This window comes from Oryctolagus cuniculus, chromosome 7 (assembly GCF_051225735.1).
Source record: "Oryctolagus cuniculus isolate XC-2025 breed Fujian yellow rabbit chromosome 7, ASM5122573v1, whole genome shotgun sequence".
NCBI lineage: Eukaryota > Metazoa > Chordata > Mammalia > Lagomorpha > Leporidae > Oryctolagus > Oryctolagus cuniculus.
In genome coordinates, this window is record NC_142873.1 from 67,886,852 (window position 1) to 68,175,209 (window position 288,358).

The 288,358-nt window shown below is 35.3% G+C and overlaps 1 protein-coding gene across 8 annotated transcripts; it reads left to right on the top strand.

Moving 5' to 3' along the window:
* The first annotated feature begins 216 nt into the window (after positions 1-216).
* COL11A1 (collagen type XI alpha 1 chain) lies at positions 217-208,818 on the top strand. Of its 8 annotated transcripts, XM_089337031.1 has the most exons (68): positions 283-662; positions 24,728-24,895; positions 28,587-28,800; positions 35,215-35,377; positions 61,768-61,896; positions 67,110-67,226; positions 67,469-67,621; positions 67,812-67,904; positions 70,432-70,686; positions 71,318-71,380; positions 72,832-72,873; positions 73,903-73,965; positions 75,889-75,963; positions 78,234-78,317; positions 80,459-80,515; positions 84,201-84,254; positions 87,011-87,064; positions 87,221-87,274; positions 87,438-87,491; positions 88,594-88,647; positions 88,773-88,817; positions 89,966-90,019; positions 90,449-90,493; positions 90,746-90,799; positions 91,371-91,415; positions 94,995-95,048; positions 96,184-96,228; positions 97,367-97,420; positions 97,508-97,552; positions 100,923-100,976; positions 102,271-102,378; positions 104,977-105,030; positions 110,106-110,159; positions 110,278-110,322; positions 110,460-110,513; positions 110,623-110,667; positions 115,330-115,383; positions 119,633-119,686; positions 124,753-124,806; positions 127,829-127,936; positions 128,342-128,431; positions 128,671-128,724; positions 145,057-145,164; positions 153,979-154,086; positions 154,999-155,052; positions 158,499-158,552; positions 159,034-159,141; positions 162,996-163,049; positions 164,678-164,731; positions 167,077-167,130; positions 172,478-172,531; positions 172,929-173,036; positions 173,319-173,372; positions 173,961-174,014; positions 175,422-175,475; positions 186,260-186,313; positions 186,445-186,552; positions 186,999-187,052; positions 194,349-194,402; positions 195,299-195,406; positions 196,298-196,351; positions 196,460-196,495; positions 196,591-196,644; positions 198,466-198,715; positions 201,877-201,989; positions 203,394-203,462; positions 205,586-205,819; positions 207,129-208,818. In XM_089337031.1, exons 1-68 carry the CDS (start codon positions 557-559, stop codon positions 207,273-207,275), a joined length of 5,574 nt encoding a protein of 1,857 aa, XP_089193157.1. In that variant the 5' UTR covers positions 283-556; the 3' UTR covers positions 207,276-208,818. The 8 variants fall into 8 exon arrangements, with proteins under 8 accessions (XP_008263028.2, XP_089193157.1, XP_017201534.2 ...); XM_008264806.5 differs by lacking the exon at positions 67,469-67,621 and having other exon boundaries at positions 217-662; XM_017346045.4 differs by lacking the exon at positions 67,110-67,226.
* The last annotated feature ends 79,540 nt before the right edge of the window (positions 208,819-288,358 follow it).

The window sequence follows — 288,358 nt, forward strand, 5'->3', positions numbered from 1 at the left end:
GGTGGGCTGGGCCTGCCGGGAGCCCTGATTCTCCCGCAGAGAGAGCTAGAGAGAGAGGAGAGAGAGGGAGAGGGGGCGGGCTCGGGCCGCCCGAGAGGCGTGTGATTGGGTCGGACCCGCAGCCTGCTTGTCAGTTTCGCCCGGGCCGGGGCCAGGGGGGGCGCGGGGGCAGTGGGCGGAGGAGGGGGCTGCCCGGAGCCTCTCGTCCGGCCCACTGACGGCATGAAGCCTTTAGGGGCACGCAGTGCTCTCGGCTTTTTGGTTGAAGCCCCTCATCTGCCTTCAGTCTGAAGGCAGGGCCGGGCAGAGGACGGATCGGAGGGTCCCCGCCGGCCCGGCCAAGCGAGAGGGAGAGGAGGGGGCGAGAGACAGGAAGGAAGCAAACCATCACATTCAAAAGAAAAAGCCCTTTGACTTTTTTTTCCCCCTCCCCGCCCCCGGCCCTCCCCAATGGCCGTGTAGCAAACATCCCCGGAGATACCTTGGAAGGAGCGCAGCTGGTCCGCTTTCGCGATTCCGTGGGTCGAGTTCACAGCTGTGAGTGCGGGGCTCGGAGATGGAGCCGTGGTCCTCTAGGTGGAAAACGAAACGGTGGCTCTGGGATTTCACCGTCACAACCCTCGCCTTGACTTTCCTCTTCCAAGCTAGAGAGGTCAGAGGAGGTAAGAACGAACGGATTTGGGGAGGTGGGAGGTTGCCGTCGGTCTTTTTCCTTCTGCGCCCCTCCCCCTCTTCACTCTGTCTACCCAACTTCGCCAACGGGGTTGGGGGGCGATGCCTTTAAATAAAATGCAGATTGTAGCTGCCACCAGGTTGGAAGCAGAAACGGAGAGCCAGAGAGAGGGCGAGAGATGGCTGTAGGCGGGACAGCCATGGGAGAGGAGGTAGGTAGCAGAAAAAAGATCTGTCAGGCGCAGCGCCGACTGAAAATGCCTTGCACCACGACCCAGCCTCTTTAACAAGAGGGAAGATATTACCTTGAGCACGAGGGCAGTCGTTCAGAGCTTTTGTTTCAGAAATAGTGCGGAGCCTGCCCTTTGAGCAAATCTGCTTTCCTCAGAGTCTAACTAACGGGAGTATCTTTTTTAGGGGTAAGCTGAGGAGAAAATAGAGAGAAAAGGTATAAAATGAACCTTGATAAAGTTCTTTGTCTTCCACAAAATGAGAAAACAGGCTGTTTTACTTCGAGTGTAAGAGTAACAGGGGGACGGATCTAGAAGATGGAGAGCCGAGTGTGTGTGTGTGGGTGTGGGTGTGGGTGTGTGTGTGCTGGCATTGTGAGGAGAATTTCAGTGGAAAATTTATTTTATTTTATTTTACAGATTATAAGGAACGGGTTCAAGATAGGGAAGACCTTTCCCCCTGAACTTGGGGCCCCTCTGCCCTGTAGGGCCCTCCCACCCCCCACTTCTTCTTGCAGGTTGGACGTGCAGTTCCCTTGGAGAGTGATGAAAGTCGCCCAGCAAATGGGGTGGGGGCGGAGGAATAGGGACTGGGAGGGAAGGGGAGGGGGGCTGGGGTGCGGTGGGAGGGGAGAGGTAAGGAAAAGTTCCTACGTGGCACCACCAAATACTCAGTGGCCAGACCTGCTCGGCGGACGGCAGCCCCGTCAGTACCCAAGCAGGGAGAGCGACTTCACTCCTCCCCTCGGCCGCCGGTCTCCTCCCGCCCCGCCCTTGCCCGAAGCGGCATCTGGCTGCTGCGGTCCGTTAGGTGCTGTGGACTCGGCTGGCAGGCGGACGCCCGGGGAGGTCGCGGAGCCCGGGCAGCTGCCAGCAGAAAGCGAACTTTGCTAGGAGTGCAGAGAGAAAGAAGCCAGGGGATGCGAAGGAGGTCGGTGAGGTCAGGATCAGGGAGGAAAAAAAAAAAAAAAAAAAAAAAAAAGAAACAAAAAACCCACCAATCTCAAATGCGCCGGCTTTAGCCAAAAGCCGAGTCTGGCATGGTCTCGTAAATGGCGGGATGCGGGTTCTCCCTAAATGGAGTTAGCGCTCGCGGAGGCCGAACCCCGCCACCGGGTCTGTGCTCCTTACACAGGCTCTGTGGCTTCGACCTTACGGAGCAGCAGGCGGCGCCGCATGGCTTCTCCCTGTGACTTTTCCTGGTGGATAGGCAGGAGTCTCATTCGGACTGTTTGAAATCTGAAATTTGTTGTGTCAAGTATGTGGACTCATTCATTTCCACGTTTCCAAGGATGAAACGCCGAGAACCTTTGCAGGTGAATCCATCCAAAAGTTTGCTTTGTACCTTTGGTACCTGATCACCAGTTGGATTGGTCGGTTCTGTCAGCCGTTCTGCCCTCTGCTGGTTTTATTTATTATTTGGTATTCAGTCATCTGCTGTAGCATAACGAGGCCTCAAATTCCTTCTTAACTACAGTAATGCTGGGAAAGGATACTTGATGAGTTTTCAGTGTGTCACCTAGACATCGAGCAAACATATTATAATGACAGGTGTGTCTTTAATACAGTAAAGACAGTGAAAGACACATTTGGGTTCAAAGGATATCATTGTATAAATTCACTAAATGGAATCTCTCACTGAAGGTACTTGTTGCTTTTTCACAATGGGCCTTCCTGTAAATCTCTAAGAATATCATAAAATCAGAGTTCTACACGTCTTATGTGTATTTTTCTATTTTCAATTTAGCTACATACCTGAAACTTTTTCAAAGAGATCTCAGTACCACATTGAATAAAATAGAAATAACTTCTCTCTTTTTGTGAAGCCAAGTAATGTGAGAAATACTGAAATACAAAGATCAGATGTAGAGTTTCTGCTTGTCATTTCTGATGGAATGTTGTAAAAGATATGATAGTTTAGATACTCATATTGTAAGATTTTGGTATTTGTTTTTCAAACTGCTTAGTGTCTATTGCTTAGTGGGAGGCCACATGTTTAGGTCAACCTACTACTGTAAGTATTCTTGTTGCCTAATAAGCTTCAAAAAGGAAATAATAACATACTGGTGTTTAAAAAGAAAACACAGGACTCAAAGCCTGAAATGTCCATGTAAGGGAAAAATAAACCCAGTATTCAGTTCTATTACCAGCCTTTAGAACTGTAGTTGAAGTAATGAGTAGGGTTTCATACTAGTTTCTAAATAAAGGTATTTTATTCCAGCATCATATTATGATTCATTGATTTTGCTGAGGTGCAGTGGTCTGATGTGGTGGTTAAAACCAAAGATAATTTTAAAAAGAACCTATTTTTAAATAAATTTAAAGCATCAAAGCCTTCATTTAAATTCTAAAGAAAAAGTACATAGGAAATTTCTTAGAGATGAATGGATTAAAGAAAATTAGTGATTTCATACAGAGTCATTATTTTACTTCAAAAATCTAAATTATAAGTTGGAAATATTTAGCATATTTATTAAAATTTTTAATCTTTGTTTTAGAAAAAAGGCTAGGTGTAATGTAAATATGCGTTTATATTAACTTTAATTTGGTGTTTCACGTATTTGCCTATCATTAATACAAGTATTTTATCTCAGAAATTTGTAAATTTTTTTGTACGTTGTTCCATTACTTATTCTAGGTAGCACCTGGGAACACTTGGAATTGGTAGTGACCACACTATGATAGTGTCAAGATGGATTTTTTTTTTAATGAGTTTTAAGAAAGAGTTTGTCTATAATTGAATACTAACAAAATCCAATTCAATCTAATCAATTTTTACTAATTAAAATAGTATTCAACCTTTGGCATGAAGTCAATATGCTGTCTTGCAAAAGATGATCATTTTTAGAAGTAACTTTTAGAGCTTGTCAGCTACTGGTAGTGAGTGTTGCAGAATTGTTGTTTTGAGTGCCCGGGATCAGCAGGTGAAATGGTGTTGCTTGCACAGTATGTGCTAATCCAACCTTGCAAAGATACCTAATGGATCCCTTTGGTCAATCAAAAATCAGTTTAAAATCAGATATGTTTCTGATAACAAATATAGTGAGTGCTGAGATTATTAATATGATCTTCAACATTTTTTTAATCCAAAATGGACCAAATCTGTTAGAGAAAGGATAAAGAGTAAGAAGTAGCTTATGAGAAACACTGTCCTACATGGTTTACACAGATGGCCTCAGTTTTCAGTGGCACATACGTATTTGGTTAATGGATGACACTTTCACCTACTTGTCTGATAGTCTAGACATTAGGTTTATTAATATCTTCAAGTGACAGCTTTCTTCATAAATAATATTTAACCAAGGGACTACTTTATAAATTTACTCTTGAAGAGGTATCTGTAAGTTGCAAAATGAGCAATGTATTTGTGTGAACAATATAATTACTTATAAATTAATTAAATTTTAGGTTTCCCATTTTCCTTAATTTGTGATTAAAAATAGAGGGACTATTATTGTTCATATTTTCCCAAAAATACAGCAAGGCAAACACCTTTTCAGATTTGTGGGTTGAATTTCTATCTGATAAAAATGTGTGACTAGTCAAATTTCTTTTCTAAAAAATTGATTCTTTTCTGAGATAAATTTCACTCTGGCTAATTTATTGAGTTGCTGCCTATTCAGTGATAAAAAGGACTCATATCAGGAGTGGTTGAAAGTCTATGTAATAAAATCCAAACTTTTCAAAGGAAGAAAAGGAGTTTAGGGGAGTCTTCTTAAAGAGAATGTTACAACTAGACATTATAGAAATTCTTCATCAACCATACCAGGCACAGAAAGTTGTTAGCTGTGTAGTCTTATAAAAACATAAAACATCATTATAAATAAGCAAAATTTTCCTGAGTGAGGTGAAAGTTTATAATAGTGACAAAAAAGATATTGAAATAGAATTCTGACACTTGATGAAATGACTGTGTTATTTAAAGGTATATGTGCTGGAATTTAGATTAGTTAGAGGGTGACTAAGTGAAAATGTATGATTTAAAGAAAATGAGATAGTAAATATAGTTATAAAACACATTTTAAAACTACTCAATTTCCTAAGTTTGGAGAAAGGTAATATTTTATCATTTGATCTACTTATACTATTAGTAGATCAAACCATATGATTCCATAAGATTGTAACATCAGGATAGGAAGCACTGTAGTTTCTAAAGTATTTTATCTATACAGTTATTACTGGATTAAAAATATAGCTTTTTTATTCTCTCAAAAGTTATTAATGGCAGACTAGGCCTGATTTTGAATTTTTAAAAAGCTAGGAATATTAGATATTTAATTCAATGAGGAAAATAGTGTCAAATTTTAAACATTTCAGGATAATTTTAGCTGGATGATATTTATAAAATATAATTTTTTATTAATAAGATAGATAATCATTATGGCACACTTGCCATATGTTTTTTGAGTTTTTTCCCAAGAAAGTGGTCAAGTTTAGAAAGTGATAGGAGAGAACTTAGCAGCACAAATTCTAATTAAATATATGAGCTTGAATTTTCAAAGCATCTGGAACTTTATAAAGGGGTAGTTAATGTATAGAAGTAGTCACTGTCAATGGAGTGCCATGAAATTGGCAGTGCTGTCAACCACTTTGACAAATTTTATTACCACATGTAAAATTATGAAGAAGTAAGGGAGGAAGAATTCAATTTTTTATCTCAGCATTGCTTTATAATCTTCAAGAGCTAGTAATTCCACCAAATTAGGAGTCTTCACATCTTTAAGGAAATGTAGTACATATCCTTAGGGTCTTGAAGTCAATACTGAGGAGTATTAATCATGAGTTTTATACTCTTGATCAACAATTCATATAAACAGGACATTTTGTAAACAGTGACCCATCCTAGCATTTTATTTGTTTTTAAAGATAATATTAAAAAGTCAGATGTCCTTAATCTTAAATATGTTTTTGTTTCCTCACCTTTGGAGAAGTAACTAAGGACAGTTTGGTGTAATCATTAAGAATTCAAGGCAGCTGTGAAGTAGGGTTTAGAGCTACTCTGCATTTCTGCTTTTACTCCTCCACTTCCTTCATTTAATACTGGGGTAATGTGACCTGGGTTGGGAGTGGAGAGGAAACCAAACTTTTTTTCTTTGACCTTGGAAGTTTTGTTTCCTAGCAAAGAAAGAGAGGTATACATAGACATTATAAAAAAAAGTCAGTGTTCCCTAGATTCTCTCATGGAAGAGTCAACTTGAAATGCTGTTTGCGTGTGGCTTTCTAATGTCCTCCCTAAATTTTGGGATCTTTTCTTCTAACTTTTTGCGCAGTTTAATTCAAAAATCTAAGTTTTTTTTTCTTCCGTTTTAACTGCCTTCTGTATTAAAATGCATCTAATACATTTCTTTCTCTTTTCAGAACTCGAATATTATTTTATTTTGGTAGAGTTTTTTTTTTTTTTTCCGACTTTCAGTTGTGTCAGAAATCAGTATGTATAAGTCTAGCTCGTAGAGAAGATGAAAGACAATTTTAAAGTGATTTAGCGAGTAGTATCTATTTATCAGTTGCAGTCTTTGGCGTTCTACTGAGTTGGCTAGTGGTTCTTTAGACATTGGCTGATTACCAGACCTACTGTTATCTGGTAAAATAAACTCTTTGCTTGCTGCGCATGGAATTGAGACAGTGCTATTAATTTAGGAGAAAGAACTCAGAGAAAGGAAAGGTTATCATATTTCAGAGTAAGAGACCAGCTTAAATACAACTTGACAATTGAGAACTAAAACAAACCTGTGTAAAAGTGCTTTAGCACAATCAACTTTTGCAATCCCCTCAAACCTTCTCTTTTTTTCTTAAAAAGCATGTCTTTCTTATTTTAACCAAATTTAATTGCTCTTGAATGGCCTTGTACTCTACTGGCAAATGAAGGTCCCTATTCATAGAACTTGAGCTCATAGAGTATCAGTAGAAGCTTCCTTCCTCTGTCTGACTGGTAAACTGACATCCGGGCTTAAAGGAATGAACCTTAGACTGTGTGAAGTAGCTGGCTTTCCTTCCTCACTCAGATTTTCACATACAACTTCCTGAAAGGACAACTCTCAGAAAGAGCAGTAGCAATAATCCTTGACGAGGTAACTAAGAACTCCAGTGCGCTTTCATACTTGGCACTATAACTAAACAGAGAAAAAAGACCCAGAAACATGGAGTTGCTGTCTATCTCTCTCCTTGTACTCGGGAGTGGAGCACAATCTACCACTGGCTGTCTCTCTTTCTGCTGACTGCTGATGAGTCTTCACAGTACTTCACTATCTTAGTAGGATGTAGAGTGCCTTCTAAGATGAGGCCGCTCTGTATGTCCAGGCTCATGAGCAGCCATTTCTCACTCCCTCAGCCCTACCTCCTTTTACCCTGTATTTCAGCCATGGTAAGCCTCTTGACTGTGTTCTTCATTTTGGAACTCCCTGGCCCTGGCCGGAGTCCTTTTGTTACATTTAACAAACACCTGCTAGTACTTTTTATGCTTCCGAATTTATCTCAAATGTCACAGATTCAAGAAACTTTCCCTCATATCTTCAGGCAGATATAATAATGATAGCTAACACTGCATGTATGCTCATTGTGTACCAGATTCTGTTGTAGGCTCATTTTGTATAGAATCCTTTTTCATTTTGACAGTTATTTTTGAGGCAAACTGATATTACAGGACTTGTATGTATTTCATCCAAGAAGGAAATAAAAAAATGAGAAGTTGGTTGTCTTGCTTAAATCATATAGCTAGCAGTGAAAGATTGTTTTGAAAATAATCGTATTCCAGAACATTTCTTTTTGACCACTCAGTTGTGTTTTTGGATGGTCTCATGCTTCTAGACAGCCTCCTTGACTTATGATTATGGTGCTTTGAGGTCTAACAGCAATTGACAAATTGTGGGGCTGTACCACAATAAATAATCTATCAACTGTTCAAATAAGTTGAGTGCTACTAAAGTAGAAATATGAATGGTTTCTTGCAAAGAGTACTGTTATAATTCATGTGGCTCTTGAGTCTATGCTGAAGTTCAGTGGAAAGTTTACCATGTCACTCTTATTATTTTACAATTATAAGCCCAAGGGATAGTGGAGAATAATTTATTTACTGTGCATAATTATAGTTATACTATGAAGTACCATTTTCAATTGAGAAGTATATGCAGTTTCAAGTGATTCCTTAGATTAATAGATGGTAGTTATATAATTGTTTTGGAAGAAAGCTATGTGTTTTTCATATTTATTGTATATTTCAGTTTCCTAAAATAGCTAGGATAGCAGTCTTTATCTGTTTTAGTTAGTGTGTCCAAAGCACTTCCAAACAGCCCATCACAAGTAAACATGTGATAATCCTTTGTTGAATAAAGCAAGTGTGTTGGTTGCAGCTCTTAAGTAACCTAACAATCTAGTTTAATGGTTATGTGTATCATTATTGTCAATGTATATAGAAGAATGTTGAAGTTATTTCTGCTGACATTAGTGTGATTTCCTGAAAATATCAGTTTCTGTTTTGTCCCCAAACCAAGATATGACCTCTATCTTGACCAGTCTCCTTCTCTGTTGACCAGTGCTTCATATTCAGGGTTTAGCTATCATTTCCTCTAGGAATACCTCTCCTCGGTCCTACTACTGATGTAGTTGGTCTTGCATCACATCATAAGCACACTATGCTTACTCAAAATAAAAACGTAACACAGAATGTTTTTGATGCTATGATATAAGCAGGAAACTCATCTTCTTCACATATATGCAAAATTATGACATGCTGTACTATAGTCTGGAGAATAACAGATGGCTAATAAATATTTTTTGAGTGAATGAACTTCTAAATAAGTGATTTCCACTGAAGTCGAGGATGGGGCGATGATCCTTCACCTGGCATCATAATTATTTCTGATATCAACCATTGGAGTCTTTATTGAGTGGATTATGTATGAAATGTAAGCATAAGTGTTTTATAAAGTTCCACTAATTATTATGATACACAGGAAAGGGTTCACAACATTTTGAAAGAGGAAATAAATATATCTGAGAATGTAAATATGCCTAACTTTTATAAAAAGGCACTAAAAGTCAAGAGAAGGTTTAATTAATTTATCAAAATGTGAAAATCATGTGATATATTCCCTATTGCTAAACAGAAATTGTTCTGAATTGTTCAATTTGGAATTGAATTACAATATAAAACTGATTACCAAATAGAAAATATTTTATTTCTCATCTCTAGAGCATATTATAAACTAATTGGCCTTTTGTATTTATGTCTGTGAGTTGCATTTTTGCACATTCAACCAATGGATTGAATATATTGAAAAATAAAATGTTTCTGTACTTCCGTGTACAGACTTGTTTCTTGTCATTAATTTCTAAACAATATATTATCACAATTATTTATAGAGCATTGGTGTTGCATTAGATGTTATAAGTAATCTAGAGATTATCTAGTGTATAGAAGAGAATGTGTGTAGATTATATGCAAATGTCATGTCATTTTATAAAAAGAACTTCTCTGTCATCAGGTTTTAGTATTCTCAGTGGAGAAGGCTGTGCTGGAACCAAACCTTTGTGCATACGGAAAGATGACTGTAAATACCTATGAGTATTGCTCTTCTCAAAATTAAGTAAAAAATAGATTTATTGAAAATATAATTTTAGTTTTATATTTTTTAGCTTTAATAATATTTTGTTTATCTTTTGAGATAGTCATTATTAATGATCTAATACAATAACTTAAATATAAATATTTCCAAGAGTTTCTCAAAAATGATAATCCTAGAGGTTTTTTTCCTTTCAATAAGATAATAAACTGCCATTGAGAGTGAAAAGATTGTTTCATGCATTTGTTTAGAATCATCCACATATAATTTGGTGGTGTTGCCTATTTACTTTCTGAAATTTTCCTTTATCTAAACTGCTTAATGCAGTATTGCATCATGATTTCTCTTTTAAAAACCATGACAAAGTTAATTTTGGAAAAAAGAAACCCACTAAGCAGTGATTTCAGATTTATTAAGAGAAAAGCCACCCAGAAAAAAAGCTTTGCAAGAGTATGTGACCATGGGGAGCTATGCTCATATGGGAGGGTAGGGTGGAGAGGCAAGAGGGTTGGGGGAAAGTGGACTGTATTTTTAAAGCTTTTCAAAAATAGGCCAGGCTATTTGTATATCAGAAATACTGAACTTTTCAAATGTCATACTTTCAACTGACATATGTTCTTTTCTTTACCATACTCATCAAAATTGGGATGTTATTTCTGCTCTCAACTTACAGCTCTTCTGAGATTTAAATTTTAAAAATTAATTTATTCTAGAGGCAGAATGAGAAAGACAGTGAGGATTCCCATCTGCTGATAGCTCCCAAAATGCTTGCAATGGCTGGGGACTGAAGGCAGGAGCTGAGAACTCAGTCCAGGTTTTCCATATGAGTGGCAGGAACCCAGTCACTTGCCCCATCATCGCTGTCTCCCACGGTCTGCATTAGTAGGAAGCTTGAGCCAAGAGCCAAACCTAGGAATTTAACTGAGGCATCAAATGTGGACCATGAATGTTTCAACCAGCATCTTAGTTAAATTAGCAGTTACTAAGCTAAATGCCTGCTCTCATATAAGCTTTTATAATGAGGAAGTTGAAGATTGCAGCTGTTTAATAACCACAAAAACTAACTATGCACATCTACTGTGATAGCTGCTATGGCTATCAAGACAGTATGCCGATCTGTATTCTCATTGATTATGTGTGTTACTGCAAGAGCGACAGTGAAAAGCAGTCATTCGCTTAACAAATATATTTTAAATCCATCACAGGTACTCATGCTGTGTTCTATGGTCGTTCATTTATTAATGTATTTAGCCACATTTTCAACAAGCATATGTTAGAGACTTGTTATATGTTCAGAATAGTTGCTAGGCAAAGTGAGTAATGATCCTGCCTCACAGAGTTTATTATTGACTTGAGGAGACACTAATCAATCAGATAGTCACCAAGTAAATACAGAACGACAACACTGCTAGATGCCTTGAAGGAGAGGCACATTGTTCTAAAGGAATACAGAACAGAAGCTCAGTAAGATCAAAAAGGGTTTCCCTGAGCAATACCAGCTGAGCACTGAAAAACCAAATGAAGTGAGGAAGCAAGGGCATTCCCGGAGGTGACATGAAGGCTGTGTTGAAGGGAGAATAATACACAAGGGACTTGAAGAAAGAACTTGAACAAAGGCAATGTGGTTCATGAAGAAAATTGGGCATAATGTGAAGTAGGGGCAAATAAGAGTGCAAGGCACACAGAATACAACACCATATGGATATATTTTTGCTGCATAGCATGGAATGATGTAACTAATTAGAAAGTGCGTGGAAGCTGCTATATTGCCAGGGCTAGAGCATGCTTTGATACCAGCACCTACTAAGTGGTCCCAGATGATTGTAACCATTGGGTTCTCTGATTAATCAGAGAACTGGGGCCAGGCTACTTTTTATGAAATAGCCAGCCCACAGTAAAGTACCTGAGATTTCCAACAGTAGTTAAGTACATTTAATTTATACTTTATATGTAGCCATGTCTGTCACAGGCTTGCAAAATATATCAATAAATTATCTTCCTTATAAAGGAGTACATGAGACCAGTATCTGCACACAATTATAAAGTCTTCTGTAAGACAGAGAACATTTGTACATCTTATAGGATTCTTGTTACTGCCTGGATGATATCATCTTTAAGAGCATAAGTTGAAAATAAGGATTTTTGTTTTTGAGGATTAACATATTGGATCCTGATGTCTATTTTGATTTTTTGAGAGAACAAAGTGTTTATTGTAAACATTTCACAGAAAAAATTCTTTCAGAGGAAGTTATATCAACTACTTTGAAAATAACCATGGCATTCATTAAGTTAATTATATCCTTGAATAAAGTTGATAGGGCTGTCAACTCCTAAAGTTTTATTTTGAGCCCAGATCTTTGCCTTGAGCTCCAGATTCACATACTTGACTCTCAGTTCAGTCACTTATAATGGCGTTTTAGTCTCATCGAATCTACAATGCCTGATTCTGAATCACAGAGCTCTGTACTGAGATCCATTCCTGTTACAGTCTTCACCTCATGATTTTCCAGCTGAAAAACTTGAAGTCAACTTTGGTTTCTTTTTCCTCAAACCCCATATGTAATCTATCAGCGACCCCTGACTACTTCACTTTTGGAATATCTTCTGGGTCTGACCCAATTCTTTGTTTCTCTGTCCCAGAAAGCAGCAGTTACGTTTGGAGGGTAGCTATTGCTTCCTCTCTGCCCTCTTGTTCCACTCTGCTGCTCTTGTTGTTTGTTCTCAGTGTAAGAGCCCCAATGGTCTGGAAAAATAAGTTGATGCGGCATCTCTGCACTTTCCTCTCAATTTTGCTTTGAACCTAAAACTGCTCTAAAAACAGCCAGCGAAAACAAGTTGGTTCACATCATTCTTGTCTCTTTGATTTTCCAGTGATTTCCCCCTCACTTGGGAGAAAATCTAATGTCTTTGAAGATCCCACAGGACCCATAACATCTGTATTCAGAATACCCTCACCCTTCTCATATATTCTTCTTCTTCCATTTATGGGACACATATTTATTGCCCTGCATTTCCCACAACACTCTGGAACAACTTCTGTCTCAAGTTCTTTGTACTTCTTTCTTTTTTTGTAGAATTTCTATTCTACAAAAATATCAGGATCGATGAGGCTTCTATACCTTTCCATACTATGCAAAATATAATTTTCTAATTTAAACTTGCCTTGTCCTTGTTACCTGATATCCTTGCCTCTGCAGCCTCCCTATAGACTTTTGCTTTATTGTTCTTTTTCTCAGTAATTGAATATTTGTCATGTATAAAAATAAAGCATTTACAAATAGTGATTTATATTTATTTTTGATATAGTAGAAATAGCCTTTACTGGTTGCAGGGGGAAGTGAAAAAGAAAAGAAGAAATTCAGGGGTGGTGTTCATGGACTGGGTCACTGGAATCCAAAAACTACTTTGCTTTAATGCTTAATATAAAATTTAGAATAGAATAAGTGTGGATTATAAATGTTGCCTTAAATTATTTAGGTTCTCAGGTCTTAGCAGCATTTAGGCCATATGTATTCAATAATTCCTGTACTTTTTCATTTCATTTCATTTTACATATTTACACATAGTTGACATGATATCAAAATGCTGTATCCTAAAGCATTTTTTTTATATTTGATGAACGCCATGGGTAGTAATCCATCTGTTATAAAAGATGATAGCTGTGTAGAAATGGTAATGGAACTTATCCCTTATTCTATTGATGTAAGAGAGCAATGATGGTAACCCAAAAGTGAATGGAACATACTCCCAACCAGAGAACTAGAAAGCAATTGCAGATTAGATGTTGTCAAGGAAATGTACAAAAATGCTGATAGTCAAAATAAATTTATTTATTGTTCCCAATCAAGGCTAAATTCAGGATCCTGAATTTTTTGCATTTCTGTCAATCTCCAGATAGCTAGAATTACAATAATGAGCTGTCAACGATAGAATGTGAATATGATTGATATTGATTGGACTCATTTTTCCCATTCGTCTCATTTCAGAATATTTCACTATGTTTTTTTTTCTTTAACTATTCCACTTAGATTTTACTATACAATTGATATTCTTAAACTGATATTTTCTGAGAAGTGTTTATATTTGATCATTTTATTTCCATTTCCTAAAAAGATATTAACAATAGGCTTGTTGTATGCTTGGTTTGATGAAAGTTACTATAACATTTCTGAAATTCCAGTTTACTAATAATTGTCTTTGTGTCATTCTCAATTTGATGCTATTCATTGTCAAAAAATCAAATACTCATGTTTTCCTAGGAAGTTCATTGAAATACTGAGCTTTGAAATATATTTGTTTATTTGTTGTGTGTGTGTGTATGTGCACATGTATTGGGAAATAAAGTAAAAAAGCATACTATTATATATTTTAATTGATTGTAGAACCTTTTGAGGAAATTGAACTCTAAATAGTATAATGGAATACTTTGCATATCCAGGAGTGATTAATGCAAACCATGTAAGTGTCTCAAAATTCACTAATGTATTTAAGTAGTCTATTTATTTCTTTTTGTACTTTTACTACAAAGATTAGATTGCAGAATGCAAACAAAAAAGTCCGATTTCAGCTAAAATGGGAAATGTTTGGGGTTTCTGTTGACATTGTGTACATATACCACATTGTTACTGAAAGAAGAACTTCTCCACTTTTTTTGAATATGGGAGAGTTCAGGCTACTATGGTTTTTTTGTGTGTTTTTTAAAAATGTTTATTTATTTATTTGAAAGGCAGCGTTACAGAGAGGCTGAGGCATTGCTCTCGAGATATGTGAGTGATTTTCACTGACACTAATAAAAGTATTGTGAAAGCTTGAAGTTTTCAGGGAATAATTTTAGGTAATATTATGTAGATTCACTGCATATGTATTATATATTAGACACTATCTTCAAAAATTAAACTTATTTTTAAAAGTTTTTATTTATCTATTTGAAAGGCAAGGTTATATAGAAAGAGACAAATAGAGACACACAGAGATATCTTCCATCTGTGTTTCACTCGCTCAATGGCCTCTGTCATCGGGCCTGGGCCAAGTGGAAGCCTAGAGCCAGGGGTTTCTTCTGTATCTCTTTCGTATGGGTGGAGGGGCCTAGGCCCCTGGGCAATCTTCTGCTGCTTTCCCAGGTGCATTAGCAGGGAACTGGATCCCAGGTGGAGCAACTGGGACTTGAACTGGTGCCCATATTGAGATCTACCATTACAGGAGACAGCTTAACCCACTGTACAAAAGTGATGGTCCCTAAAATTCTTCATCACATTTAATTCTAAAAATGAGGCTGAGTTCAAGAAATTGTCTTGGTAAATGACTTAACCAAAGTCACACAGGTAATAAATGCTGACTTGGGTTAGAAGTTGGACAGTCTGAACAGCAGAAATTAATTGTTGTCTATGCACTTGTATTCCAGGCTCACTATTAACAGTTCTGATGATCTGGCAATAAAGCAGAGCGTTAGTAGTAGGTCAATTATAATAAATAGTTACTTCTTGCATATCTTTTCATTTGTTAGTTTCACATCCTACAACCACATAAACAGAGTAGCACTCTTGGTTTTGGATACTCTTCTGGAGCAGCAATGCATTTTATGATTGGGTGGGAGACAGTTTAGAGCTCTCATGTTGTATGTTTACCTGTTTCCATAATGGTATGTTTCATAGAAATGGCCTTGGATGTGAGATACAAAGTGAGGATACCTGAGTAGAAGCTGGCAATATATCTATGTTAGAAAGGCCAGTTTGTGTTTGTGTTCTTGCTATAGATAAATCAAGCAGCAATGACCAAATGTAGAAAGCTCTTCAAGTTGTTGATGTTAGGGGTGACTCACAACAGTTGCCCTTTCTCTTCTTAGATTGGTAGGAAGGATGCCTCAACTCAGAAGCAGAGTGCCTACTTATTCTTTTGTTCATTCTTTCAGTATATCTCTACTAATTATTTGCTGTGCTTCAGCCAGTATGCCTTGGCAATACAACAGTGAACATCAATAGCACTGATGTTCACTGTCAGAGTTTATAGTCTTTCAGGGGAGGCAGATGTTAAATAATAAATTACTTTCTCAGCAAAGAGAAAGACATAGAAAAAGCAAAAGAAAGATATAGAGAGGCAGAGAGTGGGGTCAGTGGAGAGATTAGGTAGTGTATGTAATAGGAAAATCATGGCCATAATTGACAATATGTCCAAGACTATGTAGCCTAAAGCTAGAATGAGATAGTTAAGTAAGCAGAAAAAATAGGGTGCAGAGTTCTCCATGGGGAAAAATAGGGCACTTGGGATCATATGAGAGGGCCACAACATCCTCATGGAAACAGTAAGTAAATGTTTCCCAGAGGAAGTCATACTTAGATTTAGGCCAAATCCTTGACTGAATGTTAGACGCATCTGGGGAACTTTTAAAACATATTGAGGCTAGAATCACACCTCATTATAATTTATTAATATTGGGGTGGGACCTAGCTAATCATGAGAGTTAGGGTTGAAAAATCAGCCAATTGAGGAAGGGTGGGGATAAAAGCCCAGATAAAGGTAGCAAGGCACATTTTAAAAACTGAAAGTTTAACTCCAGCAGTATATTTGGGGTGGGCAAATGAATAGGTGTTATTGTAAATGGCTCTCTTGGAGTTTGTGATAGTGAATTCATGATGGAGATGGCTTTTCTCCAAAGGTCTTCAGCAGCCACGATATTTCCAAGAAGAATTTGTGCCACTGAATTTATTCTGTGTTGATGTCTAATTGGGCAAGCATAACTGCTTTCATCTCCTTGGAGCTTGTACTCTCTTTTATGTGTGTTGCCATACTTGCCATTCCTTTCCCTCTGTTGAACTCCTATTTGTCCTTAAGGAGTCGAGTTTTTAAAAGGGCTAGCTAGTAGATATTCAAGCCTCTGTGGGCTGCACAACTCTGACATTGGTGTGTGAAAGCAGCTACCAAACAAATGTAGGCTATGAGGGGGTCCTAGCCCATAGGTATAGTTTTCCCAGGCACCATTCTAAGGATTGTTCCAAATACCAATGCAGTTCTAACCAAATTTTGAGGTGACTATTTTCATTTTTCTCATTTTTAAATGCATGGAGTAATGCACAGAGCAATTAAATAATGTGTGCAAATTACAAAGGTGCTTAGTGGCAGAGTTGGAAATTCAGAAATCGTCTGGCTCTTTGACACTATGTAATGCTGCTACTCACTCCTGGCCATGGGAGTGCATGCAGTAGCTTTGAAATGAAGTAGAGATGAAACAGTCAAAGTAGTGTGAGGTATAGGATCAGTACCTCATGTGGATGCTGTAGGCACCAGGGGATAAAGGATCAAAGACTTGAGATCAAACTGATTAATGAGTGAGTGGAAGTGTTTAAGAAGTCAAAAGAACACACCAGGAAGGACATGTGTGGACTAAAATATTTTTATTTCAAAACTAGAGAATCCTTTGGGCCTCAGAGGAAGTGTTTTTATGTATTTTCACAAGTGTTTCACATTCAGCCAACATTTTTACAGTCATATTGTCTGTGTATGTGTGTATGTATGTGTACAAACCTGCTGTCCCACAGACAAATGCCATATGTTTTCCCTGATCTGCAGTAACTAATAGAGTACATAAAATATAATGTATTAGAGCGAAATTGACATTTTGAGGTTCAATGATTATTGGCAGCTCTTGTCTCTACTGTTGAGGTGTGTATGTGTCTGTTCAACATTCTTATTCATGTTATTAAAATCTTTCAAATGCTATGATTATGAGGATGAAGATTAGGTGATCCAGTAAATGATAGAATTTCATAATTGTTTATTATCCAGCTTACTTGAAAGAAAAAAATCACTTATGATTTTTATTCTTTTTTAAACTTGGTATACCTTTTTAGACAAAAAAGCTAAATAGAAATCTCATTATATATAGTTATTTTTATTTGTTTGTATTTATTTCTTTGAGAAACAAGGAAAGAGAAAGATAGAGAGATGGGGTTGGGGGCACAAGAGTTAGCTTCCATCTGCTGATTCACTTGTAGATGTCTACAGTCCTGGGGATAGGCTGAGGGCCAAAGCCAGAAGCCAGTAACTCAATCCACGTCTGTCACATGGGTGGTATGTACTTGCCGTTACCACTGACTCCTAAGGGCTGCATTTATAGGAAGCAAGAGTTGGGAGCTGGAGCCATGTGTAGAACCCAGATATCTGAAATGGGACTCAGGTGTCAATTTATCAACATGTTAACCTGTTTTTTAACCTTTAGGCCAAATGCCAACCATTTTGCTGCTTTTTTTTAAAAGATTTATTTATTTATTTGAAAGGCCGATTACAGAGAGGCAGAGAGAGAGGTGAGATAGGTCTTCCATCTGCTGGTTCACTCCCCAAATTGCCGCAACAGCTGGAGCTGTGCCGATCTGAAGTCAGGAGCCAGGAGCTTCTTCTGGGTTCCCCATGTGGGTGCAAGGGCCTAAGGACTGGGCCATCTTCCACTGCTTTCCCAGGCCATAGAGAGAGCTGGATCAGAAGTGGAGCAGCCGGGACTCAAACCAGTGACCATATGGGATGCTGGCAATGCAGGAGGCGGCTTTACCCCCTACGCCACAGCGCTGACCCCTGCTGTTTTTTGAGGAATGAATTATGACTTCACATCATATGTGTCTATAGAGCCTTTATTATTATGTAGGGTTGTGTTTATATCCTGCTAATTTCAAAGTTGTACAAATGTGACAAAGACTGTGCACTTGGAAAAGGTCAATATGTTGAAAGATACTTAGATGAAAAGGAAAGTTGTGGTCCATTCTGGATGTTATTTAACTATTCCCAGTTTTGGCCATGGCCATGGGGCTTCATTCTTTTCTTTTTGGAAGGATATAACCTTCATGTATGTGTTCTTATCTATCTAAGAGTCTTTATTCAGCTCAGTTTTGAGAATGACTTTACTGCAAGAAGACGAAATCAAATAAGCAGAGAAGATGCTGTGGTTTTCAGTTACGTTTTCCAGAGTAATTTATATCCTGGAACATGAATTTGGTTTAATTTAAAATAAATATGAACATCAGGAATCAATTAACTCACTCAATATAATTTTAGACTATTATATATATATATCTTTTAAGTTTTCTTTTGCATAGTTTTTATTTGTGGGTTGTAGCAGTGAGGGTAGCAAAGTAGAATAAAATATAGATTTGACATTTACACAGACTTAGGTGTACACTTAACTTTGCTTTCTAGTTCTCAATTCACTCTTTTGTACAATAGGAACGTATGGTTTGCTAATTCCTCTAAAGAGCATAACCCAGTGACTTGGCACATGGTAGTGTCTTTGCACATGGCAGCTAGTATAATTGTTATTTTCTTACTCCTTTGAAAAGACATATGAAGACAGTAAGAATGTTCAGGAATCCTAGTGACCTAAAAAGTGACCATTACCAACATTATTAGAGAAAAAATGTTTTTTGTTAACATTGTTGTGTTTAAAAATATTCTAAATCTGAACTGAACTCTACCATATTTGATAGAGTTAAGAATCCTTTTGGAATATGTTATTTCCACAAAATTTTTTTCAATAATTTGGAATAACAGGTGATACACTGGATAGTGTTTTGATTTTATTTCAGAAGCTTAGTGAGATAGAGAGGACATTTACTATTAAAGGGAAGTACATTCATTATACTGTACAAGGAAAGCAATACAAAGCAGCATCTGTGTATGCCTGTCAATTTAGAAATCATTTCCTTTAAAAGTTAATGAACTAAGGAAATGATAAGAAGCACATTGGTCACAAGTCCTCATTCAAACATTTATTAATACATTCTATAACAGACTCTTGGTTATTGTAAATAAATTGATTGAAATTAAAATTTTAAAAGAGAAAAATCCTTGGCCGGCGCCGCGGCTCACTAGGCTAATCCTCTGCCTGCGGCGCCGGTACACCGGGTTCTAGTCCCGGTCGGGGCGCCGGATTCTGTCCCGGTTGCCCCTCTTCCAGGCCAGCTCTCTGCTGTGGCCAGGGAGTGCCGTGGAGGATGGCCCAAGTGCTTGGGCCCTGCACCCCATGGGAGACCAGGAAAAGCACCTGGCTCCTGGCTCCTGCCATCGGATCAGCGCGGTGCGCCAGCCGCAGCGCGCCGGCCGCGGCGGCCATTGGAGGGTGAACCAACGGCAAAGGCGGCAAAGGAAGACCTTTCTCTCTGTCTCTCTCTCTCACTGTTCACTCTGCCTGTCAAAAAAAAAAAAAAAATTTAAAAGAGAAAAATCCTGTAGTAGGTCACCCTTTACTTGTGAAATACGGTAAATTGTGGTTTTGGTTTTTCCTGATTATAAAATCAGACTCATTTTCATTCTCATTAAGTAATTTCAGAAACAACATAAAGGAGTGCTTCAAAAAGTTTGGGAAAAAATGGAGTTAAAATACATTTCTTTTGTTGTGAAAATTTTGAAATCCATGTATAGTTTTTTTAATAGTACACATTTTCTAGGAACTTTTGGAAGACTTTCATATTTATGACACAACATATTCTGAAATTCAATGATAATTCTATCAAAATGGATGATTTTCAATCATGTTAGTACACATGTTCATCCAGGAATCTTCTCTTTCTGAAGAAAAAAAGGTGCTGTTTTAACACAAGTAAATGTATATACTGAGTGTTACCTGGTTCTTGAGGTATTCTGATATGGGATGGGAGCATTCCAAGTGGCATTTTAACCGTTACCCACTGTCTACCTCCACAAGTCTGTTTTTCTTTTTTTAACAATATGTACGTCACATGATTCATGTTTGACTTGCTGTAATAGTTCATTTCCCATTGCCATAACAATGGATTAGCTTAGCCTGAATAATATATAAAGAAATAGTTTATTTAGGTTACAGTTTTGCAGGCTGACAGTCAAGATTGGGTGGCTCTATTTGCTTTGTCTCTGCTGAGGACTGTCTTGCTGCATTGCACATGATATGTGATGCAGTCAGAGCATGTTTAAGGAGGATCAATAACATGGTGAGACAAGAAGCCAGGATATGGAGTTGTGCCTGTCTTATGTTTTTGTAACAACTGTCTTAAGAGAATTAACCAGGTTCCCTTGATAAATACATGAATCCTTTCCATGGAAAGTTCCCCAATAACGCAGTCACCTCATATTAGACTCTACCTCCTAAGGATCTGAGTATTGGAAGACATACTCAAACCATTACAAACAATGGCAATTACTTGGTGAGTTAAACAGATATTTAGTTGTGAATCAGGGAATTTGAGGTTCTTAAAAAAAATCAAGTTTGGTCCGGCGCCACAGCTCACTAGGCTAATCCTCCGCCTTGCGGCGCCGGCACACTGGGTTCTAGCCCTGGTTGGGGCACCGAATTCTGTCCCGGTTGCCCCTCTTCCAGTCCGGCTCTCTGCTGTGACCTGGGAGTGCAGTGGAGGATGGCCCAGGTGCTTGGGCCCTGCACCCACATGGGAGACCAAGAGAAGCACCTGGCTCCTGGCTTTGGATCAGCGCGGGTGCATTTGGGTGGTGAACCAACGGAAAAGGAAGACCTTTCTCTCTGTCTCTCTCTCTCTCACTATCCACTCTGCCTGTCCAAAAAAAAAAAAAAAAATCAAGTTTGTCTTTTCTTGTCTGGCTCATTTCGTATACTGTAATGTTTTGAAGGTTTGTCTACATTGTAGCAGGTATCAGGACTTAATTCGTTTTTTGTGGCTGAGTAACATTCCATTTTATAAACCACAGTTTGTCAATTCATTTGTCTGTTGAAAGAAACTTGGATGTTTTCACATTTTGGCTATTGCAAATGATGCTGCTGTGAACATTGATATCCAAATATTTGTTCAAATCCCTGATTTCAGTTATTTTGGATATTTGTGTAAAAGTGGGATTATTGAGTCAGATGGTATTATTTTGTTTAGTGTTCTGGCGAATATTGTGTGATTCTGGTTATATTAACTTCTGGAATGAGAAACTTACACAGACAGGAAATAGGTCAAAGGCTACCAGAGGCTAGAATCAGATTGAGAGTTGAGAGTTATTACAGGATGATTATGAAGTTTCTGTTTGAGATGATGAAAATATTTCAAAAATAAAGTGTAATGATAGTTGTATAACATCTTGAGTGTAATAAATATTGCTGAATTATACACTTAGAATGTTTAAATTGATAAATTTTATCCTAAATATATTTCATAATTTAAAAATATGGTAAATTGTATTACCAAAATCCATTAAATTTTACATATTAAGGAAATGATTCTATGGTATGTGAAATGCATTCAAATAAACTATTTATCTAAACAGGTCACATTTATAAAGGGAAAGCTTAACTTTCCAAACATGTTTTATATTGATCAACTTACAATAGCAGAAGGTAGCTGAAATGAATCAGATTTGGAGAATTTATGCTCTACTAAGAGATAAAGCTTTGTATTAGATACTTTAAGGCTACATAAAATTGAAGGAGACTACAGATATGGGAGACCTAGATTGAGTTACCTGCTCTGGGCATTGTCCTGGCCCAGTGTGGGGCCATTATGAGAATGCTGGGAGTGAACTATTGGATGGCAGCTCTCTTTTTCATTATGTCTATGTCTCTTTCTCTTTGTTTCATAATAAATCTTAAAAATAGTTTTAAAAGTGGGAGAGAAAATATTAATTATTCTTCTTGGGAGTTTTCAATCTAAATCATGACACCGAAAGCAGTGTCCATGAAGTAATTCTGAAAAATTTAGAAGCACATTATATGTAGATACCTGCATATGTGCATAAACATTGTTACATACATACACCTTGCTGCACATACCTATATATACTCACACAGTTATATATGACTTAATGATGGGAATATGCTCAAATGTATCTAGTCAGTTTTGACGCATGAATACCATAAAATGTATTTTATCAACCAAGATGATATATCCTATTACATACCTAAACTATATAACCTATTGATACCAGGCTATAAAACTATACAGTGTATTATTGTATTAAATGCAAGCACTGTAGGCAATTGTAACACAATGGTAAATATTTATATATATAAGCTTACTTAAATATAGAAAAGGTACAGTAAATTATAGTATAAAAGTTGTACAATGGTTTGCTTCTGTAGGGCACTTCCATAAATAGCAGGAATGGAAGTGGCTGTGGGTGAGTCAGTGATTGAATGGATGAATGTGAATATTGGGACATTACACTACCACAGGCTTTATAAACACTATATCCTTAGCCAACACTAAATCTATAAAACTATCTTTTTAAATAATAAAGTAATCATAGTTTATTGCAGATTTGTAACATTTTATTGAATGAAATTTTAATTTTACTATTTTTAATATTTTTATTTGAGTTGTGGGAGAAGAAAGAGAGTGAGTTAGCAAGCACAGGAGAGAGAGAAACAGCACATCTACTTGGTGGTTGAGGTTGGGTCAAGGTTGGTCCTGGGAGCTGGGAACTCAATCCGGGTCTCCTGCCTGAGAGCTGGAACCCAAGTACTTGAATCATCACTTGAATTGTAACTGACTACTGAGGCATAGTCCATCATAGCATAAAAATAAAACGGCCCATCAACCATTTTATTTTTAATAAGTAGCAGGGGTATACTCTAATGATAAAAAAGAGTATAGAATAGTAAACAGATAAACCACTGTTAAAAGAAAAACAGACTAGTTCAAGTTAACAGAGTTTACTCTGGCAAGAAAAAAGTACTGACTGGAATGAATATTTCAGACCAAAGAAGACAATGAACACATAACTCCCTCCTCCTTGACCAGCATGTTACCATGTGTTGAGCTACCATTATAACCAAAAAGACAGCAGGTAGCAAACAGAGATCACCTGATTGGTGCAGTCTGAATTTACTTTATTTGGGCCTAATTTGGCAGCCTTTAGCATGGGATTGGTTGATGGAGCAGTTGCTGTGATGGGTTTAGGCTCAGTGTTAGTTCCAGGAGAGCTCTTAAGGTTACAGTCTGCTTAAACAACTAGCTAGGTTGTAGCTCCCTGTATACAAAGGCCATTTTGTGCTATACTTATTGTTCAAGTGTGGGGGCTTGTTTAAGCCAAATTCATTTTGGTTCAACATCAGCACATAGTGATTTTTATTACCATGAATTATTATGTACTTTACATAATTGTATGTTCTATGCTTGTACATGACTGGCAATGCAGAAGGTTTGTTTACACCACAAACCCATGATTAATGTGTTACACTTTGCCATTTGGTTCATCACTGCATCACTAGGCCATAGGAAATTTTCAGTTTCTTCATAGTCTAATGGGAATCCATGTTGTAATGTGTTGCTCCATTGAACAAAAAGTTCATTATTTGTGAATAGCAAACATGGGAAAGACTTAGAACAAGGCATTAGGGATAGATGTTGTGATGTAACTGGTTAATTCACCACTTGGGACCCTTACATCCCATATCAGAGTTCCTGGTTTAAGCTACTCTGCTTCTGATTCAGCTTCCTTTTACTGTATCTGGCAAGTCAGCAGATGACAGTCCTAGGGTATGGGTTCCTGCCACCCGCATGGGAACCAAGATGGAGTCTAGTCTGTGGCTCTTGGCCTCAGCCTGGCCTAATCCGGGCTATTTTTAGCATTTGGAGTGTGAAGCAGTGGATGGAAGATCTCTCTCTCTCTTTTCTCTATGTCTGTATCTCTCTCTCCCTGTCTGTGTCTGCCTCTCTTTCTGTCTCCTTACCTTCTAAATAAATCAATGAATTGTTTAAAAGCATCATCATATAGTAGTCTTCTGTTTTAAACATCTTTCAAATTCTTTGAGTATATATAATATGGCTTAGATCTTTACATTTTACCATATCTGTGTATGATATTTATTATAAATATGACTCTTAAAAATCATCTTTATTTTGGTTATAAGTAAATAGTAACTTATTAGAAAATAATGGAATATTTATAGATGCTAGCTTTTACCTTAATTTTTAAAAATTTTATCACTTGAAATTATTAAAGAATTTGTTATGATCTAGATACATCTGAATGTTCATAAATTCACATATAGACTATTTTACATTTTACATTTGAAAGACACACACACATATACATACACACCTGTTTTCCTTATCCATCATTTGATCCAGAGTTGAGACATTTTCCATTTGGGAATATTTGGGAATGTTATTATGGTTTATATTGCTGGGTACTGCCCAGCTCCTCCAGACCTCATCCATATGTTAGGGCAGCATGGCAAATGATAAAAAGATTTGAAGAATGAAATGATATGCTATTTCCTCTGTTTAGAATATTCATTTTTATATTAGATTATTTGTTCAATCACTTTTTTGTATTTTTAACTTATTTTTTCAGGTGCTCCAGTTGATGTACTAAAAGCACTAGATTTTCACAATTCTCCGGAAGGAATATCAAAAACAACAGGATTTTGCACGAACAGAAAGGATTCTAAAGGGTCAGATACTGCTTATAGAGTTTCAAAGCTAGCACAACTCAGTGCCCCCACAAAGCAGTTATTTCCAGGTATGTTCTCTTTATTGTTATCACTACTATTACTACTACTATTGTCTCTACTAATGCTACATATATTTTTTGGCTAATTATTGTTATTTATTTTTATCATGATACATAATGTCTAATAGCAAGATGAAATAAAGTTATTTCATATACAAATATAAAGTACTTTGTGATCACTCAAGTGGTGTAAGGAAAATAAATTAGTAATTACCAATCTTAATTCAGTACAATCACACAAATGTATTTGTGCATTTAATAATTCATTATTTTACTTCAACATGGCAATGTGTGAAGGCAACATTTCATATCTTTCCCATTGTTGTGTGTAGAACTTATTCACTGGGGGAAGGGATTGGAAGAAACCTTACCCTTACTGTCTAGGTTAATTTAATAAATATGTGGGTTTATTCATATTTAAGATGTATTTACCTCCAATTAGTTGAAATGTTTCTGTTGAAGGAAACTTTTTTTGGTATATGTTAATTATGCATTGTTTTTGCCAGAAAAGTGAAGTTGGTATATCTCACAGTTATTGGGATTTCTGGGACTAGAGAATTTATGATGTCACCCAGCAAGTTCTTATAATGATACTGAAAATACTTGGTGACTATTTTCTGTCTTTCTGTGAAAACACTACTTAATCTAATATTACTAGTTATGTGGAAATCAAGATAATATGGGGAGAAGGAGTTGAGTGGTGAAATGACAAGTTCTAAACATCATATTTTCTACGCAGGCAGCTTGTTACGTGTTCTTGCCTGCAGTTGTTTCGTGTTTTATGCCAGTTATTTCTCTGTACATATAAACTTGGTGTCCTCATTCTTACTTACCAGAAGAAGAAATGGAGTTTCACAGAGACCTTCTTGCTTAACTAACTTACAGGGGGAACAATAATCATATTTAATTCAAGTCTGGTCTACTTCAAAGCTATTATTTTATATAATATCCAGTGTTCCTTTTTGTTTTATATCCTTCTCACCAGCAATGTATCATGGAAATTCTTCATATTGACCTAAACCTTCTCCACCTGTAGGGATTTGAGTTTCCTATTGTTTTATCAATCTGTTTTCTTACAACAGAAAGAAATAAAGAATTAAACAATTACATAGCCATGAAGTATATTTTTCATAGAAGAACATTTTAAAATACTTTGAAAACACATTTATTATGGTGATTTATTGACTCTGCAAATATATTTTCCATTTCACAATAATCTGTGGTGTACAAAAGTAATAAAATAAACATAAAGAATATAAAGTATCCTTTTTGTAGTTTTGAAAATAAAAATTCAAATATTTTAGATCCGTAAAATATTCTTAAAGTCAAATCTAAAAATTTGCATAGTAACAATTTAAGTTGCTTTTCAATTTATCTGCACTCCAATGCGTTTCCTAATGCATGTCTAATGGAAAAGAGGACAATAATTTTGAAGAGAGGAAACAGAAAAATATACAAACGGAAAGCACAGAAATACACAAGAACTCACAATTTCTAATTTTTTCTACTTGGGCTCATCATCTCAGAGTCAGTTTATTCTGTTCATAATAATAGTTCATAATAATTCAGTTTATTTTGTTCATAATTATCTTGCAGAATGGAAAAGATATTCTATTCCTTTCACTCATAATATTTTAGCATCATTGTCTTACTGTATAAGATTTTGAAACATTGAGATATGTTTAGAATAAGAATTTCTTTGATTTTCAACAATCTGAGTTACTGATTTGAAGAAAAATTTTATTTGCAATATATCTTCTTCAATAATAGGCTGGATCTCCTAAATTTATATAAGCAAGTTATAAAACATATTTGTTATTGATGTGATTTATACCTTTCCATTTTATTTTCATGATTATTTTTCTCCTATTAATTTTCTTAAATATAAAATTGGGTGTTTCTGTGATGTTTAAATCAACTTGGGCAACTTGAACACACAAACACACACACATATAGAGAGAGCTAGAAAATACTCATATCTTTATACATGTAGTATTTGGCTCTGATAGCACTGAAAATTTTAAAATAAACATTTTAGTTTGGAGTTTAGTTTTAATTTCAATATTATTTAATTTAATTTTATTTCAAATATATATTTAATTTTATATTATACATAATTTAAATATGTGTATTTAAATTATATATATGTATGTATTTGGCTCATATTTACTTATATGTATATGTGTATCCGACTCTTTTGTTAAAATTAATTGACTGCTGCTTTTGTGTGCAGGTGGCACAGGTTAAATTATTGCTCTGTCAATGATAGGGGAGCCAGATTAGAGATTATAAATAGTGTGCTGGAAGCACATACCAAGGATATGTTGCAACTGAGTTTTGAGCCAGATAATCTGACAAGATTGAGAACTTTCAACTGAGAAACCATACTATCTTACAGTTAGTTATTTTATGTGTGTATTTACAGCATGATACTGTGTTTACACTGCTTGCTATTTCTCCTTTTATAATGCATTTTTCACTACTTCTACTTTAAAAAGAACTTGTCATTACATTATTTTAAGGGACTGTATAGAATTCCATTCAACAATTGTTTTGTCTTCTATTTAACCAGCCCCAACAATTGCAACCTATTTTAATATTTTACTTTCATAATTGTGCTTTGATGAATTGACAGTGTGTTATCTTTACACATAATTGTGCTATCCCCACAAATTTTTAAGAATGGAATTGCTGGTCTAATATAAGCTTTTGAATATGAATTCATGACATTATCATTCACAATGCTATCATCATTTATACTTCTTGTAACTGAGATTGGAACAAATAGATTGAATATGGAGTCTCCTGATGTTGGCCCAGATATTGCTGATTACATATAACACATAGACACCAATTTGCAAATTGACAACTGCTTAACTGATGTAATCTCATTCCTCAAATAATGATGCCTGTTTTACCTATGTGCCAGGATAGTAAAAGGACTGAATATTGGCTTGAAAGATAAAAACTATGATTTAGTGTGCAGTTTTCAAAAAATATATTGAGTAGTCATTGCCTACTATCTGAGATATACTTATGGTAGTCATTTTGCTTAGTTAATATCTAAATAGATTAGAGCTAATGCTCGGTATCTGGTATATTATTGTGGAAGGAAAAAAGAGAAAAATATTCTTCCTTTTTGAGTAAAGAATCAGTTATCCTATAAGTTATCCTTATAAGTTATAAATCATTCTGATTTATAATGACATGCATTTTATTCATGCAACTGTATCACATGGTAGGAAAAGGTGATATAAAATTCTTTAGCTTTTGAAGGGATGATAAAGATACCTCTGTATATTCTGTCAATACAATGCCTTTTTAAAGGGATAGTGTATGATTAGAGTAGACAACGCCAGAAAATAACAAACCTTATATCTGAAGTGGTGCTTCGGTAAGTGTTTTAGGAGTACTTGCTATGTATTTGATACTGTACTGGTGCATCATATTGCTTCATAACTTTGAATTCAATTTCACATAATCACTGTCCTTTCAAAGGCTGACCTTACACTTTGAATATAACTTACATCACTCTTACAAGGAAAGCTTAATAGAGTCATAAAGTATCCTACCATTTGTTAATCTGCTTACTGTTTATTAAGTGACTTACTAAGACCTATAGAAAGTTCAAAAATAGTATATGGATATAGGAACAATTTAGAAATTCAGAATTTCTAACTCTTTGTCTTTTTCTTCTCAGGTGGAAGTTTTCCAGAAGACTTTTCAATATTATTTACAGTAAAACCTAAAAAAGGAATTCAATCTTTCCTTTTATCTATATATAATGAGCATGGCATTCAGCAACTTGGTGTTGAGGTTGGGCGATCACCTGTCTTTCTATTCGAAGACCACACTGGAAAACCTGCCCCAGAAGACTATCCTCTGTTCAGAACTGTTAACATTGCTGATGGGAAGTAAGTTATTCAGGGATCACAGTATGCTAAAGTAATTCTTTCATTCAGTCATGCAGCAAATATTTAATTAAGTGTGGTGCAGTTTTTCTTTTCTTTTTTGACAGGCAGAGTGGACAGTGAGAGAGAGAGACAGAGAGAAAGGTCTTCCTTTGCCGTTGGTTCACCCTCCAATGGCCGCTGCGGCCAGCGCGCTGTGGCCGGCACATCACGCTGATCTGAAGGCAGGAGCCAGGTACTTCTCCTGGTCTCCCATGGGGTGCAGGGCCCAAGCACTTGGGCCATCCTCCACTGCACTCCCTGGCCACAGCAGAGAGCTGGCCTGGAAGAGGGGCAACCGGGACAGAATCCAGCACCCCGACCGGGACTAGAACCCGGTGTGCCGGCGCCACGAGGCGGAGGATTAGCCTAGTGAGCCGCGGCGTCGGCTCTTTTAATTTTGATTGTGTGTGATAGTTTTTCTAGGGACTTCTGATAAAGAAATGAACAAAGTAATAAAATATATTACCTTTCATGCTTTATAATCGGAAATGGCAAACTATGAAACAAATTTTACTTAGTAATAAATAGTATATCAGGTAAAATTGAGAGATAAGGAGAACAGTGAAGTGGGTAGGGGATGACAATCAGGAATACAGTTTTAAGAAATGAGAACAGAGAAAATTTCACTTAGAAGTGACATGTAGGGACTGCATTTGATTTAGTGGATAAGCCATTGGTTGAGACGTCTGTGTCCCATGTTGGAATTCCTGGGTTCGATTCCTGGCTCTGCTCCCTATTCCAGCTTCCTACTAATGCGGAACTAAAAGACAGTAAGTGGTGGCTCAAGTAGTTGGGTCCCTGTCACCCACAAGGGTGACCTGAATTAAGATCCCTGCTCCTAGATTTGGCCTGGCTCAGCCCCACCCATTTCAGGCATTTGGGGAGTATATCAGCAGATCAGAGATCTTTCTCTGTATAATCGAATTAAAAAAATAATCTACAAAGACAGGCTTTTTGGCTTAAAATATGTGTAAACTTTACTCTCACTGTATTAAGTAGCTTCTTATTAGAAATCTTTGTTGGACTCAAATCAGGTAGATGCTTATCCTAGTTGAATGTGCTAGTGAAAATACCAAAGAATAAGTGTATATGGAAATATGCACAGTCCTCATCAGTGACTTGTCAAGAGGGTGGGTTTCATTCCATTATGAAAACAACAAACATGCTGTTCCAGAAGGGGAAAGACAGCGCCAAGTCTCTGATTTTTGGGTGTGATTCTGAATTGTTACAAGCAACATCAATGAGCTCAGTGCACAGCCGGATGATAAGGGTGGAGAATGAATGGGAGCCCAGATGGTGTAAACCATTGTAGGAGGCTTTAAGCACTTTGGCTTCTACTCTGAGAGAAATGGGAAGTTGCTTTTTGAACAGAGGACTGATCTGGTTAAATTTACATTTCACCAGTAATATTAATATTGGTGATCATAGGAACATTTATATAATATTTGATATATGCTATATTCCATTATAGGCTTTTATACCTAGCTTTTAATTTAATTTTCCACAATTATTTTAAGAAATTAATGTTAATAAACCCATCTTACAGATACTGAAACTGAAACACAGAGCATTAAGTAACTTGCTTAAATCCAGATAGTTGGAAAATGGGAGAGATGGGGTTTGAACTCATGTAGCTATCTTGTGCTATGTTCTTCTGAAAATAGTGCTGAATTCTACATTCAATGTTGTGATCTTTGCCTTTAACTTAAGGAGCAGCTAAGTACAAATAAATGCTTATTAAACTTACCAGACATTTTAAAATAACTTTATCAGAAATAGAATAGATATTTGGTTATTAACAAAAGAAGCAAATAGCAGTGCAGATGGAAAAAATAATGCATACTTATTGTATCTTTGTCAGGACCACAAGAAAATCTTTAGTCTCAATGCCAGGAAAAAAATAGGCTTTCATAAGTAATTTACATTATGATCTCTGGGGCAAGTCACATGTTCTATTACAGTGTGTTTTTATTGTTGTTGTGGTTGCTCTTAACTGTTAGCCAACACTAACCTAAAATTTTAGTTAAAACTTGGTAATTGTAGAAGACATTTTAAATTCATCTTATTATTCAAACCTTGTTTTGAATTTATACAACTTTTTTAACTAAGAAAAATAGTTATTGCAGTCCCATTTATTTTTTACTTTTTTAAAAATATTTTATTTGAGAGTTAGAGTTACAGACATTGAGAGGGAGAGACAGAGAGAAAGGTCTTCCTTCGTTGGTTCACTCCACAAATGGCTGCAATGTCCAGATCTGCACTGATCCAAAGCCAGGATCCAGGTGCTTCTTCGCCATCTCCCATGCGAGTGCGGGGGCCCAAGCACTTGGGCCATCTTCTAATTTCCCAGGCCATACCAGACAGCTGGACTGGAAGTGGAGCAGCTGTGACTAGAAACAGTGCCTATATGGGATGCCAGCACCACAGGTGGAGGATTAACCTACTGTGCCACGGTGCTGGCTCCTGCAGTCCCATTTTATATTTGAAAATAATAAACATGGTCAGTATGAACACATCTCTAAAACAAAGCATACAAAATAATCAATATTTTGATTGGTTATCAAATGGGACAAGATATTAATCTACAGTTACTCTGATAATTTGAATACAATTTATACAGAATACTATTCATTTATTTTTCACTTATGTTTTCTTTCAGTAACAATTTATTAAATTCTTTTATGTTATACTGTTCACTTGAGACTGTTAAAAATGAGACATTTTTCAGCTAAACTGGCATAACAATTTAAATGCAAAAAATATTGGTCTGCAAAAATTATCTGGGTCTTCCATGTGAGTGGCAGGGGCCCTAGTAGTTGGGTCATCATCCATTGCCTTCTCAGATGCATTAGCAGAGAGCTGCACTTGAAGTGGAGCAGCCAGGATCTGAACCAGCACTGTGATACGGCTTACCAGTTAGCCACATGCTGACCCCTAATTTAATGCTTTGAAAGCTTTACATTTCTCCCATCGAGAGCTTTGCTTTCCTTTAGGCCATTGATCAAATTTATCACTGAGACTTTTTTTTTTTAAGATTTATTTATTTATTCGAAAGTCAGAGTTACACACAGAGAGAGGCAGAGGCAGAGGCAGAGGCAGAGAGAGAGAGAGAGAGAGAGAGTCTTTCCATCCACTGGTTCACTCCCCAATTGGCTGCAACAGCCAGAGCTGCGCCAATCCAAAGCCAGAAGCCAGGAGCTTCTTCCAGGTCTCCCACATGGGTACAGGGGAACAAGCACTTGGGCCATCTTCTACTGCTTTCCCAGGCAATAGCAGAGTGCTGGATTGGAAGTGGAGCAGCCGGGACTCGAACCAGCTCACATATGGGATGCCGGCGCTGCAGGCAGTGGCTTTAACCTCTACGCCACAGCAGCAGCCCAGAGACTTTTTTTTAAAATAGTAAAAAATCACTGAAACTATTGTGGTATATAATTCCTATCAATTTGTTTAATGAGTTTAAAAGTTTGACAGTGTATTTACAGCAAAATTACTAGACTCAGTCATTTCTTCCTTTTTTTAATTTTGGCTCCCAATTACAAGGAAGAACATACGATTTTCTCTTTCTGCATCAATATGATGTCCTTCAGTTTCAACCATATGGCTGCTAATGATAGAATTTCATTCTTTTTTTAAGGTCAAATTATGTGTGTATGTGTGTGCTTTGTTTTCTTTGTCCATTCATCTGACGATGGGCACCTTGGTTGATTACATGTTTTGGCAATTGTAACTAGTGCTGCTAAAAAACGTTGTAGCAGGTATCCCTTTGATACAGTGAGTTCATGTGTTTGGGTTATATACCAGTAGTGGGATCATATGGCAGGTCTAGTGCTAGTTTTAAAAGAAATACCCATACTGTTTTCCACAATGGCTGCACTAATTTACATTCACAGGAGTTTGATTTTTAAGAATAGTTATGACATTCGCTATGATGCTCATTCATTCCACATGTATGTATCTACTCATGACTACTTGGCCATCAGCCTTTGGCACATAGAGGTTGTAAATGATGTAAGGTGAAATCCCTCCACTCCTGAAGCTTACATTCTTTCTTTTTTTTAAGATTTATTATTTGTTTGAAAGTCAGAGTTACATAGAGAGAGGAGAGGCAGAGAGAGAGACAGAGAAGAAGGTCTTCCATCCGATGGTTCACTCCCCAGATGGCCGCAACCGGCGGAGCTGTGCCGATCTGAAGCCAAAAGCCAGGAGCTTCTTCCTGGTCTCCCATATGGGTGCAGGAGCCCAATGACCCAGGCCATCCTCTACTGCCTTCCTAGGCCATGGCAGAGAGCTGGATCGGAAGAGGAGCAGCAGGGTCTCGAACCGGCGCCCATATGGGATGCCGGTGCTTCAGGCCAGGGCATTAACCCACTGCACCACAACGCTGGCCCCTACATTTTTTTAGAAATAACAAACAAGTCATATGGGAAGGGTTGATAGTTCTATGAATAAAAATAAAGTAAGAGATGTAAGGTTTGATATTGTGTATAGGGCACTCTTCTTGGATGAGATTGCATTGAGCAATGTCATGAGGGAAGCGAGGGACTGGCCATCTAGGGGTGTGGTGAAACAGCATTCCTGGCAGGGTGAAGAAGATGTGCAGGGAGCAGTCAGGAGGACTGGTGCAGGAAGTCAGAGGCAAAAAGTCAGACATGAGACCAGAGACGGCTAGGGGTCACTCCTGTGAGGCAGAGTAGGACTTCATCTTTTATTGTATTTAATTATTTGTTTGTTTATTTACTTATTATTTAGTTACTTATTTTAGCAAGGCAAAAACTTAATCTGATATTTTCAAAAAATCACTCTAGTTACACAAGAGTAGAAGGAGAGACTAGTTAGTGAAAGGAGAGATGGCTACTTCGACTAAGTTGAGAGCGATTTGATTGTGTTTCTACTTTGAATATAAGAACTGATACGGTTTTCTGGTAATATTGTGTAATAGGAGAGAAAGAATAATTAAGAATGACTCCAATGCTGACTAAATTTGGTATTTTGAATATTATATGATACCATGATGATAACATATTATCATTATCACAGCTTACATTAATTCAGCAAAATATTAATTTTATATTTATAATCAGCTTTAAATACTTGAAATAATATTTAAATTCTATTAGTTAAAGCATACACTTACAATTCTGGGAATGGTTTAAATTAAGGCTTTTTGGCATAAAGTGTGTGTAAATTTCATTCTCACTGTATTAAGTGACTTCTTATATAAATCTTTGCTAGACTCAAACCAAGCAGATGCCTATCCTAGCTGAATATGCTAGTGGAAAGACCAGAGATTAAGTGTATATGGAAATATATTTGATCCTCATCAGTGCTAGTGGAAAGACGAAAGATCAAGTTTATGGAAATATATTGGTCCTCATGGATGACCATGCCAAGTACCATGAAATACACATTTAAGAAAGGATCCTGCAACTTTTTGGGTAGTTTATTTTATGAATCTGGTCCTAGATACTTCTGGAATATTAATCTAGTGCTTTTCATTTGGAAAAAAAATAAAATATAAACCAGAATGGCTTGCAGAATCCAAGTGAGAGTCACTTAGTAGTTTATGTTAGCACCAGATATTGTTAATAAAACCCAGTGTTTTACAGTATGGTTAGGGTATGTATTTTTCCAAAGGGCTGGCCATGTGTCCTGTAGGCCTGTCATCACCGCTCTGAATTAGCTGGTGCAATAACTGCAGAGTGAATTGAGACTCTCACTCCACACATGCCTGGACTATGCTTGCTTTCACTGTTCCTGCTTCCTGCCAGCCCTGGAAAGAAGGAGAGATATTGTGTCTCAGTTTTGGATCTTGCCCACAGTAGTGATCTATAACTGTCTTGAAATTAAAGTGGAAAAAGAAAAAGCACTTGAACTCAATGTGAATAAAGACAGAGTAGCACATTGTGTTTTACAATTAGAACGTTCAGTTGCTCCAGATGGAGCAGTCATTCAGTTAGCAAACATCCCCTTTTACAGTCCATCTCAGGGGATCACTTGAGCAGAATTTTTAAAGTGGGATTCCACTTTGGAAGAAAGCGTTTACGTACGTTGAAACTATTACTTACCACATATCCCATCCTAATCTCTGTCAAATACCTTCATCAGGATCCAGTGTGATTAAGTCTTTGTTGCTACAACACAAAGTGAAGTAAAGGATGGGCACCCCCTTATCAGCACAGACAGCTAATCTCCCTTTGAGTACCTCACACTGTGCTGGGTAAACACTGAGTAGGCACCTGCTGACTGTTTATAAATGAGCCTACTTTTTGTGCAATTTCAGCTCACTTTTGCAATTTAAAATCTACAGTATTTTACCATGAGTATTGGTTTGACAGTATCTTTGAAGTTTACGAAAGAATTACTTGGCTTTTTTAGGTGGCATCGGGTAGCAATCAGTGTGGAGAAGAAAACTGTGACAATGATTGTTGATTGTAAGAAGAAAACCACAAAACCACTTGATAGAAGTGAAAGAGCAATTGTTGATACCAATGGAATCACTGTTTTTGGAACAAGGATTTTGGATGAAGAAGTTTTTGAGGTAAAAATGAAGCAACCTTTAAGCTGAATATTATTAGGTTGGATGAATCAAAGTTAAAAACTCTAAAAGGTGACCTACTTTCTTCCTCTGTGGGTTTAGTGGTGATGTTTTCTATTGTTCAGCTAGAGAATGAGTAGACAATGGTGACTGTAGCGCCTGGGAAACCCTCACAGAGATTGGTTGATTTGAACACAGCCGTAGTATTCTCCTGGGAAGGACAGACAACTTTACTTTTAGTACTTTGTTTGCAGAAAAGAACATTGTTTTTCATTTCCTTTTCTGGAGAAATGTACACTTCACATATTCTGCCTTTCTTTATGAATATTTCTTAGTTAAAACAAAGATTAACATTGCAAAAGATGAACCATACATTTTTAAATCACTTTTTTTAAATAATGTGAAGGTCATGGTAAGAAGCTTTCTTGTAATTATATTTCACTAATTATTGTAATCACATTCTTTTAATCCTTCAATCATTGGGTCTGATGACTCAGGCTTTAACTTTCCTTTAGTCATTTTTTATTTTTTTTATTTTTTATTTTTTGACAGGCAGAGTGGACAGTGAGAGAGAGAGACAGAGAGAAAGGTCTTCCTTTGCTGTTGGTTCACCCTCCAATGGCCGCCGCGGCCGGCCCGCTGCGGCGGGCGCACTGCGCTGATCCGATGGCAGGAGCCAGGAGCCAGGTGCTTTTCCTGGTCTCCCCATGGGGTGCAGGGCCCAAGCACCTGGGCCATCCTCCACTGCACTCCCTGGTCACAGCACAGAGCTGGCCTGGAAGAGGGGCAACCGGGACAGAATCCGGCGCCCCGACCGGGACTAGAACCCGGTGTGCTGGCGCCGCAAGGCGGAGGATTAGCCTAGTGAGCCGTGGCACCGGCCTCCCTTTAGTCATTTTTAAACATCAAACAGATCTGAGTACTGATCCATATACACTGGTGATTGTTTTAAATACAATTTCTAAGCCATTTATCTTTCAAATTGGAAGAAAATAAAATTATATCACATAGTGTTGATTAATAGGGATGTTTCATATGTGAGATTTTCTGCATTTTATTGATGTGTGAATATTCATGCATTCATATGCACATATATGTGTATACACACATACATATCCAGTTTTATACAGATAGTATATATATTCATAAAATAGCAGTGTAAACATAGAGTGTCACTAGACTATTGCATTCCTGTACTTAGATATTTATTCCATTTTCAGGTCATATATTTGGGGTACTATTTGTTTTTGATTTTTTTTCCACTACTGCTTTGAATCTAGATAAAATATCTTAATGCATTATGTCATACTGAATTAAATGATAGACTGATTCTGCTAATATGTAATAGTCATATTCTCTCAGGTATTCTAGTGTCTTGCATTGACTGCACATGCATGATGGTAAACACAGATAAAATTGCTTATATTTATTATTGAAATAATTAAATCTGGAGTCTTTTGAATAAGAAAAATTTTATATTAATAACATTTTAACATGTGACTTAAGTTTTCAAAGTGTTGTTATTTCAACCTTAATTTTTTAATGTATCAAAATACATAAGTCTTTTTTAGGAGGGTTCTTCAAAAAAGTCAAGTATGCTATTATGTAAAAACTTTGAATGGATTTCAGCTTTTGTTCCTGAAAATAAATTTTTAATACCATTTCCAAGAGGTTTTTGAATTATTCTCATATTTTAAACAAATATTGTTGGTGAAAATTTTTGTAGTTTTTCAAAGTCCTCATAAAATTTTTGAGTTCATTTCTTTATAAAGAAATAAATAATAATTTATAAATGCTATGCTGTTTTGATTTTTCTGGTAGGCTTGAAAATCTTGCTTTAAAATATAAAAGCCTTATCAAATAATCCATTGAGAGTTTGATTATGTGTTGCTTATATCTTTTCTGCACGTTTGTCAAGATTTGAAAATGTGGCATGGTTATAAATATGGCTTTCTAATAGAATTATAAAATAGAATGGAAGTATCTTTTCCATTAATCCACCTTTCTCAATATAGAAGTTCATGACCTCTGTATTTTTTTCCTTCCTTTTTTTGAGTATAATTGAATTACAGTAAACTATATATATTAAAGCTTGATCAAGTGTTACTATGTATACATCTGTGAATCATTATAACCAAGAACATAAACATTGCTGGGTGACCTAGAAATTTCTTTCCTCCTGATCTTTTATAAATCCTTCTCTTTCCACACTAACCTCACACCATCAAAATAACACATATATGTGTAGTTTGTTAGTTAATCATACTCTGACCAAATAACTCATCAATTTCTAGATATTTAAACAAGATGAACAAACATACATGGCAATGCAAAATCTGTGTATATGAATGTTCATAGCAGCTTTATAAGTAGCAGCCAAAACATGAAAGCAACACAAATGCCTTTTAATAGAATGAATAGATGAATAAATTTCGGGTTAGCCATTGCCTACTATTCTACTCATCAGTAAAATTGAAATTTGAGTATTTCTTGAAATATTAATAATTTTATACTTCCTCCAGGAGCTAATGAGAGCCCCAGTTGTTCTGCATCCTTGCCAACACTTGTTATGGTCAATCTTTTTACTTTTAGCCATTCTAATTAGATGCATAGTAGTAATGCATTGATATTTTTCCTTATGAGTGATGATGTCAAGTATTTATTTTTAAGTGCATATTGGCCATAATATATCTTCTTTTGGATTTTCAAGTACTTTTCAACTATTTGTTCCTTTTAAAAAAATGAGGCTGTTTTCTTCTGATTATTAAATTTTAAGAGTTCTACATATTAAGATTTTGTCTGATGTATGTTTTGAATATATTTTTCCAAAATATGACTTGCCTTTTTATTTTCTTAATGATGTCTTTCAAAATGGGATGCTTTTTAATTCTGATAAAGTTTAATTTTTTTATTTTATTTGGGGAGTTATTGTTTGTACTTTTTATCAATTTTGTTATTCTTTGTACTTTTTTGCTCTGAGAAACATTTACACTGAGAACACAAAGTTTCTCTCATATATTAACAGAATGTTGTGTTAGGTTTTAGAAACAAGCCGAGCCTCTTTTGAATTAATGTTAGTGTGTAATTGAAGTAAACATGAATGTTCATTGTTTTTGTGTAAGGGTATCCACTCCATTCATACCAGTGTGTTATACTTTTTTTTTCATGCATTGCATTGCTTTGCTTTTTAAGTCAGAAATCTATTGACCAGAAATGAGTGGGCCTGTGATTGAACTCTTTATGATATTCCATTGGTTTATTTATCTAAATTTTTGCTAATACCAAAATCTTGTTATTATTGTAGTTTTGTAGAAAATTTTGAAATTAGGTGTGTTAAATACTCCTACTTTTTATTATTTGTAAAATAGTACTGGTTATTTTTAATCAATTGCATTCTTACATATATTTTAGAAAAAGCTTATCAATTTCTATCATAACACAATTGTAATTTTAGCTGGGATGGTATTTGAGCAATATGTCAAAGAGAGGATAAGTGACATATTAAAAAAACATTTTTTTCCATTTTTGTGAACAGAATATAGTTATGCATTTATTTTGGTGTTCTTAGATTCTGTCACAATGTTTCCTAGATGTTTTGATCATCTTTTATTTAATTTGTGCTTCTCTTGATGGTATAGTAAATAAAATTATTTTTCTTATCAACTTTCAATATTTTCTAACAAATAAAAGATAAAATGTTCTTATTAACCTTGTATTTTACAACTGTTAAATTCATTTGTTGGTTCAGACATCTTGCTAGTCTTTGCTGTCTATATTTTTTTTTTAGTACAATGACATTTATAATTATTACTCTTTTCTACTTCTCACATTTTTATTGTGAATGTTCCTCTTTGGTCACATTCTTTGCCTTGAGTTCTATTTATATAATATTGGAATGCCTGTTCCTTTCTTTGAAACTTACTATTTGAAATTAATTTTATTTTCTGCCCATTTGCTTTCAACTATTTGTGTTTTGTACTGTGTTGTGTCTCTTTGAGTCAGCATATTTGATCATCCTCCTTTTAAATCTTCTGTGCTAATTTCTGCCTTTAATCAATGTAATATTAATTAGGTGCTATTGGTTTATTACTGTGATTGCCTTGGATTTAGTTCTTCTGTATGACTGTTTTTGTTTTCTTGGTACTCTGAGTTTTCTGATCTTTTACTCTTTTCCTTGCTCTGAAGTTTTGTTTACTTGGTGGTGGGGTCCTAATTTAATATGTTTTAGTATTACATCTTATTTTGTTTATTGGAATTGTTGCTATATAATTTGTGGGGAGCTTATTTAAAAATCACAAAATATATACCAAATTTTATGAGCTATTTCTTGTTAATATTCTACCATGAAATATGTAATGCAGGAAACTTCTAATCTCCTTTTGTAAAAAAAATTTGTTATTCATTTGAGATTCAGAGGTACAGAGGAGAGGCAGAGGCAGAGGCGGGGTGGAAGAGAGAGAGAGGGAGAGAGAGAGAGAGGGAGAGAGAGAGAGAGGGAGAGAAAGAGAGAGAGATATTCCATCCCCTGGTTCACTCCCTAAATGGCCATAATGGCTGGGGCTGGTCCAGGTTGAAGCTTTGTCTGGGTTTCCCACGTGGGTGCAGGGGCCCAAGGACCTGGGTCGTCTTCTGCTGCTTTCCCAGGTGCATTAGCAGGGAGCTGAAATGGAGCAGCTGGGATGCTACTGGAGCCCATGTGGAAATCGGGTGCTGCAGGAGGTGGCCTTACCCAATAAGCCACAGTGCCAGTGTCATCTAATCTTTTCATACTCATGTTTTTAGTGCACTTATCATATTTATTAGATCTACATATATTGAAAATACTACCTGATGATGATATAATTTGGCTTTAAAGAGTCATAAATATTTTTTCCTTTTCATTTTTTTTCTTTTTCAAAATAGTTGATGTCGGTCTGTCATTTTACATGCACAAAAGCAAAATTAAAAATGACCAAATAAAGAGTCACGAATATTGAACAGTTTCAAGAGAAACAATACTTTTACATCTGCCAAATCACCATTTTTGTTCATCTTTCATTTTCAAAAATCCATTTTCTCTTGGGATATAATTTCCCAATGTTTTGCCTTTTGCATTTCTAGTAGAACAGATATACTACTGATATAGTCTCTTAGTTTTCTTATATATGAGAATGTCATCTTTGCTACTATTATAGAGGGATATTTTTGCTGACTGTCTAAATTCAAAATTTTATCATTTTAGAATCCTAGCCATAACACATTCTGTTTCAAATTCCACATGCAAATTGTTTTCCTATACTTGATATATCACTCTCTTTAGCTGCTATAAAGATTTTTTTTTCTTATAATTGCTTTTTCTTTGATTATGAGATCTCTGTGCATGACTTTGTTTTAATTGAATCTGTTTTGTGTTCATGGAGCACTTCAAATCTATAAATGAATATTTTTCAGGAAATTTAGCAAGTTTTCAGACATTTCTATAGTGTCCACTTAGTTACTATTTATTCTTATCTTTTCTTCCTTTTCAAAGTGTTTTTCTTTACCTCGTGGAGAAAAGGTAAAATAGTGGTTTTAAAGACATTTTCTGAGTTTTAATATACAGGTCATCTCAGGATTGGCATCGTTTTATTGTCTGTTCTGTTGTGGTTAATAAAGAAATATTTTTAGAGATTTTGTTATATTTACTGCAAAAATATGGAAAGTTCTGACATACTCTGTCCTCCCCAACTACATTCCCCATTATTAACACCCCACATCACAACAAGAATTTGTCACTACTAAGGAACCTATGTTGATATATCATTATCATTCAAAGTCCATAGTTTACATTGTGGTTCAATCTAGTGTCGTACATTCTATGGGTTTCAACAAATGTGTAATGATATATTCCACCATTTTAGTATCTTTCAACATCATTCTATTGCCCTAAAAATCTTCTGTGTGCTGCAGTCTTATACAACTTTTATTCCACCATTAACTCTTGATGACTTCATATCATTTACTGTCTCCATAGTTTTGCCTATTCCAGGATGTGTATAGTTTCAATCACACTGCATTAGCCTTTTCAGGTTGTCTTCTTTCACTTAGTAATATGTAATTCTTCTGTGTCTTCTCATGGCTTTATAACATTTCTTTTTAGTATGGAATAATATTTCATTGTCTGTATGTACCAGAGTTTATTTATATATTCTTCTATAGAAGTGTACCATGTTTGCTTCCAACTTTTGGAAACATTGAATAAACTTGCTATAAAATTACATACAGGGTTTATGTGGTACGTTTTTCAAATCATTTGAGTAAGTATCAAAAATGTGGTTGCTTTTAGAATGTGTTTAGTTTTGTAAGAAACTGCTAACTGCTTCCCAAAATGGGGTATCATTTTGCATTCTTTCCAGCAGTGAATGGAAAATTTTGACTGCAACTTGACCACAATTTGTTGTTGTCACCATTTGGATTTGGCCACTCTAATTAGTGTGTAGTATAGTGATATCTCATTGTTGTTTAATGTGTAATTTCCTAATGACGTATGGTGTTGAATATAGAATTATGAATAATTTCAGGTAGTTTATGTGAAAAGAATAACTAGATTATTTTTTCATATGTGAATGTCTAGCTGTTTGAGCACTATAAATTGAAAAGATTATATTTGCTACATTGCATTGCATTTATTCCTTTTTCAATGATCAGTTTAGTATATGTGTAGATTTATTTCTGTACTCTCCACTGTGTTGCATTTACCAAATTTTGCCAATGCCACTGTGTATTAATTACTATAACAATATAGGAAGTCTTGAAATCAGGAAATGTCACTCCTTGCCTTGCTCTTCTATAATATTGACTTGATTGCTGATCTGATTCTTTTGCCTCTTTTTATAATCTTTAGAATCAATTTATAAATATTCATAAAATAACTTGCTGGTCTCTTGATTGTGATTTTCTAGAGTTTATAGATCAAGCTGAGAAAAACTGATATCTCAGTAATATTAAGCCTTCCTTCTCATGAACACAGGCTATATCCCCATTTATTTATCTTTTGTGATATCCTTCACCTGAATTCTGTAATTTTTTCATGTGTATTTTCTGTACATTTTCTTAGATGCACACATGTGTAATTTATTGTTTAATTGCTAATGTAAATTATATTGTGTTTTTAATTTCAAATTATATTTTTTATGGCTGTTAAATAGGAAATTGATTGAACCATTTATATAGACTTTGTATCCTCCAGTTTCACAATAGTCACTTATTAGTTCCATGGTTTTTTTTGGTCAATTTTTTTGAATTTTCTGTATACATCTGTGAACTACAAAGATCTGTGATTTACATATTATTTATGAACAAAGCCAGTTAATTTTTTTCCCTCTCAATCTCTATTCCTTTCATTCCCTTTTCTTGTCTTATTGCTTTAGCTAGAACTTCCAGTATAATATTGAAAAGTAGTATTAGGATAAGAAGTACTTGTTTTGTTTCCAATCATAGTAGGAAAGATTTTAATTTCTCATCAGTAATTATGATGTAAGCTCTAGATTTTTGTAGTTCTTTAAAAAGTGGAAATCACTATCCCTGGTTGGCTTAGAATTTTAACATACGTAGGTATATGATTTTGTTAAATGCTTTCCTGTATCTTTTGATATGCTTGTTATTTCTTTTTTTATTACTGTGATTTGTTAAATTGATTTTCAAAAGTTTAATTAACCTTGTGTACCTGGAGTGAATTCCCCTTCTTTAAGATGTGCAATTATTTTTACACATAGTTGGATAGTTTTCTCATATATTCTTGAGGAGTTTTGCATTTATGTTCATGGGAGATACTGCTCTGTAGGTTTTTTTTTTTAATTTAATATCGTCATCTGATTTTGATATTAGGGAGACCATGGCCTTATAGAATGAGTTTAGAAGTATTCCCTCTGCTTCTGTCTTCTGGAAGAACCTACAAAGAATTGATAAAATATTTTGCTTAAGTTTGGTTGAATTTACTAGTCAATTAACCTTGGCCTGGTGATTTCTGTCTTGGAAATTTACTCATTTTTATTCAATTTATTTATTGGATGTAAGTTTATTCAAATTTTCTGTTTCTTTATGTGTGAAATTTGCTGATTTTGTATATCAACAATATGGTTCTTTTTATCCAGGTTGTCAAGTTTTGGGGCATGTATTCCTTTATCAACCTTATATAATATCCATGCAAGCTGTAGTGATATCCTTCTTTGATTTCTGATGCAGTAATGTGTTCTCTCTCTCCCCCCCCTTCCTCTCTCCCTCTCTCTTCATCTCTCTCTCTCTCTCTCTCTCATTAGCTTGACTGCCCAAAGTGTAGGGTTTTCCATGAGTGAGTCTCCTTAAAGTCTTTAAGTCTCAGAGTTTTTAACTCTCAGAATAAAAAGTAGGTTCAGGAGGCTTATAGGGGGTAGTTTCAATGATAGTTCAATTCTGTTAAGTTTTTCTAAATGGATTTGTGCCTGTTAAATGCTTAATTACAGAGACAGTCTGAAATACATGTGGTTCATCCACAAAATTAGATGACTTCTTTTTCCATTTCTCTCACTTAATTCTCTCTGTACATTCTCTAAACTGATTCCTCTGTCCAGAAAATAGAATTTCTTTAAATTTTTATCTGCAGTTATGTTGCCATGCTCAGCTAAATAGAGTCTACTCTTGGCACAAAAGCTAAGGGGAAAAAATGAAACAGAACAAGAAAATAATTAATAAACCACAAATAATGTACCGCCTGTGAGTTCATGCCTCTAAATTTTGACTATTCCTCTTAAATTGCCTGACTTCTTAGAACGTGTTCTTTGCATTTTGTTTAGTGTGCGTAGTTGTTAACAGGAAGGGTGGCTATAGTGAGCTTGTGCTGCTGTGGGAGTATGAGCATTCCCAAGATACTAACATTTTGAAAATGTTAGCTTATCATGAAAAATTTATGTCATATGGAGGATTAAGCATGGTACTTGGCCCTAGTCTCATCCTCCAAATTTCTAAAATTGCTATAATTCTGTTATTTCAGAATTCATCTTTTAAAGTGTATTGCCCTAGTTTCATTGTGGAATTTATCTAATTAAGAAAGAAAAAAATCAACATCATTTAATAATATCATATTATTCCATGCATCTAGATTTTAAGAGAAAAATTTTATTCATTATTCATATATTTATAAATATTTTGAAGGTCTTTCATAAAATATGGATTCAGGAACAGAACAATAGAAGTCAGTGTGCACAAATGACAACATAATCCACTGTTTTACTTGGAAAATTAAAAATGAAGCCACAGACATCATTGAGGATCTAACAGATGCAGGGATGGTTGACTGAAAAAGATAAAATGTTTGCATATTTAATCACATGCATAGTAGTTGATGGTATTGATGCTGGGGTCAGTCAGTCTTAGTTTGATTTTTGGGTTTGCAAATGAACAGCTAGAAATCATAGACAAGATACTCAAAATCTCTTTTTATTCATCTCTAAAATGGAATAACCATTCTACATATCTCAAGACGTCTGTTGAACTTCAAATGAGTTAATATTTATAAAGTGTTTATATCTGTGTATTATAGTATTGACTGTTTTACATTTGTTTTTTAAAAAATACTTTTCATTGATTATTTCTGAAAACAGATGAAAATAGCAAATACCAAACATGAAATAAAATTTGGTAGAATTGGTGTTTGAATACAGTCCAAGCCTTAAGTAAGTGTAATAAACACAAGTTCAATACAATTAGTGTTAAGATCCTCAGAGTACAGGATATACTTGGTGATAACAGAATTCATCAACACGTTTAAAGGTTCGTTGAACTCACGGACATGCTGTATTTCTCTAATATAGACTAATAAAAATTTAAGTGCAGTTATTTCTTTTTTTTATTTTTATTTTATTTTATTTATTTTTTTTTTTGACAGGCAGAGTGGACAGTGAGAGAGAGAGACAGAGAGAAAGGTCTTCCTTTTGCCGTTGGTTCACCCTCCAATGGCCGCCGCGGCCGGCGCGCTGCGGCCGGCGCACCGCGCTGATCCGATGGCAGGAGCCAGGAGCCAGGTGCTTTTCCTGGTCTCCCCATGGGGTGCAGGGCCCAAGCACCTGGGCCATCCTCCACTGCACTCCTGGGCCACAGCAGAGAGCTGGCCTGGAAGAGGGGCAACCGGGACAGAATCCGCTGCCCTGACCGGGACTAGAACCCGGTGTGCCGGCGCCGCAAGGCAGAGGATTAGCCTAGTGAGCCGCGGCGCCGGCCTTAAGTGCAGTTATTTCTAAAAGGGGATCTTGTGAGTTTCATGCAGAAATAGTCCAGTGTATATACACAACAGAATCTTGTAGTTTTATAAATCATGTCATTTTTTTTCCTGTAACAAAGTTAGCATTTATCAGATTGTATTTAGTTATTGTTAATAATCTGTTACCAAGTTAAAGTTCCAAATATAAATTTTTATACTTCTGTTTTTTTCTGTTTTAGTAGATATTTAAGTTCTATGGCTGAACTTGTATACACAAGTGTATAGAGCTACAGCATCAGTTTCTTTTTTTGTCAGTTATCCTTAACCAAATCTGAAGGAAGCATCTTCTTTTGTTTGTTTGAAAGGTAATTACCTTTCTTATTTCTGCACATTGAGTAGTCTGACAGTGTGGCGAACACCACACAAAAATGTGCTCCATTATTTATGACTAACCTGCAGTGATTCTGTAGGGCATTTCCCTGCTTCTTCTCTTAAACGCCACTACTTCATTATACAGCAGCTGGTGGCATCCTGTTACCAGGCAGACCACGTGGGATTAGATCTGAACCACTGTTTTGTGATATGCAGATAAGAGTTTTTGACTCTTCTGACCTTTTTATTATAATTTCATATCCACTGAGATTTATGACTGGAACTTTTCCAAGAAACTCAATGAAGTATTTGGTGTAGATGCTGATTTCAGAACTCTGTACAAAGTATTACTTGTTCCCTGAAAGGAGAATTGTCATTTTGGATTCAGTTTTCTACTTTGTTGGTTAGCACATCACTGTATTATCTGCTGTGAACCATGCACCGTGAAGTTTCATGTATCTTATGTTGTCTCTTTTACAAATTTTTATCTCTGTACACATTACTCCAGCAAAAAGTGGTACTCTAGTCCTCTCCCACACACATACCTTTTAAGATATGTTATTATTCACTGCATTTTATTAACTTTTTAAGGAATAACCCATTTTCTTTTGCATTCTTTTCTTCCTATCTATATTATCACATTTTTAATAATTATCTGTCAATGTGTAAATTTGACATTAGACTATAGATTCCTTAAAAATAATTTGTATCTTGTTAATTTGTTTATTCCAGGGCAAGTGTTTGGAGCAGCTGCAGTTAAGACAGCACACTGTGTCCCATAATAGAGTATCTGGGTTTAAGTCCCGACTCTCTTCCCAGTCCTAGTGTCCTGCTAATGCAGACCCTGGATGTATCAGGTGGATTCCTGTCACACATGTGTGAGGGTTGAATTGAGTTCCCAGCTCCTGAGTTTGGCCTAGGCCTGCCCCAGCTTTGTAGGGCTACTGGGGAGTGGACCTGCACATGGGAGATCTCTGTCTGTATCTCTTTGTGCCTTTCAAATAAATAAAATTAATATATATATTTTTTTAAATTTAGATACTCCAGGGGCAGCATCACACACAAAGTTTGGTGCAGAGCTTATACTTAGTGAAGATTAGTAAATATGCAAATTGATGTATGACCTGGAAATGGCTAACTTGTTGGAGGTCCCAGGGACTAGGAAGGGTGCCAATAGCTGTAAGATGATATGTGTCATTTGTAGGTTAGGTGTTTCTTTATGTAGTTAAGTAGTTGGTTATTTTCTGTTGTAGCAGAGTATATATATGGCAAGCATAAGGGCTAGAGACATAAATAGTTGTAATAAAGATTTATTTATTTATTTGAAAGAGAGAAGGAGAGGCAGAGAAAGAGGGAGAAAGAGAGAGAGAAAGAGAGAGAGGTGTCTTCCATCCGCTGGTTCACTCCCTAGTTGGCCGCAATGGCCAGAGCTGTGCTGATCTTAAGCCAGGAGCCAGGAGCTTCTTCCAGGTCTCCCGTGTGGGTACAGGGACCCAAAGAATTGGGCCATCTTATACTACTTTCCTAGGCCATAGCAGAGAGCTGGATTGGAAGTGGAGCAGCTGGGTCTCGAACTGGCGTCCATATGGAATGCGAGAATTGCAAGTAGTGGCTTTACCTCCACGCCACAGTGCCGGTTCCAATAGTTAAAATAAAATATGATTGTGTTTTTTTAATAAAGACACAAAAATATTCAAGGGAGAAAGTAACAGGTGGATCCTTGATGCCGAAAATTAAAAGGTCCTTTAAACATGAGAACACATGTGCAAAAGATGAAAGCTTTGAATGAGCCCAGCAGTTTTGTAAATGGTAGTATGATTTCATGGCATTTGCAGATGATTTGGTTGGGTGTGTAAGGACCTGTTTGCAATTTACATCATGCTAATGGGATTGAACTTTACTCTCTAAGTTATGTGAAGTTTCTTGATGTAGGGGAATCCAACCTCAGACTTGTTTACGTTTCTTAAGTGATTTTTTTTTGGGGGGGTAGTGAAGGAGTATTTTTTGGATGGAGTTTCAGCTGCTATGATTGGCTGAGACTTGCCTGCTTGTTTCAGAATATATTCTTAGGTTAGGTAACAGTTTGTGTAGACATTAAGTTGAGTTACCATCCACTGTATACCGGGAAACTTTAGGCCAATCTTAAAATATGTACTGAGGCATCTTCAGTCCAAACAATTCTATTTAGTGCTAGACTTTTTGATATTTATAATATACACAGTTAATGTGAAATTGTTATTTGTTATTAGCTCAAGGAAGTATAAGAATTTCAAGAATATTGAAATTATTATTTAAGTAAGTTTCTTAGAATTTTGTCTATTTAGGGCATGGTCTAATTCATTTTTGTTTACAAGATGACTGTACATAATTATTAGAAGAGTAACAAGTATCTAATAATCTAAATATTGTCTGTTAATGTAATTATTAGTATTATTTTTTTCTTAGATAAAATAGGGAGCTTTTTCATAGCTCTCACTGTTTCTATCTTCCTCACCTGTTAGTCTGTTCCTTAAGCAACAAACCTAGCAAAACAAGTCCATTTTTGCCAGACTATCACCTTACTGAAAGCATGACTGAGTGAATGAACAATGTCATGTCCTTGCTTAGAATCTGTCAGTGTGGCTTTACATCTCAAAGTATAAATTTAAGTCCTGTCGGTAGTCTGGAGGGTCTTCTGTGAGCTATACCATACCTGCTGCTACTTCTTTATGAATTCATTAATGGCTCCGATCCTCCTGGTTCCCTCTGACCTACAACCTGTCTTCCTGGAACATACCAAGTGTGCTCCTGCATGGGGCTGCCTTGCCTATGGGCCTGGCCATTCACTTGTCTGTATGGAACTCATTCCCTGATACCTGTAATTTTTATTCTCTTCCATATTCTTCAGGCATTTCCCTCAGTCAGTGTCCCTTAATTAGTGAAACTTTCCATAATGTCACTTGCTAATAATATGTCATTTCACTTCGGTATATTTCGTATCATTTCCCTCCTTCTGACATACCTCCCTTATCCTTTATTGCTTTATACTCTCTGTAGTATTTATAGCTTTATGACATATTATATTTCACTTATTTTGTCCCTTCCCTTGGAAAATAAGCTCTAAGAGGGCAGGAGCTTTTACAATATCTACAACATCTGGACTAGTACCTTTCACATATTATTTTGTTAATCATTGATAAATGGATTTTCCAGTACTTATTAATTCAAGGAGTAGAGGTCAACTGTGGTAAAAAAAGGAAGCAGGAAGCAAGGTCAAAATACTTTTTTGAGCTCTTTTATTTATTTGATTGTGTGTGTTGTAATAAAGTCAAATCATTATCATTAAGTTAACAACCTTTGTTTAACACAGGTAAATCAGAATGTCTAAAACAAATGTGTACCACTGTGGTAATGTTTTAGAAAATTTTAGAGATTTTCTATAATACTTCATAAGTAATTGTTGAAGCAGAAATAAACTCAACTAATATAGTTCACTTCTCATTTTCTTAAAACTTGTTTCTTAAGCTGGCTATAGTTCTCCTTGCAATATAATGTCCATGTGGGTAGCAGTTCTGTCTGTGATTGCGTGATTTCCATCATTCTTTCGTTTGAAATATGTTTCAGATGCAATCTCTGATGCATTTTCAATGACATTAAAATTCATAGAATTTTTGCAGCTTTCCTTTACTACATAAGATGGTAGAGAAATAGTCATTAACTGTATAGAATATTTTTTTGTTTTTTTAAAAAAACTGTGTTGAGTGTCAAAGCCTACTAGAAGTCTGAATATACAGGAAGTATAGGTTTTCAATTAATCTTCTGGTAAAGGTTGTTACTTCAGAATTTTATGCTGTGTTTAAGATTTAATGTCAGTCTTCTTTCTGGGTAGGCAATCAAAACATTAACAAGACCACTATACTTATCAATAAAACTCTAACATCAAATGTATATAGAAGTTTTAGTGCCAAGGAATTATTTTGTGGTTTGGATAGAACTTTGTTGCCATTGTTTTTACAGTGACACATGCTAGAGTGCTTAGCTACATATATTTTTCTTTCTTTTCTTTCACTTTTTTCCCTGATGAGCTTGGCTTGTAGAATAATGACTTTAAGATTCCTGAAACTGAAGTTTTTGGAGCTTATTTTGGAAAAATTGTAAATGAATTTCACAGTAACATTCCTTAAAATTTATTGTGGTGATATACACATTTTCTAGAATCTTCCTTTGCCTATTTATGCACAGTTTAAAGGTTTTTTTTAAAAAAAACTTCTTTAATCTGTATTTTTTCTTAGAATTTCTGAGGAAATGCAAAATAAGTAAGAGCATTCTTAATTTATAGATATTGAAATATTATTTGAAATACTGTCTTTTAATGATAAATAAATTGTATGCCTAAAGATACATTCATTATTTTTTTATTTGAAATTCTTTATTTATGGAAAATTTCAAACACATATTTTGTATCTACTGTAGTCACCTAACACAGTAATAAAATTAACAATTTTGTATTATTATGTAATATCTAGATTATTTTTTATTTTTCCAAATTGTCTCAAAAATTTGTTTTTTTTTCCCCAAAGAAACCTTTTATTTAGGTATACAAATTTCATAAGTACAACTTTAGGAATATAGTTATTCTTTCAATCATACTTGCCCTCCTACCCACACTCCCACCCTTCCTCCTCCTCTCTCTCCTATTCCCAGTTCCATTCTCTGCTAAGATCCATTTTCAATTAACAGTATGCACAGAAGACCAACTCTATACTAAGTAAAGATATCAACAGTTTGCACACACGCACACACACACATAGCTGTTTGAGGAGAAGTTTTACAGTTAACTCTCATAATACAAATCATTGAGGACAGAGGTCCTGCATGGGAAGTTAATGCACAGTGACTTCTGGTGTTAATTTAACAGTTAACACTCTAATGTATGACATCAGTGACTACCTGAGGCTTTGACCTGAGCTGCCTAGGCTATGGAAGCCCAAAAAATTTGTCAGTATTTAGACAAGGCCATAAGCAAACTGGAAGTTGTCTCCTCCCTTCAGAGAAAATTACATCCCTTTTGACGGCCAATTCTTTCTGCAGGGGTTTCACTCAGAGTTTCTTCATGTAGAACATTTTTTTGCCACAGGGTCTTGGCTTTCCATGCCTGAAATGCTCTCATAGGCTTTTCAACTGGATCAGGATGACTTAAGGGCTGATTCTGAGGTCAGAGTACTACTTAAAGTGATTGTCTTTTTTTTTTTTTTAAGATTTATTTATTTATTTGAAAAGCAGAGTAACACACAGAGAGAAGGAGAGGCAGGGAGAGAGAGGGGTCTAAAGACTTGGGCCATCTTTTACTGCGTACCCAAGGCAAGCCTAGAGCTGGATCATAAGTGGAGCAGCTGGGACTTGAACCAGCACCCATATGGGATTCTGGCACTGCAGGTGGCAGCTTTACCTGCTATGCCACAGAGCTGACTCGTATTGTCATTCTATGAGTATGCTGTTTGAACTGTTTCTCATGTTGAATATTCTCTCCTTTTTAATTCTATCTAGTATTATTACCATACACTTGATCCTATTTATATGATCACTTTAACTCTTAATCCCATTTATATGTTCACTTTAACACTTAATATGGTAATTTTAACACTTAAGATGGCATTTTTACCACCCACCATAATGGGAGTTCCGGTCACATGGCAAGTTTTTAAATTGTACCCTTAGAAGTAAGTCCATAGGAATATATGCAGAGCTATACAGCTTTACAGTTACAAACTTCCTTCTCTCTCTCTTATTCCCACTCTTATTTTTTACTGAGATTTATTTTCTGTTGACTTTATACACATATGATTAACTCTATGTTATGTAAAGTGTTCAACAAATAATATGAAGAGAAAACAAAAAAATCCTGTTCCTCGGCAGACATGGCAAGGGCTGTTCTAGTTATTGCTTCTTGAAGTGTCAATCTCACTTCTACATATTTCCTTTTAGGTGTTCTATTAGTTCTCACAGATCAGGGAAAACATATGGAATTTGTCCCTTTAGGACTGGCTTATTTCACCAAGTATGATGTTTTCCAGATTCATCAATTTTGTTGCAAATTACCAGATTTCATGTCTCTAACTGCTATATAGTATTCCATAGTGTATATATTTCATAATTCTTTATCCAGTCTTTGGTTGATGGGCATTTAGGTTGATTCCATGTCTTAGCTGTTATGAATTGAGCTGCAATAACCATGGGATTATAGATAGCTCTTTTATTTACTGATTTCATTTCTCTTGGGTAAATTCCCAGGAGTGAGATGGCTGGGTCATATGGTAGGTCTATATTCAGATTTCTAAGGTATCTCCATACTGTCTTCCACAGTGGCTTTACCAGTTTACATTCTTACCAACAGTAGATTAGGGTACCTTTTCCCTCATATCCTTGAAAACATTTGTATTTTGTTGATTTCTGTATGAATGGCATTCTAACTTGGGTGAGGTAAAACCTCATTGTGGTTTTGATTTGCATTTCCCTGATGTCTAGTGATCCTGAGTGGTTTGGCCATTTGGATTTCCTCTTTTGGAAAATGTCTATTTAAGTCCTTTGACCATTTCTTAACTGGGTTTTTTGTTTTGTTGTTGTAGAGTTTCTTGATCTCTTTATATATTCTGGTTATTAACCCTTTATTATTAAATATTGTTTGAGTATCCATTATGTTCAGTTTCAGTCTAGGAACTGTGGAAATTTCAGGGACAAAACAGACAAATCTCTGTCCTCATGAGGTTTAGTACTCAGTGAATTAATTAAATAATATAGATTGAGTGGTTACATAGAGGAATCCAGACCATACTCTGTCTTCTGCACTTTTCTAGAAAGTGACATATGCACTGTTTATTTGAATACCTAAACTTCATTAGTTTATGTTTGTGTGTGTATACATGTATGGAAGATAGAATTTGTATTTTAACAATTATAGCTATATGATCTTTCTCAAACTCATATTCTCTTTAGTTCTATATTGTTCCAGTAAATAAGAGTAATTTCAGATGGTGAGAGCATTTTAATAGGAAATTCCAGTTTTCAGTTTGTCATGACCCACATCTTTCACTGTTCTATAGACATTGCATGTTCAATGTACAGACTAACTATATTCTGTAAAGAAATTTTCAAATGTGACTCTAAGGAAACATTTTCATTTTCAAAATTAAAATAGTAAGATATGTATCAATTATTTTTTATTTACATAATACTTTAAAATGTTCTTAAACTCGTATTTTATAAAATTGTAAATTTTTGTTTTAATGAAACTTCCATTTACTAAAGGAAGCATATCACTCATGCTTGCATAGTGGAGGAGTGCAACACAGTAAAATAAAGAATTATTTTTTAGGAATCCATTATTTGGAGAAAGTTTCATTTTATATAGAATTAGAGTAATAAAATGCACAGAAATGCTATCACCAGTTATTATTTTCCATCTTTGACGGGCATTTTCTCTAAAAGGCTTAAGGAGAGGTAGCAGAGAAAAAAAGATGGTGGTAAAAATTAATACATGAAGAATGATCTCCAAATATGTGGTTTACTTATTTGGTTTGGATCAGTGGCAGTAAAACATTAAAGTCATAATGAATTGGCAAAAAGTCTTTTATATTCATATTTCAAAGAGAAAAGTCACCTTACTAATAAGTTCGAAATTTATAGCCAACTCAAAAGCTATGAAATGCGAAGTAAATGTCAAATTCTATTGTCATCTTTCTGTGAGTTAGTAGAAATTGCATGTAATGCAAAGGCCGTATTTGACCTTTATGCTGACATTAGCTGTATGAACTTGTCCTTTGAGTCTAAGTGTACAAATACAAGTTAAAAATATTACTTGACATCTAATGTTTCCTGTCATTCAAAAAATACTTATTTCTCAAGTTAATTTTAAAAAGTAAAATCTAATATCTTCCTTTTTAGTTTTCTTATTTTAAATTATACTATTTTGGAAAGTAGTTGTTCATAATAAGTATCAGAAGAATTTGTTTTAAGAGAGGAATAAAATTGCAGTAACATATTTTAAATGTTACATACTTAATGAAAATTTGAATGAGAAATCCTCTTGTAAGTTGGGAATCATGTAATTTTTTTAGATTTTAATTTAAATTTCTTTCATAATAGGTTTATTTTTTGAAATCCACAAGGAATGAACATATTGTTTTGGTCTTGATTTGCATTAATTTGATTAGTAACATTAAATGAAGAAACAAAAAATTTTGATATTAGATATGTTTTTAATACTTATTGGTCATGTTGACATGAAATAGAACATACCTTTATTAATAAAGAAATGTAGTAGAATCACAATTATCACGATTGTTTTTTTTTTTTTTTTTTTGACAGGCAGAGTGGACAGTGAGAGAGAGAGACAGAGAGAAAGGTCTTCCTTTGCCGTTGGTTCACCCTCCAATGGCCGCCGCTGCAGCCGGCGCACCGCGCTGATCCGATGGCAGGAGCCAGGATCCAGGTGCTTTTCCTGGTCTCCCATGGGGTGCAGGGCCCAAGCACCTGGGCCATCCTCCACTGCACTCCCTGACCATAGCAGAGAGCTGGCCTGGAAGAGGGGCAACCGGGACAGAATCCGGCGCCCCGACCGGGACTAGAGCCCGGTGTGCCGGCGCCGCAAGGTGGAGGATTAGCCTATTGAGCCACGGCGCCGGCCACGATTGTTTTTTTTTACTAGCACAATGAAAATGTATTCTATATATTTACTTATTTATTTTTAAAGATTTTATTTATTTATTGGAGAGGCAGAGTTACAGAGAGAGGGAGAGACAGAGAAAGGTCTTCCATCAGCTGATTTACTCCCCAAATAGCTGCAGTGGCCAGAACTGAGCTGATATGATGCCAGGTACAGGAGCTTCTTCTGGGTCTCTCATGTGGGTGTGGGGGCCCAAGCACATGGATCATCTTCCACTGCTTTCCCAGGACATTAGCAGGAAGCTGGATCAGAAGTAGAGCAACTGGGACTCGAGCCACTGGCCATGTGGGATGCAAGCATTGTAGATGGCCTAATCCACTGTGCCACAGTGCCAACCCCCTGCAGTATCTTCTTAATAGCAGATCCTGGAGATGGTCAATTATTACCCCTGTAATAAATCAGAAATAGTCTATTTTTATTTTTGTTTTTTTTTTCTTTGCTTTTTATTCTGTTGTAAAGACAGCACTTGAGAAGTATAAATATTAATAAACTTGTATTAACTCAGTCTGTATTGTTTTATGAGTACCATAACAAACTACCAGAGACTGGGTGCCTTAAATTGCAGAAATTTATTTTCTTACACTTCTGAAGGCAAGCATTGTGTCAAATAGTGGCAGTTTCTTTCTTCTGAGGCCTCTTTCTTTGCTTATAAATGGCTGTCTTCTCACTTTGTCTTTACATGGTCTTTCCTTTGTCCCTGTCTATGTCCTAAACTCTTCTTATAATAGACCAGCCACATTGATTAGGGCTTATCCATTAATGGTTAAATCTTAATTACTTCTTTAAAGACCCTTCTCCTAATGCAGTCACAGTCTGAAGTACTGGCGGTAAGGATTTCAGCATTATGAATTTTAGGAGACACAGATTAGCCCATAGCACTCAGTTTAGGCAAGGTCATTTTGCCATTGATTATTATTGAAAAAGATGGTTATGCTTGCAACAGAGGAGATGGTGTTGTGGTGCCGTAGGTTAGGCTGCCACTTACGACACTGGCACCCCATAACTGAACACTGGTGCAAGTCCTGGCTGCTCTTCTTCCAATCCCGCTTCCTGTTAATGTGTCTCCAAAAGCAGAGAATGATGCCCAAGTACTTGGGGCCCTACCACTTATGTGAGAAACCTACATGGAATTCAAGGCTCCTGGCTTCAGCCTGCACCAACCCCTGTCATTGCATCCATTTGGGCAGCAAACTAATAGACAGAAGTCTCTCTCTCTTTCTCTTTCTCACTGCCTTTTAAATAAGTAAATAAATAAATGAAAGAAGTCTGCTTTAGAAAGAAGTATAGCTGTCAGATTGAAGGAAAGTTTTCTGATTCTTAATGATTCTTGCAGATTGGTTTGGCTTCAGAGATAGAACCTGATGGTGTGCAGAGAGACAGGAAGGACTGTTTGAAAGTAACAGAATATTTTCTTAAGTGAAAAACTGAACTTATTGAAGAAATGATCATTAATTTTCATTCCACTTCATAGACTTAAGATTTCACTCTCAAATCTTTTCCTTTTATTATGCTTCTTATCTGAGTAAATGAATTTGTTACTCAGCCATTAGTTTATTCCAGAACCTGTGGAATTACTATACACTTCTCTCTTACACATTTGTCCTGCATTTATCCATGCCACTCCCATTCCACTCTAATGCTAGCATTCAGTATCACAATGTCACGGGATGGTTTTTCCTAATTTCTCTACTCTATGTACTCATCCACTCCATTCTTGCTACTGCTGCCTTGATGTTCTGAACACTTTATTCAAATAGACTTCTGATTCACCTGACTGTAAATTGGAAACTTGCAATTCACCCTCCCCTTTATTATCAAATTGATTTTGTTGTCTTTCAGTATTTATCAGTTAATTACAGTGTTCAACAACATTGAGTGATGCATCAAACCTTCAGGATTAAATTGACACACAGAGTCTTTTCTAAGCTGCTTCCTTAACTTGTTTTGTAAAATCCTCTCCTTCTACTCTATCCATGTTCACCATCATCACCATACAAGGCCATGATATTTCCTTCTGGATCTTTTTCATCGTGCTATACTCCTGTATGCTCATAAAACATTAAGATTTTTCAAAGAAGCATTTCATAAAAATGTTCATTCTCATTGAGATACCCACATGTTAACAAAGACAAGAATGTGCTACAGAAGATTGGAAACTGGACGATTTTATAGAAAATAGTTGTTCTGTTACTTATTCCTGTACTAGGGAGATAAAAAATTTATTCTAGAAATTTCTGAAATTCAATCAGATATATAGTCAATTGTTATTTGAAATCTTCTTCTCCAGATATTACCAAAAGTAAATGGTTCTTTTACAATGTAAAAAAGTCCAAGTTTTAATATAAAAGTTAAGATCTTTCAAGATTCAGAATGCAATTGAAAACCTTATAGAATTGTAATCACTGGTTGCTAGGACAGACAAGACAAGCCACTGCTTTTCAATAAACATTTAGCTAACAACTGAAGTACATAGCAACTGTTATGGTTATATATGGATTCTCACTGCTTATCTTGTGATCTTGTTATGTTATAACCATATAATCTACCATAGGTCACATTATTCGATCAGATGAAACTGAACATGTCAGTTTATCAGAACCATTGGTCATTATCCAGAGTAAGTTGCTCTGCAGTACAATTCGGAGAATTCTTAGGCTGGAAATTAATATCAGTCAAGCACTGGGTAGCTTCACATACGATGAGGAGTTACATCTGAACATTCAGAAACATAATATTGACACATTGATGTGTGACCTTAAGGCACTAGATTGATTATATGTACCACACTTTTTCACTAAGTGTGTTTCTACACACACTCACATAGCCCTAATTTCTTTTTACTTGTGAATTTTGAAGATCACTATGTAATTTATTTCATAGTACAGAAAAAGGAAATATCTAGGTTTTGCAAAATCTTACTGTATATCCAAAACAGTTAAAAACAAACAATAAAAATTTGTTAATGCATATACTTTCTTTTGTTTTGAAAGGAGGGTATGCTATTATTTATATAATTGTTATTGCAAAAATGTGGTGAGATCCATTGGCAATGCATGGGACATGTAGGAGAACCTCATATGTTTAGTGTCTATTTAGTTCTTTTACATTTTCATTGCTTTCCTCCTATAGATCCATATCATCTATAGAAAAATACTATAGTATATACCCTGTTAACACAGGTTAAGATTACAAGGTATTACATCAGCTCTACCTTAATCTTGAATTGGTGGATCATTAGAGTAGTATACCATTTTCATTCCTGTCTGATATCAGATGCCAATTTTTACTTGGTAACTTTTCCTCTTTTCCAACTGTGGAACTTTTTATAACACTATTGAACCTAAATATTTATAATGCATTCAATCTGTCATGATGCTTTTATTTACAGACTGTCTTGCAACATGTCATATGATTAATATATAAAACACTGTAAAATGCCTTGTGGGAAAATAGTACTGTAGATTTTTTACTGAATTTTCCAGCTTCTTTGCAGCAGTTTTTTTTTTTTTTATAGCTAACCATTAAACACCTGAAATAAGAATTTATAGTGGAAAAGTTGGCAAGATTCAATTTAGTGAAGTCAGATACCTTAAATAGAATAGTAAGTATTTAGGAAACCAGTATTCCTGTCAAAAATACTATTTTAAATATATATATATTATATATTTTATATCATACATATGTTTGTGTGTGTGTGTGTGTGTGTGTGTCTGATACCAGTACTTTTGTGTTTCAGCAACAACTCATTTGGTTTATTATATATCAAATAAGGATTTTAGAATTTTTAGTCCTGGAGAGGACCTTAGAGATTATCTGTCAATACATTCAATTAAGTCAGGTGAAATCAAAGGAAAAGCTGGCAGAAAACTTAAGGATTAGTATTTTCGATTGAAATCCTCAATGAGGCCATTTCTGAGTGATGTGTTCATTGGGATCAGTGAAGCCTCATTATTTTTTAAAATAGAATGAAGAACTGTGTATTCAAATTTCTCTTCATTATTTTCACTGATAAAAATTCATCTATGGTTACTCGGTGTTATAAATTGATCAGTTGGTGATTGAGAAATGCCATCAATATATTTATGGAATTTGTAATTTGCTGTGTGTTCAAAAGCAGTCAGCCTCAGATAATATTAGAGCCTGTGTTATGTATTTACCAAAATTTATATTGTGACATGACATGAGAGTAAATACTTTTAGGTTGGAACTGCTAATAATAGCATGATCATTCTACCCCATATAGTACTCAGCTTGGATTATTTCTGCTTTTGCTTTCTTTCATGTTTCACTAACAATTCTATAAGCATTTTCTTACTTGGATGATCCCTGGGCATACCACCAGGTTGCGTGTACTTTCAAAGCACTTTTTTGAATGAATAAATGAATGAATTGACAGTTGAAGGAAGGTACCAAACAAGTGGAATAAATCCAACAAAATCAGAGAGGTCAGTGGATAAATTTCTAGAATTTAATGAAATTTATCACGTGGATGACTAAATAAAGTATCTCATGCCCTGAAACTTTATGGAGGTTGTATACTTTTGTAGTGATAATAAGAAATTACAGATAGATATCACTAGTAGGTACAGGAGTGAGAAAAACATTAAAAGAAAAAAACTGGAAATGGAATATCCATAAAGGGCTCTGAAATGCTCCAACATTCTAAATAACTCCAGTTAAAAGGGACAGGGCAAACAGGAAAGAGTTTGAAATAATTCAAAGTAGAATCAGGAGTTCTAACAATTCAGACTTATGTGCCCAAACTGAGAAACTTAAAATCTCCAAGTTAAATAGATATCACCCTAGAAATTCCTCTGCTCCTGGGTATCATTATTTTTTTTAAAAAATATTTATTTATTTGAAAGTCAGAGTTACACAGAGAGAGGAGGAGAGGCAGAGAGAGAGAGAGACAGAGACAGAGGTCCTCCATCAGCTGGTTCACTCCCTGATAGGCCGCAATGGCCGGAGCTGTGCCAATCTGAAGCCAGGAGCCAGGAACCAGGAGCTTCTTCCGGGTCTCCCATCAGGTACAGGGGCCCAAGCACTTGGGCCATCTCCTACTGCTTTCCCAGGCCATAGCAGAGAGCTGGATTGGAAGTGGAGCAGCCAGGACATGAACTGGTGTCCCTATAGGATACTGGCATGCAGGCAGCGGCTTTTCCTGCTACGCCACGGCGCCAGCCCCAGAGTATAATTCTGAAATAATTTGCATATGGCCCACAGATTCATATACAATGAGCTGTATGTTAAATTGGACTCATGTGGAAGTAGATAGTTTCAGGAGCAAAATATTTGGGTCTTTCTTTTATTTATGGTCCAAAATCTCTTGAAATAACTCTTTAGATAATTTTATTAAATATTTATAGTCTCTTTCACTTTAATTGTATCACATAGATTTCTAAAAAGTGACTTTTACTATTGCAATAAAAAACTCCTTTTTTCTTAATAAAAATGCACTCAGGTCTTTTGTGACATAGCAGATTAAACTGCCACCTGCAAGCCAGCAGCTCATATGAGTGTCAGTTCATGTCTTGGCTGCTTTACTTCTGATCCAAGTCCTTGCTAATGTGCCTGGGAAAGAATTGCAAGATGCTGAAGTGCTTAGTTCCTGCCACCCAATATGCCTGGCCCAGTCCTGGCCATAACAACCATTTGGGAAGTGAACTAGCATATGGAAGATCTCTGTTTCTCTTTCTGATTCTCTCTGCAACTGCCTTTCAAGTAAATAAATAAATCTTTTTTAAAAAGTGTACTAAACCTCTGCTTTTTATTTATAATCTAGATTCTTCTGGTATATGTATTTTTCATTTATCTTAGTCAGAATATCTCTTCTTACTGATTCCTCCAACAGAACGCAATAGCTGACTATGTTTTCACTTTAAAAAGTCTCATATAAATTTGCTTAAGAGTAACAATTCAGTGTAATTTAATTGAGCTCTTTAGTCTTTTTTTTTTTCCCTTTGGAATTACCTGTATTTATACCTCATTTGTCCTGTAGTGTGCAAAGTTCACTTGAATGAAGTAAAATTGAGTCTTAACTAATGAATGTCGGCCGGCACCGCGGCTCACTAGGCTAATCCTCCGCCTTGCGGCGCCGGTACACCGGGTTCTAGTCCTGGTCGGGGCGCCGGATTCTGTCCCGGTTGCCCCTCTTCCAGGCCAGCTCTCTGCTGTGGCCAGGGAGTGCAGTGGAGGATGGCCCAAGTCCTTGGGCCCTGCACCCCATGGGAGACCAGGAGAAGCACCTGGCTCCTGCCATCGGATCAGCGCGGTGCACCTGCCGCAGAGGCCATTGGAGGGTGAACCAATGGCAAAGGAAGACCTTTCTCTCTGTCTCTCTCTCTCACTGTCCACTCTGCCTGTCAAAAAAAAAAAAAAAAATGCATATGTTACAGGTTTCTTTTGGAAGGAGAATTTATTTCTTTAAAAAAATTTTTTTTTAATTTAGTAAATATAAATTTCCAAAGTACAGTTTATGGATTACAATGGCTTTCCCCCCTATAATTTCCCTCTCGCTCGCACCCCTCCCATCCACCGCTCCCTCTCCCATTCCATTCACATCAAGATTCATTTTCAATTATCTTTATATACAGAAGATCAATTCAGTATATATTAAGTAAAGATTTCATCAGTTTGCACCCACACAGAAACACAAAGTGTAAAATACTGTTTCAGTACTAGTTATAGCATTACTTCACATTGAACAACACATTAAGGACAGATCCCACATGAGAAATAAGTACACAGTGACTCCTGTTGTTGACTTAACAATTTGACACTCTTGTTTATGGTGTCAGTAATCTCCCTAGGCCCTAGTCATGAGTTGCCAAGGCTATGGAAGCCTTTTGAGTTCGCCGACTTTGATCTTATTCCGACAGGGTCATAGTTAAAGTGGAAGAGGAGAATTTATTTCTAAAATAACATAAGACGATAAGTTAACATTTACAGCTATTTGTAAAACAGATATGAATCTCTCAATCCTGTAGACTGTTCTTAATATTAAATATAAGTAACTTATTTTTGTTTTTCAAGTATTTAAAAATAAACTACATATTTTGTTGGATAAATCTTGCTGTGGACATATGTGCATTTCAATATGCTGACATCATCACGTCTGCTTCTTTGCAGGGGGACATCCAGCAATTGTTGATCACAGGGGACCCCAAAGCAGCATATGACTACTGTGAGCATTATAGCCCAGACTGTGACTCTTCAGCACCCAACGCTGCTCAGGCTCAGGAACCTCAGATAGACGAGGTGAGAGGCCTAAAGCAGGGAAGGTGTATCATTTCGATGGTATTGACTTCCTAGTAATGTTTTGACTTTTATCTCTTAATTCAATTTTTGTTAAAAACACTTTGTATTTAATTGTCTAGGAAGTGTGCCTTATAGGTATTTGCTAATTCTTCCCTCTTTTTAAACTATTTTGTTACTTGGAATGTTTAGAAATAGAGATATATCATTTGTATACTGTACACATCAACATATCATTTTTGGGTAGAGGGAGATTATTCCTAACAGTTCTGTGTCTGCCCTTAGCTCTTAAATAGGTGACATATCTTCTGTGTATTTGCCATTTCCCAGGCCTTCGACAATTCACATGGGTGAAAAAAATGGCATTACTAGTATCTTCAAGTTTCCATAATTAGAGGTTTTATTTTTTTAATTTCTCATAGGAAAATTAAGAAAGAAAGCAAACTGGAAGGGTCTTTAGCTTTTGTTGGGAGCAAAACTATGCTGTTAGACATTTTCACGAAGCAAAGAACGTTAAATTTTAGAAGAGGAACTTTGAAAACCTCAAGAGTGCTATAAAGTAGCTCAAATAGCATTTTTCTCCCTTTCTCATATACCATTTGGTGCTGCTTTTGAGTTTTATTATTTAAGATAGATTAAAGTTTTGTCTCTTGATTTATTATTTTTTCTGAATGTGAATTCTATTTGAATGGCTAAAAAATATTTCACACCAATTTCCTTTTTAGGTATGATAGTGAATTCTGTTGTACTGATCTTTTCCATTAGCGTTTTTCTTAAAACAGGATAAAGTCTTAAGAAGCCCACAGGAAGGCAAATATGAGAGAGCAAGGAGAAATTACTTGGGTATATTGTTTGCCTGTTTCACAGTTCTCAAGTGCCTCATTCTCTTTATTCCCTCATGATTCACTAAACAGATTTTCTGTGAATTTAAATACAATAGGTAAAATATCAGTCTGGTTTAGTGTTTTTATCTGAGGATTTATATGATGATTTAATAGTAAAATTTATAGTGTTTAGTGTACATATTCATGATTGGTGATATTTGTTTGCTCCTTTCTAAAGAAAGCTAACATTTATTTTAAGCAAGTTATAGCTTTGATTTTTGAAAGGAGGAGAGTCCATATTTTTATATATCACATTGAGGTGTTTGGTGTGCGTGTTAAAATGCTGTTATGTCAGGTGAGGTGAATTATTTTAAGTGAAGATAATTTTTATCCATGTTATTAAGTTCAGTTACAAGCAGGCAGAGCTACCCTTTTCTACTTTAGTTGAAGATATGTTTATTTAAGAAGCTATTGAGACGTTAAACTTGCTTTTACCAGAAGCACTTGGTGAGAAAAACAACACACTGTTCTAATAGAAACTGGATGAAAATCTAGTTGGCTAATGCAGTAATAGATTCCTTTGTTACCAGTTTCTACATTGAGTGTGTCACAGTGAATTGTTTTATTCTTTTGTAAGACAGAATCAGCTTACACTTTCTTCTCTAATTAAATTACACTGATACCTCAATAATAAGATAATCATTCTATACCAGTATTAAAAAATAGTCAAATTAGTAAGCAGTCCTTGTATGAATTTGATTTGGACCCTACACTGGTCCTTGTCCCTCGCCCAACTCCTGGGAGATGCCAAGCAGTTTGGAATTCAAGCCAAAAAAACACCTAAACTCCGCCCACTAGGCAACACTAAGATGCCCCTCCACAGCACCAGACGCCAGATGCTTGGAGAGAAACCCGCCATGAAAAGGTGGAAGTCTGAGGACGTCGCCTCTGCCCATCCACCAGTGTATTGTCCCCATGTGATTCATTCTTAATGTGTTATACATACAATAATATTTTATATGGAAGCTGCTGTTTTTAAGAAATGATGAAAAAGAAAAATGAATCACAGGAAAGAGAGTCTTTCATAATGGAATTTTAAAAATAATTGACTTCCCATAGATATTGTTTAATCATCTTTTCACTTAATATTTGTTATACATGCTGATTCTCATTGGTGCACAGAATTTAGTTGATGGTGTAATTTTTCCAACAAATTATGTAAGAACAGACTTTTTTGACATTTACAGAAGATCCTGTCTCCTCACATACTCTAATTTCTGCTATCCTACTCAGAGATCAAAGTTGAAATCATTCAATTACTGCATGCCTTTTTGCAAACATTATCTAATTCATTAGAACTAGTTTGTTTTTTTTTTTTTTAAGATTTTATTTATTTATTTGAGAGGTAAAGTTATAGACAGTGAGAGGGAGAGACAGGGAGAAAAGTCTTTCTTTCATTGGTTCACTCCTCAAATGGCCACTATGGCCAGGGTTACGCCAATCTGAAGCCAGGAGCCAGGAGCTTCTTCCTGGTCTCCCATGTGGGTGCAGGGCCCAAGTACTTGGGCTATCTTCTACTGCTTTCCCAGGCCAGGACAAAGAGCTGGATTGGAAGAGGGACAGACAGGACTAGAACTGGTGCCCATATGGGATGCCAGCACCGCAGGTAGAGAATTAACCTACTGCACCATGGTGCCGGCCCTTACAACTAGTTCTTTCTTCAAGCCATTTTGAAAATTACATCGAGAGAAGGTAAGAGTTATCTCCAGAAATAGATTATATGGCTTCATACAGACCAGCAGTGCTCTCAGGCTACTCTATCTCCTAAAGGCGAATGCTATGTAGATAAAGAAATAAGAACAAAAGCAATGATTCTTTCCTTTCACTCTTGAGCAAGCACTGAGAGAAATATGCTTTTAAGTTCTTGTTGAGACTAACATGTTACTTTCTCCATGATTCTATTCTGATTCTGGTTGGTCTTCTTTTGGAAAGATTTCAAATGGAGCAGTGAATTTCAGAAACTAGAAGAGGTCCCATACAATATAAAAACATGATACAAAGTAAATTGACTAATTTTGTGTGTGTGTATATATACATATATATACACACAAAATATATATATTCCTTTTGTGTATATGTATATACACAAAATATATATATATTCCTGAATACTAGACTTTAGCTAAAATGTAAGTAAATGTTTTATGCTTAAAATTGGCCATTTATGTCTTTATTTATTGCTTTTTGTTTTCAAAATTCACTGTGGATATGCATGATTCTTCAGTCTGTTTAATTTTAAATCACTAAAGTACAAAAAAAATCTTATTTTAATGCCTTTATTTGTTTATTTTGAAAATTCTAATATTTCTTATTCTAATGTGGATTGCTATAACTGCAGAAAAATTACTTATTAGACTTTATATAATCTCCATGAAGGTCTGTTGAATATGTAGACAAATTTGGCATTTAATTATTTCACTTACCTAGTCATTCTATTAATAATCCTTACAACTAAATATTTTAAAAATATTTTATATTTTATCTTGCTTGCAAAAGTATGAAAAATAAAAATGTTTAAAGTATTTTATACTTTCATTTTTCTATTTTCCCAAATTTAATGTGAATGAAGCTTTGTTGAATTACTTCCAAAACAAATTCGTTTGTAATGAAGCTATTATTAAAGGGATCAGATCACAAATTCGTTTATTAATTTCATCAAATTGGAATTGAATCATCACGAAGTACACTGAAGCAAGCTCTACATTTATATTGCAGTATGACCTTCAACTGAATCATCTAGCAAAGGTCATTCTTGAGGGTATTTCATTAGGGACTAGATGTACAAAATTGCCACGGAATTAGTTTTGAACAGACCCCATTATATGTCTTTTTGAAATTTGCATTCATTTGCATTGCTATATCTAATGGACCTTATTAGAAGGCAATGCAATCACAATTTTCTAAAAGATTTATGGTCAGCAGTTATTCTGTTGGCACATTTAAAGGGATCAGTTGAAATGCCATGAGAGGTTCAGCTGGCACATATTCGGATTTTACCCAATGTAATAGGGAATTACAGAGAAATTGCTTTTTGCATCTATATGTATGTATTTAAGAGTTTAATCTTGTTGACTTTACTGTTTATTTTATGTCATATATCAACTTAGTTTATTTATATGTATTTTATTTAAACAAGTTCAATATATTTCATAATATCTGTATTCTTGATTGACAAACAAAATTTTCATAAAGATATTTAGCATTGATGATGAACACTTGTTCCTTAAGTATGATTCTTTCATGTCCCTTTATTAAGAAGCATACCATTTTCCAATTAAATTCTTTTTTTAATGAACAGTAGAGTTTATTTTATTTTTTCCCAGATATCTTTTATTTCTTCATGTATTTCACAAATATGACTTTTGGAACCATACCCACCCTCCCATCAAATTCTTTTAATACAGAACAGGCATAAAATACTAATTCAGATGTGAATTTAGTTTTAGTAGTTTGCGATTTCTAAGTGAGATACCCTTTTTTTTTTTTAAATTGAGAAAATCAGTAATTACAAAGATTAAAACAATATATTAACTGTAAGCATCTCTATTTTTAATCTTTAAGGCTTCACAAGTACTTGGTGCTCACTTTGATTTTAAGTCTGTAGCAAATTAGATATTTTGTATACATTTTACTGATATATATAATATATTAGAATATATTATATATATAATAAATTTCTATTAATTTTCATTGATTCTAATATCCCAAATAGAATATAAAGATACTTCATGTTTGTTGTATTCCCTTTCCTTTTATCCCCTTTCCATATCACAATAGACATGAAGTCCATGTTTTTAAACATATACTTTATGATTAAAAAGTACTCATTGAACTTACGGTAAAATTTGTATGTGGGAGGCATGCATAGCGTTTTTTCAAATTAAAATTATCCTATGTATTTAGCAGCTAGGTCCAAGTATATAATTGCTATGTTTGAATTAATATTCAGTAGTTAAAAGTTTGAATGATTATTCAAAACTTTTAACCATTATTCTGCTTTTAGAAAACCTGCTTTATCATTCTAGTTAGTATACTCAATGTAAGCCTAATACTTCAATGCAATACAAAGTAACTTTTAAATAACAATGCAATGGTATTTCAAAAATTTGTGGAAAAGTAGAATTAAAAATGGATCTATTTTGATACAAAAACATTTTGCAATCTATGTATAGTTTTCTCCTCATATATATTTTTCACAAATTTTTTGAAGAACCTCACATTTCCTTCTCACTTAACATTTACTCTAAGTAAAAGTTAAGGTGATTCCTACTTTGTCAGTAGTATTACTTGCAACTAACAAAATTGCCTGATATTTTCTCCTTTGCAATGTAGTATGCACCTGAGGATATAATCGAGTATGACTATGAGTATGGGGAAGCAGAATATAAAGAGGCTGAGAGTGTAACAGAGAGACCCACTGTAACTGAGGAGACAATAGCACAAACAGAGGTAAAAACCAAGTGGCGCCGTTGAATGTGGTGTCCTGCTGTCCGTCATCTTGTGGTTCTCATGTTGACTGTCAAGCACCTTTCATTATCTTATTCCTGTAAACAGTTAACTGTGATATTTATTTGACAGCGGCTGACCTGGCGGAATAATGCCCGTTTTTGCTTCTTCCTTTCGTCTGTGCTCTTTGTTCCCCTTCTCACTTTATTTATGTTTTCCATTCCATCTTTCACCAAATTTTACAGAAAAAGAAATCCAATTTCAAAAAGAAGATGAGGACAATGGCCACTAACTCAAAGGAAAAGTCAAAAAAGTTTACACTCCCCAAATCTGAAAAATTTGCATCCAAGAAGAAGAAAAGTTACCAAGCAGCAGCAAAAGCCAAACTAGGGGTCAAGGTAGCAAAGAAAAAGCAATCAAGATCTATCCTAGATGAGCTGGAAGATCTCTGATGATGAGTCATAGTCTTAACCCAATTAGATAAATATGCATTTGGCTAATACTATAACCCAACTGAATACTATATGCTATAGATTTTGGAGTACCTTACTTGCTTATCGATTGTTTTTTATCTGCATTTATCATTAGGCAAATATCGTTGATGACTTCCAGGAATATAATTATGGAACAATGGAAAGTTATCAGACAGAAGCTCCTAGGCGTGTGTCTGGATCCAATGAGGTAATACACATAGACGGTATTAATTCACAGACTACATTTTCCAATATGAGACATATATTTTGCTATACCTCACTCTGGAAGAATCTATAATTCCTGAAACACTTGATGTTTCTATTCCTTTACTAATATAAGAGAAGTAGTGGCATTGGTTCATTTTGTTGAAGTCAATGTCAATTTACGTTTTGCATGACTCTTCATGCAAATGCTGAATGGATCAAACTAAATTGACAGTCATTTTCTTGATTGAGCAAGCTTTTCAACATGTTGTGACAAAGAGTATTCACAACATGATCTTTTGTGAGTGATATCCTCTAAAGTAAAAATGTATCATCAAATGATACATTTAATTTGTATTCTGTCTTGCTAATAACCATGCATTTTTATGACAGCAAGCATTTTGAAAACGTGTACATTTATTGGATTTTAATAGCTATTTATATTTTCAGTCTTGTTAAGAATGTGATATTATATATGTTTAAACTAATAAACTTTAACATTTCCATTTATTTTCCATAAAAATGCTTAATCAAGTGAAGATACAAATCAGTCTTCCTGAATTTCATATTGCAATACATTCTGCTCAAGAAAAAGGCAGTATACAACTCAGTTTTCCTTTGTTAACTATGTGGCATGTATTTCTTTGTAATTTTGTTAGAAAATAAGTTTAAGAAATATGTGAATAGTGTAATTATTATAAATTTACATAAAATGTGACTAAATTCAAACTAGTAGTGACATACATGCACACATAATTTAAAATAGTAATTATTCATGGTAAGAATGGGTTTTAAGTTTTACTTTGTCCTAATGAGTCATTTTCCAAGAGTTTATCTTGATTTAAGATGCTTATTTAACCATACAAATTTACCCAAATATTTAGTTCAGTGCTATGAATTAGAAATACTCTGATCATGGATTATATGCCATCTGTGCACATAATATATAGCCTTTACTAGAAGCCCCCAATATTATTTTTTTCAATTTTATTTACTTACATTTTAATTTTAATTAATTATTTGAGAGGTAGAGTCATAGACAGTGAGAGGGAGAGACAGAGAAAGGTCTTCTGTTCTTTGGTTCACTCCCCAGATGGCCGCTGTGGCCAGAGCTGCCTATCTGAAGCTAGGAGCCAGGTGCTTCTTCCTGGTCTCCCATCCAGGTGCAGGGGCCCAAGCAATTGGGTCATCTTCCACTGCTTTCCCAGGTCACAGCAGAGAGAGAGCTGGCCTGGAAGAGGGGCAGCTGGGACTCGAACTGGCGCCCATATGGGATGCCAGTGCCACAGGCTGAGGATCAACCCACTGCGCCACGGCGCCAGCTCCTCCATTTTATTTTTAAAGCACAGAGACAGAGAGAGACAGAGACAGGCGACCATCTTCCTCCCCAAAATTCCTCAGCAGCCAGTGTTGGACTGGACCAAACCTAGGAGCTCAGAACTCAATCTGAGTCTTTAGGAACCCAAATGCTTCAGTATTCACCTGCTGATTTCCTGGGTGTGCATCAACAGGAAGCAGGAATTCGAAGCAGAGCCACAATGCAAACCCAGGTTCCCCAATATGAGATATAGGCACCCCAAACAGCATCTTAAAAACTTTGCCAAATGCCCACCCAAACCATTTTATTTTGGTAAATAATTACTAAATTAAAATTTATTCACATATTATCACTCACTTGTTTTTGTATAATACTGTTTATTTACTTTCTTTAATACATCATATTTGCTATATCACAGAGTTATTTAAAATGAAATTTAAAAGTAACAAAATAAAATATTTAATTTGAACCTATTCTAAATGACATAATAATGTGGTTCAGATTTATGGCGTTAATAAGAAATTGCTCGTGAGAAAGAAAGAAAATTGTACTAAGGTTTATTTTCTATAGCCCTGAAGAAGCCTTAGTGATATAAATTTTACTTTTAATATTTACTTTCCACTCTATGAGACTGTATAGAAAAATTTTCTATTTTGTTGTTTTAATTTTTGCTTTTTATGTACTTTAAAAAACTCTTTGATGTAATATTACTTCTCTGCCTACATGGAATTATTCATAATTATTTCAGTGATAAATCTATTAATATTAGCATTAATATTTACAGAGTTGAGCATCAAAATTACATGGCTTACTCTTGTATCATATTGTTTCATAATGATGTTATGTTACACATGGAAATTCAGCCAAGCTTTAACTATATACATATTTTATTATGCAAATCTTAAACCAAAAAATAAATACCAAATTTACTAACAAGTTTATTTTAATGGAATAAGCAAATACACATGTTGATTCCATGTGAATATTTGCAGTTTATTGATAAATGTGCTTTGAAAGCAATATTTCTTTGTACATTCAAGTGTACAAATATTTCTTTCAATGCTATACTTAAAGGCTATCTTTCTAGGCCTTATATTTGCTTGAGTAGTAATAAAATCTCTACTCGTCAAATGCCATCAAATTGCACATGCTTACCTTGCTTTACTAACAGTAAACTTCCTGTTCTCCGATTCCTTGCAATATAAATGAATAGCCAAATCCAGTTGAAGACGTATTTACTGAAGAATATCTAACTGGAGAGGATTATGATTCCCAGAGGAAAAATTCCGAGGATACAGTATATGAAAGTAAAGGAATAGACGGCAGGGACTCTGATCTTCTGGTAGATGGAGATTTAGGCGAATATGATTTTTATGAATATAAAGAATATGAAGATAAACCAACAAGCTCCCCTAATGAAGAATTTGGTCCAGGTGTACCAGCAGAAACTGATATCACAGAAACAAGTGTAAGTTAGCATCGCACTGTGTGTAATTGCATGTCTTGTTCGTGGAATATTTTCATGTTTATCGTGATATCTTTTCAGATTTAAAATGTGTTGAGTACTTACGTTAATTAAGAACACTAACCCCTACTAGAATATCTTCATGGTTTTTCCTAATGGGAATCTCCAGCAATTCTATCTTGGACCAGATTTTCATTTGGAAGCATAATATTGAATAGAACATATATAACACTTCTCGTCACTGATAAAATTAAAATAGAGTTGTTATTATTATGGGTAATAAGTCTAGTTTATGATTTTTAGAATACTTTATCAAATTTAATTTGATGATGCTTCTTACTGCCTTAGAATCATGATTGAGGTCTACTGATGTTTTTATTGTCCTATAATGTGTATTTTAGAAACAACTGTTCAATCCCATTTTAAGATCTAATATTAATGCTTCTCAGCTTCTTTCTATTTTTTTCACAATTTGAATCTTTAATAGGTTACTATTTTGGGAAGTCCATTGTTTTAGGTTATTATAAATGCATTTAGGTGATTATATTTTGTTGTGTGTGTGTGTGTGTGTGTTTAATAATGATCCTGTTTGCTTGAAGACATTTTTACTGTCTTGATTTTTTCCACTTCATAGATAAATGGCCATGGTGCCTACGGAGAAAAGGGACAGAAAGGGGAACCAGCAGTGGTTGAACCGGTAAGTACTTACATGAATAATTTATAAAGTTTGGTACAGTGGTGTCAGGTATATTATGAACCATTGTCACATTCCATTAAATGTGTTCACAATAATATTCACCTTGAAATCTCTGATATTCAAATGTACATCAATTACAATAAATAAATAAATAAATAAAGTCCTTTATGGCAAGTAGAATTTAATAAGCCAAAAAAATTTTGTAAAGATTTGGTATTTTGGAATTCGCAAGTAGTGGAATTCTGTGTAGTCCATTTCTCTCACTTTATAGAAACCTGAGACCTAAAGACTATCATAACTCTCCTGAGGTTTGAAGTTTGATTGTTGAGCTATAATAGGATTCTAGTTCCTCTAGTTTTCAATCTGATGACTCTTTCCTCTAACTTCTATGGCTTAACATTACTAGGAATACACTATTTGACATAGATAATTATTTGGTTTATGTCTAAATTATACCATGTACTGATATAACAAATTATTTCTAAATTCATTGTATTTTCTCCTGTAGATAAATATCTAATTGACTCCAAAATTATTTTTGATAAATTTATGTTAATATTATTACTACTTATGACATTGCAAGAAACAAATTTTAACTAGGGAATGAATTTACTGTTGTTCCACCTAAGCAGTAACTTGAGAAAAGTAACACATAAGAGCTAGAAGTAGTTTAACTGTTTGAATAGAGCCATGAAAAGAATCTCAAAATGTCTGAGAACACAGAATTTTTAAAAGAGAGAGAAAAGAGAAAAATGAAGAAGAAGACCTTATTGTCCATCTGTTCCATTACTCCAAAATCTGATACAGCATGCCACATCTCCATGACAGGCTTTAAAATATGTTTTCAGAATGTATTTTTTCCTTGGTATAATGATTGATCAACAACTTTTTAATTGAAGTTACAATTTTCAGTGATTTAAAGCTACCGTTGAATCAAAATTTTTAGGACAGATTCTTGTCCTGAAATAGTACTCAAATCTCATGCCAATGAAGAGATTATCTCATGTTTATCTCTATTTAGTTTGGACTTTTCACCTCTTTCCTGAATTAAAATGCTTAGGTTCCACTTATTTCTGTTTATTCAGTCGCACAGCAGATAAGATTTAAGATTCTGCCTTGTGCCAACATTATTCCAAGAGTTTTGGAAAACTGAGACAATGTCTATCTGTACACTTTTTAGGAGCACTTAAGATGTATTGTTCTTTGTAATATTATTTAGCTAAATAATTATTTCCTCTCCAATACTTTGTACCTTCTCTGAAGATAACTGTTTCTCTATAATTTTGAATTTCTTCCTTTTATCATGAAAAATGTTTATAGTTGATTTTGTGTGATAGAAATATAGGCAGCGTGCTGTTAAAAATGCAGTGATGTAGAGCTTCCTTGTAGTTACTTAGTCAAGAGGCTGAGGGTTCCATCTCCTTGGTGAAGATTCTGTCTTTTTATTGTAGGGGATGCTTGTTGAAGGACCACCAGGGCCAGCAGGACCTGCGGTATGTAAATAATTTAAGATTATATTTTCCTTGACTTTAAAAATAATTGGACATAAATTTCTATTATATTATTAAATTTATATATTTAGACTAATTTCAATACTGAATTACAGAGGCAAGCATTTGTACAAAGGAGCTGGTCATCTTGAATTGCCTTCTCATTTGGTTTTCTAAGTGATATTCTTTTGAGAGTACTAAATTGAAAACTATTTATACAGTTTTCCAATTTGCTTTCGATTTTTTTATGGAAACTAATTTATTTTAAAGTGAGGGGGGGAGAGAGGAGAAGAGAAGAGGAGAGGAGAGGGGAGGGGAGGGGAGGGGAGAGGAGACGAGAGGAGAGGAGAGGAGAGGAGAGGAGAGGAGAGGAGAGGAGAGGGAGAAGAGAAAAATAAAATAAAATAAAATAAAATAAAATAAAATAAAATAAAATAAAGATCCTTGATTCTCTGATTCACTCCCCAAGCACCTGCAATGACTGAAACTGAGCTAGGCTAAACTTGGGAGCTAGAAATTCGATGCAGGTTTCCCACAAGAATGGCAGGGACTCAAGTGCTTGAGCCATCACTTTCTGCCTTCCAGGGTTTTCTTTAGCAGGGAGCTGGGATAGGAGGAGAGCCAGGATTTGAGCCCGGGCTCTTCAATACGGGTGACAGGCATCCCAAGTGAGGTCTTCACTGTTAATGCCTTCCCATATTATCATGTTTTTGGAGACTGATTTTGTGAGTATGCCAGTTCTTCAGTAATAACTGAGAACCAACTTCTACCTCAGGAATTTTAGGCTGGTGCTGGCGTGCTCTTTTTACTGTTTTCCCTTGGAATTTTTGCCTCCACTTAAAGAGTAGTTTCCTACAATAACAGTTGAGCAAGAGTCAACATGGTCCCTATATATTATCTTTATATAGGGCGATTGTTTGGCAGATTAGTGTATGTAAATAGAGAGAGCTCTTGGACTTTGTGGAATGAATTTGCCTGAATCCTAGTATTGAGTGTAAGAATCTGACTCAGATCAGGTTTCTTTTTCTCTAGGGTCTTATGGGACCTCCAGGTCTACAAGGCCCCAGTGGACCTCCTGGCGACCCTGGTGATAGGGTAAGTGAAGGATGATCTCATTACAAAGAATGCAACACTGATTAAAGAACACAAATATGGTCCATAACTTTAATATATTACCCTATTTGCAGTAGAAGGCATAGGAGTGGAAAGTCTTCTTAGTTTACTTCTTAAATTATGATTTGAAAGAAAGGGTAACAAATGTGTATTTGTGTATGGCGTATAGAATAAACACACTTTAATTTTTACTCAGTTTCTTTACTGATGTGAATTCCTTACCTCAGATTCAGTTCTTCAAACTTGAATACCAGACATCTTTTTCAGGCATTCCTTAGGTGTCTAACTGGATGCTGATAGCATGAGGTAAAAAAGCTGAATGTACTTTGAAAGTAAAGTACTGGGATTCACGCTGAAATGAATCATGTGCGTTAAGTCTCTCTAAGCACTTCCTGTAGTGTCTCTTTCTATTTTCTGATCCATAAGAGAGAAAAACACTTTGCTTGTTTTTTCCTGTTGCTTTTAAAAAATAATGTATCAGAGAGTCAATCAACTCATATTTTTTATGCATTTATAATTTAAAGGAGGAAAACCTTTTAAATTTAAATTTCAAGAATGAGGATATAAAAGTATTTGAGAAATTCTGGTCTGGGTATGACGTAAGCATGTAGGGAATATAATAAGCAATTTTTCTTTCATGGCCTTCTCAGTTTCTCTAATATCCAGTTTGATGGAGACTGATTTTTTTATTTAATCATTTTAGTATGCATGCTCTTTTTTTAAATTCCACAAATTTTGCATAACACATTTTTGAATTCTGCAATTTACTGGTCTTACAACTGAATTCCTGGTTATAAATTTATCTCTTCCCATTGTGCCTTAAAAATATAGACATATAAATGATCTGACAAATTTATATAACACTTTATTAAAGAGAATTTATATCTATAATGCTAGATTTGTTAGGTTTTAAAATAGTAAGATGTTTATAGTTGCCATTATTTCAACTTCATTTGAAAGTTCTTTAAAGACTATAGAGAGCCTATTGAAATAATGTTTCATATAGAATATAATTTTACCAGTCTAGTGTCAATGTCAATTCTTTTCGAAGAGTTAACTTCTTGTAAGAAATACACAGTAGAAGAATGCTGCTGCATATTCACCCTCTTCCCAATCAGATCTGATTTGACTGAGTGGAAATTCAATGGACAAACCCCTCATATACATGAGCCATCTATTCATGTATAAATGCAAATAAATATTCTCTATCATCACATACATGGTTTGTAATTCCAGACACCACAGTAACACATAGATTTCTGTGTGTAGATGTGTGTATAAGTCCATACATACACTAAATATAATTCATCAACAAGCATTCAGAATAAATTGGTATCTATGATTGGTGTTAATTTTTTTAATCTTGACATGTTGATTTGTGATTATGTATCTTAATAAAGTGCCTTCTAGGAGATAGATAATTAAAGTATAAGTAAATAGATTCACTTTATGTTTTAAAGGGTATTTAAAAATGTTTCAGGTATCTATTAAAGATTACTAAAATATATCTAAACTTATTAATTTAATTGTAAGTAAATCTTTTATCAATTATTTAAATATAGAGTCTCTAACTAGGAGAACAGAACTTGGTTTACTTATGTTTCTTAGGAACTCTTCACCTTAAGCAGATTGAGATTGCAGATAAACTCTGAGTCAAATTCATATCTTTTTTTAAAATTCATATCTTAATTAGGTTATGTATTAATAGCCACGCACTATAAAACTTGTCTAAAATTAGTGCAGTGAAATACAACCCTTATTAGGTAAACTTATGAAAAAGAGGTTAATCAAGCTGGAAAGGGCAAATGTTAATGAGATAATACAGTCTTCGGTTATTATTAACTTATTCTATTTCTAATATGTTTCATTATTAATTTATTTTAATTATTTCATTTACTTCACCAGGGCCCTCCAGGACGTCCTGGCTTACCAGGGGCTGATGGTCTACCTGGTCCTCCTGGTACCATGTTAATGCTACCGGTATGTTTTTTACTGTTTCTGATCAGTATACACAGTTGCACTGTGTACCATAAAGATGTACAAATATTACATGTTAATCAAAAATGAAAGAAAAGTAAAGGATGAAGTTTTCTTAACATTAGATTTCTGAGAGATACTGTATCATATTACAGAATAATAGACTAGAAATATTCAATGATGTGGACTTACTTGAAATCATGCAGCTTTAAGTTAAGGAAAATTTTACTAAAAAATTTGTAAATGTCAATTATTAAAACTGAGATTTCATTATTTGAACACACTTTTGACAAAGGAGTTTTTCTTAATATTTCCAGTCTTGCAATTTATCCTGGACTATAGTGTTAACATGATTTAACATAATATAATTATATTATTTGCTATCATATAGACTATAGTTTTCAAAGATATATCTGTAGTGGTATTATTCATTGCTCAAAAATTATATTAATTTTATTACTACAGGGTTCTTTTGTGAAGTTTTTGCTACTATAGTCCTCTGGCAGGGGATATGTATTTGTCAGTTTAAGTGTAATAAAGATTCAAGAAGCAATTACTTAGAGTGAAAAATGGACTTAGGCAGGCTACATTTTCAGTTAAAATTAAAATGAAGCTTTAACATTTTATGGGCATATTAAGGAGTGTTTTTAAGCAAAATAAATCTACTTGAAGGCAAATATCTTTGCATTTGTTGAGATTCAAAAAATTTTTTTCAACTTACTGTTTTTCCTTTATTTAACTTTTTCTCATTTTTCTCTGTTTTTTGAATTTTTAAATTTTTTTATCTTGTTCATTGTTCATCAGTGTTTGCTATTAAATGCAACAAGAAGCAAAACCATCCCTTCTTTTTTTATTCTATAGTGTTTTCTTTTTAAATTTTTGTTACTATAATGAATGGATTTCATGTATTTCATAGATACAGTTCTAAGGAGTACACATATTTGCCTACCTTTTTCCCCTCCCTCAACTTCCTTCTATCTTTCATTTTTACTTCTTTTAATTTTTGTAATAACATTTTTTGTATTTAATATATGCATTTTTTTAAGAGTGTAGTGATTCTTCCCACCATACCCTCCTTCCTCCTTCACTCCCACTCTCCCTCCTCCTCTTCTTATTTTTCTTTTAATTTTTACTATGACATACTTTGACTTTTCTTTATCACAAGCTTAACCCTCCACTTAATAAAGTAGTAAGTAGAAAAACCACTGCTCCTTAAGTGTATAGACAAGGGGTTGGTGCTGTGTATAGTGGATAAAGCAGCTGCCCATGGCAACAGCATTATAGGTGCAGGTTTGATCTTGGCTGCTCCACTTCTAATCCAGCTGCCTGGGAAAGCACCTGGGAAAGCAGCAGAAGATGCCACAAGTGCTTGGGCTCCTGCAACCATGTGGGAGATCCAGAAGAAGCTCCTGGTTCCTGGCTTCAGATCGGCCCAGCTCTGGCTGTTGCAGCCATTTGGGGAGTGAACCAGCAGTTGGAAGATTTTGCTCCCTGTCTTTGCCCCTCCCCCAACTCTGCCTTTAAAATAAATAAATCCTTTAAAAAAAGTATAGACAAAGACTATAAACAATAATCAAATCTCAAAATGTCAATTTTCCTCATATACATTATAATTTTTTGTACTTTGTATATTAAAGATATATTTTTATTTATTTATTTGAAAGCAGAGTTACAGAGAGGAAGAGACAAAAAAAGAGAAAGAGAGTGCTTCCAATTCCTGGTTTACTCTCCAAATGGCAGCAGTGACCAGGGCTGGGCCAGGCTAAAGCCAGAATCCTGGAATTCCATCACAGTCTGTCACATGGGTGGCAGGGGCCAGATTACTTAGGCTACCTTGAACTGCTTTCCCAGGTGAATTAACAGGGAGCTAGATTCCAAAAACCTGATTCAACAAAATGCAGGTTTTTCTATGATTATCTTCATCAATGAATTTAATACATTTGGAAGTTTTACAATTGAGTAACTAGCATGAGTAATACTTGTGAAGATAAAAGCAATGGTAGATTATTCTAGAATTTCAAAGATTATGGAATTAAAAGTTAGAAAGGAGTTTCTAGTTGCTTCTACAGATGATCAATGTGGGGCAGAGAACTCCCATAAGTGACGGTAGAATTTTTTTTAATCTGGGTTTTATGTCTCATTATGGAGATACTTTGAATTTTTGTAAAATCCCACCATTTTAATCAAGTGATTCCTATCTGGTGATCAAGGCACCTAATTCAACATGTTTGATACTAGCTCGTTTTGAGCTTCTTTGTGTTATTGCTTTCTAGTTTCGTTATGGCGGCGATGGTTCCAAAGGACCGACCATCTCTGCCCAAGAAGCTCAGGCTCAGGCGATCCTTCAGCAGGCTCGGGTAAGGACGAATACTGACGCAGTTCCACAGGCTGAGTCTGTGTCAAATTCAAATGTGTATGCATGTGTCTGCCTATGGAAGATATAACCATTACGAGCAGAGTCCTTACTTCTAAATAGTATGTTGAATTTTGATGGAAAAAATACTGAAATTGTGCTTATTTTTTCTGTAGTGATATTAATTAAATGAGTCTAAGGGGACTTCACAGGGTTCACAGAAATGTTTATTTTAGTGCAAGAAAACCTGAAATCCATCTGCAATCATTTCATATGTATTTTCTGTGAAAATTTTGAAGATCCCTCATCTTAGAGTTAAAAAAGTGACCTCTGTAGTAGTAACTTATGTAATTCTAGCAGTTACCTACCTTTAACATTACAAATTTCAATTTTACAAAGAATATTGCTGGATTTATACTTATACTCTCCCTATTTTCCACATTTAGTTTTCTCCTCTAAGTCATTACACAATGACTGATGGATACAATTTAGGGAATAAAGTTTGAAATGAATTTGCTTTTCGGAAACTGATGAATAATTTAAAACATCACAGATAAGTCACAAAATTGTTTCTTGAAAATTCTTGTATCTGAAAGGAACCTAATATTTATAAACTAATTTTTATAATAATATTGTTATACAATCCATTTAACAAAGTAATATCTTAAGTTTTTAATCCTTTGTCAGTTGAAGTACTTCATTATACATAGATCTATAAAGCATAATTATATTTATGTTTTTTAGTTGTCTTCATTGCAGTTAAAGTATACATTAGAATATCAAAATAGGTCAGGAAGGAATTAGTAGTCATATTAATATTCATACCCTTATTATATTAATGTTCATTTTAAGGAAGAAGGAAAGAAGGAATTACGGTTTGAATGCTACTGGTCACCCACTTCATAAATCAAGTTATTTTGTGATAGCTTTTTATTCATTATCATGAGTGTATGCATGTGTAAAATAATGGAAAGCATTAGTGAAGGTTGTATATGTGTATGTATTTCTTAACTCTAATGATATCAAAAGATTTTTAATTTACATCAAATATAAGACTAATATAAATTTTATGTATTTGTTTATCAGAATTTGGCATAATATAAATCCAAAAAATTTTGTGTTCATTAATGATTCCCATGACTTTTCTTAAAAATTGATTGTTACAATCCTAGGTAATCACATATTCTCAATAGTTTATAGGGCATAGAATTCCTCATTTATTAGTCATCTTAACCTACTTTAAAAATAGGTAGCAAGCAATATAATTCCAATTTTTCAGATATTTAATCTCAAGGATTAAGGAAGTGTATTGTCAAAAATCTGCTGGTGAGTCAGTAGTGGAACTTTGGAAATCTTGCTAATTTTATCTTGCGCACTATTCTAAAATGACTGCATTTATTTTCATTACAATATTATTTTTATTGTCTTGTGATCAATCTAAATATTCATCTTTGGATTCACTAATATTTAAAAGATAGCACTCAGTACTAATTTATATATTTCATATTTTTAGTCTTGGTGTCATATGTGTTCCAATTTTTCAAGTATGCTAATTTCACATTTCTAATATTCATAGTAACAATAGTGCATGGATTCAGTGTATTTTGCCTATGAGTGTGCAAAATAAATGCATTTTCTATCTGGTATTTAGTGTAGTATTCATTAAAAAAACGTATAATGTCAATAAATGCTCCTCAATTTATCTCTGTGCTGTTGAGCACAACTATCTCTTAAAATATTTGTGGAAAAATTTTATTAAGTATTTGTAATTGTTTACTTCTAAAATTACCATCAATGTGAATTGTACCTTTTAACAGGAAAATTCTATGCATTATTCCGAAGTATAATTCAGAATAGAAATTATCAGATACTAGATTTGTTGTCACAAAATTTCATTTTAATTATTGATAAATGACCATGATGTATGATATATAATAGTATGTAAGTTTCACCAGTTTTAAACTGTCTCATATTTATATCTTTTTATCTTTTGCCATTCTAGAAACTTGCAATGCTTCTATCACCTGGCACTCTTTCTAGCATGTACTGTTATACTGTGTTAATGCTAGCTTATGCAAATGAATGTTACGTTTTAATACGCTCTTTCAGGAAAGCATTCTTAAACTTGATATTTTTATTTTCTAGATTGCTCTGAGAGGCCCGCCTGGCCCAATGGGTCTGACTGGAAGACCAGGTCCTGTGGTAGGTTACCCCAAATAAAAATGCACCATAAAATTCCCATGTAGCATTTCCCAGCAGAGTTTCCACCAGACATTTTTCATATTTGATTTACTGAAAACAATGTAGGTATATCTATTTGTGCTTAATTTTATTTACATTCAAAAAATCTCTTTCAATTCAGCTTTCAGTATATTTTGATGAAAAGATTTCAGTGAGAAGTCTTCAAGCAAGTGAATAAAACATATCATTGAGTCATGTATTCACTATTAAAATCTCAACATATAGGTATAATTTATTTGTTTAATATTCAGTTACCAAAATATAATTTTACATAAAATTTTTGAGATTAAGTTTTATTTTAAACAGAAATTTTATTAAAAAATAAAAAGTATATTTGAGGCCAGTAAAAATTATTACACAAATTTTGTGGCAAGCAAGATACTTGGTTTAAAATACAGGTTGCCTCCATGTTTCATGAGATGGGTTCCAGATAAATTATTTTCTGTTTTAGAGACCCTAGGAAATTAATGTTTTCTTTTCCTTTTTAAAGCTTGCTAATAAGCTACATGTTTTAAAGAGTTTATCTAAAGTGTTTTCAAGTATTTTTAAATTTATTAAATGTTAAGAACTATAGCAGTTCACAAAGAATGCAAAGGTACATTTCAAAGAACTTTTCTTGAAAAAAGAAACAGTAGGATGAAGGGTAGGGTTCTTATTTAATGAGAAACTAATAATAAATTATAAATAATAATTAAAAATAAGAAATTAAATAATTTCTGCTTTAATCATTTGATTTTTCAATATGAAAAGCTGTTTTACTAAGCTTTCATGTGATACTATATTCAATATTCTTTATTTAAATAAATCTATAGAATATTACTGTGAACATTTAAATCGTATCTGTAATTTTCTTACTAGGCTCTTACAGCAATACTAGTGTATTCAAGTTTGAATCAAATGCCTACTCTTCTAGTTATGTAAATGACTTAACTGATCATATTATAATTTCATATTTTTGACTCAATGATTTATTTAGTTTGCCATACATTTATATTCTCCTTACTTTGGTGTTGAAATTTTTTAACACTTTAGGTATTTGAAGAGTCATGGTGCAAAATATGCAATCATATGAGCTCATGAGGAACATACGTTGTGATAATGTGTTTCATAGAACTTATACACATTTCTAAACACATCAAATGTTTATCAGTATTTTTACTATTCTGCTTTTCAAAATACAGTAAAGACCATGTTTAGATTATATATCACATGAAAAGGAGGAAATCAGTGTTAAAAGGAGATTTAATGACTGTTGATAACTTAAATATACATTACAGAGGAAAGTCAATAGTATGCTCAAGTTTCCTGAACTTTGAGTGTAGAGGAATTATTTGCATATTTTATTCACATTAAAGTTTCCTGGGTCTGGTAACTCGAGACTCTGGTGCTGTAGGTTTAGGATTGAGACCAATGAAGTATATTTTTAATCAGTACAATAGGGTGTTTCATATAGCTAAGCATTTTGGGGAAAAATTGCTCTATACTATTTAACTTACTAAGATCTTTAAAGTTGTTACCCAAAGACATGTTTCTTATCATATTGTGAAACACGAACAAGTGGATATGTAGAGATTAAGGACTATGATAAACACTACCTGTGGAAACACATGGCATTAACAGTTCTTAACTCAAACTGCCATTATGAGTTAGCTATTTTGTTTTTCACAATATGTTGGCAAAGAAAATATTGACAGCCATGTACATATTCTGAAGGCCATCGTTGACATTAATTTAATCTATCTCTTACGCATTGGAAGTTTTAGTTTTGTTAAAATTACGATAAGTATAAAGAGAAATGCATATTATTTCTTTTCACAATTTTTTCTTCTGTCATATTTTGTTCCACAACATCAAATTATTATAATTTACATTTGATAATTCTACAATCTTAAAAAGTACTTTATACATTAATATTTTAAAAAGCAGTATCTGGCCGGCGCCGCGGCTCACTAGGCTAATCCTCTGCCTAGCGGCGCTGGCACACCGGGTTCTAGTCCCGGTCGGGGCACTGGATTCTGTCTCGGTTGCCCCTCTTCCAGGCCAGCCCTCTGCTGTGGCCAGGGAGTGCAGTGGAGGATGGCCAAGGTACTTGGGCCCTGCACCCCATGGGAGACCAGGAAAAGCACCTGGCTCCTGGCTCCTGCCATTGGATCAGCGTGGTGCGCCAGCCGCAGCGCGCCGGCTGCGGCGGCCATTGGAGGGTGAACCAACGGCAAAGGAAGACATTTCTCTCTGTCTCTCTCTCTCACTGTCCACTCTGCCTGTGAAAAAAATAAATAAAAAAAAAAATAAAAAGCAGTATCTACAATATTTTAGTAGAAATATGTACATTTTCCAATAAAATTATTTTATTCCTAGTTTTTATCCATTTTTATTCACATATGGAGGTCAGTATCATAAAGTATATCAGAAATTATGTATGTAGAAATTATGTTTTTTTCCTATTCTGTTATTCATAGTTATGTGCCAGTTTTTTAGAGTCTTTGGACAATGTATTTATAATCAGATATACATGCAGTGTTTATGTAAAAAGAATATAATGCAACCAATTAAAAATAGATTGGCAAAAAATTTAACTTATGATTGCATTCTGCTTAATGATTGATAACCTTATTTAATGTAGAGCCAATTTTTTATTATAGAATTTTTCTATTTCATTGTAAAATTATGAGATTTAAAGTCATCATTCTTTTAATTTGAGAAATTAGAAAATTTGTATTACATAGCCTTACTTATTTATTGGGAATCATCTCAAAGCATATTATACTTTGTGCCACCAGGAGGCTCTAGATAGCTAACATTTTCAAATAGTATAATTTTAATCTTTGTTGTACTTTGATACAATGCAGTACTTAATAGAATGTGTATTAATTTAAATAAACAAGAAACTTTTTAAAGGTACAAAGTATATTTCTTTAAATGAAATAAATACACTCAGCATGTTCATTTTTAGTGTTATAAATTTTGAGGGAAAATGAATGGTCTTGTACTTATTATTAAAACATAACTCTTTTTTGAAGCAATTTTTATTTTTTTCTCCTACATTTTAATGTTCTGGATTTTTTTTACCCCTTTTAAACTATATTTCTAAGAGGTGTTTGTTGTAGTCTGTCTCATGGGGAAAAAAATAAGCCTAACCAATCTAGGAAAAAAATGTTTTGGTATTATTTCAGGACAATTATCAGAACAGCATCTGTACTTGATACTTTCTTACAGCAAAATTCAGTATCTGAAAATTAGCTGAATATAAAAGCAGTACATTTTGGCAAATCCTTAAATGGGTTTGGTGTTTACTTAGTACTACATCACACTCTAGGGATAAATAATGCCTTGTGTATCATCATAAATATTGTCATGCTGTACACATTTAAGAAAATTTCACTGTGATTTCATGACTTGGTTTCTGTGTGATTCTGAGCAAAATAAGAGCTTGAAGTGTAACTTACACATTGGAATCCAACCAGTAGGCTGAGAAGAGATGTATTTCAAGCAAAGGAATTGAAAACTGTATTGTAATAACTAATGATATCATGCTAATTTGATTCAATATATTCTGAATGTTTTTTATTTCAAGTGAAAATGTTAGGTTAAAATAATCTGGAATTAATAAATACAGTAAGTATATTCTTACTTTTTTCTCTTACAGGGAGGGCCTGGTTCAGCTGGGGCCAAAGGGGAGAGTGGTGATCCTGGTCCTCAGGTAAAATACTGATACTGATAATATTATTAGTAATAATAATTTGTTCTTTTCATTTATTTTATCCTTTATCTGTTATGGCAATGGAAGTATTTTCTATGTGTCTTGTGAGTATGGAAACTATTTTTACCTTTAAGCCTACTTCCCTTTTAATTGAAGAATCTCAAATCATCAGCTCACTACCAATAGCTTAGTTAATGTAAACAATATTAAAAGAAGTTAGTAGCCTAGAATGGGAACAGGTTTGATAATAACAGATCTTCAGTATAATCAATTGACTGGAGATTGTGCAGAAGAGAGCAAAACAATTGCATTGTATTTGCAGTGGTCTTGCTTCATGCAATTGTTTTCTGAATAGTAAATTTAATACATTTTCACATAAAGGTTGCCAAATATGCTTGAAAAAAAGCTAACTGCAAAATCATTACAGAGCTATGAAAATAAACATTATATAAAACGGAAATTTTGGGAAGTATAATAATAATATTTACATGGTCCTGAATTAAAATATTTTTCCTTTAATGGTTAATAAGGAAAGTATTTCCTTATTGTTATAAGCCAACAGATTCACTACATTATGCAATATAACTAATTTTTCTAGAAAACAGAAAAGCAAAAAGTAATGTTGTATTCTTAAAATACATTTATTTTTGAATAAAAATGTTTCCCAGTGTATTCACCAAATACAAATTCCTGTTGTGCTACAGGAGCTCTCAAGCAACCATCTGCTAACTTTTTATCTTTTTAATATTATAAGGAATTTGAATTATAACATGTGAATAGTCCTTGTAGTTACCACCACCCACTCATCAGGATTTCTTAATTTCCCTCTTTTACAATCACTCCCTTTCCAACCCATAACACTTGGCATTTCGTTGTAATAGTTGTGTCCTTTACTGAATACCATATATATGAAATTGTACAGAGCAAGCCTTTGAGATTGGTGTCTTTGACAAAGCACAATGTTTTTGATATTCATAACAGTTGATGAGTGCCTAAATAGTGCCTATTTTTTGTTGCTAATAGCATTCCATATATGGATGTAACACAGTTTATTTTTTAATGAGAAAAATAAAAATGCAAGGAAAACTGATATTTGGATGATTCGAGATGTGGCAGGCTTCTCTTTCATGTTTGGTCAACATTTCCATAAATTAATGGATAATATTTGTAGCTTAACAGCAGATTGGACTAAAAATATTGAAAATGTACCTTGTGAAAATCTAGGAAGTTTGTTCCTGAGCACTTTGTGAAAATTTGATCAAATTAACCTCTTTACATTCTAGCTGGGTCTGAAAGTTTACTGCAGTAGTGTTGTGGACTTTACAGTTTTCCTTGATTCCCTAAGCCCAAAGAGAAAACTGTGATATTGAAGGAATAATCATTTCATTAAAAGCTAACAGTGTTTGTCCTGTTATTATTACTCCTTTCCTTCTACCTGGAGTTAGGGTAAAAGCCCTCTCACCACAACAGTCCTACCCTTTAACTCCTATTTACTAGACAATCTTATTTTTATGATTCCTGAATCAAAATTTTATAGCGATCAAAAGAATTATTTATAATTGGAAATGTTGATTTCATTTATTTACCACATTCATTAAGTACATATTGTTTAAATGAACTATAAAAAGTGTATAGATAAAGGTCTATATAATATTTATAGTAGAACTTTGACCTATTATTAGCTGTGTAGTATTTTATTTTAAAACATTCATATGAGTCATTATATAACAAATATATTGATTATGTTCTACAGTAAATAAAAATAAAGATGATATATCAAAAATTTTTACCTTTAATCTCATATGGCATGGCGCCAGTCTGCAACTTACTATAAAGTGCTAAATCATTCTCCAGCTTTCATAGATTATTGAGGAAACATGAACCAACAATGTGCTAAGCTGTAGAAAGACAATGTAGAAAATCACAGATTTAGGGGAAGATGTTAGCAGTTAACATTCTAATGTGGGATGGAACTGTGAAAAAGGGCAATTAGGATCTAATTACAAGTGCAATGAAAAGAAAAATGAAAAGGGATAACAAGAGGAAGAGAAATGGAATGGATGGTTAAGAACATGTCCAGTCAAGGGACATGTAAAACTTCAGTTTGAGAATATAATTAATAATTTAGGATATTTCCAAGGCTTAACATATCATGTAATATTTCTTTTCTCTAAATGTAATCTCATGTCTATATATACATTTAATAAATAATATGATGTTTTGTGTAAGAAACTTTTATATAGAAATTATTTCCTTGTGTATCAATGATTGAGGTAAAAGCTAAGAAGATAGGCCGGCGCCGCGGCTCACTAGGCTAATCCTCCGCCTTGCGGCACCGGCACATCGGGTTCTAGTCCCGGTCGGGGCGCCGGATTCTGTCCTGGTTGCCCCTCTTCCAGGCCAGCTCTCTGCTGTGGCCAGGGAGTGCAGTGGAGGATGGCCCAGGTGCTTGGGCCCTGCACCCCATGGGAGACCAGGAAAAGCACCTGGCTTTTGCCATCGGATCAGCGCAGTGCGCCGGCCGCAGCGGGCTGGCCGCGGCGGCCATTGGAGGGTGAACCAACGGCAAAAGAAGACCTTTCTCTCTGTCTTTCTCTCTCACTGTCCACTCTGCCTGTCAAAAAATAAAAAAAATAAAAATAAAAAATAAAGAAAAGCTAAGAAGATAGCAGTTTTTAAAACCATTTCTCTTGATATCATTGAGTTTAGTGACCAAGAATTCTATATTATTATTTACTTATGATGTCTCAATCTAGGGTCCTCGAGGTGTCCAAGGTCCCCCTGGTCCTACTGGAAAACCTGGAAAAAGGGTATGGTTGGTTTTCATTGTTTTTTCATTTTCATTGGTTTTCAGTGCACTGACCAGTTTGTTACTTCATTTTCCTTTGCTTTTGATGGAATGTTGGAATCAGATTGTTTCTTTTTCTTGTTTTTTTTTGAATGAATCATACTGTTACTTTTATCAGGGCCGTCCAGGTGCTGATGGAGGAAGAGGAATGCCAGGTGAACCAGGGGCAAAGGTCAGGAACTCACATATTCATATATTGTACATTCATATCTTGCATGTCAGTTCACCCTGAAAATCTTATATTTTAGTATAACAGTTCTGCGAATGAAAGAATACTAGAAATTACTATGTAGATCTAGACTGGGAATCTGATGATAATGATTATGATTTTACAGGGAGACCGAGGGTTTGATGGACTTCCAGGTCTGCCAGGCGACAAAGGTCATAGGGTAAGATATACCTACTACCTTTTTAGCCAGGAATAGTGAAATTTCATGGCATATTCTAAAACTGACACATGTTAGGAAGTTGGAAGAAGAAAATTAATAATCAATAAATAAAAAGTATTTTACTACATGTAATAGATAATTCATGAAAGATAAGAAAGTTACATATCTTTCATCAATGTATGTTCTAAATTTTTTTCAGACATTAAAATACTCCTTGTATGCAATTATAAATTGAAGCAAGATCTTTGTGGACATGTATGTGGAAATACCACATTAATAGAAGAGCAAGTGTGGAGATTTAATTTTACCTTTAATTTTTTGATAATCATCTTAATTTACCTCTCACATCTTACATGCAGAATTATACTCAAAAGACATGCATAGACATTGCCACTAATATAATGATATCCTGGACATTTATCATTTACTTGTGAAGATGTGAACAAAAGCTTCTGATTTTCAAAACCTAAACAAGCCACCAGGAAGAAAAGCAATCTGGTAGATAGTTTTAGTGGGAAGTTAAGCAGAGATGTTCTCTCAAAAGAAGTCAGCTTTGCAACTTTGCATCATTTTTCACCAGATGTTAAACATGAAGGTAGCATGATCTTTAGATAAATTGGAGAAGAAATAAAAAAAGAAAACTAGAACCTAAGGATGACTAGCAAAATACCTATTGTATGCCTCCTACACATTCTGATAATTATGTAATTTTGTTTAAAAAAACAAAATTCTTAGTTCTATTGAGTTGTGCTGATTTAATATGTTATTTAGATGGAGGAAAAATTAAATTGAAATCACCAGAGCATATCCATGCTTAAAAATTTTAGCAGTCTTTTGAAAATAGTTTCTCTAGTAATACTTAAATCTCCGAATATTATTTTATTTATTTTCTTTAATGTTTCTGTATTAAAAACTGAAGGCACATTTTCCCTAGCAAATTTGTACATAAATCTTGATAAAGTCTCTATTTATCCATGAAATGTTTTGAGGAAGGCAACTAAAGCGTGAGTTTTCCTGCCAAAGGTCCTGTTCTATTTGGTTAGGACAACCACGTGAGCAATTTGTAAACATTCTGCTAATTATATTTATGTTTATTCATCAGGGTGAAAGAGGTCCACAGGGTCCTCCCGGTCCTCCTGGTGATGATGGAATGAGGGTATAGTCATGCATCTTTTCATTTTTTTAAGAAATGTCTAATATTAAAAAGCAAGATAACAAAATTTTGTTGAAATGCTACGTTGTCTAAGTGTATGATCCTCTTACTCATGTTGTTTGTGGCAGGGAGAAGATGGAGAAATAGGGCCCAGGGGTCTTCCTGGTGAAGCTGTAAGTAGATTATTTCTTCTTTTGAAACAATTGTACCCCTGTTTTTGAGCAATAGCGACTGGTGGTGAAAATATGAAGATAATGATACACTCAAGTACATATGGCAGTCTTACTTTGATTAATCAGGTCATTCTTACGTGAAAAAAATTAAAAATGCGTACATATGTGTGTATATATATATATATATAGAGAGAGAGAGAGAGAGAGAGAGAATCCACTGTTCTGATGTAGAGAAAACCTTAAAATAATTGAGAAAAAGGTAGAATGGAACATTTTTGCCTGGTATAAAAAACCTTACGTAGTTTTGCTAACTCTTTTTTTGTATGTTTGTTTGTTTTTCTAAATGTCACCAAGAGCTTCAGAATCTAAATTTTCAGGATAAATTAGTTTCAGTAACAGAAGAAATCAAAGAATGAGACATGCAGTATATACCAGATATAAGGATTAAATAATTTTTCTCCATTGAATATTACAAGTGAGGAAAGTGGATTGGAAAACTTACTCAAAGCTAGCCAAAAAAATTAGACTAGAACCAGTCCTCCTAATTTGGGTTTTAACTTGCTGTATTAATCTGTAAAGTGAACTGCAGTCATTGAATAGGAAAGACAGTAAATTATTGTGTTGAGCAGGTAGAGAAGTGGGAGTAAGAAGAGGAGGAGACGTCAAATTTAAATACTAATTTAGGAAATCTTCTTTCAAGAAAATGGTTTTATAATCCACGTATATAGTTACCTTGTGGTTCATTTATTATATAACTATACAATTAATAAGAATCAAGACCTTTCTTCTTCTATAGTCTATCTGATTGCATAATAAGATTTGGTGATGTCATTCAAATGAGAAAATAACACCTGTGTCTTATTAGAGGTGTTAGACTATTCCCCCTGCCCTTTTCAAATTATTTAGGTGATTCTTATGTACAATAAAAGCTACACAGTTTCTTTACCAAAGACTCACTGTCATTTGGTCTGATTTTGGATCCATATAGACTGTAGATGTTTCTGTCACACAAAAATGGTATTTTAAACGTCACTGTCAGTGTGTTAAGATGTGTAATTGTTTTTGCTCTAAACATTATTCTAGAATTGCTTTTGAGAAAATTTTGAGGGCATTTCTAATAGGACATGCTTTTTTTATGTCCCTTCTAGGGCCCAAGAGGTTTGCTGGGACCAAGAGGAACTCCAGGACCTCCAGGGCAGCCTGTAAGCATGGGGTGAAGCATTACAAATTTTCTAAGGACAACTTACTGCCAAACTCTTTAATGGAGAAGACCATGAAAGCTCTCAGTAGGCAGCAAGTAGCCAATCACTATGCTGTATCTAATGATGCTGCCTATCAGTCTGAATGATCATTCTCTCCCTCTTTCTTTTTTCTTCCTTGTAGTTTATTTATATTATTGTTTTCATGATATATCTCCAGCATGCAATGGAAATGGCCTCCAATATTAGTTACAATGTTGATGTGGATAGGAGAGTATAGACTTTGCCTCGTTAATCTTCATTTTCTCAAGGTCTTATAATGGTTTTTAGTTACTTTAGGCTACTGGGTGCCATGCTATTACAGAAGAATTTTTTTATTTTCTATTTTAGTTTCTAAATTTATAAACAACTATGCATTTTTTTTCTTTGAAGGGTATTGCTGGTGTAGATGGCCCCCCAGGACCAAAAGGGAACATGGTATGTAAGCAAACATCCAGAAAAATAATTTCTGCAATCTGAGCATGAACAAACTATTTTTTGCTGCCTAATCTAAAGAAAAAAAAGTAGCTTAGAACATTTTGCCCATGTGCATTAAATACTACTAGCATTGTTATTTCACAATGTTTCCCAGATTTTCTTGAGAGAGAATTCATTTTGGGCTATTTTTTTTAAAGAAAAAGCTTATTTTACAGAAAAGCCTTATAAAGACTTTATATTTTTCAATTACAGGGTCCCCAAGGAGAGCCTGGACCCCCAGGTCAACAAGGGAATCCAGGTCCTCAAGTAAGTTGAATCCATTACAGTTACTTTGAGATAATGGTGTAAGATAGCATTGTTTCACAAGAAAATTAACATTTTCCAAATTATCTTTGAACAGCTAAAAATGTTTAAAATTTGAATGTCAAAACTATTTTGTTCTTTCTTTCTTTTAATTTAAACAAAGTCACCCAGGCTCCTTGCTTCCAAGGGAAAGATGACTCATTCTGCATTCCTGGAATGCCAGAATGAATAGTTGCACCTGCAGAAGGGAGTGGAATAGGATCACGTTACAATCACTTTGCAAAAATTCACATGTGTCAGAATCCTTATTTTGTTCCAAAACTCCCTGGGTAGTAAGTGAAAATATATGTACAAATTTTCAGATGTCCTTTCATGTGCAATAAGACCAATAATTTAGTAAGAAGGAGATGGGAGAGGGAATGGGAGGCGGGAAGGGAGTGGGGTGGGGAGCATGGGGGAAAGAACCACTGTATGACTAAAGTTGTATCTATGTAAAAATGGATTCATTAAATAAATTTTAAAAAAAGTATTCTTGTGATGTGATTCCTAACTTGGAAAAAATCTTTTAATATAGGGTCTTCCTGGCCCACAAGGTCCCATTGGTCCACCTGGTGAAAAAGTAAGTTGCTCTGTTGTTCCAGCAATACCTGGTAAACAAATTTGAGTTGATGAGTAGGTGGGTATAGGACCTGCCTTCTAGGATTAATCTGTAGTTAAACCATGAGAATATAGTGTGGTGAGAATTGACTCATACATCTTTAAACTGTGAGTGATAAAATTTAACAGTTGCCATTGAAACAGCTTCCAAGTTTGATATTCTCTGCTATAATTTCAGAAATGTGCTGGCAAGAGGGAATGTGTCCTCTTTATTTTAGTTTTCCATTCTCATTATTTAAAAATGTAATTAGGAGTGCTTGTGACAAAAGACTTGCAGTAAGATCTGATTAAGGGAAAATTTGAAGTTGTCGTTACAAAAATTTCTCATGTATAAATGGCAACTGATGTTCTTGTTAATAACTCAATGTCTGGATCAAAACAAGGATAATAAATCTTTAATTAAAGAGATGTCTTTTTCCCTAATCTCTGCCAGATTCCCTGAATAATATTCCCTGTCTCCTGTAGTTATAGTAAAATTGTTTGCTGGCTCTTTCTTGCAGTGAAGTTTTTTCTTGTTTTTGTTTCTGCACACATATTAATGAAAATACCACTTTTGTTAAGGTGTAATTTACATACCAGAAAATTCACTTGTTTAAGTGTCAATGAACTTTATTAGGTTTAGAATTTTAATGCAGTATAATTTTAGAGTATTTATTACCACTCCAGAGAGAATTTTTGTGATAATTTTGTTCCTAGATTGTGACAACAGAAATCTATATAGATTTGTTTTCACTGATATTTCATACAAATAAAGTTGTATATAATTTAATCATATGATTGAATATATGTACTGTATATTTAGCTTCTTTCTTTGTGATGTTTTTGAGATTTTTCCATGTTGTAGCATATAAATATCATTTTGATTCTTTTTATTGCAAGAAAGCATTCTATTCCAACTTGTTTATTTATTCAGCAGTTGATGATCTTATGAGTAGCTTACACTTTTTAGCTACTGTCTGTCAAATATTGCTGCTGTGAATATTTACATACAATATAGGTAAGATTTCATTTAATTTCATTTTGATAGAAATGTAGAGGTAGTGGTACAGGATTATTTGATAAATTTCTGCTTAACATTTTAAGAAGCTACCAATTTTTCCAAAGTGATTGCTTCAATTTTTTTCCACTCCTATTAGCAATATAGGAGAGTGTTAGTTTCTCTACATCCTCATTGTCTCCTTCACTAATTACTGTAATTTTTTTTTTTTGTTAATGTATTTGAAAGGCAGTCTAACAAAGAGAGAGGTTTTCCATCTGCTGGTTCACTTACCAAATGGCCACAATGGCCAGAGCTGGGCCTATCCCTCATGGGTACAGGGGCCCAAGCACTTCAGCCATCTTTCACTGCTTTCCCAGGCCATCAGCAGGGAGCTGGGTCAGAAATGGAACAGCCAGGACTCTGATACCCATGTGGGATGCAGGTGTCACAGGCAGAGGTTTAACCTACTGTGCCACAGCACCAACTCCAATTATGGTCATTCTTGACGGCGTAAACTGTCTAGTTGTGCTTTTAATATACATTTCCTGAATCACTAATTAAAATAATTTTTTATATATTTATTGGTCACTTCTATAATTTCTTTGGTATGATTTCTATTCAAATCTGTCATCTATAATTTCAAAACAGGAGTGCTATTGGAAATGTCCTATGAATTCAAGATAATAGATTCCAAAGATGACTTTTAAATCTGTACTATAAATGAAAGATTTCATTCTGGGACATTTATATTTTATTTTTATTTTTTAAAAATATATATTTATTTAGTTGAAAGGCAGAGTTACAAAGAGAGAGAGGGAGAGGCAGAGAGAGAGAGTTTCTATCCTCTGGTTCACTCCCCAACTGGCCACAACAGCCAGGGCTGTAGAATTATGGTTCAATATGATTGATGGCTAAGACTATTTTTTACATTTTTGATACATGAACTGAACATTATCTGTGGTTTAAGTTTTGAATTCACAGTTTGTATCATTTATAATTTAATTGCTTTACAAAAATGATCTAACTGTGGGCTCAGTATGAAATAACAGTATATGAGACAGTGGGACTTTGAAGACATCCATTGAAACCTGGATTCATTCCAATTGCAATTCTGTCACAAATTGACTTTTGTTAATTTACCCAAACACTTAGATTTTGCATTTCATGAAATTCCTTAAGACTTAAAGTTGATAATACAAATTATTTTGTTAAAATCTAAAACTTATGATACTCATTCAGTTTTATTCCCATGTCTTTATGTAAACAATAGAAGTTAATCAAACAAGACAAATATTCTGCTGTCATGAAACTTCCATTCTAAATGAGATGGATTGATTTTAATTTGATTAAAAAATCATAGTGCAAGATTTTTTATGTTTCTTGTGTATTATAGTCACACAAAAATCTGCATAATATTATATACAAGGTTATTGTCATAGAAATTTTACATTTTTCAATAAAGATAATTAATAGAGTAGTTTTATTCAGTCTATTTTGTTTTGAAGAAATAAGACCACTGCTTTGGGAGCAAATGATAATTTAAGTGACAGGCAAAATGGTACCCTTAAAATTTTGTTTTTTATGCTAATTACTACATAATTTTAAATAACTTGACAATGTTATTGCAGGTTGGTAAAGAAAACTTTCTTCTAAAACTTTATCTGTCAGCATAAATTCAATGCTTGTCCTGAGTGTTCCTCTAAAACTTTAAAAGCCCTAGACTATATCCAGCACTTAAGCCTGCTTATACATCCTTATACTTTCAACAGTTTCTACAGTATGACTAATAATTGGACAAGTAAACAATAAAAATTTGTGCTCGAAGGACTTGAAAAAGCTAGTAGTCTCTGCAGAATAACTACTTTTCTCCCAAGAAAGGGAATGCTTCTTATCACAATGGTGTTTGCCAAATGTGTCAATAATCTAGTTAAATGAGTCTTGAAACCTTCCCATTTGCAGTTGAACAGGAAATAGAGTGATCTGTTGAATAAATCTTTTGCTATAATTTACTAGTTGCATATTAAAGTATTATATTGTGCCATTTTAATATCATGTTTATTTTTCTTCCTGTAATATGAAGAACTATCATACTATAACATATTTCTTTAAACATTTCAATAATTACTGATGCCTCATTTATGTTAGTATGCAGTTATTTGAATTGGCCCTTAATATTTTATTGATGGAAATACCCAATATTAGCTTCTTCAATGTGTAACAACGGATTTCTGACATATTTTGTTTTTCTTTTTGTTCTCTAAACTCTAGTCTCATTGAAGTATGCAAAACTAATTTGATAAATTTAAAAAAGTATACTTTTAGGACTGTCAAGCTGGCTAAAAACTGCACATTTCTGACATCTGTTACATTTTGTTTTCATTATCTTTATATACTATTTCTTTCATATAATAAGTTAAAAATTACTATTATATGCATTCCTTACAGATAAAAGCAAGTGACTCAAACTAACAATATGATTAATGTCATATTTATGTTTATGAATTCAGAGATGTTAGTTATTGTTCATTTGTTTTAAAATAAAAACTCTCTCTATATGATTAGGGACCACAAGGAAAACCAGGGCTTGCAGGGCTTCCTGGGGCTGATGGCCCTCCTGTAAGTACCAGTTGTATGATCACTAAAATTTCTGTGTATTATCTTTAAATATAGATGTTACATGTGTTTTTGAAGTGATTATATAAAGTCAGTAATAAAAGTAAATTGAGCCAGTAATTAAGACAGTAATCTCTTTAGAGAGATCAACCTTGATCTCATCATGTCACATCCATATTGAAAAATCTTTAATGAGCTCTTGATGGCCTTTGGATGAACTCATTCTGGCACTCTAGCCCAGGACTTCCCGGCACCTTGTATTTTCCTACTTTGTTGAACCATGAGTGCCAGGAAAACAGGTCTACTCACTTATTTATGGAGATACTCTAAATTTTCTATCATTATACCTTTCTTTATATGCATTTATTTTATAGAAAGTGTATCTCTATTCTTTTCCTTTTCAAAATACATGTTTTTAATAGTGTAGGTGAAACTCCTTAAGATAAATAAATTTCCTCATACATTGTCCATGAAAACTCTTATGGTTCAGGGATTTCCTCCTTTGAAATTGTAGCAATCTTTATTATTTGTCTTCATGCAGTAATGAATATTAATGACAACTATTACTTTTAAAGTTTGTTATTTATACTTTTGTAAATTATTTAGTCAAATTTTTGAGATTTGGGATTCATGATTCCTCATTCTTGTTGAGTGTCACTGTGATGTAGTTATATATTTTTCTTTACTGAATCTGAGTAACTCCACTGTTAATACTATCGTATTTATAATCTTATTATATTTTCAGGCATCTAACCCATATACTTTAGTTGTTTTTAAAGATACATGTATTATCATTTGATCAATATGTAAAATATAAGTCAGATTTAAATACCTTTGTGTACAACTCTAATTGAGACTGGGGTTTATTTGTTAATAAACAACATTTATCACTTTGCATGCTTTTTCCAGGCTCTTTCAAGTGCATTATGTACTTGATGAAACTTAACAATAATCTAAGTCAATTGTATTTCCTTCTAAATGCTACAACTTCCAATGTTTTTTAATATAGACTGGTATTCAATATATTTTGAAAAAAGAGTAAGATATCAAAAGGCTTTAAGAAACAGCCACTTTCACAGTATTGTCAACCGCCATTAATATCGCATCTTACTAATGTACGTATTTTTGCTAAATATAGGGTCATCCGGGAAAAGAAGGCCAGTCTGGAGAAAAGGGAGCTCTGGTAAGAGACTTACTATCCATTTAAATGTAACTATCAACTCATTTCCAGGTTAAAAAAAATGCCTTTATTTGGTCATCTTTATAATAAATATTTATTTCTGTGACTATGAGAAAATAAATACCAGGAAATATTTCATCACTATCTGTGAATATGTTTTTACTTCCTAAACAAATTTTGGTAATATTCAAAAATAAACACTTATCTGTAGTTATTTGTAGTATCAAAAATGCATGTGCCAAAAAATTTTTAATATGCATATGCCATGGATAGGTGATTTTAAATTCTGTAATAGTAATTTTATAAAATGGATTTTGATTTTTGAAAAATTACTCTGAAGTCAGGAATAGATCCATATTTTGTATATGTAGTATATGTGGACCAAATGATTATGGATTATGATAATGAAATTGAACAAGACTTACTGAATAACATTAACATGCTTATGTAACTGCAACTTTATCTTTACATTTTGTTTTCTAGTGACATTTAACCAAGAGAGGATATTAAATTTTAACAACATCAGTTATCCAAATATCTAAATTAAATATCAAAATAAAAGTTATTCAGTGTTAGTACAATTTTGGATTACAGTAACAGGGACAGGAAAATTTTTTTAGAGTTGCTAGTCTTAGAATCGTTAAAATTCTCAGCACAACTGAAGAAATTGCAAGTCCTATTTTATATATTGTTTCCTTCAGGTTGACTAGAGACCAGAAGCCAACTATGGAAAATATATACTCTTGATCATTTCTTGATGAAGAAAACTACAAATTCATATAATTTTCCATTAGAAAGCATTGTTCCTATTGTTCAGTCTATAATTATATATTGTAGACATTGAGCTCAATGACTTTTTCAGGTTTAAAACATTAGCTGTTAATTATCTAACTGTTGACATTATTTCACATATTTATGATGTCTATCAATTTGGCCCATTTAGGTATCTTATTTTTAGCATGATTAAACACACTGATAAGTTTGAACAACTGTAGCAGAAATGATAAACTACTCAAGAAATATTTACCAAATATTAATATAAAAATACCATTTTCTTGTAATTGATTTAGAAAAATTATATAACATGAATAAGTAGTGTTTTTGATGTATTCTATTTTAAATTGCAATGGATCTTTTTCAGGGTCCTCCTGGTCCACAGGGCCCTATTGGCTATCCAGGTCCCAGAGGAGTAAAGGTGAATATTAAATTGTTTAATAGTCAATTAAATTTTATTTCAATGTAAAATATTACAGTCACTAATTATGTCCAATTTATTCCATAGGGTGCAGATGGTGTCAGAGGTCTCAAGGGATCTAAAGGTGAAAAGGTAAAATATAGTTAGGTTGTTTTGATTTTTCTCTCTCTCTTTCTCTCTATATAAAACACCAAAATGTTAATTCAATCAACAGATATTTCATTTGTCAAATATATTGAGTAATTGTCTAGAAACCAGATAATGTTTGCTGAATTTTGAACTCTATAATCCTAGAAAAATTTAAAAACCTTTTTTATTCTGGGATGAGGATTAAATTAAAGGTATAACATATACATAGTCCTACATCCCTTTTTTCTTACATATGTTGAGCTTTTGTATATCACTGGGTTGGTCTTGTGATTAAGTTTGCTACAGGATTTGGACATTCTCCAGTTGTATACATGACAAAGGTTTATTCCTTTTACTGTCTACTTACATCACCAAAATTCATAAACTAAGATGCAATGTGAAATGTGAAAACATGGAAGGTAGAAATACCCTTAAACAAATGGGTGGAAAGGAAGTCTCCCTATATGATACTAGACACAAAGCCAAAGTGTGAATTAAAGCAAGATAAAATTGCACCGAGACAGATGTAAAATGAAAGGATGTGTCTCACTTTGCATAAATATGGCATCTTTTGTAGGGCATTTATAAGTTCACTGAAGTTGGCTGAAGAACATGAAATTTATTTTTTTTTCCTAGAAAATGCTTAATAGAGTGTACATACACAAATAATTTACTGAGTATGTTGAAATGCCAAGGGAATTATATTACTCAGAATTGGTATTGGCTTAATTCTTACTACAAAATTCACTACTGAACCAAACCTAAAAATGTGTCATGTGTCTCATACAATAGAATGGACAAGACAGTTGAATAATTTTTGTAGCCTTTTATAAACAAGTTATACCATGGTATACCATGGTAGTAGATTTGATGAGTGGTATCTGGATGCTAATTTTATTCTTAGTCCATTCTATTGTATGAGACTCATGACACATTTTGAATCAACTCAGCTACTTTGATAATTCCAACTCACCATGATTATTACGGTACTTCATGATATGGTATGCTACAGAGTGGACAGTTGAGCACAGTGATGGTGAATTTACAATTATTTATAGGTCACTTGTGCTAAAAAATGTCCGAAGTTGGGAGTTTGCTTATTCACATATGTTAAAGTCACTTCAATTGTTTTATCTGAATTAGTGCTGGCCAACGATTTTCAGGAGGATGGGGGCAGTGACTAAAAGAAAGTTGTTTAATTGAGAGGAGTGCTGTGAATTTGCTGGAAAGGACAGTTGCAAAATGACAGAGGTAAATGAAATTATTGATGATGAGAAATATGAAGAAAGACCCATAATAAAGGAAAAGAAAAACAAGCCTATATGGTTTGTATGTGGGAAAACATGTAGAGATCATTGTTTTGTGAGTTCATAAAAAACAAGTATGATTAGAAAATAACAATTAAATTTTTAAATTAGGAATTAAGTGCTGAGTTCTTCTTCTAGTTCTCAGAGTAGCTAAATGTGTGGACTTCAAGATTATTTTCTCTGAGCCTCATTTTAAGTCTCTTAAATAAGAACATTTTCCTAAGAAATCTCCAAGATATTTTTCAGCTATAACTTTTAATCTTTCCAGTACACCAATCAAATATGATAGTATTTTCCTGGATTTAGAGAAACTCTAATGGGCATATTCTAATGGTTAGAATTCTCCCTATTTTATTTACTGTGAAGGACATTAAGTTGTCATTCTTTTTTTCGTATTTTTTTAAACTTTTATTTAATGAATATAAATTTCCAAAGTACAGAATATGGATTACAATGGCTTCCCCCCCATAACGTCCCTCCCACCCGCAAACCTCCCCTTATCCACTCCCTCTCCCCTTCCATTCACATCAAGATTCATTTTCGTTTCTCTTTAAATACAGAAGATCAGTTTAGCATACATTAAGTAAAGATTTCAACAGTTTGCTCCCACACAGAAACATAAAGTGAAAAATACTGTTTGAGTACTAGTTATAGCATTAAATCTCAATTGTCAACACACTAAGGACAAAGATCCTACATGAGGAGTAAGTGCACAGTGACTCCTTAATTTAATTTTTCTTGACAGGTAGAGTTATAGACAGTGAAAGAGAGAGAGAGACAGAGAAAAAGGACTTCCTTCCTTTGGTTCACTCCCCTAAAGGCCTCTTCGGTCGGCACTGCACCGATCTGAAGCCAGGAGCCAGGTGCTTCTTCCTGGTCTCCCATGTGGGTGCAGGGCCCAAGCACTTGGGCCATCCTCCACTGCCCTCTGGGCCACAGCAGAGAGCTGGATTGGAAGAGGAGCAACCGGGACTAGAACCTGGCACCCATATGGGATGCTGGCGCCGCAGGCAGAGGATTAACCAAGTGAGCCATGGCGCCGGCCCCTTGTTTTCATATTTTTAAAACATCATTAATTGACATATTTATTTGAAAGGGAGAAAGACGGAGACAGATGTCTCCCATCTGCCAACCCACTTTACAAATACCCAGAGAAGCCAGTTCTAGACCAGGGCAAAGGCAGCAGCCAGGATCCCACTCCAGGTCTCCCATGGATGTGCCAGAGATCCAGCCAAGCAACCCATCACCTGTTGCTTCTCAGGGTGCATGCTGGCAGGGAGCTGGAATCTGGAGCAGTGCTAGGACTTGAATCCAGGCACTCTGTGTCCCCAATGGCATCCCAACTGTTATGTCAGACGCCTGCCCTCTGATGCATTTTTAATAAATGACATTTATTGTTTTCATGAGTATGTAAGATTATCAACTTTGTGTACTGTAAGAGATAATGAAGTTGAAACTCTTTTCTGTTACCTGTAATGATATTAATTATTAACCTATGGTGAAATAGCATGTTAATATCCCAACTAGCATAAAAATTCTCTATTTTTTGATTCATGTTTGTCCTTTGAATCTAAACCATCACAGCCCAATCAACCAAACAACATAGATGAATTCCTTTTTGCTATCTTCTAACTCTGTATTTTCTTTTTCTATAATGACTTTCAGTATGATTACTTTAGTACTGATTCATTTTGTACTTAAAGTCACCTGTAACTGAAAGTTAAAAAAATAATTATTTCAGTGTTTGTCTCCTTTGTCCAAATAGTTTAATATCCATGTTGTAATAAAAGAATCATTATTTACCTCAGAAGATGCTATAGATTTAATGGAAAGATTTATGAGAAATTCCCTAGAGTCATTTTATAACCATTAATTGTGAGACAATGGGAAGATTCTGGGAATGAAAGTATAGCCCAGGGATGGAATAGGAAGAGGGAGGTTTCATAACTAAAACACCTATTTCTCAGATAACTGTCCTCTCATTATCAAAATTCCCTTGTCTAACCATATTTTAGATTCTTTCAAATGACTGATTAAACTCCTGCTTTATTCCTCGTATTGTTTAGGGTGAAGATGGTTTTCCAGGATTCAAAGGTGATATGGGTCTCAAAGGTGACAGAGTAAGTAAAAGAAAGTTGGAATTAATACATAAATGTTTATCTATATTCTTTTAATACATAAATGTTTATCTATATTCTTTTTGTATTTTTGAATATAGAATGCATAGTATAAATAAGATATTTGTACTTTGTACCTTCTGTGTCTTTGGTGACTTAGGTTTCCATGTGAATAGTAGGTACTTTGTTTTTTGTGTTGATATTATGTATCATTGTTTTTAAATGTTATATTAAGCTTTCTTATGTTATGAAATTCATACACATGTGCGCCCACACTCACACATGAATGAACATCATAAATTTCATGGAAAATTAAATTAAATAATTAAGATAGAATTAAGATTTTATCCTGGTCTAAAACATTTTGAAATCGATGCAAAATATTTTATTACACTCATTTTCCATGAAATTTTTGAAGACCTTCGTGTGTGTGTATGTGCGTATAAGGTATATATAATATATATAAGGTATATATATATACATATATGTGTGTGTGTGATTGAATACTATTTAGACAAAGCTTTAGAAAATTATGATAATTACTAAAACAACTTTTATGATAGATTTTTGATAGTTTGAAATTATTTGATATGTACTGAAGAGCTGCTGTTGGAAACTATGTGTACAAATTTCATGAATTTCCTTTGTGTGGTATTCTTGAATTTAGATTGTAGAATAGTATTTTTTCTGGTTTTGAGTTTGATAAAACTCAAAATGTTTTATTGAGAATATTTATGTTGTTGATAATGTAATAGTACTTAAATATGGTACATTTGAGGAAATTGTCATACTGCTTGTACCTTCATTTCCATATAATTTACATGAAGCTTGTGTCTAGGATGTGAGGTGATAACTTTCATATCACTGTTCTCGCCTTAAAGATAAAAAACCAAGTCTAAAATGAAGACGTTTTTCTTGTGTTCTGAATGGTGATTTTCAGGTTACTGTTCCTCTTCTCCTCCTCCTCTTCCTTCTCCCCTCTCCTTTTCCTTCTCTTCTATTGCTGCTGCTGCTTCTTATCTCCCGCTTTCTTTCTCTTCTTTTTCTCTTCAATAAAGATGTGTCCAAAGCAGTTTAATGGCAGGTTAAATAGTTTTCTAATGTTCAAGTGTGTTCGGTTGTTTATTCAATAATGGAATGACTATAAATCAAACACTTTCAAACTTCTTGATCATAAGCAACACATGAGTGACCAGTCAAGATCTGAAAAATCTAGCTTGATGTTAGATAGACCTCTCTGCCTGCCATGTTCTACCAACGTTTGAAGTTACAGGAATGTCTGCACTCTGCATTTCAGGGAGAAGTAGGTCAAATAGGCCCAAGAGGAGAAGATGGTCCTGAAGGGCCCAAAGGTCGAGCAGGTCCAACTGGCGACCCAGGTCCTTCGGGTCAAGCGGGAGAGAAGGTTGGTACCATATGTGAACTCATGGGTTCCCTTACAGTGACAGTTCATTGTCAATGAAAATGCTTTTTAACCACTGTAGAGGATTCTACTCAATTTCAGCATAGTCATGTATGGTTAGAGAGGTGTCATAAGATGGTTTTGTGTATCTTTCTTCACTCATCCCGACTTGCTCCCTCTCTGCTCTCCTTAGTAATGCAGAATGAGCCATTCACAAAGGTCTTCCACATTAGGGGTGGAGGATTTGAGTGTGACTAAAAGGTGAAAGAATTAATGAAAAAATTTTCACTTATCGTTTTAGACTAAGTAGAAGCATCTCTGTACACCAACATGTACATTTCTCTTTATTTTTCATATTAACATATATTCCCACTGAAGAATTTTAAAAATAGACTTATATTCTCATCCAGTTTCAAGAAATTTTTAATGTGAGTGATGACACAGGTGTCAATGTTTTATAACATTCCTGGAGAAACACTGGGGTATATATATTATGTCAAAGATATTTGTAGCTATACATTTCCATTTAAATGTAATAATTAGCAACATTAAAATTATGTATTCATGGATTGTTTAATGAAATGGTAAATTTTCAAAAATTTACCATGAAATTAAAATTTTAAAAGTAGCTAGAAATATTCATGGCAAGTGTTATCCCATTATGTACAGTAAAAAAATATAAATAATAATTATCTTTTGGCCTTATAATTTGCGAGATCTTTTTTGTATATGGGTCTACACTGTCTACAATGACTATACTATTATTCTACAAGATAAAGAAATTCTACGCTGTTTAAGATTATTATAATCTCACAGCTGACCTACCATCCTATCCCAGAAGGAAAATATATTACATAGAGAAACACATTTACTCATGTCATTATCAATCATCTGATGTCACAGTTCTCCTACAGTTCTACACTTGAAAATTCCTTCTACTGTTTCACACAATGAAAAACTTGGCTGTTTGTGTGTTGATGAAAAGTCTCATAGAGTTTAGACAGCAGAAGGAAAAAGATCGATTAGGGGAAACAAAGGCTCACAAGGGTGTTTAGACCCTTTCAATTAAAGTACTCAGTTGCCAGTAGTGTAAGGTTATTTGGGCTATTAGGTGCAAATATTCCCTAAAGCAGTTCTGAGGCATTAGGAGTTTAGACTACTCTTTGACATTTTGTTAGTATTTGTCCATTTATTGAAGTTACATACTACCATATTGCAAACACAAAGTTTTTGTCTGGATTTATTTTTAAGTAACTCTCAAATGAATAAGAGTATATATTCTAATGTAGTAATTAACCTGGAACCAGCTTGCTTTGTGCTCATAATTAGAGAATTTCATTATCCTTGAAATCTATGATATAAAACAAGCTATGATCACTTAATGTATCCAAAGGGACATCATTATAAGTGTGCTTCTTAAGACTTGTTTGCATATTTTCCATCTGAAGAGTGCTTATCTATGCAGTGTTAATCATGACTCAGACAACTCTTTAGTTCAACCTGTATTAACAAGGTCATAAACCATGTTCTTAATTTCTTGCCTTCCTTCATCAAGTAAAGTATGTATTTTTTATTCATTAAGTTCTGCTCATCTTTTCACATTGCACGTACTGCTTTGGATTTGTTTGGTTCTATTCTTATTTGTAAAAATACATTGGAAATAAAAATACTTTATATTTGCTAATGCTTCAGACTTAATAAATAGTATATTTTATATGACATAAGTTTTTATAGTAAATTATTAAATAAAATTATGCATAATAAAGTTCCACAAATACATTTTATTGAATTTATTTATTGTATTTATTTCTCCTTGTATTTTCTTATTAATGCTTTTCTCAGAAGGAAATTTCAAAGGACTAATTGTCTTGGAATAGTGTTTTAAAACTTTTAGTATTTGTTGCACATCATTGGATTTATAATTTATTTGTTATAGTGCTTTTAGATTGAGAAGTAACCTCAATGTACTGGAACAAAAGAGTTGCATATTCAAGTACCAACGTGGAGGAATTAGTACTTGGCAAAAATCATCATTTCTTGCTGTCTCTCTCAAATTTACTCAAATGTCTGAATAAAAAAAGAAATTTAGCTCAAAATTTAGTTAAAAATTTTTTGGTTTATTTACTCAATGAGAAAAAGTTAAAAAAAAGTCATAACCACCTGCTTTGTATTCAGACTGAGAGAAATAACATTATCAAAAAGATTACTTAGTTGGAATAACATCTGAATTTAGTTTCAACTTTAGAAATCTATTTAAAATAATATTTAATGTTGAAAAACTTAAAAGTTTTTTTTTAGTTATTCATCAGAGTTCACAAAATCTTCTCTTTGGATCAGGGTCATTGACTCCAAACAGGTCCTGTCACACAACTGAGGTTAAAGTAGGCAAGAGTATAGAAATAGAAATATCTCTAAAGCAGCTATTTTTTTTCTTATTCAGTGAAAAAATACAGTGAAAGTAAAGTATAGTTAAAAACTTTCAAATTTTCTTTTCAAGTATATAAACATGTGGTTCTAAAATCTAGAAAAATATATTAAAAACACCATTGGAATCTAACTCAATCTAAATCATTTTTATTATCACTATTTTTTCAACTTCAGGGGAAACTTGGAGTTCCAGGATTACCAGGATATCCAGGAAGACAAGGTCCAAAGGTAAAACACTTATCTTGATTTTTATAGGTAATCAACATTTTTTTTTTTTTGACAGGCAGAGTTAGACAGTGAGACACAGAGAGAAAGGTCTTCCTTCCGTTGGTTCACCCCCCAAATGGCCACCATGGCTGACGCGATGTGCCAATCCGAAGCCAGGAGCCAGGTGCTTCCTCCTGGTCTCCCATGCGGGTGCAGGGCCCAAGCACTTGGGCCATCCTCCACTGCACTCCCAGGCCACAGCAGAGAGCTGGACTGGAAGAGGAGCAACTGGGTCAGACCCCGGTGCCCCAACCGGGACTAGAACCCAGGGTGCCGGCGCTGCAGGCGGAGAATTAGCCTAGGGAGCCTGGTGCTGGCCTGTTAATCAACATTTTAAAGCAGTTAAAATCAATTGTCTCTGGTTACCTTATAGTTTGTTACATAGAGAAAATGGGTATGTAAAATATAACTTCATGAGAGAAAATCACAGGGTGCCTGGAAACCTGGAGTACGGGGAGCACAGAGAGTCTAGGTGATTGAAGATTTCAGTATTTTTGGAGAAAAGGTCATGGCAGGTTATAATTGATTACTTCCTTGTGACTAGAAGAAGTACTTATCCAGGAAAGATCACTACTGTATCTAGAAGTTATAAAGTGCATGATATGTGTGATGGATAACAAGTTTTGATTTTGATTACCTTAAAGGTTTGAATTGCCACTTGATAAAAAAATAGTATTTTTTTTTTTTACAAGGATAATTGTCATTTGACTGAGGAGCCCTTTGGATAATCCAGGATAATTTTATTTCATGAGTATTGATATAATTACCTCTGTTAATTTACTGTTCTAAGTAAGGTAATATTCACAGATTACAAAGAATTGGATACAGCTATGTCTTTTTGTGGTTGCTACTCAACCCGCTATGCTACTCAAATCCCATTTATGCATATATGAAATATACATATTTAAGCATAAAATAGATGATTTTTAAAATCATGTTTTACTGAGTACTGATTTTTCTGAAGATACTCATAGAACTCTACAATTGCAATTGATCTATTCAATCATTATTTCAAGTGACTTAATGAATTAATATATAAAGATCAGTTATTAGAGTAGTTATATCATTCTTTCATTTGTACATACATGAGACTCTATATCAATCGAGGGATTGTCTATAATATTTTGACCTATTCAGGCATAACAGATATAGCAGACAGGAAAAACCTGGCTATATATTATCCTTAGAAGTTATTTATTCAGTGTTCTGTAGATAGTGGAAGACAAAATGTCTTGCCTCTGACAAATGTGAACTGCATGCCCTTGGGTTCGCTCATCATAATGGGATGACGATATTTTGAGATTGCCAGGTTGTTTGCCTTATCATTTTTCATTGATTATTGCTGTGTGTAGTAAGATATAAATCTAATGCTTTGAGTTTTTCTAAAATAATATTCATAATATTATTTAAAGGATATAAAAGCATCATTTAAGTATTTCTGGCTATATTCAGAACACTGATGAATAGTTTTTACTTTTCAGTGTTCTCTCTAAAATAGTGCTTTGTCTACTAGTTATCTGCCTTTCAAATGTCAAGCATTTTCACAAATATTATGTTAAAGAAGGCTTTCATTACATAATTCACAGCTTAAGCTTAGTTTACTTCTTGAATCCTTGATCTATTTACTAAGTTGAATTGCAATTGTGGTGATATTTTATTATCATTTGAAAATGTAGATAACTGACATAATATTACTTTAATAAGTACAAAATCATTTTAAGGGTTTATTTGAAATTTTGATCTTTTTCTGTTTTTGTTAAGTTGATTCTGATCAGTAATATTTGAAATGTTTTACTAAGTGAAATGCCACAAAATGACTAAAGAGAAATTTTTCTTCCTGGAGGAATCAAACATTTTACCTTACTCTATAATCTAAATGTCTGGAATTTTGTTCTTTATGTTTTATATTGTCTTTTTTCATAATTCAGAAGTTTTTGTTCCCCTGTGATCAAAAAGATTTTAAGTTGCTTGGTCCTAAAACAAAACAAAAAGTGATGGACACATGAAAGATCAAAAATAGCTTCACACTTTTCTTCACTGTAGAAGTCAGTGAATTCTGAACCGATTTTAATCTTCTTTGTAGTAAAAGTGAATTTTTTTTGATAATCTCTTTCAAACAGCTGAAGAACTGTTATTTTATGGTTTATACAATCTCTTAAGCAATGTGAACCATGATGGTTATTCAATAGATATACCAGTAAATGTACTATCTAATGATACTCATTTCAAAAATTAAAATCTATATTAAGGTATGGTATTTTTATAACTCAGACAACACTTAATATTTTTTGAAAGTTTCAGATTATTGACTAATTTTATTAGCCTTTCACATTGTGGTCTTTAACTTTTTGGTTTACTTTCTACTTAAAAACAGTTAGTGATACTCATAGAAATTTTGTATTTTTTTTGATATTTCCTTACACCAAAAAGTTAAAGGAATATCACCATATACTATGTATCTTTTAACTGTTAGACTAGGCATTTTTGTGTGTTTTCCATACATTTTCTGGAGCAAAAGCTATAAAATGAAATACATTTATTAAAAACTGATACGTAAGAATAAGTTGTTTAGGAGCCAGTGTTGTGGCATAGCTGGTAAAGCCGCCACCTGTAGAACTGGCATCCCATATGGCACTGGTTTGAGTCCCAGCTGCTGCACCTCGGAATCGGCTCCCTGCTATGGCCTAGGAAATCAGTAGAAGATGGCCAAGTCTTGGGCCCCTGTACCCATGTAGGAGACTTGGAAGAAGCTCCAAGCTCCTAGCTTCAGATCGGCCCAGCTCCAGCAGTTACGGCCATTTGGGGAGTGAACCAGCAGATGGAAGACATCTCTCTCTGCTCTGCTATGCCTCTCTATAACTCTGTTTTGCAAACAAATAAATATATGTCTTTGTAAAAAAAGAATAAGTTGTTTAAATGCAGTATCTATAAATTTTATTTATATTTTCTTGTTTAAAGTCATCTTTGTTTTCTTATTATTTATTTATTTATTAGAAAGAGAAAAAGAGAGACAGAAACAGACACAAGGAAAGATACCTCATCCACTGGTTTACTCCTTCAATGCTTGCCATGGCAGGGGCTGAGCCAGACTGATGCAGGAACTAGGAATTCAATCCAGGTCTCTCAGTGGAGATCAAGCACCGAAGTGCTTGAGCTGTCATGTGCTGCCTCTCAGGATACACATTAACAGAAGCCACAACTGAGAGTGGACCTGGCATACCATGTGTTGTCTTCACTCTTGTGCCAAGTACTTGCCTCATATTTATGTATTCTAATTAGGACAGGAAAGGATACTGATTCCCAAATAAGATTTGCTGAAAGCCAATTCTTCCCATACTGGATTGTCTTCACTTTTCACGTTCCTAGAGTAATAAAATCAAATACTTGAATGGATGTAACCTCATCTGATTTTCTGCAGAGAAAGACAAGAGGCTTTGAAGGCCCTTCAAAAATATAATTTGTAATAATTTATTCCCCCAGTGTGTAAGTATAACCCATGGTAACAATTATCCTCAGATCCAGCACGAGTTAGCTGTATGGGTGTGATCAGAATGTAATAGGAATCAAGGCATAAAATGAAGCTTAGCTTGTCATGCTTCTTGTTTTATTTGGAATATCAGCCACCAGAGGGAGTCACATAAAATTGTCTTGACGTGTTTTAAAACACTGGGGGATCATATATGATTTAGTAATACCCAGCCTGCCCTATTAAGTATGTGAATATTACTCACTTTCTTCAAACTGGGAATAAGGCTTAATAGTTACCTTCCAGCATGGAGGTGATGCTCTACATTTGGTTATATCTAACTGTACTTTCCTAAGAACATAGTTTCCAAGACTTGCATAACATCAAAACCCATGTCACTTGTAGAGAAGAATAGAAAGGCAGATTCCTGGATCCCATGGCCAGAGTCTGTTTCCGTTTCCATAGGTCTAGAGTATGACTTGACAATCCATATTTTTAGCAAATATTCCAGATTATTCTAATACAGGAGAGATATTTATCACTGAAGGAAACATCATTTTTAGGAGTAGTTCATTACAAATGAGTTGATTTTAAAAAGTAAAGAATATATTCAAGTCAAAGAAGTTTCCGTTTTATTTGCCTTAATAAGAAGTGTACAAAATTTCAATATCTGCTGCTCTCAGCAAGACATTTTACACATTAGTGTATTACAGCATGCATTGATCTAAACAGGGAAAGTGTGCATTCGGAAGCCTCTGCTTAGTCTCCAGTGACTCATAGTCAACAGTTAAGGAACAAGGATTTCAATTCTAACTGCTCTATTACTTGATTAAAAATGAAACAAGCCAGTCACAGTCATGATCAAATGAGGTCTAGTCATAGTCATGATCAAATGGGGTCTAAGTGTATTAAAATCTGGACAAAAAGGAGCAGGCATTCAGTTTAGCAGTTAAAACAACTGCATCCCTTATTGGAGTTCCTTGATTCTATTCTTGGCTCCAGCTCCTGACTGTAGCTTCCCACCCATGCAAAGCCTGGGAGACAACGGTGATAGCTTACATAAGTAGTTAGGTTCCTTCCATTCATGGGGAGGACATGGATGGTATTACTGTTTCCAGATTCAGCCTTGATTCCTGGCTTCAGCCCTGGACCTTGTTAATTCATGAAAATTGATAAGAAAAATCCTCATTTTACTATCCCATGTTCATAAAAAGAATTTTTATTTAGTGTTGAAGCAACTCTGTGGAATTATAAGTTAAAAATGCATTTCACACAAAATAGACTTTAATTGCTGTTTTATAATATAAGAATGATAATAATTTGTTATTTCATATTTAAAGTTAAAAACTAAAATATGTTTTATTAATTCATGCTTTCAATGCTACCAGGACTTCAGATGTCATTGTAAGTTTATTTTTCAATACCTGAATAAAGGCTGTAAGGCATCTTGAAAAAATATATATTTCTTAATTATTAGCTATTGTGTCAGAATCCCTCTATTCTGAAAGAACTAGTATGTGGCTGCAAATGTTACTTAATATATTCATTCTTTTTTTTTTTATTATTGTAGGGTTCCACTGGATTTCCTGGGTTCCCAGGTGCCAATGGAGAGAAAGGTGCACGGGTATGATTTATCAGTATTTGGTTCATGTAAATGCCCTTGGATGCGTACCCATCTCTCAGCACCAGAGTCATGATTTATTGTGATATACTGCATATTGAAACTGAACTGTCTTTTGCAGGGAGTAGCTGGCAAACCAGGTCCTCGGGGTCAACGTGGCCCAACGGTAGGTATCTTAATTCAAAAGAATGCTGTTTATTTTTTCATTTTGGATCTCATTTTCAAAATTGTTTTAAAGTAACAATTCTGTGCCTTTGGATTTGCTTGGCATAGATTAGCTTTATTATTTTCTCTCATTTGCAGGGTCCTCGAGGCTCAAGAGGTGCAAGAGGTCCCACTGGGAAACCGGGGCCAAAGGTATGCCTGGTGCTACCTCCCGGGCTTGGCTGGAAGTTCCTGCTACACAGAGGGCGTGTGCTGTGAAAGGCTATCCAAACTGATTTCTCTTTCCTCTCACTTTTTCCAGGGCACTTCTGGTGGTGATGGGCCTCCTGGCCCTCCAGGTGAAAGAGTACGTATCATATTGACACACAAAATACATTGAAAATTAAGATTGAAGTGTTTACATTTCTGGAAAAGATTTACGTGCCTGAAAATACAAGACACAATCATCTACAACATCTAGTGTGACCTACAGATTCTGATTTAATTGACTCAACCCTTGCCAGTAAAAATGTTTAATTGGTTATATGCAACTGGTTCTGTTACAAAAATGAGAGAAATGATGTGTCTAATTGGCTTAAGATATTACTTTTAAGTACAAGCCAAATTAAATTTCTTTATTTTACATATGCTTAAAATACGCATGCCTCCCTATCCATTCTGTTTGCTTTCAATGTTGATACTGCATTTGTCCATAGAGCTGGTGGCAGTGTCTTGCTGATCAAAATCAAGCTACCTGTAGCCATTAAGGCACAATCAATATACATCCAATTTAGGAGAAAACAGCTCTTCCAGTAAACAGAAAATCTACTTAGTAAGTTGATTTCCAATTGCTATAAAGCCAAATACAGATGAGTAAGCATCCTTTTTTTGGCAAAATATAGCATTTTTATAGCCAGAATTTTTGAAGGCTATTCTCTTGTAGATATTTATAAATATTAAAATACTTATTATATTCAAAGAAAATATGATTATTTTTAATATATTATATTTCCATAATTTATTAATCATAATATATTCATATTTTATTACTAAAATTATAGTAGGTATTTTATAAAAAGGAAAACAACCTATGATATATAACTTAAAAAGGGAAAACAGTATTTTTTGAGCAAAGAACAATGAATAAAACTGAAGATTCTATGTGTGACAGAAATGTGAGTAGATAAGACTCAAGAATTAACATTTAATTAGAGTTACTTTCAGCCATTAACTCATACTTAATTAAATTAAGCTTTCCACTAAATGTTTCTCACTCAGTTAAATGCATCCCGATTAACTCCATTCACTCTGTATATTTTGAATTCATAAATAATATACACATTTGAAATATTTTGTTGTCAATTAATTTTAATAAGAAGATGAGTTAAATTATTTAAAATAGTTGGATCACTACATAGAGGAGAACCATGTGACAAATTATAGCACAACCAAGAGTTTTATCACTAAAGCACCAAGTATTCTATCCCTATGTATTTTGTTTACACATTCTAAAATTTCATGATGAACAGTATTTCTTTATAAGTGAATATATTTTGACTAAACAACATTTTGACTTGGAATACAATTGTGTGATCCACCAGCATGATTATTTGTAAATGTTAAAACACTTTGAGAAAAAGACAAGTATATTTTGAGGACCAATTTAAAGAGCATTGTTTGACTTCATTTTGTTTCTTTTTCTAGTAATCTAGAAAGGTCTAATATCAATAAACTTTTGTTTTCAATTTCTGCCTTGAGAGAACACTTGTCTTTCCTGGGTTCTGAGTGGTAGATAAAACATGTCTTCCCTAATATGCCCTTTTTTTCTGCCAAGAATTATTAAATACTAGGAACCATTTTAGTTTATGTGTCAAGCATATGGTTGAAGGATTATGGAAACATTGCCACAAAATACTTTGTTTGACATGCATCTCTTGGAATGTTCAGGGAGAGAGGTTTATAGTATCATTGGATTAAAAATCTGTTCTACCCTTTTCAGTGGACTATTCTTTTTTATTTTGAAGGATTATTTATCTACTTATTTATGAAGAAAGCAGAGTGACAGAAAAGAGAGAGAGAGAGAGGAAGAGACACAGAGAGAGATTTTCCGTCTACTGTTTCACTCCCCAGATGGCCTCCATAGCCATATCTGGGTTAGGCCTAAGCCAGGAGCTGGAACTCCATCCTGACCCCTAATGTGGGTGGCAAGGGCCCGGGCACATGGACATCTTTTGGTTTCTTCCCAGGCACAGTAGCAGGAAGTTGAATTAGAATGGAGTTGCCGGGTTTTGGAGAGACACCCTGATATGGAATGCCAGTGGTGTTGCAAGTGATGGCTTAACTTGTTGTGCCAGAGACCAGCTCCAGTCAGTGCAGGGAACCCAAGGTGTGAGAGGTGTCGGCGCTCGAAGAAATGAGAGACACTCACAGCAAGGCTGATGGCATGGCTCTGGCTTTTGAGCACCAGACTTTATTTTTATATTATAAGCCACATAATGATTTTTTCTTCATACAATGAAAAGCCTGTTGTCCATTTTTTCTAATTATAATTTTTTTGATTTTCAAGGGTGTACTCAGAGCATTGGTTACAATCACAGACAGGTGCAAGATAACAGGCTGCCCACACAAGGCAAGGCCTTGAGTGCTGCTGAACTATGCAGAAATTGGCTACATAGGCTAGAATAGTACCTTCCTAATCTAATCTTTACTAGAAGCCCAAAGTTCAAAGCAGACCCTTTTTAAAATGTATCCCCTCTTTGCAATTTTTCTGTAATACTTTAATTTCTTTATTGCACTTATTTAAAGGTTTACTTAGGTCTATTCTACAGTTTTGACATCCTAACCATTGTAGTATTTGTAGCATATAGTGAATTAAAGCTTTATTAACATCTATCTTTATTCTAGTGGGAAGTATATACCAGAGAGCCTGTTGCCTTTTAATTCTTTTCTACGAACAGCTCAACCTTGCATAAGGCATTAACCTTTTCTTCTACACTAACATTCTGCTTGAATAAAATTCTGCAAGGCAATGGACATTTTGGAGGTTATGAGACTAAGTGCTCTTCCCTAAAATTAGGAATACAGCAATCATTAGCAGGACCACCAGGAAGCTCCAGCTTGTAGTTCCCATCAAACCTAAAACCACCAAGAGGACCGCAGCCATCCTTCTCATGTCTTGCTGAGACAGACCTTCTGCTGTGACCTTGTCAGCCAGCTGAAGTTGCCTTGGCCTCGTCATTGTTGCACCACAATACTGGTGCCAAGGAGCAAGTGTTTGTTAGCACGATCTGCAAATTAAATGTGATCTTGTGCTTTGGAAGCATTATTAAGTAAAATAATAATAACTTGAATGCAAGCATTGCCGTATCACTAGAGTCAATTTGATAACTGAGAAGGCTACTAAATGGCTTAATGGGCAGGTGCCGTGTACAGCATGGATACACTGGACAAATGGATAATTCACATATTGGATGAGATGGAGAAGGTTGCTGTGAGAGTTCATCATGCTACTCAGAGCTACTCACAACTTAAAATTTATGAATTACTTGTTTTTGTAAATTTCCATTTAATCTATTCAGACTGTGATTGATCATGGATCACTGAAATTACAGAAAATGAAGCTGCTGATAACTAAGGACCACTGTATTTTGAATAAATACACAGAGAATATGTGAACACTCTTCTCTGGAATTTTATGAAGCAAGAATCACTTTTTCCTCTTTATTTCTTTGAAAAAATGATTTTTTAAAGATTCTTAAGGAAATTAAAACTTTTTTGACATGTAGCAGAATTTTAGAAAATAGGGAAATGATTTTGTAAAAATTATGAAAATAAAGTTTGCCACAAAAGCTTAAGAAATACTAGTTTTTAAAAGTTGCACTTAAAATAATTTTTACTTGTAATTTCCTTAGAATTTTGTCATAAATGTTTAAGATTCATTGCCAGATAGTTTAATGGTTATATATTTGTAAATTTCTAAAAGTTGCCCAGGGCTTTTTGCAATTTCATGTTACATCCATATTTTTTTAAGTACATGGATAAGTTTGAAGTTTCTTTCTTACTTTAAGATAAGATGTTGTTAATAGAAAAAACTGATGTCTTAACTAGCATTGTCTTAAGACTGTTAATGAAATTTTTATTGGGAAGGCTAAACTGATAATCAAGAGTAAGTTTCATAATAGATCAGTTTCAGTGAACTTTATTTTTGATTAAGGAAAAGATAAATCATACCCTAATTGAATTATTTGAGAGATTTTATTGGTGTTAAAGTCCATTTTATTTATCTCACCTGTAGAAATACAATTATGTTTGTGGCATATAATTATTACCTTTTACCAGTTATTTTTCTGAAACAAACACAATCACAATGCTTTATGTATTTTAAAGATTTGAAAATTTAATAGTTAAATAATTTGATCAGTGAAATATCAAAGAATGATATTATAAATGAATATTTAATCTGAACATTAATAAAATAATTACACAATAAAATTCTTTTCATCTTATCCAGTTTATTAATAAAATGATATATTCATAAAACAAATATATTTTAGAGTCTGGTTAAAGGTATCTTACTTTTTTAATATACTCACGTATTTTCACTTTTAGTTTGTGTATCTTGAGTCAGAATATTTATAGAGCCAATATTAAAAACGATTTTTCTTTTGAAAGCCATGATATAGAATTGAAATACGTTCCTTCAATAAATGATTCTAAAACCTATTAAAAATAAAAAAGCGGTTAACTTCTGAATACAAACATATTCTGTTCACTTTTTTTTTTACTGAATGTGTTCTTGAGGTAAGAACAATTATGCAATGTGCAAGTTTGAGTGGCGGCTAGTATGAAGAACATCACTTTCCCTTTTAGATTACCACCGATTATCATGCTGCATTGCCATAGTTCAGTCACTATGTTGAAAAAGCTGCAAGCTATCTTGTGTTCTATATGTAGATGTAAAACCGTCAAGTATAAAGTTGTTTCTTTTAAAGCACGTTGTTAAACTTTTCCCATCACTTTTCATTTTTAGGGCCCTCAAGGACCTCAGGGTCCTGTTGGGTTTCCAGGACCAAAAGGCCCTCCAGTAAGTTTCCAGTTTCACTTTCTTAATTTTCAACGGTTTTCAGGTTTTTGAAATTCATTGTTTATATTTAAATAATTTTTAGATGAATATATGATGAAATGCCTATAAAATAAAATCACAGTTAATAATATCAGAGCATACAAATATTTTCAATTTATGAATTTAAGATTTTTCTGAGTATAATTTAAATATCTCCTGATAAGTATTCTTTCAGAGTACATCAAAGAGTTGAATACATGAATATTATTCTCTCAACTACTACTGATACAATCACTGATTGCATTAAAATTTTTATCAAATCTTGTGGATTTGGTGTATTAAAATGGGCCTTTCTGTCTTTCTTTCTTCAAATATCACTTTCCAAACCCTCTACAGAATTCAATAAGGTTACATTAAGATTCATTTATTTTTCTTATTTTCATGTCTATAATGTATTCTTCTAAGAAAATATAATGATAATATTCATGGAATCATATCTATGTTATCAAATTTGTACAGAACTCTTATGAATGTCTTTGTTAAATTCCTTCAGGAAATTAGAGATACTTTATTTTCACCCTTAAATTTATGAGATATAAGGATACTTAGTTGTTTTCTTCCCTCCTCTTCCCTACTCTCCCTTGCCGTCCTTTCCTTTCCCTTCCCACTTACTCATTTTCTTTATGAGCACTAGAATCAATTTACTCAGCTGTTGGGCATGGGTAGTAGTTCTCAGGATGTAGTCTCTGGTTCTGCAACATCAGCCAGACTTCAGATATTGTTAGAAATGCAATTTCACTGATGAGAACTCTGGAAGGTGGTGCAGTCTGTGTTTTTATAAACCCTCAAGATGGTTCTAATGCCTATTACAGTTTCTCAGTCATTGTTCTAGACTAGACAATACCACCAAGACTTTAATGTACATACAAATCATGTTGGTGAACTAATTTTGAAAAGCCAACTTAAATCACAAAAGTTGAAGCAATATCTTACTCTTTCAATCATTTTTAGATACTTTTCAGAATATTATTTTAACATGGAATGGTTTTGTGTTATTACTGTGAACATAATATTGTAAGAATTTCCTTAAGTATTTTGAAGTTATGTGTATTAAACATTATTTGGAAGCATAAAATCCAATGATGTACATAACCTCAAGGTTCTGATATGTTTATATTGGTATATGTTGCTCAGAATTGTTTCTCCTGTGTAATATAATTTGTTGTTGAAGGAAATTGACTTATTTTTCTTCTGACATTTTCATTCCATTCTCTCATGTATCTTTCAACAAGTTTGAGCCATTGATCATGCATACATTTTGCATGTAAGAAGTATTAAAGTATAATATATGCCCACAGTTGAGAAGCATGCAGTCTAATTGGTTCAGCCTCAATGTATTGGGAAAAATGTATTGAAATGTACACTCACATATTACTATGTACTCATTTCTTAAGTGTTTTTTAATTTCATTTACACTCTGTTAATTTTATGCTGGTATTGCATTTTGGGGAGTATATAGTCATCTCTTTTAAGAAAAATTTTAGTTTCAGGTGATTAAGATTTACAGCATGACTATTATGAGAACCATTCTACTTACAGAAGAGGGAAAGTCAAAACTTGGGACCAAAGAAAACTGAAAAAAAAAATCCTTAAATAATTGTTTGCCTTTTCACAGATTGTTTTTCTATTTATGCATGGCTTCATTTAGATTAATTTCCTTGTTCTTCACCAACTAGATAAAAAGAACCACCTATTTTAAGCATAAAATAATTTTTTAAATGTCATGAAATTATTTAGTAATAACTCTATTGTTTTATTGGAAATTGGTGTGTGACTATTGCAATAATCTAGGATTAATTTTTTAAAATTAAAAATATATTCTTAAATCAAGAAGAACAGTGATGATATTATTCCTCTCTGTAGACCATTAAGCCTACTCCTCCTACAGAACTTCTAATCTACCAGTGAGTAGGATATTGCATTCATCTCAGGATGGCATTAATAAAATGGATCACTATTTTAAAGAATGCTATTTTTTGGTCAATGAGTATATGGTCTATATCAACAAAAATAGTGGCATAGCTAATTTTTATATTCACATATTATTGGAAAATACATGTACATCTTGTACCAATGGCAAAATACATTATTTAGGGGCATTTTAGTGGGAAAAAAAGACTCATTCATTTCTTCAGCTGTTGTTTTCCATGTTTTTAGTAAAATTTTTATTAGTGCTTAAATCAACAGTACATATTTATTCCAATAGGATGTGATTCAGAAACTTCTTGAAAAAAAATAGACTAAAATAAGTTTATTTTGGTGTAATAATATTTCTTTTGAAATCATATATAATTTTTTATAATACATATTTCCATTAATTTTAAAAGACCTTGTGTGGATGTGTTTATGCACCGCACACATCTACAGATAAATATAGATATAAATATGTACATATAAATATATAGTGAAAAAGCATAGAAATTATTTTTGTTTACTGTTTTGAAAAACTTGTTGTAAATGAAATCTACTAGCAAAAAACTACTTGAATTTTGCTTCTAAATTGAGTAGTCAACTACATCTTGTGTTATTATACTCTTAGTGACTAGTACATAGATACATAATACATACAAGAAGAAATATTAAATGACATCTAAGAATGTTTTGGTTGTTTCGGGGAGTGTGGCACTAGAATTGCTGAAATGTCCTGAATAACACCAGCACATCTTGCTCAAGCCAGTATCTTGTGTAATATCACAATTATACTTTAAAAAATGCATGAAAAACAAAGTTACAGAGAAAGAGGGAGAGACACAGAGAAAGAGAGAGATTGAGATATTTCAGCTGTTCATTCGCTCCCCAAATGGCTGCAGTGCCAGCAGAGGGCCAGGCCGTAGCCAGAAGCTTCATCTGGGTCTCCTGAGGAGGTACAAGGGCCCAAAGACTTGGGTCATCTTCCAGTGCTTTTCCCCAGCACAGTAATGGGGAGCTGAATTGGAAGTGGTATAGCTGGAACGCAAACTGATGCCCACATGAGATGCTGGCATTGCTATGTATGCGTCAATGCTGGCCCCTCATCATGACACTTTTAAATTAGGGTTAATACAAATGGCAACCTGAGTGTCGGTACAAATGAGATCAGTGAGAAAAGCTTGTTTGGGGCACTGCCAAGAGCTTTTCTTCTGCAAAATGCCAGCCAGTCCAGCAAAACTTTCAATTAGATGGAAGAAAGCTGTGTGTGAGAATGATCTTACTTTGAAACAAAGCCTTTTGTTCATACTGGCACTATATCAGCATACATAAAAATATATGCCTGAAAATAAATTATTTAAATAATTAGCATGTAGTGAGAAAGAGATCTGTTACCATTAAAAACGTCATTATAAAAATAATTTTTCCTCATTTATCCAGAAGGTTGAGAATATTATGTTAATATTGAATATTAACTGTGTTTTGAAATCTGAACTTCATACTTAATGGTTTCTTAGTAGAATGAATAATATATAAGGCAATCTAAAGACAGAATATAGTCCTACAAAGTATTTAAAATACCAGAGCCTCACAGAGTTGTTTAAGTACTTATTAAATTGCTTCATATATTTCTTCAAACATGACAAAGACAGGAAACTTTAGAGAGAGTGATAGCATAGCAGTTTTGATCTCTAACATGTAATAGTCGTTGTACTTCCACAAGGATATTTAACAAAATCTACTGGGAAAAAAATCGATCCTGATGACATCTAGAACGAGCTTAGCAAACATTCTTTAGCTTGAAACAGTTTGAAGGTAAAATACCATCGTTTCTAGAGATTTTTTTGTTTTTCTTGCATTCTTGTGAGTTATTAGCTCAAATTACCACTAGAGGACACTGTCTGTCGCTGCTAGTCAAGTTTTGATGCACAGAGAATTGGATTAGGAAAAACTCACCAAAAAGAGGAAAATATTCATCCATTAAGCACTGAAGAGCTAATATTTTTTGAAAATAATAAAGATATGTCTATATAAATCTGTTTTAAACAAAAGTAGATATATGTGAAATAAATTCATTAAATGTAAAATGTTCAGAGTACTGTAATTTTTACTTGGTTTTACTTATAACTATAAAATTATATTAAGGATACAGATACACATGTCACCATCTCTAAAATGAACAGAATACCAAAGTACTACAGCTAATGAAAATATAAGAAAACTGCCCAATCTATTACATTTAGATTATGAAGTTACTCAAGAAATATTTATGGCATATGGTGTTTACTGTTTGTGATTTCAGGGACCACCTGGGAAAGATGGCCTGCCGGGACACCCTGGGCAACGTGGAGAAACAGTAAGTGACCTCATTATTCTGATTCATACTTTCCATTCTAGCACCACATCAGTTCACAGAAAGCTACTTAATATTATCAGTACTTCAACTTGCAAGGTTAAGACAATCAAAGAATGAATTGCATTAAACACTTATTAAAATATAAGTAAATGCACTTTTTTTTATATTTTTACCTAATTAAATATACATGAAGAAGTAGGATATTGATTGATATGATTATTTTTGTTGTTGATAGCAGCATCTTAGGGATGGGCTGCTGAAGAAGAGATCTTTCATTTTTGGACATTTCTACAAGATTCTCCCATCATCCCCTTTATTGATGTCTGTTTTAAGATGTATCCTACTCAAACCCATCAGCTTTCCACTCTTTAAAAAGAAATACATTAAAATAAACTATTCACACACTATAATATTATTCTGACAAGAATTAAGTGAGGAAAGATTTGCCAATGTTGGACCCATAAGACTAAATTGGATCAAATGCCTCCTCTCATGTTGAATAAGAAAATCTAAATCAAAAAAATTTAATTTTATTTAAAAGCTGGATAGAACATTAAACAAACTGACTCAGCAACTTACGTGTATAATAGTTTGAACAGATGAAAAACTGGCAGTTGCACTGTGTCTTAAGGACACTGGTGATTTTGCTTGATTGTTTTGCTACGATTAGATAACCATGCATCTGATAATCCTGGTGAGTTATTCTCATCAGAAAACAAATTGACATGTTTGCTTGGAACCAATTCTTTGTTCTCACCATTAATTAATTTTATCTAGATTTCTTATGGAAACTACATTTCCTTTGACTATGTGGTTCAAAATTATTTTAGGGCATTGTGCCATGATGAAGACATATTTGGAGTTGAAATAGATAATAGTAAATCTAAAATATTGTTACTTCTCTACTATGGGAGAAAGAATCTGTAGGCAGAAAACACAATTCCTGTCCCACAAGCCAAGTGACAATTCTTAAAATAACAACTTCTAAATTTTTGCCAGATTGGGAACTTCAAAGTCTTGTATGTCAAAAGCAGAGTAAAGAATGGGTTAGTGACACTAAGGAATAAAATTAGTTGGCTATCCTCTTGGGAATGGCATCTACTAGAGGAGTGAAAATGTACTCTTAAGAAAAAAAAATCCATACTCAAATTTTCAAACATATATACTCATTGCAATCTTGCAGCCAGTCATTTTTTTAAAAAATATTTATTTATTTATTTATTTGAAAGGCAGACAGAGATCTTCTATCCATTGCTATTCTTCCTAAATGCCTCCTGTGAGAGATATAGGCCAAGCTGAAGCAAGGAATCTGGAATTCAGTCTTGGTCTCCATTAAGGGTGGCAGAGACTCAACTCCTTAAACCATCATCTGCTGTCTCCTAGAGTTTGCAGTAGCAGGAAGCTAGAATTGGAAGCAGAGGTGGAACTTGAACCCATATTCTCCAGTATGGCTGCAAGTGTTCCAAGTGGCATCTTAACCAGTGTGCCAAACACCTACCCCAAACCAATCATTTTTAATGACGTTGCATAAATTCCTGGAAATAATTGCAGAATCCTTCCAAAAGTTTTGAGGAAGGGATACAAAGAGAGTTGCTGTTACAGAATCTCTTTTCAGTTTAATCAAGAGCTTTTGCTTCTATCTAACAGGACCATATAATATATAGAAAATATAGTTTTTCTAGAATGGTTATTTCAATCTAGAAGTTATTCATAAAAACAAGAATTGCATCTGGAAAATTATATTACTAATTTCACAACCAGTTTTGAGAGAATAATTAATCACCATACAGCCAGGAAGGTACTTTCTCACCTTCTTTTGCAACTTGGAATGAAAGATCACCTTAAACGAGAGTGAGGATCTAACATGGCCTTGTGTCTGTGTTCATCATAAAGAAGACACTATAGAATACAAAAAAAAATTCACAGAATGAAACAGATATCTGATTTGATTGTTGCTTTCAGCTCATGTTTATGCCACCTTGGAACTGTGATCTTTCTAATTTTTGCTCGCTGGATATTATAGTTAGTGTTGCATTGATCTTATGATTATAGAGTGGATTCAAATATTTATTTGCAAAAATTTAAAAAAAGCAAAAAAGGAAGGAAGGAGGGGTTTGAGGGAGGGAAGGAGGAAGGCAGTGAAATATGATTATCTTCTTAGAAACTGTACCTATGAATTACATGAAGTCTGTTCTCTTTATATTAATAAAAATTTTAAAAAGAAGACAATCTTTTGTTGGATTTAGGATTTGTCACCAGTCAGAATTTCTTGAGTTAAACACTCATTCTGTGTCTTAACACTTTGAAGTTTTTTTAAGATCACCAGGAAAAATTAGAAATAGCTTCTATTATATTTGAAATAATCCAAATTTGTCCCAGAAACACAGTGCCAAATCCAATATTAATCCTAAAATTAGCTTAGCCCTTAGAGATTGTTAGGAGTTACACTTTTTTTTAGTATAAAGTCTTACAATAGATTTTTTTTAACTACCCATGAGTGTATTCATTTAATTTCTGTTTTCAGACTTTGAAAGCCACAATTTAGCTTGTTTTTTTTTCTAAAATAAAAGGCAAGCATAGACTTAATATAAAACTATTGAACAAGCACCTTTCATTCTGAAGAAAAGTTTTCTGTGTGCAGTTTATTTGTAAGATCCCTAGAGTCAAATTTACTTGATACTTTCAAACACTCTGAAAGCTTTGAATGAGCAGACATATGGGCAATGCTGTCTCCAGCTCCTCCCAAATCCATCACTCACGCAAACAGGCTAGCAGCCAAGCTTTTCTCTTTCCCTTAGGATGCACAAGTGGAAGTCTTGATATAAAATTCCACAAATTTTCCTCAGGAAGTATCATTTTTTAAAAAATTAATTTTAATAACCATCATGAGCATCGTCTTTGTATTCTTGTGCTTACATCTGTGAAGACACGAAACTTCATAGGTTTTCAATTTTTAAGTTAAAATTTCATTTTCATCTTCATATTAAATTTGGAAATCAAAAAATGAGAGACAGAGGGAACAGGTCACACAAATATGTAGAATGTAACTATTCAGAAAAAGGTGAAAAGATGAATATGGATAGAATTTAGCACACATTTTCAAAGCAAAAGATATGGTTAGAATGGCAGACAGGGTATAGCTTTTATAGAAGTTTGTGACCAACTCTTCATGATTTATGTTTCAAGTTGACTAGATTTGCTTGTGGGAGCTGGTGATTTTGGCTAATATAGACATAGAAGTGAACCTCATTTGAAAAACTGCAGTGATCAAGGGCAGTAGTGATATCCCAGCTTGAATAAAACAGGATTACTGAGACAATAGAGAAGACTTGTATTTGAAAGAATTAGTCAGGTACACCCTGATTTTGAGGACAGAGGAAGGTATTGGATCTGAAGACACTCCATTAACACAAGAAAATAAAAGAAGAAAATCAAAGTAAATGATGCATTTGATGAGATTCATTTTGAGAACTTTGAAGAGAGCACTGAATACAACTAGAAATGGTCAGTAGGCATTTTGTTTTTATAGTTTAGCATAGATCAGATGTTTGGAAAGAGTTTAGGTGGAGAAGTTCATCAGCATAGAGATAATAATTGTGGTCATTTAGGTGTTACCTAAACCAGAGGTTACTTGCATAAGGACGTTTTGATGGACAATGGGCAACTATATGACAGCAATGCCCTAAGATTATATTATTTCCTGATGTTCTGGTGTCCTAATGTGCATAAGTTCATTCTGTGACAGACATTTGTGACATTCAAAGCACAGAGCTGAACAAAAATATATCTTTCTGAACATGTCTGAGTTTTTAAGGAGTACATCTCATGTACATACAAACACACATACACATAATGCACACACATACCCGTATGGGCATTTTCTTGTTTATACCTGCATGTATATGTGCACATGTAAATCTGAAATGAAATTTGCAAACCAACCAACCAACCAGTTGCTAAAAAAACTAAAATCAAGATTAAGTAAACTGCTATTTTGTTTATAAAATGCTAAATAAATTCTATTATATTCTTCCCAGAATTGATTAATTTTGCTGTTGATTTTAGTTTAACCAGAACCCTGATAGTTTTAAGAATTAATAGATTTTTTTAGAATAAGACAAGTCTTTGATTTCTTAGTAACATGGATTATAATAATTGCAAATATAGATTAGTTTCCCTTTACCTACTTATGTAATTTTGTTATGTTTACATAGTTACTAGAAGATTTCAAATGTAAAATATAACTTCTGTCCTTTCTAACCATGTTATTTTCAATCTGGTTAAAAGTTTTAGTGAATAAAACTATTGCAAACATTATTTGCTTTAATTCAGTTATTTGAAACATTTTCTTCCAGTATTTTCTACCTACTTCTCCAACTGTTAAGTGTAACTCACCTGAGAAATAAGTTTGCCTATCATAATCCAGAATGAATAATCCACAAACCTAGAGAAATATATATATCAGAATATATGCCCCAAAGCTTTCTTAGGTACATTCTGACACATCAATTGGATTATATTTTAATGACTGAATTATTTACAAGATGCACTTGTAGCTAAGTTCTTTTCGGTTTTAATAAAGAACGCTGGGGAAAAAAAATGATGACTAGTCATGTAAAGCAAGCTTTTTTAAAATATAATTTTATATCTTGCTTCATTTTATCAGACTGTTTGAATGCAGTAAGGATAAATGAATTAGTATCACAGACTATAGATGTATCTCTGTAGAGAGAATCAGTGGACTGTTTCATCCATAAACCTTGCTATGTTTTTGACCTGGTGGAGCTCAGCTAGGAACAGCTTTTCTTTAGCTTCATCCTACTGTCTTATTTTTTAAAGCATGTATTGAAAGTAATCATTGTACTATCATGTGGAATAGTGAAGATGGAAAATTTTGAACTTTAATGACCACTGGATTATAATAACTAATAAAAAGCATTTGAAAATAAATATTTTAGGCAAAAATATGATTTTCTTTTAATGTGACTTATTTGATAACTCATGGAATTTTGATTTATGCTTCATGCTCTGTATAGCTTTAACAGAATATACTTTGCTTTTTCTAGGGATTTCAAGGCAAGACTGGCCCTCCTGGTCCAGGAGGTGTTGTTGGACCACAGGTGCGTTTCTTTATTTTCCTAGCAAGATTTATTTTTCTGTTTATATCTTTACTTTCCTAAGTTGCATAAAATTGGCTCTTTTTATTATGATTCAAGGTGATGTATTTTTTTCAGATTGCATTTAAGTACATTCACTTTCATATATTAAGCTATTACTTAACTAATTTTCAGTTGCCTCTATGAATAAAACATAGGAGTAATATAAATAATGAACATAAATCAGAAAATTCATGATGAATTTTACATTAAGACTGACCATGATACCATATCCTTAAAAATTATTAAATAGGTCGACCATATTCTTTTCTTCAGAACCGAAAGAAAATTATGAAATGATCTTGGTTTTGAATGAAAATTAGATCTAGATGAATTACGTAGAAATATAATGTAAAGCTCTGAATCCCAGAACTCAGTACTATTTTAATATTTGCAACAAATTATGTTTTTACCCCTTTTGTCTTAACAGCAGGGATTTTTCAGCATAGAAAAATATGTATTTTAGTTTATTTTCTTTGAAGATGTGTAGAATCATGGCAAAGATAGGTGTCTCTTTGATAGGTAGCAGAAATTGCAATTGGTATAATATCTAGAAATTATAGTACTAAATAGCTGTGGAGAATAATTCATGATAATGGAAGATAATAATTTATTCTCTAGCAAAGCACATTGAATTAGAAGAACACATTTAGTTTACTCAACTTGAATTTTACCCCTGCTAATAACAAATTGTAGCAAAAGATCAAGAGTAGTTGAATAAGTGTTATAATTATTTAATTGCTTTAAATAGTGTTTCCTAGCCTATAATTAGTTTCCAACCCTTTATAACTCTCTCACTCTCTTCCCCCACCACACACACACGCATACACAAACCCAGAGAAACAAAACATCTTCTTTTTAGTAATCCACTTGGAAGAAGCAAAAACAAATTCTTGGATTGGTTGATCATTTTACTTTGGAGGTTAATCCTGAACCAAAGGAACTGTAACTGTTTGTTCCTGTATAAAGAAACACAGCAAGTATGTAAAACATGCTTATTTTTTGTGCCAAAGACCTTTCAATTGCTAATCAATTTCAATTAAAATTATATATGTAGGTATGTATTCCCTTATTTTTGGAAAGCTTCTCCCCAAAGTATTTTTCTTTTTCTATTGAAACAATTTCATAATTGTTATCTGTGAAAAAATTTATCAGAGATTTGGTTCCTATAATACTTACAATCCATGATCAGAAGAAATGGAATTAGAATCCAACTAGAATGTAAATATTATGGGGCTTAACTGATTATTTCAGGTCTTCACATCTTTGAAAATGTCTTTGCCCAACACATACATCTAAAGCTCTGAAACCTGTGTGCTTTTTGTTCTTCTATCTCTTTTTATTTATTTTTTTTTAAGAGGCAGAGTGGACAGTGAGAGAGACAGAGAGAAAGGTCTTCCTTTTGCCGATGGTTCACCCTCCAATGGCCACCTCGGCCGGCGCGCTGCGGCCGGTGCACCGGGCTGATCCAAAGGCAGGAGCCAGGTGCTTCTCCTGGTCTCCCATGGGGTGCAGGGCCCAAGCACTTGGGCCATCCTCCACTGCACTCCCTGGCCACAGCAGAGAGCTGCCCTGGAAGAGGGGCAACTGGGACAGAATCCGGCACCCCGACCCAGACTAGAACCCAGTGTGCCAGCGCCACAAGGCGGAGGATTAGCCTGTTCAGCCGCGGCGCTGGCCTTGTTCTTTTATCTTAAAGCTAGACAGTTGCATGTGTTTATTAAGTATACACCATACTTGAGATCTTTTATTGATTCTTTTAAGAAATAACTTCAGCTGCCTATTTTAAATGTAACCATATTCTTATGTTAGGAAAGAGGAAAATAGTTTAATAGGAATAGTATTGGTTTCAATATTTGATATTAACCCTCTTCTTTATACAGTTCTGTGAATCTCATTTTTGTGTCAGTGGTGACAGCTACTCAATTATGATCAATTTTATACTTTTGATGTTTTGATACTTCAGAAAAATATCCTTTGGGGTGAATTCTTGCACATTACTAAGAAGTTGAATACTTTCAGCAATTACATAATTAGAATTATGTAAGCCTATAAATAAACACCAGGATTTTAGGCAGATCTGTTCTTTCACAAAGGAAACACTATGTTACATCTTCAGAAAAGTAGCAGAGATTGATATTCTATAAGCAACTTGATATCTTCTTTAAACAACCTTAGCACCTGGAATTTTTCCCTTTATATATAATTAACTTAAATCCTTCCTTTTGCTTTATTCTAAGTGGAGATAAAGAGTAAATGGTCACAGTTCCCTATTTATATTTGAGAGCTTATTATGCTCTAGCACCACAAAACAGCACCACTCAGGGGATCTGTAAGTGACCTGAAATTATTCACTTTGGCACTTGCTGCAATTGAAGGCAGCTGGCTATTTGTTAAAACTTCTGGCAGGGAGGAACTACTGGCCCAAACTTGCTATGTTCAGGATCTCCCTGCCACATTCTGTAGATTTTGTCAAATGAATATAAATTAATCATGTAGCAGTCTCCAATTGGTGGAAGTTCCAGGGAGAATCACTTTGGTGGTTGTTTGGGTTATGAAGACTTAGGCTTATTATTACGCAGTCATTCTTAGCACAGCTACCCATGCGGCCCAATGATTCTGTTATTAAACTGACTTGACATCCTATATAAAAAGAATGAAAGGATGAAGCTGTAGTTAAACTGTTTTTAACAATCTTTGTCTGGCCCTACTCTGAAGAAACTCTAATATTAAACAAATATATTTTTTTTTTGCTTTATGTAGTTTTTTTGACAGTCAAATGTTCTAATCATGATTGCATGGAATCTTTTCAGTCTCCTGCGAGAGATGCTACTCTCAGGGCTTCATAAGAAATGTCTCATAGGATATCATAGAAATTAGTGGAAATGATAAGCTCTTGTGAAAGGGAAAATATTTATTTTGAGTTTCATTGTATTTTCAAAAAATTAAAAGAAAAATCTGATGTGGCTTTTCTGATCTAATCTAGGGACCAACTGGTGAGACTGGTCCAATAGGTGAACGTGGGCATCCCGGCCCTCCAGGCCCTCCTGGAGAGCAAGGTCTTCCTGGTGCAGCAGGAAAAGAAGGTGCAAAGGTACTACATACTCAAGGATTTTTCTTGGCCCCAGACAGCTACTTACTTCTCTTTGTGCTTCTCATCAGTTTTCCATAGATTCTCTATGGAATTACAGTATTAAGTGAATGTCAAAAATGTATGTCAGAAAAATATTCAATGGGAGATTATTGTACTTGAAGTCTTTAATGAGCAAAAAAAAAAAACCAGTTAGTCCCCATTGACCATCAAACCATAAATTTAAAAATATTCTTAAATGTCAGTAGTGATTAGCTCATTTGAATAGATATGACATACCACATAGTATTTGCATCAATAAATGGCTTCAAGTTTTATTTATGGTAGGTTAGAGATAATCATAATTTTGTTTGCAAAAGCATGTGTAGTATTGACTCTCTCTTGATGGCTGTATATTTTATTTTTTAGGGTGACCCAGGCCCTCAAGGTGTATCAGGGAAAGATGGGCCAGCAGGACTACGAGGTTTCCCAGGTGAAAGAGGTCTTCCAGGAGCTCAGGTATAATCAACATTCAGATAATGCACGTGAATTAAATTACAAATTAAAACCATTGTTCTGACAGCATAACCAAAGATGATTAAGGAGATATATGTAAATATACACATTTGATTAAAATATATATATGTGTTTTAGTCTAAATAATTCCTGACACCTTCACTTTGTGTCAGTCATTCATCTTCTCCAATTTATATTAAATTTACATGGATTCACTTTCTTTGTTTTTTCCCTTTTCCCAGGGTGCACCTGGACTGAAAGGAGGAGAAGGTCCCCAGGGCCCACCAGGTCCAGTTGTAAGTATATTATAATAAATAACTATGCTAACTATGGTTGCAAATTACAGCTGCTCTTTCATTATTCTCATGCTGTGATCCCACAGTGTGTGGAAGAGAAAATAAACATATGTCAATCAAATCAGTCAATGCCTGGTTTATACTAATTGCATGCTCTAATGAGTACAGAAACAGAAGGATTTGACTGATTGGAAATTTTTGCTTCTGCTGCTGTTGGAGGTAAAAAGAACAATCTTACCTCTTATGGGTCCCAATGAAATAAATCATAAGGCTGTGCCTGAATCCTTCTTACTTCATCTTTTCTCTCACTTTAAAATTATCATAAAATGAAATGCCATTTCTTATATATTATGTTCTATTCATCATTTTTTATACAACTGCCTTAATTTGTCTAACTCTAGATACTAGATCATACTTGAGTCTTGTCAAAAATACTTTTAAAAATCCTGTAATCATGGATGATAAATCTCTATCTTACATATTCTCCAAATTGCCTTCTTTAGTCAATGTAACATTATAAAATAATTGGCAAATAAAAAGTAAACAACAGATTTTTGCCTCCAATTTTCTTTTCCGGAGATGTATATCAACCCTTCAGGATGCAATTAAGTACAGCCTTTGGTTTTTGTACAAACTTCCATCTGTGCTCTGAAAGGAGGCTATAGTAGCCAAACTTTCATATTTTCTCATTCTTCATTTTCGTTCTCCCTCACCTGAACTTGCTGTAAATTCCTTTTTAACTTTTTTTCCACAAAATTAAGATATCATATTAATTCTGCCTCCAATATTTTTCTATAATTTGTCATCCTTTTAGCATTTCTACCATCAATACCTTTTTATTCTGAATTTTCCATTCTTTCTCTAATAGTGTCCTTGACTTCAGTTTCTTCCCTCTTCAGTCAGTTTTTTATAGTGGTTATAAAATTTTAATTTAAGGCATTTTTTTTAACTTAAAACTTTTTTTTTAAAGATTTATTTATTTACTTGAATGTCAGAGTTACACAGAGAAAGGAGAGGCAGAGAGAGAGAGAGAGAGAGAGAGAGAGAGGTCTTCCATCTACTGGTTCACTCCTCAATTGGCCTCAATGGCCAGAGCTGTGCTGATCTGAAGTTAGGAGCCAGGAGCATCCTCAAGGTCTCCCACATGAGTGATGGGTCCAAGCACTTGGGACATCTTCTACAGCTTTTCCAGGCCATAGCAGAGAGCTAGATTGGAAGTGGAACAACCGGGATTTGAACTAGCTAGCACCCACTGCGGGCAGTGGTCTTACCAGCTACACCACAGCGCTGGCCCCAAGGCATCTCTTTAACTGTGTCAATACTCTGCTCATATATATCTCATGACTCCACACTGTTTTCAGAAACGAAATTGCCTATCACCCTCAAAAAGTCCTTTTCATGATTTGGTCCAATCCGTATCATCTATATCATTTGCCTGAATTCCTCTCATTAATTCTACCTAATTTAATGCATTAGATTTTTTTTCTTCTTCTTCCAATCACCATGACCTTTCTACTTTGAGAGTACTTCTAGAAAATCTATTTTTAGAAGAGATGTTATTTATTTATTTGAGAGTTAGAGTTACAGACAGAGAGAGGGAGAGACAGAAGGTCTTCCATCCATAGGTTCACTCCCCAAACCACCAGAGCTGGGCTGATCAGAAGCCAGGATCCAGGAGCTTCTTCCTAGTCTCCCATATGAGTGCAGGAGCCTAAGCATTTGGGCTATCTTACTGCTTTCCCAGGCCATAAGCAGAAAGATGGATAGGAAGAAGGGCAGCCAGGACATGAACTGGTACCCTTTTGGGATGTGGGTGCCACAGGCAGAGGTTTAGTCTACTACCCCACAGAGCTGGCCCCAAATCTATTTCTCTTTAATGGCAACAATTCTACTCATCCAATACAGATAAAGTTTGAATGTTCAATCTTTATGAAGTCATCATTGTATAGTTTGCCTCAATTTAATTTATTAGTGAAATTTCTCCCTTTTCAGTGCTCTTTGTTATGACTTATATTTTAGAAATTACACTGGAGTATAATTAATTGTCTATCTCATTAGGTGTGAGTTCTCTGTATTATATTTAGTGTTGATCACAATACAGTGTCTACATAAGGTCATCATCATATATATACTATTTGAATAATCATAAAGCCTGACACTGAAGTAAAGTTTGTGTAACAAAACTAGTACAGAAATCACAGAAAGTGTAGTATTTTGTAGACGAATTAATACAATACTTAGATCTATGTATTACTCAAATATCATACCACAATGACCAAGCTAATTACAGATGTCTGGTGAAAAAAGTTTTTAAAGAAAAATAAGATATTTCAGTAACTATATTTGCCTTTCATGCAATTTATAAAATTATGTAGAACATTTAAAAACAATCTTCCTAAGTTAGTGTTAGCAACATCAGCAAGCAAAAATGTCAGGCTAAAATGACTATTAGCAAATAGACCCTTCAAAAATTCCAATATTAGGCAGTTAATTTAGCTATAACCTCAAATTCTAATGGAATTTTATTTTATGTTTTTTTTACATCTATGGTCATTGTGGAATCTCAATCATAATTTCAATGATTAAATTGTCTTATATTAATTTTCAGAGCCCAAATAAACAAGTTATACCAGTGGTTTGAAACAGTGGAAAAGAATGTATATATAGGGCACAAAACATGTCCAAGAGATGTAATTTGCAAGATACTTATTAACAATTGTCCATTTTCACATAGAATAATATATTAACTATAATACAGATCTAACATTTATTTACTTTACTTCAGCAACCATTTGACAATTACTACTTGCCTTGCTAAGTATAATCAGGCACCACACAAGGTATCTTTTGACTTAAAATTGTACAAATAATTTTGAAAAGACACACATCAATGGCTAAAAAGCGATACAAGTTGATTGGCAAATAAACTCCTGACAACATACAAATAATGAATGTTAATTCTGAAGCTTTATGGAAAAGAAGGTAAATCAGAGAAAGGGTAACACACTAGGTGTCTTTTGAACTTGGCTTCACACATTACAGAAATTTATGAAAATCATAAAGAGCAAGAAAATATTAAGAATGAGATGTAGTGTGTTTGGTCTGAACAAAAGTTAAGCTTGGAGAGACCCACTAAAATTTCTGAATTTTTTATATGATAATCCCTAAATTAATTTAAAAAATTTTTATTTATTTTCATTTTTCACTTGAAATACAGGGAGATAGAGACAGACAGATATCTTACAGCTGCTGGTTCACATGCCACATATCTGCAATGTCTGGGGCAAGGCCAGGCAGAAGCCAGGATCTTTGAACTCAATGTGGGTCTTCCACAAGGGTGGCAGTGACCCAAGTAATCGAACTATCATCTGCTGCTTGCCAGTGTACACATTGGTAGGAAGGTAGACTGAAAGTGGAGGAGATGGGACTGAAACCAAGCACTCTGCTATGGGATTTGGGCATACAAAACAGTGACTTAACACCTATACCAAATACCTGCCTCAAATTCTTGAATTCTTTGTAGGAGCCATTTTACTAAGTATTTATATAGTATAGTGTTAGAGCAGAAATATAACAAGTATGTGATTAATGAAACTCCAAAATGGAAAGATGGAGCTATATCAAGATTTGAAGTCTTGCAAACAAGTGAAGTAAAACATATTAGCACTTTAGGAAAACAAATTTGTCATTAGAGTGCAGTTTGTAAGGCAGATAAGAGACTAGATTGATATAAAAGTGCAGTGAGTAATGTCAGACTGTTAGAGGGACAATGACAGAAACCATGTGGACTTGAAGGAGAGTGCAGTGTAACAAACACTAGCAGGGCAGGAGGTTTTGGATTTATTCCTAAGAACTGGAAATGGATAGTGAGGAAAGAAGAGAACTGAAGGATGACCTCCAGCTTATGCCCTTGAGGAAAGACAGTTTAATGATGACTTCTGTGTCTAGGACAGTTTCACCTGGGCAGGAACAACAGAAGCAACCACAAACAAATAAAGCCGTTCATTCAGTTGAAGTGTTTACAATATGCTCATAGAAATCCTCAACAGACACTCACTGGGAATTTATTTGTAGTTAATACCTATTATGATAATAATTCTCATACAAAATAAGCAGATAAGTATAAATTAAATTTATTCTTCAGTATTATTAAAGCAAGATCCATAAAATGGAAAGATACCATCCATACGTATTAGTTCCCAACACGATTGCTATAATTGCTGTAAAATACAGAGTAGGGAATCATGATGATGATTTGAAGTCCATTACAATTGCTAAACAAGCCTATTTATTCCATTTGAAGAAATTATGTGTGTGAAAGTTGATCTGGAAGAAGCTGTTTTTCTCCAATTAACAAAGATTAAAACAAAAACACTGCTGGTTTTTTGATGTAAGCTGTAACTTATCCAGAAAATTTGTCCATGCTAATTCTTATTTTTATATTTCAAGACCTACTGTGGGACTACTTTGCAATGCATGTCAAAAAGGCTGTTTGTATCACACTGCTGAGACACCTGTATGTATGAGTTTACTGAACTCCACTAGGTGTGATATCACTGGCTTTTCTTCAAAGAAGCTGTGATATATGAAGTCATATCCATCCAAAGAGCCTTTTTGAGTACATGAAAGATTGCTTTATGCAAGGTCTTCTGGAATACCTTCAAAAGAGATAGCTTACTAATCAAACCTTTCAAAATATTTGTAATTTTTTTAACCTGCTTTTTTACAGTATAATTGTGTGTGTGATGTCTTCAGCAGTTACTGTTTTCTTTTCCTTTTAATTGTTATACATTATAAAAATTAGAATCCCATTTTTATTTTGGCTTACAGAAATCATGGAATCAAATTTGAGGCTTCATAGTAGAGATTACTTTATGACTGATTATATATTTTTTGAACTCACTTTTAAAAAGTACATATGTATATACTTTAAGATTATGTATTATATTTTATTCCCATTCATTTGTAAATGCTAGATAAGACCCACTAAATTGATCTCTTGGCCCACCAACAGGTTGGCATGTGCAGTTGGGAAATACCTTTATTCTAGAGTATACATTTTTTAGATAACTAATATCATTGACTCCTTTATACTGATAAACAGTTGCTTGCTTACCTGTTTTTCTTGCTTATCTATTTCTCACTTATATTGTATGTACACCCTATAATCTGTAAATATTTCTCAGTTGGAAAACTAAAAATAAGTATATATCTAAATATATCAGAAAATATGTTAAACTGAACTACAGATTCATAAAATAAACTGCTGCTGCAAGGAGCTATGGTTTACTGAGAAAGATAGTTAAACTAGCACTGTAAATAGTACGTGATGTACGAAAAGATAGGCCAGAGAACACAAAGGTGAGAACAGTGATTTTTGCCTAAAGGAATTATATTTGAGTTGAAGCAAAAAATAAAAATCAGCTTTACCCATGAAAAGTAAGTTTCTATAGGCTAAATTTCATCTTAATTTCTCAGCACTAATTTGGTCCTGTTATTAAAGAACTGACATTTCAAGATTCTAGATCTCCAATCTGCTACAAGGAGTGAATGTATATATACAGAAACATTTTATGGTGTTCCCGTTTGAGACACAAAATTATATTCATGCCAACAGGGTGCTGTGACTTTGGGCTTTTAAAGTCTGGTAAAAACAAAGTGTTCACTGGATGCATGATATTATATCCAAGCCCTCATAATATAGGAGGATGGCCCAAGTGCTTGGGCCCTGCACCCCATGGGAGACCAGGATAAGTACCTGGCTCCTGCCTTCGGATCAGTGCGGTGCGCCGGCTGCAGCGCGCCGGCCGCGGCGGCCATTGGAGGGTGAACCAACGGTAAAGGAAGACCTTTCTCTCTGTCTCTCTCTCTCTCACTGTCCACTCTGCCTGTCAAAAAAAAAAAAAAAAAAAAAAAGCACAATTAAAGCTTCAGCAGTTCTTCTGGGCTCTAGGGGTTTTATCACTAAGTAGGTGACTTGATGTGTGCACACACAGAAAGCAGCAAGGGATTAAACAGCAAGACAGAAAGGCAGTACAGCATTTCATGCATGTTGAACTTCAACATGAAAATATTTTATATTATATTAACACACCATATATGGAACTATACATCAAATTCTCAGCTTTTGCTTTCTGCCTACATTTTTATAAAAAATAATTGAAAAAAGTTTTTGCTAATAATCTCTTCCATATTTTATTCTGATTATATACTATCTCTATGCCAACAGTTGTTTTTCTAAAGATAAAATTAAAATATTATAAGATACTAATATGTCATTATAAGACTTCCTTTTTTTTTTTGTCCTGGGAGTGGTTTAAGTTAGTTTGAAGAAAGTGAGAGGGCCACACAGATAGCTACTAAAGAGTAATTTTCAGTGTCTCACAATTGTGCAATATAATAGTCTTATAACTCTTCTGTTTTATATAAAGATTTTATTTATTTATTTGAGAGGCAGAGTTACAGAGAGAGAAAGAGAGAAAGAAAAAGAGAGAAAGGTCTTCTATTCGCTGATTCACTCCCTAAGTGGCTGCAACGGCCAGTATAACTCTTCTTTTGGACTCTGTTTTCTTCTTTGTGTGTTATTATTTCTTCTTTATGTTCTTTGCTTAATAGTTTAGATGCCCTTCTTTTCATGATTCCTATGCCTTTTAATTTTCCAAGTGCTAGTCTTAAGAACTTTCTTTTAACTGACTTTTTTTTTTGACAGAGTTAGAGAGAGAGAGAGAGAGAGACAGAGGGGTCTTCCTTCTGTTGGTTCACCCCTCAAATGGCCACTATGGCCGGCACTGTGCAGATCTGAAGCCAGGAGCCAGGTGCTTCCTCCTGGTCTCCCATGCGGGTGCATCCTCCACTGCCTTCTTGGGCCACAGCAGAGAGCTGGAATGGAAGAGGAGCAACTGGGACAGAACTTGTCCCCCAACCGGGACTAGAACCCGGGGTGCTAGTGCCGCAGGCAGAGGATTAGCCTAGTGAGCCGTGGCGCTGGCCCTTTTAACTGACTTTTACTTATTCTTTAAGCAAAGGAATATAAAGCTTTTAAGGATAGCTACTGACTTGTAGGGTGAGATAATCTACTTTTAAGATGAAACATTTTTTCTATTGTGGTCCAAGTAGACTCAGTGAGCTCTTACATCTAACTTGGAATGAGCTAATTATAGAGATGGTGGTGCAGAGTCTGAAGTGTATGAGACTTTGATTTGACTATTCTGACTTTGTGTTTTCAGTTCTGGTGGTGCTTGCTATTTCATCTGCATTTATAGCTCATGTGATCTAAATTATGTCATCTGTAGAGTGGACTTACCTCATTCTAGTGTTGCCAGGAACGTCACTTTGGCCTTACAAAGGCCAGATAAGTTTTTACTTTCTACTATGTAGCTCTGCATCATAAGAACTTTTTATGTTTGTGCTTCTAACCTTTCTAGTTGGCTGCATTTTAACTGAATGCTGATGAGCTGATTTGTCTGTTTACCACTTTCATTTACTTTACAAATGATCCTCAGAATATAAAACACCCAATGAAAGTAACTGATAAAATATTTATGTTGGTGTTCTGCTCTATGTGAAGGGTTAGAGAAATATCCTCTTTTCTCATTGCTCCAAGAATATAGACAGGCACTATTACTTCTTTGTTTTATTATTATTGTTAGGTTTAAAGGTTTGTAGGGTTTAGTAGAAGGGGCTCCAGAAAGGGATAAAGCTGACTGAAAAGTAAAGAAGGCAACTAAATAGAAAAACGTTCATTCTTCCATTTTAAAGAAGTGCTCTATCTGTATTGCTATGCTTCACGCTGGTGACTACCACAATCCCCAGCATCTGGCACCCATGCTGGGAGATTTGGTTAACAACCTCACTGCATCCTGCTATAGCAGGACTGTAATAATCACTACTGTTTTCCTCAGACCCACTGAGATCTACTTAGTAGAACCTAGGTGAGAACTTGCCTGCCTTCGATATCTGCAAGTGCAAAATCTGCATACCCTGTTGTCACCCTGTAGGACTGGAACAGGGTTCAGTTCACATCCCCTAGTCCAGGGACTGGGGCAGTTGGTGTTATTAGCCCAAGCACCAGTCACAGCCCCCTAGAAGGTCCTGAGAAAGGGCCTATCCACATCACACGATCTTAGGCCACAACTGTGTGCCATAAACCCCAGAATAACCAAGGCTTGTAAGTGGGACAAGGGGGCAATCCTCTTTTTTCTCCCTCAGCACCAAGAACAAGGCACTGGCTATCACACTTACTATTGTAACTGAGACAGAATTCTTAGGGAACTGAAGATACATAGCCTAGGAAGCCCACATTTCACTGTAAAGTCCTTTTATCCTTAAGAATTGCGGCAGACGAGACCACTGTGTCACTAATATACACAGCTGACACTGAATTAAAGATTAAAATAAAAGAAATCACTCAGAGGCTACACATTTTAGGCACATCTGGAATCAAAGCCAAAGCAACAAGCCGAGTGATACACTGCATTCCATCTCAACCATTAGCTCTTTTCCAATAAAGCCCACTACATAAAAGATAAGAAACTATTATACCAGGTGCATGGATGTCAATGTTGGGATCCAAGAAACATGAAGAAACAAGGTACATGACACCTCCAAAAAACAAAATAATTCCCCAGGACTAGATCCTGATCAGAGGGTATCTATGAAATGTCAGAAATGGAATTCAAAATAATGATTGTAAGGAAACTCAATGTGATACAAAAAAATACAAATAGCTAAAAGAAAGGAGGTGATCAATGAGTGACATGAATGAAAAATTCGCTAAGGAGATAGAAATCAGTAAAAGAGAAATAGAAAATTTGGAGATGAAAGCATGTGATGTTCAATCTTAAATCAATGATTTCTGTATTGATTCATTTTCATATTTGGCATTGAAATAACAAAATACTTTATAATATTATGGTTATTGTAATTCATGTAGTTCAAGACCTGCTATTGCCTTTTTGTTTTTTGGTTTTATTTTTATTTTTTTACAAAGATTTACTTATCTGGAAGGCAGAATGAGAGAGAGAGAGAGAGAGAGAGAGAGAGAGAGAGAGATTCAGCTGCTTATTTGCTTCCCAGATGGCCTAAGCCAGGAGAGCCAGGAACCCCACATAGGTCTTCCACAAGTGTGGTAGGGGCCATTTCTTGGCCCTTCTGCCCCTGTCTTCCCAAGCAGATTTAGCAGGAAGCTGGAATTCAAACCAGCACTTTGATATGTGATGCCATCACAAACGGCAACTTATTCTTATACCAGTTCCTGAAATTTGTTTTTGAAAATAATTTTGATTGCATAGATCTGAGGTTTACAGCATGAGCTTATGTGGCACATATAGTTAACATAGTTACTATAATTAAGTTGACTTACCTACCATTTCACAATTACTTTTTTTGTGTGTGAAGAAAGCAGCTAACATCTACTCATTTAACAGATATATCTACTATCATGCATTTCATTAGCTTGAGTCCTTCTGTTGGACTTGCTTATTCTATACAACTGCCATTTTGTACCCAGATAAACATATCTGCACTCCTATGTTCATTGCAGCATTATTCACAATAGCCAAGATATAGAAACAATCCTTGGATAAAATTTGCTGTGTATTCATTGCTATTTAAATCACAAATTAGAGAAAAATAATATTTTTAAGAGTTTTTAGTCCTTCTGCGCAAGTTCTTTCCATAAATCACCTTTAATGTGTAAAATAGTAATCCTTTCTATAGAAAGATGAATGCGGTTTAAATTGGGATTAAAGATATCATGCTATGTGGAAAAAGATCTACCCTTCTTTCAGCAGTATGATCTTAGCTAAACCATGGAGTCACCAGGATCTCTGTTTCTGTTTCTAAAAATGTCACTTTTCTAATTACCTGATGCTATATATCCACTTTTGGAATTTATAGTGATTCATGTACATTCTCTAATATCTAATGTATTCATGCTTCAAGACAGTTGTCTTTCAAAGAATTTTAATTATATCACCAGATTAAACATCACAAAAACCTGATGACAAGCTATTTATATCCCTGTTTTATTGATGATAAGACTGAGTCATAGAGATTTTGTTCACGTCAGAAACTAGTGCTTCCACTGCTCGAAAGGTTAGATCACACATTGAATTGACACATTTATTTATGGCCTGCTGTGTGCCAGGAACTACCTCAAATAGTGTGAATCATTGAAAGAGCAAGCAAATTTTTACTTTTGTGGAGCTGTTCGTTATCCATTTATCTCATATTTAAAGCGTTTTAGTTACAGTTGTTTATCTGACATTTATGAAGCCCCTATTCTGTTCTATAACCAGCTATACAGCAATGTAAAAAATTTTTTCATGATAGATATCTATCCTTTTTAGAAAAAAATGCAATGTGAATTTTCAGGGGTTAGTACCTAATATAAAACATTTCATACTCTCCTTCTGTGTCACAAGAGACTAGATTCCTGCTATATTTTTCTTGAATGTGTAAATGGGGCTTTTTAAAAAAATATTGGGTTTGCATTTTCCCTTTTTATAAAATGGAACTTCTGCAGTGATTTGATTGAGATTAAAGAATTCATAAGGCTTATCTTTTTGAAGTTGGCCTGGGAATATTCAAATAAAATTTGCAAGTTTACTATACCATTTATTTAATCGGTAGTTACCATCAGAGATGTTCATTTTTCATTTATAGATGTATAAAATAAAATCACTGCAGAGCAGTTATTATTGCAAATTTCTAGGTTTATAAAATGTTTGAAATAACTAGTAGAAAAGAAAAATACAACTGTATGTTAGGGCACAAATATATCTTGAAAATGTCTCTTCTCTCTCTTTTTCATCCATTATTTCCAAGTTTATGAACTGAGACAAGATCAGAAGCAGTATTTTAACTATAGGAAAGTAATATATTTTTGTTACTAGTTTTAATATAGGTTCCAGAGCAAAACAGTAATCTAAAATTTAATCTTATGAATGTGCCAAAAGAAATTGAAAGTTATGCTTTGTAATAAAAAGTATATAGTATCAGCAAATTATATACAGTGTCATAGATTCAAATCAGCATTCAATTTCTATTTGAAATATATTAAAATAATTACTTGAAGCATCTTGCTAAATTATTAAATATACTTCAATGTAAATTCAACAAGCATTATTCTTAAGTAAAAGTTATTTTCTTGTGGCATTCTGATTGTAATGTATACGGTTAAAGTAATTCATATATATGTATTTCTTATAATTTTATTAAGACATTACCTAAGGAAAATACCCAATAAATTGATGACTCCTACTTAGAAATTTCTATTGCATACATATGAGTGTGTCTGAAGTCTAAAATTTCCAACATATCCAACATATATATGTACTTTATAAAATGACAAATGCATACCACTAATTATTATTTTCCATATTGATTACTGTTATTTATGTTATAGTTATTTATGCATTTATATTTATACATAAGATAAAAATATTTTGGGAGAATATTAAAGAAGAGACTATGGATATAATTATAACAAAAATTTGGTGACAAATGATGCATTAATTCATTCAGAAAATAATGGTAGTGAACCTAGGATACTGTGATAGACTGCAAAAAGAAAACATAGAAGGTTTCGTGCTTCCTATTCTCAAGAAAATGTAATTTTTGGTAAGATGATTAGTTAAGAGGCTCGCACTGTGGTATAGTAGGTCAAGCCTCCGCCTGCAGTGCCAGCATCCCATCTGGGTGCCAGTTGCAGACCCAGTTGCTCCAATTCTGACCCAGCTCCCTGCTGATGGCTTAGGAAGGCAGTGGAGAATGGCCCAAATGCTTGAGCCTCTCCCTGCACCCACATGGGAGACCTGGAGGAACTTCTAGGCTCCCTGCTTTGGATAAGCCTCGCTCTGGCCATTGAGGCCATTTGGGGAGTGAACCAGTGGATGGAAGATCTTTCTCTCTGTTTCTCCCTCTCTCTGTAACTCTCCCTCTCAAATAACTAAATCTTTTTTTTTCCAAAAGGTGATTAGTTAATAGGCTTAGAGAATTTTAATATACAACAAAAGACCAAATAATTTCCTAGTCAGATGAGTGTGACCAAATATCCAGACGTAAAAATGGAGATACTGAGTTAGAGGGACAGTAAGAAATGTACCATTTTAGAAGAAAGTTATTTTTATACTAGAATATTTTTACACTAGAATATAAAATATACAATATTTGCACTAAAATACAAAATATAAAATAATAATGATTAAGTGTGTATAAATATATTTCTGAGAATATCAATGATAAATGTAGTCCCAGAAAGATGAATAGACCCAAAAGTATTTCAGAGTTCAGCATACATAAAAATTATTTAACTCTTAAAATCAGGGGTGCAACATGATGAAGCATCCCATAATATCTCAGGAGACACATGTATTAAATGGTTAGCAAAAATGAAAATAATCTTTGATGTAGTTGAAATATGAGAATGTGTAAATAATGGTGACAAAGAACAGAGCTTCTAATGAATTCCAATGAGCTAAATAATAGAGAATGACTATTGGAAAAAAGTGAAAAGCACTTTCCTGAGTTCCTACAACTTCTCTCATTTTGGGTGTTTAGCCGGTATAAGCTTCTGTATAGTGATCTTAAATGGCTATATTTCTTTCTATTAAAACATAACATAATATTTGTGAATTATGTGACTAAAAAAATTAGATTTTTTTCTCCACTGTTTATAAAGTATCCAGTGTAGTAGGATACTAGTGAAATAGGGCAGCTAGACCTTAGAACCTTTACTTGAAAATATATACAAATTGTAGGATTATTAAATTATACTGTATATGCAAATTACTTAGCACAATAATTGCTATGTAGTGGGCTCAATAATTGAAAAATAAGAAATTCTGTTAATATAAGCGTCTTTATTCTAGTGAGCTTTTTTATCACTCTAGTCTCAGCTGTCACTCTGAACAGTCCAGTGATATCTTCCTCAGGTACCCTTTGAAGAGTTGGGTTTTAAACAGGGTTAGAGAATGATATTTCATGCATGACAGATCAAAATTGTATCTCTCTTTTGTGTAGTCCGTTACAAATAAAACATTTCAAGTCTTAAATTGAATGCTTATTTTCCATCTGATAAAACTAATGAATGGTAATCCTTTCCTGAGGTGCACAAGTGAGATACTGAAACACAAATGGAATGCAGTCACCTTGTAGGAGCGTTGATCAGCCTTTCAGATAGGAGGAGATGTATGGTCAGAGATGTTAATTTTAACCTAAATAACACAAAATAATGGCAGTCACATTATATGCTATCTTCTGTTGATGGTTTTCTGTTGACACATAGGGACACGTTTGTTCCTGAAATTTCTCTTTTTCCTCTTTGTATCCCCTCAAGTAACATGCCTGCCTTCCTCTCCATTTCAGGGATCTTTTCTTGATCTTCTGGTGCTCTGCCCTGCTGCCTCTTTCTTGCCTGCTGGATTTCCTCTTTCTAAAAGCTAGAGGAAAGTATTTATTCTTTTGCACTTGGAAGGCTTCCTTTCCCAAATCGGAGATGCTTCCAGCACTCTATTATTTTTATTTTTTTTTCTTGCTTGGCTTCTGGAAGCATCGGCCAGAAATCTGCCATCTGAATAATATTCATTTTACTTGTGGTTGACTATTTTTTTGGTAAAAATCCTTTAATATTATTTAAAAAATACCTAATTTGACAGAAGAGTAAATGTTTATTACCTGAAAAATACTAACTGTAATTTTCCTATGTAAATATATCCCTCTCTTTAGTATTTGGAATCCTTGATTGGTAAAAACATAATGCTCACATTGCACTTGATTAATTATTGTGCAACATGAAGAGTATTTCCTGGGCTTATTTTTAAACATACTATGTTATATTTCAAAACTGTCCCCTTTGTTTATAGTCATTTATAATTTTATAATTTCTATAACTATATTTTTGGAAAGTTTCTCCAAATTATTTGTATTCTAAATTTAAGACATCTCATAATTAACAAAACTACAAGAATTTTTTAATTGACCTTAAAATAAAAGAGCTCAAGTCACTTTTCTTGTTACTCTTGTGATATTTGCTATAATCTCAAATCTATATCCTTCCATTTATTTCAGTTGCTTTACTATTTGGAAACTGGCTAAAAAAAAAATCCCATGTGGTTTCTGAATTTAGCCAGAGAATAATGCCAGGAAATTAAGTACTAAATTTGCTTACCATTGTTTTGTAATCAATAAGTATTTCAGTGGAATTGAATAGGTGCTGGTTTTAAAGACATTTGCAATAAATAGAAATGGAAAGTTACTGTCTTTATTAGTTCTAAACAGAGGGTAGCTTTGTGGAGAAAGCAGAATAGAGTCAAAGCTCACGTTCCCTTAAGCAGTTTATGATTATGGAGAAAACAATTAATCTCTTTGAGCCACAGGTTCTTCATATTTAATGCTGAGATGCAAAACTCCACTATGAACTCCTGGGAACTTTTATCAGAGTAATATGACAAAATGAAATTGGAACTAATTCATAAATTTTAAAGCACTGTGTAAATGAAACTTTTTGATATTATTAATTTTCTTACCATGGTCATAAGTAATTATTTCCCTAATAAAAGTATAAAATAAAATAAAGCTGATAAGTCAATTTGTTTAATACAATGATTTCCAATATATATGAAATATAATACTAAAAATAGCTTTTATTAATCACTTCCATAAGATTTTATTTGATACTATCAAAACACATGAATTAAAAAATTATTGGGCCAGCGCTGTGGCACAGTGGGTTAATGTCCTGGCCTGAAGCACCAGCATCCCATTTGGGTGCCAGTTCTAGTCCCGGTTGCTCTTCTTCCGATCCAGCCCTCTGCTATGGCCTGGGAAAGCAGTAGAAGATGACCCAAGTCCTTGGGCCTCTGCACCCAGGTAGGGGACCTGGAAGAAGATCATAGCTTTGGATCAGCACAGCTCTGGCCAGCCGTTGCGGCCAATTGGAGAGTGAACCATTGGATGGAAGATTTCTCTCTCTGCCTCTCCTCTCTCTGTGTAACTCTGACTTTCAAGTAAATAAATAAATCTTAAAAAAAAATTTAAAAAGTATTAATAATCACATTTCCTAATCTCTCACATTTAATTCAATCACACAATAAAATGATAAATTGTAACTTGATCACCAGTCTAGGAATCTAACACAAAGACAAGGTCCTTGTTATCTATTCTTAAATGTAATTGGAAATAGTAAATGTTTATATTTGAGCTTCACATAACTTAGTAAATATGTTTGCATTTATTTTATTCTTATATTAAAAATGTCTTTTTAAATTGTCAACTCCAATAACTAATATTAAGGCAGTATCCTACGTGGCTATTCTTCCAAAATATTGCGTATGACATTTTCTAAAGCAGATTACCTGGAAATATATGGTATACATCTGGGGAGTTAATTGAATACGCCTAATCAGACAAGTAATGAGCTTATCAGTGGTCATAATAAGACCCAGTAGGCCCAAAAACCACAAGGTCAATTTGAAGACAAAATATGGGAAAACGTCTAAATTCTGAGGCAGTGGTTATCAAAATTTACCATGTAAAAAATGATATATGTAGCTTAATGCCATTAGAATTTATGAATTCATTTTTTAAAGATTTATTTATTTATTGGAAAGTCAGAGTTATACAGAGTGAGAGAGGTCTTCTATATAATGGTTCCACCCTAATTGGCTATAAAGGCCGGAGCTGGGCCTATCCGAAGCCAGGAACCAGGAACTTCTACCGGGTCTCCCATATGGGTACAGGTCCCAAGGACTTGGACCATCTTCTACTACTTTCCCAGGCCATAGCAGAGAGCTGGATTGGAAGTGGAGCAGTGGGGTGTTGAACCTGTGTCCGTATGGGATGCCAGCACTGCAGGTGGCGGGCTTAACCCCCTACGCCACAGGGCCAGCCCCTTTAACTTCATTTTTGAATGTATAAATTTTGATTTAGCAAGTTTAAAGTGAAGCCTTCAAATTACTTCAGGAAGTATTAGTGCAGGAGTGTACCATGTCAATCCATTATAATACAGAAATAAAATTGTATGTGAGGTTTTAATTTGGTATATATATTGTAAAGCATTGTGCATAGTTTTGTAAACACTTAAAGATGATGTCTATAAAAATCCTTGAAGGCTTTTTTCATCTCTTCAATATTTCTGAACCTTAACATCTGCTTAAATTAGGGGCTATAAATTAATCTCTCAAATAGTTGAAACACATGCTCCTCTTTGAGATCTTAAAATTGTGTAAAGGTTTATTTTGTATTCTTGACTATAAGCCTGCATTGTTAAATAAGCGACTCTTACACCATTAACTGTTTCCCTAACAGAATACTTTTTCTCTTGTCTACCAGGGTTCACCAGGAGAACGAGGATCAGCAGGTACAGCTGGCCCAATTGGTTTGCCAGGGCGTCCAGGACCCCAGGGCCCTCCTGGTCCAGCTGGAGAGAAGGGTGCTCCTGTAAGTAATATCAAAGAGAAAATACATTATACTACTTTCCTTCAAAAGTTACTACTTTTTATTCAAGAGTATCAGCTCTGCGTACCCCACTGCATTCTCTCTGCATATGTGCCTGGCATATAAACACACCTTCTTTTATAGTTTTAATAGAGAAATTTCAATTCAATTAAATGAAATGACATTTTTCCACACTTTTTGAAACCCTAATACCTGTGAAGTAGCTGGATATTATTAATGTAAAAGGCTTCTCATTTTGCTCCTTTAAAAAATAAAACTGGGAGTTTTGATTAAAACTATACTTTGCTGCTTTATATTAGAAAAGTGTGAACTTTTACTCCTCTCATATTATAACTTCAGTCCCAATCATTTCCATAGTTCATAAATGAAATGCATGGAAAGTAGCTGTCCTACTCATAGTATTTGAGCTTTAATCACTAGTGAATGAGAGGGGAAACTTTGGACCAGTTATTTCATTTTATATTCACTGGAATTAAAAATTTTGTATTTACATGACTATAGTTGTATTCTGTTAATTAGGTTTAAGTTCTTTGCCAATATTTGTCCTCCATTTTTGTTCCTTCTTTTGATTATGTCATTTTAATGAGTAAATAAAAGAAGCTTTCTCTGATCGTCCACAAATAAGACACAATTTATTCAGTAAATGTAAATTAAAAGTTCTGACCATGGTATAAAAATATTTAGTAATTTTATGTGCTTCCAAGTCCCAATACATACAATTCAGTTAAACTGGTGTAATTCAAAGTGCTTCTTCATGACTCAGACTTCAGCTTTAGCTAGTTGATTGCTCTGATTGTTCGTATGTTTTTCCCCATCGCTCTGTAATAATATTCAAGTGTTTCTGTTTCAGTCAGTTTTTTTTTTTATTACAACAGAATACCACAGTAGACTGGGTAATTTACAATAAAAAGGACTTTATTGGCTCATCATTATACAGACTAGGAAATCCAAGGTGCAGAGGTGACTTTGGAAAAGGCATCCTTGCTATGTCATTCCATGATGGGATAGCACAGACAGCGTGGAAGAAAGTAAAAGGGAATTGAACTCTACTTTTTATAAGGAACTCACTATAGTAGTAGTGGACCTACTTTGGTGATAATTCATTCTTTCTTCTTTCATGGCCTCATCACCTCTCATCAAAGCCCACGTCCGAACACTATCACACTGACCGTTAAGATTCCAGCGTGTGACTTTGTGAAAAGACATTCAAACCATAACATTATCCAAATAAAAAAAGATTGTCTTCTATAATCCATTGGCTTTCAGAAACATTTAGAGTGAGGAAAATGCTACCTGTGGATATAATTTTTGGATGTAAGAAAAAGTACTTTTTGTGTGCTGAAATTTTTCTTAAAGTAATGTATTTTATAGCATACTCTGTGTGCATTGGGAGGAAAAATGAAGGAGGTAAATTCAAGCCCATTGATATGAGTTTATTAAAAAATCTAGGATACACATGTCTTGGCACAGTACAACCAAGAACATATGCCAGAAAAAATGAAATATAGTTTTTGACATAAGTTCAAAATATACTTACTAGAGAAGTCAAGAGTTCTGTGAATATAATACATTAAATCCAGGGTTTTAAAATGGATAAATACCTTTGCTTTATAAAGAATCTAAATACTGAAGTAAAGATCATATTAAAAACCTGCTGAAAGTGATAATAATTTAGTTTGAAAAGACAGAAGACAAGGTATTGACAAGCATTTGTAAGAGCAAGGATTTGGGCCTGGGTTTTGCTGATAATTGATGACATTATGCCTAGAAAAAAAAAAGGGAGTATCTTGTTAATCCATTCTCATCATCAACTCTAAGATAGGAAATTCATTCAATTGTTCTTTTTTTCAGCAAATAGTCATTCAGGCAAATGCTAGATCCTGTATTAGATAGCAATTGGGGCAAAAGCGTCTGCCTAATTAGGAACAGTGGCAGGAACTAATTTTGAGCATTGGGAGAAAGTACTCAGACATCCATGAAGAGGTCTTGTAAACATGGCTACAAATTTTGGCCAAGTGTTAAAAGCCACTTTTACTTTTTCCTGTTCCCAACTATAAATCTTCCATCTTAACTTCCTCTTAGCAGATTGCATTATAAAAATATTATTCAAGGGCTGGTGCTGTGGTGCAGTGGGTTAACGCCCTGGCCTGAAGTGCCGGCATCCCATATGGGCCCCGGTTCTGGTCCCAGCTGCTCCTCCTCTGATCCAGCTCTCTGCTGTGGCCTGGGATAGCAGTGGAAGATGGCCCAGGTCCTTGGGCCCCTACACCCGCGTGGGAGACCTGAAAGAAGCTCCTGGCTTCGGATCGGTGCAGCCCCGGCCGTTGCAGCCATCTGGGGAGTGAACCAGTGGATGGAAGACCTCTCTCTGTCTCTACCTCTCTCTCTAACTCTTTCAAATAAATAAAATAAATCTTTAAAAAATATTATTCAAATATCAGAAGGTGTAGTCTTACATGAAGACAAAAGACTGGATATGGCATTTGCAAAGCAAGCTTGTTGGGAGAGGAGAAAGTAAAAACAACGGCCATGAATATCCATATGAACTACATGGCAATAATTATGTCCTAATAACAGTCTCCAAATTGATCAGTCATATTTGAAGCTCTTGAAGGTCGGATTAGAAAGCAGAGAAGCAGTTGGTACCTACAATCTTTCCCAACTCTACTGTACTGATAGAAATATTTTGAAAGGGAGTATGATTCTTAAAGAAAACTATAGATTGTGTTGGGGAGGATGCAAAGTGTACAGATAAGAAATTATGTCAGTCACTTATCTATCTGATGGATTGTTGTAGAAATATGAAAAACAAAAGTTGGACCCAAAATACAATGAAATGAATGCATTACCTCTGAATGGATTAGGTAATAGGAATCAGGAATTTAAGAAAAAATATGCTTCAGATACTTATTTACAGTATCAAGCATATATGTAATTGTGGCAAGAATGGTCAGTGCTAGGATTGTGAAGCTTTGCCATCATTTATAACAGGGCCAGTTTGAATCATATTATTACATCACTGTATATATCTCCAGAGGCAGAAAATCAAATAATCCACAGAAAAGATTCTACTTTTGTTGAGTGTCTTAGGATCAAGAGCACTGAAAACTGAAACAAATAAAGCAAAAATAATAGAGATAATGATTTAACCTTCATAATGTTATTGCAGTGGAGATCAGAAAGTGGACTATGTATCAGTGTACCTTGTGCACACAGATCACCCCCAGTAAACCCTAGAACTAAAAGAAGAGAGGGCAGTTGGTAAAGAAGAGAGTTAGTATGACTGAATGTGTTGCTCTTATTATTGTACTGTGCACATGTTTACATATTTTACCATTAATATGAAAACATCCATGAAAAGTGAAATTAAGGAAGTCAGAGTAGACTAAGGCTGCCAGCGTGGAGCCAGTGGAAGCTGAACTGGGAACTCAGTCGTATTATTTATTTGCTTCATGATGTTGGCTGTTATTTAACATCAAAAGTCTGTTTTTTCATCTCTGTAAAGAGCATAATCAAAATATTTTGTGAGGATTAAATAAAATCCTATTTCTAATGCAATTTGCTGAATTGTATAAGTATAAAATAGTCATTATCAACTTCATTATTATTATCATCATCTTCAGTAAATAAACCAAAACATGTATAAGGAAAGATGAAACATTAACCTAAAAATAAATACATAAATGAACCTTTTGAATAAAGAGGGGTAAATTCTGTGAACTGTAATAAAGTTGAAGGTGTGAGTGTAGAATAAATATAAGACCATGGCAAGTCAAACAAAGGACATAAAGGATGCCTAATTATATCAGTTTTAAGGTCAGATTTAATATTTTATGTAAAGAGAGGGATACAAATCAAAACCACAATGAGATATCAACTTACCCCTTTCAGAATCACTAAAATTAAAAGCACAGAGAGTTGCTGGCCTGGATTGTGACAAAGGGGAACACTTAAATACTGTTGGTGAGAATGTAAATTAGAGTATCCACTGTGGAAAACAGTGCAGAGATTTCTAAAACAAATCAAAACAAAACAAAACTAGAAATAAACTTGCCATATGACCCCACAATCTGGCTACTGGGATTATACCCAAAAGACTTTCAACACAAGGTAGGGATACCTGCACTACCATGTATAAAGCAGCATTGTTCACAATAGCCAAACTTTGGAACCAACCAAGGTGTCAACAAGCAGATGAATGGATAAAGAAAATGTGGAATATATACACAATGGAATGTTTTTCAGTTATAAAAAAGAATGAAATTCTGTTATTTGCAGTAAGGTGGACACCACAGGAGGACATCATATTGAGTGAAAAAAGCTAGACCCAGAAAGAAAAATACTGCATGTTCTCTCTTAGATGTGGGAGCTAAAACTTAAAAAAAAATCAGAAAGAATGGAAAAAAGAAATGTCTGTGTGTGTCAGTATTGGAGCAAATAGAATTTTACAAAATTTTGTTTTATACTTTTGTCAAACTGATGGTTGAGAATGGTACACAACTATAGTTTTAATGATCTATGATTATTTTAAAATATACTCAATGTGGGTGAAATGGCCATTTTTTCATTCAATTATTGTTTATAGTCTTTGTCCATATTTTCACTAAACTAGGATCTTTTTGCTTTTTGCTTGTTACACTTCTTATTCAGTGAAATATTAAGCCTTTTTACTGTAATGTAATTTTAAAGTATGTTATCTCAAAATGGAAATAAAAGAAAGAGAGAAGTAAAGACAATGGGAAGGAAAGAGTGGGAGGAAGGGAGAGAGGAAAGGAATATTATTATTTTTGCTTGATATTTTAATTTTAATTAATTTTAACATATTCAATATGATTTGTAGATACAATTCTGAGAACATAATGCTAATGCCCTTCCTCTTTCCTCCCTCCTTACACCTCTCTTTTGTTCTACCTTTCTGTCTTTTTCTTTTGGTTTTTGAGTTAACATATTTTAAATTTACATTACATTAAAAGGCTGAATACTTCACCAAATAAAAAGTTTAACAAGTAAAAGATCCCTGTTTATAGGGAATATAGACAAAGGCTACAAACAATCATTGAATGTATAAATGATCATTACACCTATATTTTGGTCAAGTAGGCATTCGTAATTTCTTTCAATGAACTATAACCAATGACACTGTAGCATCTAAATATTTCTTATGTGGTTATAATAATTGAGTTCTTTTAGACTATAAGCCATTTCCTTTCAACCGTTTACTCACAATAATAATTTTATGTAGACTACAATACAAATAATTATACTTTATAGTTTTTGTTCTCTATTAGTTACCATAGATCAGGGAAAATATGATATTTCCCTTTTTTGGGGATTGTCTTATTTCTCTAATGATTTCTATAATGATTTCCAGTTGCATACATTTTGTTGTAAAAGAAAGGATTTCATTCTTTTTTTATGGCTGAGTAATATTCTCTAGTGTATAAGTGTATATGTACCACTTTTTTTTTTAAATCCAGTCATCTATTAATGGGCATCTGTATCTTTGCTGTAGGGAATTGAACTTCAATAAACATGAGGGTAAAGATCACTCTTTCAACTGCTGATTTCATTTTATTTGGTTAAATTCCCAGGAGTGGTATGGCTGGGTCATATGGTAGATCTATTTTCAGTTTTATGAGGAATTTCCATACAGTAATGCACAGTGGCTATATTTGGTTGCATTCCCACTAACAGTGGGTTAGGGAACCTTTTTCCCCACATTCTCACCAAAATTTGTTGCTTATTGATTTTTGTATGAAAGCCATTTTAACTGGAGTGAGGTGAAACCTCATCATAGTTTTAATTTGCATTTCCCTGATTGCTAATGATCCTTAGCATTTTTTCATTTGTCTGTTGGCCATTTGAGTTTCCTCTCTTGAAAAATGCCTGCTCAATTCCTTTGCCCATTTCTTAACTGGATTGTTTGTTTTATTGTTATTGAGTTTCTTGAGTTCTTTATAGATTCTGGATATTAATACTTTATCAGTTGCATAATTTGCAAATTTTTTTCCATTCTGTCAGTTGCCTCTACACTTTGCTGAGTGTTTCTTTTGCAGTGCAGAAGCTTCTGAGCTGTATGTAATCCCATCTGTCCCTTTTGACTTCGAGTGCCTGTGCTTCTGAAGTCTTTTCCAAGAAGCCTTTCCCTATCCAATGTCTTCCAGAGTTTCTCCAGTGTTCTCCAGTAATTTGATTATATGGAGTTTAGAATTAGGTCCTTGATACATTTTGAGTTTATTTTTGTATAAGGTGTAAGGTAGAGGTCTTGTTTCATTCTTCTGTATGAGGAGATCCAATTATCCCAGCACCATTTTTTAGAGAGATTGTCCCTTCCAAGGATTGATTTTACCTCCTCTCTCAAACGTTAGTTGACTGTAGATGTGTGGGTTGATTTCTGGGGATTCTATTCTGTTCCCTTGGTCTACATGTCTATTTCTATGCCAGTACCAGACTGTTTTGATTATAACTGCCCTGTAATTTGTGTTAAAATCTGGTAAATTTGGGTAGTGAAGCAACAGATAGAAAATTTCTCTGCATTATTCTGCTTTTGATGTACATGAAAATAAGTAAATAGGGGCCGGCGCCACGGCTCAAAGGCTAATCCTCCGCCTAGCAGCACCGGCACACCGGGTTCTAGTCCCAGTCGGGGCGCCGGATTCTGTCCCGGTTGCCCCTCTTCCAGGCCAGCTCTCTGCTGTGGCCCGAGAGTGCAGTGGAGGATGGCCCAAGTGCTTGGGCCCTGCACCCCATGGGAGACCAGGAGAAGCACCTGGCTCCTGCCTTCTGATCAGCGTGGTGCGCTGGCGCAGTGTGCTGGCCGTGGCAGCCATCAGAGGGTGAACCAACGGCAAAGGAAGACCTTTCTCTCTCTCTCTCTCTCTCACTGTCCATTCTGCCTGTAAAAAAAAAAAAAACAAAAACAAAAAAAAAAACAAACAAACAAACAAAAAAAACCAACAACAACAAAAAAACAGTAAATAAACATTTTAAACATTTTGGTTGGTGATTTGAAAATACTGTGTAACAGTCTATATCAGTTTGTACCAGAGGGACCTGAGCTAGATATTAGGACCTTTCCTTGGACAAGACATTGATGGTCAGATTTAAAAGATGAGGAGAATTAAGAAAGTGAAGAGCCCTATAGGAGCATTTTAGGCCAAAGAAACAACAAGGGCTCAGGCCATGTGACAAGCAGAACCATAGCATTAGGTTCAAGGGACTTAATAAAGTTAGATTGGAGTGCAGAAAGCAATGATAAGGGAAGGCTAATGTTGGGCAGGTGATAAGAGCCAAGATGATCTTCAAGCTACACTAAGCTTGGTCTGTATTTTAGGTCCAGGAAGCAAGTAAATTGACCTAAGAATGTAGGTCATGTGGTCTGATTGGCTCCCTGGTTATAAGGTGGGCACTATGTTGAAAGGGGAGATACAGGGAGTTGTTTCAGTAATTCAGGCCAAGGACACTTTTATTATAAAATAAAGTATGAGTGATGAAGTGAATATATGCGAGAAAGAATTAGGAGATAAAGCAGACAAAACTTATATCAGTGTAAAGGAACCAGAGATGATGAAGTGTATGGGGGAAGGGGGGATTGGACAGTGCAAGGGCAAGATCTGGTGACTTGTAGATGCTCAGGTTTAAAACAAGAGAAAAGACAGATCCACTAAATGAAATCAGAAAAATCTTGTACAAAATGGATAACATTGTGTCTTTTAGTAAGTAATTTATTTGAAACTGTGAAAGAATGCTTTATGCAAACAGAGATTGTCTTCTCTGTCAATGCACTGTTTTATTTATTTATTTATTTATTTATTTATTTATTTATTTTTTGACAGGCAGAGTGGACAGTGAGAGAGAGACAGAGAGAAAGGTCTTCCTTTGCCATTGGTTCACCCTCTAATGGCCGCTGCAGCCAGCACACTGCACCAGCACACCACGCTGATCAGAAGGCAGGAGCCAGGTGCTTCTCCTGGTCTCCCATGGGGTGCAGGGCCCAAGCACCTGGGCCATCCTCCACTACACTCCCTGGCCACAGCAGAGAGCTGGCCTGGAAGAGGGGCAACCGGGACAGAATCCGCTGCCCTGACCGGGACTAGAACCCGGTGTGCCGGCGCCGCAAGGCGGAGGATTAGCCTAGTGAGCCGCGCCGTCGGCCGCACGGTTTATTTTTTAAAACTAAACAATATAGGTAAAATTTCAGACAGGAAAATAATGCCGTTGCCCAAAACCCAAATAAAAAGAACACCAGAAAAAAGCTAATAGTTTTATCATTTTGAATCAGTAAACACAACAGTGAGCTAGATTATCAAAATTTAGGAAATTGTTGAGATATTTGTTAAAAATAAGAAAGACATATAAAAAACAAATTGAAATGTTGGACACATGAGCGGGACATCTTATGATCTTTAAGGTTCATATCTGCTGCACAGCAGTCTCATGGTGCTAATATGAAAGAACAAAAGAAGCTCAGAAAGTTTTCACAAACATTGGGCACCAAATTTGTCAATATGAAATACTTCCCTAGATAATACCTGTTCTTTTCAAATTATTTTTTGGCAGATAGCCTGAGATTCATAAATGATTAAAATTGATAGCATTGTTAGTCACAAAAGAAAGTAGGGATCTTTTGTGTTATCAGTTGCCATTGAATTTTCTTTCTTAGAAACATTAAACAACTTCTTTTCTGAATATAGGAATTAGATTATGAATATTGTAACTGCATTTAAAAAATGTGGCAAATGCCTCATTTATAGATTTCTTACAGCAAGTTAATGATCTGTTGCATTTTCAATACAGGGAGAAAAAGGTCCCCAAGGCCCTGCAGGAAGAGATGGAGTACAAGGTCCTGTGGGTCTCCCAGGGCCAGCAGGTCCTGCTGGTTCCCCTGGAGAAGACGGAGACAAGGTTGGTATCCATTATTCATGTTAGTACATCCTGTGAGAAAGTTTAGCTTTTTCCCATTATTTCCAGAATAAATCTTTTAAATATTAGATACCAGTGGAACGTTACCTTTTAAAAAGTTTCTCATGCCTTGCATCTATTCAAGCTTTACTTGAGATGCATAGGATTAGTGTATCTGCTCCATAAAATACTGTTTGGGATATATACAGAAAAATGGAATAAAGGAACAAAGACAGCAAAAATTCCAGTAGATGCCAAATTCCTTATTTATTTCTAAAACTGTTTCTGAAATGAATGTAAAATTAATAAACTTATTTGTATACACAGTTACAAGGCCTGGTGTCTTGGATATTGCACAGGAAGGCTTGATCAACTATTTGCTCCATAATCCTACTGTATTACTAAATAAGTAATAATTCTAAGCACTTGATCCCAAATGTATAAGTCTTTTGCTTAGTGTCTGAACTTAATCTGTTTCTAACATTATTGTAAAACACTATAAAAATGTGAACCAGCACTCTATATTGCATATACTATTTTAGCATTTGGAAAACTAAGGGAAAAGTAATTCTTGACTAATATGTAATTATACTTCTGTAAGTAAGTGTACATTCACTATCAGTTGAGAGTAGTGATATTAAATACAAAATTTATTTTTAATTGTAAGTTCAGTTTCAGTATTCTTCAAATTCAAGGTGTTTTTTGTTTAATATATACATATATGTGTATATATTAGTCAAAATAGAAAGCTAAGAACATAGAGAACTCATTTTTTTTACATTTTAAACAGGGACATTAAATACCAGTATATAATTATTTTAAGGGTAAAATTTAACAATTTGAAGATAATGATGATCATGCTGTGGCATATATTGATTATTGGAGACCAATTTTAACTTAAGTCTTTTGATACAGGGTGAAATTGGTGAACCAGGACAAAAAGGCAGCAAAGGTGACAAAGGAGAAAATGTGAGTTACTCACTTATTGAAGAAAGCTATTTGCATAACACTACCTACTGTTTATCAGATATGTTTTTCATAGTACAACTTCACTATCACAGATTATTAGACCAATACTATATTACCTTTGTGGTCTTATACCGCTCTATAATTCTGTGGAATTTTCTGTGATGTCAGGAATACTATGAGGTGTATATGTCATTAATCACAACTTCCCTATAACAAATGGGAATAACATAAATCTGTTCCATAAATTGTAAATTATGACTCAGAATATTTTCTTTTAACAAATCATTCAATGATCAAAACAGTCTTAATTCCTCACTTAAATAGCATGTTGATTTTGGCTTTTTAACAGTTTACATAAATTTTCAAATCATATATTGTTGGCCCTTATATTCACAGGTTCTACTTCAGTAGATTCAACCAATGCAGATTACAAGTCTTCAGAAAAGTCTACATCTGTACTGAACATGTAGAAATCTTTTTCCTTGTCATTATTCCCTAAACAACGCAGTATAACAATGATATACATATCATTGACACTATATTAGATATCGTGTGTGATCTAGAGATAATTAAAAGAAGGATAAGCATAGGATATGTGCTGCTTTATGTAAGAGATGAACTTGTGAGGATGTGACCTGGAACAGTTGCCTGTGAGTGGGCACCAGGGGTGACTGTACTTATACACATCCCTGCTCTCACAGATCACACGATAGATGATGACTCTCAAATGTATTTCACCTTAGCACTTCCTTACTAATTTACATTCTTTAAAGAATATCTATGGACATTTAGTTCTTTAATTCTTTATTTCCATTTTCTTTTCATCATTTTTGTGTTCATGAGTGTACTTTCCAACAGGACTGTATATTTTGTGGGATATGTCCTTTATTAAGTCTTTCACTTAGTGTAGAAGTTAGTAAATCTGCCTAACAGTTTGATCCTGATAGACAATTGCAGTTCTGTCCTATGGTCCATCTGTAATCTCAATTCCTTAAAGGTTAGAGTTACTGAACACTTTAACATGTGACTTTGGAAAGAGGTTTCATTGGCTCTGACTGCATCTCAAACTGAATAGTTCCTAAAATTCTATGTTGTAACTATTTTAAACCAAAAAGAAAATCTAGAATCAAAACAGAAATATCTTGCAGAAAATTGCAATATTTAACTAACAATAGGTTTGTAATTTATGTTTTGTTCAAGTAAAACCAAAACTTACCAAATATGTGATGACATGGATATTTTATTTATGCTATAAAATGGTGGCAAGAAATTGTGTACAGAAAATCAGTTGCATAAAATTTGGTGTAGCTGGCATAGACTGTAAATCCATGGTGTATGTTTGGCATAGTGGGTTAAGATGGCACTTTGGATGCCAACATGCCATACTGGAATTCTTGGGTTCACTACCCACATCAGGCACATGAATCTAGCTTCCTGTCATTATACACTTTAGTATTTGGATCCCTGCTACCCAATGTAGAGACCTGAGCTGAGTTCCTAGCTCTGGCCTGGCCCAATCCCAGCTTTTGCACGCATTTGGGAACTGAACCAGTGGGTAGATAATCTCTGTTTCTCTCTCTCTATCCCCTCTTTGCCTTTCAAATAAACATTTTAAAAAATAATTAAATTTATAAACTCATAAACCCTCCTTTAGTAAATGATTGCTTTTAAATTCTGTTTACTTTCTTAAAGGTAAATACTATTAATCTAATTAGAATAAATGTGCACTTGACAGAACCCCAATCTCAACAGTATAATCAAGGATATTTTAAAGTGAAATGGTGAGATGGGGAGAACAAGGAGATGAAAATGCAATGAAAGCTACTATAAGCTGTAGCTACTTATAGCATAGGTACTAAGCCACCAGCAATTGTTCTCACCTTCAATTTTATACCCTTAGAGCAAATGTCTGTATGGTATAAAAGATAAGTAACGTCTGAGTGTTATTAGGAAAACAATATTGGCCTAGCAGAAATCATAAGGGGTTCTAAGTCACTGCAGTGGTCCTAGAGCACATATTCAGAACTCTTGTTTTAAAAGCCATCTTCCAGGCCGGCGCCACGGCTCACTAGGCTAATCCTCTGCCTTGCGGCGCCGGCACACCGGGTTCTAGTCCCGGTCGGGGTGCCGGATTCTGTCCCGGTTGCCCCTCTTCCAGGCCAGCTCTCTGCTGTGGCCAGGGAGTGCAGTGGAGGATGGCCCAGGTCCTTGGGCCCTGCACCCCATGGGAGACCAGGAGAAGCACCTGGCTCCTGCCATTGGATCAGTGCGGTGCGCCGGCCGCAGCGTGCTGGCCGCGGCGGCCATTGGAGGGTGAACCAACGGCAAAGGAAGACCTTTCTCTCTGTCTCTCTCTCACTGTCCACTCTGCCTGTCAAAAAAAAAAAAAAAAAAAAAAAAAAGCCATCTTCCCCATCAAATAAGTTGTAATGAAGAATAATTCAATCCAATGACTTTTTTTGTTGTTTATTTTTTAAAAAATAATTTTATTTATTTACTTGAAAGAGTTACACAAAGAGAAAAGAAGAGGCAAAGAGAGAGAGAGGTCTTCCATCCGCTGGTTCACTACCCAAATGGCCACAACTGCCGAAGCTGAGCCAGTGCGGAACAAGGAGCCAGGAGCTTCTTCCTGGTCTCCCACGCAGGCGCAGGGGCCCAAGGACTTGGGCCATCTTCTACTGCTTTCCCAGGCCACAGCAGAGAGCTGGATCTGAAGAGGAGCTGCTGGGACTCAAATCGACACCCATATGGGATGGTGGCATTGCAGGCTGTGGCTTTACCGGCTATGCCACAGTACCAACCCCTTGTTGTTTATTTAGTGCCAAAATTTTATAGAGCTTGACCAGCTAATAATATAATAAAACAGGGCAGTTAAGAAATATCTATGTTGGTAAAACTCATAATGCATTCTGAAATGTATTGTTGAAAATAAGGAGCTCTAGTGTACTTTATATATAACACCGTATTTACATACATATGCACAAAAATTCTAAATTTTCATACCACTACTTTCTATATGTTTAGAATTATCAGAGTCTCAATTTCATTTAGAAGACAGTAAAAAGGAAAATTTTATGTGATACTTCTGATTCACAGGTCTCATTAAAGAATTCTGATATTTTGAAAATTTTCAAAATGTGAATCTTTAAGTTGGTTTATATTAGCATAGAAATCCATTTTTAAATATTTACAACATTACACGTGGGAGTGCTTAAAACACATTTGAATTTAAAATTGATTTCAAATAAGAACGTCTGAGACTCAATGAGAAAATAAGTAACAATTGACTGCATTAAATGCAAAAGAATTTCTAAGTAATGCTTCTTTTTATTCCCTAAAGGGACAGAGATGTTTTAAAAATCTTGATCAGACAAATGTTTTGTTTTATGTAGCTGAGGCTTTTGTGGCATCAGTTTCAAAATTACTGATATTTTTTCTCACTGCAGGGTCCTCCTGGCCCTCCAGGTCTTCAAGGACCAGTTGGTGCCCCTGGAATTGCTGTAAGTATTCCATTTTGTTTAGTAAATGTAAATTGTTCCAGCTTCCTGATTAAATTTATGGACTGTCACATAACCAGTCAATTTTGTGTGGTAATAAGTTTTCCTTTGTGCTTAACATGGACTCACATCTAAATTATCTAATATAGCTAAGCAAGCTGATTCTTCCATTGCAAACATTGTGACTTCATTTGAAAATAAATAATAACCAGTTGAGAAGTACTTAATGTGTAATAAATTCTGAGCATGATTTTCCCTTATTGGGCAGCTTTTGCTTCATTTAGGATACATGCCCAAATCAAAATCATTCATATTCCAGAAACAAAGCAAGTAAGCAAAACAAATAACATTTTTAGTTTACTTCTGACTTGGTTATTTTCAAATAGATCACCTTTTATTCAATTAAAAATGGCCAAGTTTTTAGAATGGCTTTTACCGTTAATGGTTTTTACAATTTATGATAGTTTTTCTTGCTCTTCTCTAGGGAGGTGATGGTGAACCAGGTCCCAGAGGACAGCAGGGGATGTTTGGACAAAAAGGTGATGAGGGTGCAAGAGGTTTCCCTGGACCTCCTGGTCCTATAGGTCTTCAGGTAAGATGCTGTCGGCACTGTTTACTCCACGTTTTCCACCTGCTGCCCACGTGAGGTTCTCTGGTAGATGCAAAACATTGTATTTTTCTGTATCAAAAATTTAAGTATACTTTTTTAATTATAATGATTGTTTAGCTTATATGTATATCTGAAATTCAGCTGCTTTTTATCAAGTGCTGTTAATTTTTCTGAAGAGAGTATCAGTCCCAGTTCCTGCATCTGTAGGACATTTAGTCCCTGCTAAAGTATAATGCCTCCTTTCTTCCTATTTTGTTTCAAAAATGCAGTTCAGTTCTCTAAGTCTGATACTTAAAAATTAAGTTGCTGGAAGTGTGCTTTCATAGCTCTCATGGCAAAAAGAAAGTTCTTCACATAATTAACAAAATTTAAAAGCATTTGGAAAAATAGCAGACTACCACTAGTATGTGTGAAATGATAGCAGGTAAGATAAACAGATTAACTGTAAACAGATCATTCAAAATAACTTACACTTTAAAAATAGTAATTGTATTTTATGAAGTGTATTCAGGAAGGAAATATTAATTGCAGAACACTAGAAGCTAAGAAATTTGTATTGACATTTGTCTTACAGCTGAGCTTTCAGGCAGACCATTACATAGTAGATATCTTCATTTATACTACTTCCTGTAAACTTTGGAAACATCTTTTCTTTCTTCTACTTCCTTTGCTATACTGGCCAAGCAATTCAAGATTATAAGCTTTTGTACCTAATGATGTTTGGTACTTTAAATTTTTAGAAATATAAATTAATTCTTATACTTCACTATGCATAAAATTTTGTGAAGATGGATAAAAGTATATGTATGTTGAATATGTATAAACTTCATCTTGATTAAATGACAAAAATACAGATTTTGGTATTAAATAGATTTTTATGTTCATGATTGTACAAATTACATTCAAAATACAATATGGTAATTTATTATAGAAGTAGCACTGGTAAAACCTCAATGGGTATCTACTAGTAAACATGATGTTCTAATTGTCTTTAATTTTAATGCCAAGATAATTCTTTCAAACCTGAAAAGTGCAAATACTTCACTTTTATATTTATTAGTGTTAACTCTTATACTTGAAAGAAAACTATAAATGCAATCAACAGTACAGCATATTGATATGTTTGGGAAGCATGCATATTTGAAAAGAACAGAAGGCATTAAGAATAGATTGCCGGGCAGATATTTTGCACAGCAATTACTATGCCACTTGGGGTGCTCACAGCACCAAACTGGAGCATCTGGGTTTGAGTCCCTACTACATTTCAGATGCAGCTTCCTGCAGAAAGGGCAACCTGTGAGACAACAGGTGATTGAGTCCCTACCACCCACATAGGAGACCAGAGTTTAGTTCCTGGTTGCAGGCTTTTGCCACTGGCCACTGAGGGCATTTGAAGAGTAAACGAAAGGATGGAAGACCTCTCTATTTCTCCCATTCTTTGTTTCTCTCTCTTTCAAATAAATGAATAAAATTAAAAACAATTATATTGCTAATGGATACATTACTAATCATTTTCTGTCTGTTTAGCTGATTGCTCTGAAGCCCCTTGGTTCTCATGTGTAAAGAAGGGGCCTTGTAGTTTACATCTATAAAGTGGTCAATAAAAATTATCATTATTTCCATAAAGTAGGAAATGTGCTCTTGGATGAGAGAATGATTCAAGAAATCAATTCATTAACAAAAATTGATTATATCTTCCCAGAGCTACCTCTTTAAATCAGGAAGCTGAAAAGATGCTAATGTAATTAACATGTTCACAATTGCATCTGCATTATTTAATTGAACCTTCATGGCAGAATAGATATTAGCAATTATAGTAGACATAAATAATAATAATCTAATACACAGGTTAAATGATTGTATTTTTCAAATTGATAGTTAGTATGCATCTGCAAATGAAAGAGATATGTGCTTAATGAGAGTTCTTGATCAGAATTCATTGTTTGATGCATCATTTAAGTGGCAAATGATTTTAAATTGATAGACCTTAAAACAGAACCTCTCCTTGCATAAATTACTCCCTAGGAGAAAGTTAATACCTATAAAAACTGATTACCACTGGAGTGCCATCCAGCCCAGTCAGTTCCTACAACAGAAGAATCTGACTCATTATGTCTCTATTAATTTTATTAATAAAAGCATTTCTTTCTTAATCAACCCAAACTACGATCAAACTTAATTAAAAAGAAATAAATATTTAATTTTTTTTCTGTTGGAAGATTCCTACTGAACTAATAGGAGTAATCATATGCATTAAGAAAAGATGACAGGGGCTAGATCCGGGCTGAGTAACTTCCAATCCAGTCCCTACTAATGAGCCTGGTAAAGCATATTCAATTATATTTGTCTTTATTCTTTATCATATACTCTATTCATGTTCAGAGTATGTCACATTACAAGTAGTACTGTTCTATCCCATTAGTTCCTACAATCTAATATATTTATCTGTTTTTCCCTAAGATGAAACACATGGAACAATTGAGAATTTTCAGCATCAAAGCTAGTGTTACAAGAACATTTATTACACATAACTTTTTCTGTTCAGTTATTATTGGGAATGGCTTATCTATCATTCATTCAGCAAATATTTTATTGAGATTATAGTTTTTGCTTGCGCCTTTGCTTGTTGAAAGAGATAAAAAAATTAATACATAAAAGGTGACTGCCTCAAAGTAGATCATGCTTATAAGTATTTAAAGAAGTGACATAATTATGTTTCCAAATATGAAAGTTAAGTATGTACAAAGTATTGTTGTAGTGTGAAAGAGGAAATATAAACAATTCTGAATGGAGCATTAGGAAGATCAATTTGGTGAAGTACATTTTCTCATTAAGATATATCCAGATGGAATTTAAGTATAAACTACACAGTTTGAATTTATACTGCCAGTCAGAACTTCTATAAAATTACAGCTCAATTGGATACACTGAAGTTGATTTAAGAGAATAAAGGAAGTGTAGTTAGCAATTTTTATGCTCTTGTGCATTTTTAAGATTCAAAAGAGGAATTAATATGTCAAAAATTTTATAACCTTGGAAATGTGCTGCTTAGTCCTGCTAAACCACTGTATGAGGGATGAGCAAGGCAGTGGTGCCTTTTCTCTCCACAAAGACACAGGGACACGCTTCTGTGAACATGTCCATGTTTATTCACAAGCATGTACATTATAAAGGGCAGGTAAAAGGGACATCACCAATTCTAGAGAATGCTGACCATAGGGCAGAATGAACAAAGGCGCCAATATGCCTATCCAATCAGCTTGAAGGTCACATAGACAGGATGCCTCCCCAGGTGGGCCTAATGGGCCTGTTTGCATGCGGGCGTAGTTTAACTCATTGGCAGAAGGCGGGGGTGGAGAGAAATGTGTCTGGACTCAGGAAACTGCTGAGATTGCCCACAGAAATGTATTAGAATATTTATTTTCATAAGAGTTTTGTCAAACTAGTACCTAACTATGAAAACCTCATCAGGATGAATATTATAAAATGCAATATAATTTTACAGAAAATCTATACCATGACAATTAGCTATGCTAGTTATGAAAGAATAAATCACATATTCATTAGTTCACACACAAAATCTTGTATTCAGTCATTGTAACTAAAAAAAGTATGAAATTATGCAAACCATACATTACATGAGTAGGTATTAAGATTTTATAATATACATATAGGCAATTATTGCATTATGAGTATTTTAGTACATGCACATTTTAACCACAATTTTATTGTAATTAACTTTATATTTAATTTTTTATTTTGGATTATCATTTGAACAAATATATCTTTTCAAAGCCATGAATGACTTTTATTGTTTTTCTACTTTATTTTCCTAGGGTCTGCCAGGGCCACCTGGTGAAAAAGGTGAAAATGGAGATGTGGGTCCCATGGTAAGTTTTTAATTTTCTTCTGCTTAATGGATGCTGTTTATTTCCACCCTATTCATTTGTTTCTTTAAGTTTATTAATATTAACGAAATAATCCTAAAGGTTAGGACACTTTTCTTCACCTATCCCCATCAGCAATCATTAAATATTTATATTCACTCTAATATATTTTCAACTTTTCTCTTTCTATAAGTTCTGAATTAGTGTTACACTACATGTCTATCATTTATTAAGCTATATATTTTATAGTTTTCATTTCTATGTATATACAAAGAACTTCGAAAAATTCCTGGAAAAAATAATTGTCTTTGAATTCTGTGTTCTCATGGATTTTTTATGGTACCTACATAACTCTTGATGAGTATATAATCAGCTGCCTGGTTTTAGTAGTTTCTCAGTCTTTAGCATTGGAACTGGACCTTGATGTGGAACAAAGAGAGAACAGATACACTTACAGTTTGAAGCACATTCTTAATTTAGTAAAGAACACTGGCACAATTACAATGCTAGTATTTTTAATTATTTGTGTGAATTGATTTTGGCATTCTACTCTATGACTTCAAACAAAAATTTTAAATATATCTGTTGGTTTATATAGCATTTCTTTGATAAAGGAAAAATTGTTCAAAGTGACTGGAATCTACAAAGAAATAGGATGAATATATTTCTTGATGTCTCTTTTTCTTCAACACCACCCCCAGTTTTACCTCCTTCAGAATTTTACTTTGAGATTATATAGTTGCATGTTAAGTTTTATTCTCCTTAAAGACCACACTCAAATCTATTATATCCTTTAAAGAAATTGTTATAATCATCAATATAACTAAATACGAGGGATGCATAGTAAACATATCTGATTCACAGAACTGATTAATATTTCCAAGCAGCATCAGATATCTAGCAAGAGCCTTACTAGATACAGTTGCTATGGTTTCTGAATCATTGATACATTCTTTGTGACCTTATCGTTGTGCTAGAAAAACTTTTCAACCAAGGCATTAGAATAAACTCTAACCTTTAAAAAGTACTAATGTTCTAGTATTTACCAAAGACTGTTTTAATCCTAACCTTGAAGTAAATTGTTTTGGTCACCCATATTTTAAACAAAGTACCCTGAGTTAATTTTAATGCACAACCAGGAGAGAGAATATCCATTTTGGAATAAAAACACATAGTTACTCCCAATTCCAGCATACAGAACATAGGAATTTACACACACACACACACACCCCAAAATGCAAGTAAACAAAAAATATAAGTGCTTTTATTGGGTGAAGTGATTATATAGTCAAACACCATTTATTATTCTTACTTTATGTTATACTGGCACATTGTAGCATAAAATAATGCTAGTCAGGTTGTAGATACATTGTAGCAAACAATAGCAGTTGTCTTTCTTGGCCTTTTTCTTAATAATTTTTTTTTCTGGTCATAATTCCCCTGTAGATATATGTAAATAATCATTTGCTAACATATGTTGTATCAAACAAGCAACACTTATAATCCTGATTCGCTTCATTGACTGTAATTTCATAAGATTACAGTTGTTTTAGTTTCCTTAATCACAAAATGAAATATCTAAAATGTATTGGAATTTGGTCCTTATTAACCTTATTGTTCATCTTTTCTAGGGTCCACCTGGTCCTCCAGGCCCAAGAGGCCCTCAAGGTCCCAATGGAGCTGATGTAAGAACTTGACACATATGTTCATTAATTTGAAGATATTTAGGTGTTGATATTATTTCATGGCAGATGTTTTCTGAGACACAATAAGGAGATAATCACACTATTGCTAATGTTAAGTGGAAGAGCGCTCAAAGATTATGTATTCAGTACACTCCACTATATGGGAAAAGAACCAGTCTTTTTAGGGGACAAATCACCACAAATATAAAATAGGTCCATCGTTTATATTCAAGGTATATTTACTGATGAGTTTGAAATATTAGTATTATGATTGTATTATAATTAAACACATTGCTGGGATAAACATACTTATGTTCTACAAGTTATAAACGTTCAATAAATAGTTGCTGAATTCTTTTAAATTTAACCTTTTCTCTGACAATGGGATGAGGAGATGGCTTGTAATTAGCTTTCACTATATTTGTCTAGGTTTTTGCTCTAAACATTATTTATGATGCATCTACCATTAGTGATTTTTTTCTGAAAGCATTACACTTTTTATTTTCAATCTATTAATGTATTAGCTGTACAAGGTGTCTTCAGAAAGTTCATGGAAATAGATAGTATGAAGAAACTATGCTTTCAGAATTTTTTGTACACACAATAAATATTTTTTCCTGAACTTTTGGAAGTACCTCCTTATGTACAAGATAACTGCATCTCGTACTATCTAGCCTTTGTCCTTTCAGATGTGTTAATAGAATTTTCACCAAACCTATTAATTATTCCAATATTCTAGTGTATTAAATCGTAATAAAACATTTAACTTGTTGATACTGTATTTGTCAGCTATATGCACTTAACATATACCTGAGAAAAGTAACATAAGAAAGGAAATAGGTTTATTTTGGCTCACAATTTTTGGAGGTTCACAATCCAAATTCAGGCACATCCCATTTGTTCAACTGTCTGGTGAGGCCCAAGGATAGCAATGGTAGCATGGATGGAGGAAAGTCAAATTGTGACCTGAAATCAAAGAGAGAAGCTGGACTCCACCCAGCTTTTACAATGCTCTCTGACTCACTATCCACCAGGGAGCACCCACAGTGCTGTAAGGACCTCCTCCTAGGCCCATCTCCTAGATACCATAATTGAAGTAGGTTTCTACTCTTATTACCATCAATTTATGACTGTAAGTTTGGGAGCTATATCCTATTTAAACCATAACAATTACCAATATTGGATTTATAACCTTCAATGATATCTCTTCTGACTTCATCTTTTCCTGATGAAGTACCTGATGCTTTCTTTCCTCATTCTTCTTTCTTTTCATTGTTGATCTTTGGTGCTTGCTTTTAAACCTGACAGGCATTACTTAAAAGAGGGACTTTTAGCATGTGTTATGTGATTCTTTTTTCTTTTCTTTCATGTTAATGTGAAATTAATATAAACAGAGCAGGTTCAATGGAGTTCATAGATACAGTGCTATGTATATAATGGTATTCTCTTCCTTCCTTCCTCCATCTCTCTTCTCTCTCTCTCCTCCCTCCCTTCCTTTCCTCCTTCCTTCCTCCCTCCCTCCCTCCCTTCCTTCCTTCCTTCCTTCCTTCCTTCCTTCCTTCCTTCCTTCCTTCCTTCCTTCTCTTCCTTCCTTCCTTCTCTTTCTTCCTTGATCATTAACCAGAGTTCTAGTTCTTATTCACTACAAAATCATCCTTTAAAATACCTAACTATTCCATGGAAGAGATTGGAATTATGTTCCTGGTACAAACTTGAAAAGCCAGAGCTGGAAGTCCCTTGTAATATCATAGGAATTCTGATGAATTTGAAAATCAATGGAATATATTAAATTATTTGCTCTTTACTAAATTTGACAGCTTAATACGGCCGGAGCCGTGGCTCACTAGGCTAATCCTCCGCCTTGCGGTGCCGGCACACCGGGTTCTAGTCCCGGTTGGGGCACCGGATTCTGTCCCGGTTGCCCCTCTTCCAGGCCAGCTCTCTGCTGTGGCCCGGGAAGGCAGTGGAGGATGGCCCAGGTGCTTGGGCCCTGCACCCCATGGGAGACCAGGAAAAGCACCTGGCTCCTGGCTCCTGCCATCGGATCAGTGCGGTGCGCCGGCCGCAGTGCGTCGGCCGCGGCGGCCATTGGAGGGTGAACCAACGGCAAAGGAAGACCTTTCTCTCTGTCTCTCTCTCTCACTGTCCACTCTGCCTGTCAAAAAAAAAAAAATAAAAAATAAAAAAAAGACAGCTTAATACAAGACTTCATTTTGTCCAATCTTCAAAATGACTCAGAATGCTTTGACAGATATTTCTTTGTCTTTGAGAACAATTATCTACCTGTTTGTGAATTATTTCTCTGCAAGAATAAGGATAATGCTATTCCTTTTTCTCCATTTTAGGGCCCACAAGGACCCCCAGGATCTATTGGCTCTGTTGGTGGTGTAGGAGAAAAGGTAAGGAGCTTAGTGATACACAGTTTGAAACAGCAGCGATTAAGTACATTTGATAATGCTAGACAATATTTTAAGTGTTTCTAACAATGTGTAAGCACTTTACATATATTTATAAGATTTATGTATCATCTATTCTAGTAATTATGGAAATTAAAGATAAATGACTGAGTTATCATGCTTTTGATTGCCAGGTATTACAGTAATGCAGTTACTTCCTGATGGTGGTATTGTTATCTACATTTGTAGGTTTTGAAAGCTAAGGCTTAGAAAATTTCAGTAATGTCATAAAGGTGTTTTCATCAGAAAATGACTAAGCTTACATACAATGAGAGCCATGATTATCTAACGAGGATAGTGTCTCTAAGTAATATGAAGCATAAAAATAGAAGACATTCGTTGAAGTAACTGACTCAAAAGAAGAAAAGGAATCCTTTAAATCACAAAGAAATTGATCGTTTGTCATTTTTGAATTCTATTTTCATTATTAATACTATGGTCTGTCTTTGGCACTTCTCAAAATAGTTGGCATGTGCCCTAACATCTGGGCTCAGAATAGCTTCCTTTTCTTGCAAATATGATTTTATTAAAAAAACCTGCCTTAACTATTATGAAAATATTAGTGATGCACTTGATTTCCTATTTATACATTTGTGTTTTGGTGTTTGTAAAATTTTCTAGAAAATCTCTTGATATTTACTTAACTTAAATATAATTATTTTTGAAGAAAGAATTAAATATAAAATATTATATAGTGAAAAGATGGAAATTTTCTTGAATTCTAGTTATTAAAGTATTGCCAGTGATGCAGACTTATTCTAACCTTAAAAATGATCCTGTTCCTGGTCTTAAGTCTTTTTAGCATATTCTATCAAGCACTTAAATGTGTTTATTTTGTTTGAAGGATTTACCCCTTGTGAAGATAATTAATAATATAGAATATATTATTAGGATGTTTACTTCTGCTCAGCACCCATGTTCTGTTTGTGTTATGGTCAATCATCTATGATTAACTATTCACAATAGCTTATTAATTACTAAATTAGAATGATTTAAAAGTCATTCTTTAATTCTTTCTGCATAAACACTGTAGTTTCTTAGATTGGCTATCTCTTTTCTATATGTTTAATTTTTACAGATTGTTTATGTGAAAGGCAGAATGACAAAGTTAGGGGGAAGAGACAGAGCGATAAAGGGAAAGTGAGAGACGAAATCTTTTGTTTGTTGATTTATTCCCCAAATACCCTCTGCAGCTAGGATTGGGCCAATTCAAAGCCAAGAGACTGGGACTCCCTCTGGGTCACCTACACAGATTGCAGGGACTCAAGCAGTTTAGCCATCATCTATCTGCTGTCTCCAACTCATATTAGTATGTAGCCAGGACTCAATGAGGCACTGTGATCTGGGCAACACTAACAGTGACTTAACCAACTGTACCATAATGCTCACCCATATATGTTTATAGATTTAAAGTTGTTTGTTGAAACTAAGTGATGGGGGTGAAATTGAGAAAACATTTCATTGCATTCTTTTGGCCTAGGAAGAATAGCGTTAAGAGAACACTGGTCTCTAAGGGTCTGGGCATATTAGATAACATCGGTCTGAAACATTTTCCTCTTCTCTTTGCATCATCTTCTTTTGGCTATAATGGTAACTAGATAATTATGACAACTATTCTATAGTTTTGATTTCACCAATATCACACGTCCTGTAGAATTTACTGGCTCTTTCAGCTTCTCTTACTGGATTCTTAAAGAGTCTTTGAGGCAGAAGGAACAAATCTAAGTACATAGTTGCCTTTTCCTTCTGTGTTACTTTTGGATGTAGACATGAATCCCAGCTGCTTGGATTTTGGGAGAACTATTCAACCCTATTACCATTTAGTTCAAAGCATATGTAGCAATATTTTCCCAAGTTTGAATCTTAGGAGAATGATTCAGTCAGATTGGTGACGTAACTCTTATGTATGATGTACCTGAATTGAAATTTGCTAAAATAAAAAAATAGGGTTTTAATTTTACTTCTTTCCTTTTTGAAACTTTGTGACAGATAGCAGGATATAAAAATAATGTCTAACCTTACTCTTTTATTTAAAATTTGGGCTAAGAATTACAAATTTCTGGCATCATCTTTTTTTTTAACTTTTATTTAATAAATATAAATTTCCAAAGTACAGCTTTTGGTATAGCGGCTTTTCCCCCCCATAACTTCTCTCCCACCCGCAACCCTCCCATCTCCCACTCCTTCTCCCATCCCATTCACATCAAGATTCATTTTCAATTATCTTTATATACAGAAGATCAGTTTAGTATATATTAAGTAAAGATTTCAACAGTTTACACCCACACAGAAACACAAAGTGTAAAATACTGTTTCAGTACTAGTTATATCATTAATTCACATTGTACAACACATTAAGGACAGAGATCCTACATGGGGAGTAAGTGCACAATGACTCCTGTTGTTGATTTAACAATTGACACTCTTGTTTATGGCGTCAGTAATCACCCTAGGCTCTTGTCAGGAGTTTCCAAGGCTATGGACGCCTGGAGTTTGCCAACTCTGATGTTAGACAAGGTCATAGTCAAAGTGGAAGTTCTCTCCTCCCTTCAGAGAAAGTTACCTCCTTCTTTGATGACCCGTTCTTTCTATTGGGATCTCAGTCACAGAGATCTTTCATTTAGGTTTTTTTTTTTGTTTGTTTGTTTGCCATAGTGTCTTGGCTTTCCATGCCTGAAATACTCTAATGGGCTTTTTAGCCCAATCCGAGTGCCTTAAGGGCTGATTCTGAGGCCAGAGTGCTGTTTAGGACATCTGCCAATCTATGAGTCTCTGGCATCATTTTAATGCTGGATGAATGCATCTTTATTTCTACATTGGAAAATGTGTCGCCACTAATAGTGAAACAAATGAACAAACAAAAGCCCAAAAGCCAATATATTTTATTCATGATGCATTTCATTTAATTATATTTAATCTGTTTTTCATGTAAAGCATATTTATTATAGGTGGTTTTTGTACTTCAGTCAGTTCCTTAAATCTAGGAAATGCCTCAAGATATTTCCTTAAGATATATTTATACCTTAAGGTATATTTTATAACTCTGATAACATAGACTAATAAATTTTCCCTTTATTTTCCTTTACCTTAACTAATTTATTTTAGACTTGTGTCAAATGGTTATAGCATAAGTAATGACAACTTAATAATCTGATTCTTTTTTCATATTCTAAATCAGTATCATAAAATCTATATCAAATATTATTAGAATGAGTACTATATAGCTTTGTTGTTGCTATAAACAAATTTAATTTATATAATATAGTCTTGTTACAATATCTAATTTATTTGTAATACTATACATCTGCTTTTAAAATAATTGAAATGAAGCATTTTTTTAAAAAAAGATTTGTTTATTTATTTTGAAAGTTAGTGTTTAGAAAAAGAGGGAGAGACAGAAAGAGAAATCTTATATCCACTGGTTCACTCCTCAGGTGACTGCAAAGGCCATTGCTGAGCTATGCCTAAGCCAGGAGTCTGAAGCTTTAACCTGGTCTCCCATGTGGGTGACAGGGGCCCAAATACTTGGGCTGTCTTCGCTGAATCAGAAGTGGAACGGACAGGACAGTCAGGACATGCCCATATGGCCTTCCTGCATCATAGGCAGCAACTTTATCTGCTATGCCACAATTCTGGCCCTGGGATTAGGCATTTTTAGATAATGTTAATTTCGTCTTAAGTAATTGATGTGTATTTTGCACATACATGATTCTCATATGCAAATAGTTTTCACATATACATGTTGGGCAACGAATATTATTATATCATAACTAAAATTAAGAATTTTTATAGTAAAAAGCCTATCCTTATATTTCTAGTTATTTAAACCCATCTCTTTGTATCATTTCCCCACTTAAAAATGGAAATAATTGTTGCAGAATCTCTATAAGTTAAAGTTTCTAGTTCACAAAGATGAAACAATATTGACAAAATACATAAGGGGAGACTAAAGAAATTGTATCTATTTCTCCTCAATTTCTGTCTGTGATAATGCCCTGAGATATTCAATGTGGTTCATTAGAAAATATTCTGTACATGTGCTCAATGTTTCCTGTATTTATAAATAAATATTGCAGTTACTCCTTATATAAAGTGTTTAATATGAATATTTTGTAATTTATTTGAATGCCGAGTTACTTTCACTTCAAATTTGTGAATAATAACTCATTAAAATGTTAGTCTATCATTCCATAATCCTAAAATAGCTGAGTGATTCCTTTCTTTATAAATATTGTAAATGCCATATTTTAGGAAATATTTGTCATATATAGCAATACTGGTAATAGTCCTAGAAAGTAGCTGATATCTTCTATCATTATGCTGGTAATTCAGGAAGTAACAGTATGTGCATATACTTAAAGAGTAAAAATATTAAGTACACAAAATAGTCTCCACTCTGTAATTATTTTTCTATTTATGAGATAAATTTTAAATCAATTTAAAAGTAATGAGTTTGTACCAGAAATGTTGGAAATAGCAGGATTAAATTTTTTAAAAAATTAGGCCTCACTTTTTTTTTCATTTTAGAACAATTGCATTTGAGAATTGCTAAGAACCACTGATTGTGAGTGGAGAAACTGTGCATGAATGTACTATACTACTTTAGTTAAATTATTACTTGAATAAGATTATATTCTTACTCATTTCTGAGTGTGAGACATTAGTGACAGACTTTCCTAGCTAATGTCTACTAGTCTAGAAGATGCATTTGTTAGTCTACCAAACAAAAAATAGCCTTCAGTATCTACACAAAAAATTATAATGGTATCTAATTTATACAATATATGTGCTCAAACGGATCATTTTTAATTTAGTACTCAAGTGCTCTCATAATTAGTCTGTTGTCTCTATTTTCTTTAAATGTTTCCTAAACATATTCTATAGGCATATTGACATACCAAATTATTTGCTGATTTGTTATATTACCAAGTGAATTCGTATTTTAATGAAAACAATTTGCAGTTGTTTAATTAAATTTGATTATAATGTGCATATTATGCTGCACAAACACATAATTTGTTAGGCGGTGTGCAAATGTCTGTTAAAATGATTCATTGGTCATTTGGGGAAATGTACAAGCTATTAATTTACCTATGGGAACTGTCTCATCAAACCTGTTTCTGTCTCCTCAGAGATAAAAGTATTGAGGCGATGATACAAAAGTGCCTTTTCCTTATTAAAGTTTTTCAAACAATATAATTTAAGGGTTCCTCTAGAATAGTATGGTCTTTTATAAACACAAAGCATCATGTCTATGTGCTAGTCCTCACTTGATTTTTTTCTTTTTAAGGGTGAACCTGGAGAAGCTGGGAACCCAGGGCCTCCTGGGGAAGCAGGCTCAGGCGTAAGTGCTAGCTTATTATCAATGTCAGATGTTATTGATGTAGACTGATTTTGCAGCACTGTAAACATATAATTTAACTCTTAGCTGTAATCAGCTTTATTTTCCTTCTTTAACTCATTAAAAATAATTATCATTGCAGGACATCATTTTTAATAACTTTTTTGATTTGCTTAAAAATTTAAAAAAAAATCACCTGATCTCATTTGCATAAGTGAGAGCATTAAAACTACGAGCAGTTTGCTGTTTAAGGGCAGTCCACCAATGAGAATATAAACAAATATCCCTGCCATCTCAAATCAGCCTTTATGAATTGTATGATTATATTGGACTGGATTATTCTAACATAGACTAGTTAAAACTGGACTGAATTTTCTGTGCTTTTCCTCACATTGTGTAGGGCCCCAAAGGAGAAAGAGGAGAGAAGGGAGAAGCTGGTCCGCCTGGTGCTGCGGGACCTCCTGGTGCTAAGGGGCCTCCAGGTGATGATGGTCCCAAGGGTAATCCGGTGAGTGATTTGGTACCCTCTAAAATGTCTTTCAGGTCAAAATCACCTTTGAGATTTTGTGGAAAGAAGAGAAATCACACTCTTGTTCATAGTTGAAGAAAGTAACTCTTCATGATGTCAGATATTCGTAAACATTTTCAGTTGATTTCATTGTTTAGAAAATTTCTGGAGAAATATTTTCACTAAGCTTTCCCATACTTTAACCTCTTAAACTTCAGAATACATACTTTTATAAGAATTCATGTTTCATATGTTTCTTTTCCTTTAAACTCATGCTTCTAGGGTCCCGTTGGTTTTCCTGGAGATCCTGGTCCTCCTGGGGAGCCTGGACCTGCAGTAAGTGTCGTGAAACAGTGAAGGAATTATTTCAGTCGGGATGTTCCCATATCACTATTGCCAACAAGAAAAAAGAAAACCGAAACAGTAACCACAGCTACGTTGTAAAAATCAAAGCTATAGTTGGGGATCTACATTGCATTGACTACCCTCTTCATTTGGATTAATTTTCCAGATTTTGTTGAGTTGTTCAAAATGTCTGAGTAGCAAAATAACTGTTTTAAAGTTTTAGGATCTTTGGGTTTCTCTATCCTCTTCTATAATACTAATCCTTTTTCAGATTGCACGATCTGTGTCCATTGTAAAAGAATTCACTCCCCTTATAATTAATTACATCTTCTTTCCTGATATCAGGAGCATACTGTACTTTCAGTATGATACAATAGCAGTTTCACAAATCTTTATGGTGAGACTGAGAGGCAACTCATTCCTTCAGAGAAACCAAATGATTATAATTATTGTATTATCCTATGTGACAATAATTTATCTCCTAAACACATGAAGATAGTGTATCATGCATTTTTTTCTATGATAAAAGTGAATTAATAGTGAGGAACATCTTGGTTCATTTTCTGGTACCCATTATAGGGACAAGATGGTGTTGGTGGTGACAAGGGTGAAGACGGAGATCCTGGACAACCGGTAAGCTGGATGCTCATCATTTTTAATCTTTTCATAGTGTCAAACCTTTTAAAGAAATAACTGAAATTATCAGTGTTCCAAGACCACATCTCTGTACATACACAATTTTTTTTCTGAGAGAATCATCAGAAATATTTGACTTTCAGTTTAAAAACCCATTGTGCCTGAGGGAAATTGACATTTTGAGATGTGACTATTGTTTACATCTCTTGTCTGATCTTTTGAGGGTCAGTGGTTTTTCTACTTACTGCCTATTTTAATTCTGTGTTTAGTGGAGGTTTAAGCTTTGATTATAAAGAAAATTGATAGTATGTTATTGTGAAAAATAAAAGGCAAATAGGAAAAGAAGGAGTGAGGGGTTATGGGAATGTAGGGTGGGAAGTATTATGCTCTTAAAATTGTATGTAAGAAATGCATGAAGTTTGTTCCCTTTTTATAAATAATAAGTAAAAGAATATTCCTTACTTGATATGAATTAAGAAATGTAACTATTTCAAAAATCTGTGGAAAAATATAATTACAAGATAGTTTTTGGTTCCACATATTCTAAAATCAATATATAATTATTTCATAACATTCATTTTTCCATGAGCTTTTTGAAGACCCCTAAGATATGCACCCTTTGTAATGAAAAATGTAGCCAAAGCATGCCATATAAAAATTTAGTTATTAATCTGTGTTCAATTTAAAAATTAGTTTAAAAACAAAACTAACAGAACAAGGCCAAGTTATTAGCTTGCATTCTTTCAATTATGAACCTAGATGAATTCAGCATAGTTTTTGCCTTTTTTTTGTCCTCTACTTGGGATTGCCTTGACCATAATTATTTATGTAGGGAGGAATTAAGGGAAGATATTTAATTAAACTGCCTAAAACAACTACATCCCTAGCACAATTTTGTCTGCAGAGCTATCCCCAGTGAGTATGTGCAGTGACAGATACGGACTTACTCTATAAGTAAGAGAAAACATGTGGATTATGTCCCGAAAATAATAACAAGTTGGCATGAAAATTCTAGTGTAATACAAGAAGGAATTAGGAGGTAATAGTTTTATGACTTAACAAATTTATGAAATAACATAGCATTATTAACCATATGATTCTATTAATTAGTATAGTTGGATGCATGCCAGATGCCAATTAAAATTACTACAAGGACATAGTGTTATATAGAAGGAATTTGATTTGCTTTTATTTTGTTATGAAAATTTAGCATAGAAATTTATTAACTCTAGTTATAGAAATCTACAGGAAGTTTAGATATATATGGAGCTGAGATTTTTCCAAAAAATATATAGATGTAAGGAAATTAGGAAAGAAGGTTGGTTTATGTACAGATTTTAAAAAAATTTTGTAGACCATGAAATTATACCCACATTCTTAAAGCATGCTTTTCGCATTGTTTAGGGTCCTCCTGGTCCATCTGGTGAGGCTGGCCCACCAGGTCCTCCTGGAAAAAGAGTAAGTGTCTTTCATGCTTTATTTGAAACATCTGCTCATTATCCACCATGTGTGTAAACTTACATAATGTTGTACATAGACTCCAGGAATGTTGAAAAATACTGTAAGTCAAAGAGGATGATTTCTTAGAAGTGTCAAAATATTTATCAAAATAGAATGTACTTTACCTTTTCACTATCACAATAAAAATGAGAATAAAAGCTTTTGCTTATGAATTTTTTCACTACTCTGTACTTAGATTTCATCAAATTTTTAGGAAAAAAATCCTAAATATCAACTCCTGGTGTACATTATCAGCTTAAAGCATATAATTATTTGTTATCAGTTTTCCTACATAATAGCTAATATTGATGCTATTGTTACTAATAACAAATTTCAAAATGCTTATATTCATATTTACTAATATTTAAATCTTGCTAGTAAATATAACGTTTTTCATTTTAATTATAACAATATATAATGCTTAATTTAAGGCTTTCTAATAAGTGTTATCAATAATTATAATAGTAATGAGTCACTCAAACTTCTAGAAAGACCCACATAGAATTGTAGAATTGAGAAAATGTCATGGAAAAGTCAACACATGTTATACCTCTCTTCCACAGTAGTTAGGCAGTGTTGGGTAGTGGAAATCTGTTTGCTTTCTTAGCTATTCACACATGACTTTGAAACTCTACTTTTGCTACTTCATTGATATTTAACTTTAGAACATTAATTTTTGATTCTAATTTTTTTCTTTCAAAACAAGAGTAAATTTTTTTCATTTATTAGAAATAATTAGTTATAATAAAACATTATATGATAGTATATTGGAAACATAATATACACTCAAAAAGTTTTAATTATTTGTTTCTTTAAGAGCATAGAGCAAAACAAGATTACCATAGTTTTAGAAAATTATAAAGAATTAGTAAATTGCTTCTTTAGATTTAATCATCAATTTCAAGTGGATGATGGGAAACACATGATACATACTTCCCTACCACTATTTCCAATTAGACATTATAGTTAATTTTCTTGATTAAAATTAGAAAGAAATCTTGGAAAAAAATTAAAATGTTGAGGAAGTGGGTTTTAATCATAGCTTCCCACATCAGATTCCTGCTTCCTACATCAGCATACTTGGTTTTGATTTCTAGCTCTGACTTCTGATTCCAATTTCCTGCCAGTATAGACCTCAGGAGGTAGCAGAGGTTGAGTCCCTGCCATCCATGAAGACTAAGCTCCTGGCTTTTACCTTGAACACTGACATAGCCTCTGCTATTGTGGGCATTTGGGAAGTGTACCACCAGATGAGAACTCTGTCTTTATCCCTTTCCCTCTCCTTCTTTCTCTCATAAATATAAAAGCAAATTAAAATATTTAAACATTAATGAGATGGATAGCAAATGAGGAATAAAGTATATTTGCAAAGTAAAAATAGAATGTTTATACAAATAGTTTTTCTCTTTGAAGAAAGAGCACAGAAAAGACCCTATATACACATATACACTTCATTTGTCACAACTTTGACATACATCAATTAAGTTTGTGTAAATAAATGAAAAATGTGCTAGGTAAATAGATTTTCTATGTGGGAAATCTACTTACCTATACATAAATACCTTATGTATTTCCATTAATAAAATTAATTATTATTATTATTTTTTTTTTTTTTTTGGACAGGCAGAGTTAGACAGTGAGAGAGAGAGAGAGACAGAGAGAAAGGTTTTCCTTTTTCTGTTGGTTCACCACCCAAATGGCCACCACGGCCAGTGCACTGCGCCGATCCGAAGCCAGGAGCCAGGTGCTTCCTCCTGGTCTCCCATGTGGGTGCAGGGCCCAAGCACTTGGGCCATCCTCCACTGCTTTCCCGGGCCACAGCAGAGATCTGGACTGGAAGAGGAGCAACTGGGACAGAACCTGGCACCCTAACTGGGACTAGAACCCGGGGTGCCGGCGCCACAGGTGGAGGATTAGCCTAGTGATCTTGCCAGCCAATTCTTATTGTTTTATAATCATAATTAAGAAAGGAAAATTTTGGTATCTTTTAGCAGAAATTTTTGATCTTCCAGCCTAATATACGAACTCTACTCATAAAGTCTGATCACATAGGTTTTACCAGAAAGGAAAAGATTGATGTATCAAATATATGACAATAAAATTTTGGTATATTTATCCAAAACTACTAAAGACATTGTAAAGATGCAATTAGGAGTAAATATATTTTTAAAGTATTTATTTAATTGAGACACAGAGCATGAGCAAGAGAGAGAGAGAAGAGAGAGAGAGAAGGAGAGAGAGAATCTCCCATCCTCTGGTTTACTTTCTAAATGACTGCAACAGCCAGGGCTAGGCCAGGCTGAACCAGGAGCCAGGAATTTCAAGTGGGTCTCCCACAGGGTTGCAGGTGCCCAAGTACTTGGTCCATCTTCCATTGCCTTCCTAGACACATTAGGAGGAAACTGGATTAGAAACACAGCAGCCAGGAATCAGACACTCTGATATGGAATACTGGCATTGCTAGCAATGGTTGAACTATTTGTGCTATAAAGTTGGCCCTGAAGCAAAAAAAATATTTCTAACATGAAGAAAATATGCAAAGAATAATATTTCAGAATACCTAAGATTTTATTTATACATTATGAACGAAATAACCCAACAGAAAAAAAAGCAGCCAAAGATGCGAAAAAGCATTTGATACAAATGCCCCACAATATGTAAGTATATGAAAAGATGGGTGTAGAAATCAGGGAGGGCCGGTGTCATGGCCGGTATGATAGCATATTGGAAACATAATATGTAAATTACTCAGGTAGCTTTCATGAAGCAGAAAAATCAACTGTAGCTCAGCAAGATTGAGCACTATTAAGCAAATTTTCCTCTTCTAAAATATGACATTGTTAAATCTAACATGAAAGTACTTAACAAAATGTGTTCAATTGTTTCTTACATTAATTTAATTGATTTTTATCTATTTTACACAATAAACTATTTTTTCACCAAAATAAAATGTATTTCAGTGGCATGAATAATTGCTGTAATGTCAACATTCTTGTTAGTAAAACTATGATTTGCTTTGATTTATAATATCAATTAATGCTTTCACACTTTGAAATTAAGTTAAACAAAGCTAGTTAATTTGCTGTGATTTCTACCTTAATTTAAACAGATAGGTGGCTTAGCTTTAGAAAAAGATAAAAGGAAACAAATTATTTTCTTAGGTCTTTTGCAACCTATAAACAAACATTGTTTGGATCTTAATATCAGCACGAACTAATACAGAATGCTGTTGCTTTGGAGACAGATCTAATTTCATTTATTTTTAAGATTTATTTATTTATTTGAGAGGCAGATACAGACAGAGAGAGGGAGAGACAGAAAGAGAGGTCTTCCATCTATCTGCTGGATCACTCCCCAAATGGGTGCAACTGCGGGAGCTGGGCTGGTCTGAAGCCAGGAGCCAGGAGCGTCTTCCAGGTCTCCCATGTGGGTACAGGGGCCCAAACACTTGGACCGTCTTCTACTGCTTTCCCAGGCCATTAGCAGAGACCTGGATTGGAAGAGGAGCAGCCAAGACTTGAACCGGTGGCTAAAAGGGATGCCACAGGCAGAGGCTTAAGTTACTAAGCCACAGTGCTGGCCCTCAGATCTAATTTCAAATCCTTGTTTTGCTACCAAAAATTGTAACATAGGATGTTAATTTATTCGAATCTCCATCTTTACATTTATAAAATGGAACTAAGCACTAAATCTTTTTTTTTTTTTTTTTTTTTTTTTTTTTTTTTTTTTTTTTGACAGGCAGAGTGGATAGTGAGAGAGAGAGACAGAGAGAAAGGTCTTCCTTTGCCGTTGGTTCACCCTCCAATGGCCGCCATGGCTGGCGTGCTGCAGCTGGCGCACTGTGCTGATCCGATGGCAGGAACCAGGTGCTTCTCCTGGTCTCCCATGGAGTGCAGGGCCCAAGTGGGCCATCCTCCACTGCACTCCCTGGCCACAGCAGAGAGCTGGCCTGGAAGAGGGGCAACCGGGACAGAATCCGGCGCCCCAACCTGGACTAGAACCCGGTGTGCCAGCGCCGCAAGGAGGAGGATTAGCCTAGTGAGCCGCGGCGCCGGCCCAGCACTAATTCTTAAGGATAGACTGAGGACTAAACTAAATAACAAAAGTTATATTTAAGGTGCCAACCCTGAATTTTTCAGCAACTCAATGAATGTGTGCTATTAACATTGAATAAGGGTTTCAAATTAAGGAATTATATATCATTAATTTATTATTAAATACAGTAAATAAAAGGAGAATTAAAATGTTTTCTTCTAATTTCAGATTTGTGTTAGGGGAAAATTCATTAACAATAAATTCATAGCAATTTTATAAGAGACAATTTTACTTATTGCTGAATTTTGCTTTGTCAGAGTTTTGATCAATAATGAACTATTGAATTTTGCTTTGTCAGAGTTTTGCAATGATCAATAATGAACTATTGCACATCTAAAAAAGTCTAGAAAGTACAGTGTATTATGGTTCTGTTGAAATTGTTATTCATATTATTTATTCATTTTTTAAATTAATGTAGCATACATAGTAAAGGGTTTTCCTGTGAGGACTATTGCCAAAAGAGAAGAAAAAAATTTAAATTTATGAAAAATTCATTTACAAATGAGTTAGTAAAACAGTAGAGATTTATAATGAGTTTGAGAAACAATAATGTGAAAACTGAGTGTTAAGTGAAAAGGAAATAAGTGGGAACTTAAAAGTACTGTATCTGTGTAAGCTCACTTTGTTTTTGCACTGGGTGAACACAAATTATTTAATCCACTAAGAGTACAATGTAAATATTCCTAAATTTGTATATTCCTTAAATAAAATTTTTAAAATGTCAATGCTGATAATTTTCCAGCAAAGAAAAACAAACAAAAAACAAACAAAAAAAAGAGTACAGTGTAGAGAAAATTTGTCACTTGATAAGTCTGTTTCCACACACATTTGAATTCAGATGGTGGGCAGCAAGATCTGATGCAGTATCAATTTAATATAACTTGGGAGAGAATAACAAAAACATATTCCTACACAATAATCATAATGTCTCACGAACAAGTTCATGACTTGAATGAATATTGAATTTCCTTACAATTTACTTCCTTTTAATTAATCTAGAATATATGGTCTTAAGTAAGCCTTGTATATGTTTTGTAGAAATTAACATTTCTCCTATCCTTAGTTTCCCTGCATTGGAGGCAGTAGAAAATAGAGCCATTATAATGTTTCTAAAATACCTCACAGAGTAAATATCAATGACTGAAAATGTGCTCAAGGTATTATCCCTTTTTTCTGAGTGAATCTTACACGTGAATGATAATAAGACTTCCTAATAGAATATTGATCAGAATGTTGTGAATGGCTGTGTTACTGAGAAACAACATTCTAGTGGTTATTGAACAAGTAGGAAAATTAAGTTATCATTTGTATTATATGTATCTTCTGGTATGCATTTGTACTACTTGAGAATAAAGGCATATTTCCTAAGTACTAGAAGATTGAACAGCCCATGGGATTTTAATATTCAAGTTATCCTTGAAGTACTTCCATATCCTATTATAGAAACACATAATATAGTGCCTACTAGAATAATTTAAATATTATAATATGAAAGTGCATATTTTAAAGAGAATTTTTTTAAGATTTACTTATTTTCACTTGAAATACAGAGTTACAGGAAGGTAGAGACAGAGACAGAGAGCGAGAGAGAGAAAGAGCTCAATCTTCCATCTGCTGATTCACTTCCCAGATGGCCTCAATGGCCAGGGCTGGGCCAGGACTGGAACTCCGCATAGGTCTCCTGTGTGGGTTCAGCAGCCCAAGAACTTGGGCCATCTTCTGTTGCTTTCTCAGGTGCATTAGCTGGATTGGAAGTGGAGCAGACGGACAGGAACAGGTGCTCAATGCCAGTCTAAAGGGAACTTTAAAGATTTCAACTCATATTGCAGAAGGACTTTCACAATAAAAAATCAAAATAACATATTACTAACTTACTACAAGGATGAAATTTTAACTTATATATACATGCACACACATATGCCATTATCTCATAAAATGTATATGTACATACCAAATATATATGCATTCATAGTTCATAAGTATGTACATAGATACATACATAGTATTATATATACTATTGACATGTACTATTAATTCATATACAAATTAAGACATTTGCTTTCACAAAGGTGCTTGAAATATTCCTGTTATGTAAATCAATAGATAGAAATATATTGAAATAATCCACTTAAAATATCTGAAAAAAAACCTGTTTTTCCTGAGGTCATTATTAACATAAGATCTGCATTTCAATTTTATACGATTACAAATTATACAAAGAGAATAGATTCATACTTCAAAAAGGATAGTAATGGTCCTGAAATATTTGGAGTTAAATTTATTTAACATTACTTTGCTAATAGTCTAAATGTTAATATTTTTAATATTGTTTGGAATGTACTGCTCTAATGTTTTTTAAATGTGGAAAATGAGAATGGTTACTCATGTAATGTTTGAAACTGTTTACCAAGATAAAGAAAACTCATACTAAAATTGACATAGTTTACTTTGTTCATGTTAAAAAAAAATCTAGACCTTTGTTTCCCTGCCTGTCTCTAGTTTCCCTCTTTCATTCTCAGCTCTCAAGCCACTACATAATCCTGCACTCTGATATTTCACCAAGTGCACACACACAAATGCCCAGAGACTTAGCTAAATAGATTGACTGATATACTACCAGTTCTCTGAAGAGTACCTTGTACTCTCCATCCATATGGTGTTATGCTTGTTTGTGAATGGTCAGAAGATAAAGTATAGAAGAAAATATCCATCCCTCATTTGTCTATTCTATAAGAATCAAAACATATATTTGATTTTTAGAAGCCTTCCCTACTGATGCATTGGATCAGTGCACCTATGTTGTGCAAATATCTCAACTTATTTTATAATACACTGTATTGATATTTTTATATCATTATTAAACTTCATGAACTAGGGTTTCAATTTTATTTATTTTTGGTTTTACTTCCCATGTATAGTATAGTTCTGGGAAATACTGGTATGTTTATTTTTTGACATTATATTTTAGAATGTTTTTAAATTTACAAAACAATAATTATGAGGTAGTAATACAAAGAATTTACCTATGCCCCTCACCTATTTTCTGCTATTAATATTAATATCCCATGTTAATATCTTTGTCACAATTAATAAGTCAAAACCACCTTCCCTCTTTTTTACTTAAACACCTTTTATCTCTCTCTCCCAGCCTCCAATATGCAACATTCTATACTCAGATTTTAATGAGATTTATTTTTCAATTTTTACTGCTACATATAAAGGAGAACATGTAATATTTGTCTCTCTGTGTGGCTTTTCTCACTCAACATGATGTCCCCTAGTTCCATCCATTTTGCTGCAAATGACAAGATTTCATTTTTTATGGCTGAATAGTATTTCATTGTGTATATGTGTGCATACACACACACAAACACACACACATTTTCTTTTTCTGTTCATGTGATGATAGGCACCTGGGTTGATTCCATATTTTGCTTATTGTGAGCTGTGCTGCTATTAACAAGGAGAAGGTATCTCTTTGATAGAATGAATTCATGTTTTTTGGGTATATACCAAGTAATGGTATTTCTGGATCATGTGGCAGTTCTAGTCCTAGTTTTTAAAGAAGTCTCCCAACTCTTTTCTACAGAGGCTACACTACTTTACATTGCCAGCAACTCTTTGCAAGTGTTCCCCTTTTTACACATTCTTGCTAGCACTTATTACTCTCTGCCTTTTGACAAGAGCGAGGTGATGTCTCATTACTTCAATTTGCACTTTCTTGATGGCTAGTAATATTAAGCAATTTATATTGTTAACCATTTGCGTTTCTTCTTTTGAGAACTGCCCAGGTTCCATATCCATTTATTCAAAGGATTGGGTTTTTTGTTGTTGCTGTTGATTTTGCTTTGTTTTTCTGTTATTGATCTATTCTGCATGTTAATCATTTGTTGGATAAGTAGTTTGCAAATATTTTCTCTCATTCTTTTGGATGTGTCTTCATTCTAATGATTGTTTCCTTCATTGTACAGAAGTTTCTGAGGTTGGTATAATCTTATCTGTCTAGTTTTGCTTTGTTGCCTGTGCTTTTGTGGTCTTATCCAAGAAGTCCTCACTTATACTAATGTCTTGAAGTGTTTCCCCTATGTATTTTTCCAGCAGTTTCATAGTTTCTGATCTTACTTACAGATTTTTGATCTGTAATTCTCTGAGGAGAATTGTTTTTCAACTTTTCCCTGTTAAATATAATATTGGCTGTTCCTGCATTTGCCCTATATATCCTTTATAATTTTCAGATATGTTGCTTCTATGCCTAATTTTTGGAGAGCTTTTATCTTGAAAGGATGTTGAATTTTATAGAATGTTTTCTCTACATCTGTTCAGATGATCCTGTGATTTTTGTTTTTCATTCTGTTGGTGTGATTTATGAAATTTCCGATTTTTAAATGTTGAACCACTGATGCATTTCTGGAATAAGTCCTGCTGGACACTGATATTCATCTTTTTGATTTATTGTTGGCTTTAGTTTACCAATACTTTGTTAAGAATTTTACATTTATGTTTATTGAAAATATTGGAGCAGTTTTATTGTATGTTATGCCTTTCTTGTTTTTAATATCAGAGTGATGCTGACTTCATAAAGAGTTTGGCAGACTTTCATCTTTTTCAATATTCTGGAATATTTTGAAAAATAATGGCGTTAGTTCCTCTTTGAATGTTTTGTAGAATTCAGTGGTAAAATCCTCAGGTCCTGGACTTTTCTTTGATGGGAGAGTTTTTTAAAAGATTTATTTCTAAGCCGGCGCCGTGGCTCAATAGGCTAATCCTCCACCTTGCGGCGCCGGCACACCAGGTTCGAGTCCCTGTTGGGGCGCCGGATTCTGTCCCGGTTGCCCCTCTTCCAGGCCAGCTCTCTGCTATGGCCAGGGAGTGCAGTGGAGGATGGCCCAGGTGCTTGGGCCCTGCACCCCATGGGAGACCAGGAAAAGCACCTGGCTCCTGGCTCCTGCCAGGATCAGCGCGGTGCGCCGGCTGCAGCGGCGGCCATTGGAGGGTGAACCAACGGCAAAAAGGAAGACTTTTCTCTCTCTGTCTCTCTCTCTCACTGTCCACTCTGCCTGTCAAAAAAAAAAAAAGGAAAAAAAAAAAAAGATTTATTTCTTTATTCGAAAGAGTCACAGAAAGAAAGGGAGAAGAGAGAGAAGTCTTTCCTTTGCTGGTTCACTCTCCAAATGACTGCAGCAGCTGGGACTGAGTCAGGTCAAAGCAGGAGCCAGAAACTCGATCCGGGTCTTCCCACAAGGGTGGCAAGGGTGGAAGTACTTGGGTCATTTTCCACTGCTTTACCCAGGCCATTAGGCAGAGCAGCCAGGACACGATCCTGCACCTATGTGTGATGCCAGCATTTCAGGTGGCGGCTTTACCCACTGTGCCACAATCCAGGCCTGTTTGGAGACATAGTTACTGTTTTCGTTTCATTGCTTGTTATGGATCTATTTAGATTTTTTATATATTATTTATTTAATCTTAGCAAGTAATATGGATCCATGTATTTGTAACTCTGTTATTATTCTTGTTTATTTCTACTTTTATTCCTTTGTGATCTGAAAAGATATTTGGCATAATTACAGTCTTTTTAAATTTAGTAACACTTGGGTTGCCACATGACATATAGTCTATACTAGAAAAAGATCCATGTGCTGAGGAGAAAAATATATATTCTATAGCTGTTGGGTGAAATGTTCTGCAGATGTCTGTTAGTTTCATTTGTTCAATAGTGTGATTCAACTCCAATGTTTCTTTGTTGATATTTCTGTCCAGATAACTTGTCCATTAATGGCAGTGTGGGGTTGAAGTCCCTCATTGTTAATGCACTAGAGTCTGTCTCTTTGAGTCTAATAGTATTTTTGTATGTATCTGGATGGTCTTATGTTGGGTGCACAAATAGTTATTATTGTCATATCTTAATGACTGGTATCATTTGTATCAATATGTATCTTTTTTTAATTAAAGAACTGAAGACATTCAGGTTACTATTTTAATTCTTCATTTCTTTAAAAACTTTACTCTTAATATTTCCTTACATTGTTATAATCTGAGAATTTGTAGTGTTAATCTTGCTTTATTTTAATATTTTTTTAAAAAAATTAAAGATTATTTATCTAAAAGGCAGAATTAGAGAGAGAGAGAGAGGGAGAGGGGATGGGAGAGAGAGAGAGAGAGAGAACAAGACAGAGAGAGAGACAGAGACAGAGAGGAAGAAAGATCTTCCATCTGCTGGTTCATTCCCCAAATGGCTGCAACAGCAAGGGCTGGGTGAGACTGAAGCCAGAAACCAGGAGCTTCTTTTAGGTCTCCCACATGGGTGCTGGGACCCAAGTACTTGGGCCATGCTCCTCTGCTTTTCCCAAGCTCATTAGCATTGAGATGGATCAGAAGTGGAGCAGCCAGAGCTCAGCCCCATGCCCATAATGGATGCTGACATCACAGACAGTGGCTTAACCTGCTACACCACAATATCAGCCCGTATTTTTTAATATTCTAAGCAAAAGTTTATATATAGAATGGGTTTTGATTTTCCTTCTTGTGGTTTAAGCCAGAATGCCATAGAAACCATAGTGTATTAGAATCTTTATAAATTAAGCTGAAGTATGTTTACATCCCTGTTCTATGCTGTATATATTTTAAATATAACTTTATGTTTATAGGGTCCTCCTGGAGCTGCAGGGGCAGAGGGAAGACAAGGTGAAAAAGGTGCTAAGGTAAAATAGATGTAGATGCTGTGCTTCAGAATCTCATGCATGCAGTGAACCACATTGACTTTAGAACCTTATATAAAATAGTGGTATCTTTTGTTATTATTCATGTGCTCACATGTTTTATTTTCTTTTAGGGAGAAGCAGGTGCCGAAGGTCCTCCTGGAAAAACTGGTCCAGTTGGTCCTCAAGGTCCTGCTGGAAAGCCTGGTCCAGAAGGCCTTCGGGGCATTCCTGGCCCTGTGGTGAGTAGCAGTGCTGAAAGGTGACGTTTTGAAAATATTGTTTGATTTCCAACATGAGTTTTGCGTGAGATGTTTCTGACAGCATTATTTAATAAATTGCATCATGGATATTTTTATGGGAATTCAGTACATATTAGGTAATAATATTATATGCTCAAAATGTATGGTATTTATTTAGTAAGTGTATCATAAAATTCTAATTTATAGAGGCAGAATATAAAATTAAACCCTATTATATTAATGATGTAAATTTTTGTATATATACTTTAATCTATGTATTCATATGTATATGTTCATATGGACATATACACACATAACAAAAGGACACAAAATTGCTTACAAAGTCTGTAGACATTCTTTCTATGGTGGAATTCATAGATGATTTCCAGAATTTTTTTTAAAACCTATTGTATTTTTTAATTAAAAATTATTTTTATTTTCTATAGGGAGAGCAAGGTCTCCCTGGAGCTGCAGGACAAGATGGACCACCAGGACCTATGGTGAGTACCATACAGTTATTTTAGAGAGAATTCCTGAAATCAATTGTTGATAAGATAGACTTCTTGAAATTCCAGCTTATAAATCGATTTATATTTTGTACAGCATCCCAGGAGGAATATTACTCAGACCTAAAAATTAGAAAATAATATCCACTGTAAGAAAATGGAAAATATCCCACTTGATCAAAAGACTTTCCTTTCTTTGGACAAAAAAAAAAAAAAATTACTTCCACTCTGAGTAAAATGTCTCTAGTGACCCAGTCAGTCTTTTTCCTAGTATGGAAAATTCCCAGAATTCATAGAATGACACTTAGTTTCCTGTGACTTCATTTTAAAGAATGATGTTGGCACAGACATGCAATGACTCCTTGATCAAATAAGTTCTTTTCATGAACCATACAGTTAGAAAGATAAGATTCTATCCTCCATCAGTGAAGAAATATGCAATTACAATACTGAATAAACTTGGTCACTATATCATAAACTTTGAGAGTATTATACTTGGAAGAAGTAAAACCTTTAGTTTACTGGCATACTCTATGCAGATCAGTTTATTGTTTGAGGGAAAACTGTCCTTGCTACAAAATTTGAAAGAAAGTGAAAATAAAGACTTGACTTTTAAAATTATTGCTTACTAGGTGACTTGCTAGTTTTATAAACAGTTTTTATTTCATAGTAGAGATAACTGAATTTCATTGTCCAAAGAATTATTTATGAAGGGCTTTATTAAAATAACAAATTAGACAAATAACAATAAGTAAGTCACTTGCATATAGGTTTATTTTATTAAAAAATTTATTTTTTTATTTATTTGAAAGGCAGAGTTGTAGGAAGAGGTAGAGAAAGAAAGCAGGAAGAGGTAGAGAAAGAAAGCAGTCTTCCATCTGCTAGTTCACTCCCCAGATGGTTGCCATGGCACAGGGCTGGGCCAGGACAAAGGCAGGAGCCAAGAATTTCATCAGGGTCTCCCACATGAGTACAGTGGCCCAAGGACCTGGGGCATCTTTCGCTGCTTTCCCAGGCCATAGCAGAGAGCTCCAAGAGAAGTGGAGCATCAGACTAGAACTGGCACCCACATGGGATGCAGGCACCACAGGCTGGGCCCTAACCCGCTGTGCCACAGCTCCAGCACATACAGGTTTATTAGTCATGTTCCTCCATATAGTAATTCAAAGTTCACTGAAATGCCTCTTATCTTGCATGCATTAATTATCTCAGAGATACATATATCCTGAGAACACTATCAAAGATAGAATTCCCAATTCCCACGATACAGGAGGAATTTTGACCACTCCTTTTAAAAACAGATGCCCCTTTAATTTGTCTATCATAAATTTACCTACCAAATAGGTCCTAAGTGTTAAAGAGATTAGTTTTGAACTTTTGCTGAGAAGTTAAGGATCACTTATTTAATAAGTGGATCAAAGTTATCAAAATGTGATTGACTTCAAGAAAGAGATGAACAACTCTGAACACATTCTCATCAGCAAAGGAAGAGGCCCAGGCTGAAGCAGGGTGGGCGCCACCTGTGCACCACTATTTAGGAAATATTCTCCTTAGAAACAGTAAGCTCCTAGCAGCACATTTACAGTCTGGAAGAAAAAATACTTTGCTTTAATGTCATCCTAAAATTTGCCAGAGGGATTTTTTTATTATTATTTCAGATTTTCCAATAAGTATTCTGACCTTTCTGCAGATGAAATGAAAAGTATGTGCTAGAGATTTCCCTCAGCTAATATTGAAAATAAAACCATCAGATGTGTCACCCGACTCCAGCTTACAGAAGCTTGTATTCTTGACTCAAACCCTTTAATGCAAAGTGGGATGATAGGCATCACCAGTGAGCAGCGTAGGCCCGTGCCATGCTCGGCCTGGAGTTTGACTGGAGAGTCTATGCATCATGTGTACACTATCAGCTTGTCATAGCTTCAGTTATGCTGGGGTATTTCGCCAAGAAAATGCTATTTAATGCCCGGTGGGCGAGGATGGACAGAGAAAGCATCTCCACAGTGCCATTTGTGGCATTTTAATGAAACTTTTGACTCAGCAAAGAAATGTATATCTCAGTAACTGATTTTTTTAATCGGAGTAAGATGTAGTTTATCATGATCACTGGTGACGATCTTGATTCTAAAACCAAACTATCTAGTCTCCAAAACAGGCACAACCACTCTCTTGTAAGATGATTTTAGGAAAGTTAGTCAGTTTTCTTTAAGCTCTTTATTCTTAAAATGAGAATATGAATACCCTCTGTACCATGAAATGCTATGAAGTTTAAATAAGCTAAATGGGGATGGGGATAGCCTCTATTTACTGAGTTTCTTATGTTTTTATTTTTTTTTTATTTATTTTTTTTTTTTTTTATTTTTGATAGGCAGAGTGGACAGAGAGAGAGACAGAGAGAGAAAGGTCTTCCTTTGCCGTTGGTTCACCCTCCAATGGCCGCCGCTGCAGCCGGCGCACCGCGCTGATCCGATGGCAGGAGCCAGGATCCAGGTGCTTTTTCCTGGTCTCCCATGGGGTGCAGGGCCCAAGCACCTGGGCCATCCTCCACTGCACTCCCTGGCCATAGCAGAGGGCTGGCCTGGAAGGGGGGCAACCGGGACAGAATCCGGCGCCCCGACCGGGACTAGAACCCGGTGTGCCGGCGCCGCAAGGTGGAGGATTAGCCTATTGAGCCACGGCGCCGGCTGAGTTTCTTATGTTTTTTAAGTTAGTACTAGTAGCACCATAAAAAGATTAAATGAATTGATAATTATTTTGAAAATATTAAATTTCTCATTCTTAGTGAAAATTAACTAAATTTTATTTTATTCATGCATGTGTATCATCCATAAATCTGATAGCAAGTTGTTGGTTGTTTAAATATAAGGACTATACATGTATGATTATACTCTCAATGGTTAGAACATAATTTAGTAAGTACTATAGTAGAAGCAGGTAGAGAATGCTAGGTATAATCACAATAGCACAATAGGACATTCATCCCCTCTGAGAATAGAATGTGAATATATGTATGATATACAAGTGTGATTAGATTATTGAAGGAGGAAAAAGGGCTTAAGTGTGAAAGGTGAAACTAACAGACACTAGAAAACTTGCACTTGTTTACATTAATCTCTGAAATTTATATGAATAATACTTCCTCTATGATGTATTTTTCTCATTGTAATTATAAATATATTCACACACATTCAAGTCTACACAGGCTTCAGCTTGCTTATCACCAGATTTCTGCAACTACCTGTCGGGTTTCTTTTTCCCTCTAACAGCTGCCGAACACTTTCTACTGCCATGCACCACTGGCTAGACAAAGCTGCCAAGCCCTTCCCCGTTCCCCAACTTTCAAGCAAACTTAGTTGTTCAGTGAACATGACCTTTTGCTTTGATCTTCCGAGTTTGCAGCTACCTTATTAGATAATTGAATTGTAACAGGACATCTATTACCCATGTATATTACAGTTTAAAAATTTTATGGGAACTTAAAAACAAATTCTTTGAGGTATAATGAAATATATTTTAAAACTCTTATAATGATTTATTCTTGGAGTCTGCCCACTCTGTTTTATTGATTGTGCTGTAATTAATATATGATATAGTATTACTTCAGAAGTTAATTTCTCATTATAAAAATCATTTTATATGTGCATGTGTGAATTTAAAATAAATAGCTAGCTAGCTAGATTAGATATGCAGATGATAGAGTGATAGATACACAGACACATACACAGAGACACACATATTTAACATCACCATGTGGAACTGAGGTAGAATGGCTCGTGTGGGAGTTCACAGTAAGCTAAATACAACGGTAAACCTATATAAAGAGTCCTATTAGAGTTTTTTTTTTTTTTAAATGGAAGTACTACTTTGTGAGTAGACTAACAATAATCACTAAATGAAATAAGACCAAGTGTTTTAAAAAGAAGAGTTCTGGTATCTAATTTCTACCCTCTGCTGCAAAGACAAAATTAACTGAATTCAGTAGATTTAGAAAACTACTATTTACTTGATTTTTTGAAGGCAAAATTAGCATTTATTTTTACTTTTAAGTTTTGTTTCATATGCTTTTATTTTAAAAACCTATTAGTTGTGATGTAGCTGGAAATTATTCAGTATTTAGTTTTGGTCAAGATGACTTTGGTTTTACCATATACTCCTTCTTTTTTGTGATCTGGTAAGTTAAATATTTGATAGCATTATTTTTCAAACCATAAAAGCCTGAATAAAAGGTACAGTTAATTATTGAATTACCTTTTGATATTTTAATGCTACATTTAAACTGTAAACAGTGTTGAGACTTAGTTCATTGGTAATGATAAAACAAGTTTAAATAACACAGCATTTGCTTTTCACCAAATTAAACATTACTATGCAATTTTATGTTCCTAAGTGTCGAATCTGCAGTTTCTTTAAACTTAGTGCACTGGAGTTTTGAAATGCAGATCAAAGCAAATATTCCAAAAAGCATAATACTTCAGGGGAAAATGTTTGATTGTGTATTCTAGATGCTTAGAAATGTATTATCCCTGTTTTCCTTTTCACTTTATTACTTATGAATTATGTATTTCTCTAGGGTTTTTCAATTTACAGTATCCTAAAGAGGAAATAGAAAATGTGTATACTTGGAATAGTGTTTTTATATGCTGAGCTGATGTTTTTAATCTGTTCCGGGTTCTGAGAGTTATTTATAACTGTTTTCAATATCCTAATGTTACCAATTTATATTTCTAGCTAATGAAAATACAAAATTGATTTTGCTTGGCATATTCATGGTTAGAATCATTTTGTAGTAATATCATGAGATTATTATCTTAGAGGAACTAATATTCATTACCTGTAACTTTTTCATGAATAATATCTATAGAAAGGATTTAAAATCCGCATAATGTCTAGTATATTTCTTATCAAACCTCAGCAATTAGAATCACTAGTATTTCTTCTTTTTTGTCATTTTAGCCTGTGCTGTTAGATAAGAAAGCTGCTAAGAATCTACATGTAGCACATCTAAAATTAGATAGAAATAGAAATTAACATTTCTATTAAGATTCACTGTTGGTGCAGCCTTTGTAAGCTTAGTTTTCCTTCACTGCCACAAAATTATGAACCAGCTATTATTTTTAGAATATTTCTATTAATAAAGCCCAGAGACAATAAGCAGTAGATCCAAGATCCTCCAGATTATTCTGTGGGAGACTGGAAACTCTATGAATGAAACACTGAAAAACTGATGCCCACAGCAACAGCCCCAACACTTCTCTCTCTCATAACAAAATGGAGTGTTTCATATTTTAATCTAGAGAATATATTGATTTTAACTGATATACATCAAGTATAACCAACCTTTAAAATTGGTTTCTGGTACTGGCATACATATATGTAATTTATTTATTTATTTAAGAGGCAAAGGAATAGAGGAAAAGAGAAAGAGAGAAGCAGATAGAGACAGCTTCCATCAGCTGTTCTCCTCTCAAATACATCAACACGGGTCTCCCACATCTGTGGCAGACTGAGGGATTAGATATGAAATATTCTTGGGATAAAAAATAAATGGATGCTATAACAGGTACAGAGATTAGCTTTAATTAGACATTTCACAATCTGCATGTATTCTAAAAACCATATTGAAGTGACAAATATATCTAAGTTTGTTAATTTGAGATAGGTAATTAGGTATTTTAAAAGATAAACAAAAAATCAGGGAGGTAAAATATAAATGGTTCTCCATCTTAATTCAGTTTCTTAGTTTTGTATTGGCAAAATGTGTGATTTCAAAAAAAATGTTTCTGGATGTCTGCTCTTTTTAATTAAAAAAAAAAGGTTTGTATTACATTCAATCATTCCTAAAGCTCAGTAAATTCCTAAATTTCTGTGAGAGTTTATAACCAGACCGATTTTAAGTTCTCACGGCTCTGCCACCTGTCAATCTAATCAATATTAGTCCTCAAAATATTTCAAGGTGATCAGTTCCTTTGAACTGTCTGAGATCCTTGATTTTCAGTCACTTTGATCGCAATAAATTATTAAGAGAAAATTGCCAAATGTACTATGTTCTAAAAGTCCTAAAATGACATCATGTTCCCCTCTGTTATGATTTGTTAAAGCCATTTCTGGTTCTGGTATAGTCCAAGATTCAAAAAGCTCTGACATTCCTCTGTTCCCAGCAACCGAGTCACAAAATGTTTCTGTTTTTCTCTTTCCTGTGCTCTCCACAGGAGCCCTTCTCCCTCAAAACTGCTAAAATCTGAATCGGTCCACTTCCTTATAGAATTCCTTCTTTCGTAGTTTGCTACATTACCCTACTATTCTTTTCGAATGTTGCTAGTGCTTCCCACCAGAGTAGCACCATCTCCTCCTTGCTTATTCCTCATTGACTGAAGGAGTCAATTGTCAAGCTGAAAAACTTGGGATCAGAGTTCAAGGTGTGAACCTTAGCTTTAATAGTTGGAAATAAAATCAGCCAGTGTCTTACAAGGAAAATGGAGAAATGGTGACTTCATTAACATTGTTGTAAATATGTAAGATGAATTACTAAACTAGTTTTGTTGATTCTGTGGCACTTTGTATGTACAAGAAATGCTGGAATTACGAGGTTTTCTTACTTTGTCTCTCCTGGAATCATAATGAAAGTGAAAAAGTAATTGAGATAAGTATTCAGAAAATTTGCCATAGCCTAACCAAATTATTGTCTACTAATTTGAAGTTATTGTATACAGAAGTTTTTTTTTTCTTATTTTGAATAATATTTGACAACCATTTTTAGACATAAAATTCTTATTTAGATACAAACAAAAGGTGTATTAAATGTTTTTCTACATTTCTTTCTGTGGTTATCAGAGATCAATGACATCCGAAGTTCGAGATTTTTGTAATTTTTTCTGAAACTATTGTTTCAGAAATTTCAGTTTAGAAAAGAAATATTTGATTGGATGTGTAATTTGGAAATCATTTCTTCTAAAATCAGGTTAAACATTCATATTTATATCTTATTCTCAACTGAAAAGACATATAAACTATGTCATATATCTATAACTTCACATTTATTTAATCAAAATGATCAATATTATGGTTAAAAATTAACCATAATGATTTAACCAATTATATTTATTTAGAATACTCAAAAAATAACTCTTCATTTTTAGCTATTTTTGAACTAAATATTTAATTCAAAACCAAACTTGTCCTGTGAATAGTTAAGTAGCATGATTCTTGAACTAATACCTACTCTATATGTGTTGTTATTGTTGTTGTTTTATTGCTTCTTTTGTTATTATTATTATTATTATTATTATTTAGGGACCCCCAGGCTTACCTGGTCTCAAAGGTGACCCGGGCTCCAAGGGTGAGAAGGTAAGAAGAAAAAAAAGTTTTATTATGATTCTGTTACACAAATAGCATAAGCAATTGCTTTTACAAATTAAAATCACTCTAAAGGAATCCTTTGCTGTTCTAACAATGCAAAAAAGATGTCAATCCTTAGATTCCTAGATGTATTTAGAAAAGAGAAAATTTGGAAAGTAATAGTGGAAACTGCTCCAGAATTGAGTGTTATATTGTCTCAATATTCCCTCTTAGGAATCATACAGAGAAAGCTTATAGTTATATTGAAATAACCATTCAGAAAATAAACAGATGGAGTGACAATATGCTCATTTTTATGTTTTTAAACATGAGATTTAATATCCTCAGCCAGAAATATTTTTCAAATACTAATTTGATCTCCCAGAATTTATGCTGAATTTCACCAAATAGCAAGAATAAGTTTGTTTAGAGTGGTATTTATGTATTTCAGATAATTTTTAAATCTCCAGATAACTTTAAAATTTTTAAAGCCTCTAAATATAGAAATAATTTCATATTAAATGAGATGCTTATTATAATAATAAGTTTATGGTTGTTAGTTGTTTATGTCATCAGTATTACATACGGTCATTATTGTCCTTATAAATGAGAGAATTAATCAAATGAAACACCAAAGATATTTTCGTAAAGCATATTGTTCCTTAGTAAACACCTTGCTTAAAAAAAAGAAAAAAAAATAAGGCCCCACTTAATGTAAGCAATGAATGATCCAGTCAGGTGAGAGAATTAGAATCTATGCTCTTCAGAAAGTCTATTTTAATCTTTTTTATCTGCTTTCTAAAATTTTGTTTCATAAATTTAATGGGCAAATATTTTATAACTGGAATTCAGCGATGGTTGTGATTTGTATATCATATAAAATTTCTTTTCTCTGTCGTCTACAGGGACATCCTGGTTTAATTGGCCTGATTGGTCCTCCAGGAGAGCAAGGAGAAAAGGGTGACCGAGGACTCCCTGGAACTCAAGGGTCTCCAGGAGCAAAGGGTGATGGGGTAAGGACATAACGACCTGTTTCCTGTCCAACAATGCACATAGACTTGCTCACATTAAAAAAAATGACCAAAGCAGTGAAGTATTTTATTTTAATCTGCTGTCATCAATTGTGTTTTCAAAAAGAGATTTTTATTAACTTTGGGTTAAATAAGTTAAATATTATTTATGTTAAAATCATAATCATTACCATTCAGGAGTTACTTGCACAGTATGTACAATATGTCCCCATCACATCCAGATTTTATGTTGAGGGCTTTAGGGAAGATTAAAAAGATATATAAAGAATATTGAGATAGTACAGGTGATTATAGACATTACAGCAAATGGGAAAAATTCAGAATTTTTACAAAAGCCATTTCTTAGATTCTAAATGACAAGGCTATCCTTAAGCATTTTTAAATTTTCTAAATTTTATAATATGATTTATTATATAAAACATGACAATAGAATAAATGAGGAAAAATGTTTAAATTGGATGATTCTTAGGCCATGTGTTGTAGCTCAGCAGGTTAAGCTGCCACATGGGATGCTTATATCCCTTACTAGAGTACTTGGGATCAAGTCCCACCTCAGCCTTTTGATCTAACTCTCTGCTATTGTACCTGGAGGCAGCAGATGATGACCTAAGTGCATGGGTATCTGCCATCCATGTGGGACATCCAGTTGGAATTCCTGGCTCCTAGCTTTGTCCTGGCCCAGCCTTGGCTGTTGTATTTGGGCAGTGAACCAGTGGGTAGAAGAGCTCTTTCTGCCCATCTCTGTGTCTCTATCTCTCTCTGTCTCTCTCTTTCACTCTGCCTTTCAAATAAATAAATATGAATAAATAAAATAAATAAAAATGAACAAATAAACTTGACAAAAAATAATAAATCGGATGATTCTCTTTCTAGGGGATTCCAGGTCCTGCTGGTCCTATTGGTCCACCTGGTCCTCCTGGCTTACCAGTGAGTAGAAGAGAAAATGCTTTTGAAGGGTAGAGTTAAGTGGCAAGTATGACAAAGTGGCACAAATGCTCCAGATTTTTATCTGTATATTTCCTTTGCATTTTCTAGGGTCCCCAAGGTCCAAAGGGTAATAAAGGCTCTACTGTAAGTACTTTTCCCTTTGGTATTTTAAGCTTTCACTATAGTCTGTTTAATTGCCCTGTTCTTTATTTATGGCTGTCCCTTTTCCTTTGCAACAGGGACCTGCTGGCCAGAAGGGTGACAGTGGTCTTCCAGGGCCCCCTGGGCCTCCGGTAAGTGCATTTAATAAGAATAGTGTGGATAGATAATTCATAACTAGAGCCTGCCAATGATTTCTCTGAATTTGTAAGATGGATCAAAAAGTACATCCTGCCAAAAATGACGATTTTATAGGAAATGGTAACTATATCAATTAGGTAATCATGTGTACATGCCAAGCCTTATTATTTAATTGAGCTCTCTGTAAATATAAAGATACTTCATATATTATAATAAGCTTGTTTGAGTAGTTTTTCAAGGAAATCACATGCTGTTTTTTATCACACTTTAAAGATACTAACTGATGTATGCCACGAAAACACATTTATAACTGATCCTAGGAATAAAGACAAATTCAGTTGCTCAGTAATATTTTTCCTAATGTATATAATGATAATTTTAAAGTATTAATATGGCTACCATTTATGAATACTGACATTTTCCAGGCTTCACACAATTATTAAGTGATAGAATTAAAATATAGATCCATGTGAAAGTGTTTTAATCTCCTTTCTTGAGCTAAAATGTTTCCAACTATATGTGCATTATTTTGCTAGGGCTGTGGTAATGACTTATCAACAGAAATGAATCATCTCACAGTTGTAGAGTGGAAATTCTAGATGGAAGGGTCAGCAGAGTTGTTTGTTACTTCTAAGGGATGAGACCCATTTCAGGCCATGCTCCTTGGCTTTGTGGATAGCTGTCTCCCCCTCTGTCTCTTCACATCTTCCCTCTGTCCGTCTCTGTGTCTAAATTTCCTTTTTTTTTTTTTAATTGGATCAGGTCATACTTTATTGCCTACATTTTCTTAACTAATTATATCTTCGATGACCTACTTCCAAATAATATCACATCCTGAGGTACTGGGGTTAGGAAGTCAACATACACATTTTCGGGAAAGCAATTTAACCGAGAACAAAATTGCTTAACTCTGCTGTAGCTCTACTGTTACATACATGTGAATTCCAGTCTTGTTGCATTTATTTTAGGTTTATAAATCCATAAAGCTCTAAGATACACATAATTGAAGCAAGCTAATGTGTATCTCTTAAAATAGTATTTCATAACATAACTTACCATCAAGTGTGATCGATGACTCATTAGATAACACAGAAGCCTCAAAATCCTGTTTTAGTTCTCAGAGATTTTAAAATTTCGTGGTGTAGGGGCTCACCATGCAGCACAGCAGGTGAAGCAGCAGCATGCAACGCCAGCATCTGTACCTGAGTTCTGGTTCAAGCCCTGCTTGCTCTACTTTCAATCCAGCTTCTTGCTAGATTGCACCTGGGAAAGCAGCAGAAGTTGGCCCAAGTATGTGCGTACCTGATACCCATTTGGGAGACTAGGATGGACTCCCTAGATCCTGCCCTCAGCCTGGCCCTCACCTCACCTGGCTATTGTGGCCATTTAGGGGGTAAAACAGTGGGTGGAAGATCTCTGTCTTTTCTGTCTCAGTCTCCTTTTTCCTCTGCCATTCTGTCTTTCAAATAAATAAATCTTTAAAAAGATAAAATAAAATTTAGTGGTGAGGATGGGATGTGTAAATGAGAACTCATTAATAAGTAAGAGTGTAATATATATGTAACATGTCTACCCAAATTGGTGTTGCATTCATGTACAAAGGGCTGTAAATTATCTGGCTTGTGCACCTACATACATATCTTCACTAGGTTCTTTTTAAAAGAGCTTACAAAGTTTATAAACTTGTGTATCAAATATTTTGTAGCTATGGAAAACTAAGCCAACTATAGTTTCTTATAATAAAATATCACCAGTGATACCTAATGTCTTCAGACTACTTCGCAGAATATTATTTACATTATCTCCTTTAACAGGGTCCACCTGGTGAAGTCATTCAGCCTTTGCCGATCTTGTCACCCAAGAAAACAAGAAGACACACTGAAGGCATGCAAGCAGATGCCCAAGATAATATTCTTGATTACTCAGATGGGATGGAGGAAATATTTGGTTCCCTCAATTCTTTGAAACAAGACATTGAACATATGAAGTTCCCAATGGGTACTCAGACCAATCCAGCCCGAACTTGCAAAGACCTGCAGCTCAGCCATCCTGACTTCCCAGATGGTATGTTAATAACACATGGTAAAACAAAATGCACTGAGCCTCTAAGTGACTGAAGTGCATTGTCAGCTCATTAATTCAAGTTAAGTGTCTAATATGCTCTCTAAATAAAACTACAGCAAATAATTATTAATTCTAGTCTTGTAGACAGAAAAAAACATCATTTATGTGGTGTACTTCAAGATCTGCTTTGGAAAATCCTTGTTTGTTAAATAAGGTTTCATTAAATCATGATAAGGTCATTCCCTTGTAGACAATTATCAGAACATGAGTATTGTGAATTCACACATAAGTGCATATTGCTATGCAACTATGCTAAATTATTAACTTATTTAACATTAATATTAATACGTTCAGCAGTAAGATTACATTATAAAGTTGTTTGAATGAATATGATCAGTGCTTTAACATTAATGTGAATAACCTGAATATGATCAAATAGCCTAACTGATTAACATCATTTGGTTTATCAGTTAGTCAATAGTTTGGTGAATGGAATATTAAAGAATCAGAATAGCTTGGGGCAAAAATTCAACTTTTGTTGATCTATAAATAAACAAAAGCATGAACAGTTTATTTGTTATGAAAAACTAGGAAAACTTATTATACCTACATTTTTTGTAAAATCCTGTATGTACCCGTTGTTCTAAGAAGGAAGCAGTTTCAAATATTCTGTTAGTTGACTAAACTCATAGAGTTAAGAAAGTAGGAACAGGCAGATTTTTCGCTGACTTTAAATCTCCCACTTTATACTGAAATACTTTGCATCCTCTTTTACTCCCATGAAAATATTGTTTTGCACTATCAATCCCATAATGAATGTTATAACTGAGATTAAAATAATTTACTGCAGATAAAAATGTTTAATGCAATTCAGAACAGCTACCATAAAAGAAAATGTCATAAAATCTAATCTTAATCAAGCACAGCCTGTTAAAACTAAAACACAGGTAGTTATTACGAATTCTATGCAAATTGCTATCCAAAGTCTTTAAATTTTTATGTTTATTTGGAAAAGATATGTTAGTTCAGTGATTTACAAGGAGATTCTTGCATTTAACTGGCATTCAGTAAGCAAAAAGTTTAAATGATTTAGTTTGAATGTGTGCCAGAAAATGGCCCTTCTACACCTGCATTTAAATATACTTATTAGTCAGTCAGCAAATTCCTATTGAGTTTATATGAAATTTAAACAAAATACAGAGAATATGATATTTATATGTTATAATTGTTATACTTCACACCTAAATGAAGCTAAGCATACCTAAATAAAAATCACATGTAAAAGATTACAGCATATTCTGAGTCATATAACAGCACATGATTAACTTGAGCAATTAAGAAAAAAATATTCCAAATTTCACGAGTGGTAAGCTTACTGTGAACTGTGTTTCCAAATGTTTTGGTTTCCTTTTTTGAAAAAAAAATATTTATTTGCAAATCAGAGTTACAGAGAGGCAGAGGAAGAGGCAGAGAGAGAAAGTCTTCCATCCACTGGTTCACTGCCCAAATTGCCACAAGGGCGGAGCTGAGCCGATAGGAAGCCAGGAGCCAGAAGCTTTTTCTGGGTCTCCCACAAGGGTGCAGGGACCCAAGGACTTGAGCCATCTTCTACTGCTTTCCCAGGCCATAGCGGGGAGCTGGATTGGAAGTAAAGCAGCTGGGACTCAAACTGGCACCCATATGGGATGCTGGCACTGCAGGCTGGGCTATACCCACCAAGCCACAGCACTGGTCCCACAAGTGTTTTCTGTATTAAACTTAGCCCTATTAATTCTTGAATGGACTGATTAGTTAATTGGAATTAAATTATTTTTAGCAATATTGTGTACTTATAAAGACGTATAAGAGAAGATTGCCCTTGAGTTACTTGTTATCTGGCAGTAGAGACAGAAAAAGAAAAACATTAATAACAGCACATTATTGGGGCTGGCGCCATGGTGCAGTGGATTAATCCTTCACCTGTGGTGCCGGCTTCCCAAATGGGTACTGGTTCTAGTCCCAGATGCTCCTCTTCCAATCCAGCTCTCTGCTATGGCCTGGGAAAGCAGTAGAGGATGGCCCTGCACCTGCGTGGGAAACCAGGCGGAAGCTCCTGACTCCTGGCTTCGGATCCGCACAGCTCCAGCTGTTGTGGCCATTTGGGGTGTGAACCCATGGATGGAAGACCTTTCTCTCTGTCTCTTCCTCTGTCTGTAACTCTGCCTCTCAAATAAATAAATAAAAAATGTTTACAGCACATTATAACATTATTTCATGAAAAAAATACTGAACATTTAGGTCATTTAGCGATTATTCCATTTTGGTGGAATTGCATGGTAATATTTGAGGAGGGAACATTTATTCTGAAGTCTTAAAAAGTCAGTCGTGCTAAGAATCAGAAGGACAAAATGTGTGGAACATTTGCAGAGCTTTGAAGACAAGCTCTTGCTGTTTTCATGGAACTGAAAGAAGGTTCTTGAAGCTGAAGCAAAATGGAATGAAAGGATGCTGGATCATAAGCTGCTGGGCTACTGTAGACTAGAGGTGGTGATGGCTTGATTTAGGAGTATGTCAATAGAAATGAGAAACAAATAGATTACACATAGGTTGAACATAGAATCCATAGGATACTGACCACACTATTGAACAAAGTATCTTAAAATCATTAAGCTGTTATTTAATTTGTGCATATGAGGGATCTTCAAAAAGTTAATAGTAAATATTATGAAAAAATTATGAATGGATTTCAAAAAAATTTTGCACCTATGTAAACTTACCTATAATTCCATCTTCCATGAGCTTTTTGAAGTACTTTTATACACATGGGATTTGAGGTCAAGTACATCTGATTCCAATGTGCAGGTAATTTCACATGAATAAATGAGATGTAAATATTTGAAGAGGTGACATTTAAGCTGCAACCTAAAAGTGATAGAAATTTCAGAATTAAAAAAGAATGTTGCACATAGAGTACATGAGACATTTGCAAAGCTTTGAGACTGACTAGAGGAAAGGCCACTCTCTAAGTATTTAAAGTATACTGCAGTATGCCAAAAAATCTAAAAAGGCCGAGATCCATGCTTATTTATTTGCCATATTTCTCTTTGTAATCAAATTGTATAGCTAATATATAAGATTTGGGATCAATGCATTTATGTGTCCTATTTTTCTCTGCCTTCTAGGTGAATACTGGATTGATCCTAATCAAGGTTGTTCAGGGGACTCCTTCAAAGTTTACTGTAATTTCACAGCTGGTGGTGAGACTTGCATTTATCCTGACAAAAAATCTGAGGGAGTAAGTATCAGTCTGCTTCGGTGGGGAATGCTGACACTTCCTGCCATGTTTTTGCAATATTGAACTAAACAGGAACATTATATTGTCATATTTTCATTTACCTGCTTTTCTTACAGGGTAATTAGACCATTTTATTTGCATACATATGAAGAAGGCACCAAAATGACACATAGAGTTAAAAAATACATCTTTTTAAAAATTTTTCCCCAAATGTATTCTCTATGCACCTGCTTGTTCTCTAAAATCCAGTGGCTTTCGATAAAATAGCACAGCTGAATCTTAGATTTCAGCGAATGGGTAGTATTCTTCTGCCCAGTTATCATGTGGTAGAACTCACAGCTGCATATTATGCTCAAAATGCTCAATTTTATACAGAATTAATCTTTTATACAAAATATCCTCTGCACTTACGTAATTTTAAAATGTTTATTCTCTGAAAACATATTCCTTGATTGTCACCTAACCATATCTATACACTTGAGTTCTACCTTTAAAGCTAAATATCAATCATTAATATCAGAACGTTTTTTCACTAGCATGATTATATTTTCCAAATATTTGTAAGTAGAACAATTTGCCCTTTCCTGTATTCATGCAATTAAATCTCATTCTTCTTAGTAAATGGTATGGGCATACAAAAGCCCCTGAAGGCAAAGCAAAGCAATTTTATGCATGGCTAATCTTTCTTGGAGGAAAATTTGTGAGTTAGAATGGATAGCAAGGGCAGACACAAAGCAGCCTTCATTTCCCAAGCCCACTTGATATGTGGAAAAGCATAAGAAAACTCGAGACACCAAAGAAATATGGGAAAATCTGGAGAAAAATACCTTCACTTTTACTAACTATTCAAATCCCCTCTGGTAAGGCCTTATAAATCCTCGTATTTTGCTGATCTCTACAAAGCAAAACAATGAATGGGGTCCTATAAAAGATTCTAAATATTCCTGCCAGTGGGAAATGATTAGGCTTGCTTCCTACAAATAACTTTTCCCTTGCATCCTCCTCCTTACTTCCTGGCTGAGTTTTTAGGAATGTTTTTGAAAAGCTGATGGTTCCAGCCCTACTGGCTAATGCTGGCTGGCATTCTGAAGGTTTCCTATGTAAGGAGCTACCTAAGTATTCTTCCAGTGTTCCCTATGACCCTCAGTGTGCCTTAACAAGTTTGTTTCTTCCTGCCTTTTCATTGTGAGCCAGTAAAGCGAACAGGAAGGAAGTGATTCACTCTTCACTGCATGAAATATGCAAGATCCATCTCTAATTGCTCCTTATCTCATTTTGTGTAACCCAGGGTAGACGCAATTTTAAAAGCTAATCCACTACTTTCTGAAAATTACCAATATGTTCATAAACACTAATGTACATAATTTTCATTTACTTTTAAATTTTCCTATTCCTTTTCAACAGGTCAGAATTTCATCATGGCCAAAGGAGACACCAGGAAGTTGGTTTAGTGAATTTAAGAGAGGAAAACTGGTATGTTATTAACTCAATATGAAATTGTTTATGTGGAACTCCTTAAGCAAGCTTAAATTACATATCTCTAGACCCAGACTGTGAAAATCTAAATTATACCAAGCAAGATTGCATGTGTTCTCCGGTTTGCTGAATCTAATATCTCTTATACAATTGTGGTATCTTAAAATAGACTAACTTGTTTATATCAAAGTAATTGGAAATATACTAAATTTACTGAAAAAAATACAGTCATGTAAAGTACCTGAGGTAGACATCATAGAATAGATTGTTAGAAATATCAGGTGTAAGAATTTAATATCCACTCAGTATCTCTGACTCCTACCAAGTCATGTTCTGTCTGTTGGAAGTTTAGTTATTCTTTGTTTTCTATTTCAAAAAAGAACTTTTAAAATTTGCAATATTTTCCTCTTACTATTTCACTGGAAATATTTTGATCTGACTGACTGTATTAGAGAAAAGATTTGGTTAAATGTATCCCTATATAGTTATCAACTCTAATAATTTTCATTTACTTTTAGGTAACGATGCCCCAAAACTTTATATTTAAAAATATATTTTAATTACCATTATTTTAATTACCATTAATTACCATTTAATTACCATTTATTTACATTAAAGTGTTTTCCATGTATCAGATCATTATTCAATTATTTGACCTTCTTTCAAAAACACTATATACATCTGTTGAAATATTGCGTTGAAACCCGTAAAGGTGTACAAAGATTACATGTTAATGTAGAAAGCTGTTATCTTCCATTGAGTACTAATCATGTTGTTATTTCTGTACAGACGAACCAATATTAATGACATTAGTGAAATTCTCCGTTTACACAGGATTACCCTAGTTCAGTCTTAACAGTCACATATTAATAACCATGTTGCGTTCTTACCTGTGTGTCAGTTAACATGCATATGTAGAACTCTGTGCGGTTTATTTTGTTTTATTTTCCTTAGAGTTCATTTTTCATATAGATTTTGTTTTCTAACCTAGCAAACATCTTCATCATCTGAATTATTAACCAATAAAGAATAAGTAAAATAAATATAAAAAGGAAAGTCACCAATAGCTGCCTTTACATTGAGTTAATCTATATTCTGGATGAATTTCTTGATTTTGTTTAAAATTAGGACAATATCTTTCCTCTGAACCAAGATAGTTCACTAAGATCTGTTAAAACAGCTTATGAAGATTATACAATACAGTTCTTAATATCTTATAACTGACTACTTTCCCACTGTTAATACAGATTAAATATTGAATCAGCAACATTTTCTTTTGTTGTCTGAGACGTTATGCTCAGTGTTGGTGATACAATGATGAATATGTACATTATCTAAGAATAGGTAAACTGGAATATATGTGGTGAAAATCAAAAACCAAAACCAACTTAGAAGACTATGGCCTTAATATTTTAAAAAAGCACACATGTACCTAAAGATTTGAGTAGGAGCACTGCGGGAGGCAGCAGATGATGATTCAGTTAGCTGGGCCTCTGCCATTCTGTTAGAGTTCTAAGCTTCTGGCTTCAGCCTCACCCTCCCTTGGCTGTTATCATCACTTGAAGGATGAAATAGATGGAAGATCTCTCTGTCTCCATGTCTTTCTGTAACTTGAATAAAATGAAAAAAATCAAAAATGTTTTGAATAATGTAATGCATTCTAAAATTCTTGAGTAGGAAAAATCAAACAACATAAAAACAGTAAGCTTTTGCATTGCACTGAAATCCTGTTTCCATCATTTCCTTATGTAACCACCTTTTTAAAAAGATACTCAAGTATAGTGGAACATTTCTTGGAAACTGAAGGGTTTTTTGTAATGTTTCCTGATTAGGAAACCAAAGCATAGAGATAAAGTCATTTTGTCAGAGATAAGCAAGAATTTCAGTTAGGTGGGAAAGTTTCAGTTAGGTGGTTAGGTGGGAAAACAAGCCTGATTTCATGAAATCCTGTCTCTGGGTCTTGTGACCCTCAATGCATAACTTTTTCATTAGCTTAAAATCAATCTGTTGTTTCATCCACATACTTCTTGAATCATAGTTCACTGTTGACAGTGATTTGCTCTTGATAGTAGAAGAGAGATAAAAAGTCTTTATGTGCCTTTCTATACTTGTATTTCCAGCTTTCATATGTAGATGTTGAAGGCAATTCCATAAATATGGTGCAAATGACATTCCTGAAACTTCTGACTGCCTCTGCTCGGCAAAATTTCACCTACCACTGTCATCAGTCAGCAGCCTGGTACGATGTGTTATCAGGAAGTTATGACAAGGCACTTCGGTTCCTGGGATCAAATGATGAGGAGATGTCCCATGACAACAACCCTTACATCAAAGCACTGGATGATGGCTGTGCAGTAAGTAAAATCTTGGCTTGCTTTTTTCCACAGAGATATGAGACAGACTGTAGCCATCCTGGTTTGACTCAAGCCAGTTTTCTTTCATGAAATGATGTTAGTTATGATTAAGATTTGATGCTTCTCATTGACATATTAAAAACATAGTAGTTTAGAAACCACTAATGTTCCTGTAATACACACATCTGCACAAACACTGACACTTTAAACATATTTTTAAAACTTTAGCAAAGGGTAACCTTGTATCATGTTATCTTACTATTTCTTACCTTTGAAAAGTATTACAGCTAGATATTCTCAAAATAAAACAATATGTGATAGGCCTTCTTGATTTGTGATTCTAAAATGATGGAGAAAGGAATCACCAACATGCCACTTACACCGTAGGCAATTTTTACCCCTGTGTTTTGTTTTTGAGGAACTTGTTTATTGGTGGTTTGTTTGGAAGCTATCATTGTTGTTACCTTTATTCTCTGGAGCTTTTTCTCAAACATTGAAATTCTATGTAAGAAAATGATTCATAGAACACTGTAAAAACTTAATTTCTTTAGCTGAATATCGATGACTCAAGAGAAGTCACACTTACAAATAAACAAGCATATGCTTAAGTTGATTGGTTTATAAGTGAATTGATTGGTTTATATGTAGAACAAAGAAGAGAACAGGAAGCAAATTAATAAAATGAAAGTTGTAGAAAGCTTTCCCAATAGTAGCATATTATTAAATATTCATAAAGTTAATATATAGTGCAGAAATGTTTTGCTTTTCACATCTTGTGTTAAAATTACCATACTATATCAATGTTTTCATAACAGAATTTGACTATGTATATCTAATTAAAGCTGTTACAGTAAGGATTATGAGGATACTTCAAAATTTTATGTAAAAATAGGAAAAACAATTAAAACAATTTCTTTTGGTGCAAATAATTTTTGAAGTCCATATGCAATTTTTTATAATATATACTTCCATGAAGTCTGTGATGAGTCTGGTATTATTTCCATAACAAGCTAGTATCAACATCATTTTCATGTTAAATTGTATTTATCAGCTCAAAAAGATTTTTTAACTATACAATATGTTAGAATGTCACAGTTGTGTAAATACAGCTAAATATTAAATGTAACATATTAAATATGAAGCTACAAGTGGCATCACTTATAACAAGAATAGTTATCATATAGATAATAGCAAATTTGTTTTTTTATTCTCTCTGTCTTACCTTCTTACCTCCACTTAGAAGCTTAAGAAAGACTAACATGCATTTTAAAAACATTAAGTAATTGTAAATTTCTGCTTACTTTTACAGTCCAGAAAAGGCTATGGGAAGACTGTGATTGAAATCAACACACCAAAAATTGACCAAGTACCTATCATTGATGTAATGATCAATGATTTTGGTGATCAGAATCAGAAGTTTGGATTTGAAGTTAGTGCTGTTTGTTTCCTTGGCTAAGATTAGAACAAAAAACATATGAAATCAACAGAAAATATGCCTTGGTGCCACCAACCCATTTTATGCCACATGCAAGTTTTGAATAAGGATGGTATAGAAAACATCTTGCTACATATACATGTACCATTTAGGAAATACTGATGCCCAGGAGGGGGCAGAATCACATGACAAAAGCTATGAAAATCAGAAAGATATATGATAGTGTGGCTGAGATGGAAACAGCTGATTCTTGATGCCCAATTCACATCTCCTTTTCCCATTTGGATTTCTTTGGTGCTGTAGAAAAAAAAGAGAGAGAAAAAAATATATATTCATAAAAAATATGGTGCTCATTCCCGTCCATCAAGGATGTGCTAAAACAGTGTGTTTAATAAATTGTAATTATTTTATGTACAGTTCTATACTGTTATCTATGTGTCCACTTCCAAAACTTGCACGTGTCTCTGAATTCCATCTCACTTTAATTTTATGACAATTGCAGAACTATGATGGCAATAAATATATGTACTATGAAAAAAATAAAGTTGTAATTCCTCATGACTCTAATTCCCTTTCTTTGATTAATAATAAAATGCCTTTGTATATATTGATGTTGAAGAGTTCAATTATTTGATGTCGTCAACAAATTTCTCAGAGGGCAAAAACCTGGAAGACTTTTGGAAGCACACTGCGATCAACTCTCCTCTGCTGACAGTAACTTTGCTGAATTGCAACCAAAAATATCATGCATTTTGATGCTTTATTCAATGCCGTACCTCAAACTTTTTCTTCTCAGAATCCAGGATTTCACAGGATACTTGTACATATGGAAAACAAACAAGTCTATATTTTTGGGCAGGGAAATATATGTGAGAAACTATTGTAGCAAATCGATGCCTCCATTAAGCGAACAATCATATGTATAATTTTTTTCAACCTATCTCATATAATTGTTTTCAGTGTGCTTCATCATTGCTGGTTAATATTAAAGATGGAATCTAAGCAATTATTTATGGATTTGTGCAATGTTAGAATTTTTAATCAGTCACCTTGAATTTGATTCTAAATAATAGTCTCATATTATTTTATTGCCCACCAAATGTTACTTCTTTCCTTCTGAGATAATTCCATTCATCATTTGACCCACCTAATTGCCAAATAACATATGGGTGGACTGCTATTAACAGTACTCGTTTTAAAAGTCATACTTTTTCAAGACAATCACAACCTTTTTTCCCACTAAGGTATTTTCTCTCAGTAGCTTGAAATAGCAGTGAAATTTAAAAATTACAAACTGAACTTTGTATCTATTTTAAGTAATATATGTAAGACTTGAAAATAAATGTTTTATTATTTCTTATTTGAAGTGTTAAATTAATTGATGCCAGATTCCACTGGAACATTTTCAACTGATAATTTATCACAAAAGAACATACCTGTAATATTGAAATTAAAACGTGAACATTTGTCATTAAGAATTTCCTTTATTTTTTGAAATCAAGTATGTAAATTTGCTTTCCAAAAGGGAGATATGCATCTTATAAATAAACTCAAGTCTTGTCTACCTGGATTGGTCATTCTCTTTCTTAAGTAGCTTCCAAATCATTCTCTGCTGCAGAAAAGGCTTTAGATTCTCATTCTTGACCATCCAGATTAGAACGGCTTCGTACTTCTGCATAAGCGTCTTACCCTTCAGAGAAATGCTCTTAAATTTCCCGTATGTGTAAAATAATAAACACCACCTGGTAATACTCTATTTACAAAAGAAATATAAGGTTTATTTAAAATGCAAAAACATACTTTTTATAATTAAACATTGTACAAAGTCCCAAACGTGTTCATTTCAAAATTAAAAGTACAGAACTTTACTTGAAATAATTCATAAATCTCATGTGAAATAATAAATAAATAATAAATAAAGAAGGATTCATACCTCAAACAATTCACTATAATAATATATAGTAATAAAACAGTACGTTGCCTATTAGTTTATATTAGGGATAAGGTTTTACTTTTTTATTTGAATAAATATCTTTAGATTTGACACTCAATATTTCTATATATTCTATATCTATACTCAAAATTTCTATTCCTTTTTTATATGGAAATGGTCTTCTGAATAACATTGGATTTTGTTTTCTCTCCCTTGTAATTGATTTAATCCAGACAAAGATAAGTTCAGTGAAATAGAAAAAATATATTAGATGACATTTTAGTACTGGCCCCAGCCTGTGTAAGTTATTCATGTGAAAAATACGGAGAATAATGGTAATCTTGAAGACAGGGGCAGATCGTGGCCTGCATTTACATAACATTTAATATATCTCTTTTTTAAGAAAAAAGCAAAAACAAAGTACTGAAGAGACTACTTGGAATGAGGAAAGATATTACAAAAATGTTATTTTTTTTTTAAAAATGGAACTGTAACAAAAATATCAGAAAATCGAACAAAATATTATTAACTTTCTAAAAATCATTGTGAAGCTTTGACGAGCTTTGACACTGCAATCACGTTGTGTGTACCTTAGTAGAATTTATAATTTAATTTCTTTCTTAAAAAATTCTTACTTAGGCGTTGGCGCCATGGCTCACTTGGTTAATCCTCTGCCTACAGTGCCAACACCCCTTATGGGTGCCGGGTTCTAGTCCCTGGTGCCCCTCTTCCAGTCCAGCTCTCTGCTGTGGCCTGGGAGGGCAGTGGAGGATGCCCCAGGTGCTTGGGCCCCTGTACCTGCATGAGAGACCAGGAAGAGGCACCTGGCTCCTGGCTCCTAGCTTCGGATTGGCACAATTCTGGCCGTGGTGGCCATTTAGGGGGTGAACCAGTGGAAGGAAGATCTTTCTGTCTGTCTCTCACTGTCTATGACTCTACCTGTCAAAAAAAAAAATCTTACTTATTTTATTTGTAATACAGAGAAAGGGGACAGAGAGAGAGGGAGAATCTCCCATCTGCTGGTTCACTCCCCAGATGATCACAATAGCCAGGGAAGACAGAGCTGAAGCCAGAAGCCCAGAATTCAATCTAGTTCTCCCAGTTGGGTGGCGGGGACCCAGCTACCTATGCCATCACCTGTTGCTTCTCAGAGTGAGCAATAGAAAGAATCTCGGAGTTGGGGATTGAACCCAGGAATTCTGATGCAGGATGTGGGCATCCTAAGCAACGTCTTAACCACTGTGCCAAATGCCCACCCTTATAATTTATCTTTTTACAAAGATTTATTTTATGTATTTGAAAGGCAGAGAGAGGGAGAGGCAGAGAAATTTTTCATCTGCTGTTTCACTCCCCAGATGGCTGCAGTGGCACAGGGCTGGGCTGGGCCGAGGGGAGGAGCCAGCAGCCAGGAATTTCATCAAGGTCTCCTGCGTGCAAACAGGGTTGCAAGGACCTGGACCATCTTTCACTGCTTTCCCAGGGGCATTAGCAGGGAGCTGGATTGAAAGTGGAACAGTCGGGACTCAAACTGGTGCAGTGGCTTAACCTATTATGCCGCAATGCTGGCCCGCTATAATTAAATTTTTCATGGTAAGTTTCTCTATCAGGAAGGAGCAATAATAATAAAATAGAAATGTTTCTATTTCCCATATTGTTATTGATAAGTAACAGATTGTTTTAAAATTTAGGAAAAGATCTCCATTACTTTGCTCTATGTACTAAAACTTGTAAGAATTTTTCATAGAGAAGCTACTGATTCTAAATGTTTTGTTAACGCTGTTCTTCCTTCACTGCCAATAGATTTCACACCTTGGGTACCATAAACGTGTGCATATCATTGAGGAAAATCTGTGATTACACTTCACTTTTTGGTCGTTATAACATGTTGGGTAATAGGATTAATACTGAGAACCATTCGTACACTAAGATTATAGCATAGATTACACACAAAACAAACTGCAAGCTATATAATTATACCCATCATGTAGGTATTTTTAACAAATCCCCCCAAAATGAATCCCTAATTGAATTTTCTAACTGGCCTCTTCTCCACCACTCAACACAAAGAAGGAAATCAGAGAATTTGCACTAGGAAGAGAGTATTCTTAACTGATCATGGTCAAAGTACCTTATTTTGGCAAATTTTTAGCATGGGCAACGTGCCTTCTTTTGGCAAATGGTATGAATTATGTGACCATCTGAGCATATTTGCAGTAGAACCCTCAAGGTCTGAAATGAAGACATGCAAGAGAAGTTGCTGAAGTTTGCCTTTGTTACTTTCCTATTAATTAATCCGCTGCATGATTAATGATCACAAAATATTGAGTTAATTAAGGATTATGCAAGGGCCTGGCATATATAGGCACCAAAGAAACAGTAGCTGTAATCACTGTAATATAAGTTCCTTTCTGAAATATAGCTAATATCACATGGGCTCCCCACCTCACAGAATTTTTTTAAAGTTTTAATTTTAAAAGTAAAACATAGAAATTACGTGATTCTAGAGGACCCAAGTTGTCAGAAGTTTTACAGACAATTTGCACACTATATAAAAAAGGAACAATAGTTTAAGCCCTTTTAAAAACTAGGAAGTTCAGATTTATCAGCCATAGCTACTCAGGCCTCTTTTCCTTTGCTAGGACGTGTTTTGCTCTGCGAAGGATGAGCTGGATGGTACTCTGCTTTGGTAGTCCCATATCCCTGTACTGGCCATATGACTCTCCATTGCTCAGTGTCACTGCTGCTCAGAGATCCATAGCCTGCAGGGTGATTTACAGTAAGATAGACTGCAGAAAAATATCCTGATTAAAGCATTGCACACTCAGTGACCGGAACACAGCGATTCCTGCAGAATCCAAGTTTATTTTCTGCCCAGTGAGTCAATGTCGATATTCCTTCTGAGACAGGGTCAAAAAAAGCAAGAGAAAAGGTAGAGACTCACAGATACATCTCCCCTTCCAAAACCACAAATGGAAATAAGTTCAAAAACGTTTCATATTACAATAATTTAGACATTAATACAGTATTGTTATTTTGGTATTTCTGCCTATAATATAATTTACATGAAATTAAACAAAAACACTGATTCCTGTTTTTAAATTATCTCCTTATGTCTGTAAGGAATTTAAGAAGTAAGCCTTCTTCCTATAATAGGAAGACGTGCCTTTTGTCAAAAGAGAAAAGCAAATCTTGTGTCCCAGTAGCAGATCTCATTCTAGTGGCAATTTATGGTTGTTAAATGAATTCATTAATTCTAGTGACAATTTAGAGCTCCTAAATTAATTGTTTCCCAGATTAATCACCATCATATTATAGCCTCCAGTGTAAGTGAAATGTTTGGCTACTATTTTATTGCTTACAAAGGAATGGACTTCAGGGGCACAATGAAAAATTAACCTTAAATGACAGGGCTTTACCCAATTCCTCGTGGGATAGCCAGGCATTCAATTAATTGGAGAAACCAAGCTTGCTAAGAAGGATTTTTTTTTAAGATTTATTTTATTTATTTGAAAGAGTAACAGAGAGGGAGATACAGAGAAAGAAAGAGATCTCCCACCCACTTGGTTCACTTCAGAAATGATCCTGCCTGGGCCACACTGAAGCCAGGGGCAGGGCCTCCATCTGGGTCTCCTAAGTGGGAAGCAGGACTCCAAGCACCTCGGCATCTTCTGGCGCTTTCCAGGTGCATTAGCAGGGAGCTGGATCAGAACTGTTCCTTCCCCTTCATCTTTATTACAATTGCCTAAGTTTCAGTAGTAATAATTGTTCACTTTGTAATTTATTTATTTAAATATTTATTTTATTTATTTGAAAGGAAAAGTTAGAGAGAGCGGAAAGGAGAGGTGTCTTCCATCTGCTGGTTCACTACCCCAAATGGCCCCAATGGCAGGGGCTGGGCCAGGCAGAAGCCAGGAGATTCTTCCCAGTCTCCCATGTGGATGCAGGGGCCCAAGCACTTGGGCCACTCTGTGCTTCTTTCCCAGGCCATTAGCAGGGAGCTGGATGGGAAGTGGAGCAGCTGACACTCCAACCGGTGTCCATAGGGGATGCCGATGTTGCAGACAGCTGCTTTACCTAATACACAATAGTACCGGCCCCAAACTACCTAGTTTTAAAGACTTGTGGCATGACATTTCATTTCCTTTATCATAACTCTAACCTCCATACTGAGAAAAGACTTTTCTATGAGGAATGAAATTGCAAACAGAACTACTCCAATATATTAAATTTCTCAAAGGTCTCCTATCCTCTACAACAATGCCTTTTGCTTGTTTTATTTTACCAGAACTAAAATACACATTTCACTTCATCTCCTTTTCCCTCACTCTCTTCTCTCTTATCCACAGGCGTCTCACCTTGTGTTATTGGGACTCACCCTGATGTCTAATAGTCTACTCTATGGTTTTATATTTCATTGTAAAAAATGCTGTTTGGAAATCAGTAAAGTATTTATTCTTGAAAATAGTGGCCAATGGGATGAATGTCAAACACCTTACGTTGTTGAGTAGGTCCCTTTGGTACCTGTTCCTGACTGTGAAGTACTCATATCCGGGTAAGTTACTACTAAAGAGCAAGACTGCCAGATCTGAATCAGGAAAGGTGAAGAGAAGTGAACTCTGGTAATGGCCATTTACTCTATTCTCACATGTCTAGGGACACTATGAGTTGACATTCTAATGAGAGTCAGATTGTATTATGTTGCAGGCACAAAGATTTTACCTAAAAATCTGTTTGTTTCAATATGCTAACCAATATCAACTTAAAAAAATGAAACGTGGCAGGTGTTTGATGTACTGACTAAAGGCACTGCTTTGGACACCCATATCGCAGATCGGAGTGCCTGATTGGGGTCCTGGCTACTCATTTCTGATTCCACCTCCTAATAATGCACGTCCTGGGAGACAACAGGTGATGACTCAAGTACTTGGGCCTCTGTCACCCATGTGGGTGACTGGGATGGAGTCTTAGGCTCTCGACTACAGCCTAAAGCAATTTTGGGCATTTAGAGGGTGAAATAGTGGATGGAAGATTACTCTCACTTTTTTTTTTTTAATTAATTTATGTATTTGAAAGTCAGAGTTACACAGAGAGAAGGAGAGGCAAAGAGAGAAAGAGAGAGAGAGAGAGAGGTCTTCTATCCACTGGTTCACTCCCTAATTGGCTGCAATAGCTAGAGCTGAGCTGATCTGAAGCCAGGAGCCAAGAGCTTCTTCCAGGTCTCCCGGTGGGTGCAGGAGCTCAAGGACCTTGGCCATCTTCTCCTGCTTTCCCAGGCCATAGCAGAGAGCTGGATTGGAAGTGGAGAAGCCAGGACTCGAATCGGGCTCGTATGGGATGCCTGCACTTCAGGCAGCGGCTTTACCCGCTACGCCATAGCGCAGGCCGCAGAAGATCTCTCTTATCTGTCTGTCTCTCTGCCCTTTGAAGAAAAATGAAAATAAGTATTTCTTTAAAAGAAAATAAATAAATAAGTAAAACAATCTAAATGCTTGCTCTTCAGGGTATTGGTTTTCACAAGAGGTACAATACGTTGTTGGTAGAACAATAATGTTAAAATCAGGTTGAGAAGATGTAATGACATCGTGTGCTTTTTCTTGTGTATTTTTGAGTGACAAATAAATCTGAAGTTCTAGAAAACATCATCCAATGGTGATTTTGCAAATTGTGAAAATAAGCATTGCTTCAGCTTTTTTATTTTGAATGTTTTCTATTATTGTTATTGCTTGTCACTGGGAATCAGTTTCACAAACGCTCTAGTCTTATCATAGAAATTAGTAATTTCCATATAAAATTCTCATTTATAACAAAAAGGAAGAGACAAGTCATGGACACAAAACGTTGAAAACAGATTCAGACTAGTTCCAGTTAACTTCATTCAGCAAAGCCCCTGGAGCGGGGCTCGGCAGCAGATCGGTATGCCGCACTGAGTCAGTCTCTGAGTCAGGCTTCTCAGCAAGAATTCCTCAAAATGATGCAAATCTGTGTCAAAATCACGTGCATTGTTATCAGAAGCATCAAGTTTCCTGAGGTTCATGCAACGTCCTAAAGTAATGCATCTGTTTAACAAAAGGAAAGCGGATGTACATATAACTGGAGAATCACATGAACTGATGAGCCAAAGGAAGAGGAAAAAAGACAACATTTTTGCTTTATCCATTTCTCTTTCTTCACTAATTTATACCTAAAATCAGCATCTTCTACTTATAATTTTTAAGGAAGTTTCATGAAAGAACATTGCATTATTACCAAAAACCGGAATACAATAAAATTGCCTGATTTCTGTTGAGAGATGTTTGTAAATGATCTAAGATAGCTATTTTCTCATCTTTAGCAAATATATTCCCATGATCATTAAAATATTCATATATGCAAAGTTGTATCTTCATTTCTTGTTACTATAACCATTAAAGTAAAAGAAAATTATCCTTTGGCTACTCAGTAATTTTCCATGGCTTTTTATACCTATGGAGGAGCTCCCAACACTTAATGTTTCAGAAACTTTTTCTCTCCCCAGCTGGTATATCTTTTCAAATAACTGTGGCAAAGATCTCATTTAAGTTAGAGGCAAGCGTAAGGAAGTACTACAAACTTGGCAGAAAGCCTAGACCTGGACAGGAAAATGTTTGATTTGGCTTTATGCTTAATGTGTCACGGAATTGGAGCCTGTGGAAACATTGTAAGGCCACCACAAAACACACCAAACACCAGAGTTAGAGGAGAGGTTTATTGTTGGTGAGGGAAGCCCAACGGGCTGGGGGAGAGGGTGAGAGGGTGAGAGAGGAGAGAGAGAGAGATGTGTTCAGGAACAGGTCCTCTTAAAACTTTGCCGGGGGGCGGGCAGGGAAGTAGGAGCAGCGAATCCCATTAGGTTGAGGGTGGAGCTGACACCTGTGTTGGGTCATGTGGTCACCTGGCTTCCAGCAATGGCAGGGGTGGGGGGGTGGGTTTAAGCTAGAGCCTAGGATGGTGCCTGGTCATAGATCAAGCTATAGATAAGACTGCCCCATTTTACTAACAAACATTACTAACTGAAAGACAAAGTCTTCTTATTCAAGTTCTTCTCTCTTGTGGTAACGCAAAGCTCACCTGCTGTCCTTGACAGAATGGTGTTTTGGTGCTTTACTTGGTCATCCCAAGTAAAGGCTTTTTACTTTTCTAAAAGGTTTCATAGAGCTTTATACAATTATAAAAAATTCTCATTCTTTGAACTACAAACTGACTAGGTATATGTTGATAAATATTAAAAATGGGTTAAAGAAATCCTTATTTGAGTCATATAAATCTCTTAAAAAATTTTTAAATGGCAAAAAATTTATAACACTTGACAAAAACTAAATCATTTCTTAACTTTTTCCATTTCCCCACATTTTATTATTCACAAAGTTTGCCAGTCTTCTGTTTTTCATGACTCCCTTATTACAAATGTCAATTATTAGTATTCTACTCTGAGCCCTTTCTGCATCAATGTCCTGTTCTTCCTCATTGTAATTGCCCACTTCCATTTGCTACACATGCATATGAACACTTCCCTCCTATTCTTGCCATCAGGTTTATTTTCTTTAATTACTACAATGCTGCAGTTTGAATTATCTTGTATCACAATAATGCTACAACTAAGCAATTGTAAAATGTAGTGGCTTTAATATTAATTATTTTTAATTGATAATGTGTGTATGGGTTAAGTGGGGAGCCTGGACTGAACTGCTGGTGCTCACTCAGGTCTCTGCAGGCAAGTGGATGGATGGCCATAACTGTCTTACTGTTAATTAAACTACATGGTGTTTTCCAAAGCAAGTAACTGAGCAGCAGATTCATTGAAAGAAGAAATGGTTTCAGCTGCCTCATGTAGGAATTGACATGTCACATGACCAAGTGCATGAATATGAGAAAAAAGCAAAAGACTGTAATGATTTCCAGAATCCAGCATAGTCTCTGTCAGTCCGCTGTCCAAAACTTTTCAAGGGCCACCTATTTCATGTTGTCATCAAGTACAAACTTTACTCCCAAGATTTCAAAGTCATCTAATCTAGCATTCATTTTTTATGTGACTTTTCCTATTTTTCCTCAATGTGTTTCCTTTCTTTGAATGAAATCATCTGACATGAATATTCCTTTCATTTTAATGTCTGTGTCCTAACTCATATTCCCTGCCTTAAATGACTTTATCTAGCTTTTATACTTACTCGGATTCCACATTTACTAATGTACATGTTTATTTTTGTTAAGCCTATATTGCACATTGCTATTTTTACTTTTAAACTCCCACAGCTCCTAGCTCCTGGCTCCTGGCTTCTGATCGGTGCTGCTCCTCCCATTGTGGCCATCTGGGAAGTGAACCAGTGGATGGAAAACTTCTCCCTCTCTCTGCCTCTGCCTCTCTATAACTCTGCCTTTCAAATAAATAAATAGATCTTTTAAAAAAATAGTGTTAATTAAATAATAGGTATGTTTTGGGTTAAATTCTATCCCCCTAAAAGTCATATTTTAGAGACCTGACCCCAGGATCTAAAAATGTGACTGTTTTTGGATAAGTATTTACAGAATTAATCCAGTTAAAACAAAGTCATAATGGTGAGACCTAATCCTTTATGACTAATGTCCATTTAGACAGGGAAATTTGAACACAGTAACAGACGCAAGCAGACGGAAGACAGTGTGAGGAGGCTGAAAGAAGACAGCCATCTGTCAGGCAAGGAGAGAGGCGTGGCCCAAGTTCTTCTTCCATAGATCTCAAAAGCAAACAAACTTCAAACTTCTCCAATTTGAACTTCTATCCTCCAGAAATGTGAGACAACAAAGAAATTGTTATTTAAGCTACTCAGTTTGTGATACTTCTTTTGAGAAGACTTGATAAACACACATATATTAAATAAATATTTGCTATTGTTTGGTTAAATGAGCAGATAATAGACTCATGAGTATTAACCAATAATGCTACATACCTAGCAAAGAAAGTTTGGTTGAATTGTCAGGAATTACAAGAAAATATAATTGAACTGACGTGACTAAAATTTATGAATCTCAGATTCCCAATACATAAAACAATAGATCTTTCTTCCAATGTTACCCAAAATTAAGCCATTCATCATTAAGCTAATTATATTGCCTAAGTTGTATATCAAATATGAGTAGAGGAGACCACATGAAACTGGAAAGAGAAAAGGATAACAGGCAAGCATTAAGTTGGGAGAGTTAAGTGGGCTGTTTTGCTCTGTGCAACTATAAAATAGTGACTATGGCAGAGGCATTTAGTCTAGTGGTTAAAATACTCATATTCCATATCAGAGCGGGTGGATATGATTCTAATGATTCTAGGCTGTGTCTCATCACTGCAGCTTCCTGCCAATGCAGAACAAGGAAGCAATAGTGATCATGAAAGAACTGGATTGTTTTCCCAACTCTAGGCTTTTTCCTAGGCCCATCTCTGACCATTGCAGGTTTTGAGGAGTGAACCAGAAGATGGGATAGCTTTTTTGCTCTTTCTCTTCCTTCCTTCTTTCCTTCCTTCCTTCCTTCCTTCCTTCCTTCCTTCCTTCCTTCCTTTCCTTCCTCCCTCTCTCTTTCATTCTTTCTTTCAAATAAAAAAATGAATCAATATGATTGTGGTTTACAAACACATGCTAAATGTCAATTAAGAGCATGGAATTGTCACGGTGAAGATTTTTTCTGGTCATGTCTATTAGGAGTTCAATGTGCTTCATGTACTTGGATGTCCATTTCTTTCTCCAAATTAGGGAAGTTTTCTGTTATTATTTACCAAAAATGTCTTCTAATCCTTTCTCTCTTTCCACACCTTCAGGAACACCTAGAATCCATATGATAGGTCATTTGATAGCATCCTGTAGATTCCCAACAGTGTTTTTTAGTTTTATAATTTCCTCTTTTTGTTTTTGGTTTGACTATAATTTCCTGTTCTTTGTCTTCTAAGTAGGACATTCTTTCTTCTACTTCACCAATTCTGTTGTTAAGGCTTTCTGCTGCATTTTTATTTGTTCTATTAAACTCTTCATTTCCAAGATTTCTTTTTGTTTTCTCTTTAAGATCTCAATTTCATGGGAGAAAACTTCTTTCATGTCATGTATGGAGTTCATTAGTTCGTGCATTTGTTTCTGATTACTTCTAAGTAACCTAGGATCAATTTTTTGAATTCCATTTCTGGCATTTCTTCACACTCTTCATCTTCACAATCTAGTGTGCAAATGTTGTATTCTCTGAGGGTGTCATGTTGTATTCATTAATCTTATTTCTCGAATTGGTTTGTTTATTTTTCAGCATTGTGGAGATGCTAGTTGGTTTCTTCTTTCTTTCTCTCTCTCTCTTTTTTTATTTTATTTTTTTTTCTGTAGTGGCTTATCTTCAGAATATGTCTGTGTGGATTAATTGAGTTCTTTCTGGGAATACCTAGATGTGTGTGGTAGGTGTGGCCAGGGATCTCTCTGTTCAGTGCTCCAGGGTGAAGGGAGTTTTAAGGTGACACCCAGCTTGGGCATAGTAAATCTCTCTTCTCTTTTTAATCAGAAGGGAGGTTTTCCTTCTGTTGGTGTAGACTCAGCTCATTTCCTCTCCTCAAAGGAGACCAGTGCCTGGGCTTTAGCCCCAGTGGGTATAATATTAATCTACACTTCCACAAGGACCACACGAGAGATGTGTGCAGTTCTCAGTGTAAGCAGATTCCCCAGCAGTGTCCTCACCAGGGAACCAGGACGTCCTGAGCATGTGCAGCCTCCCACAGTGACTGCCCAAAGTCCCAGTCACTCCTGAGCCTTCCCATGCAGCCTCAGTGTTTTCAAAGCCCTGCAGTCTCAGTGTTTTCACAGTGCTATCACAGAAGCCTCCCACAGTCATGAGCACCCAGCCCCCATCAGTTCTCTGCCAGACTCAGGAGTCTCTGCTTGGCTATTGCTGGGTGTGGACACAAGCTGATGCAGCTGTTACATATGTCCGAAATGGCGCCTGCTCTGTATCGGCTTGTTATAGGACATCATTGCAAGGTTATCTGGGAAAGATAAACGTGACCCCCACTTTTTTTTTTTCTTTCCCTATTTTGGCAGGTATGTTATCCCCCACAGGGCTCCAAGCTGGATTCTTTCCTGGATTTTCCTGCAGCTTTATTGCCAGTGGCTTGGGCTGCTGCAGTCTGTCTTCACCTCTCTCCAAAGCTTTTGCTGAGGCTTTTGGCTACTGGCATCCTGAGTTATGCATGTCCACACCCTCTACATAGGTCTGCTCTGTCCCTCTAATTTACGTGGATTTTCCTCTGCCATTTTCTTTCCAGTTCTTCCCTGAGACTGCACTCTTTCCACTTTTATTAAACTATCTTCTCTTAGACTAGAGTGGTAAGTTCCCTCCTTACTCTGCCATCTTAATCCTTCCGTATTTTCTTTATGAGAACCTTAATTTTAGATTTATGACATTTAAATCATACCAATAGGCATGATTTAGTACCAATACTAAGCTGTAAGTAAACAGTGTTAATGTTTCTTGAACTTTTTATTTTTGTTTTAGTTTCTCCCCTAATCAAGATTTTTTAACTTTTTTAAATTTAAGAAATTTATTAATACTTTAGGTTTGGGTTTTTGTTTGTTTGTTTGTTTGTTTTGACAGGCAAAGTGGACAGTGAGAGAGAGAGACAGAGAGAAAGGTCTTCCTTTGCCACTGGTTCACCCTCCAATGGCTGCCACGGCTGACGCACTGCGGCCAGCGCACCATGCTGATCCAAAGGCAGGAGCCAGGTGCTTCTCCTGGTCTCCCATGGGGTGCAGGGCGCAAGCACTTGGGCCACCCTCCACTGCACTCCCGGGCCATAGCAGAGAGCTGGCCTGGAAGAGGGGCAATGGGGACAGAATCTGGTGCCCTGACCGGGACTAGAATCTGGTGTGCCAGCGCCGCTAGGCAAAGGATTAACCTGTTGAGCCATGGCGCCGGCCAATACTTTTGGTTTTAAGGGTCACAGAAAGTGCATAATAATTACTACAATCCAATTCTCATGTTAATGTGATATTAATATGAAGAACAGATTCAGTGTAGTTCATAGATTTCTTTTTTATTTTCCTTTTTAAAATTTAAGGTATAAAAATTTCATGCATTTCAGAAACACAAATTTAGGAACATAATGATTCTTCCTACCCTACCTTCCCTCACACATGCACTTCCACCCTTTTCCTCCTCCCTCTCTATTGCCATTCTTATTTTTTACTAAGATCTATTCTCAATTAACTTTATACACATAAAATTAGCCCTACGCTAATAAAGAGTTCAACAAATACTATGCAAAAAAGATCCATTAATCTTCTCCATTTCTATAAGCTTTTTATTTCAAGAATTCAATGTGCAATCTTATGGCATTTGCTGTTTTCAGTCAGTTTAATCCTCTAAAGATTTATCTAGTTTATTGTTTGTATCAAGTTTGTTCTTTTCTATTGCTGAGTTTTCCATGGTAGGAGTGGCCCATAACTTACTTAACCATTCACCCTTTGAAAGACATTTGTTTTGTTCTCTGGCTTTGATTACTGTGAATAAAGTTACTTTGAACATTAAAAAAAAAAAAAAAGCATGGAATTACCAATTGAATGAGTGAAGTTGTATAAAAATGCAAAAGTTTGCTGTGGTGCAGGAGGTTAATGTCCTGGCCTGAAGCTCTTTCATCCCATATGGGTGCCTGTTTGAAACTGGCTGCTACTCTGCTGTGGCCAGGGTAAGGAGTAGAAGATAGCCCAAGTCCTTGGGCCCCTGCACCCACGTGGGAGACCCGGAAGAAGCTCCTGGCTCCTGGCTTCGGATCGGTGCAGCTCCGGCCATTGCAGTCACTGGGGAGTGAACCAGCAGATGGAAGACCTCTCTCTGTCTCTACCTCTCCTCTCTCTGTGTAACTCTGACTTTCAAATAAATAAATTAAAAAAAAAAATGCTAAAGTTTCAACAGAGACATATATTAATTTATTTCTTCCCCTGTTGATATGAGACAGACATCCCCTCTGCCTTTTGAGAATTTAAAGACAGATCATATACTGACAAAATAAAAGATTACAATTAACATCAACATGATAATAATAATGATAAAAGTAAAAATAAAGAGTCTTATGATAGGGAACAAATAGGGAGCTGTGGCAATCTATGGCAAAAACCCTAACCTTGATTAGGAATCCAGGAACTACTCTGTGAGTAAATAAACTTTGGTTTGAGAATAACCAATGCAGAATTTTTTCATCTCACTGACAGTAAGAGAAAGTATAAAGAAAGTGGAAGATAATGCATCATGAATTTGGTGTAAAAAGAAATTCATCACAGACAAAAAAGACTGAGTAGAATTTCCTTCCTCTTAGAGTACAGATACACAGTTTTGTTTTTTTTTTCCTTCCTTCTTTTACCACACCCAAAAGTTCTCTACTGTTTTCTCAAACTTTCTGTGAAACAGGCTGTGGCTCCTGCAATTCTGCTGCCCAACCTGGCCTGACACATCAGAAACAAGGAAAAAAGTAGGAAGACATGCCTCAGAGACTCGCTTAAACTTCTGCAGTGAAGAGAAACTCAGGTCTGACCACTAAAGTTGAAAATCCAAAGCAGCACTCAGAGATAAAAAGGATCCCAGAAATAGAAGCAGGCAATCATCGAGAGAACAATTTAAAGCACCTGCTGATGATTTAGTCTCACACCGCAACTCAGGCAGAAGAAAATTCAATATTGCTCAATGAAGTAAATAAAGTACGGAGGAAAATAAAATCCCAGTGCCTAAGATAACAATAGTATTGATGTCTGCAGGTTCTGTGTGACAGATGCACTCAGCCGCCACTGCGGAGCTATACACTAGCTTGCAGCATAATAAACTATTCGATATAGACAGACTCATCCCCAGAACAGAGTGATATGGGCGGATATCCCTGCTCTGTTCTTTGGGGGAGCCCGCCGCACTGACATCAGTCTGCTGGACAATGATTCTTTAGCCAGGGGGAACTGTTTGCCAGATGGAGCTGAGAAAAAGACCTGAGAGATGACTGCACCACAAGTAGGTCTTAAATTGGCCTGATCTCCAGAACCACCTAAGGGGTGTTCATATGAGCCACAGGAGGGCTATTTGCATCGTAATCCCCAGCACCCTTATAGTAGAAGTCCTAAATTGCAGACCAAAGAGTCAAATCTGGCTCTCAGATCTATGTTGTTTGGCTTGAATAATATTGGCTCACATATATTCTACTTTTTTCACATTTAATTAGTTACTAACCTTTAAAAACCCAACTTTCTAGCTTTTTGGAAATTTATGGAATCTAATAAAATGGAAAGAAGTATACATTGCAGTCTTTAATTTGCTGTGTCCTCAAATTCTCCCCATTGGTCTGCTTTTATTAACTTACTTCTTGTTGGTTGCCTTTTCCAGGCATTTCAGTCCTAAACAAGAGAACGATATCCTAAATGAAGAGGATAAGATGGTGAAATCTGGAAATATTGGTTAGAGGGGGAATATACTGTCTAGAACAAAGCAAAAATTAAAAATATGTAATAATATGTTCAAGAAAATAAGATCAGCGAAGTATCAAGGAAAGGGAGTCAGATTTCATGAGAAGTAAGAGAAAAAACCAGGGAGATGAAACAAGCTATTTTATGGAATGACTTCTACTCCTTTGACCAGATAATGAAGGTGTATGAAACCAGAAAGACCCTATCAAATTGCAAGTCTTCATCTCAGCTTTCCTCTATCTGTACTCTCCTTTCCAGTCGCATTCCATGTAATAACGTCGTACTACAGAAAATAATTTTCAAATGAAGCCATCAGTACTTTGAGATTGGATCATTTCTGATTTAGATAAATCTATAACAAATGATCTGAGAAAGAATATGCAGTTCCAGAGAAAAAGATTGACATTAAGAAGGAGAAAATATGATTTATATGTAAAAATGGGAATATTAGTCAGCTTTCCATTAGCATAATGAAACAGCTGAGGCAGTCTGACTTTATAAAGGAAAGAAATTGCTTGGCTCAGGGTTCTGGGGGCCTATGGTAAGGGCAGACGAGCACATTTGTTCAGCATCTGATGATAGTTTTCTTGCTGGCAGAGCCCTAGATGGCACAGGGCCTCATGTGTGTTTATGTCTCTGTCTTGTCTATGTGGTCTCATAAAACCATTGGTATTCAGCCAAGAAGACTCCACCCTAATGATCTAATGCAGTCTAATCACTTAGAGGCTCCTTCCACATCTAAATTCCACAGTTAGATTAAGTGTCTACATCCTTAGTATCAATAACACAAGATTTTGGGGACAAATTTTCAAACCCTAGCAAGTGGAAACCTGAGTCACCATACTTCAGAGTGTTTCTTGGTACTGCTGAATGCTATTACATCTATAGACTTTGATAAAGTCTGTAAATTAAAAAGAAAGAAATCACTATTGTTTACAAAGAAACCTCAGAGATCCAGAACTTCGGTCTGGTAAAAAGCAGAGAGGTAGTCTGCTGGGTTCCTATATGAGTTAGAATAATCTAGCAGTAACTAGTGGGTCTACTCTCTCTGTCCATACCGTCATCTTTGATGCTGGGCTGTCTGAGAATGAAAAAGCATAGACAAAATCATGACATGTATTTTCATCTTTCTTAAAGTCTATAAGGTGAGATTGATTGCATGTCATTGAGGATTTTGCTCCCAGCCTAGAACTGGTTCCATATGACCACCTGTGTTTATGGTCTGGAAGGGATGCTACATTTAGTTCACTCTGTGTGTGTGTGTGTGTGTGTAATTTATTTTTTGCTATGTCTCCTTGAACAATATTTTGAGTATATTCAAGAGGAAATTAAACAGGAAAAGTATCTAAAACTCTTCTTAAAGTAAAATAGAGTGAATTCTTCTACTGGGAAGATGGAATAGATATATTTCTTCCTATTCCTCTCGCTACATATAGTTGAAGAATTCTGTAACTTTTGTGTGAATAATAATAAAGAGAATATTCTGAAAGACCAAAAGAAAAAAGGAAATCAGCTAGGAGGAGGGCTCTCATTATAGAGATAAAGGTAGACTCTCCCACCATGACATTAATGAAACCACAGTTGGAGATGACTGCATTACTGCTTGGCAAGAGTGAGAATGTTGACTTTCTACTTGACTTCTGTTACCACTCAAGTGGAGTGGAATGGGTTCCTTGTTACTTCTCTGCAATGAGGATAGAAGTTGGGCTCTGCCTTGGTTTCCATTGATACCCGAGGCAAGAGTTCATTACCAGCCAGCAGGGAGGAGAGTGCCACCTCTTCGCTGGGCCTTCTCTGAAGGATGTTGGGAAGCCTCATTGTAGCCTCGCAAGCAAGGAAGTTCATATTTCTCACTGAGTCTTTCCTGGTTTCAATTTGTTTGGCTGGGATAGAGAACTTACTATTGCAAAGATTTCGGCCTTGCTAATCCTCTCTTTTCCTGATCTTTTGGGCAGACAAAATGGATACTTATTCAGGCTTTTTGTCTATGATGACATTGCTGGGTTTTCAGCTCCTTAAACTCCAAGTCTAGGATAGCTGTGACAGAAAGAAAACTTGGGTATAATGGGGTTTGTATGGTCTCAAAAAATAAACAATATCTTCTTAGGACTACTGAATGTGCCCTAATTTGTAAATAATATCTTTCCAGATGTAATCAAGTGAAGATGAGTTTTCACTGGATGAATCTAAAGTAATCCAATGTGACTGGCATTCTTGTAAAGCTAGATACATACACAAAAAGACAGATGTGGGAATGGGTATACCTATTTGCAGATCAAATGATTGTTTATGTAGAAATTTCAAAATCATCTACAATAATTTAAAAAGTCCTCCTACTAATAAACACATTCAAAATGATTGAAGGATACAAGATTAGTATACAGAATACTAGCAATGAACTCATTGACACTAGAATTAAAAATACAATAGTATTTGGAATTTCTGAAAAATGAAATCCTTAGGTATAAATCCAACAAAACATGTAAATACTTATAAACTGGAAACTACCCAATACTAATTAAATAAATCAGAGAATATTTGAGCCACTGAAGTGACATATTGCATTCATGGATCAAAGTATTATCATAGAAAAATTGTTGAATTTCCTCAAGTTATTAAATAGATTTAATTCAACTCCTGTCAAAATCCAAGCAGGTATTTCTGCAGATATGCACAAGGTTATATTAAATTGCATATAGAAAACCATGGCTACCATAATAGCTAAAAAATTTTGAAAGAGAAGAATAAAATAGATCTGTCTGATTGTAAGACTTATTATATAGGTATAATGATACAAATTGTGTAGTATTAGCAGAATAAAATAAATCAATCAGTTGAAAAGAATAGAGAACTCAGAAATAGACACAAATGTTAGCAATGGATTTTTGACAAAGCTGCAAAAGGAACTGAATGTAGTAAAGATATCCTTTTCAACAGATGATGCTAAAGAAATTGAGCATTTTTATAGGCTAAAACAAAACTAATCCTAAAAACTTTGTCTTAAATCTACATTTTATATAAAAATAATTCAATATTGACAATGGACTATTACGCAAAACTATATATTTTTAGAAAGAATAATGCGTATCTTTGAGTCCAGGGCTAGAAATTGAGTTCTTAAAATTGATATCAAAATCAGCACAATCCATATGAAAGGAAAAAATGAAATGAACTCATAAAAATTAAATATTTATGAAAGATCATATTAGGATGAATAGATATGTTAGAAGATGGGAGAAAACAATTGCAAATCATATATGCAACAAAGGACTAGCGTCTAGAATATATAAAATACTCTCGAAATTCAATAGAAAAAAATAACCCAATTTAAAAATAGGCACATGTTAGAGATGCTACTGATACATTTAAGTAAGTAGAAATAAAAAGTTTAAAATATGGTTAACTTCTTTAGTCACTGGGGAAATGTAATAATACCACAATAAGCTATTACTGTACACCTATCAGATTAAAAATGATAACAATGTAATACTTTATCCATTTTAGTATTTTTTTTTGTTCTAGTAACATTGGTTGAACTCTGTAATTAACACACAATTATTCTTAGGTGTTTAAATTTTAACTGAAAAGTGATCCCTGTTAGGAATTTGGAAAACATTATGCTGAGTGAAATAAGCCAATCCCAAAGGGACAAATACCACTTGTTCTCCCTGATAGGTGACAACTAACTGAGCACCAAAAAGGAAACCTGTTAAAGTGAAATGAACACTATGAGAAACGGTGACTTGATCAGCCCTCACCCTGACTGTTGATGAGCAACTTAATATGTTATCCCTCTTAGTATTTTTTTTGTTTGTTCTACTTAATACTTTTGGTTGAATACTGTAATCAATACACAATTCTTCTTAAGTGCTGAAACTTAACTGAAAAGTGATTGCTGTTAAATATAAGAGTGGGAATAAGAGAGGGAAGAGATGTGCAATTCCGGACATGCTCGAGCTGACTTACCTCAAACAGTAGAGTTAGAAACATACCAGGGGATTCCAATTCAATCCCATCAAGGTGGCATGTACCAATGCCATCTCACTAGTCCCAGTGATCAATTTCTGTTCACAATTGATCAGAATGATAGGACTAAGAACCAAAGGGATCACATAAACAAAAATAGTGTCTTCAAATACTAGCTGATAGAATAAAAAAGGGAGAATGATCCAACATGGGAAGTGAGATACACAGCAGACCCCTAGAATGGCAGATGTCCTCAACAGCACTCTGGCCTCAGAATCAGCCCTTAAGGCATGTGGATCTGGCTGAAATGCCCATGAGCGTATTTCAGGCATGGAAAGCCAAGACACTCTGGGGGTGGGGGGTGGAACCTAAATGAAAGATCTCCACGAGTGAGATCCCAGTGGAAAGAACGGGTCATCAAAGAAGGAGGTACCTTTCTCTGAAGGGAGGAGAGAACTTCCACTTTGACCATGGCCTTGTCTAAATATGATCAGAGTTGGTGAACTCAGGGGGCTTCCAGAGCCTTGGCAGCTCATGACAAGAGCCTAGGGTGATTACTGAGGCCATAAACAAGAGTGTCCATTTGTTAAGTCAACAACAGGAGTCACTGTGCACTTACTCCTCATGTAGGATCTCTGTCCTTAGTGTGCTGTACATTGAGATTTAATGCTATAACTAGTACTCAAACAGTATTTTTCACTTTATGTTTCCATGTGGGAGCAAACTGTTGAAATCTGTACTTAATGTATGCTAAACTGATCTTCTGTATATAAAGAGAATCGAAAATGAATCTTGATGTGAATGGAAGGGGAGAGGGAGTGGGAAAGGGGAGGGTTGCAGGTGGGAGGGATGTTATGGGGGGGAAGCCATTGTAATCCATAAGCTGTACTTTGGAAATTTATATTCATTAAATAAAAGTTAAAAAAAAGAAAATGAAAAGATAAACAAATGATAACAATAAACCACAAAATACTGGCAAGGAATCAGAGTAGCTGGATGACGCACACAATTCTGGTATATAAAACTTCATTGCCACTCTGGAAAGCACTTGGTAGTTTCTTAATAAATTCATATGCCAAAGCCATGCAATCCAGTAGTAATTGATTTTAGGCATTGACTCCAGAGAAAGTAATACTTGGGTACACACAAAAACCTATACACTAATGTTTGCTGCAGACTTTTTCATAATAGGAAAAAACTGGGTACAATCTATATGGCGTTCGATGGGTGAAGGTTTAAACAAACTGTGACATATCCTCACTATGGGACACTGTTCACAAATAAAGAGAAAAAGTTGCTACTATACATAAAAGGCTGAATGAGTCATCAGAGAATTATACTGTCAAATGAAGCCAACACTAGAGTTTATATGCTATAGTTTTCTATTTATAAAACTAATGGCCTTGAAATAAAAAATTATAAAAATTGAGGAATAGACTAGTGGTTGGGAGAGCAGTGGAAAAGAAATGGATATGCCTATAAAAGAGCAACAAGAAGGACCCTTGTAGTCAGGGAAATTCTCTATATGTAGACTGTTTTATTGTCAATATTCTGATTGTGACACTGAACTTCAGATTTCCAAGATGTTACCATTGAGAGAAACTAGGAGGGTAGAGTATATGGGCTCCCTCTGTACTTTTTCTTATATCTCCAAACGAACATCCATGTATAGAAAAAAAACAGTTAAAAAGTTAAAATGTGAAGCATTTCATTAAAAAGCAGAAAATACGGAAAATAAGATCTATATTCTAAATTTAACACATTAATCTAACAATATCACAGAGAAGTAAAAAGCTATAAATATAAGAATATGCATGTTGGTACCTTCCATTTCTCTCCCTTTCTATGTTTTTCATACATGTTGGCAAACCCAGGTAACTAACTATAAACTATAAACAATATTGTATATTTAAACATTTATTTTTTAAAAAAGATTTATTTACTTATTTATTTGAAAGAGTTACACAGAGAGAGAAGGAGAGGCAGAGAGAGAGAGGTCTTCAATCCGATGGTTCACTCCCAGTTGGCTGTAATGGCCAGAGCTGTACCTATCTGAAGCCAGGAGCCAGGAGCTTCTTCCAGGTCTCCCAGTGGGTACAGGGGTCCAATGACTTGAACCATCTTCTACTGCTTTTCCACGCCATAGCAGAGAGCTGGATGGGAAGTGGAGCAGCCGGGAGTCGAACTGGTGCTCATATGGGATGCCGGCACTGCAGGTGGTGGCTCTACTTGCTACACCACAGCACCGGCACCTATTTTATCACTTCTATGAAGTACAATACAAAACAATGAAATGCACACTGTATAAACATAAAATTTGATGAGGTATGACAAATAAAAAACTCATCTCAACCAAGACAGGAAGTTTTTCTATTTTACTGAAATCCTTTCGGTACCTTTGCAGTTTATCTCTTCAACTCTGGCCCCATCAAAGTGTGTGCAATTTTGTTTGGACAATTACATATTGTTACAAAAATTGACCACATCTTTTTCAACTCAGTTTACTCCCAGTGCTATCACTGTCATTCTATAGACAGATGCTTCTCTGTCTCTCTCACTCTTTCTCCCTCTCCCTCCCTGTCTCCCTCTCTCATAAAAGACCAGTATACTTGCAACTTCTTGAAGAGCTTCCGCTATTGGAGAGAGAATTTTCCATTGCTTGAAAGAATTTTAGTGCAAGTGCTTTCATTAGAACTATAGAAAATATTTATCTCAAGAAAAGAGAAAACAACTCACAATTTGGGGAACTAGGACAGCAGAAACCTTCTGCAAGATTTTGTTTGAAGTCCTAAAGTTGGCAACCTAGGATGAAAGACTTCAAATGGTATTTTACCAAATGTAAGGTCAAAATATTGAGATCACTAGAACAAAACAAGAAGTGTCTGGGGCCGGTGCTGAGGCATAGCAGATAAAGCTGCTGCCTGCAGTGCCGGCATCCCATATGGGCACCAGTTCAAATCCCAGGTGCTCCTCTTCTGATCCAGCTCTCTGCTATGGCCTGGGAAAGCAGTAGAAGATGGCCAGAGTCCTTGGGCCCCTGCACCCATGAAGGGCACCTGGGGGAGGCTCCTGGATCCTCTCTTCAGATTGGCTCAACTTCGGCTGTTGGGGCCATTTGGGGAGTGAACCATCGGATGGAAGACATCTCTCTCTCTCTCTCTGCCTGCCTTTCTCTCTTTGTGTAACTCCTTCAAATAAATAAATCATTCTTAAAAGGAAAAAAAAAAAAAACAAGAAGTGTCACTTTGGGGTTGGCATTGTGATGCAGCAGGTAAAGTCGGCACCTGCAATATTGGCATTCCATGGAGAAATCAGTTTGCATCTCAGCTGTTTAACTTCTGATCCAGCTCCCTGTTAATGACCTGGGAAAACAGCAAAATAAGGCCCAACTGTTTGAGCCCCTGCTACCCATGTGGGAGACCAGGGTGAAGCTCCTGGCTCCTGCAGCTTCTAGGGAATAAACAAGCAGATGCAAGAACTCTCCTTCTCTCTCTGTAACAATTCCTTTCATAAACAAATAAATTTTTTTTTGACAGACAGAGTTAGACAGTGAGATAGAGACAGAGAGAAAGGTTTTCCTTCTGTTGGTTCACCCTCCAAATGGCTACTACGGCCGGCACACTGCGCCGATCCAAAGCTGGGAGACAGGTGCTTCCTCCTGGTCTCCCATGCCGATCTCATCCTTCACTGCTTTCCTGGGCCACAGCAGAGAGCTGGACTGGAAGAGGAGCAACTGGGACAGAATCCAGTGCCCCAGCCGGGACTAGAACCCGGGGTGCCAGCGCTGCAGGCGGAGGATTAGCCAATTGAGCAGCGGCGTCGGACAAATTTTTTTTTAAAAGGCACTTTCAAACAGTACATCACTGACTCATGGTTGCTCAGGTCTTTCTGGCAACACAAGTGAAAGTGGGACTATTATAGTTAACAGTGTTTGAATGTGATCCTAGCCAAGTCCAAAAGGAATTCTACAAAGAAAGAAAGAAGAGTAACCTCTTGTTCCTCATTCATTTTTTTTAACTTTTATTTTATAAATATAAATCTCCAAAGTACAACTTTTGGATTATAGCGGCTTTTCCCCCTATAACCTCATTCCCACCCGCAACCATCGATCTCCAACTCCCTCTCCCATCCCATTCACATCAAGATTAATATTCAATTATCTTTCTATACAAAAGATCAACTTACTTATATACTAAATAAAGATTTCAACAGTTTATACCCACACAGACACATAAAGTACTGTTTGAGTACTAGTTATACCATTAATTCACATAGTACAACACAGAGATCCTACATGGGGAGTAAGTGTACCGTGACTCCTGTTGTTGATTTAACAAATGACACTCTTATTTATGGCATCAGTAATCACCTGAAGCTCTTGTCATGAGCTGCCAAGGCTATGGAAGCTTCTTGAGTTCGCCAATTCCAATCTTATTTAGACAAAGCCATAGTCAAAGTGGAAGTTCTCTCCTCCCTTCAGAGAAAGGTACCTCTTTCTTTGATGGCCCATTCTTTCTACTGGGATCTCACTCACAGAGATCTTTCATTTAGGTCATCATTTTCTTTTTTTGTCACAGTCTTTGCTTTCCATGCCTGAAATACTCTCATGGGCTTTTTAGCCAGATCTGAATGCCTTAATGGCTGATTCTGAGGCCAGAGTGCTGTTTAGGACATCTGCCATTCTATGAGTCTGCTGTGTATCCCACTTCCTATGTTGGATTGTTCTCTCCTTTTTAATTCTATCAGTTAGCATTAACAGATACTAGTCTTGTTTATGTGATCCCTTTGACTCTTAATCCTATCATTGTGATCAATTATGAACTGAAATTGATCACTTTGACTAGTGAGATGGCATTGGTATGTGCCACCTTGATGGGATTGAATTGGAATCCCCTGGCACGTTTCTAAGTCTTCCATTAGGGGTAAGTCTGAGTGAGCATGTGCCGAACTGTACATCTCCTCCCTCTCTTATTCTCACTCTTATATTTTATAGGGATCACTTTTCAGTTAAATTTAAACACCTAAGAATAATTGTGTGTTAATTAAAGAGTTCAAACAATGGTATTAAGTAGAACAGAAATTACTAAAAGGAATGAAATAGTGAGCTGTTCCTCGACAGTCAGCTCAAAGGCTGATCATGTCATTGTTCTTCATAGTGTCCTTTTCACTTCAACAGGTTTCCTTTTTGGTGCTCAGTTAGTTGTCACTGATCAGGGAAAACATATGATATTTGTCCCTTTGGGACTGGCTTATTTCATTCAGCATGATGTTTTCCAGATTCCTCCATTTTTGTTGCAAATGACCAGATTTTATTTTTTTTACTGCTGTATAGTATTCTATAGTGTACATATCCCATAATTTCTTTATCCAGTCTTCTTTTGATGGGCATTTAGGTTGATTGCATGTCTTAGCTATTGTGAATTGAGCTGCAATAAACGTTGAGGTGCAGATAATGCTTATATTTGCCAATTATTTTGCTTTGGGTAAATTCCAAGGAGTGGGATGGCTGGGTTGTATGATAGGGTTATTTTCAGAAACAATCAAATACCTTGGAATAAACTTAACCAAGTTTGTCAAAGATGTCTAAGATGAGAATTACAAATTTTAAAGAAAGAAACAGGATACTAAAAAATGGAAAAATCTTCCATGCTTATGGATTGGAAGAATCAATATCATCAAAATGCCCATTCTCCCAAAAGCAATTCATATATTCAATGTAATACCAATCAAAATACCAAGGACATTCTTCTCAGATCTGGAAAAAATGATGCTGAAATTCATATGGAGGCACAGGAGACCTTGAATAGCTAAAGCAATCTTGTAGCACAAAAACAAAGCCGGAGGCATCACAATACCAGATTTCAGGACATACTACAGGGCAGTTATAATCAAAACAGCATGGTACTGGTACAGAAACAGATGGATAGACCAATGGAACAGAATTGAAACACCAGAAATCAATCCAAACATCTATAGGCAACTTATATTTGATCAAGGATCTAAAACCAACTCCTGGAGCAAGGACAGTCTATTCAACAAATGGTGCTGGGAAAACTGGATTTCCACATGCAGAAGCATGAACAAGACCCCTACCTTACACCTCAAACAAAAATCCACTCAACATGGATTAAATATCTAAATCTATGACCCGACACCATCAAAGTATTAGAGAACATCAGAGAAACCCTGCAAGATATAGGCACAGGCAGTCAAAGCCAAAATTAACAATTGCGATTATATCAAATTGAGATGTATCTGTACTGCAAAAGAAACAGTCAGGAAGGTGAGGAGGTACAGAATGGGAAAAAGTATATGCAAACTACGCAACCAATAAAGGATTAATAACCAGAATCTACAAAGAGATCAAGAAACTCCACAGCAACAAAACAGACAGCCCATTTAAGAGATGGGCCAAGGACCTCAATAGACATTTTTCAAAAGAGGACATCCAAATGGCCAACAGACACATGAAAAAATGTTCAGCATCTCTAGCAATCAGGGAAATGCAAATCAAAACCACAATGAGGTTTTACCTCACCCTGGCTCTACCAACAACAGATGCTGGCGAAGATATGGGGAAAAAGGGACACTAACCCACTGTTGGCACGAATGCAAACTGGTAAAGCCACTATGGAAGTCAATTTGGAGATTCCTCAGAAACCTGAATATAACCCTATCATACAAGCCTGCCATCCCACTCCTTGTTCCTCATCCTTTAATTAACAGTGGTTGTAAATCTTATTAGAGTGATAGAGATTGGAGGTAGACCCCTCTTCTCTTGATTGCCACCCTTAATGTTATTAAGTTTAGCAAATTCTACTCTTAACAACCTTAAAACATGCTTATAGTTAAGTATGTTAGCAAAGAGTGTAAATCCTTAAAGTTAAAAAACCTTTGGGAGATGTCCTGGGTCTGCTTCTAATCCTCAATTGAGAAATTCAATGCGGTTATAGAGAATAAAGAGGAAAAAAGGAATAACGGGAAAATAGGCAAGCAAAATGGCACACCTATAGGTAGTCCTGCCTTCCAGGTTAGAAAAAATCAGTGGGAAGGATTGGCTGTCTAGGGTCTCCAACCAAGGGGAAATTAGCTAAAGCCCAAACTGTTTGAGTACCAGAGACAACGACATTGCAAAAGTTTTTTACAGCTAAATTCCCATGAAGAATTGGATACAGAGAGGCTTGCCTTAAATTAAAGTTTGAAAGTAAGAATTCTTAAAAAATAACCTTTCTAAATTGTATCTCTTTGTAGGGAAATGTTCAGCCATTAGGCTTCATAATTTGTGAAAACACAAAGAAATGCAATGGGATAAAATTTGTATTTAGAAATTTTAGGTTACTTACATGGGAAGATAACCTTCCTCCTGGCACAATAGTAAGCAAAAACTTTTTTTGAATTTAAAATTAAATTTTATTTACATATTTTAATACTTTAAAATTTTATTACTTATATATGAGTATAAAGCAAAACATTTTTAAAGCTCATTCTTAAAATAGGTGGGCAGATCTTTGAGAAGTGTGGTAGAATTCTAAAAGACTTCACAAACTCTACTTCCTGGTGTTTCATTTTGCATAATCTCATCATCTTGAGTGTATATAGGAGTTCTGTTTTGCTTGCAAATGTTGCAATATATCAAAAATGGTAGCCTATCACTCCTCAATCGGTTACTTGATATGGTAAAGATAGTCAGATGTGTCCCCGACAATGACATTGTGTCAAGATAGTCAGATGTGTCCCCGACAATGACATTGTGTTACGTGAAGTCCTACTTTAACAGACCGGTAAGCAAGAGGTTCTTCTGCTGGGATGTAAGAAACAAACAGCCATGCAGTGCAGTGCTTAGGGAGAGAGCCTCACAGCAGGCAACTGCAGCTGCATCCGGGACCTGAGAGCCAGAGCTCAAACAACTACAAGGAAGTGAGTTCCTTTTACTTTTTCTTATTTTGTCATTTTTATTTTAACTTTAATTTTTAGCAGATTCAATATGATTTCTAGATACAGGTCTAAGAACCTAATGATACTCCCTCCCTCCCTCCTACCCTTCTTTCTTTTACCCTTCTTTCTGTCTTTTTTTGATTTGTTTTTGATATAACAGTTTAAATTTACTTTACTGCAAAAAGTCTTAATACTTCACTGACTAAGGGATTTAACAAGTGAAAAGCAAAAAGACCCTAGTTTAGTGGAAATATAAAGTTATAAACAATGATCAAATATATAAATTTCACCCATATACAGTTTTTTTGTCAACTATTCATTCATAATTTCTTTCAATGAAATACAACCAATGACAATGTAACATTTAAATATTTCTTGTGTGTTTATAAAATAACAATTACGTTCATTTAGACTTTAAGCCATTTCCTCTCAACAGTTTATGCACAGGAATAATTTTATGCAGGTTGGAATGAAAATAATTATATATTACATTTTCTTTACTCCAGTAGTTACCACAGATCTTTTGGGGACTGACTTATTTCATTAAGTATAATGGTTTCCAGTTGCATCCATTTTGTTGTTAAAGACAGGATTTCTTCCCATAAACTGAATGAGTTCGGAAATGCACGCTTGCCATCAGTCCACCAGATGAGAATTCAGTGTAGCTTCTACCTTGTTTCAGCCTGAAATACCGAGAAGGGACCTAGTTAAGCTAAGCCTCACTTGGCAAGTACTGAAATCATGAGGTTACAAATGTGTGTTATTAGAAACTGTATAGTTTGTGATAAAGAACTGCAGTCATATTTCTAGAATGAACCATAATTGTGAAGAATAATAGCAGCAATCTTGAGAAAAGTAAATTAAAGTATTATCATAAAATGGGTTGTTTCAAATCATCTCTTTCTTCGTGGCAAAAACTGATTAGTGAGAGATAATTTTTCTAGAAGGGGCAGAACTCCACTGGTACGGAGGAGGACAGAATATTGGAATGTCAATATAATCTGAATAATGATTATGAAGGAGTTCTTCCCCAATGCCGAAAGAGTTGAAAAATATTTTTATCAGCATTTTTATCATAAGACAACAGTGCGTGAGACTTCTGATTGCTAACATGTCCTGACAACCATCTACTTTTTTGATAGTATATATTTTTATAACTGTAATTGTATTTGGTATTTGAGGAATTACATATATATCTATAAATAGTTTAATAAAAGACATGGAGATATATCACCTAACAGAAAATTACAGTAAACAACTTAAAATGTCATGAAGAAAATATTTTTGGTAGATTATACTGTTTGCTGGGGCCTGTGTTATGGCACAGTGGGTTAAACCACCAACTGTAATGCCAACATCCCATATGGGAGCCGGCTGAGTACTGGCTGCCCCACTTCTGATCCAGGTGCCTGCTAATACATCTGATAAGGCAGTGGGAGATGCCCAAGTTCTTGGGCCCCTGCCACTCACCTAGGAGACCCAGATAGAGTTCCAAGCTCTGGGCTTCAACCTGAACCGATCCCAGTCATTTGGGGAGTGAACCAGCAGATAGAAGTTCTCTCTCTCTCTCTCTCTCTAATTCTACCTTTCCAATAATAAATATATCTAAAAAGTCTTTTATCAGTGAATGGTGTATTTCATCTGTATAGTCATTATTCAATTACAAAGATGCAAAATTGAAGACAGTAGCCAGCCATATTTTATTTCACTCAAATTTACTTCATGCAAATATTTAAAATTTTGCACCAAATCAACTTCTTGCAGAATTGTACTGTGTGTGATGAATCTGACTGGAGTTTTATATTATATTTTATTTTATAAATATTTTATATTATATGTATTTGTTTTTAAGTAATAAGATAACAAATGATATAAATTGCATAAATTTGATTTTGCATCAATTTTTGACTAAATTTAAAAGTATTATTTGTGACATAACTGTAGTCAACCTAAATGTTACTTTTTTATGTTTTCTAATACTTTTTTTTTAAAGAATTATTTTATTTATTTGAAAGACAGAGTTATAGAGAGAGGTAGAGTCAGAGAGAGAGAGATCTTCCATTCTGCTGGTTCACTCCCCAAATGACCGCAACGGCTGGAGCTGCTCTGATCCGAAGCCAGGAGCTGGGAGCTTCTTCTGGGTCTCCCACATGGGTGCAGGGACCCAAGGACTTGGGCCATCTTCCACTGCTTTCCCAGGCCATAGCAGAGAGCTGGATCAGAAGAGGAATAGCCGGGACTAGAACCAGAACCCATACGGGATGCCAGCGCCGCAGGTGGAGGATTAACCTACTGCACCATGGCGCCAGTCCCCGTGTATTCTTAAAATAGCAAAGTAGCATCAGTGGCCCAAAATATGTGTAAGAGGTGTTTCCAAAGTCTCAGCAGAGGGAGAGGAGACAGCATCCAGATAGGGCCAGAAAGACTGGTGTGGCCACTTGGAATCCATAAGGCAGTCCTGCTGGGATATCCTCATCAGCGTCTTCCATCCCCCAAGTAAACCAGACTGCGTGAAGCTTGCTCACTTTCATTTTGTGGTGGACTTGTGGAGAAGGAGTTCCAATGACGAACCTAATGGAAGGAGTGATAAGAGACTGAAACCAAAAAATCTTACTTTGTGGGGTTTTGCAAAGGATATGATATGAAGAGGAGAAAGATAGGCATCTTCTGGGATATAATTTATCCATGATACACCTCATGATTTCACTCATTAATGCATCATGTTTTAGAATATGGGTATTTAAACAAGATAGCCTTAAAGTTTAAGGGGATGAAATATTTGGCCAGAGATCTGACACCACTGAAAAGAAGTACTATTGCCTGCACTCAAAAGTCACAGTGGTGGAGAGTAGATAAAGCACCCATGAGCCTGCCTAGGTGTAGTGAGCACACTGTTAGGGACGGCTTCTGTGTCTTGTCTCATATTCTCTCCTCTACCAGGAAATAACTGTTCCATTGTTTCTGTGGAATATCAGGTGCCGTTCAAATCTCAATACTAGTCACTATTCTGTGCATTAGCTTGTCATCCAATTTGCAAATTAGATTGTAATTCTTCTTACTTTTTATGTTTTTAGACTTTTATAATACGGTTAATTTTTTAAAAAAATATTTTATTTATTTGAAAACCGAGTTACAGAGGGAGTGAGAGGAAGAGAGAGAAAGAGAGAGAGAGAGAGAGAGAGAGAGAGAGAGAGAGAAATGTTCCAGATGGCTGCAATAGCCAAGACTGGGCCAGGCAGAAGCCAGGTGTCAGGAGCTTCTTCCAGTTCTCCCACATGGGTGGAAGGGGCCCAAACACTTGGGCCAAATTCCACTGTTTTTCCTGGGACATTAGCAGGGAGCTGGATCAGGAGTGGAGCAGCTGGGATTAGCACCAGTGCTCATATGGGATGCTGGCTTTACAGGTGGTGGATTTACCTGCTATGCCACAATGCCAGCCCCAATATGGCTAATTTTAATGCCTTCTTTTGTCATTAGTTTACTAGTATCTTGAAATATCTTGTCGATATTTGTAGACCAAACACTGAGCATGGAGCCTCAAAGAGAGAGAGAATTTTTAAAGCTTTGCTGAATTGATTTAAACTAAGTGCATCACAAAGTCATCCAGAAGTGCTACCTTCACTTATTGTACTGTCTCTATCCTACCTCATTCTGGTGCATCCATCACTATTTTGCACCCATTTTCTTGCATCTTGCTGCACTGTGAGGCCTTGGCTTCACTTGTGGACTTTTAGGGTGCGCACTGTGTACAACTGAACATTTTGGTACCTATGCATCCAGGACACCTAGCACAATACTCAGTTTTCCCCATGTGTTCAGAAAAGCTTGAATAAACACACGAATAGATATTTGAATATAAAAATAAATTAACATTTGAAACCTTTGAAAAATGTGATAAATGTTTACTTATAAGCCAGGGTTTCTAAATTTGCTATGATATAATGTATAATGCATTTTAAAATTTACACTTTCATTTGAACGAAAAAAGAAAAGGCAAATGGTTAAAAATAACTGAATTTTTTTCATCTAGCAGAGTTTCACCTTCATTTTTCAAAACAAGTTTTATGTAGACTATGTTTCTTATTTCATGACTAACATTTTACTGGAAAGTTATTTTGAATGGGAGTGGGTAATAAAACTAATTATCTGTTTCAATAACATTCGTTTTCTTGTGAAGATAATCCTTATTGGTTTTATAATATTAATCCAAAGTAATTCTAACATGAGTTTTAAAAATGTTGTATTTATTGTTCAGAATATAACAATTTCCCTTCCATTTAGATTATCACTTAATGATTTCCCCCCACCAAATCAAACATTATTATATTATTGGCAAGCTTAAAATCTGTGATCTCATTTGTATCTAAAAAAGAAATCAATACAGGGGCCTGCACTGTGGCATAGTGGGTAAAGCCACCACCTGCAGTGCTGGCATCCCATATGGGAGCCAGTTCGAGTCTCGGTTGCTCCACATCTGATCCAGCTCTCTGCTATGGCCTGGGAAAGCAGTGGAAGATGGCCCATATTCTTGGGTCCCTGCATCCCCGTGGGGGACCTGGCAGAGGCTACTGGCTCCTTGCTTAGGATCAGAGCAGCTCCGGCCATTGTGACCAATTGGGGAGTGAATCAGTGGATGGAAGACCTCTCTCTCTCTCTTTCTCTGCCTCTCCTCTCTCTGTGTAACTCTGACTTTCAAATAAATAAATAAATCTTTAAAATAAAAAGAAATGATTAAATATCCAATATTACTTATGGTTTATAGTTACCTCTTATGTATGTGGGACAAATGGCTCTTTTCTACTTTCCTGTTTCCTGGTAATGCAAACCCTAGGGAAAAGCAGTGATGTCACAAGTAATTGAGTAATTGAGCTCTCTGTCAGCCACATGGGAGAACCATATTGAGTTCGTAGCTTCTGGCTTTGGTCTCACCCAGCCCTGGCTGCTTGTGGGCATTTAGGAAGTGAGCCAGTGGATGCGGGCTTTTTATCTCTCTTTGACTCGCTCTCACTCTCTCTTTGTGTGTGTGTGACTTTCTATCTCTCTGCCTCCCAAACAAATGAAACAAACAAATAAATAAATAACGATGCTATGCATTTTATCCTTTTTTGTGTCCTTAACTTCCCATCATACAACATTATTATTTAGTAATCCTTGTATTTGTTTTCTTGAGCTGCCGTAACACAATACCATAGACTGTGATGTTTTAAACAAAGGAATTTATTTTCTTATGTTACTAGGAGCTGGACCTCTAAGTTCAAGGTGTCAGTAGGTTAATGTCTTTTAGACAGCTGTCTTGTCTTGCAGATGTCCCCCTTCTTTGTGGGTCATGTGAGGACCCACATGGATTTTCCTGTCTTTCATGTGCCCTGGTATTTCTCTGTGGGTGTTTCAATTTTCCCTTTTTATAAGGACATAAAGTCAGATTGGATTAGGACCCACAGTGACGATCTCATCTAACCTAATCACAGCTTTAGAAGACTATCTCCAAATAGCTTTTCAGGTACAGAGGGCTATGGCTTCATCATATGTCTTTCTTTTTTTTTTTTTTTTTTTGGACAGGCAGAGTTAGACAGCGAGAGAGAGAGAGAGAGAGAGAGAGAGAGAAAGGTGTTCCTTCTGTTGGTTCACTCCCCAAGTAGCCGCTTCAGCTGGCGTGCTGCGCCGATTTGAAGCCAGGAGCCAGGTGCTTCCTCCTGGTCTCCCATGCGGGTGCAGGGCCCAAGCACTTGGGCCATCCTCCACTGCCTTCCTGGGCCACAGCAGAGAGCTGGCCTGGAAGAGAAGCAACCGGGACAGAATCCGGCACCCCAACCGGGACTAGAACCCTCGGTGCCAGTGCTGCAGGTGGAGGATTAGCCAAGTGAGCTGCGACGCTGGCCCATCATATGTCCTTTTGAGGGGCACAATTAAGCAAATACTTGCTTTCTTTCAGCAATTAACTAGGCACTGGTGGGAGATGGGGAGCTCTACTGCAAGAAAATATTTGCCCTAGCTTCAGAATTTTTGAGGTGGTCATTAGGGAAACAAGTCTTTTCAATGCAATGAGAATAGTGCAAATGGAGTTAAGAAGTTCTGAGGATGTCCAGAATATGAAAATACACAAAAAACAGTTACTGGAGCCTGTGTTGTGGTGCAGCTGATTAAGCTGCTGCTTGCAATGCTGGCCATCCCTATCAGAGTACTGCTCCAGATCCCTGCTACTCTGCTTCTTTTCTAGTTCCCTGCTAATGAGCCTGGGAGGGCAGCAGAAGATGGCGGAACTACTTGGGCCCCTCCCACCCGTGTGAGACTCAGATCAAGTTCCAGGCTCCTAGCTTTGGCCTGGCCCAATTCTGACCATTGTAGACAATTGGGAAATGAACCAGCAGATAGAAGATCTATCTCCTTCTCTCTCTCTCTCTCTCTCTCTCTTTCTCTGTCAAATAAATAAATCTTTTATAAAATATAATTCTTAAAAGAGAATACTTTATAATATTTTCTAATTGTTAAACAATAACAATTAGATATGCCACTTGTTATCATTATATCATTTGATTTTTTTATTTCCCTGTTGCTGTTTTACCGATAAATATTGCCAACTTTAAGAACAAATGATTAAGCAGCATTTGAAAAATTAAATTCATAATTAGTTTTCCATTTGTTCATTCAATATACTTGGCGTAATTTGTAATTACTATGTGTATGAGTATACTATTTTGAAGCACTTGAGATTTGGTGTAGTTACACATTAACTATAATTACTATGTTAAAATTAGCTGTAAGAGTCATACAGGCATAGGACTTGTGAAGTCATAAGTATGGATTCAAGCTTCTGCATAAAAAATCAACAGGATTATGCATTTGTAATATTTTGTAGCTTGATATTCCCATTAGTTTGAGAAGAATAGTACTACACACACCCTTGGACTTCAGGGGAAGAGGATTTTTATCTTATATTCCTCTACTCATTTTCTGAGATATATGGAAAGTGGTAGATTAATTCCAGATGGCTAGTACATTCTCAGTTCCAGCTGTACACAGGACTTGATACGCCTTTCAGGTGAAAAGGTCTTACTCTTAGGGTGACTTATGGACACACAAAACCAAAGCGCTATAGTCCTGAGCTCTTCAGTTTGCTTCTTTTTTTAAAAAAAAGTCCAAATCTTTTTTTTTTTTCTTTGACAGGCAGAGTTAGACAGTGAGAGAGAGGGAGAGACAAAGGTCCTCCTTTTTCCATTGGTTCACCCCCCCCCCAAATGGCTGCTGCAGCCGGCGTGTTTCGCCGATCCGAAGCCAGGAGCCAGGTGCTTCTCCTGGTCTCCCATGGGGTGCAGGGCCCAAGCACTTGGGCAATCCTCCACTGCACTCCCGGGCCACAGCAGAGTGCTTGCCTGGAAGAGGGGCAACCGGGACAGAATCCAGCGCCCCATCCGGGACTAGAACCCAGGGTGCTGGTGCTGCAGGTGGAGGATTAGTCTAGTGAGCCATGGCGCCAGCCAGGAGTCCAAATGTTAATCTGGGTCTCCCAGGTGAGTAGCAAGGATGGAAGCTCCTGAGTTATCATTTGCTGCCTCTTGGGGTGGGCATCAGCAGGACACTGTCTCATTAAGCCAAACAATCAGAAGTAAAACTGGACACTCCAACATAGGATGAGGGTAGCTATCACAAGTGGGATTTGATTACTATGCCAAATTCAGGCCCCTGTCATTTCCTTTGAATCCACTGCTTTTAAATGTTTATATTCTACATTTACATATTTGAATTCCTTTTGTAAAAAGAATGCATGCAAATTATAAATGATTCAAATAAAGTTAGAATGATTTCTAAATATCTTAACCAAAGGACAACCACAAGACAGATGGGGTGGGCTTTAGCCTAGCAGTTAAGTTGCTGGTGAATGATCCTGAGGCTCCTACTTATGCACACCCTGGGAGGCGGTGGTGATTGCTCAATTAACAGGGTTTCTGCCGCTCTCTTGGGAGACCTAGATCAAGTTCCTGGCTCCCAGGCCTGACTCAGCCCCTCCCATTGCAGTCAATTAGGGCATGAACTAGCAGATAGGAAATCTCTCTCCTCTTTGATTACCTTTCTTTCTCTGTCTGCCTCTCAAATAATTGATTTCTTTTTAATAAAAACACTGTAAGCATATGATTTTGAGAAGTTTGAATGAAGCTATATTAATATAATATCATAAAATCAACAACTCATAAATTCTCAAATCTGGCCTCAACACTACATTTACATGTTTTTTAAGCAAAATAGATACAGAAAAAAAACAACAGGAAGGAGCTTAAAATCCATCCACATTGAGAAGGATTCTTGTGGAAGTAGTTTAATGATCCAGTTAAAAGAGAAATAAAACAATTACAAGACATCAAAGTCACTACAGCAGCTGAGTTAAATTCATGTTCACTTTGTATTGAATCATCTAAAATATTCACTTTTCCCTGCTCTTAGAAGATAGGCACTTAGGGCCCTCTGTTTTGGTGTAGCTCATTAAGTCAGTACCTGTGACCCCTGCATTTCATACTGGAATGCAGTTCTAGCTGCTGATAACTCTGCTTCCAAACCAGCTCCCTGCTAATGCATCTGGGAAAGCAGCAGAAGATGGCTCAAGTACCTGGAACTCTGCAGTCTGGTGGAAAACCTGGATGGATTTTCAGTCTCCTGACTTCAGCCTGGCCCAGACCTGGCAACTGTGGCCATTTTGGATGTGAACCAGCAGATGGAAGATCTCTCTTGCTCACTGTCTCTCCCTTTCTCTCTGTCATTCTGTCTTTAAAATAAACAAATAGAGGCTGGCACTGTGGCATATTGGGTAAAGCTGCCACCTGCAGTGCCGGCATCCCATATGGGTGCCAGTTCAGGTCCTGGCTGCTCCACTTCTGATCCAACTTTCTGCTATGGCTTGGGAAAGCAGTAGAAGACGGCCCAAGTCCTTGGACCCTACACCTCCATGGAAAGACCCAGAGGAAGTCCCGGCTCCTGGCTTCGGATCTGCGCAGCTCCAGCTGTTGCGGCCAATTGGGGAGTGAACCAGCAGATGGAAGATTCTCTCTCTCTGCCTCTCTTCTCTGTGTAATTCTGATTTTCAAATAAATAAATAAATCTTAAAAATAAAATAAACAAGTATTTTAAATAGATAATATCATCATTTAAAAAATCATCTATTATTTTTCACTTTATGTTTCTGTGTGGGAGCAAACTGTTGAAATCTTTACTTAATGTATGCTAAACTGATCTTCTGTATATAAAGAGAATCGAAAATGAATCCTCATGTGAATGGAAGGGGAGAGGGAGTGGGAAAGGGGAGGGTTGCGGGTGGGAGGGACATTATGGGGGGGGAAGCCATTGTAATCCATAAGCCGTATTTTGGAAAATTATATTCATTAAATAAAAGTTAAAAAAAAAGTACTTGCCAAATAAATAAATTGGTATGTTATTTATATATAGTAGAAAAAATATATATATATAATTATCAGATGGAGTTTTTTCAGGAATGCATAATTTGAAGGGAAATTAGTAGATGTTTTTTTGTTTGTTTGTTTGTTTGTTTGTTTTTTACAGGCAGAGTTAGACTGTGAGAAAGAGAGAAAGGTGTTCCTTCCATTGGTTCACCCCCCAAATGGCTGCTATGGCCAGCGCACCGCGCCTATCCAGAGCCAGGAGCCAGGTGCTTCCTCCAGGTCTCCCATGCGGGTGTAGGGCCATCCTCCACTGCCTTCCCAGGACGCAGCAGAGAGCTGGACTGGAAGAGGAGCAACCAGGATAGAACCCAGCGCCCAAACCGGGACTAGAACCTGGGGTGCTGGCGCCACAGGCGGAGGCTTAGTCTAGTGAGCCGCAGTGTCAGCGGGAAATTAGTAGTTTTAAATACCTAAACTGGAAAAGAAAATCTAGAGGACACAGTCAGTAACTTGATACTAATGAATTTGCCAACTTACGAAAATATTATAAATTCCTTGAAAAACACAACTCACAAATAGAAGCTTAAGTAAAAACTTGAATAGGCCAATCTCTAATTTTAAAATAAATCAAACATTTTACCTTAATTAAGAAAACTAATTATCAAAATCTTCACTTTGAGAGGAGGTAATTCAATACGAAATAAGTTGAATGAAGCATATAACAGAGATAAGAGCATATATCCACTGAAGATAAGAGTGTAAATCAACTAAATAGAAATAAGCAAGATGAAAAATGGGAGAAATAAATAACTTAGAATTTATTTCTTTGAGAAGATAAATACAAATTATCATTAATATTAGAAGGCATCAGGGGATGACAATCAGCAACTTTATACTAATGAATTTACCATCTTATAAAAATGATAAATTCCTTGGCAAATAGGGTCTTAGGATAAGAAAAACTTGAATAATCCAATGTCTAGTTACTTTTTAAATAAATATAATCTTACCTTAAAAATAAATACAAATGAAATTTCCGTAACCAGATACGTTTTAATGCTGAACACTATATGAAATTGCTACACTAAAGCAAACCGAGGAAGCAATAACACTTGTTAACATGCTTGATGAAATGAATAGACCTTTCAGGTTGAAACCTCTTGAAAACATTTTAAAAATTGAATAATCACATTCACTGTACAGATGAGCTACGTTTGTTAAATTTTGAGGTGACTCGAAGAGATGAAAACATAATATGTAACTGCCATATCAGTTGAGGGGAAAAATGAAATGGAGAAGAAGGTAGCCCAAGACAAGAAGAAAGGAAATATAGATGAAATGAAAAGGAATAACACAGACTACTAATAAAATCATCATTACAGCAAATGTAGGTTGAGTGTTTCATTTAGAAACTGTCAAAAAATCAAAATAAATGAAAAATCCAATACATTTTCTGTTCCTCTGAAAGACTCATATATTATAATGTTTAAAATAGAGACTGGAAAATTTACTAACCACTCAAACATTAAACAAAGAAGTCAAAATTGCTCTATTAACATTAAACAAAAATATATTCAGACCAAAAGCATTCTAGATACAAAATTAGATGCTGTAAAATAACAAAAACTTGGCCAGCGCCGCGGCTCACTAGGCTAATCCTCTACCTTCGGCGCTGGCACCCCGGGTTCCAGTCCCGGTTGGGGCGCCGGATTCTGTCCCGGTTGCTTCTCTTCCAGTCCAGCTCTCTGCTGTGGTCCGGGAAGGAAGTAGAGGATGGCCCAAGTGCTTGGGCCCTGCACCCGCATGGGAGACCAGGAGGAAGCACCTGTCTCCTGGCTTCGGATCGGCGCAGCGCGCCTGCTGTAGCAGCCATTTGAGGGGTGAACCAACGGACAAGGAAGACCTTTCTCTCTGTCTCTTTTTCTCACTGCCTAACTCGGCCTGTCAAAAAAAAAAAAAAAAATTACAGAAACTTAAAATCACAAGGGAATAATTTTAAATTCATTTATATTTAGTACAATGAACTTACAATAGCGAGAGAGAGAGCAAAATCTTGACAGAATCTTTTAGAAAGAGACAACAACCTACTGATAGTGTTAAGAGCACTCTAGAAAACAAAGATAGAGATTTGAATGTGGCTTGAAATTGGATCTAAGTGATGATAAAGCCCTACACTAACAATTTCTTTATTTCTTTTCTTTTAACCATTTTGATAAATTTTTTGGCTGTGTAACAAGTTTATTGAAAGACTTAGTCTTAGGAGAAAGACACAAATATCTCCATGTGGCGTTCTGAAATCCATCCCAACTGTAGGATGAGTGACCTACAGATTGCACAGACTGCCAAGTCCAAAGGTTTCAGCATTTCCTTAGTGTCAGGATCTACGCAATGATCTGAGCTAGGGCTGGGGTCTCAGGAAGGTACTTCTCTCTCACAGCTTGGTAGAGACGCCTCTCACAGATGTGGGATGTAGCTTGCTGCACAGCTTCCTGTTGGGGATGATGTCAGTCTTTGTCCGCACATACTGGTTGGTGTGGAAGGTCTTGCTCTCGTCGGTATAGCACTTTTTAGTGATGACCCAGGTCACTTTCTTCATGTTTTTGGTGCCAACATGGCCTGTATTGGCAGATCCTGAGTGATAGAGCTTGATAATGTTACATAATAATGAGATCTCAACTTCTTTTCTATGTGCAGATTACCAATCTCTACCTAAATTAATGTAGCAAAAGAACTTCCAAATAGAATTTATTAAATAATTTAGAAATACTTTAATAGTGGCAGAATTCTTTATTGCATATATCAAGATTTATAATAACTAGAGTAATAAATAAGCTAATGTGATTCTTTGTTCAAGATATGGCCAAATGTACAAATGGAATATAAGAACCCTGAAATACGTATGTGATATATATGAATTCTTTATATAGATCTGCAGCAGAGTATACAATCCAGTGATAAAGAAATGATTCTATGTGGCTGGCACTGTGGCATAGTGGGTTAAGCCACTATCTACAGTGCTAGTATCCCATACGGGCACCAGTTCAAGTCCCAGCTGCTTCACTTATGATCCAATTCCCTGCTAATGCGCTTTAGAAAGCAATGGAAGATGGCCCAAGTCCTTGGGCTCTGTACCCATGTGGGAGACCCAGATGAAGCTCCTGGCTCCTGGCTTTGGCCTGGCACAGACCTGGCCATTTTGGACATTTGGGGAGTGAATCAGCAGATGGAAGACCTTTCTGTCTCCCTGATGCTGCCTTTTCCTCTCTGTGACTCTGACTTTCAAATAAACAAATAAATCTTTAAAAGAAAGCCAACTCAAAGAATTCTATAATAAACGTTTTGAGATAATTGTAGTAGAAACTGCTATGCATTCATACAAACTCCATTTCCTCTTCTGGGAACACAGATTATATCCTGATTCTTATTTACATTTAGATAAAGCCCTATGACTAAAGTTCACTGAATAAATATGAGCAAAGATAGGTCAATTATGATCTAAAATTTATGTATTCATAGTCATTTGAAATACATTACAGACCGATAGGAAGAAACAGGCAGATATAAGAAAGAGAGGTGTCTTCAGTCTGCTAGGTCAGTCCCCAAATCCCTACAGTAGGCAGGGCTGGGGCAAGTTGAAGCCAGGAGCCTGGAACTCTATCCAGTTCTCTCACTCGGATGGCAAAGACCCAAATGCTTAAGCCATCATCTGCTGTCTCCCAGGGTGTAGGTTAGCATGAAGTTGGAGTCAGCAATGTGAGGGGACTCAAGTTACAGCACTCTGATATGGGCTGGCAGCTTCCCATGTGAGGTGTTAACTGCTGTGCCAAACACCTACCCCATGACCTAAAATTTAAGAAGTGCTGTACTTCCAGCACATTCTTTCTGTTTATTTGCATACCAAGGCCCTAGATGATGACTTAGTTATAAGATAAAAGACTGAATTTCTGAATCAATGCCTAATATAAATTTGCCTAAGTTTGATAATCTGGGAAATAGTTTTAAAAATTTAAACAAAAACTCTAATATAACATGAACATGCATTACCTTAGTTACTGACTTAAAAATTCTTTAATTATAATTTAATTAATAATCATTATTATTTAATTTTATAATAATATATAATCAATTATATCTAATATTAATTACATAATCAACAATTTAAATTATAATTTAATTATTAAATGTTGTTTAATTTTAATTAAAAGAATTTTTAAAAAAGAAAACTGTATATCTTACAATACCAAGTACTAGTAAAGATGAATATATACTCTGTTGGTGGTAGTGTTAACTGGGATAGCAACTTTGACAATTATTTTGGGATAGTTAGTGAAGTTAGGGCAATGTATAGGCTACCTTGGGTAATCTAGTTCTATATGTAGATCCTAAAGAATCTTTGCCCATCATACACTTGCTAGAAAGTTACATTAACTTTGTTTATATTAGTATTAAACTAGAAAAAAGCCAACTGACCATCAACAATAATGTAAATAAATAGGCTATGTAATAACATCAGTCAATAAAAATTACCAAAAAAATCTTCATACAGCATTCATAATACATTCTATTGACAAGAGAAGTAAATGTAGTATAATTTTAAATATTTTGATATGTAAATGAACTGTATTTATTGGTAGATACATATATAGAGAGAGACAGAAATAATATTGTTTAGAGATTCAGCTAAGCATTTAACTAAAATAATAAGTGTAAGCTAAAAGAAGAAGCTGGAATTTGGACTAGCAGTTAAAACACTAGATGTGAGGCCAGGTACTGTATGTACCTCAGTATCTGGGTTCAAGTCCTTGCTCCTGGGGCTGGCACTATGGCACAGCAACTCCAACAACCCAAATCAGGGTTCCAGCTTTTCAGCTACCAATCTAGCTCCCTGCTAATGCACCTGGGAAAACTGCTAGTGATGACCCAAGTGCTATATCAACTGTTGCAACCATTTGAGGAGTGAACCAGGGGGTAGAATATCATTCTCTCTCTCTCTCTCTCTCTCTCCCTCTATCTCTGTAGGTCTGCCTTTCAATTAATAAATAAATATTTTTTTAAAGTCCTGGCTCCTCTCCTGACTCCAGTTTCCTGTTAATGCAGATCCTGGGAGGCAGCAGTGAAGGCACAGGTAATCAGGTTCCTGCTGTCTTGGAAAACTTGAACTGAGTTCCCAGTTCTTGGTTTAAGGCTGGCTTAACCTTGGTCACTGGGGGCATTTGAATCAGTGGATGTGAGATCACTGTCTTTTTCCATCTCTTTCTCTCAAATAAATACATAAAAATTAAAAATAAATAAGTAAACCTTAAAATTAAAAAATCTAAATGATGCTTATTCAAAATGAGGAAGGGCAGTTATTTCTAGGAAAGTGAGAGAGGTTACTGCTTAGGGATGGGCAAACAGGATGTTCTTGAGCTTACAAAACCTGTTTCTTTACATGGATGGGCATAAATATGGTATTGGTTTTATAATCATTGTGATAAGGTACAAATTATCTTATGTGCTTTTGGTGTGCATGATCTATTTCAAAAGTAATTTGAGCAGATGAGAATACATTTCCAAGTAACGCATTACTTGTGTCTGCCGTTATGACTGTCTTCTAATGTCTAATGGATGGGTATTAAACTACAATCAGGATGTTGATTTCTAGAAACACAAAGGAAAAAAATTGAACAAACTATGGTCTTAGTCAAAAAAGAATCACTGTAAAGTAATGAGTAATTGATAGGAATATTCATGCCTGTCAGAGCATCTTTCTTCTTAGTAAATGTCAATGGATAGATGCTGATTAATTTCCTAGGTATCATACATACCACTGTATCTTCCTTTACCATATTGGTTTTATACCCGAGCTGTAGCTTCTAGCTGGAATTAAATATGCATCCTTACAAAATTCATTAAATTTGAGTAATACTCAAATCTCCATAAAGAAATTAATTTCCATGGAATATTTTCTAGCAACAGTTATTTCTTTAGATGGTTGAGTTCTCTCATTATACATGACCTTCTCAATCACAAATGACTGGTTTAGAGGTGGGCACATTATCAAAGACCAACTGATCCAGACAAGGTAGCCTGTGTGCCTACGGGAGAGGGCTCTGTACCAGAAGAAATTGATTTTTCTTTCACTAAGCCAGAAAGATCCTTACCAACATAATTTTGAACATGGAGTATAAAATAATAAGGAACTTAAATAAGAAGCAGAAGCAAAAAAGAGATTGGTGGCTGGGATTTATCAATATTAAAAAGTTGGAAAGAAAATGTTGATTGAGTGACACTAACTTATAACTGAAATAACTGACGAATTCAAGCCAAAAGCATAACTTTACCAATTTATCATTTTCATCTAATATCCATCTGGAATAATTGTAATGGATATCACATTTATTTTTCACTGGAACCTTTATAATAATTGTTGCTTATAATCATGATGGAATATTTTGAGTTGATATTTTTTAAATACAAGCTATAATGTTACATGTGATAATCACTTTAGTAATTTGAAATCACCATAACTGTACTATAAAAAGAATGTCAAGGCCGGCGCCGTGGCTCACTAGGCTAATCCTCCGTCTGTGGCGCCTGCACCACAGGTTCTAGTCCCGGTTGGGGCACCGGGGTCTGTCCTGGTTGTTCCTCTTCCAGTCCAGCTCTCTGCTGTGGCCTGGGAGTGCAGTGGAGGATGGCCTATGTGCTTGGGTCCTGGACCTGCATGGGAGAACAGGAGGAAGCACCTGGCTCCTGGCTTCGGATCGGTGCAGCGTGCTGGCCATAGCGACCATTTGGAGGGTGAACCAGCGGAAGGAAGACCTTTCTCTCTCTCTCTCTCTCTCTCTCACTAACTCTGCCTGTCCAAAAAAAAAAAAAATAATAAATAAAGAAAGAAAGAAAGAAAGAAAGAAAAGAAAAAAGAATGTCATATCTTTGTAGGAAGAGTAAAATTGATTAAAAATAGCAAGACTGATAGTGAAATATGACATACAATTATACACTATAAAGGTATTAAATGTATAATTGGCTTAATGGAAATTGGGAGTTATATGCCAACGTTATCTGAAAATTTAGATGGACAAATCTAAATTCCTCAACACTGACACAAAAGCAAATAGTAAAGCTGATGTGTTTATCTTTTTAAAAAATTTTTTACCTGAAGACAGATTGACAAAGTGAGAGGGAGAGGCAGAGAAATAGATAGAGAGAGACAGGTCTTCCAAACCATTTCTTCACTCCCCAAAGGACCACAATAGCCGGGGCTGAACTGGGCCAAAACTTGGGACCTGGAATTCCATCTGGATCCCTCACATGAGTTACAGGGGCCAAGCACTGAGGCTTCCTCCACTGCCTTCCCAGGAACATTAGCAGGGAGCTGGGTCAGAAACAATACACTGGAACTTGAGCCAGCATTCTGATATGAGACGCTGGTATCATAAGCCAGTGAGCCAAAACACCAGCCCCTATGTGTTTGTATTTCAAGAGTATGGAAAAGTATATAATTTGTATGATTTAGTACAAAGTGAAAATTAAAGACTATGTTTATAAATCAGGAAAAGTTTCATAAAAGTATAACAATATCACATTTTTCTGCCTGTCATGATAGTTTTAATTTGTTACTTTAGGATACTCATGGGGCAGATGCAGAGCTTTATCCCCACATGGACCAACTCTGTAACTTGGAGGGCACGCACACATCCCGCCAACTGCCAGGTTCCTCCTGCCAGCCACTGGCTAATGTGCTGTGAAACTTCCTTCTGAGTTGAATTGGGGTTGCACCCTTAGACCTGGACACACATAGTAAGTCAATGGGCCAGGGGAAGTTTTACCATGAGGAACTGACAAAAATCCTCTAATACTATACAGAGGTACCCATGTAGACTAATGTGATAGAAGATAGGCTACAGAGATAGACTCACACATATATAGCTACCTAGAGTATTAAAGTCACTGAAACTCATGGGAGAAAGGAGAGTCTTTTCAATGTTTAGTGTCAACCCATTGCATAGAACATTGGAAAGTTAAATCTTCATCCTTGCTTCATATCCTAAACAAAAGTACTCCTGCTTTTAAATTTTAACATTAAAGAACATCTCTTTAGGTTTGGATGAGGCAAGGGTTCCTTAAACATAGGATAAATGTTTAAGCTGGGAAGAAAAGATTGGTAAATTAGACCTTACTAAAAAATAAGAATGTCTGCTCCATAAGGACACTATTCAGAAATTCAAGACACATATCAGAGTAGGGAAAAGATATTTAGAATACCATACAAACAATTCATTATCAGAATATATAAATATCTACTATATCTCAATATGGAAAAGATAGAAAACTCAAATTTGACTTGTTTATATTCAGTTCCTTTATGTATTTTAATTTTAATTTTTTAGAGGTAGAGAAACAGCATGCCATGAACACATACACACACACACAGGTCCCACCCACTGTTTCATTATTCAAGGACCCACGACAACTTGGAATATACCAGGCTGAAGGAAGAAGTGGGGAACTCAGTAAGGTAACCCATGTGGGTTGAAGGAACCAGCTACTTTGAGCCAATATGACTGCCTCCCAAGGTCTGCATAAGCAGTAAGCTGGTACCAGCAAACCTAAACACTCTTAACTCTGCCAGGGCAAACATCTGTTCCATAAAGACTTTTGGTGCTGTGGCACAGGGAGGTAAGCCACCATTTGCAATGCTGGTATCCTATTACCAGAGTGGTGGCTTGAGTCCTGACTTCTCCACTTCCAAACCAGCTTTCTGCTAATGTACCAGAGGAGGAAGCAGGAAGTGGTCTAAGTGCTCGGACCCTTGTTATCTGTGTGGTAGACTTGGCTCCTGGCTTTGGCCTGGTTCAGACCTGGCTGTTAGAGTGAAACAACAGATAAAAGACCTCTCTCTCTCTCTCTCTCTCTCTTTCTCTTTCTCTCTCTTTGCCTTTCAAATAAATAAATCTTTTAAAAAAGATATACTAATAAATAGTAAACATGAAAAAGTGACCAGTACTATTTATTAATAGTCCAATTATTCATAAAATTGAAATGAAATGTATGCTGACATACAGTTAAATACTCAATTGTAGCTTATGTGGCTTTTAAAAATCCCACTATATCAACTATTGGTGATGATATAAAGTTAAATTATAAGCTGCTGGTGGTATTGTAAAATAGTACTACTAATTTGGGAGATAGTTTTAGTTGGTATACTAAAACTGTATAATTCCATAAATATGTAGCTCCAGAATACATAATTATGTCAATGGAAAGATATGTGCACTATTGTTCAAAACAACAGCCATGTATATTATTCTCAAATGTGGGGAAAGGCATATGTTGTAGAATTCATAAGGAAATGTGGCGAACCCATCAGTGGAGTATAAGGAAACAATCTGTTGCTTCATACAACAACATGGATGAATCTCACAGACCTCAGAGATGACAAATCTAAAAGAGTCCACAGCAATGATTCAATTAATGTAATGTTTGCACATGTTAGAACTAAGAATAGTAAGTTGTTGGTGGATAGTAAGGGCTAATAATTGAGCATGTATGCTAGGAAGCTCACTAGGTGCTAGTACTATCTTATCATTTTATGTGCATGTTACTTTCTTGGGTGTTTTCATACTGTAAAAAAATTCATTTAGCTGAATACCCATGGATGCCTAAGTTTGTAGGCATACATTAATTAAAAAGTATAAATTTATTTATTTGCAAGTCAGAGTTACAGAAAAAAGGGGACAGACAGGGAGAGAGGGAGATTGAGAGAGAGAGATATCTTTCATTCATGTGTTTAGTCCCCAAATGGCCACAATAGCCAGGGCTGGGCCAGGCCAAAGGCAGGAGTCTGGAACCCCATCCGCATCTCCCACAAGAGTACAAGTGCTCAAGTACTTGTGGCAGCCTTTGTTGTTTTCTTAGGCACAGGCGCACTAACAGGGAGTTGGATTGGAAGCAGAGCATTTGGGGCTGGAACTGACGCCCATTTGGATGTTGGGCCTTGCAGGTGGCAGTTTAACCCACTGCACCACAATGCTGGCACCCTAGGCATATTTTTTTGAAAACGTTTTCACAGATTCTTGATATTTTAATAAATGTCATTAAGAAAGTTGACACTGTCAATATGTTTCAAAATTGTTTGCAAAAACAGTTTGTTTTGAAAATAGTCAATATATGTTGAGATCTACACTGTGAAGATGTGTATGTGCTAAAGTTGAATCCTATGGATCAGATGATTTAACCCTGGTTCTTTCACATATCTCACTTCTACTTCTCATGAGTCATGGAAAGAACTATGGTTTGCTACCTATTTTCAAATAAATTAATTTAACACTATTTTTCAAGTCTGATATGCTTATTTATTTTAAAACTGTATAAAACCATATAAAACACTATATTACTACTTGCTTCAGATCATAAGATGAAACCTTGAGTCTACATAAATTGAGATTTGAGAATTGAGATTGCCATATATGTTCAGGACCCTTGAAATGTTAAAATTTCTCTAAAAAAATAGAATGTGAACATTTCCCTCTCAAAAAAAAGAAAACCTAGGATCTTCCTGGGGAAGCAAACAAACAAAAAACAAATATAAAATAAAAACTCCAGGAGATTAAGTATGGATTTTGCTTACTAAAAATTTATTAAAGTCATTCCAATAATTCCAAAATTCTGCCAGAAGCAACAGCAGAAACAAATCCAACAACTGTAGCTGACTTAGGAGACACATTCCCAACTCAAGTCAGTTGATGCTTACAAGGTAGGTCTGCTGGAGGGGACTTATATTAGTCCCAAGTTAGAAAAAATTCCAGGAAGAAATTAGGATGAGACAAAAACAAATACAAATAAACAGCAGAATTAGCATCAGAAGAGGTAAAGGTAGCAAGACTATTTCAAAACATAAAGTATATAACAAAACAAAACAGCAAATGACAACATACGACCAAGAAGATTGAAAAAAGAACTTAAAGGGACGTCAAGAACACAAATACACACATACACACAAAGACATAAATTTTTCTTCATTTGGGAGACAGAGAGGGAGAGAAAGAGAGCAGGCTCCCATTCATTAGTTCATTCCTCAGTTGCCTAGAGTTGTCAGAGAGGGGCCAGGCTGAAGCTGGGAAACAGTAACTCAATCCAGGTCTCTCAGGAGGGCAGCAGGGACCGTTATTTGAGCCATCACTCACTGCTTCCCAGGGTCTGCATTAACAAGAAGGTGGAATTCGGAGTAGAGATGGCACTTGAAGCCAGGCTTTCCCAAATGGGATGCTGGTGTTTTAACAACTAGGCCAAATGCCCACTACATATATATATAAAAAGAAATAATTATACAACTGAGAAAATAATTTTGAATCACAGAATAGCTATGCTGCTATCATACAGGATTAAAAATGGAAAGATAAAGTAATGGAAAAAAGAAAATAAATAGTAGATATGGGAAAAATGAAATATATATCTGATAGTTAAATTAGGAGAGCAGGGTAGAAAGGAAGCTAAAAAGAAAACTCAGAGAAACAGTGAGCAAATATGGATGGTATAATTTGTTATTGATACAAAGTAACATTGGAACCATCTCTTACTTCATGTGTAATATTAGCTTTAGGCCAGCGCCGCGGCTCACTAGGCTAATCCTCCACCTAGCAGCGCCTGCACACCGGGTTCTAGTCCCGGTGCGGGGGGGAATTCTGTCCCGGTTGCCCCTCTTCCAGGCCAGCTCTCTGCTGTGGCCAGGGAGTGCAGTGGAGGATGGCCCAAGTGCTTGGGCCCTGCACCCCATGGGAGACCAGGAGAAGCACCTGGCTCCTGCCATCGGATCAGCGCGGTGCACCGGCCGCAGCGCGCCGGCCGCGGCGGCCATTGGAGGGTGAACCAACGGCAAAGGAAGACCTTTCTCTCTGTCTCTCTCTCACTGTCCACTCTGCCTGTCAAAAAATTAAAAAAAAATATTAGCTCTAAGTATATGAAACATTGTAGGGAAGAAAAGCAAACTTTAAAACATTCAAAATAAAACAAACAGGACTACGTGTAAAACATCTAACTGGTAAATATTTTTGGGCCAAAAATTATTTTTAAAAAGCAGAGCAAAGAAAATGATTATCAAAATCCACAAATATTATTTATATTCTATTTATTTCTCCTATTCATTTTTTTTTTTTTTGACAGGCATAGTGGACAGTGAGAGAAAGAGACAGAGAGAAAGGTCTTCCTTTTTTCGTTGGTTCACTCCACAACGGCTGCTCCGGCAGTGTGCTGCGGCCAGTGCACCGCGCTGATCCGAAGCCAGGAGCCAGGTGCTTCTCCTGGTCTCCCATGCGGGTGCAGGGCCCAAACACTTGGGCCATCCTCCACTGCACTCCCGGGCCACAGAAGATTCAACACAATCTGTAATTTTCTAGGTCTTAAAAAACTATGTAGCAAATAATGCATAATACAAGTTCTAAACACTTGGGCAATAAGAGAAGTAGGTACACTTTTGAATCTGTTTTAATTAGTTATTTTCTATATTCTTAAAACTGATCATAGTAAATTAAAAGCAACATTAAAACAAATAAAGATATTGAAAAACATCAGGAAAGAGGAAGATAAATGTGTTGCTACAATTTACCATCTCTGAATCCTGACTACAGAAATTATACAACTTAAAATGTGTCAAAAGGGAAATTTATAATTAGTGTTCTTACCTGTTCACAATGCTTCAGCAGAGTCTGCTTCTTTTAACAGTTGCATTTGTAATACTGTTGATGCTGAGACACATACTAACAACAGTAAATCAGCAAAATGAGTCTCTTCTTCTTTTCCAATCTCAGCTCCAGGCAATCAAAGAAACTAGGAACATCTGCCTGGGTTCTGATTGCCATGCTCACTGATTCAGTGTACTCGCATAAGCAACAATTAGTCTGTTCAGCATGTGTCAAAAGACCCGTCAAGTTAATTTAAGACAGAATAAATTGAATCCAGTTGGCATCATGTGTATTTGTATGCGAAGTTTAAGCAAGCATCAACTGTGCTATGTTATCTTTTATTTACAAGGAATACAAATACATATTGTTACATAATTCCAGAAATAACTGTTCCTCCTCATAATTTTGCTTGCCTCTGTCCCAGTGTATTCTCTTATAATGAAAATATTTTCTGATGGATTTGGGTGGACTTCTGTAATGCATTAGGTTAAAATAAAACTAATTTTTCTTAGACTCTTATCTTATTTCCAACACAATAAGTTTAAAAGTTTGAAATAATGTGAATTTCAATAAATTATGCTTTCAAAGGTAAACACTTCTCAGATCAAAATATAGCATTTTAAAAAATTTTATGAAATGTTAATGTCTTTAAGTGGTCAGGTGACAGATTTCCATCCCTCTCACCAGACACCAATCAGCAGTATTGAACACCTCCGTAACTTTAAACAGAACTGGAGAACTTAATATTCAGAGAACTAATGATACTCTAGGAATCTGACAGGCATTTAGCAGAAGACAGAATGAGTGCGGTGGCATTAATTAACTTCTCTTCCATTTCCTAATAGTCACAACTAGACAATGCCCATGTTCCATCTCTAGTGATGTTTGGTTGGGGTCATGTAGGTCACAAATGTGCTCTATTTCTAAGAGTTCTATATCTGAGTTGAATTTCTATGAAAAATTAATTTCTAAGAAAAATTAAGGAAAAGAAAAAAGGAAGAAGAACATAAAAAATTTTGTAACTACAGAAAAGTGTAGTCTACTACTTAACAGGGATGCATAGGCCTAGCAGTTGTGGGCAGTTGGAGAGCTGGTGAGTGAATGAATGGATGGAAAATGTCTCTCCCTCTCTCGCCTTTTACATAAAAAGGAAAATAAATTTTAAAAGAAATTGGGGTCAATGTTGTGTCACAGCAGTTTGAGCTGCCACCTGGCGTCACATATGAGTGCCAGTTAGTCCTGGATGCTCCACTTTGGTCCAACTTCCCGTTAATGTGTCTAGGAAAGCAGCAGAGGACGGCTCAAGGACTTGGGCCCTGTCTCACACCTGGGAGACTTTGATGGAGTTTAAAGCTCTTGGCTTTGACCTTGTCCAACCCTGGCCATTGTGGCCATCTGAAGAGTGAATTGATGATAGAAGATCCTTCTCTCTCTCTGTCAATCCCTCTCTGTAACTCTGACTTTCAAATAAATAAAATAAATCTTAGAAAAGTAAAATAAGGGGTCGGTACTGTCTTGCTGCCTGCAACTGATTCTTGTTCCAGCTACTCCTCTTCTGATCCAGCTCTCTGTTAATATGCCTGGGGAAGCAGCAGAAGATGGCCAAAGTACTTGGGCCCCTGAACCCACTTAGAAGACACCAATGGAGTTCCAGGCTTCCGCCATTGGGCTGACTCAGCCCTGTCTGTGGTAGCCATTTCTCTCTTTCTCTCTCTCTGTAAATCTGCCTTTCAAAAAAATAAATTGTTTTAAAAAAGTAAAATAAAAAGGAAATAAAATTATCTTGAAGTAAATAAAAATGAAGACACATTGTATCAAAAGCTTAGGGATAGAGCAAAAGTAGTATTAAAAAGGAAGTTTATACCAGTAAGTTCATAATTCAAAAAATGGAAACATTTCAAACAAATAGTCTATTGATAGGTCTCAAGAACTTAGAGAATCAAGAACAAACCAAATTAAAAACTAGTAAAAGGTAATAAACAACAATGGAGTTAAAATGATTGAAATCAAAACTAAAAAAAATGCAAACCAGTGAAACAGAAATGCTTTTTGAAAAGGTAAATAAAATAAACCTTTAGTCACATTAACAAATAAAAAAACCTCAAATAAATAAAATTGAAGATGAGACATAAATGCAAATGATTATAGTGGGTAAAGCTGCCTCCTGCAGGGCCAGCATCGCATATGGGCATCCATTCCAGTCCCGGCTGCTCCACTTCCAATTCAGCTCCCTGCTAATGAGCCTGAGAAAGCAGTGGAAGATGGTCCTGGTCTCTGGGCCCCTGCACCCATGTGGGAGACCTGGAAGAAGTTCCTGGCTCCTGGCTTCGGACTGGCCCAATCTTGGCCATTGTGACCATTTGGGGAGTGAACCAGTAGATGGAAGATTTCTCTCTCTCTCTCTCTCTCTCTCTCTCTCTCTCTCTCTCTTTGTGTGTGTACCTCTGCTTTTCAAATAAATAAATAAACAAATATTTTTTTAAAAAAGTTATCTGTCACAGGACAATAATCTTCACCTATATTTACATTAAATAAAAACTCTAAGAATCAATACTTCTAATATTACTAGCACTATACATTTGTGTTCTGTTTCCGTAAATACTTTCCTGCATCTTGTCCAGTAGTTTATCTTGTAAATATTTATCAAATAACTGAAATCAAGAAATCCTCTCTGTGGGGTAATCTGTTATTTGACCTGAGAAATATCACTTTTTCACTCACTAACAATAGCCCTTATATGTTCCATAAGGAACTATTTTGTTCTCATTTCTTTTGTCACTGGAGAAACAGTTAATATAGGTCTTTTTCTAACTACTTGCTAGCCCTGTCTAAAGGACATAGCCCAAGGTATACCAATTCCCCTATGTAGTGTTGTGATTTATTTAAAAATTTTAAAATCTACTTCAATTTATAAAATAACACCAAGGACTCAGAAAGTATTCACCCAGATTTATGAATGGTGCTACATCTCTTTTGTCATTCATTTTGTATCCCAATGAAGATACTGACTTTTTCCATTTGAAAACACATTTACCTCTGTATACTTCAATTTGGTTTTTTAAAATACAAGGGCATGTTTTACATAAGTTAAATAAAATCACTTACTATCAAGTAATCTACAGGTCTTTTTGAAATGTCTCCTGTTAGTGTAGGATCACATAACGGATCACATGTTGCTTAGCTGTCTCCTTAATCTTCTTTCATCTATAACTTAAAGGATCTTCAAAAATCTCATGGGGCATGAAAAGCTCCATGTGGATTTCAATTTGTTTGGTACAATCCAAACAATCTTACCTTTTAATTCCATTTTTCAATGAACTTTTTGAATTGCCTTATAAGTATAATTGCATTATAATTTGAATTGCCATATATTTTACATGACCTTACAAGATTTAAAGAGTTCAAGACAATATGTTTTTAGATTTCCTGGTAATTTGGATTTGTGTGATTTTTTATTGTGATTAAGATTCAGGTTAGCCATCCCTGCCAGAAGAGCGCAGAAGGATGCTTCTTTCAATCCCAGCATATCAGAAGGTCACTGTGTTGATTTGTTTCATCATTGCTAATGGTAAATGGGAGGACTTCATTGATTCAGTGTGTGCTCTCGGGCTCCAGTACAAAGTTAATGTTTTTCTTTTTACAAATAAGTGATCTCATGGGAAGACACTTTAACACTATGCAAATATCCTGTTTTTCATCATTCTTTTGCCTACTAATTTAGGATCCCTTGACAACTGTTTCTGAATAATTACTGCATTCGTGGTTTCCAAATGACAATTTTCTATTTCTATCACGTCTCCTACAACAACGTTTTGTGTGCATACTTATTTTTATATCAGTGAAATCATATGCATATTTATTTCATTCTACTGAGTATGATGTTACTGTATTTATTTTTATTGTTTAATTTCCCAAATTTGGTAAATGGAATTCTCTTCAAATTAGCTCCTGTGTCCTTTTGATATGTCCCCACTATTTTTTGAGCACTTACTTACTTTGTGTTCTCACAAAATATTAAAGTATTTTCTTATACTTTTACCCCCACCATCATCCATTTCTTCTCTCTCTTTTATTGGGGAGGGACAGCATACATCTAACCATAAATTCATGTGATATCTCAAATTTATATGCAACTGTTCAGTATTTATTCTTTTTTCTTAGCACATATGTAATTCTCTTCTGAAATATTAAGAACTCAGGCTCTCATATCAACTGAGTATTTATTTAATTTTTAAAAAAGATTTATTTATTTATTTGAGAGGTAGAGTTACAAACAGAGATATAGAGAGACGGAAATGTTTTTTTATCCCTGGTTCACTCCTTAAATTACCACAATGGCAGGAGCTGGGCTGATCTGAAGCCAGGAACCAGGAGCTTCTTCTGGGTCTCCCATGCAGGTTCAGTCATCCAAGCACTTGGGCCATCTTCTGCTGCTTTCCCAGACCATTAGCAAGGAGCTGGATTGGAAGTGGAGCAGCTGGGATTTGAAATGGCTCCCTTATGGGTTGCTGGAACCAAAGGTGGAGGCTTAACCTGCTATGCTACAGCACTGGCCCCTATTTATTTTCTTAATTTTTTTTTTATATTCAGAGAGAAGCTTCATTTTAATAAATATTTTTCTTTTTTTTAACTTTTATTTAATGAATATAAATTTCCAAAGTACGACTTATGGATTACAATGGCTTCCCCCCCATACCGTCCCTCCCACCCACAACCCTCCCCTTTCCCACTCCCTCTCCCCTTCCATTCACATCAAGATTCATTTTCGATTATCTTAATATACAGAAGATCAGCTTAGTATACATTAAGTAAGGATTTCAACAGTTTGCTCCCACACAGAAACATAAAGTGAAAAATAATAGATGATTTTTTTTAAATGATGATGAAATCACATCAGACCTATTGTCATGTTTAATCCCAGTGAGAGTCAAGTTGGGAATTGATAATTTCTTTTTTTTTTTTTTTTTACAGAAGATCAGTTTAGTATGCATTAAGTAAAGATTTCAACAGTTTGCACCCCCATAGAAACACAAAGTGAAATATATTGTTTGAGTACTCGTTATAGCATTAAATCTCAATGCACAGCACATTAAGGACAGAGATCCTACATGAGGAGTAAGTGCACAGTGACTCCTGTTGTTGACTTTACCAATTGACACTCCTGTCTATGGCATCAGTAATCTCCCTATGCACCAGTCATGAGTTTCCAAGGCTATGGAAGCCCTCTGAGTTCTCCGATTCTTATCTTGTTTAGACAAGGTCATAGTCAAAGTGGAGGTTCTCTCCTCCCTTCAGAGAAAGGTACCTCCTTCTTTGAAGGCCTGTTCTTTCCACTGGGATCTCACTCACAGAGATCTTTTTGCCAGAATGTCTTGGCTTTCCATGCCTGAAATACTCTCATGAGCTTTCCAGCCAGATCTGAATGCCTTTAGGGCTGATTCTGAGTGCTATTTAGGACATCTGCCATTCTATGAGTCTGCTGAGTATCTCACTTCCCATGTTGGATCACTCTCCCCTTTATTTATTCTATCGGTAAGTGTTAGCAGGTACTAGACTTGTTTATGTGCTCCCTTTGACTCTTAGTCCTTTCATTATGATCAATTGTGAACTGAAATTGATCACTTGGAATAGTGAGATGGCATTGGTACATGCCACCTTGATGGGATTGAATTGGAATCCCCTGGTATGTTTCTAACTGTACCATTTGGGGCAAGTCAGCTTGAGCTTGTCCCAAATTATATATCTCTTCCCCCTCTTATTCCTACTCTTATGTTTAACAGGGATCACATTTCAGTTAATTTTCAACACTTAAGAATAACTGTGTATTAATTACAGAAGTAAACCAGTCATATTAAGTAGAACAGACAAAAAAACTACTAAGAGGGATAATGTATTAAGTTGTTCATTAACAGTCAGGGCTATGCTGATCAAGTCACCGTTTCCCATAGTGTCCATTTCACTTCAACAGGTTTCCTTTTTGGTGTTCAGTCAGTTGTCACCGATCAGGGAGAACATATGGTATTTGTCCCTTTGGGACTGGCTTATTTCACTCAGCATGATGTGTTCCAGAAAAACATGAAATTCAATTCAGATTTTTAGCACATTCCTATAATTGTTCTGCCATGGTTTAGATGTAGTTGGGGTTTTCACCCAAGTTTGATGTGTTGAAGACTTGGTTGCCATGGTGGTGGTGTTGGGAGACTATATAGATATTTGGGAGGATAGACCAAAGAGGAGACCCTTAGATAAATAGGAGGTGTCCTGTCAAAAGGGAATAAGGTAATTCTCATAAGAATTTTCAAAAGCTAACTCTCAGATGAAATTTTAAGCCTAGCTGCACTTAATCTTTTTCTCTCTTGTTTTCTGTCCTAGATGTGATTGCTTCTGCAGGCACACACTCTCACAGCTGCTCTCTCTCTTGAGGTGACACAAAGAACAGGAGGGCCCTTACTACAAATCAACCACTGCCACTGCCTTGTTGTTGAACCTCCAAAAATAAGCTAAATATATCTCTTCATCATAAGCAGCGGCCTCCAGTATTCATTATAGTGCCCGCTTCCCCCCTCAAAAAAAAAAAAAAAAACACACACACACAACTAATGTGTGTACATAATGCAGGCTAGATCTAGGAATCCATATTTAAAATTGCAGTTTAGAAAATTCTTTCAAAATATTGTATAAAATTTGGTCCCACTCATCCTTCTCAGCAAGATCTATTAGTTTGGAACTTCTAAATATTATCTTTCATCCTAATTTTCTTTAAACTTTTTGTAACATACCTTTATATCTTAGTTGTATTATCTCAGCTGTATGAACCCACCTTTTAATCTATCTTTATGGAAATCTCATTGATCTCCTAAACTTATCCTATCTATTTTTTGACTATTCTTAAAGATAAAAAGCCTGTCTTTCTCTCCATCTTATGACTATCATATTTTTTTGACTATTGACTTATTCTTTCATGGCTTGAAAAACTATCATGTCCAAAAAAATGAAATAAATTATACAGTAAGAGCTATCTACAACCAAGCCATCCTCAAAAGAAAGCTTGAAAAATAAGTCTGAAAAATAGATTCTTCGTATTTCTTCAAAAAATATGATGTCTCTTTAGCAACATACTTCCCAAAACTATCTTCATTAGCCATTAAGACAGTGTGTGATATTATTACCCATTTTCAAAATGATGCATATTGATCAATTATTCTGCTTTGAGTTGACAGTTCTAGTCATCACAAAATCACTTCCAAAGAAAACAAATCGTCAAATTTTTGCTGTGTGAATTTCCTTTTCCTTTAGAGTGGTGTTATATTTATATTTTTATAAGGTGGTGCTGTCCAGAGCAAACTCCTCCATTTCTCTTTCCAGACAGATAAACAGTAGTAAAATGTTTTCCTTTAAATTTTCTGCCCTCACTTTAGGAAGGACTATTACCTAACTCTTGCTTTTTACTGCATGCAACCAGAATGTATTTCTGAACAAAAAATAAAACTCTTAATGTGAATCAAAATAATAGTTTTATTCATTTTGTGTTCTTTCATTGAAGATTTAGATTTTTATTGTTTAAGTAGGAAAATTGATGTATAATAAACAAACATGATAAACACAAACTAAAATGACATTTTTATTTAATGAAGATACCAAAAGTTACGGTAGTCGCTATCTAGTTGATAATGCCTTGACACTGGTTTTGGATATTTCATATAATTTTAAAGTACTTAACAAAATGTACAATGCATATATTTCTTCTGCTGATCATATACTATAGTAAATCAACTGCTAATACCCAGAAACTAAATTAGATGATGTCTTACCAGCATGAGCGCCATTTAGAAATATGACATTCAATGAACCTTTAAAAATGTCATTTTAGTGCAAGGGGCTGCAGCAAAGTAGGCTAAGCCTCCACCTGCTGCATCTTCATCCCGTATGGGAGCTGGTTCCTGTCGCTGCTGCTCCTCTCCAATCCAGCCCTCTGCTCCTGGCCTGGGAAAGCAGTGGAAGACAGCACAAGTGCTTGGGCCCTGCATCCATGCGGAGACCCAGAGGAGGCTCCTGACTCCTGGCTTCAGATCGGCCCAGCTCCAGCCTTTGGGGACATTTGGGGAGTGAATCAAAGGATGGAAGACCTCTCTCTCTGATTCTCCCTGTCTCTGTGTAACTCTGCCTCTCAAATAAACAAATAAAATCTTTTTTAAAAAAGAATGTCATCTTAACAAAAATGTTAGTAATATGATACCATAAACAAACACAAAGCTGAATTAGTCGTATTTTGATTGGATTGCAAAGAAATTATTAAATTTCTCTCCTTTCAGTTTGAAACATTAGGACTATCTTTGCTTTGTTGGATATATAGCCACTGCCTGTCTTGCAGATAATCTACATTTACAGCTGCACTTGTGTCTTTAGCACTTATTGCTGTTAACAGGAATGTAAACTACATTAAACCATTGTCAAAAGAGATCAGGGAGAGATGGAGCAGAGAACAAGAAGAAATGGATAAACAGAAGAGGTTATATATAAATAAAAATGCAAATAATGGATAAATTTGATGTAAATGAAATTTAAAGCAAAAACAAAAATTTTATTTCATATATAATATTTTAGGAAGCTGGGATCACAAAACTGACATGGAACGACAAATAACAAAAGAAATTTTGGGGGGGTGGCATAGTGGGTAAAGCCACCATGTACAGTGCTAGCATCCCATACGGGCACTGGTTTGAATTCCTGGCAGCTCCACTTCTGATCCAGCTCTCTGCTGGAAAAAGCAGTCCTCCAACTCAGGAACTTGCTGCTTTGGACTCTGAGGCGTGAAAGATTTTTAAAACTTGTTAACACTACAGCATCAATACACATTTAAAATAGGAGGGAGGGTAATGCCTTCGCTATGACAGCTATTGTTTCCAGGCATTACAATCTACTTGCTTAAGCCACAAATTGTATGAAATATGCGCACAGGGTAAGTGGGGGAAAATGCCAATAATTTTTTTTTTCTTAAAAATCAAACTCAAGCTGAGAAAGCAATAGAAGATGGCCCAAGTCCTTGGGCCCCTGTCCCACTTGGGAGACTCGGAAGAAGCTCCTGGCTCCTGGCTTCGGATCTGCACAGCTCTGGCCTATATGGCCAATTGAGGGGTGAACCAGTGCATGGAAGATCTCTGTCTCTCTCTGCCTTTCCTTCTCTCTGAGTAACTCTGACTTTCAAATAAATAAAAAAATAATTTTTTTTAAAAAAAGAAATTTTGAGAACATGCATGTTCAGCGCAGTGGTTAAGTACCTCCTAGGGACATCCACATCCCATATCTGATGCCTAAGTTCAAATGCCAGCTCTCTCTGGTCATGCACAATGACAACCGGTGATGGTTCAGTTCTCAGATCCTTGCCACCCACATGGGAAACCAGAATAAAATCCCAGGCTCCTGGGTTCAAATTCATCCAGCCCCAGCTAGTGGCGGCATTTGAGGAGTGAACCAACAGACAAAAGATCTCTTTTTGCCTCTCTGCCTTTCAAATAATAAATAAACATTAAAACTACAAATTAAAAATACATTTATATTTCTTTGTCTATAATGTTGGTTACTGACTAAAAGTTCTGAATTATTAAGCATCAAAAAATTGAGAATGACCTTGTCCTAAATAATTGGGTTCAGATAAATTGGTATTAACTATTAAACTTGATAATTATTAGCTATTGTATAACAGAGTGACTATTACATCTAACTGTTTTAATAACTAATAGAGAAAAATTTGCAAACATGTTTTTGATCACCTCAGAGCTCATTTTAGCACCTTCTATCTTATTAATGCTGACTTTCACCTTCAATCTAAAATTCTATGAGTCTATGAATCTTTGCCTGCATGATATTAAATAAAACTGACCCTAGACTTCATTCTCTATGAAATATATTACTGTAGGCACGCTGTGAAATGAAATTATGTTCAGTTTATGATCATGGTGATGGTTTTCCTGATGCTAGTCAATTGCAAATTCCAGAGCAAAGATATTTGAGGGGGTTGGGGTTTGAGTTGATAGATAAGCAACTCTACTGATAGTTTTAAAAATCATCAGAAATAAATCACTTTAAAAAAGAATTTTTACCTCTACTGCATCATCCCAAGAACATATTTCATCTTTCAAAACTGGTTTATTTTTATTTCAGTTCACTTCTATCAGCCTTTTTTCCTAATCACACTACTACTTTTCACAATATTTCACAACTTGAGTTTGATTTTTAAGAAAAAAAATTATTGGCATTTTCCCCCACCTAGCCTGTGCGCATATTTCATACAATTTGTGGCTTAAGCAAGTAGATTGTATTGCCTGGAAACAATAGCTGTCATAGCGAAGGCATTACCCTCCCTCCTATTTTAAATGTGTATTGATGCTGTAGTGTTAACAAGTTTTAAAAATCTTTCACGCCTCAGAGTCCAAAGCAGCAAGTTCCTGAGTTGGAGGACTGTCTTGTCAGGCTTTCATCTTTGGTGAGTATTTCCCAGTTGTTTTTGAAATGACTCCCTTTGAGGATATTGTTGAAATGTTGTGTGCACTGCTGCCTGCTGAAGCCAAGAAATGATGCAGAGCCTCTCACATGAGCTCTTCTAATTGTTCTTGTACTAGCAACTGAGGAATTCTCACAGATGGGTTTATCATAACACTTTGTTAGCATTTTTGTATAACAACTGCCTTTTCATCCTAAGGAAAACCCTAGAGGAAAATACAACATTTAGAAATAGAGTTTGAATATTAATTAACTGATGCTTCAAGTAGGCTTTCTTTTTTATAAGCTCAATGTACATAGCAAAATTAGTTTATAAAATTAAATTTAAAGTTTTTAAGTCATACACAGAAATCATTGTGTCTAGAATTTCAGTGAATTATTTTATATGCATTTAATATTTTCACTTTGATATCTACTGAATTATAAATGATTAATTTACAAAGTTCTCATGTTTGCTGTTATTATTATTAATATTTCTAATCAATGTCTATTGGGTGAGACATGATAGTTGCAGCTATTTTAATACTGGATTTATAAGCTTCAGTGGTATTAATTATTAAATTAAGATATTATCTGTTAACTACACTTTTGTTTTTTAACTCAAGCTGGGTGATTTCTTAGCAATTAATATTTTTATATAATTTGTTGACATTAATATTAAAGATATTAAACATCCTAAAATAATGATGTTAAATAGACTGCTATTTTTATATTTTCTTTTATATTAGTTCACTTATTGTTAAGATTTCCAACAGAAATATAAAACATAGGTTAAATGATTTTGTTGAGTCCATATTTTTAGACAGTAACATTTAAAATTTTAATTAAGTATCCCCAATATTCATCTACACTGCACTTTTGCCTGCATTTTTAAAATTCTTTTCAGCTTATCCAATATTTTATGATATTTGTAAAAATAGATTTTACTTAGAACTGGATGAACTCTTTGTTCTTTGTTTCTTTACGGTGTACTAAAATTATCATTCTCTAAAATTCATATTATTTGAAATATTAATAAATGAGCTACTCTATATAACGTGAACAATGAATATAATTATCCTTTTGATATTTTTCTTCTGTGTGGAAACTATGATTGATTTACTTTCACTTTTTTCAAATAACCAGTTTGATTATCCCTGTTAATTCAAAATTGCCAGTTAACAATTAATTTATGTTAATGGTTTGCTGTTTGTATTGCTTTATCGAGAGCATGGTAATATTGTTTATGTTTGGCAATGCAATTATTGAATGCACAACTTTTAAAAGTGGTGAATTTTTCTTATCATCAGTCCTTTCTAGTGTTGTTTATTTTTCTTGTGTTCTAGAAATATAAGAAGGCAGCTGCAATAAAAAATAAATGAATTGTTTAGAAAATTTTCGGTGCTTTCATTATTTCCAAAATTTACAGAAATCCATATTCATTAATATTGAAGTTATAAGAAATGGAAATGCTATCCTTTTAATGGAATCCAAAAATTTCCAACACAGTAAATACAAGATACATGAAAAATAGGTGGCAACTTGGCTGGCTGACACGGTCCCAGCAGAAGGTCTGTCTCAGCAAGGTGTGAGAAAGACAGCTGGGGTCCTCTTGGTGGTTTTAGGTTTGTTGGGAGCTTCACTCTGCAAAAGAAAGCCGGAGCTTCCTGGTGGTCCCACTATGATCGCTGTATTCCTAACTTTAGGGAAGAACGCTTAGTCTCATAATCCCCAAATCTGCTTTGTAGAATTTTAATCAAGGAGAATGTTAGTATAGGAGAAGGGGTTAATGCTTTACTCAAGGTTGAGCTGTTTCAGGAAAAGAATTAAAAGGCTACAGGCTTCCTGGTATATACTTCCCACTAAACAAAGATAAATGTTATTAAAGATTTAATTCAATATATGCAACAAATACTACAATGGTTAGGATGTCAGAACTGTAGAATAGATCTAAGTGACCCTTTAAATACATGCAATAAAGAAATTAGAGTTACAGAAAGAACTGCTAAAGAGGGGATACATTTAAAAAGAGCCTGTTTTGAACATTGGGGCTTCTAGTAAACATTAGATTAGGAAGGTAACATTCTAGCCTGTGTAGCCAATTTCTGCATAGCTCCACAGCACTCCAGGCCTTGGCTTGTGTGGGCAGTCCGTTATCTCACACCTGTCTGTGATAGTAACACATGCTCTGGACATGTCTTTGAAAATCATTGTCTCGAGGCTGGTGCCACGGCTCACTAGGCTAATCCACCGCCTGTGGGGCCGGCACCCCAGGTTCTAGTCCCAGTTGGGGAGCCCGATTCTGTCCCCAGCTCTCTGCTGTGGCCAGGGAGTGCAGTGGAGGATGGCCCAGGTACTTGGGCCCTGCACCCGCATGGGAGACCAGCAGGAAGCACCTGGCTCCTGGCTTCAGATCAGCGCAGCGCCGGCCGTAGCAGCCATTTGGGGAGTGAACCAATGGAAAAGGGAGACCTTTCCCTCTGTCTCTCTCTCTCACTGTCTAACTCTGACTGTCAAAAAAAAAAAAAAAAAAAAAAAAGAAAAGAAAGAAAATCATTGTCTCACATCTGTGATTGTAACCCATGCTCTGCATATGCCCTTGAAAATCAAAGAAATTGTAACTGATGAAAGTGGACAACAGACTTGTTAGTCTAAGAAAGAATCATTATGTGACTTATGATATAAAAATGAAGTCTGGTGCTCGAGAGTCAGAGCCATTCCATCAGCCTTGCTGTGAGTGTGTCTCTCATTTCTTAGCGCACTGACCCCTCTCACACCTTGGGGCCCCTGGACTGGCTAGAGCTGGTCTCTGGCAAATAAGAATGCAGTAAGTCGGCAACATTCACTGATACTGTTGCAATGCTTAGACTATTGTCAAATCTAAAGATATTTGTAGAGTAAATGGACTCAATCCAGGATAATATGCTTGATTTCAGAAAGCTTCTTTGATGAACACAATTGAATGATATCTGAGGCTGTCCAGAAATGGTGGTGAAATGCCCCACAGGGAGCACTGCAGCTTTGTTAAAAACACTTCAAAGGTGAGGACAGGGATAGTCTCTGAGATTTCTAAGCAGTTTAAAAATGCTTTTTAAGGCCAGTGCCACGGCTCACTAGGTTAATCCTCCACCTGTGGTGCCGGCACCCCAGGTTCTAGTCCCAGTTGGGGCGCCCAATTCTGTCCCCAGCTCTCTGCTGTGGCCTGGGAGTGCAGTGGAGGATGGCCCAAGTGCTTGGGCCCTGCACCCCATGGGAGACCAGGAGAAGCACCTGGCTCCTGGCTTTGGATCAGCATGGTGCTCCGGCAGCAGCACGCTGGCCGCGGCGGCCATTGGAGGGTGAACCAATGGCAAAAGGAAGACCTTTCTCTCTCTCTCTCTCTCTCTCTGTCTCACTGTCCACTCTGCCTGTCAAAAAAAAAAAATGCTTTTTAACTTTTATAATGTAATTAAAAATGGCCTTGGTGGGCAGAAATTGTGTTTACTCTTAAAAAATCAAATTAGGTTGTCTTATTTTTTGCATTTTAAAAAGAATTTTCACTTCCAACAACTTATCTATTTTTTAAAAGATGGTTTGTTTTATTACTTATTATTGTAGAACTTAATTTTGGAAAACTAGAGGAAAAGGCAAATAATTTAAAATTTTAAAATTATATTTCATCTAATCCTTTTTTTAAAAAATGTAATTATATTAAAGAGGTACATAAAACTAAAGTTTTCTTTGAAAATTTGACATTTGTGACATTTGATACACCCAACTAAACTCAAATGCCATTATTATGTTCAGTTTTATAGGAGAAAATTTCATTTTTGCTTTAGTAGTACATATTGGAAAACATTAAATAAATCCGTAAATAGTTCTGTTGATCAAAATAAAGCCAATAAGGGTTTTTTTTCCTTAAAATATTTTCACAGAACAAATATGATCAACAAAATCATAGGTAATTTTGCCAATGCTATTTGTTAAATTTAAATTTCACAAAACTATCAAGTGTTTTTAATGATACCCATATTCATTTCAAGAAATGAAAAAAAAGTACTCTGATCCAATCTGAGTAGGTATTGCCTTCTTTAAAAAGTCAATCAAGAATTTGATTCTATTAATTCAATTATCTAGGAAGGTAGGTATGGACTTTTAACTGCCTTGACAGGATAACAAAAGCAACTATGAAATATTGCTTTTGAACTCTTTGCAAAGCCCGCGGAACATGGATCCATCATACATCAATCAACATACTTTTTCTCCCACGATATCTCCATGTTCACTCTTCTGGAAACTTCCAGGGCAGTTGAAGTAGCTATGGTGCTCATTCCATTCTCTGTAGGCATAATTTACATACAAATCCACAACTTGTGTCTAAATAAAATCAGCCCCTTAATATTCTTGTGATATTCCCATCTTTTAGAAAAGACAAGGGATTTTATTTGAAAAGATACTACTTTTGTCATACTTTGTCACTATACTTTGTCACTATAGTTTTTTTTTTTCGACAGTAGTTTATTATTTTTTTTAAACTTTTATTTAATGAATATAAACTTCCAAAGTACGACTTATGGATTACAATGGCTTCCCCCCCATACCGTCCTTCCCACCCACAACCCTCCCCTTTCCCACTCCCTCTCCCCTTCCATTCACATCAAGATTCATTTTCGATTATCTTAATATACAGAAGATGAGCTTAGTATACATTAAGTATGGATTTCAACAGTTTGCTCCCACACAGAAACATAAAGTGAAAAATAATAGATGATTTTTTTTTAAATGATGATGAAATCAGAGCAGACCTATTGTTTAATCCCAGTGAGAGTCAAGTTGGGAATTGATAATTTCTTTTTTTTTTTTTTTTTTTTTTTTTACAGAGGATCAGTTTAGTATGCATTAAGTAAGGATTTCAACAGTTTGCACCCCCATAGAAACACAAAGTGAAATATATTGTTTGAGTACTCGTTATAGCATTAAATCTCAATGCACAGCACATTAAGGATAGAGATCCTACATGAGGAATAAGTGCACAGTGACTCCTGTTGTTGACTTTACAAATTGACACTCCTGTCTATGGCATCAGTAATCTCCCTATGCTCCAGTCATATGGAGCATAGGAAGCCCTATGGAAGCCCTCTGAGTTCTCCGACTCTTATCTTGTTTAGACAAGGTCATAGTCAAAGTGGAGGTTCTCTCCTCCCTTCAGAGAAAGGTACCTCCTTCTTTGATGACCTGTTCTTTCCACTGGGATCTCACTCACAGAGATCTTTTGCCAGAGTGTCTTGGCTTTCCATGCCTGAAATACTCTCATGGGCTTTTCAGCCAGATCCGAATGCCTTTAGAGCTGATTCTGAGGCCAGAGTGCTATTTAGGACATCTGCCATTCTATGAGTCTGCTGAGTATCTCACTTCCCATGTTGGATCACTCTCCCCTTTATTTACTCCATTGGTTAGCGTTAGCAGGTACTAGACTTGTCTATGTGCTCCCTTTGACTCCCAGTCCCTCCACCATGACCAACTGTGAACTGAGATTGATCACCTGGAACAGTGAGATGGCATTGGTACATGCCACCTTGATGGGATTGAATTGGAATCCCCTGGTATGTTTCTAACTCTACCATTTGGGGCAAGTCAGCTTGAGCATGTCCCAAATTATACATCTCTTCCCTCTCTTATTCCCACTCTTATGTTTAACAGGGATCACATTTCAGTTAATTTTCAACACTTAAGAATAACTGTGTATTAATTACAGAATTAAACCAGTCATATTAAGTAGAGCAGACAAAAAAACTACTAAGAGGGATAATGTATTAAGTTGTTCATTAACAGTCAGGGCTATGCTGATCAAGCCACCGTTTCCCATAGTGTCCACCTCACTCCAACAGGTTTCCCTCTTGGTGTTCAGTCAGTCGTCACCGATCAGGGAGAACATGTGGTATTTGTCCCTTTGGGACTGGCTTATTTCACTCAGCATGATGTGTTCCAGATTCTTCCATTTTGTTGCAAATGACTGGATTTTGTTGTTTCTTACTGCGGTATAGTATTCTAAAGAGTACATATCCCATAATTTCTTTATCCAGTCTATCGTTGATGGGCATTTAGGTTGGTTCCAGGTCTTAGCTATTGTGAATTGAGCTGCAATAAACATTAGGGTGCAGACCTCTTTTTTGTTTGCCAATTTAAATTCCTTTGGGTAAATTCCAAGGAGTGGGATGGCTGGGTCGAACGGTAGGGTTATCTTCAGGTTTCTGAGGAATCTCCAGACTGACTTCCATAGTGGCTTGACCAGTTTGCATTCCCACCAACAGTGGGTTAGTGTCCGTTTTTCCCCACATCCTCGCCAGCATCTGTTGTTGGTAGATTTCTGCATGTGAGCCATTCTAACCGGGGTGAGGTGAAACCTCATTGTGGACTCTAAAAGCTAGGAGGGAATGGCGAGATATAGCCCAGATGTCACTATAGTTTTGCAATTCCTATTATATAGAAAAGAACTCTCAAGTCTTATTTTCATCTAGAGATGTCCAAAAGTCTTATTAGGTAGAAAACCTGACTTCTCTTCTGGGGTGTGTGTGTGTGTGTGTGTGAGAGAGAGAGAGAGAGAGATAATATGATAAATATAGTGGTATCATTGTTGCTAGATTCATTTAGATGCATTATTTCTTTTATAAAGTCATTCCACTACTTCTGTATACTTTCCTTCTAGACTTTCATCTGTAACTCTGTTAGAGAACTATCCTTGTGTACTGAGAGCTAGAAGTATTTGGGAGTTTATGGCCCTCTGGGTAGCCCTTAATCAGTGACTGACTGATGAATGATTTGAAAATTCAACATTCTTGCTTTGGGCAGGCCAAATAGTGAGGTATAATTTATGCTCCAGAGTTCACCAAGGGATCAAGGCTGAAGCTGAGATGCTGCCTGAAATCCTACAGTTGCTTGACTTTTTCAATTTTTCTTCATTTGCCACATCTTACCAATTTTTTTTGGAAGAACTGCTTTAATAAATCATGCACACAATACCCTTTCATACTGCAAACTTTTTGGGAACCTGATGAAATCCAATGAGATTGCCCATAGCTATTCAGAATGAAATTAATAAAAATTACAATATTAAAGAAAAGTTATTTTATGTAATATATTGTGGGGTATGTGTGTGTGCATTCTTGTGTAGAAAATAGTCTAGGGAGGAATTCACTAATATTTGCAATGCCTGGTTGGAGAGCATGGTAACTTGAATTAACATAGAAACTTATGCATTAATATGGAAATACACAATAAATTTTGAGCAGAATAAATTAAGTATATAGCTGCACATGAAACAGTAGACAGAAAATTCTATGTTCCAGAAATATGTATGTTTAAGCCCATAAGCAGCAGGAAGCAAATATTAAGTCCAAATTCTTTTTTTTTTAACTTTTATTTAATGAATATAAATTTCTAAAATACAGCTTATGGATTACAATGGCTTCCCCCCCATAACGTCCCTCCCACCTGCAACCCTCCCCTTTCCCACTCCCTCTCCCTTCCATTCACATCAAGATTCATTTTCGATTCTCTTTATATACAGAAGATCAGTTTAGCATACATTAAGTAAAGATTTCAACAGTTTGCTCCCACACAGAAACATAAAGTGAAAAATACTGTTTGAGTACTAGTTATAGCATTAAATCTCAATGTACAGCACACTAAGGACAGAGATCCTACATGAGGAGTAAGTGCACAGGGACTCCTGTTGTTGACTTTACAAATTGACACTCTTGTTTATGTCATCACTAATCACCCTAGGCTCTTGTCATGAGCTGCCAAGGCTATGGAAGCCCCCTGAGTTCACCGACTCTGATCATATTTAGACAAAGCCATGGTCAAAGTGGAAGTTCTCTCCTCCCTTCAGAGAAGGGTACCTCCTTCTTTGATGACCCGTTCTTTCCACTGGGATCTCACTCGCGGAGATCTTTCATTTAGGTTTTTTTTTTTTTCCCCAGAGTGTCTTGGCTTTCCATGCCTGAAATACTCTCATGGGCTTTTCAGCCAGATCTGCATGCCTTAAGGGCTGATTCTGAGGCCAGAGTGCTGTTTATAAGTCCAAATTCTTAAGTGCTATTGATTTGATGTGAAACTAATAATCCCAGAATTTAACTAAGTCCAAATTCTTAAGTGCTATTGATTTGATGTGAAACTAATAATCCCAGAATTTAACTACAGTAGAAAGATGAATATGCATTTATACTATTAATAAAGACAAAGAATTGTTAGATTATAAATTGTAAAAGGAAGCAATTATGTATGTCTTTAGGAAACTAGAAACCAATGGCATTGTTAATCTGATAAAGAACATTGTAGGGGCAAGGGTTTGGTTTAACAATTAAGATGCCACTTGGGATACTTGCATCCCAATTGGTGTGTCTGGGTGTGTAACCTAGTTCTGCTTCCAATTCCAGCTTCCTACTAATGCACACCGTGGGAGGCAGCAGGAGATGGCGCAAGGACTTGTATTCCTGCCATTTGTGTGAAGACCCAGATTGAATTCCTGGCTCTTTGTTTCAGCTTGAATCAATTCTGGCAATTTCAGACATTGGGGAGGGAATTGGTGGGTGGGAGATGTTTCTCAGTTCTCTCTCTCTTTCTCTCTCCTTCCCTCCTTTTCCCTCTCTCCCTCCCTCTCCATCTCTCTCCCCTAGTCTCTCTCTGCCTTGCAAATAAATACAAATTTTAAAAAGAATATAATTATAGTTCGAGTTTCCTTAGGAAGCAATCACTGAGAGGATGATTGGGGAAGACTCATGGAGTCAATCCTTGTGTAAAAGAGAGGAAGGCACGGGATAAAACAAGGGGAAAGAAGTTCTGTACTTAAAAGAGGCCTCTGCTGATTATATGGTGATAACTGAAACTGAGATCATGCTTCAGAGTTATCCCGATTCAGGTGAGCAAGCCCAGCATCTATACGACAATTAGTCACTGATGAACGATATCTCAGGAAAAAATTACTTTAGGTCAGGTGATGTTCTGAAGCCAAAATAATTCATGTAAGGTTTTGACAGGTAGTTGCTCAGAGCATTCCTAGTAATTGGGGAAATAGGTCCTTCTTTTCTAAAGGCAGAATCTGAACAGAAGTAACACAGATGTTCAAAAACTCAAAGATGGGGTTTAGCTAAATGATGAAAATCTACAAGTATTTATTTCTAAGACCAAGTCAAGAACAAGCATTTGGTGCAGTATGTTAAGATGCCTCTTGGACGCTCATATCCCATATTGGAGTCTGGACTGTTTCCAAGTCCAGCTTTCTGCTAATCCACACCTTGGGAGGCAGCAGATGATGATTCATGAGTCCCCGCCACCCATGCAGAAGACCTGCATTGAGTTCCCAGCTCTTAGTTTTGACCTGGCCCAATCTTGGACATTGCAATCTTTGGGGAGTGAAGCGATCGAAGGGAGAGCTCGCTTGCTGTCTCTCTCTTCTCTCTCTCTCTTTCTCTCTGCCTTTCAAATAAATAAAAATTCAAAAGCATAAAAAGGACAAATCAAAATTTGTTTATCTAGGCCGGCACTGGGGCTCACTAGGCTAATCCTCCACCTGCGGTGCTGGCATCGAGGGTTCTAGTCCAGGTTGGGGCGCCGGTTCTGTCCTGGTTGCCCCTCTTCCAGTCCAGCTCTCTGCTGTGGCCCGGAAAGGCAGTGGAGGATGGCCCAAGTGCTTGGGCCCTGCACCTGCATGGGAGACCAGGAAGAAGCACCTGGCTCCTGGCTTCGGATCAGCGCAGCGCTGGCCATAGCGGCCATTTGGGGGATGAACCAACAGAAGGAAGACCTTTCTCTCTGTCTCTCTCTCTCACTGTCTAACTATGCCTGTCAAAAAAAATTTGTGTATATAAATATTTTTAAGGTATTATGCTGAAGGCCATAGTTAGTAAGCAGAAAAGTGTTATAAATTATAAAAAATAAAAATCAATATTACCCATAATTGACAGGATCTCCATTTTTTCATCTTCTGTTTAATGTACTTTTTCATCTTCTGTCTAATCTTATCTTCACTCTTCTGTAATCTTCATCTTTCCTCAACCAAACAAGTCTTTCCAAAGCTGTTATTGCCTCAAGTTCAATAGATTTCCTTTGACTGGTCTTCATAGACTTCGTTTGCTTATTTAGCACCAATAAATATTGTCTTCTAGGAAAACCTGCCTTCACGTCTTAGGTGACCCACCTCTCCTTGTTCCCTTCTACCCATTCTGGTTTTTCTTTATGGGCATCTCCTCATATGCCCATCTCTGTAACGCCATTCTTGGCCCAGTGCTCTTTCAACTTTACAGTTGCTTGTACAGCAGCTTCCATTCTCATCTATATGTTAATGCCATTCGAATCTCTGTGCCAGGCTTTGTCCTCACTCCTGGCTTTAGTCTTGTTTAATCAGTTGCCGCCTCATCACTTATATCCTACAGTCACTTCACATTCAGAATGTATAAAACTAAACTAATCATTTTTGTCTCATACCTACTTTTTCTACACTTCAAATTTAATTATTGGGATATAAATCTGGGGCTACACTATGAGAGAAATTATCCACCTAACCACACATGCCTTAATGTATTCATAACTTTTTAGTACTGAGGAAATTAAATTTAACATAAGGGCTGGATCTGCCTCGATTTGAAATCTAACCCTAATCTCTTATATAAAGTTAAATAACAAACAACACTGCCACCTCCTTCTAGGTTCAAATGAGGTAGTACCGGCTTTGTATGAATGACTTATTAACACATTTTCAGAGTTGGCATTCCACAGTGAATTTTTTTTTATCGTATTTAAATAAAGGATAATCTTAGATCTACCTCTTTTTCATATGTTGTGCAATAAAGCTAGATTTATGCTTTTTCAAAAACACCATACACAAACGAAAAATCTTTAAACCAAAGTCTTCAGAAATTACATTTCGAGTTTCTTGAAAATCTCAGTTTTCTTGTTCCTGAAAATTGACTACATTTTTTGCATATGCTCATATAATTAGAGAAATCATAAGGTATAAATGGGTAACTAGAGTTCTGTAATAAAATGCTTCCTTCCTTCTAGAAAATATCCCATATGTAGGGTATCACTGGTGGCAATCTGTTCTATTCTCCTGATAGGCAATATCAAAACTTCAATAAAGAGACTTCCATACATTCTTTTATACTGTCCTATGCATATAAGATATTTTCTATTAAAAGACTCCAGAAAGCATACTCTGAATGATATAGCTACAAAAGGAAGTCACCAGAGACCTAAGGCTAGTTTACATTCCCAGGATAAACTCTATAGACACCTTGAGATTTCTCATTACTCACTACTCAGAGCTTTGGGTTCCCATTAAGCAGTTTTTCTGCAAGCTGATGCAATATTTTTAATTATATGTCTTTGTTCAAAAGTTTAAGTTGGCCATGCCTCAGTGTGTGAGAGCTTGGAAAATTCTGTTTTTAAGTTGAGTATCTTGCTTTTATAAATGACCTATTTTACCAATGCAAGAAGAGAGAAAGGATGTTGAATGTCAGCTAGAGTTCTGATACTTGACTGGACAATTATATTGTTTAGGTTTGTTAGAATTGAGCCATGTATTTTAATTTCCTATCTAACAGAGTTCAACATCACCCTTGAGTCATTTCATACAATAAATTTAGACAGCAACAGTATGTGGGAAGGAAGTAACTTGAAATTATAAAAGACATTGCAACTTAATTTGTGTACTTTCTAGCAGATAGCAGATAATTTACAGGTAATATGATACATAACAATTCAATTGAAGTAATGCTAGTCAGAAAAAAATAGAAAAATATTTAAATAGCTTATTATAAAACCTAAAAAAACTTAAAGCTACAAAAGTTGACAAATTGATTATGAATGGCATGCTAAAATATAGTCATATTGTGAGAAATACAATAGATTTGAATTATTTTTATTTAAATTTTATTTTCAAGATTTAATGAAAATCAATAAAAATTTCTATAAAATACAAATATTTAGTCTGGTAGGTTATGTGGCATATATTCATACATAATATATGACATCCAAAAAGCAGTCACATGAAAACTTAGTACTGGGATGGATAATGTGATTGGTACATCTGAGCAGTCTACTTTCTACTTTCTATCACTGCACCTCTTTCTTGGTTCTGACTTTACCTCTCTGCCTCTTTTATTATTATTATTATTATTATTTACTTTTTAAGGAATACAAATTTCATAAATACTTTAGGAATATAGTTATTCTTCTCTCTATACCTGCCCATCCACCCACACTCTCACCCTTCCACTTCATCCCTCTCCCCTTGCCAAACTCAGTATCCATTAAGATTCGTTGTCAATTAACTTTGTACACAGAAGACCAACTCTATACAAAGTAAAGATTTCAATAATTTTCACACATACACACAAAACTGTTTGAGAACTAATTTTACAGTTGACACTCATAATACAACTCACTGAGGACAGAGGTCTTGTTAGTTAGTGCACAGTGACTCTTGTTAATTTAACAATTAACACTCTTATGTATGAAGTCAGTGATCACCCGAGGATCTTGACATGAGAAGCCTAGGCTATGGAAGCATTTTGAGTTCAAGCATTTTGAGGACAAGGCCATAAGCAAAATGGAAGTTCTCTCTTCTCTTTAGTGAAGAGTACAAGCTCCTTTGTTGGTCACTTCTTTCCGCTGGGGTCTCACTCACAGAGATCCTTCATGTAGAACATTTTTTTGCCACAGTATTTTAGCTTTCCATGTCTAAGATGTTCTCATGGGCTTTTCAGCCAGGAATCCTTAAAGGCTGATTCATCCTTCCGTTGGTTCACTCCCCTAATGGCCGCTAAGGATGGCATTGCGCCAATCCAAAGCCAGGAGCCGGGTACTTCCTCCAGGTCTCCCATGCCGGTGCAGGGACTCAAGCACTTGGGCCATCCTCCGCTGCCCTCCCGGGCCACAGCAGAGAGCTGGACTGGAAGAGGAGCAACCAGGTCTAGTATCCGGTGCCCCAACCGGGACTAGAATCCTGGGTGCCGGCACCGCAAACAGAGGATTAGCTAAGTGAGCCATGGCACCAGCAATTCTGGGACTTTAAATGGTGACTTACTTTTTCACTCATTTGTATTCTGCATATGAACCATATGAACGTGAGACATGTAAACTACCTCTCCATCAAAAAGGTGGAAAATCTTAGGGCAAATTGATTCTTTCTCTGTTGGTAAACATGCAAAAGTAAAATACACAGACTATATAGATGTGCTTGAATGACTTTTAATTGGATAAAATAGATGACATTACTAAAGACAAGAATTATTTTTCTGTTGCTATCACCCACTCCACAGTTAATATTCTTCAACAGTTAACATAGACGGAAGAAATATCACCAAGATACTCTGTCATTCTCTGAAGAAATGGACAATGTGATTTTAATGGAAAAATCCAAGAAAAATAATTTTTCTCTATCTTAGTTTTTGTTAGTAGTCATTCATATACTGAATCTATAATTTATAGGAATGTTTTATACAGACTTAAAGTACTGAAAGTACCTATTAAAATTTCAAAATGTTTTCAAGTTCAAGATGACCTTGCAAAATCACTGAACACAATTCCTTTGTGTAATATAAACTACATATGTCACACAGATTATAAAATCTGTTTGTAGTGAAACAATAAAAGTAAATACATTTTTATATGAAAATATTTTAAGTATTTTTCCCTTTTTGTCTGCTACAATCTGCTGTGTGAACTGTTTTTCTATAGGTAAATAAAAATAGGTTGGACTTACATGAATTAAGCAATAATCTCTAATTTTGTTTAGATTTATTTATTTGAAAGCCAGAATTACAGAGAGGGAGGGAGAGACAGAGAAAAAGTGAAAGAGACAGAGATTTATCATATGCTGGTTCACTACCCAAATGACCACAACAACCTGGGATGAGCCAGGCCAAAGCCAAGAGCCAAGATCACTATCCATGTTTCCCAATTGGCAGGACTCCAGATATTTGAGCCATTTTACACTGACTTTCCAGACGCATTAGCTGGAAGCTGGATCAGAAGCACATGGCCATGACTCAAACTGGCATTCTGGTAAGCAATGCCAGTGTTGTTAGCAGTGGTTGAACCCATTGTATTAGTAAAATTTCGTGGTCTTATCTGTGGCATATTCTAAGCCCTGACACCATCTGAGGCTCTGGCCCCCCTTGCCATCTTGCACAGTAAGCTTCAGTCCTAAGCCCAGCCTGACTCACTAGATTTCAGGTAACTAAAAGACCCACCCAACCAGCAGCATCAGCTCCTCCCCACCCTAAAAGGATTCATTGCTCCCACTTCCCTACTTCCTGCAACTGTAACAGGACTTGCTTCCCACACATTTGCCCTCTCTCTCTTGCTCTCTCATGTTCTCTCTCCAGCCTGTCAAGTTTCTCCCACCAGACAATAAACCTTTCCTTTAACTCTGGTGTTTGGTGTGTTTTGTGATGGCCTTTCACATTGTGTCACAACCCTGGTCCAATTATCTGTAATTCTAAAAACTTAGGATATTGTTCTTGCTAAATTGCAAAACCGCTCTTTTCAGTGCTATCCAAAGATATCATTGACTTGCAAATGTGGGTTGTAGGTGCAATTTTATTGCAAACTTAAAGGAGATTTAAATCATCAATGAAATGATAACCAAAATATCAAAATATTAGACACTTTGATCTATAAAGCGTCATGTGAAAATAGAAATAATGGTTTTCCTTTGGTTGCTGTTTAAAAACTATTCTTTCAACAGCTACTTATTTGTTAAATATATGTTTCTAATGTGTATCATAAAAGTCTTTTAGTACTGTGGACAAATTAATTAGCAAACACACACACAGACACACACCCTTGCCTTCAAGTAATCTACATTCTAATAGAAAAATATAATGCATGATAAGAAATAAAATAAGGAAATTGTATTATTAGGAATGATAAATGTGACTTTAAAAGGTGAAAATATAACTGGATAAGGGAGATTAAGAATTCTAAGGTAGAGAGAGGTAGATCAAGGTAAAGAAGGAAAAAAAATTGAAAAACTGTAAGATAATGAAATTTATAGACAACAAAATTTGAAAGATCATATTCTAATTGACCCACAAATATGTAAAATTATAGACACCCATATTTATTAAATATTTCACTTTCTTTAATGTCTTTTATCACCCATAGTTCTCCAAATCAAGTTCAATTTCAAAGTATTTTTATGGGCCTGAAATATTGCCTTTGGAGTAATATCTCTGAAGTGCTGCCTCAGTGAGTAATCTTTTCTCAAGGTATTGCAACAAAATCTATTCTTATATTTTTCTAAATATAATTCACATAATTGAATGACTCTTTAAATATTAGTGTCCTGGATTTTAACTATATTTGAAAATCAACATTTCAAAATGTTCTATCTAGGCAAATTTTAGGTGACCTAAGAGGAAAACACCTTTGAAGAACTTGAATTTTAACTAATGGAAATCAGTTACCAACAAGAGGAGAAATGAAGGTTAAAAAGCATAAATCATTAATGTATCAGGTCACATTCTCAAAGGTGACTCAATCTCTCCCTAAGCAATCAGTCATGCATTTATAACATGTGAGAAAAGCAATCAAATGTATACCACATGAAAATTAAATGAAGAGTGTCATGACTTTATCAAAATTAATTAGAAATAAAATTAAATGGTATGAATATTAAATTAAAATCAAATAATTGCAAGTTGTTTTTCCTTAAGAGTGAGACTTGGCAAATAAAAGTAATTAAACATTTCTGCAAGAAGATACACAAATTGGAAAGAAACTACATCTAATAATGATTGTGATGACTTTCAATAATAATTTTAAGTGAAAATTAACAACACAGAGCCAAGGAGCAGGCTGGAGAAAACCCTCAGGGGCAGGCTCATTTATTCCTTCACTTACGTACTTATTTATTATTTATGACACTTCAGGCATTATTTTAGTTTCTGGTCATAAAAAATTATGAGGGCAGAGGGAAGTCTCCCCTGTTGTGGTTATGGATTTTATTCTTTGAGTGCTAATATCATAGGCAGTCCCTTTCAATTCACACAAGGTTGAGTAACCTGATCCAGCACAGACTCCCTTTGTTTTTAATCTTCTGGAATTCTTGAAGCATAAATGTCTTTGTTTCTAAAATAATTGTGCTGGCTGATCCTAGATAACACCTGACACTAATTGCAGACAGTGCATCTTGGGAATCCTTGAAGGCATCACATCATATTCACCTGGAACTGTGAGGAACAGCTACCTCCAAGCTATCCTCGCATGATGGTCTGACAGGTGCGTGAAATCAGTGCCTAGACCAATAAGGAAACAGGAATTTGCTTCTCAATGCATGTCGGCTTCTCAAGTCATTGCCTCTTTCTCTTTATTTAGTCAGTATCTATCCACTACCACTGTCTCTACCTGACCTCTATCAACTGGGAATGAAAGGACCTTTCCATATAACATTTACTACTTCCTGCTCTGAGGCACTTATCGAGGGCCTGGGAGACCTTGTCAAGGCTGACCAGATACCAAGCTCCTGCAGAAACCTGGTTTGGTATCTTAGCATATCAAAGGATGCCACTTTCAAAAGCAAACGTGGGGCCTTCACTGTGGCATAGCAGGTAAAGCCACCGCCTGCAGTCCTGACAAGTTTCAGTTCCGGCTGCAAGTTCAAGTTCTGGCTGCTCCTTCCTACCTAGCTCTCTGCTATGGCATGGGAAAGCAGTAGAACATGGCCCAAGTCCTTGGGCCCTTGTACCCGCATGGGAGACCCAGAAGAAACTCCTAGCTCCTGCCTTCGGATTGGTGCAGCTCCGACCATTGTGGCCATCTGGTGAGTGAACCAACGGATGGAAGACCTCTCTCTCTCTCTCCCTGCCTCTCCTTCTCTCTCTGTGTAACTCTGATTTTCAAATAAAATAAATAAATCTTTAAAAAAAAAAAAAAAGCAGATGTGTGCTGCCTAGTGCACCTGGAGTGATTTATGGGCTCTGGCACCTTCCAAGTCCTGTCTGACATAAATAAGAACTGATGGCTACCAAAAATTTGTGAGCTTCTTTTTGGCCAGTGGTCAAGGAGAATTAAACTTAACCCAAGACCCAGGCCTTCTGAAGACTTCATGATATATTTTACAATTAAATATAGAGCTTGGCTAGAGCTCTGCCTCGTTTGATCAAATGAAGAGGTTTTAGAAATTCAGGAAAAATGTGTCTTACTGTCCACAATAATTTGTTGGTTATGTGATAAAAATAATTTTATTTATTTTAATGAAACATATAGCCTGAATGGTTACCATTTGTTACAGAGGATAAATTTTAGGAAAACAGGTATATACTACGTAAAATAAAAACACACAAACTGATGTTAGGGTGCTATATGAGAATAATATCTTGCAAGAGTATAATGAAAATAAAAAAACACACACAAAAAAACACATAAACAATCAGCTTGGACTTCACCCACATAGGTACTATGATTGTTAAGTTGATGACTTTATGAACCAAATTTTCTTTTCCCCTTTCTATAACGCTTTCATGTAATGACATTGATTTTATTTAGAAAAGGGCATTTGCTTCAAAAGAATCTATAAGAATTATGAATTCCAGGTTTATTGAAAAAATATTTCATTTTGAAAGGTTGAAAAAGCTTTTAAAATTTGAAATTTTTAAGAAAAAAGATTGGTTGGGGCCAGCGCTGTGGCACAGTGGGTTAAAGCCCTGACCTGAAGCGCCGGCATCCCATATGGGTGCTGTTTTAGTTCCGGCTGGTCCTCTCCTGATCCAGCTCTCTGCTATGGCCTGGGAAATCAGTAGAAGATGACTGAAGTCCTTGGGGCTCTGTACCCACGTGAGAGACCCGAAAGAAGCTCCTGGCTCCTGGCTTTGGATCCGCGCAGCTCCTGCCATTGTGGCAATCTGGGGAGTGAACCAGTGGATGGAAGACCTCTCTCTGTCTCTACCTCTCTCTGTAACTCTTTCAAATAAATAAAATTTAAAAAAGACTGTTTAATAAATGGGAAGGGCATTTATCATTTGTTCATTTATTTATTCTTCCCTGAAATATATACAAAAAATTCCTTTCTCTTTTGGCTTGTTATATAATGTATTGTTCTTCTACACTTTGACTCTATATAATGTATTTGTTGAAAAATGACATAAATAACATTAGATTAAGATTCTAGTATAATAACCCACCCATAGAAATTATATGAGGGAGAGAGTAATACTTTATACCCTTCTTCATGAGATAAACGCTCATGAATATTTCTGATTAAGCTAACTTACAAAAGTATATTAAATACAGTGTATCATAAAAATACATACAACCAGAATGGATTCCATCTCAAAATTCAAGGACAATGATACATGAAGTATCTAAATAATCGCTGGTATAAGCAGATATCCTACATTTCTTCTCTTCTTCTTTACTGACTATATATTGCAATGAAAGTATTTCTGTATTTCTGGTAATATTTCACAAATAGAAATCTCTCCCTCTCACTAGATTAAATCTATGATCTGATATTATTGGCACCATAATTTAGCAGAATTTATCTGAATATCTACATATGTCATTTTCTAACATTTAATTTTATTTTCATTTGAATTTATGTAATAATAATTCACTTGAATTGTCCAATAGTCAGTTAAATGTGGTTCTCGGTTACAATTAGCCGTATATATTAAATTTGACTTTGAGGATGCTGTATAGAGACTGTGAATCTGAGAATAACTTGTTCAGTGTTTGAACTAGCCAAGAAGGAAAGCTAGTAGTAGATCAAACTAAGAAATCTACCAGCCTATCACTGCCTCAAGTTGAAAGTCATTACATAGCTCCTTTACAATTTCTTGGTTAACATTCAAGAATCTGGGAGTCACCATTCTATTGTAACATTAAGTAAAAGTCAACAATACTTCACTTAGATCTGAAAAAAGATGAGGTCACATAGCAAACCACTGTCCCCTAATCTGCAGAGATGAACAGGCAAATGTAGAGAACCTTGGCTTCCTGTAGCAGAAACTCACAAACAAATCCCTCCTGGGAACAAGTGCTGAGTTAGGGAAACCTGAACTGTAACTTTAACGGCTGAAGGCTCATTAATTCCAGACATAAACTCCAGCTCAATCTAGTTGTTAGGACACCTCTCCTCTCTGAGTTACTTCCAGGAATTACGTCAGATACTCATGGGGAATACTGAAGAAGAATCCCTGGAGCTTCCAGGAGGGAAGGGGAAAAGGAACCATTTTGAAATCTTCCACAGCATCTTCATAACACAAAGTGGCTTAGGAGGAGTTGTTTAACAGAGCCCGACCTGCTGGGATTCACTGAAATCTGACATAGGAAAACAGCAAATAACCAACTGCAGCCCAATCTACCATCCTGTCCCACTGACGAAGGAACAGTGAAGAGCATATGCCAAGGCCACAGCTCAATGGGGCAGGTTCACTAGAACACTGAACACTGTGGCCTGCCCTGCCCCCATCCCCATCCAGAACCACATGACTGACAGTTAATCAATAACAGGTCCTCACAGAGCACGCTAAGTCTGGCTGTGAAGGAAAAATTGTCAGACATACTAAAAAGCAAAAAACACAGTGAGAAAGAGAGCGAGCGAGAGTGAGCGCATAAAATCAGAATTGGATATGGCAGAGATGTTGGAATGATCAGACTTGAGAACTAAAAGACACTATGATTAACTGCTTCAGGCTCCAGTTGAATAGGCAGAAGGCCAAAATAGAAACAAAAAGGACAACAAATAGAAAACAATAACAACTGTGGAGTATTAACACAACTGTGCCAATTAGCATGTTGAATGTCAGTGGTCTAAACACATCAATTAAAAGACTGTTGATCAAGGAGATCCTATTATTTTCTGCCTACAAAAAATTCACTTTAAATATAAACACATACATGAAGGTAAAAGAATAGAGGAAAATATACTAAAGTAAAGTTAATCAAAATAAAGCAAGAGTAGCTTCATTTATTTAAGACAGAGCAGGGATCAGTGTTGTGGCGCAGAGGGTTAATGCCCCAGCTTGAAGTGCCGGCATCCCATATGGGCGCTGGTTCAAGACCTGGCTGCTCCACTTCTGATCCAGCTCTCTGCTATGGCCTGGGAAAGCAATAGAAGATGGCCCAGGTCCATGGGCCCCTGCACCGTGTGGGAGACCAGGAAGAAGCCCCTGGCTCCTGGCTTCGGATTGGTGCAGCTCCGGCCATTGAGGCCAATTGGGAAGTGAACCAGTGGATGGAAAACCTCTCTCTTTCTCACTCTGACTCTCCTCTCTCTGTATAACTCTGACTTTCAAATAAATAA

Excerpts from the sequence above, each read along its gene's own strand:
- COL11A1 (XM_089337031.1), top strand. The coding sequence starts at position 557 with ATGGAGCCGTGGTCCTCTAGGTGGAAAACGAAACGGTGGCTCTGGGAT. Across the intron at positions 71,381-72,831 it reads AACCAGCAGTGGTTGAACCG|GGGATGCTTGTTGAAGGACC; the intron begins GTAAGTACTTAC and ends TTTTTATTGTAG. Across the intron at positions 167,131-172,477 it reads TTGGTGGTGTAGGAGAAAAG|GGTGAACCTGGAGAAGCTGG; the intron begins GTAAGGAGCTTA and ends TTTCTTTTTAAG.